Source organism: Clytia hemisphaerica, unplaced genomic scaffold (genome assembly GCF_902728285.1).
Source record: "Clytia hemisphaerica strain Z4C2 unplaced genomic scaffold, Clytia hemisphaerica genome assembly, whole genome shotgun sequence".
Taxonomy (NCBI): domain Eukaryota; kingdom Metazoa; phylum Cnidaria; class Hydrozoa; order Leptothecata; family Clytiidae; genus Clytia; species Clytia hemisphaerica.
In genome coordinates, this window is record NW_027103744.1 from 953,544 (window position 1) to 1,189,448 (window position 235,905).

The following is a 235,905-nucleotide window of genomic DNA, read 5'->3' on the forward strand; positions in this document are numbered from 1 at the left end:
CAGTACAGTCGAAAAAGTTCACGTGACTTCATTCCCATGTTACTTGTTTTACAACTTACAGTTAATAACTTTATTAGTGTTGATAAAATAACTCCAACCAACCAGAAATGAATGTCATGTAACAAACGCATAAAAATTTCGAGTAAAAGCGTGATTTGACTTCAGTCTTAAATTTTGCAACACATGTATTACATAGGTTCGAATTGTCAGTTTGTAAGTTTATACGAACAAACTCTTATAAGAGTTTTTCCTTAGTTTCTCCTTGACGGGAGACTGAAAATGCGTTCAAATCATAGAAAGAATCGGATTATCAAAGTTGTTCTTCTCCAAATCCCTTATCCCACTAATCGCATGTATTTTTTTTTGTTTTCAGGAAAAGTTGTGGTCTAAGTGGAAGAACGTTACGAAAGTTACCCTTTCTCACGCATGCGCTCTTTTTGCAAGTAAGTCTCCATTGTTTCTCTTAAATAAAAGAAAGTGTGTCCGGAAATAGCGAAACAGATCTTGTATGATTTAAAATCCTCAAAAGCATTTATCTTACTGCGTTTATAAATTTGGTGGGAATTTAATTATGCAGGTGAAAGATTGTTTTAGCAAAAAAAAACTTGAAAGAACACAACTATGGAAAATGCATGAAATGAATTAATTTTTTGCGGGAACTTAATTTGGTGGATGTCGGGTATTTCTAGGTAGTTCAGGAAAATTGGCATGCGTTGTATAAATTTATAGGCTTTTTGCTTTACATGTCTCAAGTCTGCATTTTGTTTTTTCAGGTACACTGTAAGTAAGAAGAATAAGATTTCGAGAAAGAAAAAGTTCTTCTGAAAACAAAAATTACGTTTTAAGAGCACAGAATTTAATGTCGATCGAAAATGTTTTCAAAAATGATAAGCGAGACCCTCTTTTATTTTTTTTCCAAAATGGAAGAAAATGGGTGAAAGCCGTCATGTAGGTAGTAATTATCTCATGTATAGTGTGGTCGTGTTACAAAAGTACTCAGGCATTTTGGTCTAAAATTGACCAAAAATTGCATCTTCTGCGTGAATTATCTCGAGTTAGGTAATGAAATCGGCTATACCCGTCTAAAAGTCTTCTATATAGTTTTTTGAGAGCTTTCGAATGGTATACATGATGTTGTCTCAAAAAGAGTTTGAAATTTTCAAAAATTTTTGACCTTAGGGTTTTGCCTGGGGAAAAAAGAAATTGCCCAAAAAAGGGATGTTCCACCAGTGGGATTTTAGGGGATTTTTTCCTGAGGCATATGATAAGCATCCTATAGAGAAGGTCTGGAGAAAGTTTCAGCTATATATTATTTTTTTCCTGTAAATTATGCTAAACGACCCCACTAGTATTCAACTTTAATTGGATACGATTTTGATTCTAATATAATGGTGTTTTTACTTTTCTCAGGGATATACTTCATTCACACAAGAACAATTTATTGCAGCTTTGTCAAGATGTGTGGATAAACAGTTAGCTGATCGTGAGCTGTTAGCCAGTGAAATTCAAAAACAATACGACAACAATTCAAGTGAACATTTGCTGACACCTAAAAAAACAGTGTCTGGTGAAGAAAGAGAACACATTCATACCAATGGTATTATAGAGTCTAGATGAAATAATTTGATGAGATAATGACCGAGAGTTGTGGTTGTTGGTTGAAAAGTTGAATTTGAATTTCGTGTGAGTATGTAATTTTGTGAACTATGTCGTCTCTCGTTGAAAAATGTAGCGTGGAATGGTTCTTTTATGAATTCAAGAATTCATTACCATGTTTACCGGATATTGTATGTTTCAATTGTACTGGAAAACTATCAAATCACGTGCTTTGGAAACTGACTTTCATTTGTATGAAAAGACTTGGGCGGGTCCCCAGGGGGGTACTAGGTTTGCGAGGTGACGGGTATGTCCGAGCCGAAAATCGAAAATCGACCCTTTGAGAGACAAAATTTTGGTGATTTTGGGATCCTTTGAGAGACTTTTTCCTAAATTTTGGTCCATTTTTTCCAAATTTTGGTTTGATTTTCACCAAATTTTGGTCAAAACTTTTGGAAATCATGACCCTTTGAGAGAGAAATTTTCGATTTTCGTGATTTTGGGACCCTTTCAGAGACTAATTTTTGAATTTGTACCCCTTTGAGAGACTTTTTAGGAATGAGAAAAGGTACCCTTATGGCTCGCACATACCCGGCACCCATTTTGCCTAAGTACCCCCCCCCCACCGGGGGCGGGTCTCGTCTCTGGCTGGTCTCCACAAGCGTGCACTCTGAAATCGATTCGTTTGGCGCAATGGCCTCTCCCAGAAAAAATCCGTTCATGGGGGGTGGAGGATGAATTGTCCAGGGGTATTGAAAAAATACCAAAAAATTGCAATGTCCAGGGGGGTAAATTCCAATGTCCAGGGGTAATTTTTTGTGTCCAGGGGGTTGATTTGATGTTTGTCCAGGGGTATAACCCGTGTCCAGGGGGTTAAAAATCAAAATGTCCAGGGGTAATTCATGAAAAAAATTATATATCCTCCACCCCCCCATGAACGGATTTTTTCTGGAAGAGCCCAATAATAGATTTTTCTTGGAAAACAGGTAATTGAAAAAGTAATTAGCGCTTGTCAACAAAGTTAAGTGTACTTCAACTTTTTTAAACCGTCACGACAGATCAAACCAATGTGATCTCAGCGCGCAATTGTAAAAACCAGTCTTAAAAGCCTAGCAATCTCGAACCCAGGCAACTTTTGAAGTTATGGATGATAGGTGTGTATATAAGAGATATGGAAAACCACGAGTATAGAACAAGACTACAAATTCAGGGAGGAGAGAATGACAAATTATTTAGGTGTTAATACCTCAGAACATTGATTTTCAATCAAGGGTGTGCTTAACAGAAACAAATGATAAAACGTTTTTATTTCTTTCTGTTTCTAACTTTCGATAAAAAAGTCTTGAATACTTCGGAGGTTATAGAGGGGAAAGATTTTTCTTGACATTCTTTATTCTTCGAAAATTGGGTTGTTGACCTCCTAATAGTTTTATCATTTTATGGTATCTTATTTTTATGTATGTTAAAAATAATTTTTACGCATATTGAATATTTTTATTACTCTTAATGAAAAAAGAATTTTTAGACTAAATATTAATCTTTTTGACTCTGTCGATTCGAAAGATTTTGGACCCTTTTTCAATTTAAGTACTCTCGGGTACCTAGTATTTACTAATATCCACCCGGGGTGGGTGGAAAAATTCTCAAAACTTAATAAGCGGCGGGGTTTGAATAAAGATATCCTGGATAGAAAATTTTTGAGCCAACACAGCAGAATTAGGGCAAAAGAGGAAACTTTCAAAAACATTTTCCCAAAAATTGATAAAATGAAAAATTGATTGGGAGGGGGGACGGCAAAAATTTTGAAAAAAGTTCAAAAAAATTTATTTCGACTGTTTCATCTGAAAGACTGTAGACAACGAAAATCGACGATATGTCCCAACTCGGCAATATTAAGGCATGTCCAAAATTTCCGTAATTTTTAATCACCAATAGCGGAAGATTGCAAAATAAAATGTTATAATTTTCCGATCCTAAATAGTTCCAAGTTTTCAAAAAGTGCTGTTTGATAATTATCATTTTATCTGTGACGTCATAATTCAGTTTTTTGTAAAAAATCCGGGGGTTTGCATCAACGATTTTCTTGATTGGGGGAATTGTAAACGCTATTAAATTTTTCAAACAGCTGTTTTCAGTTAGCCCAACATACTAGCTTTCAAACTTGATAACTTTTTTTAGCCAAAAAGCGCTGCTATTGGTGAAAAAATCGCAATTTCTTTAAAATGACGTAATGTTACTATTTTTAGAAACAACGCGAAGAGAAACGCGGGAAGAGTCAATACGAACCCCCTGGAACCCGAAGAAAAACAGAGATCGGTCCCGTAAAATCATCCAAATCCGTAGAGCGGGAAAATGAAATGGAAAAAAAAAATAACTTTTGAAGTGTTCAAAATGGCTCAAACAATTTTGGTCTTTGATGGTGTTCTTTAAAATGGTTCAATTATTTTGGTCTTTGATGGTGTTGTTTAAAATGGTTCAAATATTTTGGTCTTTGATGGTTTTTTGGAGAATGGTTCTTGATACAATCTTTGAGTTTGAGAAAGAAAATTGGTGTTGTCCCTTTGCCATTATTGGCTTAGCTAATATGATGAACTTTATGTCATTTATCCATGTATGGACCCTAAAAAGTGCTCTATAAAGTGGGACTTTTTATTTTGCAAAAAGAAAAAGGGACCTTGAATGGGACTGAAATTCCTACAAACGGGGGAATGATTTTTCTACAGTATGTTGATTTTTTGCAACCATACTCTCGGGTGCCTAATAAACGTACATGTACGTTTATTTTTTTCGTGTCAAATTTCCCGCCTGTACGCACCTTATTAGGAACTGTACGTTTATTTATTTTGAAGAATTTTCCCGCCTGTACGTTTATTCCCTCCTGTACTTTTATTTATTTTCACCCAATATCGCCCAATTCATACTGCAAAAATTTGTTATTTTTTGTTCAAGTAAGATATGTTGAAAGGCCGTTAATTACATTTGAAAGTATTGTGGGAGATTTCGTGTTACATGAGTAAATTCAAACGTTTTGCTTATTTAGTACTTGTCATTGATCTATAAGAGATATACCTGTACTCAAGTCAGTCGTTTCGACCTGGATGTTCTACTTTTGAAAAATTGGTAGATTATTCCCTGTACGTCTATTTTAGCCTGTACGTTTATTTATTTTAGCTCTGATTTCTCGTCTGTACGTTTATTTCAGCCTGTACGTTTATTAATTCCAATTTTATTCTCTCCCCTGTACGTTTATTTTAGTCTGTACGTTTATTAGGCACCCGAGAGTACTTGGGATTTTCAAGGTTAAAAAAGGTAACCTGACCAGCGACGCATATCCCTGGTTACCTATTCTCCCCTAGTATAAGTACCATGGGTAGCTTCTCCTTATATTGTATATAGCTGGTAATTTATAAAAATGATGATAGCTAGTCGAACTTATATTTTTTGAACTTTTTGTACAAGAAACTTCTGGCATCTGATCATTACCTTTTCACTTTTCATCCGCCATCTGTACGTGCAAAATTATGGCAGCAAATCTGCCGTGGTGAGATTTCTTAGGAAAATATGCAAAACCTATGCAAGAAAATAGTATTAATATAAAACTTTTAAAGTGGTTATCTTGTAGAAATAAGATTGAAATCTCTTGAAAACCAAAAATATTATTTCCTCTCATTAGAACATGCCCTTCAAAAAACCATAACATTAGCCATAAACTCAAGCTGAAAAATCAGCAGCGAAGGTGCAAGTATAACCCTTATTTGGCTGAGGACAAATTATTCTCCTGGGAATAGTGCAGCTGAAATGATGTCATGTTTCAAATCAAAACATTGATCTCAAGCCCCTGATTAATTGCAGCAAAATACTTGTTTTTACAAGTCTTGCGTCTTGCGCTGGACCTCGTAGATCAAAACGGGGGTTTTAATATTTTCATGCACGGGAAAGAAAGTATGACGTCATAATTACTGCTTTCAATTGCATGTTTATTGTGTGTAAGATGCTTTGTTGGCTTTTTAATTTTTGTGTGAACTTGCATATGTTTTGCATATTTTCCAACTAAATCCAACCACGTCATGTATATAGGGCATTTTTTTAATACAAAAAAAATATTTGTAGAATTGTGGATAGGAATTAGAAAAGCATTGGACTTTTAAGATACCTTCAGTGTATTAATTTTGGCGGTGATTAAATTTGGCAGATTTTGCCGGTTTTGGTAAGATCCGCCAAATTTAATACCCGCCAAAATTTAAAAAATTGGTTGTCCGTCAAGGTAGAAAATGACGAAAATGAGTTGGACGACACGAAAACAACTTTTTTCTATATGGCATTAGTTTCATTTCAGGCAAGGTGATTTTTGATGTCACCACTATTGGCTTCTATACTTTTTACCCTGTTTAACTTTGCCACCCCATTTTTTTGACCTGCAATCTATATTTTTTGATAGCGGAATGGAAAATGAAAATTTAATCGTCCTTCCATCAGGCACCACAAAGAAAATGCTAAATGCTTTGAAAAAAAAAGTGTTCGACAAAATTACACAGGGTATGATGAAATTTGACTCAACTTTGATTTTACTTGCAAAATAGGAATACACCCTTTAATTACATCATAGGAATCATGTAGAGGTTAGTTTTGACTATATTGTAGATCTGGTGACAGGGTTAGAAAGGGAATGTCCAATAATAGACAATCCTACAGCTACAGTTAATACATTTTAAACACTGATCCTTATAATTGTAGATGTCAGATGTAATACAATGTAATTATATGAAAGCTGCACTTCACCGTCTTAACGCAACAGTTCATTCGTCCAATCAAAATGTAAAATATGACCTATTCAATGAACAATTTCCTCATTTAAATCTCGATGCTACCACATTTTATCGACATTTAAAACGTTTTACCAAACAATGTCGTGGCAAAGTGAGCCCTGCTGTTAAGTCTACGCTGCTGAAAAAATATTCAATTGATGCATGGAATAGGCTTGATACTGATTACAAAAAGCTACATACATCAAATTTATGTAAGCCATGTCAGTTCATGATCATTGGTCATACACCACTGAGACCCATCCCTCAACTTCCATCTCATGATGTCTCAAACTCCTCCAATTCCACTTCCACACCATGCAACTTTCCTCAAACACCAACATCTTTGTCTGTTTTAAATTCCTTAATTTCACCCACATCGTCGTCCATTTCACAACCCTTAACACCAATCCAAATTTCATCGAGCTCTTCTCAATTATGTTCCACACCAATCACAGAAGCATCTTCCTCATGCTCAGCCATTAAAACTCCAACAACACCTTTTTCCACCCTTACCATTCAACTACCACAACCCAGTGAGAAACAATCTGTGCGATTTGAAAAAGAGACAGCCAATCAAGTTTTAAAAGAGTTAAATGAGACATTAATAAAGTATATGGCAAAGACTTCACTGGGATAATTTCAAAAGTACTGAATCAGGTCTCCAACACCGCTAACTGACAGTGAAAGGAGAAGAATGTGAGGATCATTGAAATAGAGTGAAAACAATATAGAAAAGGTGAGTAGTCAAGAGACATTTCAATAAGTATTATGTTTACTAGTCTAAAGATCCATATTCTCTAACCAAAACTTACACCACTCAAGCAAATGTCCCATCAAAGCTACTCAGTGAGAGTATGGTATTTATGTCCCAGTTTGAATTTGTAAACATTGGTTTGAATTTCGTGCCAAAAACAGCTGTTGATTGTACCTACTTATTCACTATATCTTTGCCCCTCCACTTTCAAAATCAAGACATGTTTTATAGGGGAGAGTTACTCATATTATGTTCTTTTGAAAACCTCCAGAATCATCAAAGTTTTAAAATTTAAAATTGTTTTGCCTGCAGCGCCGCTTTTCTGTTTATTTCCTATGAACTTAAGTCAAAATATATAAAATTGCAAGGTACTTGCTGATAACTGTTACTGATTTTCAATATAGCTTTCCATCTGAATCCTCTCAAATTCAATATAAATTAGTACTTGGGCTTGTACCATGGAATTCCCACAAGTAAGCCCATGCTCTAAAGAATTGACCCCATTTTTAATAGCTTTACACCTGAAACCTCTCAAATTCAATATACATAAACTAGTACTAGATGGGCTTGTATCATGGAATTCCCACAAATAAGCCCATGCTCAAAAGAATTGACCTGATTTTTATGGCTTTCCACCTGAGACCTCTTAAATTCAATATAAATTAGTACAAAATGGGCTTGTACCATGGAATTCCCACAAGTAAGCCCATGCTCAAAAGAATTAATTTGATTTTTAAAGCTTTCCATTTCTAAAACCTCTGAAATTAGATTTAAAAGTACAAAATGGGCTTGTATCATGGAATTCCCACAACTAAGCCCATGCTCTAAAGAATTGACCTGATTTTTATGGCTTTCCACCTGAAACCTCTCAAATTCAATATAAACTAGTACTAGATGGGCTTGTATCATGGAATTCCCACAAATAACCCCATGCTCAAAAGAATTGACCTGATTTTTAATAGTTTTCCATTTCTGAAACCTCTGAAATTTGATATAAAAGTACAAAATGGGCTTTACATGATGCAAGCTTGATTGTAATTGTTGACCAGTAAATGTGCAGCCTTATGTAACTAACGCAAATCCCGACATGAAAGTAGCTGCCTACTAGAGTTTTAAAAGGTGCTCATCCTTGGATAAGCATGATCTCTAACAAACTAGGCTACGACTCTCGCAGCGTGGATTTGCTTGTTACGGCATTTCAAAATTTTTGCTCAGATTATTTTAAAACTTTTTTTATTTAAAACATTTTTCACAATTAAGCAATAAAAATTCTTTAGACATCCTGAGATGAGAGAGGTTTTTGTCAAACTTTTGAAAGGGGGTAGAACCCAGAGGGGGAGCTGATAATATAGATATCTTTGAAAACATCTCAGAACTCAACAGTTATTTCTAATTATGTACTCGGTAGTATGCGATAATCAAACTTTACGTATAGAACGTATATAAGGTTGAGCATTTTTTGAATTGATAGGTGATGCATGCACGCTCTGTTGATATTCTCTTTGGTACTCGACAAAGTAAAGCACAATACGTTGATCAAAGGTCTGCGTTATATATGGAGTCAAAGAAAGATGCAGTTGCTCGCACAGAAAAGCGTAATTATCATTTTTTGAGTAATTTGTCACAGAGAAAAAAAATTAGCCAGGGGGTGAACGAGTTTATGTAGAAAACTATCTTTATTATCTGACGCCTTTAATAGCAACATTTGACTTCTTTACGTGTGTATAAGGAGAAATATGAACAACTAATCTTTGATAAGATTTGGACAAAAGATTTTTCTGCGATTTTTTTCAAAGTATAGTTAGCTAATACCATTATTCATAATTACAGTCTTGAAAATTGGATTCAAATCATTGATTCTTCTTTTATATACCAAATAAGAAAGGCTCCGTTATGTGTGTGACTCAGACGAAATGAAAAATCCCAATCAATACTGGATAAGATAGTTCAACTAGGAATTAGGGATATTTATAGTTCCCCAAGTAGTACAGCTCTTTGCAAGAATGACTGAGGATAATTAGGGCAAAAAAAAATTGTTCCCTAGAATTCCTAAAATTTACTGCGTTACTAATGTCATTATTTTCTAACAGGTAAACTTGATGAGGAATCTGGCAAATTTAAAAAAGACGCCACTGCACTAATTTCGAAGAGGTAGAGTTGACAAGGCTGCTATGCTAGAAGAAGTTAGGGGTATGAAAGGTCAAAAGGTTAGTATAAGGAACTTTTTTATTATGATTAGCAAATCTTTGTTGAAACTATTCCGACCTTTGAAAGCACCAACAATATAATGTAAAAAAATCTAAAGTCATTTTTAAAATTTATTACACGTGCACGATCTCCAGATTGGTGAATTCCCTGCTATTTATCGATTTTTTACAAAGGCTATCAATCATCCTGTTTTGTTTTTAGTTGATTTTGCAACATTTGGCAGACAAGTATAAGATTTCCAAGAAAGATGGTGCTGGTCAGGTTGTTAGAGAGTTTTTAGACAGCGAGAATGTTGATTTCAGAGAGTATGACAACAATTACATCAACACAACTAGATCATCTAGACGGGCTTATCAGAAAATGTCAGGTATGCTGATGAGAGAAAAGGTTACATCATTCAATAGAACTGGCTTTAGCCTTTTTAAAATTAGTCCAAATTATGTAAAATGTTGAAGGGCTAATCTTTGCATTTACAACCACAAAACCAAAAATCTCAATTTTCATAAAAATGGACTTAGACCCCTTTGAATCAGGGTAGGCCCTTTTGATTTAGGGGGGGGGGGGGGGTACTTGGACTGGGCATTTTTTTTATTTGAGATAGTGAATTTTACTTTGAATAGATTAAAAGATATAAAGTAGAAATCTTTAGGCGATAATTGAATAGATTAAGTCCATGATAGTGTTGAATCTTATTAAAAAGAATATTGCGAGTTCAGCTACACGTTTTTTTATAAGAATACAGTAGTGTAATTTGACTAAGGGTCAAGTGTTCTTAAGAAATTGTCAAAATTGAGGGTGAAATATTCTTATAAACAAGGCGTGTTACGACTTTGTGTTTTCTTATCAGGAGGTCAATCGGTACCAATGCCCAAATGTTACTCACATATCAGAAAGCAACTTTTGGAGAAGATTGATAAAGGTGAAATTCTTCTTGGCGAGCTGATTGAGCCTAAAACATACATTCGGGTCAAATTGGAAGAAGGAAAACTGGTGAAGGAAACATTTCAAGTGCATGGACGAAAGCTGCCACTGGATGAAATACGACTTCGTATTTTTAATGAGCACAAAGCTCTAGGTATTTTCAACTATTTTTCGATCGCTTTCTTTTTATTTCATAATGTAATGCAAGGTTCGTCAAAAACAACTTTTTTTCGGAGTAACTTAAAATCTTTAGTATTTCTTTCCTCCCTAAATTTGCCTGGTTTGACCCTTTTTCCGAAGAGTGTTATGTAAAATTTAGTGGGTGGTACCTTGCTTTTCCTTTTGAAAATAGGACTGTATTGGAAACTTCCAGGTAGTTTAGGGGTAGTGTAACTGCATACACCCCTGTCTCTATCTTAGGGATAAAATCATGGCGCTAAATACAAATGGGGATGAAAATATCTTGCTTTTAATGGGTGGGGATTTTAAATTATATTGTGTACAGCTTAAAAATTCCAGTAGGATAGCCAAAATGTCAGTGTTTTTTTCCAATGGGGATGATAAGTTTTCTAATGGGGATGAAATTTCATGGTATTTGATCAGCGGGGACGATTATTTTGCCGATTTCTCTAGTGGGTAGATCCTACCGGGTCTTTGATACAGGGGTGTTTATATGAAGTCAGATTTTATATTTGTACAGGATACAAAAGGGTGATGGTCCTTACTCAATCTCCATAAATACGAAAGTAAAGTTAAGATTTTCTATGCATCCCCACTGCCTGATTTACTAAAGAAAATCATTTCATTTCCAGCAAGCCACCCAAATTCAAGATTCCATCTCGGAGAGTGTGATAAAAGTTGGCCGAAACATCTGAAGCGCATTGTGGACTATGTGCTGGCAAGAAGCTGGTGGAAGCGAGAAGGAAACTATATCGTTTTTTTTGACGGGGAGGATGAATTTGAGAACAGAATGGAGGGACCCGAGTTATTAGATTTCAAGACAACTAACCTTGAGAAGGTAAACCCTTTTAAAAATCAACTTGAAGAAAATTAAAAAACAAAAAATGTTTTATTGACATCAATTCTATAGGATTTTTGTTTTGCGTGTATCTCATTACAATAAGATACCTCTCACCACACTAAAACCCCTTTTTTGTTTTTTAGCCAATTACTCAATTTTTAAGCAGACCCGAAACATTGATTAATTTGAATACAATATGAGTAGTAAGCTTGTTTTTCAAAGGATGTAGAATTTGGCTTTTTTGGAAGGATATTGAAAAATCAAACAGAATTTTTACTCCGTTTTTTTCTCTAAGGTCCAACAAATCCTTACTAGCCAATGGAAAACCGTTCCTGAAGATATTTTGGAAGAGTTGGTTTGCGAACCTGAAATGAATGATGACACAGATGACAATAATGATCATAATGAGAATGAGAAAAAAAGGTGATTGTCCAAATATTGCTTTCAATAATTTTCATATATGCTATCAAAGTAATCTAAAATTTTAAATCAGACCTTTCCAAATCAGATAACCATTCATCTAAGAAGAAAAATTACACAGTATAGACCTTTTCATAAATTACGCCACGAACATTACTTGCCTCGTTTTGACTTTATTGCCATGGTAACTAATTTTAAGCGGAGTTCATTAAAACTACTCTCCATTCATGAAGAAAGCATTTAATGTCTCAAGGGACAAAATCACTATGGTCATTGTTTGAAAACGAGGCAAGTGATGTTGGTGACGTAATTTATGAAAAGGTCTATTATGTTAAGTTATGAAATATCTCTTTTAGATTCAGAGGAAAATGACAAACTTCCAGAGACAATGGAAACCAACCACTCCGAGGATGTCCAGGAAAAGCCTATGGGTAGGAAAAATTTAAAAGCAATGCAATGCAATGCCCATCATTTTTTTGTTTTTAAGGGCTCTGACCATAACAAAATGTACAAAATTTCTAGGGTGAGGGAGACTATGTGTATCCCTCAATCTTATATTATTTGGAAAATCTTACTGCCCCATAAACCCGTGAGTAATATCGTGCTTTGAAGTAAAATATTTTTCAATTATTACTTTATAGAGTTGAATATGATGGAGGCGACAGAAGAAAATTTCGTCAATGAAAATATGGCATCGACCAGTAAAAGAGGTTGGTCTTAGCTTTGGCTTTTCTAAACAAATTATTTATTTCATGAGCTATTAACATTAGTTTCCCCACCGAACACAAATAGTTAAATCATTTATTTTTAACTCATTTCAGAAGAAAGACTCCCTGATACCGACCTGTCATACCAATTGAAAACGAAAGTTGGTAAAAGTTTATATCATGTCTTTGGTATGACTAATGAAGTGAAAAGTTTTGATTCCCATCATCTCAAATTCCGTGATTATAAGTACGAATCAGATCGTGCGAAGTGCAATAATTTGATCACAAAATTTACGTCAGAATTGAAGAATATTTACCGTGATTCTGCAAAACAAGTTAAGGAATGGGAAGACGCTTACTTAAAGAAACATTTGAAGGACCCGCTTTTTAAATACATGGATTCTGATATGAAAAAGATTTACATGAAAATGATAAATTCTAAATCACTTATGAAACACTTCAACATCTCATAACACATTTTATTATTTATAAAAAAATTCAATTGTAATTTATTCTAATTTTATTCTAATTTATTCATTCATGCATTTCCTATTTATTTAGTGAGAATGTAAATTTTCTACTGTTCCATGTATATTCAAAAACTAGACCACCAGGACTGTAAAGGAAGTGATAAGTTTGACATTTTATAATGCCAATATACAGCTTTCTAATTTATCGTGCTTCTCAGACACATTTTATTATTTATATGGTCTATTGATTTCAAATATTTTCAATTCTAATTTATTCATCATTTTACTTTCTTAGAGACAATCTTAAATTCTAATAATTTTCTAATTTTTCAAATATATAATCAATAATTAGCTGTAATTAGTGATTAATTATAGTTCCTTATCTATCTATCGCAGTTCGTTTTTATTTTCTTAGAAATCATAAATTCAAATATTTTTCTAATTTTTCAAATATATATATAATTCAATAATTAGTGAGTAATTATATTTATTAGTTTTTATTTTCGTGAAATTAAAGTAGCATGATAAAGTTCCTTATCTATCTATCTATCAAAGTTAGTTTTTATTTTCATACAGAGATATCATAAGTGGTTATATATAGTGGATAAAGTGTCAAATTTGTATTTCTATTTTTACTCCTTACCACCAGATATAAAATCTGAGAGCATGAAGAAAACAATAGAATTTTTTTCTAGTTGGCCGTTTATCCAAGAAATAGGTTTTTATTTTAGTGTATAGATTTGATGATTTTTTACCTGATTCTAATATATTCATATTTTAATAATTTTACTTTAATGATAATATGTATATTATATTTATGTACTGCCCAACAATAAAATCAAGTCTAGTCTAATTAAAATACTTTTGATTTTGATTCAATTGGCCTTAGCCTGCACTGAGGGATAACAAAAGGTTTTTGTTGGCAGTATTTTGTATACGCCTTCCATTCCCAAAATTAAGAAGGTATACGAAAAGTGCCGACAACCTTAACTTATCTCTCAGTGCAGGCCAAGATTTATTAATTTTTGAAAACATTTTCAACTGTCAAATACTTTCAAATGTCAACTGTCAAAAGAGAGTCCCTCATTTTGCTCTAAATAACCTGATTTTTGTCTAACTTTACCTTTTTCTGTCGTTCTGACCCCCCTTGGTTTCAGTAAGTTTAAATTTAAAATAATGAACTAGAAAGTGTTGACATTCAAAATCTATACTGTAGAGTTTGGATGTTCTGCCTTGAATTCTAATGAGCAATTTGAAAAACTGCGCACATGAATAAAAAAACAGAAGATTTGTGATTAAAGAATTTCGGAAATGCAATATATAAAATGGCGTCATTTAAGCAATAGATGTACACTTTTGCTAAACCCCCTCTCCCCCTTCATTGCGTACGTACTATTATGGATGGCACCTGAGAAACATGCTGGGGACCATTGAATTTCAGAAATAATACTATAATGGGCTTACATCATGGGATTTCCATTATAAGCCCATGCTATAAAAATGAGCCTGATTAATTAGCTTTCTACACTAGAGTAACATGCGGGGGACCACTTAATTTCAGAAATAATACTGTAATGGGCTTATATCATGGGATTTCCATTATAAGCCCATGCTATAAAAATGAGCCTGATTAATAGCTTTCTACACCAGAGAAACATGCTGGGGACCACTTAATTTCAGAAATAATACTATAATGGGCTTATATCATGGGATTTCCATTATAAGCCCATGCTATAATAATGAGCCTGATTAATTAGCTTTCTACACTAGAGTAACATGCGGGGGACCACTGAATTTCAGAAATAATACTATAATGGGCTTATATCATGGGATTTCCATTATAAGCCCATGCTATAATAATGAGCCTGATTAATAACTTTCTACACCAGAGAAACATGCTGGGGACCACTTAATTTCAGAAATAATACTATAATGGGCTTATATCATGGGATTTCCATTATAAGCCCATGCTATAATAATGAGCCTGATTAATAGCTTTCTACACCAGAGAAACATGCTGGGGACCACTGAATTTCAGAAATAATACTATAATGGGCTTATATCATGGGATTTCCATTATAAGTCCATGCTATAATAATGAGCCTGATTAATAACTTTCTACACCAGAGAAACATGCTGGGGACCACTTAATTTCAGAAATAATACTATAATGTGCTTATGTCATGGGATTTCCATTATAAGCCCATGCTATAATAATGAGCCTGATTAATAGCTTTCTACACCAGAGAAACATGCTGGGGACCACTGAATTTCAGAAATAATACTATAATGGGCTTATACAATGGGATTTCCATTATAAGCCCATGCTATAATAATGAGCCTGATTAATAGCTTTCTACACCAGAGAAACCGCTGAATTTCAGACAAAGTATAGGCAGAAATCACAAATTTTAATTTTGCATAAATTTTACTTTCTTGGTTTGTAACTTTGAACAAAAATTAGTTTTCATCCTATAAGTAATTTATACTAACCTGCTAGAAAAGACATTTTCCTAATCACAATGCTGTGTTGAATATTAAAAATAACTCCAGCGTAAATCACGACAACTCCCCATTTCAATGGACGCAATGCGAAGGAAACAACAACAATAAAAAATTATAATCTGTGCTGGAGTTGGAATGGAGTTTTTAATTATTCAAGCATGACATCCTGATTAGGAAAAGGTCTCTAGCATGTAAAAAGTTATGCTGAGACTTCCCTAGCTTAAACCTAGCCTGGATGTCCAGACCGTAAACTTTCTTACTGTCTAGTTTTTTATAGTCTTGTCTCTGGTTTACGGTCTGGTCCAACTAAGAATTTTGAGTCTGAATACCCAGGATAAGTTTAAACCAAGGACCAGAAATATCTTTTTTGTTTGAAGGCTATGTTATGAACCCCAAATGATGGTACTGAATTTCTGTCATTTTTCCCCATTAGAATACCAAAAAACTGTTGGAAATGTAGCTGTAAGTAGGGTTAGATCTTATCTATATTCTGCAATGGTGTAAGCCTTATCGTATCCATCAGTCAAACCAAATAAAAACATTTTTACACTCCTAAATGCTACTGACACCACTGTTATTATTATTATTTCATTTTACCCAGGCCAAATTGTAGCTTGCGCCAACTATGCTGTTGAGTTATCACTGATGTCGGCATTCAGCATGGCTACCTCCAATTTTTAGAAGACCGTCTTGCATCTACATGGCTGAATCACGGTATTCTCATCGCCAAACTCTTTGAAACAACGTTGAGATACGTTACTTTCTCATTCATCATCTTCCCAGGAGAATGTTGATGAGATTTCAATAGCAGCCATTAGGGCTCGAACCTGTACCATGATTCACCTTTGTATTGCAAGGCGCACACCTAACCAACCGAGCTAACAATGCTAATACCTAATACACTGATACCCCAATGCCCATAAAGTTTTGAATAACAAGTTACCGTGAGATTGGGTAACTTGCATCAGTGGAGGCTAACATGCATAGCACTCAAATGAAAGACCTGGCTGGCCATTAAAATACAAAGTTAAATCAAAACAAAAATGGTAGGGTAGAGAGCTGCGAGCAGAGCTGCGTAGTTGTATTTTAATGGCCAGCCAGGTCTTTCATTTGAGGGCTATGCATGTTAGCCTCCACTGATGCAAGTTACCCAATCTCACGGTAGTTGTAGATCAAGAGTAAAAGTCTTATCTCAACGGGCACATGTCTGCCGTCGTAGCGTTGCATATCATGCAAGAGAAATTACCCAGTGTATAGTATAATGGGCTATTCCAAAAATACAAAAATTATACAGGGGTATTGACGAACCTTTTTCACCAACCCCCTTGGAAATTTTGAATAACTAATTATCCACTGGAAATCTGGGGTTGAACCCTCTGGAAGATGCTCATTCCTTTTAAATCATCATGCTAGGTTGGTTAATATTCTTTTATTTAAAAACAATATTATACTCTCTCGTCCATGCCCATGAAGAAGATATCAAGCTTGAAAAAATGAAATGGAATCTGCATGGCCATCCATTTAATGGATTAAAAATTGAAAAATACTGTCAAACTGTCAGACTACTTTTAATCATATCATGGACCATGGTCATGGAGAAGAAACGCAGTAATACTCCATCGATTTCTAGGATTGAAAATAATCCCCTTAATGGTTAAACATAAATAAATCTACTAATATCTATAGTTCCTGAACACCAAATCTCCAGATCGCCATTTTGCTCTATCCTGTCGCTGCTTTGTTGTTTTTCTGTCTTTCGGCTTCACGGCAGATTTTCATGATCAAAAAGAATAAAGAACCAATCAAATCGTTTACCGCAGTCTGACGTCACAACCCGCGGGCAAAAGATCTAATGAAACGCGTTTCTTTATTTACTTTTTTGGACATGCCGTAATTTCCCCGAGAATAGCCGAATTGCAATAAGCTGCTCAATAAGATTTAAATTTTCTGGTTTTAAGATCAATGAAAATCTAAAGTCTGATTCAGAATCAATTCCGCCAAATTTAACAACATTTTATAAAGGGATATAATTTTTATGGAATAATGGTATTTTTTCACCAAGCATGTAAAATTGTCATTTCACAAGTGGCGAAATATCAATGCGTGTGAATCGGTCGAAAAATCCTATATGTATCCGAAAAATCCTATGCATATGAAATGGTGGGGTGGGATTTCTTGTCAAAAAAATTCATTTTTGATTCGATATCCGTAAATGTAATTGAGCAAAAATCCCACGGTTATAAAAAGACCCCTAAAACCGAAAAGATTCATCGAAGATTAATACGCTCAGTTTATTTTGGGGCCAGCCATGTAGTACGTATACTTATGAAAGGGGGAGATAGGAGATTTACCAAAAGCTTATTTTTTTATAAGCATACTTAGGCTCAAATTCGGCAAAAAATACAGGGGTAATTTTTTGTGATTTTTTGGTTGATTTGATCCCGGAAGGGGGGTGGTACTTAGGCAAATGGAGGGTACGGTATGTGCTGCCCTTTAAGGGTACCTTTTTTGGCATTCCAAAGTCCTGCTAAGGGTCGGGATAATTAGAAAATCTAATTTCACTCCCAGTAAGGGTCGGAAAAAAATTTCAACACCCTGAAAGATCGAAATTTGGTCAAATTTGTCCCGCTAAGGGTCGTAAAATTCCCAAAATTTTCCTGTTTTCTCCTTTTTAGTCCCGGTAAGGGTCCAAAGTTCGAAAGTCGGGCGGCACCCCCCCCCCCGGGATTTGATGTTTGTCCAGGGGTATAACCTGTGTCCAGGGGGTTAAAAATCAAAATGTCCGGGGGTAATTCATGAAAAAAATAATATATCCTCCACCCCCTATGAACGGATTTTTTTCTGGAAGAGCACAATACAAGATTTTCACCTGCGGCACCAAAATTCAAAGAAAGCTTTCATTCCTTGCCCCGAATCAATGTTCCGACTTAAAAATACAAAATTTTCTTGAACCCAAAGAAAATCATGAAGATAAAACTGATCCTTGCTATTTTTTATAAGCGGAGAAATCGGGTCGAGGCGTGGATTTTTAACATACGAGTTGCGAGTTGGTCCTACGAGTTGCGAGTTGCTATCAAATATGCGAGTTGCGAGTTACGAGTTGCTATTTTAACCAAATAAAAGTGCGAGTTGCGAGTTGAAAACTTCACGTTAAGACATCAAAATCGCGAGTTGCAGATTAAAATCGCGAGTTGCAAATTTAAATCGCGAGTTGAAAAACCAAAAGTGCGAGTTGCAAATTAAAATCGCGAGTTGAAAAATCAAAAGTGAGAATTGAAAATTAAAATCGCGAGTTGAAAAATCAAAAGTGCGAGTTGCAAATTAAAATCGCGAGTTGAAAAATTAAAAGTGCGAGTTGACAATTAAAATCGCGAGTTGAAAAATCAAAAGTGCGAGTTGCAAATTAAAATCGCGAGTTGAAAAATTAAAATCGCAAGTTGCAAATTAAAATTGCGAGTTGCAAATTAAAATCGCTAGTTGCAAATCAAAATCGCGAGTTGAAAAATCAAAAGTGCGAGTTGGAAATTAAAATCGAGAGTTGAAATGAAATTTTGTTTTCGTACTTTCTTAGTTACATGAATTTCGCATTTTTGCAGTTTGATTATTGTCTTTATTTTGCAGAAATACGGTATATTTTGATGGTAAAGAAATATTTTTTTAGACCATCAAGCGTCTGAATGGATGTTTTTTTGTCATTTCGAAAAAGAAGTCATTGCATTGTTTTTTCGCGCGCGTTCTATTTTATACCGAAAGACTCGTAAATGTTGCAATCATAACATAACAAATAGTTTCATTTGGGATTTTTGCTTTGGAAAGAACACATTTGAATTATTGTGATTTTATTATTAAAAAAACTTTAAGAATGAAGTAAAATTATAAAATTTTATAAATTTAGATTTGATTGAAAGAAGTATCTATCTATGTAGGGGAATGAAATGCTTTGTTTGCTTCAGTTTTCACACACAGGAGACTTTTTCTGCCTTCGAAATTCAGTTTTCGAAGGGAGCCTTTATTTATAAAAACTTTATTTTCATCAATGGTGATTCATTCATAAAATACCCTACATGTATTCATGCATTGAATTGGTGATCTATTTCTATTGATTTTTTTTGAGTTTCGAAATAACGAACCAAGCTGAAAATAACTCGAGAATGTTAAAGAAGGAAAAAAAATCGATATAAAACACGAAATAACTCGAAAATTTAAAGGAACGCAAAATAACTCGATAATCTACAGGAAGGAAAATAACTCAAAAATTTAAAAGACCGAAAAAAAATCGAGAAATAACTCGAAATTTTAAAGTCACGGAAAAAAACCGAGTTACGAAATTTAGAATATGATGTCATAAAAGGTACAAAATGACGTCATAACTTGGTTTTTTCGTAACTCGGTTTTTTAACTCGAGAAAAATAACTCGGGTTTTCTGAGCCTCTATTTTAAATGCTCCTAAAAGTAGATCTTCCCATTAAACAGTTAAGGGGTAGAAATTCTAGGTAGGTAGTAATTGTCTATTTTCTCTTGCTAGTAAATTCACTATGGATTGCTCCACATCTGGGTCTATTCGAAAAACCATAAGCGATTATTCAATCAAAAGTGTCCGGATAACATGGTGTTAAATTTATTATGTAAGTGTAGTCGGTCGGTGTGTAAAACAGTGCTAAAGTTGAGGTGCCTTGAAAGGGCAGCCTCATTTGTTCGAAATGAAATTGCGTCGCAAGGGCCCAGTGGATCGGTGAGACGGGATTGAGGTCAGCAGATCTCAGTGTGCAGTTCCACTGTTGCGATAAAAGTGTCGGGATTCTCAAAGTAGCGCAAGGACATGACAGAACGAATGAGAGCTATCGAGCCAATGCTCACAAAAGAACGAGTACAATTTATTATTTCCAATCTATGATTTTCTTGTTGTTTTCCCGAGCGAAAACAGCAATTCTATCGTAAATATTTATTATACCACCTAATAAGGAAATTTTAAGATTCGAATTACACGAGTCTCACAGTATAAATACTTTTTATATATCAGCTTTTAATCCAGCCTCGTTCCCTGCGCATTATCAGCTTTTTGATGCTTGATAGCGCTAGATAATACCCTGGCATTGGCTGGTTTTCGAACGCGTAAGATTACGTAATTCAAAAACAAAACGTCAGATTTCATTCGTAGCCTCCGTCTCAGAACGCGGTCAGAAAATTTTGCGGATAATTTCACAGCGAAAATGCATCCAGTGAAATGTGAGTAATGTATCATGATTCAAGTCGACTGACATAATTATACACATAATACATGTTACAAGTTCTGCCTAAGGATTCTCAAGCTCAGCTATTATAAAACTATTACATGTTAGTAGCAGACCCGACTGACCAATGTTATGTAGCAGGTTGAAACATGAGTTTCTACTGGAAAGATACAGTTTGTTTTCAAGTTAAATCTTCAAAATAAAGCAAACTGTGTGGGTTTCTTTACTTCCAAACAACCTACCAATAGTTTTGGCACACTCTCTAATAAAGGAAGATGGCTCTTCTTGTGGATTGGCTTTCTGATACCCCATATAAACACGATGTGACATGAAAGTGAAGAGACATGATTTGTTGGTTTTTGTTTGATTTGTTGACTCATATATCTCATGGCAAATGGGATGGCAAATGACTTTTCATGTATTGCTTGGCTCTACATATGATACCTCTAACTTTGAACACTTCCAGGATGTTGAAAAAAGCATTTTACGAGATAAGTTTCAATTATAATTTTCATGGAAATTTTTAATCGCCAGATTTGGCTTGGCGTCAGTTTTGTTTGGTTGATGTTTGGTATTGTGATCATTAAAAGCAATGAAATGCCGCACAGTCACTCTACGCATGATGCCTCCAGCCATGATTGGTATCAGAATGTTGGAAAAAAACATTTTACGAGAAATTGTTGATATATATAAATTATATTGACTTATTTTTACAATTTTGGCGGTGTGGGTTTAGTTGGTTGATAATGTTTACACTGTGGGATGGTTTTCAAAAAACTGTTATATTGATTATTGTTTGTTGGAATTGATTACCAAAAAAATTAAGAGAACCTTTTTTTGATAAATACTTTATTTTTTTCATGAATCGAAAAAACCGTGTGGATAGTATGTCTTGTAGTAACCAATGCAGTTGTCTGTTTTCAAATTTTGAAAGCTCTAAACCTACTGAATCTGTGAATTGAAGCTCTGACTAGCTCCATGTTTAAAACTTTGAGCCATGTTTTTTTCTTTGTTGCTATTAAAGATAGATTTTTTAAATTGTCGTAATGTAAATTTTTGGTAAAGTTTTAGTTTTTGAGTTTAGTTCATCAGTAGTACATACAGTAATATTTTTTCAGTAATCCTTTCTTGTAAATATAGTAACATTTAACCAGACTCACTGCCCTCATTATATTCAAATTTGTATTTTTTTAGGACTGATAAGTACATATTTTTAAACACCAAAACAAAGCAAACAACATGCCAGTTCTTTCTGGACAAATATATATGTATACTTTATTATGTGCTTTGAGTTCTATTTTAATCAACCCTCTCAACTGCTGATCTTTCAACTATCATTTAGGAGTATAGAATGGGCTTCCATAGTACCATTTTCTCTAAGTATTTTGTGCAAATTTTCAACAAAGAAGTAGACTTCTTGATTGTCCTTGTCCCTTATGTTAAAGTTGTTCTGATGGAGGACATTGCTATTTTTGGTAGCCTTCACATATCGATAAGGAGCTTTGGTGTAAATGTTTTTTCTGATGAAATCATACTAATCTGAAACTATTAGGCCTTTATGAACTTTCTAGAACAATAATCTTGCTCCAATCTTGAGAAACACTGGAAAAATAGGTTAGCATTCCCTGCCATAATTTCACAGATTCCCTCTGCTTTCTGCTTGAAAACGCTGTCGTATAGCCGAAAACGAAAGTGAAACTGTGAAAACGTCCGCAAATTCGGGCCCAGTCCTCTTCCGAGACGGAGGCTAAATTGTTTTGAGAAGTTCCCCCTCTGAGAGGGGGAACTCGCATCAGCCAACACCAGGGTATTCTCTGGCGTCAATCAGTAACGTAAATAAAGCCTGGGATACACGGGGACGAGGTTGCTTTTAATCTTTCTAACAAAACTTTTCTCCAATTTTGAACCTAGACATGTCGCCCTAACGACAAAATGCTCCACACTGGTTGAACAAGCTTGCAAGTCGCACTTTAAAATTTGCAACTCGCGATTTTAATTTGCAACTCGCACTTTTGATTTTTCAACTCGCGATTTTAATTTGCAACTCGCGATTTTAATTTGCAACTCGCACTTTTGATTTTTCAACTCTCGATTTTAATTTGCAACTCGCGATTTTAATTTGTAACTCGCACTTTTGATTTTTCAACTCGCGATTTTAATTTGCAACTCGCACTTTTGATTTTTCAACTCGCGATTTTAATTTGCAACTCGCGATTTTAATCTGCAACTCGCGATTTTAATCTGCAACTCGCGATTTTGATGTCTGAACGTGAAATTTTCAACTCGCAACTCGCACTTTTATTTACTTAAAATAGCAACTCGTAACTTGCAACTTGCAACTCGCATATTTGATAGCAACTCGCAACTCGCAGGACCAACTCGCAACTCGCATATTATCAATTCACGTCGAGGCTCAATATGCTTTGGTAAAATTTTCATTTGCAGCCGTAATTTATGCTTACTCTCTTCGAAAAATTAATTAGCGGGGGGGGGGACGGCTATTAAGTACCCGAGAGTAGAGATATAAATATGAATTCTTGGGAAACCCTTTAAATTTCGAAAGTGTTTTAACAGAAATGCGTCAAAATATTAGCATTAGTTTTTTTTTGGAGACACCCGGTAGTATAGTAGTACAGTAATGGGGAATTTGTTCGATGCTCTGAGGTCGCTCGACTTTAGTCAAAGCACTTGTTGTACAATTTTGGAAAGCTAATAAGTATCAAATTTTCGGAAAATATGAAATGGTCACTACCAGAAAAAATCCGTTCATGGGGGGTGGAGAATGAATCGTCCGGGGGGTAAATTGCAATGTCCAGGCTAATTTTTTGTGTCCACGGGGTTGATTTGATGTTTGTCCAGGGGGGTTTAAAAATCAAAATGTCCAGGGGTAATTCATGAAAAAAATAATATATCTTCCACCCCCCATGAACGGATTTTTTCTGGAAGAGCCCAATACGTGAAATTTGAAAGCTATTTGTCAAAATCAAAAAAAGTTAATTCGCTAAATTTATTTTTCTAAGAATTGTGAACCTCCCAAAATTAATTCCTTCAAAGTATTCATTTCCTTAATTTTAAAGGAAAGACGACCTTTGAGCGATTGGTTTGGAAAAAGTAGAATTTTGATAGATTTGTCTTAAAAGAACTTTGCAAAGTCAGGTCAAAGAAAGGAGACAAGTATTTCGGAAAGAATGAGTTTCTTTCTAGCAACTGCCAAAATAAAAATTTACATAAAATAAAAGTTAGTGGCACCAGCCCTCACTTTACAGTGCATGGCTTTTGTATGTTCAGTATACTCTTTTTGTCTGGTACACCAGTTCAAAATATTTACTTCATAAATTGGATAAAAGCTATATTATTTACAGAAAGTACGTAAAAAATAGTGAGAAAACTAACCCCACCCAGTTACTTAGACCAGACAATTAAAACTGAAAAATTCAAACATCGTCAGAGCTCAGAATGCTGTTAGAAAAATATGTTAAAGATCAGATATAGAAAGTAATACAAAACACATAAAATGCAAACATTCGAACATCAGACAATTTCAGACGATCAAACAATAATATGCAATCAGGTAAGACCAGAGAAAAATGCAAATTCAAACAAGGTCGTGAAATGTTTTTTTGAAATGAATATTTCCCAAATTATGTAAAATCATAAAACTATTTTTTTTCTTGTATCAAACGTATGAAGCAGAGATTCCAGACAGGGTATTTTATCCAAACAATATTTGAAGTATCCAGACAGAAGTTCCAAACTTGGTCAGACGTCAAACAAATTTGCTTTTTGGTTTTCAGACACAGAAAAACCAAATCAAGTCTCAGACGTTATACCTAGCAGACAAAAGGGAAGTAAGAGTGTTAAATTTAGAGTTAAAACTTAATTGAAAGAAATTTACTTACCTTCTAGAAAAGAAATTGTTATCGAGTTAGAATGTTTGCTAAAACGAAAGTGCAATACTTACCAATTGACAAGCATTTGATTTAAAACCCTGAAATAAAAGCAATGGATACTCATCAGAATCAAACCTCACCTGTTAAACTCATTGTCCATATCCACCTGATCCAGCACTTCCCCCATAGCTGCCAGCACCTGCAGAACCTCCATAAGAGGATTGTTGTGAATAGCCACCTGTGCTACCTTGGCCATAACCTGTACTAGATTGTTGATTATAACTGCCACCACTCTGGCCGTAGCTTTGACCACTATATCCAGTGGCTGGTGCAGCTTGTTGTTGTTGTCCATAACCTGAAGAACTATATGCTGACGAGGCAGGCGCTGATTGTTGTTGACTACCATAACTTTGGCTACCATATTGTTGTGATTGTCCTTGTCCCCCACTCGATTGGCTACCATAGCTTTGGCCAGAAGATTGCTGGTTATAGCTAGGGGCTTGAGATGAAGAATTGTAGCTGCCTCCACTACTTCCATACTGTCCTCCTGAAGATTGAGTTGACGGTTGTGAGTTATACCCCCCACTTTGCTGGCTTCCATAGCTAGATTGCTGTCCACTGCCATATCCGCCACTCTGGCCACCACCATAACCACCACTTTGTTGTCCGTAACTACCACTGTTACCACCATAACCACCACCGGAGTTACCGCCATATCCACCTCCGGAGTTACCGCCATATCCACCTCCGGAGTTACCGCCATATCCACCTCGTTGGTAACCACCAGAATTACCACCATATCCACCACGACCACCTCCATAACCACCACGGCCACCGCCTCGTCCACCACCGTTTTGAAAACCACCACGGCCTAAAAATACAAAGGATATATTTAAGACTTGCTTCTCAGCAGCATCCATTGTGGAAGCGCATAATAGATAATTAAATGTTAACTTTTGTAAAATACCTCAAATAATAAAATTTTATTTATAAGATGAACAGATATTTTTTTACCTCCACCTCTGCCACCACCACCACGACCACCAGCGTTGGCTGGTTTGGTTGCATAATTAACAGTGATTTTTCGACCATCCAGCATCTGTAATAAGTTAAGTATATACAATCAATCACATGATAACGAGTACAATTTTGCTGCATTCGGAAAGGCACGAGTGCAATTTTGCTGCATCCGGAAAGGCTCTATCAAAAACTCAATTTTAAAGAAATTGGCGCCTCTTCGAGAGTGTGATTAACAATTGACTGCTCTCTACAGGATGCAATTAACAATCAATTGCTCTCTTTGAAGGATCAAATAAGGAAAAATAACCCACAGTGTGATTATCACTAAATTACTTGATCAAAGATTATTACAGATAAAAAATAGGAAAATCCTCCCTTAACATTTGGGCTGGACTTGGGCTGAAAAAAAATCTTTAAAATTGGCAATAAATTTTGTTGGGGAATAGTGGAGGGGGGTAGTGTTTTGGGTCTAAAATTTCCAGCTGGAGTTTGGAAATTTTCTAGGTTTTAGATTCCATTTTCATTTTGCAAAATAAATAACAGATAAAATAACTTACTGAATCATGCATGGCTTTGATAGCTTCATCTGCAGATTCTTTGTTTTCATAAGTGATGAAACCATAGCCTTTAGATTTCTTGAGCCCATGATCATCTTCCTTCTCTCTTACAATGAAAGCTATAAGAAAGTTGTCGTTAGAGCTATTTTAGGCCCTCATCAGTAACACAAACAGCTAAATATTTGACACTGTCGAGCCAAAATCTTTCTGACCCAAGCATTGAATATATTATGTGATAATTCAATAGAACTTGAATTGAAGGAAAGGGATAGAGGGAAAATAGAAAAAACTTACAATCAGTAACAACACCATATTTCTCAAACTTTTCTTTCAAGTCATCTTCTGACAAGGCATAAGGCATACCGCCAATGAAAATCTTTCCTGGCATTCCTCCAGACATGGTTCTGAAAAATAAAATCATTTTTTCATTTTTTTGCTTAGGAATTTGAAGATACATATGTTAAATGTCCTTTAATAACTTCTGAAGATATTTTCAATGTTCCAATTCTTTTCAGCCTATAAAATATTGCAGTTTAAATACAGAGAAGTGTTTGGGAAAATTTAGCAAGGAAAAAGAAAACAACAAGTTTTAAAGAATTAAAATTGCTATTTTCAGCAATACTTGCTGTTTTTGACAAGAATTATTTGATTTTAACCCAGAATAAGCCATCACAACCCAGAATTTGTGGTGAATTATAGACTAAGCGATTTAACTTTGAGTGTCATGGACGCGAGTTCTTGAAACTAAGCTATTCTCAGAGCGTGTCTGTTTTTTGATTTCGAAATGCTTTACTTTCAACATGGAGGTATAAAGAAAGACAGGAGATGAATTCGTCGGTAATTGGTCGTTAAAGTCTTTTGATTTCTTTTATGTAATAAATCAAAAGAAATTCTAGGCTCGCCCGATGAAATACGACTTTTTAGTAGAACTCAAGTTTGCTCTGAACATTCTTACTATCAGCATCGAAGATTTCCAGCCTTCTAATATACGAGAATAAAATAAAATTAGCTCCACGAAATAAGTTTGCGTTCAATTTTGCCATCCATTAAATGAAAAGTTCTTTATAAGCACACACAATTTCAGACCCAATTTGTAGACAAAAAGTCGCTGGAGAATTTTGGAAGTAAGTATTAAGCAATTGAGTTCACCTTGAAGAAAATGTTGATCGAAAAATCTTGTCATTCGGTGAAGGATTGCAAAGTTTACAGGCCCTTTTTTAATCCAAATATTTTCTTCCACTAATGTCAGAAACAATGAATCTCATCCCATCTTATTTCCAACATTTGAGTTAGCCAATAAGATTTTACCTATCAACAAAAGAGCTCATTAAAAATGCACGATATAGGAGATTATGAGCATGAATACCTCGTAATATTTTTAATCGTAGGGCGAGCATGGTTACAATAGCATACTTCTCCTCTTTCTTTATACCTCTATGCTTTCGATGATATTTGTCACGTGGTGAGGCCATATTCTGTAATCTATACAATCTGAAGAATATGGTCATGCGCCTACATGTGGACTGTAATTTTATTTAAGAGGAACAGGTCTGAGTGTAATATCAACAGAACCATGCAAAACATTATTGTATTTCACAAATAAGGTTCATTAATGCATGAATATGCTCAAAAAAGAATCTTGTTTGCTTTAAACTAATCACACAAAAGAAAACAGAATATAATAACATCATACACAAATATCACTTAAAATGAGAGAAAACAAGATTAATTCTTTTCAATTCTTTTGTAGATTTTGTTTCACTTTCCCCCTCTTTTTTCATCTCTCTTTGCTAAAAAGCTCCCAGTGAGTACATAGATGATCTGAAAAGTTAAACGCCTGCGGCTAGCATAAGACGTGCGCGATTACTGTTAAACGCCACTTTTTTTAATACGCGAGTACCAAGCTTTACTGAATACTTTTATGAAGTTTATAAAGTAGGAAGACCAAAAAAATGAGTTTTAAAACAATAACAAACATTCATTTTCACCTTCTGCCTCCTATTTGAAACCTTTCCACTCGAAAAGCATTGTGTGATAGAATCTTAATTCCTATCTATAAACGCACTTTTCAAATTAAGAGCCATTTTTTTTAAGAGTCTTCAGGGTGTGATACCTCATCCTCTTGGATTTTGATGAAATTTTGACCAAATGATCCATCACACAAGAAAATAAGACCCTGAAAATTTCACCTTGATATCTCAAGTAGTTTTGAAGATACAGCGTCTCAAAGATAGGCTACTAAGCGGAAATTGACCCCTAAAAATCATGAACTCTGGTGGGGAGCAGATTTTGAAAGCCAATGAATTTTTATTCAAGTACATTAGAAAGCTGATTTACAGTGGATTTCAAGAACTTTTTGTAGGGAATCAGAAAAAATCAAATTGAGTCTCCAAAATTTTCCCCAAAAATCTCTAGCACCTCCTGTAGAGGGCTTCAAACTTTGTGTAATCTGGGTTTGGAAGCACTTTTAGCTGTCTGCTGATGGTCCTTGGAGACTTTTTTGAAGCAAACTTTTGACCTGGAGTGGTTTACTGGTGGGTTTTGGCCACAAAAATAACATTTTCAGGATTTCTATTTTTGCGTAAGCGTCAAAAATGGCCGAAAAAATTGCTATTTTGGCTGATCTGGAGCAAAATTCAAGATGGCGTATCTTTTTGAACCCCCTACAAATTTTTTTGAAACTTTCAGTAATGCTTCCTTAGTAGGTCTAGTTTATAACCTCAAAAAATCTCAGGGGCCTTGAAGTCTCTTAAAGATATGATCAATTGAAAATTTGCTTAACTTCGTTGTTTTTTCCCTCCTAAAATGCTAAATCAGGCCCACTTAAGGCCTCTAAAGGTAAATTCTTGTCAAAATATTGGTTGATCTTCTCTAGCCAACTAATCATTGGCATTAAGGGAACAACTGTAAAAAAATTCAGGTCATTTCCATTAACAGATGACATTTTATGACTGTTTCTTTATTTTTAAGTATAGAATATGTAAAAAAATGGGACTGACATCTGGCCTTTCCTACCATTCCAGGGCCTATATTTTCAGGAAAAGCCTCAACCTTTCACAGTTTGGTAAATATTATTCCTAAATATAAGCAGGTTACTTCAACTAAATGGGTTTAACAGTACTTAATTCCTATTCAAAAACTTTTTAGACTCATTCAGAAATCCTACTTTGACAATAATTTGCGCTTTACCGCAAAATTTCTAAGTCCAAGTGTCGTGATTAACTTTGGACTGTCCAATATTTCTTGTCCAGATGATTTAAACATCATTGTTTGCAGTATCTCATAAAATATCACCCTAGTAATGTTGCTTAGTTATTTAAGAATCAACAAGTAAGGCTGTCAGTGTACACAAATATAGAGATATTGGACAGTCTAAAGTTAATCACGACACTTGGACTTAGAAATTTTGCGGTAAAGCGCAAATTATTGTCAAAGTAGGATTTCTGAATGAGTCTAAAAAGTTTTTGAATAGGAATTAAGTACTGTTAAACCCATTTTGTTGAAGTAACCTGCTTATATTTAAGAATAATATTCACCAAACTGTAAAAGGTTGAGGCTTTTCCTGAAAATATAGGCCCTGGAATGGTAGCAAAGGCCATAGATGTCAGTCTCATTTTTTTACATATTCTATGATTAAAAATAAAGAAACAGTCATAAAATGTCATCTGTTAATGGAAATGACCTGAATTTTTTTACAGTTGTTCCCTTAATGCCAATGATTAGTTGGCTAGAGAAGATCAACCAATATTTTGACAAGAATTTACCTTTAGAGCCCTTAAGTGGGCCTGATTTAGCATTTTAGGAGGGAAAAAACAACGAAGTTAAGCAAATTTTCAATTGATCATATCTTTAAGAGACTTCAAGGCCCCACTGAGATTTTTTGAGGTTATAAACTAGACCTACTAAGGAAGCATTACTGAAAGTTTCAAAAAAATTTGTAGGGGGTTCAAAAAGATACGCCATCTTGAATTTTGCTCCAGATCAGCCAAAATAGCAATTTTTTCGGCCATTTTTGACGCTTACGCAAAAATAGAAATCCTGAAAATGTTATTTTTGTGGCCAAAACCCACCAGTAAACCACTCCAGGTCAAAAGTTTGCTTCAAAAAAGTCTCCAAGGACCATCAGCAGACAGCTAAAAGTGCTTCCAAACCCAGATTACACAAAGTTTGAAGCCCTCTACAGGAGGTGCTAGAGATTTTCGGGGAAAATTTTGGAGACTCAATTTGATTTTTTCTGATTCCCTACAAAAAGTTCTTGAAATCCACTGTAAATCAGCTTTCTAATGTACTTGAATAAAAATTCATTGGCTTTCAAAATCTGCTCCCCACCAGAGTTCATGATTTTTAGGGGTCAATTTCCGCTTAGTAGCCTATCTTTGAGACTCTGTATCTTCAAAACTACTTGAGATATCAAGGTGAAATTTTCATGGTCTTATTTTCTTGTGTGATGGATCATTTGGTCAAAATTTCATCAAAATCTAAGAGGGTGAGGTATCACACTTTCTTTATTCTGAAGATTTTTAAAAAAAATGGCTCTTAACCATCTGAGAAAAATAGTCCCCCCCCAAAAATTCTACAAGAAATTCTGTGTGCCAGAGCGTCAAAAACTAGATTTAATGATTTGGCACCTTATTTCAACTTTGACTGCTCTGACTGAATGTTAATCAAATAATATGTGTGTATGTATATACACATTATCAAAAGATTTGAGCAAAAGCATTATTTTTTTGTAATGATACATTTCCTCAAGACAGTTTTTAGAACTACATCTGAAGCCAGAGTTGAATTTTGAAGGAAATCAAATGTTTGTACTTACAACTACGATAAGTAAATTTCTTTCAAAGTAGGTGAATGAGCAAGCAGCAGACACAAGCAGCACGCGGAGAAAGAGCGTTTGAGAAGCTTGTGGAACAATAAAAGGAAAATGGCGGTCAACCTTTCCCCAGTCTTTTTGGGCGGGTTTTTATCGAATAGAGGCGCCTTTGGTGGCGGTATGGCGCTTTTTGTACCAAAATGGTACCTAGAGCTGTGTAATTGAATTTCAAAATTATGTCTGTTATATCTGGCCAACTGGTTGCTGCTTACCTATCATCTGGCACCAGAGCTTCGATAGGTTATCGCTTGGTCAACTTAGAAGTGTGAAGTGTGAAACCTTCTGTGTTTTGTCTTTTGTGTTACTCTGCAGTGGAACATTATGATGTTCTCATTCGATAGGTCTTTTTGCTTTTCTTTTTTGTATAGAGATGACTTGAAAAGATCGCTCAGTACTCGACTGCTTTTCTTTTTTGTATAGAGATGACTTGAAAAGATCGCTCAGTACTCGACTGATGGGGTGGTACGTGTACGCACTTTCGGGTCGGGGACGGTGTCGGGGTCGTGGACGTGGACACTTGGACTTGGACTTGGACGTGGACGGTGGAAATATGAAATTTAATTATTTTTACAACTCACACTTTTTTTATTGCATTAATTGACATCTTGACATTATAGTCATCTTGTGAGATGTTTTGTTTTGAGAGTTCTTGCAATAGACCTTTTTTCAAAGAGGTCACCAACCCTGTTCTGTTGAATAATTATGTAGTCCAGCCATAAAAACAATGATAGAGCCATGCATAATTACTGTATCATGCATCAAATTGTAATAATTATGCATGGTTTTATCATTGTTTTTCTGCTGGACTACATAATTATTCAACAGGGTGGCCTCTTTCAAAAAAGGTCTATAGTTTATTGTTCAACTTCATGGGAATGTTTGTAAGAAAACATAGAAATTTTTTCATAGCAGTTATTTGAGGGGTCAGATTTAGGCAGGGCTGTCTGATTATGGACCACTCACAGTATATTATAACCAGACGATGTCAATCGAACAAATCGAACGCCGAATCAATTGAACGCAATCGAACGCAATCGAATGATTGAAATTCGATTGCCGAACGCAATCGAATGCCAATCGAATATTTTACCGCGATTTTCTCGATTGATTCGATTGCGTTCGATTAGTGCCTGGATTCGATTGATTCGATTGTGTTCGATTGATTCGATGATTCGACTACGTTCGGTTGGCTTATGCATTCGACTGGTTCAACTAATTGATTCTGTTGATTAACGTTGATTCTCGTTCAACATTTGAAGAGTTAAACGAGATGATATGAATCATTTTAGCCTGGATTCTAGAAAATGCAGATCATGCAGGCCCACTGCCCACATGTTTACTGCAGGTTGTGTGTCAAAGCCCGTTCGTTGCGTTGATTTATCTATCGTATCGATACTTAACCTCCCTAATAAGAGGCGCTCGAAATTGAAAGGAATTGAGGTAAATTGGAATCTAATTTAATCGACCACCTGTCGAACGCAGTCGAACGTAATCGAATATCAATCGAACGTAATCGAATATCAATCGAATATCAATCGAATCAATCGAATTTTACCCAGAATTTTACGTTCGATTGATATTCGATTGCGTTCGACAATCGAATCGCAATCATTCGATTGCGTTTGATTGCGTTCGATTGATTCGATTGGAATTTTCGTTCGATTCCGTTCGATTGACATCGTCTGGTTATAAGCCTCCAGATGGGTTACTCTATAAAAACAAGAATATGAAATATATCGTAACAAATCCCTATGAATATAGAGACAAGTTTCTTGTGGACTGATAACAACACTCAGCTGGGGAGTTCTAGCAGAGACAGGCATCTAGCCAATAAAGGCCACTATAAATTACAAGAGGTTGATGGTACTTCACAACATACCGCGAGATCGGGTAACGTGCACCAGTGGAGGCTAACATGCATCAGTGGAGGCTAACATGCATAGCCCTCAAATGAATGACCTAGCTGGTCATTAAAATACAAACGCAGCTCCGCTCGCAGCTCTACTCTACCATTTTTGTTTTGATTTATTTTTATATTTTAATGATCAGCCAGGTCTTTCATTTGAGGGCTATGCATGTCAGCCTCCACTGATGCAAGTTACCCGATCTCACGCACGGTAGTAAGTGAACGGCAAAGAACGCCTAGCAAAGAATATAAAGATAAAAAAATTCACTCCATTAAGAATTAGTGAATAAGGCCTAGGAGCGCTGAGGCAATTATTTTATCAGAGAAATAAAAAAACTGAAATATCAACAAAAGCCAAGAAGGAAAACGAATACTGGGTAGAGGCTGCTGATCCCGGGGCCTAGGCCAAAGGTAGCCCAATCCACCTGAGTTGTTTTATACTCAGAAGTGGCCGATCAAGCGGAACTTCTTTGGCTTGCTGGCTATAAAAAATCAACCTGGATAAAGACTAAAGACCACATAGCTTTAACACACCAGGTTAGCCCTGGACTACTGAGGTATTACTTTATTTTTTTACTTCTTCCGTCCAACATCCAACGTTTCAATATCACATCTCAAGACAAGGGTCCTGTGGCTGGTCACACAGGCATTTTGCCAAATCCTGAGGAGCAGCTGCACATGACAGTGAATGGTTTCCCATGTGCAGCTGATCAGGTATCTGTATCCTGAATTATCTGTTATCTGTATTTGTCTTCCAACTAATTCTTTTCAACTATCCTGTTGGCTACGAAATTCTACTAAACCAGTAAGCTAAGCACCTGCCCAGTCTCTGGTTTGGTGTTGTTTGTTTGCAGCCATGGCGACTCAGCAAAACTCTCAAAATACCACAAAAAATGCTGTACCAGTCGATCTCATCAACAATTGGAAGCAAGTACTTGCTGAACTAGCAGAAGAGGCCAGCAATGAAATAATTAGAAACTGCCTCAGACTCTACAATCCAGAAAAGCCAACTAAAGATAACATAAAAACCCTGAAATCATGCTGAAAGGATCCCATCATGGAAACATTGAATTTCCTGTCAAAAACAACCAACATAATGAACAAAGACGAAGCAATTGAAAAATCGGCTAGTTCGAAACACGGGTCACGGGTCACGGGGTACGGGTCACAAGGTACGGGTCACGGGGCACGGGGCATACAATTTACAGACCCGAAAAAATATAACGATTTCATGACGTATAATTCATAACACGTACTACATAACACATATAATAGTACTAAAACTACTAGTATAGTATGTCTGAAACAATTATATACGAGTAGTATTATCATAAAAATTTTTTAAATAATATGTCACCCACAAATTTTGACAAAATAATATTGAATGACAAAAATATTGTCAAAATCATGAAATATAAGGCCTCTGAACCAATTTACAGCAAAATGTTCATACTTAATAGGATGCTAATCATGTGACTGGATATAGACTGACATGTTTTAAAACGATTAAATGCTGCAAGATAGTGGTTTTAGAGATATGAGTATAATTACGTCATTTTTATTAAAAATTCATAATGGTAGGTGGAAAATATTGACACATTTATAAAATACCATCATTTCTACGTTATTTTCCATTAAAATTATATTCATACTCAAGGTGATGGAGGGGATATAATAAGATATGATTTAACAATAGCCGTATTATCATTTTCTTGAGAAAGCTCGCTTTTCAGGCGATGGGAATTGTAATATGTATATTACTTAAGTATAACATATAACATGCATATAACACTAAAAGTGTATTATTGATAATATAAGCTTATTATATGTATGTAATATGTTGCGGTGTTTTCTAGTCTGCATTATACACGACGCAAACTTCGAAAGCACGTGGAAAGCACGTGGTTCAGTTTTAGCGTTCTAAATAGTCATACATGGATAAAATACCTTAAAATTGATTTTTTCGATAATTTTTAGTGTTTTTAAAACATTTTCTGTTTGAATTACTTTGATCTGAGCTGCCCCGTCACCCCGTGACCCGTAACCCGTGACCCGTGACCCGTGTTTCGAACTAGCCGTTGAAAAATTGAGTGTGGTCATACAGAGCTATTTTCCAGACATATGTCAAATATGCAACCAGTCATATAGAGTAAAAATGCATGACGATTCACTCTTAAAATGTGGCTCCTGTGGACAAGAAGTCCATCGACCATGCTACCTAAAACTGCTAAAGAACATTAATTTGATTGACCAAGACGAGGAGTTGAGAGACTTAATCTACCAAATACCTGGTATGTTTTACCTTTGTCAACATTGTCAGGAAAATACAATAAATTTTCCACACAAAACAAGTTTAACCAGCACTGCCAATTCCAGTGTGAATCATGTCAACATCAACTCTATCCAAACACCTACACAAAGAATCAAAACTACCAACACCACATTTGTCGCAAACTCCCCACAACATACACCTGTATCTTCACCTACCAAAAGTATTACTGACCTCTCATCATACACCTCAATATCCTCCACTCGACCTAGATCAAGATCTCTTCCTCCAACGCCAAGGAACCGATCACTACCACTAACACCTAGTGTTATTATAGACAACAACAATGTAAATACAGACAGAACCCTTGATGGTGTTTATCTAGGAAGAACTGACTTCTTGAAGAAAAGATTTCAAAGACAACTTGAAAACAATACTAAGCTTACATCAGACTCTACAGTCCCTCAATCATCTGACAAATCAAAAGATGAAACTGAGATACACAACACACCACCAACCTGCCGATTTTATGTCAAAGGTAAATGCAAGCACGGTATTCGAGGCAAGAACTGCCAGTACAACCATCCAAAAGCCTGCACCAAACTCATGAAACATGGAAACAAGGGTCCAAAGGGATGTAATGCTGGAACTAAATGTAACCAATTCCACCCAAGAATGTGCTCTTCTTCAATCAAGAGAGGTGCATGTTTCAACACCAATTGCACCTTTGCCCATGTCAAAGGCACTCAAAAGAGACCAGAAACTCCAACAAAGAATCATGCTGACACAAATGATTCCTTGGATTTTCTCAAAATCCTGGACAACTTCCGTCTGCAAATGATTTCGTTCATCAACGAAAGTCTCAAACCACCACCACACACCCATCTCTCTCGAAATCTCCAACAAACACACCAACCACGCCATCTACAGGACAATTTTCTTCCAAACCACCAATCAACAAGAACCCTGCACTAACAACCTTTGCTTTCTTGAACATACAAGGTTTATGTCCACAAACCTCACCATCTTGTGTTCCCTATATCAGAGATATCTTGACAACTGAAAATCATATTTTTATTGATTTAACAGAAACTTGGCTATCACCCAACCACAAAGCTGGAGAACTAGAAATCGAAGGCTACACCTTACATAGAAAGGACCGTGATCGTGATAAACCCAAACAAGGAAGATACAGTGGTGGTGTTGCCTTCTATCTGAGGGATGACATCTCTCCATTGTTCAAACCCCTACTCGAATTCTCAAATGGTGTAAATGAAGGACTTCTACTTTACTCTGAAGATCTTAACATTATCATTGGAATTCCATACAGACAGCCAACAAACCCAAATCACAAATCAGATGCACCAGAATTCGCAGAGCTTATATCATCAATAGTATCAAAGATTGAAACTCTCTATAGCTGCTGTCCTGATCTTTACATTTGTGGTGATTTTTAACATTCCACATACACTCTCAAACCAACAATGTATACCTACAGTGAACTGTGACAGATCACTCTTAAAAATTTTAGATGAATTCGCACTACAGTTCAACCTTTCTCAAATTGTGAATAAATCCACACACACCAACGGAAATTTTTTAGACTTTCTTTTAACAAACAATACAGACATGATCTTTAACTACCAAACAACACCAACCATATACTCCGATCACTACAACATTGAGGTTGTTACACATTTATCTTTTAACAAAACTAGAATTACTGATACAGAAAAAATGGATGATATTGATTGGAAAATATTTTAAAAACTTATGATTCTAACCCTGATGAACAATACAATGTATTCCTTGAGAAATGCATTGATGTTATCACCAAAAGCAACATTCCTTTACGAAAACCCATAAAGAAAACAATTATTCCACGCAATCGTCGAATTCTTATGCGAAAAAGAAAGAAACTGAAGAAAAGACAGCTCAACAGGAACACAAAGTCAAGATTGATTGATATCGAACTAAAATTACAAAGCAGCTATGCCAACGAAAGGTACAACCAAGAGCTAGATGCAATCTCCAAAATCAAAGTGAACCCCAAATTCTTCTACTCTTACGCAAAAAGATTTTCTAAAACCAAACCTAAAGTGGGACCATTATTAGATCCCATCACAAATAAGCTAACAGACAATAACCTTCAGATGGCCAATATACTTCAAGATCAATATAAATCTGTATTCACACCACCAAAATCAAAATATGAAAATCCTGATCTCAATCCTTCGCAAGTTACGGAGAAACTTGATTATTTTGACCTCACAGAGGACGACTTTATTAGAGAGATACAAACCCTCTCTTCAAACTCAGCTGCTGGCCCAGATGGCTTTCCAGCTAGATTTCTACTCAAAAACAAATCACAGCTTGCAAAACCACTCAGATTGATATGGCAGAACATTCTTGACAAAGGATTCACTCCAAAGATACTGAAAACAAGTTACATCACCCCTATTTTCAAAAAAGGAAATCAAGGATTGGCTGAAAACTATCGCCCTGTCGCTCTTACATCACACGTCACTAAAGTTTTTGAAAAGATTGTAAGAAAAAATTTGCAAGATCATCTGGAAAGAAACAACCTCTACAACAGCAACCAACATGGATTTAGGTCAGGAAGATCCTGCTTAAGCCAACTGCTTGCTCACACTGAACGTCTAATCCACTATATTGAAAATGGCTACAATGTAGATGTCATCTATCTTGATTTCAGTAAAGCATTTGACCGTGTTGATCACTCAATACTGCTACAGAAACTTGAAAGAAATGGCATTTGTGGAAAACTTCTATCCTGGATAAAGTTATTTCTTACAGGGAGAACACAGAGATTCTCTGTCAACACAACTGTCTTCATTTGCGGATGACACCAGGCTGATGAAAGCACTGGCCAGTCAAAATGATGTCCAACTTCTCCAAAACGATCTCAACTCAGTATACAAATGGTCAGAGATCAATAATATGCAACTGAATGGACTCAAATTCGAACATATGCAATATGGAAAAAATGAAGAGCTGAAACCCTATTCATTTTATTATTCTGATACTCGAGATCAAATTGTAACAAAAAGCCAAGTCAAAGACCTTGGAGTTACTCTATATGTAGATATGAGCTGCAATCAACACATCAAAAACCAAATCAACAAGTGAAATCTATCAGCTCTTGGATATTTCGTACTTTCAAGACAAGGGACAAAGATGTCATGTTAACCCTTTGGAAGTCACTTGCCATTCCACACCTTGACTACTGCTCTCAACTATGGTCTCCATCAAAGAGATGTCTCATTCAAGAACTAGAGCTGCTACAAAAATCATTCCTGAACGGTATCCCCTCGTTGAGCCACTTAAACTATTGGGAAAAATTGAACCAACTGAAAATCTACAGTCTTGAAAGAAGAAGAGACAGGTACAGAATCATTTACACGTGGTGCATACTAGAAGACATTGCCCCCAATTTCAACTACAATGACGAGGCAGGCGGCGTGCATTCTTACACAAATCAGAGTGGGTAGAAAATGCAATTTGAAAGCTATAAATGTCAAACATAAAAATATCTGGAGAGGTTGTCTCTCACAAGAAGGACCAAGGCTCTTCAATGCTCTGCCAAAATCCCTTAGAAACCTCACATACTGTACCAAACAAACTTTTAAACAGCATCTTGACCAATTCCTCAGTACACTGCCAGACGAACCGCTGCTTCCTAATTATTTCAACTTCAGGAGAACTGACTCTAACAGTACAACAGTAATGGTCAATCATCGGATTCAACGAATTGGATGAGTACCATAAAGTACATAATCAATAACGAAGTAAGTATATTGTTGAAAGCCAAATGACAAGAGAGTATGATGAAGAAAGCTGGTACAGTGCAACATGGGAGAATAGCTGAAAAACTAAAGATATCAGTGGAGCTGAGAGGATTACCCAAATCTAATTGGAAAAGGCAAGTAAAGGAGGCAACAAGAAAGGAGATTCAAGAAGAAGTGAAAAGAGAAATAAAGACAAAAAAGAAATTGAGATTCCTGACAAACTTCGAGGACAAGACTTATCTCAAAGACAACACTCAAGCAGATGCCAATCTACTCCTTAGAGTACGCTTGAATATGGTCAAGGCAAAAGCAAATTACGGTGACAAAGGGACCTGTAGATTTTGTAGTAAGGAGGAAGAAAGTACAGAGCATCTAGGAGTGAGTGGGGAGATTAATGCAGAAAAAGTAACAGTGGATGAAATCAAATCAGGCAACCAAGAAAGCTTAAAGAAAGTTGTCGGGAGATACAGAATGGTTGAAAAGATGCTCCAGACAGAGGAAAAAGGTGGCGATGCCATCTACGGAAAATCAAAGAACTAAAATACGACGTATTTATAGGTCTCGCACTCTTTTATTAACAATTATAGAAGTGCCTATCACAACAAAAGATAGAGAGGACCACGCAGAATCGCAGAAATCACAATCGCAGACAGATAAACAGATAGACAGATAAAAAAATTCACTCCATTAATTTTGTATCAGTATTTTGTAAACATGAGTACGAGTACATTCAAAACATTGTATTGTACGTTTGTTCGCCCGCATCTGGAGTACGCTCAGTCAGTATGGTCTCCGTTTCTACTTAAACACGTAAATCTGATTAAGAAGGAGTACAAAGACGGGCAACAAGACTTGTTCAAAAATGTCGTAATATGTCTTATGAAGAACGATTGCGTGAATTAGATCTTTCTACGCTCGAGTTTAGAAGACACTTTTGTGACATGGTCCAACTTTACAAGCACATCAACTATTACGAAAAAGATACCATCCCAAACAAGATAGCCCGTCGAATGCGACCAAACAGAAAGCACAACTTTGAGATGATTCCAAACTTTGGAAGCGATGGACTACGTGGCGTACAAACGAATTCCTTCTTTTATCGAACTATACCAACCTGGAATAAATTGCCAAAAAATGTCGCTGAGGCAAAGACAGTCAAAGTCTTCAAAGAAAGACTCAACGCTGCATGGAATAAACATCCGAAAAGATTCAACACAAGACAATTGTAAAATACGTATAATCACGATCAGTTCCAGAGGCCCTCGTGCGCCTAGAACTTTGCTACATTATTATTATTATTATTATTAAGAATTAGTAAATAAGATAAAAAAATTCACTCCATTAAGAACTAGTGAATAAGAATTACTGTAGTGAATAAGATTCATAAAAAGTACAAAAAGAACGGTAGATGCTGTGAAATCCGACAAATACAGCACTAAACAGGGTTGCAATCAACCTGGCACTCTAGAGAAGTGCGAAGTTCATTTTTTGGTATTGGTTGTATCAATTGGATCAATATCAATCATAATCAAATAATATAATCTATAATACAAAAACTGGCCATTTATTGTATCTCTGGCCAACAGCAATCGCTACTGGACCAGTCGTGGTACCATAATTTTCTGCAAGAAAAGACTACTAAAGACCACATTGCTTTAACACACAAGGTTAGCCCTGGATCATAGAGGTATACCTTTATATTTTTTTACTTCCAAGTCAACAACAAGGGTCCTGTGGCTGGTCACCCAGGCATTTTGCCAAATCCTGAGAAACAGCTCCACATGACAGTGAATCTGATATTCCTATGTGCAGCTGATCTTCAACAGACATATCAATCACCTCTACCAACTTCAATCCCAACACAATATCCAATTCAAACGATACCATTGCCAATAACGAGATCTGTACAGAACCTACCAAATCAAAACCAATTCAATCAAATCCATTGTTAATAAACACTTTTGCTTTTTTTAATTTTCAAGGACTTTGCCCCCAAACTGTTCCGAGCAAAGTCCCTTTTATAACAAACAATATATGCAACAAAAATTTATTATTTATTGGACTTTCTGAAACCTGGCTTCATAAGGGTCATAAAAATGCAGAACTTCAGATAGAAAACCAGAGGAAGACACACTGGTGGAGTGTGTTTTTATGTAAGGAAAGACATCGGAGCATCATTTGAAGAACTTTATTCATACTCTTCAAAAACAGTTCAACTTCTCTGTCTATACTCAAAAGCTGAGAATATGGCCCTGCTCGTCGTCTACCGTCAACCAGACGATAGAAGCAATGGAAATCCATCAACGGCTAATGATTTTACTATCCCACTCAATGGAGCAAAACTGGCTTTGACAGTATTAGGATCCAACCCAAGTATAATTTTTGGAGGTGACTTGCCCAAAGCTACATGGCCAGATGGTACACCAAAATCTGGCTGTCCTTTGGATGACAGAATCGTACTGAATGCTCTAAATCAATTTTGCAATGACCATTTCATCTCCCAATATGTGAATACTCCCACACAATAAAGATGGAAACATAATTGATTTTGTTTTTACAAATGATGAAAACATTATCCACAACTGCACAACAGTTCCTGTCCTACAAAGCACATCACACCACCAGATTGTTCTTGTGGAAACCTGTTTCAATGTTAAAACTGTCTCAAATGAAGACGAACGACCAGAACCTCGTACATGATTTGATACCCTGAACTTCTTTGCTGACAAAATAGACTGGGATAACATAAAAGAACAGGTGCAAAATGTCAAATGGAAAGAGACACTTAGTGAAGATCCAAATGAAATAGTGGAGACAATCAATAATCTGTGTTTCGAGATCTGTAAAAATAACATACCAAGCAGATTATTATTATTATTAACGAATATTTATTCAGGATGATTACTTTTCAGTTCTAAAAATGTACAATATTTACATAAATATATACAATAAAACTGTTTTCCGTTGCAGTCCTGATAAAATATAAAAACCTAAATCAAAAAATATAATTAATAAATTAGCTAAAATATTGAAAAAATCTAAAAGGCTAAAGGCACTGGAGAAAAAAGGAAAGAGAAAATTAAAACGTAGGGCTAAATGCATAGACCAGAAGTAAATCAAATAGTAATAAGCTTCGAAGACTACGGGAAAGTAGTAATGGAGTTAGAAAAAAATTGATCAGACTACACAGTGCCAGGGTAAAATAATTAATCTGAACCTAACAATTCTCTGTTTGATATACCTAAACTATTGACAATTTTTGCAGCACCAAAGTAAAAACTTGGCCTCGATGCTTGCAGTTTGATACTAGGTAGCTGTAATAATTTGTTATTATTCCTTGTACCACGATCGTGTTTTATCACTTTAAAATAATTATCAAAAATATCATGTTGGTACATTTTCTTTACACAATTTTTCACCATTGTGCAAAGTTCTTTCTCCATCAAAGATTCAGTCTTTTTAACTGAAGGGATACCAATGATCTTAGCTGCACGACGTTCAAGAGAAGCAAGCTTTGATTTTTGCCCCTCATTGTAGGTGGTTTTGATCGAGCAACTATAAGTCAACAGTGGGACAATCATCAGTTCATAAATTGATTGTGCAGCACTGGCTGTCAAAAATTTTCGAACACCAAATAACAAACGTAATCGACCTGAGGCAGTTTTGTAGGATTTGTCAAAATTAGTGGAAAGGTTGAGGTGGTGATCGATGACATTTCCAAGATAACAATATTGGGTCACGGAGTTAACGATGGTGTTGTTGTACTTTATCGTAACTGTTTTTCCATACCTTGCCATTCGTTGAGCAGTACCCAGCAACATTACCTCAGTTTTACCTTTCTTGAAATTTAGTAAAAGTTCATTCTCCTCACAATATTTGACAATGGTTGATAGATCTTTATTGAGGGCAGTTTCGATTTCATTTGTTGTTTTGGCACCAAAGTAGATAACAGTGTCATCGGCATATTGGATGATTGAAGAGTGTTGGATAGAATCACAAAGGTCGTTAAAAAAGACAATGAAGAGGAGTGGCCCAAGAATTGACCCCTGTGGGACTCCTGATGTGATAGCCTCTTTTTCCGAAAAGATGCTATTGATTTCAACACATTGGGTACGATTGAATAGATAGTCGGTGATCCAGGCTAGTTCTGGCCCAGAAACACCATGTAATAAAAGTTTTTCAATGATCAAACTGTGCCCCATTGTATCAAAGGCTTTAGAAAGATCTAAAAACAGACATCCAACAAGAAGTCCATCTTCAAAGCCTCTCCGCACAGAATCACACAGGAGGGTATCAGCAAGTTTGGTGGATCGTCTTTTTCGAAAGCCAAACTGACAGTCTGAAAGAAGTTTATTGTCTTCCAAGAAAGAATATAACTGCTCATGTACTGTTCTTTCAAGCAGTTTTGACAAAATCGGTAATATTGAAATAGGTCTATAGTTTTCGACAAGATCTACGTTTCCGGACTTGAAGACTGGGTTAACTTTTGCAGTTTTCCAAATGGTGGGCACTGTACTGGTCATTAACGATAGGTTGATGATGTGAGATATCGGATCAGCAATCTGCTCAGCGCAGTCTTTTAACATATTCGGCGGGAGTGAATCCATACCAGTTGCTTTGTTACGTTTTAATTTGTTTAAATGTTTTAAGATATAGCCAGGAGTGATGAACGAGAACTTGAAGATACTTCTAGTTCGCAAGGGACGTTTCCGGCCGTAGCTCCACGTACAGTTTCTGAGTGGAAAGCTAATTGACTTCATCTTTTTCACGATTGTAGAAAAGTAGTTTGAAAATTTATTAGCACGGTCAGTGGTTGGAATGGTGCCAGATGAAGCAGAGTGTTTGGACTTTGCTGGAAAAATTGATTTAATTGTTTTCCAGAACTTTTTCGGGGATACACGGTCATGTTCATTCAAGGTATTTCGATAATGAGCCGACTTTGCTCGACGAATAAGATTGATGCAGCGATTCTTTTGACGTTTGTATTCTGCCCAGTGAGCGTTTGATTTAGAGCCTCTTGCTTTACGCTCGAGTTTGTCGCGAATGTTCATCTCTGATTTTATATTATCGTTTAACCATTCACATGGTTTTCCTTTGATACGTTTTTCGACGAGAGGTGCATGTCGGTCGAAAGTACATTTCAATTCAGATGATAAATATTCAGCAGCTTTGTTCGAATCAGAGACGTTACTGTAGATTGGCAACCAGTCGATTGATTGAACGTCATTGCGTAGATTAACTGGATTATATGCTCTGTAGTCTCTGCATTTGATAGTGCGGTAACTGTATTTAAAAGAATTGATCTTACGACAACAATAAACGAAATCATGATCACTGAGAGATGTAGCAACAACACATGAAGTTGTGAATGACGATGGTTTTGTAACAAAAATATGATCGATTAAAGTTGCTGTGTCTTTTGTGATACGGGTTGGTGTTGAGATAATTTGTTTGAAACCATGCAAAGACATAATGTTTTTAAAATCGAAGTGTGAACGAGAGTCATTATCATTATCATAATTGACATTGAAATCGCCCATCAAAATAATTTCTTTGTTCTCTTTTGAAACGAGTTCGATGTTTTCATTTAAACGGTCATTAAAGTCATTACAGAGATATTTTGAATCATCAGGCGGTCGATAGAAAAAACCAACAATAAAGGATTTTGATTTTTTGACAAAAATTTCGATGTAGATATTTTCTATAGAAGCACTGTGTAAGTCTTTGCGTTCTTTATAGATGATGCCGTTTTTTATGTAAATTGCAACACCCCCTCCTTTATTTTTCCGATTTCGAGGAAAAAATGTGTAGCCTTCGATTTCAAACTGGCTCATATTACCACTGTCGTTCAGATGGGTCTCTGATAAACCAATAATATCTAGCTCCCTATTTAACTCAAGAAAAGTTTGAAAATAGTCAAACTTTCTAGGTGACTCTGGGTCCTTAGGGTCAAGGTGTGCTTCCAAGCCTCTGATATTCTGGTGTCCCATTTTCAATCCTTTTCCTACTAGCCTTCTCTTGAATTGCTCTCCTGTTAAACTAGCAGTCTTTGATTGAGGTCCAGGGCAAGTTTCAACATCTCCAGCGATCAAAAGTAGTAAATACAAAGCAAGTTTTGGTTTCAAACAAATCTCTTTGCCATTTTGAAATAAAAACAAAGTCTCGTAAACATAAGTAACACCACTCTCTTTAACAATTCCATGAGAGTAATCATAACAAACTGAATCACAATCAACAAAAGGTTTCTTGATGTTAAAAGTTATGAAAATTGATAGCACGAGCATGACCGCTCTCAACGCCGCCATTTTCAAAAGACTTTCCGATCTCGTGTTTAGTATCATTAAAGCCAAAAAACCTCAGCGGGATCAACTCGAAGAACACAAAACGAAGGCAAAAGAAGATCCAAAGTTCAAAGGTATCGTCGAACCTTAACCAAAAGACGAAGAAAAATTACAAAAAAGCTTTTACACAGTAACTTGCAAAACAGAAAGGCAAAAATCAAAGAGGAGTTGCTACAAATTGAGAAAAAGCTGCAAAAATCTTTCAAAGACTTAAAGCAATTTGCTGAAAATGAAGCAATTGAATCTATTAAAAAGAATTCCAAGTATTTCTTTGCATACGCCCGCAAGAAAGCAAAAGTAAAGACCAAAATTGGACCACTGATAGACAACAATGGAAAACTAACAGTGAAAAATAAAGAAATGGCTGACATCCTTTCGAAACAATACACTAAAGTATTCAGTCAACCTATGTCACTATGATGCTGAAACCTTTGATCCAGGAGCAACCAAAATTTCAGAGATGGTAGTTACAGAAGAAAATATAATGAAAGCCATCAATGAGCTATCTCCATCTTCAGCTGCTGGCCCAGATGGCTTCCCAGCTATATTTCTGAAGCATTGCAAAGAGGAATTAGCTTTCCCGATGTGCCTACCGCTAAACATATACATAGCTTCTTCATCATTAACGTGCGAAGTATGTGTGAAGTATCAAAGGCTTCTTCTTTTATTTCTAAATTACCTTTAATACTCAGTCCGGTCTTGGTGCTACCCAAATACTTTCTCATTGATCGTTTTGTTTGATCAAAGATATTTGTTTGCTTTTCATCAATACCACTTAAAGCAAGTTGACAAAGTTCGTCAGATAGAGAAGCATTCTCCATTAATTGTAGTGCTAAAGTCTCATCATCCAAGTCCCTACCAAGTTTTCTCAAATCAGCAACATTTTCCTCGTACTTATCGATATACATGTCAACTTCCTCTTGCTGGTTTCGTTTAGTGTTAATAAAAGCATGCCACGCTTTCTTTTTCAGTGCTAATTGGTCCTCTTTGAATCGTTCGTCTAATACCGTCAAAATCCGTTTCACTTCATCGTCTCCAAATACATCAATTTTTCGCAATTGGGCTGCTGTTATCAATTTAGCACCCAAGCCACCCATCATCATCTCCAAAACCTTCGATTGATTATTTACAAAAATGACATTGGCCTAATTTAACTTTTGATTTGATTTCTCCATTGGTTTTTTATCCTTTTATATCTTTTGTCTTTTAATCTTATCATGTACACTAATACAATAATGACCGGTAAATGAGGGCTGTACTGAGAAATATTGCCATCGGCTCACTTCTTCATCTTTCCATAATGGGATTTTAAAATTTCCTGTAGATGTTGTAACAACACATGACTTGCACCGTTTGCTGTCAAAGTTTCATGGTTAAAGTCCAATATGAAACCTCGGGCTTTCATTTCTGGTTTCGAAATAAGGAGTTAGATATCTCTGTCAACGACGTCAGCAATCATGGTAGATCTTTCCCCTAATACGTAGCAAGGGAATTCGATTTTCTCAGTTGATCTTACAGGTGGCTCACCACCAAAACGAAATACGGTACCACCTTCAAAATGTCTTATTTCAGTTTTGTCCTCATCAGACATAGCGTCAATGAAGATATCTTTCCACTGTTTTCCCATCACATTAGCAGAACAACAACTATCCAGCAGTGCTTCTTCACTGCTTCTCATATGAAATACTTCTTCGTGCTTTATAGGAATGTCACAAAAGTTCGCTTGCTCAGCTTCTGGGTTTTCGTTACCGGCAACATTGACTTGTTGTTGATTTTCGTAAGATTCAGGACAACCTACACCGTTACGGCCTGAAAAATGGAAAATGGAACCGCAAATGTTACATGTCATGGGTTACCCGTCATCATCGAGTGGATTAGTTTCTCTCTTCCTTGCTCCTCCATGTGGTCTCACATTGCCATTGAATCTAGCTCGTCGGCGGGCGTTTGATCGTTGGCGGGGAGGGAAGTTGCTGTTTCCACCTCGTTGGTGGTTTCCTCTCCCTCGACTCTCATCTGCCTCGACTACCTCCTCTTCCTCTTCCTCTTTTTCTTCCTCACGGACTACCGCTAAACATATACATAGCTTCTTCATCATTAACGTGCGAAGTATGTGTGAAGTATCAAAGGCTTCTTCTTTTATTTCTGAATTACCTTTAATACTCAGTCCGGTCTTGGTGCTACCCAAATACTTTCTCATTGATCGTTTTGTTTGATCAAAGATATTTGTTTGCTTTTCATCAATACCACTTAAAGCAAGTTGACAAAGTTCGTCAGATAGAGAAGAATTCTCCATTAATTGTAGTGCTAAAGTCTCATCATCCAAGTCCCTACCAAGTTTTCTCAAATCAGCAACATTTTCCTCGTACTTATCGATATACATGTCAACTTCCTCTTGCTGGTTTCGTTTAGTGTTAATAAAAGCATGCCACGCTTTCTTTTTCAGTGCTAATTGGTCCTCTTTAAATCGTTCGTCTAATACCGTCAAAATCCGTCTCCAAATACATCAATTTTTCGCAATTGGGCTGCTGTTATCAATTTAGCACCCAAGCCACCCATCATCATCTCCAAAACCTTCGATTGATTATTTACAAAAATGACATTGGCCTAATTTAACTTTTGATTTGATTTCTCATTTGGTTTTTTATCCTTTTATATCTTTTGTCTTTTAATCTTATCATGTACACTAATACAATAATGACCGGTAAATGAGGGATGTACTGAGAAATATTGCCATCGGGCAATATTTTCAGTACAGCCCGAAAAAACCGGTCATTATTGTATTTGTTAACCGTTTCCTTCAGCTTCGATTGATTTTTAGCGCTTTATCTAGGAAAAATAGTGCAATAAAGCGAGAAAAAAAACAAGTGAAAAGAGATCAAAAATTGTTATAATTTCTGACGTCAGAAATAAAAATTAGAGAAATGATGTCAACGCATTGTTCATTTTCCTTTGAAAAAGTGATGTCACGATGAATTTTCCTAACGACGGGCAACTCTGGACAGTATAAGCCCGTCGTCATGCGAAAAGAACCAATTGGATTGCGCAAAAAGCCGTGTAGCCCTCTTCGAAAAAGTAACCGGTTAACAAAATAACATAATGACTTACTTCAATAGGCCGAATTATGTTATTATTTTTGAAGTTGTTACCCATATGTATTATGTATATTATACATATTATACATATGTTTTGCACATTATGCATGTTATGCATACAGTATATGGCCCCCGAAACGGAGACGGCCCCCAAAACGTAGGTCGTCATTAAAATGAGGATTCTGACCTGTAGATTTATCAGAATGTTAGACGATTTTTGTTTATTTTGAAAGAATGATGGTTATACTAAAAAATGAGCATGTTTTTGATGGTTTGAGACAGATTCAAAATAACATATTTGCGTCTGAAGGAAATATTTCAACACCAAAATTGGATAGAAATTGCATATAACTCACTCTAGCTCCTTGGATATTGAAAATAAGTTATGAAAATGGGGTATAGGAAACTTTCTACGCCTAATGCCTTTCAGAAAATGCAGATACATATGTGACTTTAGAGGTTGAGTAAAAGATATAGCATCTTAAAGGTCAACCAGTATTTTGGGGCATGGAACCAGCATTGATAAAACCGGAAATATGAAGAAAAATATGAGAAACAGCAAAAAATCTTGGAATTCTATTCCTATCAGCTTGACTTAATAGTTTATAACAAAAAATTAACATTATAAGTAAAAATTTTCGCTGAATCAGCAAAAACGGCAAATTCTGTCATTTTTTTGCAAAATATAGGAGAAAAATACCTTTAAAGCTTAATATTTTCAGTTTCAGTTAAGCTTTTTTTCTAAACTTTTCACAGCATATTCCATACATGAATGGAACTATTTTCAAAAGAAATTGGTTTTCAGAAACTTGATAAAGACGTCTTTAAATCAAAATTGTCAAATTTTCAGTTTAGACTTTGCATCATCGATCGAAAATCTTGAAACTGTGAAAATTTTATCAAACAAATTTATGCCCAAACTATGGTCAAAATTTTGTATTCATATCTTAAAGATAACTCGAGAAATCGCTAAAATTACAAACCTCCGTTTTGGGGGCCATTAGAAAAAAGCTACCTATCTTTAAGCGATTGAAAAATATTGTTGAAATTGAAAATTTTGAAAAAGAACTTCCGGGAAATAAAGTAGAGATGTTAAAGTTTTTCAGGCAGCAGAAATTCTTGTAAAACCTATTTTTCTCTAGATTTGAGAGAAATTTTAAATTTGATCGACGTTTTGGGGGCCATATACTGTATACAAACCCCAGCACAAAGCTTTATTTCATACACCGTGTGTTTTCGATCACATGGTAAATATGTATCTTTGAGTATCTTTTGCATAATGCAAGGTTAATTGAAATATTTTTCAGATTCATAACTCCTGGCTTAGCAGATGACTTTCTTCATTTGCAAATTTCCGGTTATTTAGTTCTGGTCTCTCAATTATTGAGGCCCCAATTGGGGTACCCTACCATTTAGGAACACCCATCTTAGCGTGCCAATTTGAACAAAAACTATTTGGTTTTACTTGCATCCATTGAAGTAGGGAATTACTGTGGGGTTATTTTCCAATATAATTCCTATATATAATTATCTACTCAAGCTAGGCATCCTCTTATTTTTGCTAATTCATGGACCTTTGATATTTTGAGTCTACACCAGACTTTCAACACCTGCAATAATGTTTTAACTTATTTATTTTATTTCATCCTTTATGTTTAAAATCACGAAAATGTACTTGTGTATTATGTGATGATGATCCATAGAGAAATTGTTATGCAATAGACCGCCGAGTATGCCTAAAGGCGTATTGTAATAAAATAGAAACAATAGTTGTTTGGGAGAAGGCAACGACCTATTAACTCAGTTCCGCCTATTAAATTACTCCACTGGATTGGGACTAGACATTTGCGCATCCTTGCACGCTGCGAGTCCCAATCCAGGGAATCACTATACGTGTAGAAAACTCTAATGAGAGAAAAATAGATGTAGAAGAATTACATAATTCTCATTTATTGAAAGAATGCCTGAAAATAAATTATTCCTCGCTCTTTTTTGAAATATTTTCAGCAACTTGTATTTTAGTCCTTGAATCATATATTCAAGGAGTAAAAGATAACCATTGCATTATGCATTGAATTATATTATAAGCAGGGGGGTTGGAAAAAATCTCAAAATTTAATAAGCGGGGGGGGGGGTTGGAATAAAAATGTCCTGGGTGGAAAATCTTCGAAAAGGAGGCTAATACAGCAGAATTAGGGCAAAAGAGGGAACTTTTCAAAACAATTTCCCAAAAATCAATAAGCGGGGGGGGGGGTGAGAATGAGAATGTCCTGGGTGGAAAATTTTCGAAAAATTAATTAGTGGCTAATTAGCCATAGTGACTTGACGTTTGAGAGTGACTTTGAAGTCTAGTCTAGTATAGTAGTAGAAAATCTGCTTAGGTGCTTAGGGTACGGAAAGATAATGGTTAAACGCCATGATGAGGAGGATTCGTGGAACTTTGTCTTGATTTTTGAAAACTATATACAAAATGTTGTAAACACACACACACACCTTAGCTGTAATATATAAGTTAGTGGCTAATGACTATAATCGCCATATTGCTGATATCTAATATTTGTCAAATTGTTTTTTCAGAAATTAAAGAAATAATGAGTAAAAGTATTATAAGGAATGACACAAACAACAATGGGATGAAAAATGAATGCTGCATTCCAGGTTGTAAACACAAAGAAGGAATCCACAGAAGTATTTCATTTTACAATTTCCCTGACCAGGTATCTGATTTTATTGCGTATAGATGTTGGCTGAGAGAGGTAAGGAAATTCAAATCAGATTGCGGCGAAACTTTCGATCCAGTTGAAGATGTATTAATTTGTGAAAATCATTTCCGAAATGAAGATTTCTCAATTGATCTGAAGACTGGTAGGAAGCACTTGAAACATGGTTCTGTCCCTTGTTTGTTGTCCAACTACTCGAGCAATGAGAGTGATGTTGAGGTTGTAAATGTTGACCAAGAAGCAGAGACGAGGAATTTTGACAGGATTGAATACAATAGGGATGAGATTAAACCAGTGATCAAGAAAGCAGGACAATCTAAGAATTTTGAACACTATCGATTGTTACAAGAGAAAGAAGAGCAAGAAGAAAAGTTGAGACGACTTTTAGCTCAACAAGAAGAACACCGTGGACGATTTGCAAATGCAAAACAAACACAAAATAAAGTCGAATACCATAAGGAGGAGTTGAATAAACTACGACGAGCCAAACAATTATTAGAACTCGAAGAAAAACAAAGACAGTTAACAGAAGCTCAAGCTAAAATGAAGGAACGCAAGAATAAGAATGAATCACCACAAGGTAATAAACAAACAACTAGCCCTGTTGTTTGGAAACAGAAAAAGGAAAATCTGCAACAGATGCTGGAGCAGCAAAAAGAGCGACTTGCTGAAATACAAAAACAAGAATCTATGTATGGTACCAACAAGAAAAGAAAACGTCAAACAGATTCACCTACACCGAGAGATTTTGAGCAGGACAAACTACCCACTACAACAACGGCATCATCCAAGACCATTGCACAGTCAGTCATTTCATGTGGTAAATGTATCAAACTTGAAGCTGACCTTAGACTCATATCACAACAATATATAGAATTGAAAAAAGAAAATGAACAATTAAAATTTGAACTAAGACAAACTCAAAAGAAATAGGTTTTTTAAATATTGTCTTCATTTTATTTCTAGGGTAAGAATAGTTCTAAGATGTACTCAATAGGGCATATTTTGACATATTTTGGGGAACCTTCCATCCATTGTCTGCATTGAACACGTTTATGTTGTTGTTTATGTTTTACTACCTTGTAAAATTAAAGACATTACGGCTTCATTATTGGTTGAAATCAAAAAATTTCACCGGAGCATAATTCTGCTTAAATGTGTTCGGTTGGCTCTTATTTGATGAAATGATATTTGATTAAAAATGAAAGTCAAACTACCCAATGAAATCCTTAAAGTTAACTTAATGATTTATTGACTTCGATTGATCCATAATTTCATTTGGCTTCGATTGATTTCGAGTGATTCAACAATTAAATTTTTAGAATTACATTTTCTGGTTTAGAATCAGATGAATTTGCTCCAAACTTTGATTATAAACGTCAATTTTATTTATTTATTGTATGCATCATACAGCAAGTGTAAATACTTATACAAAACTAATGCAAAATCAATTTGTGGAATTTTTAAATTATTTTTATATAACCTTATTATTTGATTTTGTTGTTTTTACCAACTAACGAAGGTTATGATTTGACTTCATTATTTTTTAATTGTAAATATTGTAAAAGCGTGAAAAAAACTAAACTTATATAATGAAGCGATTTGACTTTGAGACCTTTTAAGACCGTTTCTAGTGAAAACCTGGGAACGGTTCAGTATATATTTCTTATTTTTTGATTTTCGATTTTTGATTTTTCCAAACTATGTTACCCTCTCGATATCCAGTCTTTTTGATTTTTACATAAAGCCCCGGGGGGGGGGGCACTAAAGGTAAATGACCTACCATATGTGCGGCCATTTAAAGGTATATTTTCCAAGCTTCCCAAAGTGCACTCAAAGGATGTAAAATTTAGAAAATCTGACCATGTTTTGCCTGAAAATGGTCAAAAATTTTAAAGAAAGCTCACGTTTGCAAAATTTACCCTGCACTGTAAGGGTCCGATTTCAAAGGCCTAATTTTGGGCTGCACGTATGGTCGTTTTTGAATCGAGTGCCCCCCCCCCCAGATCAAGCCTCTTTGGATGCCCGATATCTCCGCCTTACAGTCTTTTCTTGAAAAGTTTATTGCTTTATGACTTTGTTCCAAAGAAAACAACTCCCTTTCAATAAATCTTGCTTAGCTCTTTCAAATAAATTATGTATTCTCATTTGTTTTTCTTCTTTTTTCAGAAAAGTAAAAAATAAACAAAATAGTAGAATAAAAAGGTGCAATGAACACATTTGGAAACTTGCTGCGTGTTTTACCACGTGTTCCTTTGTTGCCTACCCAACGACTTCTCATCGTACCATCATCCAATCGTATTTGTGGAGCTTTAAACTCAACATGGGTACCAGACAATCTACCTAAATACCGTGATGGTTTTAACGAAATTCCGGAACTAGAAACAGCCGATCCTGTTGTCCAGAAATTATTCAGTCTCGAAATGGCGGATGGGATTGAGACACGTAAAGTATTACGAACAATTAACACTGATAAATATGAAACAAAGCTGGAGAAAAACATAGCGAATAACACTCTACATATTCGAATGTTGGTTGAACAGTTAAAACAAAACCATAAAGATAAACAAAACAAAGTCTTCTTGATTTGGGCAATTGATCAACGTAAAAAGCGATTGAGACGCTTACAGAAACTAGATATCAACAAATATAATTCTTTGATTGAAGAGTATGATATTCCTCCTCTTGAAAGTCCTCAAGATCCACAGAATAAGTACAAATTCCGTAAATTCAAGATCAATGTACCGCTGGAAAAGAAAAGAAACATTGAAGATTTCGAAAAAGATCGAAATTATTAACAGATATTTTTGTTTGGTTTTAAAATATAGAGGATGTAGATTTTTTATTTTTTTGAAAAATGAAAATCATTTTCTTTAAAGAAAGGTATTGATGTCATGACACCGAAATCCTCTTACACAGCCCTCTTCACAAGAAAACTCAAATAAAACTAAATACTCGACGTAATCTTTTGGACCTACCCCGGTGGAGGTCCTATAAATTAACCTATGTCCGTTCGTTCGTTCGTTACCAGCTTTTATCGAGATTGGCTCATTAGTTTTTTCTGATTTTTTGCACAAAGATGCATAACTATAAACCCTCGAATGTGAGGGAGCCCGATTTTCGAAAAAAAAAATTTTTAGGCAAATTTGGGCCAAAAAACGGCTAAAAAACAGGTTTTTTGGACTTTGTGAAAAATTGGATCTTGAATTTTTTCTTATTTTTTGTATGAAAGTAGGGTGCCATCATAGGTGAAAGATGGCTGAAGCAGATTTTTGCAAAACAATTTTATTAGCTCCAAAAACGCATGTTTATCTATAAGAATCAATATTAATAAGCATACATCAATGTTCTTAGTCAAATTACTAAATATTTTTATGAGATAGATGTTTTTTTTTTCTCGTGAGGGCTTACTTTTAAAGAATATATGTGTTTAGACATGAACCTTTGGTTTCTTGGCGTCTTTTTGTAGAAAAACTGGCCCAATTCAATATTTTTTTATAAGCACATTATCAATTACTTAGGTATTAGCTTTTCTCGAGATTGCCTGTTTCATTCTTTATTATTTTTTGCACAAAGATGCGTAATTATAAACCCTCGAATGCGACGGAGCCCAATTTTCGAAAAAAAATGTTTTTGGGCCAAAAAACGGCTAAAAAGTTTTTTGGACTTTAAAAAATTGGATCATTAATTTTTTCTAATTTTTTTGAATGAAAATAGGTAAAAGATGGCTCAAGCAGATTTTTGTAAAAAACGAATTTTTCAGCTCAAAAAACGCATCTTATCTATAAGAATCACTATTACATCAGCTTACATCAATGTTCTTAGCCTAATTATATGGTTGATTACATTTAGCTTAGATTTGTAAAGGACGAGCGGGGCGATAAATCCGTAATAGCCCAGCTTTTTTTGTAATCGCCCTGATATAAACAAAAATTTCTATTGGTTGAAAGAAAAGTATCGTACGATATTTTGATTGGTTAACAAAATATCGTACGAAATTTTTAAGCCAATCAAAAAAGAGTGTCAGTTGAATGTTTTTTTATAGTTTCGAATGTTTTTATAAGTTTCGAAAAGAATAGCGATTGAGTGTTCTTCAATTCTTTTTTTGACCATATAATTAACGCGGAATAACATGGTATTCTCGGGTGATTTTAGTTTAATAACCCCTCGTTTCATTGAAAACACTTCAAAATAGCCCTCACTACGTTCGAGCTATTTTGAAATGTTTTCAATGAACCTCGGGGTTATTAATCCCAAATCACCCTCTAAACCATGTTATTACTAGTACTCAATATTTTGATGAGATCGATGTTTTTTTTGCTCACGAAGTCTTGAATATGAAAGAATATTTATAGAGCATGAAATTTTGGTTTCTAAACGGTTTTTTATAAGAAACAAACGACTAATTTTAATAGATCGTCACTATTAGTGTTCTGATTGATTGTTTAATGGTCCCGCTCACGTATATATCAATTATATATATGTGTTAAATGCATAACCAGGTAGGTCCATAAAAGTATCACTTGTTATATCTCGTAATTTTCAATTATTTTTCGCAAATAATTTTAGGGGGAATAAGGGAAATCTCCAAACGCCTTGCCAGTCCCTTAGTTTGCTTTGAAGTCTGGGGCTCAGATTGCTCTTAATTTGTTCCTAGGTTTTGACCAATTTTCAGCCTCGTGTTTTTATAAAATTGTTCTCATTAGGAAGCGTGTAATGTTTTTCTACATTATTTGAGCATTTTACATTGCTGCATATTTCATGTAAATTGGCATGAAAAAAGTTTTCACTTGTTTTTGGTGGATTATTTTTCGCATGGACTTTTTTCCGCAATCAAATTTTTTTGCGTGGACCAAATTTCGAGAATCGACCTCTATTTTACCTAAATTCTTTCATTTTCCTAGGGGTTTTGGCAAGAATTTGGAGTTAAATTTTTTCGCGAGAACTAGTTTTCACGAAAATAGTCAAAATTTCGCGAAAATCGTGAACATTTATATATTTACATTTTATATATATTTACACAACTAGGGTATTTAAGGGAGTAGAATGGCCGATTTTTATTACACACTTGACGCTTTCTGATTCAATTTTCAAGGGATATGGGAAGTTTATCGAATGAGGGAGCCAGTGGCTTTAACATTAGCGAATAATATGAAGTGAGCGTATCGACTAGTAAAATTTCGAATAAGAGAGTGTCAACTGTATATCTAACGTGATTTATTGAGCTCTTGAAATAATATTTTTTTACTGAAAATTGACGTCATCGTAATATGCTCCAAAAAAATGCTCTAAAATGTTTTCGATTTGATTGCAGGTTTCTTCTGGTGGTTTTAGGACCCAAAAAAGGACCCATATCCCCAATTTCAGCCACATACTGTACAATTTTTCCAAGGTTAGGACAGTGCCTTTTCGAGCTACTTTTAATAACTGGCTTCTCCTTACAAGGATGCCCGGATTTGTATTGACCGGTCTAGGAGTTGTCTCGTTAGAACCGTTGTAGTTTACAGGTATAGCGCTGATAAACAGTCTTTTGGATCAAGTGCGCTATCCGATGTGAACCACTAGGTAACAATGCCAGCGCACTCTCCCTACATTCACGGTGTATTTCGGATTGATAACTACTACACTACTGCGCCTTTTTGAAAAAAAAAGCCTTTCCAAAAAACTTCGATTAATGATTCATGATTAGACTAATTTTTTAATGAATTTTGTCATCTTGGGTAGGTCAAAATTCTCAGTTTTTTAAACATAACTTTTGATTGAATGTACCGATTTTTAATCTTAGGCTTTCCTCTATAGAATAAAAAAAGAATCAACAAAAAAATCTTTAACCGTAAGCCTACGATATCTTGACAAACCTTCTTACTTTTTTCTGGTGAACCCGGAAGAATATAAGCATCATTCAAGCATTTTTCAGCATTGTCCATTTCTCGATCGAAGCATCTTCGAGCCCGTTTATGGATTTTTGTATGCTTATAAAAAAGCATGTATTTGTTTCGTTATCTCGTGTTATGACAAAATCTTGGCTGAAATGATATTAACTGAATTTCTATTGTTCTATCAAGGATTTATTATACACTGGATATACAATTACCTGATTTTTGCTGATTTCTCATGTTCTAGCCATTGAGTTTAAAGCCCGAAGAGCTAGAGTAGAATCTCTAACCTTTCTCAGGCAAGAAAAAGTGAAGCCTTAAAAAATGCGCCGTATTTTTGACGACAGATTGAATCTAGCAATTCCTTTGTTTACGATTGATATTTTTTTCGAAATTTAGCGGTAAATTTTAGTTTCAATCTGTCATTAGTGAAAAAAACCAGGCGAGCCGCTAAAGGCCGCGCAACTTTGGTAGGATTTGTTAAAATAACCAATTTTTTTTCGGACACTTTGGTGTGATTTTCGGACAAATACGACGGGTGAAAAATTGAGAAAAAGCTTGAGAAAACAGAGACCTGTTGTATATTTTTGGAAAGCTCTCAAAGAATTAAGATTAGTGATATATTGCGAGTATAGGTGATTTCTTTACCTAACTCGAGATATTAATCCCTAAGAACAGTGTTTTTCAGTGTTTTTCAGCCAGAAACAGCTGTTTTGTCCAGTTTTTGCGCTTTCGGAAGCTCAATATCTCTAGTTAGGTAAAGAAATCACCTATACTCGCAATATATCACTTATCTTAATTTTTTGAGAGCTTTCCAAAAATATACAACATATCTCCAAACCACGATAAAAGATAATTAGCAGTAGAATAAATGATAATTTCCCAACGGATTTGAAGGTCCTACATGTACATGTGAGCTGATTGATGTGACTCAATCAGAGCTGATTACATATAACCTTTGCATAGAAGGATAAACTCATAATCATAATATAATATGATCCTAATGAATAAGGTAATAAAATTAAACATGATAGATTATTGATCTTACTTTTTTTTTTAGTTCTGTGTCTAAGGGTTTTATTACACAGTGCTTACTCTACAACATAATAATTTTGGAAATGTTATGTAATAAATAGTATTAAAAGTTAAAAAACATCACTGTGAAACTCGAATCAATTGATCTAATAAGAGTTATGTTGCATAATTTATGATAAACAATTTATATTTTTCTGTTTTTATTTGAAATATTGTGTAACATTTTATGACAGATAGCTGTATGTAAATGCCCATGGTGGGATATTAAACTGTCCAAGTGCCAAGGTTATCTGTTCACACTTTGCTAGTATTTTTGAATTTTCCCAGATTTCTCCAAGGGTAAAGCCAGCCTTTGTATCAAAGCTACATCTAATAAATAATCCATTTATTCACCGAATACTAAGGAACAATGCCATTTCTCCAACTCATTCAAACCATCAAAATATCCTAATTATATAAGTGTTTAAAGTATCATTTTACTCCAATACCAGCATTTTTAACGGCATCAGTTAAATTAATTTTCCTCTGCGATTCAACAACACCAGCATTAGTATCAATATGTCCAACGCGTACAGTTATCTGGTCAAGTTCAGTTGATAAACGTTCTACAAGTTGGTGAAATTCCTCACTCAAATAACTAGAAAATTTGCTGAGTTCCGTGTTTATCAAATCAGTAGCATTGTCTAAGTCCTTGGTTAGAGCTTGTAATTTTTCAGTGACGTGAAATTCGTTATCTAATTTAGTGGTAGCACTATCAACGTCTAATTTCAATTCACAAAGTTCTTCTTTGACGGTATCAAGTATGTTCTCTATTTTGATTTTGTTAACGACTTGTTCAATAGCGGTACGTCCTTTGACAGAATTGACATCATAGTTTGAAACGACTAGGTCTTCGAAATAGCCAGAGAATGAAATTCCTTGTACACTGATCTTTGCATCTTGAGTTAAACATGTTCTAAAAAGTTAAGAGATAAGGGATAAAAAAAACATGACTCCTGATCAATCCAATATTAGCGCTTCCTTTCTAGCTTCAATTTTACTGTTTGCAAATAGGTCAAGCAAGCTTTACAGTAGGAACCCCATATTTCCTGGTTACATAATTAAGAGCTTTCTAGCACGTTAAATAAAGCATTTAACAAAATAAAAAATACTTACGTATTAGGATTTTCTTTGTCTTTTTGATAAACAAGTGTCTCCTCAACAGCTAAGATTCCCAAAAATGTATAATTGACCATCTTCAATGTCATTTTCTGTTCTTTAAGGTCAACCTCTGAGTGTTCAACTGCGTAACACATTTCAGGCAGTCCCAAAACTGTTGCTAGGAGAGCAGGGAAGTTCCAATGTGACCCAAATATCCTAGTTGTTGACAGTTTTCCATCTTCAGAAACCTTCCTGTCCAGCACATCGATTGCAGTGACGTTGGTGTTGTGTTCATTTGGGTACTTTTTCCAGGCTGCCTCTGTTACATTTTTCCATGGGTGGCTATAATTATAAATTAAGATAAAAACCATTAATAAAAAAACTTTAGTTAACCTGTTTTTAGAAAGTTTACAAACATTAAACAAGGAGATTTGAGCTTAACAAAATAATTCATACAATAAATGCTGATAAATGATACCAAACTTTGCAGAAGTTTTTTAAATTTTGTTTTCTACATCTTCACTGCCTTTGGGGACCAACAGAGGTGTGCAATTTGATTGTTTACACAATCAACCCTAAATCAGGGATTTTTCTAAGCACTTTGAACTAGGGCCATTTTCATAAATCTAGATTGAGTATATCTGAAAGGGTATCTGCTTCTTTAAACCCCCTGTGGGTCCAGGGCACCAAAGCTCTGGCGGGGGCTGGTGGGGGTTTAGAGGGCAAAGCTCCAGAAAAATTCTGAATATGCAGATAACAAATTACTTTAGTATAAATTACTTCTGCGGTGAAATGACGTAAATTTCAAATCAAAACATTGATCTGAACACCAAAAAAACATAAAAAAATACTAAAAATGCTTCCCAAACATTGTGCCTTGCTTGGAAAAATTGCAGAGCTCCTAAAATTTATAATTCAAACCCTGAGCCAGCTCATAGGCAGATGGAATTTAATGTTATGTTTACCATAAGCTGCACGCATGTTCAAAAACCTGTCTTGCTTTTTTTGTTTTACTGTAGTGTTAAAAGATATGAAATCAAAAAAAAATAATGATGATAGCTTTAGCTTAGGTCTGGAGTCTAGGAGTCATTTAAAGGCCTAATCTCCATACATAAAGTTAGGTGTGTGTTTTAAAATGATGAATAATGACAACTCGCCCGCATCGAATTCGGAAAGTGGATCTTACAGTAAACTTGAAATCCAATTCCATCGGCCTTAGCGGCAGTCATTTGTTTCCATGTGGGTCAAGAATTTTCTGGTGCTGTAACTCAGCGCTAAGTTGTGTTTTCACCTTGATGTTGGAGCCTATCAATAATTTTGGAAAGAAAAGATTTTTTTTACCTGTTTCTCTGAAAATTTCTGATTGATTTAAAAAAAAGAATGATCAGATTTGGTTGATCAACAAAGGTAAGTAATAATGGGCCATTCCAGAAAATTTTTGTTACCAAAATTCATTTTTTAATTTTTTCTAGCATCGGAACTAATTTTCCTTTTCGAGTGGTGGTCGGAAATTCAGATAAAAATCTATGTACTTTGGCAAAATGCATTAGAAATTCCACTCTTTTTTGCCTTTTTTAATTCAACTGCCTTGCAAATTCATACATTTACTTCTCTCTCCTTGGAAATTTCGAATTTTGGTGAAAACTTTTGCCCTTGGAAATCCTGTGTTGTCCGCCCCCTGTAACAGACAAATTCTGGAATGGCCCAATGCATTGAAGTTCATTTTTGTAAATTCTTCCTTGTTTGGCTAAAGAAATCTTGACCTTGACAAGTGCGTACCGTGAAGTCGGGTAACTTGCATCAGCGGAGGCAAACATGCATAGCCATCAAATGACTGACCAAGCCAATCAAAGCAGCAAAATTTCCAAAAAAATGGACAGATCTACTCTATCATTTTTGTTTTGATTAAAGTTTGTATTTAAATGACCAGACAGGCAGTATAGACCTAACTCTTCATACAAAAATTACGGGAAACGCATGTTTGGACTTTGTACCCTATGCTGCACTCAAGCACTTAAGCCAAAGTCCCGCAAAGGCGGGACAAAAATCAGTTTTTTGAAGTTTGCAAAAAAACGCCACATAGAAGATCTTTCAAATTCAGTATGTGAATAAAGCAGTAAAAAATACAACTTTTCTATTTTTCCTTTTTTTTGCAAAAGTTCTAAAAATGAAAATAAAGGGATAATGATGATTGAATACTATCCATTGATGTCCTGCGGCACTATCGTAAAGCTAGATTCGCTTCGCGTACTCTTCGCTTGAGAAAATGATTGACAGATTGAAGTTTTCAACCGCGCAGGAGTTCGCGGAGTGTTCTCGGCTCAATCCTCGGACCACGCTAAAAATGGTAGACTGAGCTGTGATAAATCATTTCGATGGAAGTTGTTGGAATGTTTACAAGGCTCTTGACAGAAAATCGTTTGTTTTATTGTCAATGATGACAGTGCGGTTATTAATTTTGTTAGATCTGACAAATTGATGTTTGTAAGTGCACTTTATAGTTTTGATTCCCATTGAAGAATCATATTCTGGTTTTCATGTTATTAGATGCTGTTTTAGAGCTTTAGGTCTACACTGACAGGGGCAAAATTATTTTAAAGGGAACCAAAAAGTGCATTTGAGAGCTGAAAATTTTTTTTCAGTAAACATTTTCAAATTTATATATATCATTTCTCATAGTATCCTAAACTCATTTGCAGTTGTTTTAGAGCTACAGCACTTCTGAAACTTGATTTTGCCATTTTTCAGGCTAAAAAGCCTTGAAATTAAAGCTTTTTAGCCTAAAAAACAGCCAAAGCCTTATCACAAAAAATACAATGAATGCTGCAGTTTTAGTTATTCTAAATCCAACATAGGCCAACAATTGATCAAGAAAACTCATTTACAGCATGTTTGGCCTTCCCTGGATTGAACGATTGAGGATTTTATTTTCTAAAAATCTTGGTTACGGAATGACGGAAAAATTAAAAATGCTGTAAAGTTTTAAGGAAACATTTTTAGAGTAAAATATTTGGCAAGTTTCTACCTCTTACTGAGTACTTTCAAACCAGGCATAAATTAATTGCCATTGGGGGAAGACTGGTTTTTAATTGAGAAATCATTTTTGGTTACGGAATGACGGAAAATTATCTTACTTTACTGAAATAAAAATTATGAAATTTTCACTTAACCTTATCACCTCAAACATTTTTCAAGCTGATACAGTAACTTTGTATCAAAATCTAAGCATTTGATCCATCTTGAAAACCTTTCCATTAACCCTCTATAGGGTTCTAAAGTTGAATAAGATTTTTACAGCCGATTCTGTTTCATATCGTGTGTACCGCATTCATGATAAATTTAAAAAATTGGTTGAGTGTTACCAAAAATCTTTTTGATTTTCTCAAAGTGTTATTGTTGCTATGGCTAAAAATCATGACTTTGATAGCATAATCATCAGTCAGTGTCAATTTATTAACCACTTTAACAATGCAAAATTTTGGGTGACACTCTGTTTCATGGAAAAAATCAGCAGTTTTTGAGCTTTAAAATGCCATAACTTTAGTTTCGCTTGTGCTACAACAGACTTGTGTGAGCTCTCATTTTTCAGCATTTTTTATTGTGCATCCTCTGAAATTAAAATCATTCAATGACAATCTCCACTTTATGCATGATATTAGGGAGGGGACTTAAAAAAAGAAAATTAGAAAGAATTTAGTGGCATATGTACAAAAGCTGCCAAATTATATAAAAAGAAGAAAAAAATCAAAATTTTTGACCGGGGACCCTTTTCAGGGTCCCCCCGGCCCCATTTCTGCGGGGTACTCAGCGCGACCTCGGACCAAAAATAGCCTAACACCAACTTTCTTAAAACATAGTCATGTGGCATATCAAATTATCAGAAATTCTATGCTGATTCCAAAAAACATTAGTAGTAGGGGTCAGAAATAAAGCTAAAAAAAGTTATGACCATATCTTGGACCAGATTTTGAGTAAATTGCATAATTCGCAAGAAATTCGAATAGAATCTTCATTATGACTAACATTTCATGTAGTTAGTAGTTAAACTGTGACAAAATTCTGGTTTATTGAATGTAACTGTTTTCATGATATGAAGACATTTTCAGGTTTATTTAAGTTTTCTTTAGAGAGAAGGATTATGAATGTGAAGCTGAGGTACTTTGTATTGAACAAGAGCAAAATATATTTTATGAAGCCAGAAATTGTGATATTAAAACATTATTTATTAAATAATTATGAATTATTGAATAAAAAGAAGCACTTCAAAAAAACAGATGATTTTTAAAGCAAATAGGTTAATGAATTGTATGACATTATTGGAAAGATTTCTCTTTGATTATTGAATAGTCCATTGCTAGGGCAAATTCTCTCCTGGGACTGACAGTGATATCCAATTCAATTCTTTGCAATTTTTGTTTAGGTATACAAGTTGAGTTCAATCCATAGACCATGATGGCACCTTTAAAGTTTACATTTTATTTGAAAAGGCATTGTAGGGTACAGTCATTGATTGGTACTAAATTTAATTTAAAAGTTCAAAAGAAAGGGTAAGGCTACAAGAAACAACCTGGATGTAAAAATGTGGCAAAATGACCGGACATTTTACAATAACAAAGAACAAATGCCAGTAGAAGGGTTTTGTACCAATTTCACTGATAGACTCTCTTTTTTTAACTTTCCAATTCCCTGAGGATGCTCTTAAGACTTGCCATTGAGATAGATATATTTTCATTTTTGTAATTTTTACGTAGAATTTGCGAGATTAGGCTTAATTGTCTTATGCAAATACATAACTAGAACTAGAACTAGATACTGGTAGCTGATCTGGTGCCTTCAAAATATATTTTTAACCCATTTTGATAACCCACCCCCTTGATTATTCAACCTCTTGCCATTCTGCCTCCTCATTCTGCATCCTGCAAATGTAAACTTTAAAGGTGCCATAAATCATGGTCTATGGATTAAACTCAACTTGTATACCTAAACAATTGAATAGCATACCGTAGCGAATCTAAAAGTAGACATTGATTTTTCTGTTTGACCGAAATTCAATCCTGTCAACCTTTGCGTTTATTATGCTTACACGCAAATTACACTCAATTACAAAGAAAAAGTAAGAACTTTCACGACTTTTGAATTAAAACAAAAAAGGATTGTGGGATTGAATTTCGGTCAAATGAGAGAAGTAATAATCGTGACGTTTGCACGACGAAGCGCTATTGAATATCACTGTCAGTTCGAAGAGAATTTGCCCTAGCAGTTGACTATTCAATAATCAAAAAGAAATCTTGCCAATAATGTCAAACAATTCTTTAAGCTGTATTTCTCAAACTTAGGCCAGTAATCATCTGGATTCTTCGTAGTGCTTCTTTTTTTCAATGATTCATAACTATTTATATATTATTTTAATTATTTATAAAATTGTAATAATAATCTTTTGATATCGTGCTCCAGTGTTCAAAAGTTCTTTGGATAAACATTGCAAAAAATCCATTTCAATACAACACCCTTTGCAACAGTTTTTTCAAAATTCTTATTCTTTCCTGTATTGACCATCTTAGTGGTGAATAGATATTCCAACGCTTTCTTGGCATTTGATAGAACATCCAAAGGTTATCTTTCCAACATCTCAAAATTAACACAGGTATTACAATCTTTACATTTATCTGTCCACTCATGATGTGGCAGTTTGTGATGCTCTTTGCAATTGAAAACTTTTTATTTCTCTGTGTTTGTTTTGATTTTTTACTTGGCAATTTCTGGCTTGATAAAATATCTTTTGCTCTTGTTCGAAGTACCTCAGCTTCACCATCCTTGTCTACATTCATAATCCTTTTCTCCAAAGAAAACTGAAAATGTCTTCATATCATGAAAACAGTTACATTCAATAAACCAGAATTTTGTCAAAGTTTAACTACTAACTACATGAAATGTTAGTCATAATCAAGATTCTATTCGAATTTCTTGCGAATTACGCAATTTACTCAAAATCTGGTCCAAGATATGGTCATAACTTTTTTTAGCTTTATTTCTGACCCCTACTACTAATGTTTTTTGGAATCAGCATAAAATTTCTGATAATTTGATATGCCACATGACTATGTTTTGAGAAAGTTGGTGTTAGGCTATTATTGGTCCGGGGGTGCGCTGGGTACCCCGCAGAAATGGGGCCCGGGGGGACCCTGAAAAGGGTCCCCGGTCAAAATTTTTGATTTTTTTCTTCTTTTTATATAATTTGGCAGCTTTTGTACATATGCCACTAATTGTTTTTTTCTAAGTCCCCTCCCTAATGATATCCTTTTGAAATCAAGGTGGTCTCTGGTTCCCTTTAAAATAATTTTGCCCACAGGTCATTCATTTGAAGCCTATGTATGTTTGCCTCCACTGCTGTGCACTGAGGCAAGTTTCCCGACAACCCTATACCGTAACTTGGTCTAATGTCGCGTTGACGACACCCCTCCTCTAATTCCAACACCCTTTTTATCATCTGAAATTGATAAAGGATGAAACTGTTTTATTTTGCTTAGTGGTCAGAGAGGAATAATCCTTTTTCAATCAGCGATTCAAGCTTTCCATATTATTCCTGTCAAGGGTGTCGGAATTAGATAAGGGATGTCGATATTAGACCAACTTCCGGTAGCCATTTACCCGTTTTTGCATTCTAGCCAGCATTATTTTATAGCTTGCAGACCAGAAGAGTTTAACCCAATCAAAAATAAACGGCAAAAGAAACAAACTTTTCAATACGAAAGGGTTCTGTTGAGTTTGTGTAAAATGTAAAATATTTACCTGAATATATGTTCTTTTGTCCAAAGTTTCATTTTGTCTAAAGTTCTGTGTCTAAGATGTAATATGTGATAATCTAAAATGTTTGGAAAGTTTCTGAAGATGAATTTTTACTGTCGAAGTGAACACATTTTCGTAGGTTATGCAAATTCCATGTGCGGACTTTGACCTTCTTTGGAGGCTCCGGAAAGAAACTGTGAATTCAAAGTCCGAAAGTTACGTAATTCGTACTTAAAGCCCGTTTACACGTTAAAATAAGATAGGTGTGTTTCTCGGTGTGTACGGGGGTATGAACAAAATTTGTCTGAAAATTCAGCTAATCTCCGAGCAGATTCTGATTACTCCTAATCTCGTTACAGATCATCCATTCTGCGCGGTGCGCATACACGCTCTCTGCTCTAAATTTAATATCTAAAGGGATTAAAGGAATAGTGTATTGCTACAGTTGAACTCGGCAGCAAAGAAACTCGCTCATGTTTTTCCCGCAAAAAGTAAAACTTCCCGAGTGAGTATTTCCCGTCAAGGGCGCGAGAAAACCGAACGAGATTCTAGTCTTGCTCAAAAAACGAGCTAGAAGAAAATGGCGACTGGAAAATTTTTATTGAGAAAAACTGTAATGTTTACGAGATCTTCATTGATCATTTTGTGGCTGAGCAGTGTTAATATTAACTGAAATAGGTCATATTATTATTGAACTATCATTATGGAAAGTTTCAAAGCATATTTTTCAGTGATGCTCGAGATTCAGCTGGATATGATTTTTAATGTGAAACTTTTAAGTGTCAAGCAAATAGGTAAAGCACCAAAATCATAAAGTGTTTTTTTCAACTATCTTTGTGTTTCAATGTTTATTTTTCTATGATGCTGAAGATACAAGAAGATATTTAATATCAAGGTTGAATTCTTTTGCTAACCAATTTATACAGAACTATCTCTTCTCTTGCTTCTTTCAGTTAAATAACAATGTAGTCAATTTTGAACACTCAAGAGGAGAAAGAGATTTCTATTTTCTCTCGAAAGTGTGCATATGGATCTGAGAAGTGAAATGAAACTCATCAACAAGACAGAAAGACTTGTTCATCTCTCGAAAGTGTGCATTTATGGATCTGAGAAGTGAATGAAACTCATCAAGACAAGAAAGCCTTGTTCAAAGAAGATTTTCATGGTTCGTAATTCAAAATATGGGACATTTTTGTTCATCCAATGACTTGAAAAATCAACTCTGGAGACTGTAGTTTACATAACTTCAGAATACTTCGATATAATCATGGAACGTGGATATTATTTTCTCGATAAAAGCACTGTATCATGAGATTTTGCACGAACCAAATAAAATGAAGTGAAAAGTAACTCTACGATGAATGAAAGACTCTGTCTGGTTCTGAGCATCATATTATTATTGTACTGATTTGGAATTTTATGAAATAATGTTGAGGAAGTAGCAGTAGGACACATTATTGATTTGATTAAATTTAAAATCCTGTGACTATCATTGAAAATTAAGATCAAACCATCGATCAAGGGACTTTGTCTAATTGTGCTTCTGGCATGGTTCGACTCTGAAGCTACATATCTCTGCACCCTTTTTGAAAGTCCTCGTATATGCTATGATTTGGGAACAGTTGAACGTATTTTTCATCAGTTTGTTTCGTGATGGATGGACATAGCTGCATTTTTTACAGTGGTATGGATATGCTGTTGTAAGAAGAACTGTTTACATTTTATTTACGTTGTTAACTTGAGTGAATGTGGAATATTGTGACTGATGTTGTATGAAGTGATGATAAATACATATACTCAATAATAAAATTTTAAGATATTAAACACATTTTCTGCTAAAAAAAAGAAGTATTTTTTCACCAACAGTTTTCCCTATGAAGTGCTACTGTGTGAAAAATTCTGAGGGTGCTTTAATTGAGAATTTTTTTTTGAATGGAAAGAAATATTTTGGAAGGCAATTTCAAAGAGGAGGTCATATTATTATTCAAATACTTTTGCATCACTCTTGATAAAAGTGAAGCCATAAAGAATTTGTAAATACTTTATATAGTTTTCAAAATCCAAATGTATATACAGGAATTTCGTAACGTGATGTTATTTTTTTCAAAAAATGTTTTATGCTTTAATATTTACTATTTGTTATTTTGTTCATTTGCTCTTGATGAAACACAAAGAACACAGGAAAACAAAAAAGAACTGTTTATATCTTCTCATCTCACAATCTCTTTGTGTATAGAAAAACTCTTGTGTAGTATTTACATTTGTGAATCAATTTTGGCATAGCAAAACAGAAAATTTCCTTCATATAAGTATGATAGAAGACGGAAGAAATTACACGAAAGATTTTTCATTCCCCTCCCAACTTTTTTATGTCGCAAAGTATTTTTCGGTTTGTTTAGATTACGAAAACGAAAGTGAAAATCCCGTTCGACCAATCAAATTGTAAACTTTTATCGCGCTCGACCAATCAAATTCCAGACACGTGACCATAATATTTTGATTTGCGTAGCAATACACTATTCCTTTAAAGGGATGGATTGTACATTGTACCAACAACCATCAGGTGCATCAGTCATCGTAAAAATAAAAATAGTACAAGTGGCTCTGGTTACGAGATTTAAATTAGACGACAAAAGGATTGACTATTGTTTGAAAGCCTGGAAAGTAATGGGCCCGTATAGCAGAGCGGACATTGGGTGTGTCGCGAGTATCACCATAGTCAAAAAAGAATTCAACTATAATATGTGGCCCCCAGCGGTTTGCGTGAATGCGTGAATGGGCTTATTCGCTTGCGTGAATGCTGAATGCGTGAAAATCAAAAAAAATTGCGTGAATGCGTGAATTGGAAGGCTTTGCGTGAACAAAAATTGCGTGAATTGCGAAAATACATTGCGTGAATGAATGCCGTGAATTCGGAAAAAAAAATTTGCGTGATTGCGTAGTCTGAATCGTAGACCTCTACAAAACCGCAGTTAGTATAGTATATTTAAAAGAAGTACGAATTTGTTAGTTAGAGGATGCAAGCAGCCTAGTGATTGCGTGAATTGAAGCTCATGATGGCACCACGTAACTTCTTTTTCTTTGAAATACAAGCTATGAGCTCAAAAGCATATAGATTTTCTAGTAATTTTTCGACGTAATTATTAGAAAATGCATCGACAAAAAGAAAAAAAGCTGGAAGAGCTTGCATTTCCCGATCAAATTTTGTTCATCAACATATCATACATAACATTATATGATACTCCTACTCACGGCAGATATCGTTTTTAAGACAAAACCGAAATCTCACAAAAAAGAGTCTGTACAAGAGCTTACGAAAAGTGTGCGCATACTCTTCTAAACGCTTCTAAACTTAAATGTGAAACTCAAGTCAGTGTAACTAGACCATTCCCCTTAATTATATGCTAGTAGAAATAAGTGACTAATCCTTTCGATTACACTCAATACACAAATAAATCTGATAATGAATGACAATGCATTTATACAAATGCTTCCTCCAATGTGCTTCGTCATTTATCTGCTTGACATCTACGTACACAAGTGGGATGCATGATAAAAACAGATAAAACCACGTGACACAGCAACAGTAGGAAGTCATAACGAAACTACATACAACCATGGTTAAAAACTATTGAGAAATTAGTTTATTTCCTTGTTTTTCGAAATTTGGAGTTTGGGCAAGAAAGTCACTTTTGGCTTTGGGCTATTTGTTAAATGCAATCAATATTTGGATTTGGGAGGGTGTTTAGACTTCCAGGCTATATTCTGAGCCTTATTGGACCACTTATCTAATATTATGATGGCGTATTCCCCCACGCTAAAGCTCTAAGGGAAGAACCAAAATTTGTAAAAATTCAAAGGCGTGCGGAGGAAAATTAAATATGTCGAAATTTGCAAGTAACAACATATATCATTATCGTAATTATTGCGGCATGCACGCATCCCCTTTGATATGTTTTGATATAGGGGATGCGTATCGTGTATAATATTCCCGTCCGAGAATACCCACCAGAGTTTTTTGAGTTTTAGAATCTTGATCAGCTAAATCAGTAAGTTTGATATGAGAGATCTTTAAATTTCTTTAAATTTTAGTTAAAAATTTGAATAGGTTAGTACAATCATTAGTTTTCTCAAGCTTTTTAAGAATATCGAAACAGGTTACCGCAAAGAATGGGGTAGCTCTCGGTCGAGAATTTTTTACACGATACGCATCCCCTACATCAAAATCAATGCTGCTGGGATGTGTGCAGCCTAATATTATCGACTTTCGTCTGAAAGAATAGTTAAATCGTTTTGAGATCTTCAGATTGTTCATTTTTCCCATGGTCCTAAGCAAAACCTCCAAATCCTTTTGCTTAAACATCTTCCAAAGTTTTTGACTTTTAACAACAAAACAATAGAGTTTTAATATGAGAATCTTGTAAAAACCCATTTTTAGAAATTTCAAAACTTCATATCTAACAATTTAAAAAAACAATTGGGTCTTAATACTTGTGGCTTTTAGCTTAGGGTCGCGTCTGTCGGAGTTGGAAAGTGAAGAAGCGTGGTTGGAATAGGCAGTCATCTCTCTCCTTCGGGGAAAAGGAGACCGGACCTCGATCTCAAACTCTATGATTTTCACTCCATGATTGTTTTTTTAGGGTATGTATAATACCCTTACTTTCTAAGAGGTACTAACTGTAGATCGAATACTTTTTCAATAACGCCATTATTTCAACCGTGCCAAATTTTCGAACTCGAACTTAATCAAAATTACGGCAGAACAAAAAAAGTGGGATTTGCTAGAATGGTATGATGGAAGAGTTAATATATTAATATAATACTACGATGATAAGTAAAAACTGAAACAAGGTCAATAATATTCCAAAAAACAATTATGTTTTAAATTGTTGTTAGTCCACAAAACATTAGTATTCAATCTGAAAGAAATTCTTCTCTTGAGTCATATAATGTGGTGCGGGAAGTGCGTGCCGTATTCGGCGCAGATGGCATCAAACTGACAGAATCTGAAGTTGCTGATTCATTGAATCTTTTGATGGTTTGAAGACCAGGTTTGTAACGATACAATTCACGTATAACTTCACCATACATTGTCATGTCCATCAGACGGATCTTCTCAAGGTATTCAATTTCTCGTAATGTGAGCTGTTCACTGATTCTCTCACGTAGTTCTTCTTCATAGCATGTCGGATTGTACACTACAAACATTGCTTTGAGGGTGGAGTAAATTAAGTGGAATAGCCCCAGGGTTGAAATGAGAACACCAGTTGCAAAGAAGAACCAGAGGATAATGAAAATGTATTGGTATCGAATGTTTTGACTGACTTCGCAAATTACTTTATGTCTGAAATACAAGATTGAAAATACACTTGAAGAAAAACAGAGCTAAGACAACCTGAGGTGACATGAAATCAGGTCGTCGTTGTTTTCTGCACGCAAAGCCAAAGCTAAAGATATGCGTAAAGGCAAATGATACTAAATTAAGCGATCTCGTAAGGTCCGTGCTTTTCTACGAAAGACTAGAAATGAGAATAAAGTAGCGTAGCTGTGTTGAAAAAGGAAACAAGATTTTGGCAGGTTAAAATGCTAAAATCATTTCCTCAGCAACAACCTCATCACTGTGTATCCAAGGCTTTATTTACACTACCAATGAGATGTAAGATTGGTATCAACGTATCATCTGGTGCTATCAGAAAACACTGTAAAGCTGATGCCTATGCTAATGAATGAGGTTCAATTAAGATGGGGAAGAAATATTTTGAAACCGATCTAATTACACACATTTTTAAAAACATTTTTTACAGTTTTTCTCAAGCGATCCAGCTAGACTACTCACTTATCAATATAAACTCCACGTTTATCATTCAAAGCTTCGTGTACTTCACATATACCAACAGAAGGTAAAAACCGATCTCCAGGCTTTGGTATACCAGTCTTCACAATGTCATGCGCAATAGAGTTAGGTACTTTATTCCATTCCCACCAAGCGGCACCGTAGTCGATGAAAAGGCTATCCATTGTGAAATCGGTCAGAAAGAAGCCAGCAAAGTTGATACCGATGTAAAGAAACTGAAAATGAGTAAAGTAAAAAAGAATTGGTACTGAGCCTTCATATGTCAAATATCCTTAGGGAAGCAAATTTGTTCCAGTTTTAGTCTATTTTATAGGGATTTGCATTTTAGTATATATTTTTTTAGATAATAACGTGTAAAAAAAGATGCACAAATCCTAGGAAAAAGACTAATAGTATTATTGATTGTTAGCCGGTTACTTTTTCAAAGCGGGCTACACAGCTTTTCTTGCAATGCAATTGGTTCTTTTTGCATGACGACGGGCCTACACTTCCCAGAGTTGCCCGTCGTTAGGAAAATTCATTTTGACGTCACTTTTTCAAAGGAAAATGAACAATGCGTTGATATCCTCTTGGTCATTGCTCACTGTTTTTCAGATTTTTCATCTTAAAATATATTTGATTTCTATTATATGTATATCCAAATAAATTTGTGACTTATTAAAAAAATGCAATGGTTTAAAATCCAGGAACAAATGAAAAAAAAAAAAAAAAAAATGCGTTGATATCATTTCTCTCAATTTTTATTTCTGACGTCAGAAATTCCTGGATAAAGCGCTAAAAATCAATCGAAGCTGACGGAAACGGTTAACAAATACAATAATGACCGGTTTTTTCTCACTTGTTTATGGCACCCCTGTGCTACAGACCCGCTGGGACCCCAGCAACACTGAAAGATTTGGCCAAAATTTCGTCTCCAGTGGACAATATACCCCATGATTTCAGCCCCACTGGGAAATTGATTTTGATTTCATCCCCATTCGAAATTCAATACAACAATTTGCCGTCCAAAATCATCCCCAATGGATATTTTAAGCTCGGGAACAAAACAATAGAATTTTTATCCACACCGGGGATGTGAGACGGGTGTTTTATAATAAAAAAATGTAAAGTAGCAGGGATCTGGAAACTGAAAGACACTATATGATTTGGACATTTCTGTACATATTCAAAAGCGAAGAAATAGCATTACTATAAACTCTTATTATGCCAATTTATTCCACTCTACAGGCCGACAAAATGAAGAAAGATTTATCCTAGTTTAAAGGTTGGACCTTGACGGCCAACTGGGACGTGCCACTGGAGTTTGAAAAGTGGACCCTGTCAGATACGAATGTTTGGCAAATTTGGGACCCTGTCGGAAGGAAAATCGAAAAAGATTTCCCATTTCATCCTGAAAAGTGGCAAAAATGACGAAATATAGACAAAAGATTGAAAATTTTTCTAATTTCCACCCTGAAAATTGTCCAAAATAACCAAAAGACGACCCTGTCAGGTACAAATGTTGAAAATTAGTAAATTTGGGACCCTATCAGATATTTTCAGAGCCTAGAAAAGGGACCCTGGCCAGTGGCACGTCCCTGGTCCCAATTTCTCCTAAGTATCTCCCCCGGGGGTTGGTCATAATATACTAATAGACTGCTTCTTGCTAGAGTTATGAGATTTTGAAAACACTTTAGAAAGTCTTTTACCTTCAGGACCAAATTGAACCATATGATAATCCTCATCTTAAGTTTAGAGTTGATTTTATAATTGAAGTAATTATTGACAAGTTTGTCAACATCTTTCATGTTACCAGTGAGCACTAGATCCACCAATGAGATAATATCACTGTTCCCAGCACGGAAAATAAGGTAAGGGAAGAAGTAGAGGATAGCCATACTGCAGACAAAGAAAGGTAGCCATTGGTAATGAAGGAAGTATCGTTTCGTCATCTCATTACATGCTATATTCTTACCACCAGCACGGTCGAGCATTGAACAGAGCTGACCTGTAGAAGAAAGAAATCAGTTTTAGTGGTGAATTTAGACTTGTTTGGAGGGAACATCCCTGTCTCACAAACCCAGTGAAGAATATCTATCTAATTGGAATCGGAATTCTTGTTTTAAGATACCCCCTTCTCACAGACCCGGTAGGATTTTTTCAGCCCCCACTGGGTAAAAAATAACGGACTAAAACTCGATGGGCATTAATATTCACATATCTTTTATGAATGGGGATTTCAATTCTTTTGTTCTCAAAATTCAATGGGATGGAAAAATTTGGCTAATTTGATTATAATTTGAAGATAATTTTCCACCGTGGACGATATTTTGGCCAATTTTTCCAGTGGGAAGGATTCCCAGTCGGTCTGTGAGAAGGGGGTGTTTTAAGATTTTGCAATTCAAATGCTAGTAAGTTTGCAGTTTAAAGATTTATTGCGACTTCCCCAGGTGGTGATGAATCCAGCAAGATTAACCAATTTCCCACCTGGGACGTTGTTGAAGAAGGTTTCGAGGGTTGTTTGATAAAAATTCACAAGAACTGAGGAGGAAAGAAATATTGTAGTCTACCTGCTTTTGTTACACCATCATAACCATTGTATTCAGGTATCCCGTAATACGAAGATTCGTTGAGTCTGGTATGCATTTCTTGGTAGATGTAAAATCCTTGAATCCAACAGGTCTCTTGTACAAACTCCTTAAGTTCGTGTAATCGTGCAGAAACCATGCAGTTGAGTTTATCGTTGAAATAACTGAAACCCATTACGAGTGATGAGATGATGAAAAGTTTTGGCATGAATATACGAGTGTATTGATCACTGGCGGCATCGTAAGGTGTTTTTGATTTCCAAGTTATTACTTCCCATACTGACTCTGTTAAGGCGTGCATTTTGACGCAACGCCCTCAACAAGCTCAATGTGATTAAGGATGATAAATAAAAATTCTTCTATACCTTCTTCCTTCTTCGGAAGGTCAAAAATTAATTATTCGTGAGAAAGAAAAATCATTAACATCATAAAAGAGTCACTCAAAAAACTCACGAATTCAGTTATTTTGGTTTACACCATTCACGCCTATACTCTGAATTATTCATACCCCAAAACTTTTATTGAGAAATAATTTTCTAACTGATATTTATTCCTTATTGCCAAGTTTCAAATAAGGAAAAATCAGAGCGTAACCATGGCAAGAACCATGGAGACTAACCCCTTTTCATTTTCTTGTCTATTTGTCTATGACGTGAGTAAGAAGGACTCAGGATAAAAAGACTGAAAAAAAACAAAAAATTTAATCAGTTAGAATAATACTGAAAATATCACACAAGTTCAAAATTACACCCTCGCAATAATGGATAAGTTCTTGTCAAGTTAGGGTAATGATATTTTGAAATAACTTTAGATGTTTTAAAATAAATAGAAAATTTTCAAATATTACAATATACATAATGTGAATGCCAATAAAGTATAAGGTGAAACAAAAATTCAAATTATAAAAATCCATTGTAAAATCCATATTCAATAAATCAATAATGTTATGTGTATCATTTCATCTTCCCAAATAACTCGAGTTTTGGAAATAACTCTACTACTTCTAGTCCTATATAGTTATGGCGCATACCTATCTCCTAATCTTTGCTATCTTTGAAAAAGTTTTAAACACCTGCCATAATTCGTGGAGTTCCTGCATCTCTTGAGTCGTAGAGTGTCGTGCGGGGAGTACGTGCCGAACGTGCCGTGTTCGGCGCAGACGGCATCAAACTGACGGAATCTGAAGTTGCTGACTCATTGAATCTTTTGATGGTTTGGAGACCAGGTTTGTAACGATACAATTCACGTATAACTTCACCATACATTGTCATGTCCATCACACGGATCTTCTCAAGGTATTCAACTTCTCGTAGTGTGAGCTGTTCACTGACTTTCTCATAGAGCTCCTCATCGTAACAAGATGGGTTGTAAACAATAAACATTGACTTGCCAGTCAGATATAGAAAATGAAAGAGCCCAAGAAATGATATTAGAACGCCAACAGCAAAGAAAAACCAGAGAATAATGAAAATGTATTGATATCGAATGTTTTGGCTGATCTCACAAATCACTTTGTGCCTGAAAATAATAAATGAAGCATTTATACCACAATTGAAGTCTAATATGTGAATATCAGTATGCTCTGCTACAAAACTGAATAAATAGAGAATTCGTTGAAATCTTATTGTTTCTGTTTGTCCCTCCACCAAGATATAAATTCTACGGTCAGGGAGTTTATTACAAAGTCAAAATACGAATCACCAAAGACTTTCCAAGGGCCATTACAATACACCTTTTCCCTCTATCCTAACATCACAAGTAGCCTGAAGATCCATGATATGATTTCTTATTTTATATACTAATGGTGAAATATATAGCATGGTATGGGCTGAGAGTTTGAATTTCCCAGATCCTAATGACGGTTGAAAACATAGCCAATCAAATTCTATTATTCTTTCACTGGTCACACTTTCTTAGAGAAAACGCAACTTCCGAAATTTGGTTTTTATTTCAGTAAGTGAGGACAGCGCTAAATTCGAATTTCTCACTGTAATTTTTTTGAACCAGAAATCTGCCTCACAGCTCATACCCGTCCTGTATACATCAGATTATAAAAATACAGGACGGGTCTCCTGCCTACATCACAAGGGGAATGCACTCGAGCTTATCAGGGACATGTATTATCATGTAACTGTTAGCGCACCAAAAGCAAAGACTTTATAACTTTGATGCCATTCTAACAATGGTAAATTATCTTTGTTGTCTAATTCAACCCTTGGTTGATAGCTTAACGAGCATATAAAAAACGCTTACTTATCAATGTAGATACCACGTTTATCTTTTAACTGTTCATGAATCTCACACATTCCGACAGAGGGCAAGAAATGATCGCCAGGTTTTGGTGTTCCTCTTTTCACAATATCATGAGCAATATGGTTCGGCACATCATTCCATTCTAACCAATTCATTCCATACTCAATGAATAAACTGTCCATAGCGTAATCGGTGAGAAAAAATCCAGTAAAGTTAATACTTATATACAAAATCTAAACGAAAGAGAAGTCGAAGGGTGCAAAATTAAAAGTCTGAAGACAAATCACGCTTTTATTCGGAATTTTTATGTGCTTGCTACATGACATTTATTTCTGATTCGTTCAAATTTATTGACACTAATGAAGTTATCAGCTGTTGCAAAGCAAGTAATATTGGAATAAAATCACGTCACGTTTTTCGAGTAATCACATGTTTTGACTGCAGTTATATAATTTTGTGTATTCCTACACATGAATTTGCGCTCTTGTCACATTCTCAGCTTTTAAGTAAGTCAACAATAATAAGTAACTTTAATTCATATGGTTCGCTATCAGGAAAGATGAAGAATAGTCTCCTTTACAATCTTGTTTTTCATTTTGACATAAAAAAAGTACCTTTACAAAGAAGTTGAACCAAACAATTAAACGCATCTTGACTTTGGAGTTGATTTTATAATTGAAGTAATTGTTGACCACTTTATCCATATCTTTCATGCTGCCGCTTGCAACGATCTCCACCAATGAGATCATATCACTATTACCGGCTTTGAACACCAAATAAGGAAAGAAGTAAAGGATAGCCATACTGCAGACGAAGAACGGCAGCCATTGATAATGTAGAAAGAATCTGAAACAAAGAAAATGAAAACAATTTGACAATCTCAATGGCTATGGAGCGTCAAACTAATCGAATAGAATAGACCTTATCGGAGTGATTTTTCTAAAACAGCGATGGATTGTGGGATTGTTTCGGAGGTATTCCTAAGAGATTTCTATTGTAATACTATTGTTTCGGAATCCCACAATGCATCGCTTTTTTAGAAAAATCAAAAACTCCGATAAGGTCTATTAAACGGCATTAGTTAATTGATGATAATTAAATCATAGCCTGTACCAGACGACCACGGCTTTTTCCTCGACACCGAGTGATCAAAAAATCGCGTGTTGGGATAGAGATAGGCTAATTAAATCATCGCACAAAATAAATTTTCTCGCTTGCAATAGATAATTGTCGTTATCGAATTTGGAAATCATGATACATTCAATTGACTTTCGATTGGTTGCAAGCATCTTGATCAAATAATGCGGGTGTTACCAAACCCAGGGGCGCACTGATCTTTTCGGCCGACGTGGAGGGGGGTGCCGCTGGAGTATGAAAGATGGACCCTGTCCGATATGAATATTTATAATGTGGTCAAAATTACTAAAAGTCGACGAAAAATTGAAAGATTTTCTAATTTCACCTTGAAACTTGTCAAAAAATACCAAAAGTCGACCCTGTCAGACACAGATCTTGAAAATTTGTAAATTTGGGACCCTCTCAGATATCTCCACAGCCTAAAAAGGGTCCCTGACCAGCGGCACGTCCTCCAGGTCCCTCATCATAACTCCCCTCATTGCACCCAAATAATTTTGTTTAGTATTGTTCAAACAATAGCATTATCACTTCGAGCTGGGTCATTTTTCCACTCTCTAGAACAGCATAACAGTCAGAACAGACTTAAGGTGGGGTTTCCGAAAGCAATTCACCGAAATATTATATCAGGACATCAAAGAAGATACTGGTTTGGTTTATACAAACATAACTCTATATAAAGCTGGGAAAGTGATTGTTTAAGAAAAACGGAAAAACGGAGATGGAAAAACGAGAAGATTCCTTTGAAAAATGCCAGCTGTAACATTTCTTTTACATATTCATATATACACCTTTTCGACGGTAGTCGCGTGGTCAGGCGCGTGCCACTTTATTATTTAATTTACCACCCTAAACTCGATCCAATCCTTTTTTTACGCTTTTTCCATTGTCTTTAGTCGCGAAAAAAAGACTGGGACGGTTTTTAGGGTATGGCAAAACTTCCTGCGGGGCAATTGATGGCTACGGTAAAATGTGTATTTATGTATTATAGATTTATCCGATTTACCTTTTAGTCATCTCAGTACACGCTTTGTTCATTCCACCGGCACGATCTATCATAGAGCATAATTGTCCTGAAAAAAAAACGATTACATTACAAAAGACCTCTAAAGGATAAAGGGACACGAGAAGTTTTTTTTCGCGTTAATGCAACATGCTCCATCCCACCAACCTGAAACGCTTTTTCGTGTCTCCATCCCATTTTCTTTTAAAAACATTTCTGCTTCTCTCACTTTTGTCCCTGGGACAATGGAGCAAAATTGAATCGAACGAATTTTGCTCCAGTGTCCCAGGGACAAAATCAGCGTCTTTTTGGGGTATTTTCCTCACTTTTTATCCCATGAATCAAAAAAAGAAATCATGGGACACACACTTTTGGGCGAAATAAGAGAAAATACAATGGAAAAAGTTATGTAACTTATTCCAACCACTTAAAGAAAAACTACTATACCTGCTTTCGTTATCCCATCGTAACCAGAATATTCGGGAATCCCGTAATACGAAGACTCATTCAATTTTGTGTGCATTTCATGGTAAATGTAAAATCCTTGAATCCAACAGGTCTCTTGGACAAACTCCTTCAATCCGTTGAGCCTTGATGAAACCATACAGTTTAATTTATCATTGAAATAACTGAAACCCATTACGAGTGATGAGATGATGAAAAGTTTTGGCATGAATATACGAGTGTATTGATCACTGGCGGCATCGTAAGGCGTCTTTGATTTCCATGTTATAACTTCCCATACCGACTCTGTTAAGGCGTGCATTTTGTACCTAAAAGTAGTTGAAGCTCACATTCATTCATACTTTTAACAGTTGTTTTGCTGATCAATCTTCCATTCGAGCCTTATCTCATTAAATTATCTACTTATCGCTAATGACGTACAAAACACGCGGGAAACTATATATGGGTGGAGTGTTGACACGTTATCAGAGGTATACGGGAAGAAATAACGACATTTTGGAACACAGTAAACACTGGGGTGGACATACCTATGTTTCTCAAATTTATCATTCACTTTTAAGTAACCTTGTGTAGACCATAGGATCGTCTAGAGATATGGGATTGTATCGGCTTTTTGATTTTTAAAGAAAGGCCCGGGGGGGGCACTGGCTTTGCGGACTGACGGTATGTGCGGGCCGAAAATTGGCTTTCAAAATTGCAACCTTACAGTGCAGCAAAATTCGATGAAAATCATACCCTTAGAGTGCATCTTCCCCCAAATTTTCAATCCTTTTCGTGCAAAAAATGGTCAAAATTCTAGCATTTTTGGGCAAAATATCTCGATCTTTCAAGAATTTTCTGAAATTTCTACCCTTACAGTGCATCTTTGGTTTTTCCGACCCTTACAGTGCATTTTAAACATCTTGGAAAAGGTACCCTTAGGGCCCGCACATACCCGTCGGTCATTTTGCCCAGCTGCCCCCCCCCCGGGAAGAAAGGAAAATCAGGTTGAAAAAGTTTGAAAGCCAATGACTTACCTTTCAACTGTAAAGAATTCACGACTCCGCAATCTATAGATGTTTTACTAGGAAGAATTAAAAAAATGCAAGTTTTTACACTTGAATTCGCAAAAAAAGATGTCTGGCCTGTCAAAAAAATAAATTTTCGCGTCAATAATGTATCAAAAAATCAAAAAAGTAACTCATCTGATACAAGATCATCCTATGGATTCAGTATATTTAGTGAATTTATTCATCAAATTTGATTAATTAATTTCTGAAGTAATAACATATATTGAATATTGAATATAATGTTTTTGACTTTATTCAAGTTTCCATAAAAAACTTTATCAAAATATCATTTTAAAATCCGCTGATGAGAATTCATTAAAGAGACCGCAAAACATATGACCTTATATATAGAGGTTTGATTTTTAAATAGCAAATACCAGCAAGTGGTCGATTGAAGAAATATTTTGAACAACAATATATGTTCTTGGGTACGAAATTGAGACATTTGCATGTCTAAGTAAGTAAGTCTGCGTCCGACAGTTGAAGGTAACCCGAAGGCTCCTCTTTCGATAGCTATGATCTACCCAAAGGTAGGGGAGAACGTCACTCTTTCTCCCTGGATTGCTCCACTTTCCCTTGATCCTTTTCATAATTGCTGAGCATCAAGCAAAGCAAAGAGGCATCAAGTACCGTTTTGAGAATCTTTGGTATGACCCGGCTGGGGGTTTAACCCACAACTATGTGAACCATAGCCAGATGGTCTACTACTGTACTACAGCCGCTTTGAATGTCTAACAAAATCAGTTAAATTATAATTTTCCCATCCCAATAATTTCAGCTTTTTTCGTCAATTTTGAAGATTTGCACTCCACAAAGGTCAATGTTGCTAGTACAAAAGTTCAGAACTTGCTGAAAATTGATTTTTCACCTCAATTAGATTATTTTTAAAATTTCCATTAACCTCGGAATCTTCCTCATTTAATCTCCTTTGCTCACTGAGGCAGGGGCGTTAATGATTCATTTCAATCCCTTCTAACTAAACAGTCTATTAAGCATTTTTAGGGCTCTAAGGGTCAAAAGGGGTTTTGGAACAAAGCTTTTGTCATGGATAAAAGTTTTGTCGAATCAGTAAAAAACGGTATACAAGTTGTGTTTTCTAAAACAGTTATTTTATGAAAAAGAACTAAATAACGTTTAAAAATGATGCAAAATAATAAAATAATAAAATGTTTGTGCCTCTAAGACTCCATTTACATGTGCACATCTTTTTTTATAAGAATAGTGTACTTTGGGTGTGAGGGTCAAGTATTATTAATAAATTGCCAAAATTGAAGGTGAAATATTCTTAACGTATTCTTTCTTTTTTTAGGCTTGACTTTTATAAAAACATGAGAAATGATCGACTTGAGAGTTTGAGACTTTTGAATTCACATCGGGAGGAAAAATTATATTTCTGCCTCAGAAATTTTCAATAGTACAAAATCACTGTATTCTTATCATATTCTGTGAAACTCACCCTTGAGGGTATTCTTTGGGTATTTTTACGATTTGGCCAATTTTCACCCTGATATTTTTAGAGAAGATATTCTTATTAAAAAAAGCGTTATTCATTTTCGAACAGGTAGTTGATGACGCACTATTTTTACTCGAAATTTCATATTTAGTACACCCCTGTGTCACAGACTAGAAGGGGCCCCTGCCCCACTGGGAAATTTAGCAAAAATTTCGTCCCCGGTGGGAAAAATGCCATGGAATCTCAGCCCCACTGAGAAATTGACTTTGAAATTCATTGTTTAGAAATGCACTCCAAAACCATCCCCACTGGATGTTTTAACCTTGGAACAATAGAATTTTTATCCCCATTGAGATTGCAATCGAAATTTTTATCTCAATTGAGATTTCAATCGAAATTTTTATCTCATAATTGAGATTTCAATCGAAATTTTTATCTCAATTGAGATTTCAATCAAAATTTTTTTCCCCGCTGTTCCCTACATAGGGAAAAGTTTCACCAGGGCTGTGAGACAAGGGTGTTTTAGTGCTCACTTTTTAAGTCAAACCTAAGATGCACCGCAAAGGTTAACCATGGCGAAAGTGCTGTCAGATCACCCAAACCGAGATTAAGGTTCTTAAAAGTAGATTCATTTCACTTGGAATGAAATACACAAAAACAGACTCCAAAAATAAAAGTGATTAATAGCGTTATTATTGGATGCTTCTGCCCCAGGGATCAGGAGCATGTATCCTGGGAGGAGCTTGCGTCCTGGGATGAAGAGCATGCATGGGAGCGCCGTTCTCTCTTGGTGCAGATGGAAGCAAAGTGACTGCTTCTGATGTAGCTTGAGGTGCGAACTTCCTAATGGTGCCAATATTAGGTTTGTAACGAATCAACTCTCGGAGAATTTCGCCATACATTGTCATATCCATTTGGCGAATCTTGTCAAGATATTCCATTTCCCTGAGTGTGAGTTGAGAGTTGACTTTGTCTGATAATTGGTCATCTTCAATGTAAATCGAGTAATAGATCCAAAACATAGATTTCAAGAGTTTCAAAACTGCATTCAATAAACCGAGAGATGAGATGCCAACCCCAACAGCAAAGAATAGCCACAGAATGATGAAGTTGTACTGGTACCGTATGTTTTGACTGATCTCGCAAATCACTTTGTGTCTGGAATTAAAGAAAATTATAGTTGATAAGTTACTCAGGTAAGGTAAGTTATTCACTTTTAGCTAAAATTTCGTACTTCTTTTTAGTGGTCAGAGAAAGTTATTGTCACAGAAAGAAAAACATTTCTACCCAACAAAAGAGCTTAGATTCTTTAAAGTTTGCTGGCTTTTAATCAATTGTGAAACGGAAAAGCATCACTTTATACTTCGTTTGGACGGAAATCCATCTGGGGTGAACTTTAAACAGAAAGAACCTTGTAGCCAAAGACCGTTCGCAAGGTCAACAAAAACGAACAAGATCAACAGACAAAAGGGTGACAGTTAGGAAAATCACCCTCGAGTCGCCACCCCCCCCCACCCTACCCGATTTGCCTGATTTTTCCATAAAAGAAAAAGAAGTTATTTAACCACGAGAAATGCGCCCTACCCGATTTGCCTGATTTCTCGTAACTTTTCTCCTATCAAAACTACCCATGAAAGTAAATGCAGATGATAGAACTTACTTATCGATGTAAATACCACGTTTGTCATTCAGCGCTTCGTGGATATCACACATTCCAACAGAGGGCAAGAAATGATCCCCAGGTTTTGGTGTTCCTCTTTTCACAATGTCATGAGCAATATGGTTGGGCACATCATTCCATTTCATCCAGTTAAGACCATAATCGATAAATCGTCCGTCCATGACATGGTCTGTTAGGATAAAGCCAGAAATGTTGATGACGATGAAAAGAACCTGAAAAAAGGTTGAAATAGTTTTATTGTTTTCTCTAGAAGTAACTGCGATGCCTTTGGTGAGCTGTGCTCTGATATAGTGAGGTGAGTTTGCGACCACAGTCTAGGGCGACCAAAAAGGCCCCTTTTTCTCTAGCTATCTACCCGAAGGTAGGGGAGGGCGCCACTCCTTTTTCTGGATTTCTCCACTTATCCTTAACCCGTCTCTTGTTTGTATGTGTTTATGTATCTGCGTTTTTCTGCTATTGAGGTTTTACGGGTCAAAGCTATGGTTTTTTTTTTCAAATTGCGTCAGTCACTCCGTCGTCTTTATATAGTTATAATTTCCTCCTTAGAAGTAATGACAATGTCTGTAGGAGGTTGGTGATATGGTCTGATATAAATGCTATATGTAGTTTTGAGCTCACCTGGGAACTCTCAAATTTCTGTGGTGTCATTTTCGTTGGAGAGTTAAGGGTAGTTTTAAATTGCTATGAAATTTCGCCGTATTTTTATGACAGGGTCCATTTTTTAGATATTTTTCAACGAGAAGGGGGTCCTATCGGGTCTACAAGGGAGGGGGTGCCTTATTTGAAGTATCCATCATATCCGTTGACCAATCAAATCAGAAGCTAACACACAGAGTATCCCAGTGGGGTTTGAAAATATGTGGAGATTCTCACAGATTTCAAACCCATTTTAAGTTTTTAAGTAAAGAAACTAAGCGTATTAAAAACTTAATTTAAACCTGAAAAATTTCAATAAATTAAGAACATAATTTACTAGTTCTTATAAAAAATCGTGTAACTTCATGGAAACATACCTTTATTACAAGATTGACCCAAACAATCAACTGCATTTTGAGTTTTGAGTTGATTTTATAATTGAAGTAGTTGTTGGCAATCTTATCAACATCTTTCATGTTGCCATTATCAACGGTGTCGACCAATGAGATCATATCAGCATTGACCGTCTTGAAGATGAGGTAGGGAAAGTAGTAAAGAATAGCAAGACTGCAAACATAAAATGGTACCCACTGGTATTGAAGAAAATATCTGCAAAGAAAAAGAGAAATTAACATTATTAAATTACAATTTACAATTTCCCTCATTTCACTGTTTTGAGATGGAGGTTTAAAAATAGATAGATACTGAAATCTAATGCAAAAGCATTGACAGTCCGCGCATTTTGATACATTTGCCCTTGATGGAAGAGGCTAGAAATAGCCTAAAAAGGGCAAACTGAACCAATCAATTTTCGTTGTCGAGATTTTTCAAAAATTTAAAGCTTTAAAATCATTTTTCCATCGAGGTATCACTTTTAATCACATTTTTCTTTCAAGAGAATTCATCAAAATGTGGTGTAGCCGTTCTTTGGAACATATTCAAATAGCAGATTTTTCAAATTAAATTAGAATGTAAACAAGTAATGAGTTTCATTGGGGACAAAGTAATTCGGAGGTTAAAATACCTTTTTGTCATAGGTGTACACTTTGTATTTATTCCGCCTGCTCGGTCAATTGTTCCACAAAGTTGTCCTATGGAGAAATATTTGAAATCGTTGGAAAGGTAGTTTTGAGCACTACATATTTTATATGAAATTAATGTTGGGAAAAGAAGGAAGAAACTGATTCTTTACGTATAATGTCCGAAAACAAAACGGAACCTGAATTTATTGGCTCAAAGATTACAGCCACTTTAAAGTGACTCGTCGTAGCTCGTTGAAAGCCTCTGGTTTTTTGGCTTGTGTTACTCAATCCCAAGGGTTTTAAGAGGCTTTTTTATTAAGCATAGGAATCGGAAAGCATGCACAAGAGAATGGTAATTGATGAAAAGGTTAACTGAGTGAGGTGAAGATAAACCATACCTGTTTTCATTACCCCATCATAACCTGTATATTCAGGAATTCCGTAATACGAAGATTCATTCAATTTTGTGTGCATTTCATGGTAAATGTAGAAGCCTTGAATCCAACAAGTCTCTTGGACAAACTCCTTCAATCCGTTTAAGCGACTATTAACCATGCAGTTGAGTTTATCATTGAAATAACTAAAGGCCATGACCAGAGATGAAAGGACGAACAGCTTTGGCATGAATATACGAGTGTATTGATCACTTCCAGAATCGTATCTCGCTTTTGATTTCCAGGACACTATGTCCCACATCGATCCCGTCATCCCTTGCATCTTTCTGAAAAACCAAACCATAAAGTATGAAGATTTAAAAACTTTAAATTTGTTATTGATGTATCATCTTATCAAATCGCTCAAAATTTTGGACATGAACCCTGTTACAGACAAATTATCGAAATTACGGGGAAATCTTGACGAATTTTATATTAATGGATAAAGAATAGATAGATAATGATAGAAAAAGAGAAAATAATATCATAACTTTTAGACTTTAGATTTAGCAATTTCATATATTCACGCAGTTAATTTTTGAAATAATTTTTCTTATTTTTTCACTCACCTTAAAGTTTCAAAGAACCAACACCATGCACTATTTTATTTGAAAATCAGATACAAAGAAAAAAAAAATTCAAAAAAAAATTAATATGAGCACTTATTCTATTTTAAAATTTTTATTCCTTTCAGATGAGATTTTTTCTCCGCGTCATGAAAATTCTAAATTTTTTTGCGGTTTAAGTCCCGCATAGATAAATTTGTATAGATTTATTCATTTAGCGGATTTCTGGTGGTCAAAAAAGGTGTGCTGAAATTTTTTCAATATACCATCAATATTAATTAATGTTTTAATGGATGTCAAGGAGATGAAAGCAAGTTATTTTGAAATAACTTTTTGGCTAAATATTTCATTAGCTGACGTAAACACTTCCATATATTTTTTCATTTCATGAAAATTCGAGATTTTAAAATGAAAAACTGACGTAAACTGTAAAGTGAATCCCTTTAATTTGATGAAGCAGCAGGTTTGGGTATCATCTACCATGATCAAACGAATTAAAGCTTTTAAACTAGTAAACCCCTCTTTTCAAACATCGAAAAAAATTGACTGCTCAATAAATGAAAATTTGAAGAGCAAAACAAAAATGTTCGATAAAATTGGAGATCGATTCTAAATAGCTTTATTTACAGAATAGTCATCGTGAAAATCCACGCCGAAAGAGCCCGGAGGTGTTTAGAGTCTTGACAGCTACAACCTTCAATCATAGTCGAAATATATTGAGATTTTAGTGTATCTTAACGTTTTTCAGAGTTTAAAGTTCGAGCGAGAATTACTATTTTAGCACTTATTGAATATTTCGATTTTGGAGGGGTTTAGTGGCTTCTAGGCTATATTCTAAGCTTTATTGGAGCAAATTTGAGCTTTTAAATCATGAGATCCTAAGGCCCAAAGTTTAAGTCTCGTGTTAAAACTCGGAGTTAAATCTCTACTTTCCAACTGTAGTTTAACACGTTTAAAAATCATTCAAGGTGTTTAAAATCTCTCAAATATTTTGTCCATGATTGAGGCACTGACTTTTAGACCTAAAGGTGACGAGTATCCTATCAGAAACTTTCAATAAAGAAATTAAGTTAGATAATGAAAAAGAAGTTAAGTGTATAAGGTTCCAGACACCAAAATAAAAGACTCAATTCCACAATAATAGATTTAAGCTAAGACACATTATCAGAAATTTCAAACTGTGCAGATCCAGTTTAAGGCGTTCTTCAGACTTTCGCTCCAGTGAAAATAAAAATGAAAAGGAGTTAAAAATCAAGAAAATCTAATCAAGTTCATATTTTAGCAAGTTACTGCAAATTTGCTTAAACTTTTATACTATTGTAATTACCATATTTTAGTGATTCTTAAAGGTTTTATTTTTACATTAACGTTCCCGTTTCATATCAGAAACATATTTCATATAAGGAAGAAATGTCTCCCTATTGTTATATTGTGCTGAATAAACAAAAAATAGTTTTTTCCTCTTTCTGACCAATCTTACTCTTCATCCGTGGCAATTCAATGTAAAAAGCTTGTAAATTTTAAAATTGATGAGTAAGCAAACGATAATCACTCTTATTTAAAAACAAAACTTTTGAATTCAAAGGAACAAAAACCTTGGCACTTTGACAGTGCTTATTATCGTGACTAGATCGACCAATATTGGGTCAATTCACGAAGGCAAATTTTCATGCCGTCCCTTATTTATATGTATCTTCGGAACATCTACGCAATCGAAGCGAGCACAGCAGAAATTGGGATAAATTTTCCTCTTTTTGGCTAAAAATCTTAAGGCCGAAATTTGTGATTAGAGATGGCTAAAAGGCACCTCTCCCCTCATAGAAGGGCTATACCAAGACGCTACTGTGAGGCTAAAAAGTCTCATCTCATTTCATTCGCGCCAAGGAGATTTTAGATCTTCTCGATCATATCATACAGTTCAGAATTCGAAAGATTAGATTTAACTGATACAATCAAAAGATTCGGCCTGTTTTAAGTTCTGGCTATAATTGAAATATCAAACCATTAGGCAAGAAAGAAAGTCTTGTTGTTTATATACAAAATCCTGTTCGTCGTGTTTTTCGTCAAAAATTACAAAATATATATATCTAATAAAAATTATTGACAGTACCATGTTCAAGTTATTTTGCATCCCTTTACTCTTAGGTTCCAAATAAACGGGGGGGTTCGAATAAACGGGGGGGTTGGAAAATTTTCTAGATTTAATAAACGGGGGGGGCCTAATTGCCGGGGGGGTTGAAATTGTACTTCTGAAACCCAAAAATAAGGTAAAAATAGGCTAAAATCAGGCTATTTAGAGCAAAATAAGGGGCCTTCTCTTTGACAGCTGAAAATATTCTTAAAGATTAATAAACGGGGGGGTCCTAATAAGGTCCGGGGGGGTTGGAAAATTTTCGAAAAATTAACAAGCGGGGGGGGGCCGTTTATTTGGAACCTAAGAGTACGCCTTGGTGCAGTAAAAAAGCAAAAAAGTATTTCCTCTAAAAGGCACCACAGTTAAAATCTCGAAAATCTGAAAGGCGTTCATATTTCAAGGATTTATTTCCCCTTTATTTCATGCTGGAAACTTTTAATGAAGACTTAATCTAAAACAGGTGGCATGCTGCAGGTCTACGAAACCAATTTTATATACTTGGAAGAAATTACTTTAAAGTTGGAATTTCCGATGTGGTTTTGCCAAAACTGCCTGCTTCTTCAAGGCCATACTGGAAGAATGTACTTTTCAAGATAATCTCTTCCATTCAATTATATCTAAAAACATTCCGGGAACATTCCCCTGTGTCAGTAAATCAAACGCCTGCAAGAATCCGATTCTCACTAACCGGAGCCAGTGGTAACAATGTGATCATATCAGATGTTTTAGAATCGTCGAATTTCTTGATAGCTTGAATACCAGGTTTATAGCGAGTTAGTTCTCTTAAGATTTCACCATACATTGTAATATCCAAGCGCTGTATTTTCTCTAAATATTCCATTTCACGTAATGTTAATTGTGCATGAACTTTATTAGATAGTTGAGTTTCGAAGATCTTTGGTGAGTAGACCCAGAAGAAGGATTTAGCCGTCAAGTAAAGAAAATGAAGAAGACCAAGAGCTGATATGCAAACACCAACAGCGAAGAAAAACCAGAGAATAATAAAGATGTATTGATATCGAATGTTTTGGCTGATCTCACAGACCACTTTGTGCCTAAAAAATGAAAGCAAATAATACGGTTGCGATAAGGGTGTAAATGATGCATTTAGTTGGATTTTGACTTCGAATGACCAAGTTAAACCAAAGAAAGTGCTAGATTCAATCCGCCATTTTTAATAAATCGGAGATATTAAAATCTCGCTTTTTCTTGCTTTAAGTCGAAGATAAGAATAATACTCACTTATCAATGTAAATACCACGTTTGTCATTCAGCGCCTCGTGAACTTCACACATTCCAACAGATGGGAGAAAATAATCACCAGGCTTTGGAACACCAGTTTTTACAATGTCATGAGCGATATGGTTTGGCACATCGTTCCATTTTAACCAATCGAGACCATAATCAATAAACCGTCCGTCCATGGTGTAATCAGTTAATTTGAAGCCACATATGTTGATCACGATGTACAGAACCTTATTGAAAAGGAAACTTTCAAATTATTATTAGAACACCCTTTTCTCACATCCCCGGTGAGAATTTTCCAATAGTTGGGATGGAAATTGCTATCGAAATCTCAATGGGGATAAAAATATGATTGTAGGTCGAAAAGTCTAGCGGGGATGGTTTTGGAGAGCAATATTTTCCCTTGAATTACACATGGGGATGAAATCAAAGTCAATTCCCAGCGGGGCTGATATTGTAGGGTAATTTCCCCACCGGGGAAGAAATTTTGGCTAAATATTTCAGTGGGACTTCGGTGGGAAACGGATTCATCAACTCTTTATGTAATGATCTTACAATAGACGTCAAAGTTTCCAAGGAAGATAAGAAGATAAAAGAAAACATCCCAGCCTCAGTGACATTATAGGAATTGAGAAATCAGTGCAGTTTTCCAAAAGGACCATTAGACAAAAAAGATTTCAGGGGGTTTGACCAACCTTTCCAATGTAAGGCATGACCATGCCCCCCATCGGAAAAATTCATTACTAGTTCATCCCCCATTGCACCTTCAACAAGCTGTGATTATAAACTCGAAATATGAGATTGAGTACACAATAAAAGTATTGACTAACCTTGACAAAAAAGTTAAACCAAATGAGCATTTTCATTTTGGATCGCGATGAAATTTTGTAATTGAAGTAATTGTTGGTGATTTTATCAACATCTCGAAGTGAGCCGTTCTTTACAATGTCTACCAGTGAGATAATATCACTGTTGCCGGCTTTAAACATCATATATGGGAAGAAGTAGAAAATAGCCAGACTGCAAACGTAGAACGGTAACCATTGGTAATGCAAAAAATACCTGAAAGACAAAAATAATTAAGCTTAGACATTAGATAGATAAAGCTTCGAATTGGATCTTCTTGTAACTGATAGAATCCTGAGCTGTGATCCTGATAATAATGCTGGGAAAATCTCAAAAACATATTGGTCGTTGGTATATCAACTTGGGCAGCTTGGGATGAGAGTATCGCATGACTTTTTTCCTTAAGCTTTTCACGCTTTTACAAGTGTAGGTAATCTTTAAACTTTAAAAAAAACTTTAATCAGAAAATGTAGTTTTATTTTTCAGTTGCAATTATTAAATCTTCTCTGAACCACAACCACTGTTGGATGAGCAAGTTTTTACCTTTTGGTCATGGGTGTACATATCTTGTTTGCTCCACCAGCTCGATTGATCATGGAACATAGTTGTCCTGTAAAATTTGATTATATTGTTTAGAAGCCCTTCCGGACAGGCTTCTCAGGCATGAGAGAATCCAGCCATGATTCCATAACATTTTTAACAATTTTTTTATTTCAAAATACAAGTAAACACCCAAAATATAAAAAAAATTATGTCTCTTCTCTTAATTCGGGCGGGTCGAAAACAGAGTGGTAATGGGTTGCAGCGCTCTTAGGGTAATAGTCGGACGAGTTCATACGATGTCAGTGATACCACTGGGCGTTATAAATATTTACAATTTAAGTAAATCCAAGAACTTAGAGGCACCCAGGGCTCAGATCCACATCAATAAAAAAAGGGATTAGACATGGGGACTAGGTTGTGGTTCTACCCACCTTTTCCTGTGATGCCATCATACCCAGAATATTCAGGAATGCCATAGTAAGCTGACTCATTCAATTTTGTGTGCATTTCATGGTAAATGTAAAATCCTTGAATCCAACAAGTTTCTTGAACAAATTCTTTTAAACCACCAAGCCGGCTATTGACCATGCAATTGAGTTTATCGTTGAAATAACTGAAGCCCATCACAAGAGATGAAACGATGAAGAGTTTGGGCATAAAGACTCTTGAATATCGATCGGTGACGGCATCGTAAGGTGTGGTGGTCCTCCATGCAATGACTTCCCATACTGATTCCGTTAAAGCGTGCATCCTGATTGGCTAACTGCGAATAAAAGAAAAATAGTCATGGTTGGTATAGAGTCATTATGTAGAAACCTGGGATTTCTACCTCCTTCTCTCACATCTTCAAGGCTTTTCGAAAGAGTGTCATGGCTTAGAAATGATTATAAATAGTTTACTTTGGCTCGAATATATATTTTTCTGAAATTCTTAGGTTTAAATGGGTGGAGTCAACAACAGCAGACTGCTGAGCAACTTTAAAAAACATTTTAAAAAGTAACAATTTCAGAGAATTTTAATTACAAAAGCATATAAAAAAAGAAAACAAATGAATTATTCAATTACCTTTTTCCAAATAAAATTTTTTTCTTCGATTTCAACTTTTTAGAAGAATTTTTTTTCGTTATAAGCTTTCGAACCAACAAAATGAATCGCGACAAAAATGAAAAAAATTGCTTCAAATGACACTAAAACGTAAATATGATTAGACCAAAAATGTCAAAAAATTAGATTCATGAAAAATATCTCTGAGCAATAAACAATCAATTCAAGTCTAAAATTTTTTGATTCATTAATTGCGAAAAAAATATCGAGAAAATTATACTCAATACAAAAATAAAATGTCAAAATTATAATTTCGTATTTCTGATTCAGAAAAAAAGGACAGTTACCAGTCATTCAAAATTAATATTTTTCTTCCCTTTTTTACTTTGCCTAAATCACTTAGAAATATACTAGGGATTGACTTTTGTGAATAAATTATGACTCAGGACCACAAATTTCAATCTCACTACTGGATACAGTCTAAACAGTTAGAGAAACATTTAAAAAATAATTCAAAAAACACCCTCCTTGCAACGTCATTACTTGAAGCTTCCAAGTAGCATCCAACTGGGTTTCAAACGTCAATCAAAACTATTTTGCCGAAAATTATTAGATCATATGGGCTTCCTTTGGACTTTTTCCTATTATTCTATCTTTATCATGGTCCCATAGTCAATATGATTCAGATCATTGATTTCTAAGCCCCGAAGGGGCTAGATCCGAAACTCTCTGGATAGGAAATGAAGCCACTTATTCCCCATCCAAAACACGTAACCCGTTTGTTTTCAAGCTAAATTTCTAAGTGCAGGCCAAACTTAAGGTTTATTTTTTCTTGCTTGAGAACGGCTGAACATTCCTCTGTAGCCCTTCGGGGCTTCAAACTCAACAATTTAAACGCGTATCCAAAGCGAAAGTATTACTTCAAGCACTACTGGCTATTAGCCTCAAGAGCCTCTATAACTCGAATGTCTTCTTAACTCGAACAAGCTTGCTGGCCCCTTTAGTTAACAATGCTTTACTCCATAACTGGCATTTTCTTAAATCGAATAAATTTGTGTTCCCCGTGCGTGTTACATATTGTAAACTACGTGTTCCAGTTAAAAACCACTTTAATATTGAATAAAAACTTTCAGCAGCAGTCAGAGACAAAGTAAAGGCTCTCATTTCTGATTGCTCCAAAATGCAGAGGATTACTCGACATACACTTGTGCTTTCCAAAAGCCATCTAATTGAAACCGTACACTCTTGTGTTAACTGCTAACAAAGGAACTTGTTACTACATTTCTATTCAATTTACTATTGAGTTTGGATAGCCTTTAATACTGATGCCTTTAAAATTTGTTCCACATTTTGGGCGAAAGATTGAATCTGGTACTTTCTTTGTTATCGTATTTTACATTCTTCGAATTCTGGTGGTAAATTAATTCTACTTCCAATGCAGAGTTTATTTGGAAAACGCGCGAAACCCAACTTATGTACCACAAAGGATGTTCGACTCTAGCCTTCGGGAATACAATGGAACCTCTAATTAGCGGACACCATCGGGGAATAAGACAAGTATCCGCTTAGTAGAAGTATCCCCATTCTAGAAATTTTTCAATTATGTGCTCTAATTTTGTTATGAGGTACTATTAAGGGGGTTAAGTGTATAAAATCTTTGTCCGAAGTGCTTTTCTAGGACATGGAAGAGCAAGAGAATGATTATTCAGGGAGCGCTCCAAACGTCTATAAGCAATTTGTCCAATGAAACTTTGAAGTGTTTAAAAAATAAATAGTTCGATGAAATCAATCCTGTCTAATATTTTCAAAACTGTGAGCAGTTTGGTCGTCGATGTCCGCTAATTGGAGAGGAAAAAGTACGGGTTTTGTCCATTTCGTGCAAAAAACTTTGTCCGCTAATTTGAATGTCCACCTTTTGGAAACTTTTTAATGAGGATTTTACTAGGAAATGGCCGGGGAAAATAGAATTGTCCGAAAATCAGAGGTGTCCGCTTTTTAGAGTGTCCGTTAATTAGATGTTTTACTGTATACCGTACTGAATTTACAGTGGAAAAGTATCCCGTCAATGAAAAAGGTTGTAATTGTCCAAAATTACTTGGGTATTGAAGGACTGTTTTAAAAGATAGTGTTGCTGTTTTTGTTAAATTCATATCTCGATTTGCAAAAAGAGTGATTTTCAATAAAATGCACTGCACTGCAGTAACGTAGAAAGAAATCATGTACTGAAAACACGAATCCTATGAAATAGAATGATGTAAGGATGTTAAGATGACTATAAAAAATGTAATTTGTCTAGAACATTACGAGAATAAATACAGAAACAATAATCGTGACGAGATGTCTAGCTTGAAAAAATTGACTGAATGTGAACAAATCCTGAAAATATCGACACTCAACGGTGTATGTGTCAATGTTGCCAAGGTATCGACTAAAACAAACATACATTTTATGTAACAATGAATCGACAAATCGAATGCTGACATTTGTTTACAAGCACACTGAGCGTGGAACAATACAGTTAGAAAAAGATGTATATTAAATATAAAATATTTCTTCCTTTTTTTCGTCGTCATTTATATTTTGGCAATTCGAAGAAGTGTTTTTAAGCTTGCAGTGTGTCATAACATAAAAATTGCATTTCTGTGCTTATTTGACGATCAGAGGGAATTGTTTAGCGCTGTTTACAACAAATAAAATCTTTGACGGTAAGTTTTGTTAGATTTTTAAATGAAATAAAATCTAGCGCTTATTTTTAAGCTAAATTTAAACGACTTAGTCTTGATATAGCAATATTTTGACGAATCTCAACAGGGTAGGAGTTTTTGATGGGTATTGTAAAAGATTTACGACTTGATATCACTAAAGAAAAGATTATCCATGATGGTGTAAGGCGTGTAAAAAATAATGATTTTTTCCTTTTGAATTTATATCAGATGAGATGGAGTTTTTATAAGATGTTTTAATAATTGGTCATTTGAAGTAATGAAAATGACGTGTTCATTCTTTAGAAAAAAGTAACAAAATTGTTTTATTACTGGTTGACGACCAACCAAATCAAATAAAAGCTTGTAAAAGCATCATATCGTCCCATTTATATAGATGATGCTATTGTCCGTTATAGGGGTAGTAAAAGGCGGGAAAATACACGCGCATACCTTATCGGCCAAAACTTAATCAGCCTTAATTTTAGTCGGCCTTTGCCAGTTTTGCCATTTTTAAATTTTTAGTCGGCCCAAATTTTAGTCGGCCCAAATTTTTAGTCGGCCCTAATTTTAGTCACCAAGCCAAAATTTAGTCACTTAGGGCCGATTAAGTTTTGGCCAATAAGGTAGCTCAACAGGCGTAATTGTGGTATGTGAAAAAGAAAAATCGACGGTAGAGTTTTTATTACCGAAGCATAGTCTAAGAACGTCAAACTCTACCGACTGTAAACTCTTTTCGGCAAAAATAACCACTTGTTTGCAAACTAATTTCCTTCGGCTTTTGGCTTAATTCTTGGATAGTGATTTTTCTTAGACGATAGCATAATCTAGGAATTGTCTCTGTATGTTGAGACTATTAATTACACGGTCAGTGAAGGGTACAATACGGAATATATTGGTTCAAAAAAGAAACCCGTATTGGACGAGGCTTGTCGAGTATATTATTTCGTACTAACTCTTCGTAGAACTTTAGTTTTATCATAATACGATGGGATTCTAGCGAAATCAAAAAGTTTGTCCAAAATTAAAACAATAAGACCTCGACGTAGGTCCAATGGACACTAAAAAAGTCTTTACTGAATTTAAAATGAGGGATTAAATGCCTGGCCATCAAGAATAGTTTTGTCAGTGACACAAGGGTGTGTAGGATGGCGTGAGAGTATATAAACTGCGAAATCTTCATTGAAAAGAAAAAAAATGTTTAGTTATCTTGATTTTTTAATTTGATTAACTTTTAATAAACCAAAAGCATTCTTTAGAGGGAAACTTGGTACTTTTACACCAAGGCTCTAATTAGCAGATCAAAGAAAATGCAAACGAAAATCTTTAATAATTCATGCATTTTGTTTTTTGAGATAAATATCCTAATTGGTAAACTAAATTAGTACTGTACCTTTATTGGCCTTATAACAACAAAAACTATCGTATAAACGTAATTTAGGATAACTTAAAATTCCAAAAAATAGCATAGCTAATACTGATAGGTTGATAGAATTTGCTACTTGCCTCTTATTTTTGGGTACCAAATCTCAGTAATCTTTTATGTGGACATCAATAGTCGCTTGCATCAATACAACATCAATTCATTTTGGCACTTATTGCAAAGCCTTAAATCGACTTCCTTCTCCTGTCTTTGTCTTGTACAAAGACAGGAGAAGGAACTCCAGCTCGGACAAAACTTAAAGACATTTTTCAATTCATATCCATAATATCTCACAACGTTTAAAGAACGTTCTGGGCCAGCTTCAGGTATACTCTGCTTAAAAATCCACCTTTCCTTATTGTGTTTTTATGACATTTCATTTTCACTTTTAGGACAATGCATGGCCTCACCACTTCTCTTTGGGAGGTCATCTCCTGGAAATCAAAATCTCAATATGACACAGCTGGCGATCAATACACTCGTATCTTCATGCCAAAACTGTTCATCATTTCGTCTCTTATAATGGCTTTCAGCTACTTCAATGATAAACTAAACTGCATGGTTTCATCAAGGCTCAATGGATTGAAGGAGTTTGTTCAAGAGACCTGTTGGATTCAAGGATTTTACATTTACCATGAAATGCACACAAAATTGAACGAGTCTTCGTATTACGGAATTCCTGAATATACAGGTTATAATGGAATTACAAAAGACGGTAAGGAACGACAAATACACTTTAGTGTTCACAGGTTCTAAAGAGCATTTGAAATTTCTTCCAGAAAACCCCCCTCCCCTTTAGAATAAAGTCACTCGTTGAGAAAAAAAACCATCTTCTCGGTAACCAAAGATTATATTTGTAATTTGAGCTAAGATATGATAGATATTAACATTTGTAATAATGGTAGATGCTCTAAGTAAATCCATTCACACATAAATATTACGTTTAAGGCACTGAAAAGGCTAGAGAGAAATCATCAGCCTCTCAATCAAGAAAAAGTAAGAAAAATGCGTCACATTTAGGATGACCTTTCTTTGTTTTTAAGCGACATATTTTTGAAATCTCCTATGGATTTACTTTCAATCTGTCGTTTGTGTGAAAGCGAAGTGGGTCAACAAGTAGCCAGTGCCTTACCGCAAACCAATTGTTTTCTTTGTTTTATGGTCAGTTACACTTTGAAGAATTTGTCGAAAGTTATCGCACTGCGGTGGAGGCCGTCGTCGGTTCAGTGGTAAGGCACTGACTACTTGTTGGCCCGCTTGGCTTTCACACAAACACGGAAAACATGAAACTCGGAAATAAAAGGGGGGGTTTCATGGTTGGCGGAGGAGCGGAATCGGCCCTTTTTTCGGACGGAGTGGCGGAATTTGGCGAAAATTTAGACGGAATTACGGAAATTGGATTCTCTGACGGAGGCGGAAAATTAGACAATTTTAGTGCGGAAAAACGGAATTTAGCAAAAAAAATTGCGGAATTTCAGAATCGGTAAAAAATATTCAAAATTTGCGGAATTTTCGACAAAAATATTGAATTTCAAAGGAATTTACGGTGACGGAATTTTGGTTCAATTTAAGACGGTATGACGGAAATTGGAGAAAAAATTGGCGGAATTGCGGAATCGGGTACCCCCTGAACCCCCCCATAAAAGACTGGAATGGACAATCGAATAGGATTTTTTCTAAAAGGCTGGCCAACAAGTGGCTTCATTTCCCATCCAGTAGTTACACACCTATCAAAAACGCTCAAAGCGTGAGGAGACTGGGTTAGAATTTACCAGGGGGAGGATTGACATCAAACTGATTGTTGCGGTGATTTTAATACAAACAAAGAGTTTCGTCATCTCTTCTATCATTAAACTCAAACCCAGTTTTCGCGCGCTTCAGAGGGTTTATACACAGATATTTAAGCCCGAAGGGCTAGATAGGCAACTTTAAGCTTTCTCCAGCAAAAAAAAGTGAAGCAAAAATTTGACTTTTTAAATTTCGTGCCGATGGATAGGATCTAGCATTTTAATTGTTTTCGGAGCGCGAGATCAAAAAACGTAGGCGGCAAACGCTATTTCACATCTCTCAAACCGGTGAAATTGCATATTTTAGTCACGTGACTCTGGTAGGAAATCCTTCCAAAGATGAGCTTCACTTTTTGATAAAAGCTGCAAATCTAGCCCTTCGGGCTTTACAGATATCTGTGGGTTTATAGTGGTCTTGCAGACTAGAATCGGTTTAATACGGTAATATGGGTGTTATATAATAATACGATAGTTGTTACGGGATAATAGCACCAGTTTGTCTAAAATACAATTTGTCCCTTCCATTATTCTTTGTTTGTTTGTTTTGCAGCGAACGTTCTCGTTTCCTCAAACAGGTCAATTATGCTCAACTATCAACCGTGCAGGAGGAGTCCATACCAAATGTGCACCAATGACTAAAAGGTATCAACATATTGTGGTGGATAATTTGAGACATTCTACAATCAAATAAATATCAAACCGTGAAGACAAGGTCTTTTTTTAATACAAGATCTTGTATCAAAACGCTCGCAAAGTAGATATATTTCAGCGTTTGGCTTAGATGGGGTTTCGGATTATGTCTGATTTGCTTTTTCGGATCAACTCTTTATTTCCGTTACAACAATTCTTATTTGAAATAGAACGTCAGAACGTTTCCATTGAACTGTCGAAAATTTGACGCGATTCGTGTAGAAAGAGTCTTTGTAGACTAGAACTCAAAATTCAGCGGTCGTTGAAGGCTTACAAACGAAGAAAACAATATCTCGAAAAGGAAGAGCCTATAAAGTAACGAGTAATCACAAGAAATTTTCTTCACTTTTTTCTTTAGATATTTCTTACATTATCAATGGGTGCCTTTTTACGTGGTTAGTTTGGCTATCCTATACTACGTTCCATATCTAATCTTCAAGTCGGTCAACTCAGATCTCATCTCACTGGTGGATACAGTGGAAACCGGCAATCTACGAGATGTGGATAAGATTGCCAACAACTACTTTAACTATCGCATCAATTCTAAAGTCAAGATGAAGATCATTGTTTGGGTAAACCTTATGATTAAGGTATTGTTTACGAAAAGCCTCACTTTGTCTTAGTGTATCCTAGGTTTTGTTACGTTACTGATAGTCGCATGAGGGTATCTATGGTACCCCAGTAAACATCAATGGTACGAGGTTGCTTTTGATAACATGAAAATTGAGTTTTATTTCCTTTATTAACTGGAGCACACTTAATCACAGTAACCAAAACTTATGCCTGGTTTGAAAATGATTTTACTTCATCACGCAGCAAGGGCAGCGATTTCATGATATTACTAAGACAGTTACTGGGCAGTTACAACGGAGGCCAGAAAGGAATTTACGAGGAAAAGTTTTATTATTATCTTATAGAAAGATGGTCCCTAGAGCCTCCTCGACGTGTAAAAATGGGTATGGTACATGGCTCATTAGTGATTGTCACATGCAAGCCCATAGGATGCATTTTCATTTTGAGGGGGCAAAGTGAGAAATATAAGCCGAGGGCGATGCCATGGTTTGGCCCGAGAGAGAAAATTTCGCAATTTAAGGTTGCTGGGAAACGCATCTAATTAAAGGATTATGTTCAAAATGAAGCCAATAATACAAGATTTTTCAAAGCTACCAACTTTTGGAAAAATCTTTGGGGGCAGATGCCCCTGTGCTCCCTCCCCCCCCCCCGGTTGCTACGGGCCTGACATGTAATCTTATTGTTCAGGTTATTTTCATTGTCGTTAACATCTCTGGCTTCTTATTGACCGATTACACAATGGATGGACGATTTATCGATTATGGTCTTAACTGGATCAGTTGGAATGATGTACCCAACCATATTGCTCATGACATTGTGAAAAGAGGAACACCAAAACCTGGCGATCATTTCTTGCCATCTGTCGGAATGTGTGATATCCACGAAGCGCTGAATGACAAACGTGGTATTTACATCGATAAGTAAGTGCCCTTAGAAAATTCTCATCATGAAATGTTGAAGTTTTATGCTAATTTGACAATAAGCTTTGTTTCTTATACAAAATAAAGATCATCATTGGATGTACAAACTTTTGCGAGCAGAAACTTTCGCGAGGTCAAAAAATCGCGAAATTCACGACATTTACTTTCGCGAATTTGAGGAAAAAATGTTTTTCGCGACCATAAAATTTTGCAAATCGTTGGATAAAAATGAGAATTTTCGAATGAAAATTACCTTAACAGTGAAAATATTCCTTAAATCCGATAAGGACAGTTGCTCTTGGACATAGGATTAAAGAAAGACATTAAAGGTTAATAATGTACCGAAAATTTGATATTTATTACGATTTCGTGGTTTTATAGATTTCAAACGTTTTTGAGAATTTTTCGCGAGCATAAACTTTCACGAATTGCCCTGTCAAGAATTTTCAAAGACATTTACTTTTGCGAGAAAGGCGAAAATTCGCAAAAAGCGAAAGTTTCTGCTCGCGAAAGTTTGTACGCCTAAAGTATCTTTTTTTATTTCAGACACAAAGTGATCTGTGAAATCAGCCAAAACATTCGATACCAATACAATTTTATCATTCTATGGTTCTTCTTTGCTTCTGGTTTGGTCATCTCATCATTTGGTCTTCTCCATTCAATTTTCAAACTTCTCAAATCAATGTTTTGGGTTTACTCACCAAAGTTGTTCGACCATGAAACATCACTATCTAATCGCGTTCATTCTCAACTCACACTCAGAGAGATGGAATATCTTGATAAGATTCGTCAGATGGATATGACAATGTACGGCGAGATTCTCCGGGAATTGACAAGATATAAACCAAGTATTGGCTCTATTAAGAAGTTTGCACCTCAAACTACATCTGAGATGATTACATTGCTACCATCAGCACCAAAAGAAATACAAAATCATTGGGATAGACTTGTTTGATTCCAATCTTCGTTCGGTCTTGAATGGAATCTTTGACTATTTGGTGAATAGAGTAGGATACAGAACGGCTACACTAAGCTTACACTAAACATCAAAGAAATGCCCTTTAATTAATGTTACAAAACATCTATCTAGTGTTAGATAGAGGTTGAAACGTCAGCCGAACAAGTCAGTAGTCAAAACACATCCAGTCCACAACACTTCATCGAAATGGCAAGAACTGCCATCACGAGAATTAGTTCTCCAAAAGGAAGGTGTTGTTGTTCCGAAACAGGAAAGAAAAATGGAATTAGGAGGCGGTACCTGGTGTATTTCCTAACTATCTGTTGAATGTTATTTATTTATCTTTTATCCATGAGCATTTCCGGAGTTCACAATACCTACCGTCATTTCTCTAATTTATCGCGTCCTCTAATTCATACGGATCAAATTGGTTTGAAAAATTTGGACCAATATTTTTCCTCTAATTATTAGTTCTGGACCTTTTTTACCTATTTCTGATTTTCCTCTAGTTTAATAAACTAAAGGTCATATTTTATGATCTATTGTTAACCGATTACTTTTTCGAAGCGGGCTACATGGCTTTTTGCGCAATGCAATTGGTTCTTTTCGCATGACGACGGGCCTACATTGTCCAGAGTTGCCCGTCGTTAGGAAAATTCATTGTGACGTCACTTTTTCAAAGGAAAATGAACAATGCGTTGACATCATTTCTCTCATTTTTTATTTCTGACGTCAGAAATTATAGCAATTCTTTATCTCTTTTCGCTTGTTTTTGCTCCGGCCTAGGAGCCTTTAATTCTCTCTTCCGACAACGACGGTCAAGGTCAAGACATTTTTTTTTGTTTATCTAATCCGATGATCTATTCCGATTTAATAAAAACGGATTATCTGGATTTCGATAATATTGCGAAAGTATTTAGAAAAGATGGCTGCCGAAAGTGGGCTTTGCTGCAAATCTCAGTTCAGTGAAAGATAGTGATCATTTTCATCATTATTCATGATGTTTTGGACATGATTTATGAGAAGTTTGATGCATACTGGTCTATAACAATGTGGAAAGACTTTTGAGAAATTTTGGCCATGAATCGTCAGCTGCTCGAGTGCTTAAATCTTGCATATGGCTAACTTCTCTAGTTTTATGGACGCACAAAACCATAAAACTCTGTAGGAATGAAACTTTCCAACACACATCCATTGGAATTCGAAAGAGAATACTAAAATTACAACATTACAGTGCAAATTTGAAAACGATCTGACTAGTTTTTGTGGTGTTATGTGTATAGGCTGAAAATGATCTGTTTTGTATTCATCATTTTTGACTGGGCGGCCGTTCCTTTTGATTTTTCAAACCCGACACAGATATTTTACAAACATATCACTATGAGAATTCAATAAAGGATACTAAAACACAATTCCTGTGTAAATTTGAACAAGATTGGAGAAATTTTCACAGTGTTATGGCTGAAAATGATCGTATTTGGACTTTGTAGTAATTTCATCGCGGCTGGCGACCGTTCCTTTTGATTTTTCAAACCCGACAGATATTTTACAAACATATCATTATGAGAATTCAATAAAGGATACTAAAACACAATTCCTGTGTAAATTTGAACAAGATTGGAGAAATTTTCACAGTGTTATGGCTGAAAATGATCGTATTTTTTGGACTTTGTAGTAATTTCATCGCGGCTGGCGACCGTTCCTTTTGATTTTTCAAACCCGACACAGATATTTTACAAACATATCACTATGAGAATTCAATAAAGGATACTAAAACACAATTCCTGTGTAAATTTGAACAAGATTGGAGAAATTTTCACAGTGTTATGGCTGAAAATGATCGTTTTTGGACTTTGTCGTAATTTCATCGCGGCTGGCGACCGTTCCTTTTGATTTTTCAAACCCGACACAGATATTTTACAAACATATCACTATGAGAATTCAATAAAGGATACTAAAACACAATTCCTGTGTAAATTTGAACAAGATTGGAGAAATTTTCAAAGTGTTATGGCTGAAAATGATCGTTTTTGGACTTTGTCGTAATTTCATCGCGGCTGGCGACCGTTCCTTTTGATTTTTCAAACCCAACACAGATATTTTACAAACATATTACTATGAGAATTCAGTAAAGGATACTAAAACACAATTCCTGTGTAAATTTGAACAAGATTGGAGAAATTTTCACAGTGTTATGGCTGAAAATGATCGTTTTTGGACTTTGTCGTAATTTCATCGCGGCTGGCGACCGTTCCTTTTGATTTTTCAAACCCGACACAGATATTTTACAAACATATCACTATGAGAATTCAATAAAGGATACTAAAACACAATTCCTGTGTAAATTTGAACAAGATTGGAGAAATTTTCAAAGTGTTTGGCTGAAAATGATCGTTTTTGGACTTGTCGTAATTTCATCGCGGCTGGCGACCGTTCCTTTTGATTTTTCAAACCCGACGTACAGATATTTTACAAACATATCACTATGAGAATTCAGTAAAGGATACTAAAACACAATTCCTGTGAAAATTTGAACAAGATCGGAGAAATTTTTACAGTATTATTGCTGAAAATGATCCTTTGTGGACTTTATATACCACTATTTATTACTTTCACACTATTGTACCATTTTATTTGGTTTATCCTACTCTCCCCCAAGTATTATCCCAACAGAAAAAATAATGCTTAGCTAACAGCCCGTGGCCTCTAATTCAGGCTATTTTTCTCCCCGAAATTTTATCTGGACAATCAAATTAAGAACTTGGAAATATTGACTTCTAAATGTTTATCTCATTTAGCTCCAATTTTGAACTTTTTAGTCGAGGATGAGTGGGCAGGGGGTGGTGTTGGTTCTTTAGGCAAGAAAGTGCATGTGTAATCACTTAGAAGAGCTAAACTTTCAGCTGGTTTATTTATTCGTTAAGATTATTTCTCATACTCGCTCTGCAATAGAATTATTACTTTGCTTTCTGATCTGTTCTGATTAGCAGTTTGTGGGGGCAACGTTCTAACACAACTAACTCAACAAGCTCATCTTTCACATCTTTTAATCTCTTAAGCCGGAGCTTCCAGCGCAGCTGGTTTATTTCTCTTTATTTCGCTATTTTTCCTGGATAAAGCGTTAAAAATCAATCAAAGTTGAAGGAAACGGTTAACAAATACAATAATGACCGGTTTTTTTCGGGCTGTACTGAAAATATTGCCCTCGGTCAACGCAACAACCTCGCAAGCTCGGTCGTTACTTGACCTCGGGCAATATTTCTCAGTACAGCCCTCACTAACCGGTCATTATTGTATTAATAATAGTGTGACTTTTAGAAAATCTGCTTAAGGATTTCTGTCTTCACAATGTAAATGTCTTTAAAACCGAGAATGTTTACTTTCACATGCAATTGAACGAAAAACCCTTGGATGAGATGAAACATTTGAAGGTTTACTTTTCCTCCAACTTAGTGCGAATAAACTAACATTTTCCTCTAATTTTTAGTGCGATAGGAAAGTCAACGGGTCAAAATAATTTATTCCCTCCCATTATGAGTGCGGCACCTACAAAATAATTATTTAATCAGCCGCATTAAATTAGAGGAATGACCGTATTTTCCCGATCGGGAAACATACTTCCTTCCCGATTCGAAATCTCTATATCCGTTTAAGGAAGTTTTCCACCTTCTTCTCGTTCGGGACATATTTTCCGTTTTTCCGTTCGAAATAGTAGCTACCAAATCCCAATAACTTTGATTAACACAAAACAGTTTATTTTGTTTAAAAATTTTAAAACGTAATCTCACAGCGAAGATGGTTGAAATGATTGATAGACAATTACAAATAATTTAGACTTACCAATTTTGTTAATCATAGTTCCATATTGTAACTTGTTTGACAACATTGTTCTAAAATGACAAAAGGATAGAATAATTTGGACCAAAAGTTCCTTAAAGCAAGGCATAAAAAAGTTCATTAGCTTCCTTTGGTCAATCTTTGCTTTCTATAATGAACATACACAAGTTTGCTGATGTTTCCTGGAAAGCCTTCATTGTCGCATGAACTTCATGATTGTCGGTATGGAAGTATTTGAGTTTTTTGATACGCAGTTTATTCAATTCTGTAATACCATTCCGGATTGATGAATTTCAATTTTAAAATTTACTTTTATTTTTCGAAAATGATATGTGTTTACAACAAATAAACCGTCTGCACTGTCAGCATATTTTTCCGCTGCAGAATCGCAATACAACAGGAACGAATTTTTTCAAAGTATAGACTCGAGTCGGGCGAGCGATAAAGTTTTGATTATACATTAAACTTTTTTCTACTATTTGAAATAGCAAGATTTGACCATATAAGTTGGAGGTATTAATTAAATTTCTTACGCATGCGCACAATAGAAAGTCAGGTAGTTCGATTTTAGCCTGGAATCGTCGATTGATAATTGCGCGCATAAATCCCGACAAAGTTAAATTTTTTCAACCAATTGTGTTTTAAAGGCACAAAGTGAGCGACCAGAATATTGTGGTGAATAGTTCTCTATTCCAAGACGTCTTAATATTGTGCAGGCCGCTGCTCGACAAAAGAAGAGGCTTGTTATGATAGCAAATCGTGCGACAATTTTCGGACAAAATAGCAGTCGAAGTAGACATACTTCTGGGCTGATTCAATTTCGTCAAGATTTGCCAATTGTTTTGCTGTCAGACTAGAGACTGTCGGACTAGTGAGATGTACCCCTTACCTTATAAATAAATATAACCTGCTCACGCAATTACATCATATAACCTGCTTACAAGAATTATGTAATTATGTTGTTTACATGAAATTTATTTTAAGATTGATGCGTGGTTAATTTAATAGCCTTCAAGGAAAACCATCTCCCTTTAAAAGTATTCTTTTCGCAATGGAATTATTTGTGTATGGGGTAATTACTGCCCATAATGCTTCATTTTTGTAATAAGTAAGTTAACTTGCTAACTTGTAAGATATACTCGTGTACTTTATGTAATAGTCGAACGTGCGCAACGCACTGGGCTCAACTTCAGTGGCTTCAAATTATTCATAGGCCCAATTGTAGACCCCCAGATATTTACCCAATGAACAAGTGTGCCAAATTTCAACCAAATCCGACCATTTTGGAGGGCTGTAGGCTGCTTCAAAGCTTTAGCCTCGTTTTGGCAAAAAACTCGTCCCCAGGCCCCAAAAATCTAAATTTTTGAAAAATGCAAAAAGCACCCCCAGATATTCACCCAAGGAACAAGTGTGCAAAATTTCAGCCAGATCGAACAATTTTTGAAGTCTCCAGGCTGCCCCAAAATTTAGCCTCGTTTTGGCGAAAAACTCGTCCCCAGGCCCCAAAAATCTAAATTTTTGAAAAATGCAAAAAGCACCCCCAGATATTCACCCAAGGAACAAGTGTGCAAAATTTCAGCCAGATCGAACAATTTTTGAAGTCTCCAGGCTACCCCAAAATTTAGCCTCGTTTTGGCGAAAAACTCGTCCCCAGGCCCCAAGAATCAAAATTTCCAAAAATTGAAAAAAACACCCCCAGATATTCACCCAAGGAACAAGTGTGCCAAATTTCAGCCAAATCGAACAATTTTTGAAGTCTCCAGGCTGCCCCAAAGTTTTGGGACATACACACACACACACACACACACAGACACACAGACAGACACACACACACACACATTCTCAGATTCTAACTCAACTGAAGTTGAGAACTTAGCAGCAAAATAAAAAGCAAATTTGTAAATTTGTTTAGCCAAGGATTGAAGATGGTTTGAGTTAAATTGTTTGATTACTGGGTCACATCCACGAGAAAAATGGTTGGTTTATTGATTTTAGGGCTAACCCTCCCTAATAAAGATCTGTGACATCTTTCGTTGCTTGCACACGCATGTGGTTAGTTCGAAAAAAATGATAGGATTGTTAGAAACTGAAATTCGAAATTTTTGCCAAAGAATTTATTTCTATCCAACGGTATCGTTGATTGCTGCGGAAACCAACGTTGAGAAATTGTCAATATGTCAACGCATTCTCACACTTTAATCTACTATGTATAGATATGTAAACATCGGTAAATCTACTATATGTACTAGTAATAACATGGTTCCGAGGGTGATTTGGGATTAATAACCCCGAGGTTCATTGAAAACATTTCAAAATAGCCCGAACGTAGTGAGGCTATTTGAAAAGCCTGAACGTAGTCAGGGCTATTTAAAATGTTTTCAATGAAAAAAGGGGCTATTATTCCAAAAATCATCCAAACGACCATGTTATTCCTCGTTAATTGTTATGACTAAATTAAAGTTCAACCACTCCTGCTTTTTACTTATTTTGTCCACACATTTTTTTCAATCTTCCTTTTTATTTTTGTAACTTAGTAGAAGCGAATGACAACTAATCAATCAAAATACCTTAAGTGGATAAATTTTTGCGTGTACTAATTTTCGCGAGACGAGAATTTAAAGGTTTCGAGTGGACTAAATTTCGCGAAAATGGCCAAAATTAATCCCTTAATCCACGTGAAAATTGCACAACTGTGGAATTGATTAGTTTTTGAAAAAGGTCGTAAGGCTTTTCTCCGAAGATTTCCTGAATTTTCTTTTCGTGGGGGTGATTAAAGGGCTATTACGGATTAATCACTCCACTCCTCCCTTACATTTCTAAATGTAAATCTAAATGTAATCAGCCATATAATTATGATCGTTACCAAAAATACTATATCTAGGGGTGCTACAGTCACTTTCAGTTGGGGTTGGGGATGGCTAAATATGTCTTTGTTTATTGTCGTTTTTTCGTTTTTTTTTTGTCGTTTTTCCTAGTTTTTATTTGTTTCTCGTTTTTTCTTCGTTTCTTCAATGCTGGACAAAAGGTTTGTAGACTTCTGCAATATTTGCAAAATACTTCAATATCGATCAAAAACAAGTTCCCAAGAGGCTCTGGGTGCTTTCCAAACCTATCCAAAGCTGTATTTCACCCACTGCAGTCTAACCGCAAGGGCAAACCACAAGGGCTTGGTTAACTGGCTTACACCAGTATCAAAACGCTGATTTTTTGCTTGTGGTTCCCTCAAAAGCAATTCAAAAGCAATGCAACGACTTCAAAAGTGTTTTTTTTTAACTTCCATCCCCTTTCAGACACATTGTTGAAGAGTCATTTTGCTCTATTTCTCATCATTTTTTACTGAAATTCCATTTGTCTACAACCTTTTGTCCGGCATTGTTTCATGATATATTCGTTCTTTGATGTTTCATTCTTTCATAGTCAGGGTTAGGATTTGAAATATGTCGTTTTTTAATAGTCAGGGTTAGGGTTTGTCGTTCTTTTTGTCGCTTTTTAATAGTTATTTGTCGCTCTTTTTAGATGGTCTGGAAACGTTAGATTAACAGTCTCCGATTCTACATATTTATTAGAAGTATTATTCATACTGTAATGGTAGATATAGTATTTACCGTAACTACCAATATAGTAGATTTACAGATGTTTACCTATAAATATATAGTAGATTTAAGTGCGAGATTGGCCTGAATATGTATGCTAACATTCTGTTTAAAAATTTGCTTGTAAAGTCAGTCTTTTGCACATATAAAGTTTTACCAGGTCCAATCTGCGGTCTGTCGAAATCTTATCTACGAAAATTATCAATGATCCTAAGAGTTGACTTCCTCCTACCATAAACCAGACCACATATTGAAAAAAAGATGACACCAATTTCTCTTTTGAAAGATTAAATTTACCTGTATTTTCAAAAGACACACAGATCATTTTCATAAACAGCTTAATGGATTTGATAAAAATATTCAAATTTACAGTTGATAAATTAGCCTGGGAATCCAAGTATTAAACTTTTTTCACAGTCTAGTTTATGATATTTTTGCTGCTGGTTTAACGCTTGGCGCAGGTAACTCGCCTGCAGGGACATTTTTCCCTGCAATGCAGGTTCGGCCTGATTGGCCTGCTTTCGGCGTATTACTTAGCAGTACTTTCGCGCGCATTTTGATAATTTCGATGCGCGCGCATAATTTATGGAAAAAGCTGACTTTGCAGAAAAAAGGAAAACAAATGAAAATGAAAACATAGATTCATTTAGAAACAAAATGGCTGTTGACTGGAAGTCTAAATACATGTGGCTGATGTTTTGATGTGGTTTTTAGTAGTTTTTAAAGTCTTTAGAGCTTGTGAAAGAGTTTTTATGGTAAGTTGATTATGTGTGTTTGCCTGGGTTTCCAAAGTTCAGAAAGTCTGTCAACAAGGGTTCACACACAGACTGTTTATAACATTCTGTGTCAGACTAATCTACCTGCACCAAGCTCTATAATTTTAAAACTTTGTGAGGTGAGGTATTTTTTGTTTTTTCTAAAATTATGAGCTTGGATTCCCAGGCTATTGATAAATATGAAAATGAAGTTCCACATTTCTTAGATATTGAAATCTCACCAGACGGGCTTTTGGTTCTCATCAACGGTTCTTTTCATAAATTTCTAAGGGTTGTAAAAAATATACAATGAAGATTCGTACTTAACATCAGATTTTGATCGCTTCATATCAGCATTCCAGATTTAACGTCGAAAATTGGTCATTAAACCTTTTGTCCTCCAAGAGAGGTGTAGACCTCTCTTGGCTTAATGACCAATTAAGCGAAAAAGGCAGCATAAATAAATTGGTTGCCATAAAAGTAGCAGAATGTGGAGAGGGATTCTTTTGTAAAGAATTGGTCATATGAGAATAGTGTTTTCTTTCCCGATAGAGTTGAAGAGCAAACTTTCATCTGTATTGATTTGATACAAAAGACGAGGAATCTTGTCACAGAAAATGTTCATTAGAAGGTTGTAATTCTAAATCCCTTGATATGCGAGTTGATGATTTTTGATAAAATTTTCTTCAAATTCAAAGGTTTGTAAACGCTTTGACAACTGTTTTGGGAGTCAGTAATGTTTTCCTACCAACTTTTCTTTGTTTCAGCTAATTGATTTTCGCCAGACAGTCTCAGTGAAAAAGCACCCTTTTACAGAAATCATTTGCCTGAATGATGTATATGTTACTATACGAAATATATAGTTGTTTTTAAATCAAAATTTTCATCTTTTGCTTTGAATATCTTGGCTTGATGAATTTTCTCGGACTTGCTTTAATCCTTTATTGGTCTCATAACTCTTTTATACTTTTTATAACCAGGGGAAATTGTATTTTTAAGATTGATCAATTCATCGAAAACTGTTCAAAAACGAAGAAAATACAAGTCAAATAAAATGTATTCAGAATTGATATTGTTTGCACTGACTGCATTGGTGATTGCACAATATGACCAACATATGCATTGCTACAGCTTGACCTCCAAGAATATTGACTCTAATTCTTGCCCAAATAATGTCAGAATGTAGGACAGATTGGGTATACTTTGCAAAATATGAATCTAGTGAACTTGACTGAAAATGATCTCGTTATAATACGAGAAGAATTGTTGAAGCATGGAGTGATATTATTCCGTAATCAAAGTATGACCAGAAAACAACAAATTGATTTCACTGAAAGAATTGGTACCCTTATTCCTTTACCAACATTTCTTAATTTGAAAGATCCAGAGATCGGGTTTGAAAGCAAGATCCTGAGAGTAACAAACTATGATTCAAAAGGTTTGCCAAAGAAACAAAAGGAATTAAACGGTCAGTACTGGCATAAAGATGGAAATTACATGCAAAATGATTACATTGGTAGTATGCTTTATGCTGACGAAATTGACGAATTTAATGGAGATTCAAGACCGACTTTATTCTTGGATAATTGTTTGATGGATGTATACCCAAAAGCACTTCTTGACCAAGTCAATCATCTTGCTAACGAAATCAATATCGGTACGATCAAAGATTTCACCGTGACTGAAGATGATATGAAACAACATCCACCAGTATTTCCAAAAGTGATTTCAAAACATCCACAAAATGGCAAAGATTGTTTATATTTGACCGAGTTTTTAACATTGAATGGTAATTTAACTCAAAAAGAACAAGAAATAATCGAACAGTTGTGGGATATTATTATTAAAGAAGCACCAAAATATTCACATCATTGGCGTGAAGGAGATGTTGTGATATGGGACAACTTGGCAGTAATGCACAGAACAGGACCTGTCACAAAACAATCCATCATTGGTAAGCGGATGATGTATAGAACAACATATTTTATCTAACAAAACTGTCGAAGAAGATTAGTGAAACTCTCCTGAGCACGAAACGAATTGGTTTGCAGTACCTTGCCAACTAATATAATTTGTTTGTTTAAAACACCCCTGTCTCAGTCCCGGTGGAACTTTTTTCTCAGTGGGGATAAAAATCAATTTTAGCTATCTTCAAGACATTTCACTTGTTTCGGTTTTAAATTAAAGGGATATTTTTCTGAATAATTGGGAAATACTTTGTCAACAGATTTAAGTTTTATTACTTTTTGTTTATTTCAATTTTAACTGTAAGTAACAAAATGATATTATATTTCGTTTTATGAAAACACGATTTTATAAGCATAATTCGTGATTACACTAATTTGGTTGTCAAATGTGAAGAATTTCAAAGAATTTATCGATTAACACCTGAAAATTAACATGAAAAATATAAAAAATTATACATGATTTCTCTGTTAAAATTCCGAATTCAATCAAACAGTACATACATTTTTATTGCAAAATATTCTTTTCAAAGTCACCCTCCTAGCATTTTTATGCAATTTTAACCCTGTTTTTAATTCCTGGAAAGCGGTTTTCGTTTCATACCCGGGGGGGGGGGGGGCACTGGGTTTGCGGACTGACGGTATGTGCGGGCCAAAAATTGGCTTTTAAAATTGCACCCTTACAGTGCAGCAAAAATCAGTGAAAATCATACCCTTAAAGTGCATTTTCCCCCAAATTTTCGATCCCTTTCGTGCAAAAAATGGTCAAAATTCTAGCATTTTTGGTCAAAATATCTAGATTTTTCAAGAATTTTCTGAAATTTCTACCCTTACAGTGCATCTCTAGTTTTTCCGACCCTTACAGTGCATTTGAGGTGCCTTGAAAAAGACACCCTTAGTGCCCGCACATACCCGTCGGTCCTTTTGCCCAGCTGCCCCCCCCCGGGGTTTCATATTATTTCAAATTCTATGGTTTTATGTAGTTTTTTCTAAATTTTGCATATATATAGATGTGATATATAATACATTATACATAATTTTATCTTTTTGTCAATAATAAATTTCTTTTTATTTTCCCCTTATTATACATAATTTTATCTTTTTGTCAATAATAAAAAAAAATTTTTTTCCCCTTTGCGAATTTGACATTTTCAAAGGAGATCATAAAAGAAATCGCACATTGACATGAGAAAAAATCAAAGATTTATGATAAATCTACAGACAACAAACTCAGTAAAAATGCTAAAGTAAAACTGATCTGCCTGAAAAAATAATTGAATTTTATACCCTCCCCTAGGAGAATGGCCAATCAGATTCATGCAATTTTAATTTATCTTAGTGGTAAGGATACTTCAGACTCTCTTCTACCACACATTTATTTTTCAAATAAGCAACCAGGTTGCTAAGGCTCCTTCCCTCAAATCAGCTAATTTTTTTCAATATCTTGTAAAGTAAATTAAGCGTTTTAAATAATCTAACCATGACAGACATATGCCCTTGACCCAATAAGCATAAATATGGTACAAATTCAGGGGTGATAGAAGTAAAGTTTTCAGAAAAAGAGCTGGAATACATAGAATGGTAAGCAAAAAAAACTCACTGAAATAATACGCTCGAATTGTGATTGCTTCGGAATTTTGAAAAGCAAGTATTTTACGTGTTATCACTTTTGGGAATTCTCAAAAAACAAATGATAGTTGAAACTATAATGGATTGACGTTTTTCAACAAAATGATTGTAATTGATACACTCCATAACATAAAAGACATGATTAAAAAGAACGTGTAGACAAAATAAGAAAATATCCACCTTAAGGAAGAAATTTTGGCGGAAAGAAAATTTGGCGGATTTGGCGGACTTGTTTGAAATCCACCAAATTAATTTCCCGCCAAATTTAATTTATTCGCTTCAAAAGGACGTGTTCACTACGTGCTTTCTCAAATTTTTAATGACCAAGAAAAAATTCAATTTTTGGTAAGACTTGCATAAAAAGGTCTCCCATTCAAAATATTCTGCCTGAGCTTGCTAAAACTATTCTGGGTATTTAGTTTGACAGATTGATTTTATTTGTTAAGAATTCTAATTTGGCAACTGAGGGATTCAAATTTTATTCAAATTTGGTCTACAGTATTTTGAAGATTTTCAAAAATTTCCTGTCCGGATTCAGTGCAGTTTATATTATACTGACGAAAATTTGAAATCGTTACGAGCTTTAAATGACTTTTATTCTTATTTGCATGCATATCCCCTCCCAAAGAATTTCGCGAATATAATCTTTCCCTTCGATAAGGTGAAAAATACCACTTCGGTATTTATTTGTTTTCAATGGTCACAAGAATAGTCTCTCACTATACACTAAAAAGTAACTACTTATGGTCATTCCATCCACACAAAAACAGTTTTTGTTCACTATGCTCAAGGGTTTCTTGCTTTTTCATTTTCATTTTTCATTTTCACAGCACTTGTCTGCAAAAGTAAATCATTACATTACTATACTAGAGCCCCTCCAGGGGACCAAAAATTCACGCCATCACGCCAATTTTCTTCGATTTCACGCCATTACGCCTCGAAAATTTAGTTTTCACGCTCATATTTTATTCTCTGCATAACGAATAAAATGCCTTTATTATATAAACTTATTTTTTGCCCACAAGTAAATGTCGTCAATCAGTTTTTTGGCATTCTCATACGCGTCAACCAAGATAATATCATTTTTTCTATCAGAAACACCCGAAAAATCTAAAAGGAATTTGCGACCTCTGTTTTTGCCACCGGAAGAAGCCTAAAGCTTCTGAGGATGGCATTCATAGCTTCACGCATAAGGAAGTTGGGCAAACATCTCATAATTTTGCGCGCGTTTTTCAGTATTTTAGTTCCGCTTAACGGTACAATCCTGGACAGAACTGTTTGTCCACCCCCCCCTCCCCCTAATATCAGTGTTGATGTTGAGTCTTGTGAAGGTGCAAAAATTCAACTCCAACATTGATTTTGGGGGGAGAGGGGGGACTTGTCGGTGGAAAAGAGTTATTGGACACCAGTTTTGACCACGATTGTAGCATTCTTATCTTACGGTCTCTCTATTGTTTTATCATCATCAAAAAGACTTTTCCGGAGTTATTTTGATCTGATTACTCATTTTGAAATGTCAGTTTGTCTTTTTCTTATCCCTGGAGAGTTAAATGAATCTATGGAAATTCCCTTTTCTGGGAAATTCCCTTTTTATACCACAAGTAGTTATTAAGGGCGTTAAAACTGTTTGAACCGTTTCTTTTATATTTTGAATAGATCTAGGAGGCCCCACCATAGTTGGGGCCGATCAGAAAATTTGGCTAAAATAGACATAGAATTACGATTCAAGTAATAAATATAATTTTCACGATCACACTGAACTACAAATTTCACACAATCACGCCTAGAAAAACTCAATTTCACGATCACGCCGGCACTTCATTTTCACGCCATCACACCACGAAAAACCCTCCATCACGCCATCACGCCAACCGCTGGGGGGGGGGGGCTCATACTACGCGACCTTATCTAAGCCAAAAGCTGAAATATCTAATTTGTCAGTGTTTTCATTAAAGATCTTGTACACGTTTTTTTTTATAAGAACGTCAAAAAATTTCGAAGCCTTCGGATGTTCTTAGTTTTTTGGATTTGAAGCCTAAATATGTTCTTAAAATGTTCTTATTTTCAGCATTTTTTGAGCATTTTGATGTAATTTCTTAAGAAATTGCATGTTTTTAAGTCTCCAAAGCCTTAGTATGTTCTTAGAATGTTCTTAAATTTTTGGGCCTCGAAGCCTTATGTTCTTATATAGTTTGTTCTTATAAAAAAAACGTGTACTAGAAAAACCATATCCTCTTTACTTTACAGGGTATTTATTCAAGCAGTGATACTCCAGGTAACCCCACCCCAATTTAGAGAAAATTGGTATTTTGGTACAAATTTACACTAAATTTTTGGGGGTCATTTTGGCACAGAGACCACCCAATTTTGGTCTTCTCACCAGGATAAATTATTTCATCTTAAGGCAACAGCTGTAATTTATGCTGTAGTGATAGTTATTCAATGGACCCTCCTGATCACCTAATATCTATCATAAAGGTTGGCGAGTCCAGGGGGAGTCCAGTCTAAACACAAAGTTGATCTGTAGCATCACGCTTCACCTTGTCTTGATAAATTGAAACAAACAATTGCCAAACAAACTCTGGTCTGGTACTTTTTCTTGATTTCAGAAGAAATACACATAGATTTGGTCAAGCAACATAGTTGCAAGAAAAAAACAAGCATGGATTACTATATTATCAGAGATATCAAACTATCAGTTTTTGGCAATAAAAATCTTCCATATTCCCAAGTCAAAACAATTTGAATTGAGATAAAAGTGAAAAATTTAAAGACGTACAAATTCACCAATCAGCTCACAAACACAGGTCACGGGTCATAGGTTGCAGGTCATACAGATTACAGACTGGAAAACTGTAACGCACTCGTACAACTCATAATATACAACTCATAACATAAGTTCCTGAAAATATTATATGTAATGGAAATGTAATATCAAAATATGGTATTTAGAAGACTTAAACGACAAATCATCAACCCCAAATATTGACATCAAATGACACTTAAATTATGTAAGTAATGATGTTATCTCAAAGTATGAGGTTTTGTTCACCAATTAACTATAAAATATTCTTCATACATAATAGGATGCTGACACTGCAAGTGGATATAGATCGGCAGGTTTTGAAAACAACAAATACTCCAAGAGAGCTGTTTTAGAGATATGAAAATAGTGACGTCATTTTATTAAAAATACAAAGCAGGGGATAAAAATATTGAAACATTTATAAAATATATCCCAATGACACTATCTTCATCAATTCTTGTTATCATACCCAAGGTGATGCAGGAGATAAAAGGAGATATGACATAGTGATTGTGAAGCAGCTATTTTCCTGTTAGGCTGTTTAAAGCAAAAGGTGAGATCGATATTTTTAATGCGTACATTTTTTGTATATAACATACGTAACATGCATATAACATTGAAAAGATATTTTTTTACATGTGTGATATAGATGTAATATATAATACAAGTATTACAGGTCCGTGTTATACACGGCATAAAACGCGAAATCAGGTGGTAAGCACGTGGGTAGATTTTTAGCTTTAAAATAGTTCTAGATCAACAAAATACCTTTGGAATTATATTTTTGACATTAACAACTGTTTTTCAAATATTTTCTTTGTGTTTTACAGTAATTGAAGCTGACCTGTTACAAGAAAGTTCAGAATTCTATCAAACAGATCATTTTCTCCAAGTTTTTAGAAAGTTTTTAACAATTCATCTCCAAAATAAAAATCACATGGCTTTTCACACAAAATCTCCAAGTTTTTAGAGGAACAAATTAACAATCTTCAACTCCTGTTCTTTTTTGTTGTACAAAAGTTCTGGTTTCACCACCTCTTCGATATCATAGATACATGGACATGAAAAGTGTTGAATGACTTCAAGTACTTCAAGTGTCTGACTTATCAATCTTTCCATTACCATTGGCATCAGCCATTTTTGCACAACTTTTTAGAGGAGGCCATCGATGAGCTAATGTTTTGATCGATTAAGGTATGTGATTGATTCTTAGTAGCTTTGACGTCAATGCAACCATGGTAACAGCAGAAAAAAATTATCTTCCAGAAAATGAAAGCTTACAAAAAAATACTGAAATCCAGCTTTTTTTCGCTGACGTCAGCGAATTTCAATCCTTTTTTGCCAGGGCGATTCGAAACAACCATCAAAATTATAAAAAGTGGGAATCAGGCCCTGGGTACAAGTTTGCATAGTCCAAAAAAATATAAGAGTAGAGGTTGGGTCGAAAAACAAGCTCTCTACGGCTATTGTTGAAAATAACAATCGTAAATGAATAGAAAATATGTGGTTAGCGGTTTGTTATTATTCCTTCTCTACTCTTATAATTCTTTGCATAGTCATATGACTATGTTGAAACGGACACTCCGTTGCTTATACATGCAAAAAACCGCTGAGCGAGGGCTGACCCTGGCTGACCAAGATAATGTATTCAGAATTGATATTGGTTGCATTGATTGGCGATTGAATTTCAAATGGGGATGAAACAAAATTAATTTATAAGTGGGGCTGAAATTTTAAGGTATTTTCCCAACAGGGACGAAAACTTTGTCAATCTTTCCAGTGGGGCTAGGCTCTCAGCGGGTCTGTGACACAGGGGTATTTTATATTTATCAAAAGGCACAATTAACGTATCTCTTACCTCGTCTCTTACCATATGTATCAACACATTTAAACTAAAGCAAGAAAAAGTTTTTTCTCTTCCATTTCGCGCGAGCACAAATTTTGAGAAATTATTTTTGTTTCTTATGCATTGTCAGCATAATGTTGGGAATATGACGTCTTACTTACTTATCTGCGTGTCTTAATATTTTCTGCTAATTACTCTGTTTACTACTTGAAAGTTGATGTCATTTCCATTGACGGGGTTTTACATCGGCTGTTCTTTTAATTGTCACTAATTATTTCACCGTAGTGAAGTGTGTAATTTTTCCTTAGGCTTTTTATTATGAATATAGTACTCTATGAGTGAAGTCACTCTATGTGTCTGATTTTTAACACTTAAGACCCGCGTCTCATTTCTAATGATCAAATTAGTTTGTAAAAACCCAAAAAAGGGGAAATAAGAACAACTTAGGTGCTAAGGAACAGCCGACCATTATTAAATATATACTGGTTGGTGATTTGCGCTAAATTTGTACCGTGTCCTGTCCGAAATCATGAAAAATAAAGTTCAATTTTTCAAAATCACTTTGCTTTTTATGACATAAGGTTATAAAGATATAATGTATGAGCCGTCAGACTGTATGAAAATTTATAATTTTATTTGTGTCAATTTCAATTTCATGGTTACAAAAAAATCAAAACTAACTTGCACTGGAGAGAGTATCACAGATTGTAAGGGTTGTAACAGATGATGATTCAGTATCACTAAACTTTAAGCAAAGCCTTTTTTGTTGCCTTGTTATGATTGGCCTAGTAGGTACCAAAAATGATTTCGGACGGACAGAATTTGCAGAAAAAAAGGCAATGGAAGCAAGGAAGCTCTGAGATTGTTCTTATAAAAGGTCTTCTTCCAATTTAGATTAGATCTTAACAATCTGTATCACCATTTTCATCTTTTTTTCTGGGCTATTTGTGCTTGTTATTTCCTGTCCCGTCCGAAATCATTTTTTGTAAAAACTTTTTTTATTCAAGTCTTGCTATTTATTTCCTTTTTCTTTCTAAATGATCAGGAAGTGAAAAATAAGTATCCCTACTATCTCAAACAAAAAAGATTTGAGAATCTTTCCCTTTTTTGTCCCAGCAGTGATTTTCATGCAATACCTGTTTTTACTGGAAAATTGTCCCGTCCAAAACAAGCCGTATATGTGTAATAGTTGCTGAGCGATCCAGAGCCTCCTTGATTCGCAAGTTGCAAGCAAAACATTTATGACATACAAACACTGTAAATTCAACGGCATTTGTGCCGTTTTCCTTTACATTCGCTTTCGATAGAAAAATAATTAGATTTTGAGTTGAGATGTTTAAAATACCTAGGATTTTACACAGGAAAAATTTTTCGATTTCCAAGGTTGGAAATTCAATATTTTTGGGTTGGAAATTTTGGTTTTTATAATTGAAGGTTGGAAATTTTAGCGATTACCTTAAGCTGATTTGGAAAACGTAAATTACCCATAGGTTTTGTAGAATAAACCAATGCCCTTGAAAAATCAAGTGAAAAAAACCCATGTAGAAATGACAATTTTCCAAGGTTGGTTGGAAGACATGACTTTTTGGGTGGGAAATTTTTATTTTCCAAACAGTTTGTAAATAGAAAAAAAGGTCAAAAATCGATGTGAAAATATATATTTTTGTATACCGTGAATAGCACAGGTCAAAATCATATATTGACGCTGTTCCGACGAATCGAGATTCTATTCAGCGCGCAAACAACGACCATCCAAGATCTTGGATGAGGTTCAAAGTTGATATTTTTATTCCCGTCGTTGAAACACAACTTACAAAAAGTCATCAATGCTTTGTAAAAAGAGTCAGTGATAGAGAATCATAACATACAGTGATTAGATTGACACATGCGCGATAAAATTTATATTATTTGTCTTCAGAGGTTAATATATTTTTTGAAAACTTAACCTCTGATACCCAGGGTAATTTTTGGTTGAAAAACTAGACTTTTTGGGTCGGAAATTTGTGTTTCTCCCAAACAGTTTGGAAAACGTTAAAAATCCATGTGGAAATTACATTTTTGTGAAATTGAAACTCTTTCGATTGGGAAACTAGACTTTTTGAGTTGGAAATTTTTGTTTCTCCAAACAGTTTGGAAAACGTTAAAAATCAAAGTGGAAATTACATTTTTAATTGTGAAATTGAGACTCTTTTTTGGAAAACAAGACTTTTTGGGTTGGAAATTTTTGTTTCTCCAAACAGTTTGGAAAACGTTAAAAATCCATGTGGAAATTACGTTTTTGTAACCATTTTCTGCGCATGTCCTTTGAGAAAACCACAAAACTGTTTTGATGTATAGCTAACCTAGATATTAGACTATAATGTGAGCAGTCAAGCTGTAAGTAGTAAGTTTCCGTCAGGTGAGGCGTTCCTTCGGAGCGGTCTCGGTCAGTCGCAGTGAGCTCGCAAAGTGCAGCACATAGGGTACTTGTGTCATAGTTTCAAATGGTGCCCTGCTGAGCTGTGTGAGTGATCTAAGATCAACCACGTATCTGTGCGAACAATAACGAGAGATTGACCGGGAGCCATCGAGCCTAGGCTAGCGAGTGACTGTTCACAAAAACAAAAACCTTGTTTAAGATCTCTTTTTCCACATCTCTGCCATCACTTTTTGGATTTTGGCTTTTTTCAACCTGAATTTTTGAAAATTCCAACCTTGTTTGGTTTGGATTTTGGCATTCTTCCACCTGGATTTTCGAAAATTCCAACCTTGTTAAATTTGGATTTTGGCTTTTTTCAACCTGGATTTGTGAAAATTCCAAGCCATGGAAAATGCTAAATTTCCAACCTTGGAGAATGTCCCACATTTCCAGGTTGGATTTTCCATTGAATTTTATCTTTTTTCCAACTAAGAAAACTTGAAATTTCCAACCTTGGAAATCGAAAATTTTTTCCTGAGTTAGATGACTTGTCTTTACCAATAGGTAGTTTTTCCTCAGTTTCAAAATTAGGTAAAGCGTCTTGCCTGCAGAGTTTACAAAGCTAGATGTTTTATATAAATTTTGGTTCAACGCCGAGGCACTTCGCATGGGACGATCCCTCACATTTTGGACAAAATAAATGAAAAATTTGAGTAATTCTAGAGATTTTTTTAAGGCAAACAAGTTAAAAATTGTTAATCTTGTGTCTCAAAGTTCAAAGGGATATGTTTCCCGAGCCAAAACTAATGTCATAATATCAATAAAATAATATCTATCACAATAGAAAAAAAAAGCGTAACAAAAATCAGGGAATCGTCTACTTTTTAAGAATAAAAAATTTCTTTATATTCAGGAAAAGATTCAATCAAGTCATTCAGATGTGTTACTTTGGGCGCGTTCACACTGGAAAGTTTACCTAATTAAATCTATCACAGTTAAACAAAGAGATTTATGATGGATGAATACACTGGTTTATTACAGTTCTTTCTGGGCGCGTTCACACTGGAAAGTTTACTTAATTAAATCTATCAAAGTTAAACAAAGAGATTTATGATGGATGAATACACTGGTTTATTACAGTTCTTTGTAGGTTCACGAGATCTATATTATAACACGGTAATTGATTTTGCTTAAGGCTTCTCATTGGTTGACTTTTTATTGAGAGTTTCGATTTCACCTGTGATTGGTTGATATTGGTATCCATACATCTATTGAAATCCGCAAACATATTTGTTCTAATGGTTTTACTCAATAACTGCATTCATCTTACACATCAACAACACCGTTTGCACTATTTCTAATTTTTTCCTCAGTTCATTCGTTTTTGAAATCGTAAAACTTTTTGTTCACTGCACGCATTCTTTGTTTATGCTTCCTTAATAAAATCTTTTGTTTTAAGGGAAGCCTCTACCCTACCCTTAAGACAATAGAGCTTACGACTCTTAATTAAGGAAGATCGATTAAAAATTACAATACTACGCGTTCGACTCTTTGTTAAATGCACGTTCTGTATTGTAGTCAACAAAAGATTCTCCTAACTACATTTTTATTAAGGAAGGTCTGTAGTGTGAACACGACCGGTGTATCTTTGGTTTAATCGGTCATTAAGCCAAGAGAACTCTACCCCTCTCTTGGAGAACAAAAGGTTTAATGACCAATTTTCGACGTTAAATCTGGAATGTTAATATGAAGCGATCAAAATCTGATGTTAAGCATGAATCTTCATTGTATATTTTTTACAACCCTTAGAAATTTATGAAAAGGACCGTTGATGAGAACCACTTATCTATCTAGCGTAGTGAAAAGCACCCAAAGTGATTTGACTTTTCCCCAAAGCTATCGATAATAACTGCAAAGGTTATTGTTAATATACAACGTGTTAGAAAGATTCACTTTTGACAAAACTTCTCTCTTTTTGAATTCCTTTCCTTTTTTGATGAGTTTTTCTGCAAATTTTCTGTTTATAAATCTGACAATAGTACGTTTTGGTCCAGTTTGATTTTTGTTTTGAGTTAGTCGATGACAGGCTTTAATATCCTGAGAAGAGATTGTAATGTCAACAGCTTTAGCGATTTCAATAACTTTTGCCTCTAGATCGTGTTGTTTAATGTAATCAGGGATACCAGCTATTTCAATGTTATTTCGTCTTGCATATTGTTGAGGCTCAGCAGGCTTACCTACATTTTCAAACAGATCATTTTCTTTTTAGGTCATGTCTCATATAATTCTTTTATACTTTTTTTTAACCAGGGAACATTGTTGATTGTATTTTTAAGATTTATCAATTTATCAAACTGTTCAAAAACGAAGAAAATACAAGTCAAATAAAAATGTATTCAGAATTGATATTGTTTGCACTGACTGCATTGGTGATTGCACAATATGACCAACATATGCATTGCTACAACTTGACATCCAAGAATATCAACTCTAATTCTTGCTCAAATAATGTAGGACAGATGGGGTATACGTTGCAAAACATGAATCTAGTGAACTTGACTGAACATGATCTCGTTATAATACGAGAAGAATTGTTGAAGCATGGAGTGATATTATTCCGTAATCAAAGTATGACCAGAAAACAACAAATTGATTTCACTGAAAGAATTGGTACCCTTATTCCTTTACCAACATTTCTTAATTTGAAAGATCCAGAGATCGGGTTTGAGAGCAAGATCCTGAGAGTAACAAATTATGATTCAAAAGGTTTGCCAAAGAAACAAAAGGAATTAAACGGTCAGTACTGGCATAAAGATGGAAATTACATGCAAAATGATTACATTGGTAGTATGCTTTATGCTGACGAAATTGACGAATTTAATGGAGATTCAAGACCGACTTTATTCTTGGATAATTGTTTGATGGACGTATACCCAAAAGCACTTCTTGACCAAGTCAAACATCTTGCTAACGAAATCAATATCGGTACGATCAAAGATTTCACCGTGACTGAAGATGATATGAAACAGCACCCACCAGTATTTCCAAAAGTGATTTCAAAACATCCACAAAATGGCAAAGATTGTTTATATTTGACCGAGTTTTTAACATTGAATGGTAATTCAACTCAAAAGGAACAAGAAATAATCGAACAGCTGTGGGATACTATGATTAAGGAAGCACCAAAATATTCACATCATTGGCGTGAAGGAGATGTTGTGATATGGGACAACTTGGCAGTAATGCACAGAACAGGACCTGTCACAAAACAATCCATCATTGGTAAGCGGATGATGTATAGAACAACATATTTTATCTAACAAAACTGTCGAAGGAGATTAGTGAAACTCTCCTGAGCACGCAACGAATTGGTTTTTATAAATTAGTAAATCAAGGTCAAATTTGGAGCTTCTTGGCTCACTCGTTGACCAAAAATGGTCAAAAAACGGTCAAAGTCTTAAAAAAGTGGATTTTTGTCAAATTTTTGCATTTTCTTTGACTTTTTACCTTAAAGTCTCGCTGAAAAGACTCACTTTTGATTTTTTTTGCTTGATCATGAAGCCCAATCCAATTCCTACGCTTTTAGACAAAAAATGACGATTTCTAAACTCAAACTGGGGATTACAGGAGGGATTCTACATAGCTCATGTCTGAGATATACGACATTGGCACTTAAAGGGTTAAACAAGGTGAATAAAAAATTTGAAAATGTGATTTTTTGGTGTTTTTCTGCCTTTTTGAGTGATTTTAGGCCAAAAAATGAGTATTTTAGAAGAAAAAAAATTTTTTTGCAATTTTTTTTAAACTAAAGCAAGAAAAACTTTCTTCTCTTCCGTTCCACGCGAGCATAAATTTTGAGAAATTATTTTGTTTATTCTGCATTGTCAGCATAAAAGGCGCATCTCTTTTCTAAGGAGGGGGGCGTACGGGGTTAAGGATTTGCGAAATACCGAATAATTTTGCTAAAATTCCGAAATTCCGTAAAAAACACTTGCAATTCCGATATCGATTTTTCGGGATATTTTTCCTCATTTTGACTAATTTCTCATCAAATTTTATTTTTCATGTATGAATTCCGAAAAAGGGAGATTAAAAATTTATAATACCGAAATTCCAAAGTAGAAATTCATGGATTTCCGATACCGAAACAATTTCAGCATTCCGAAATACCGAGCTGGAATTTAGCGATCTGTTCTTATAAGATTTTGTCAGCCCTGTTAGATAAGAACAGTTAATTCGCACAAAATCAATCACCTGGTAATTTCGTACCTGTTCCGAAAGTTTTTTTACCTCCTAGTTGGAAAAATATAACTGTTCTGAAGTAAAAATTTCTCCCCTGGAAAACGAGGAACTGTTCTCAATTTCGGGAAAATCCTTCCAGCTGGCAAATTAGAACAGATATTTGCAAATTTTAGGTCGGTGGCTGCTTCTGTCTTTTATTAATAGATTTTGTACTCGCTGTAATTTATTTTCTATTTTATCATTTAATCTATCAACAATCAATAGAAACTTAAATTTTTTTAAATGTTTTTAAAAAACTTTGATTTTTTTATTATTATCAATTTCCTCCTTCCTTTTTACACGGGTGAAATGATAAGTTCGTAAATTTGATTAATTTCAATATACTACAGGGTGATCCAAAAAACCGCACCCCTAGATTATTTTTCGACGTCACTTTTTTCTATTCATCTTATCACCATGAAAATTTAATTCTTTTTTCCTTAGTAAATTTAAGTCCAATGTGTAACATTTGAAGGTTCTAGTTTAAATATTTATCAAGAATCGGAAGTTTGAAGAAAAAGTACCAGCAAAAAACACTGTTGGGGTCTAGCTTTTTATTACACAAATATTACTAGTCATTTTATTAAAACGAATTAAAAAATTTCGTGTTAATAAAAACCCCCTTAATCAAAACCAGCCACTGTTTCCTTGAAAAAGCAGAAGAATTAGTGTTAATTTCAGATTGTGCAAATTTCAAGGCCGTTAAATACTTACCTAGTAATATTTGTGTAATAAGGTAGTTTGTTTATTTGTAAATAAAATTTTCGGGGTGTTTTTCGATTTGACTCAAATTCTTTAAACCTCAAAAGGTTCGTCCATCCCTTAGTATGGAGGTACAAGTTAAGTCAGGTTAAGTCGAAACGATTCGTAAACAAATAACAGCATCCAAAATAGTCTACACAATAGACATCTACAGGCTTTTAGGCCTTGCTCTTGGTCTAAGGCACTGCTATGGGTGACCCTCATCGGGAATTCACCTATTAAATAGGATTAAACATAAAATAAATTTTTAACAAGTGATACTTTTATGGACCTACCTGGTTATGCATTTAACACATTTATAATTGATATCTACGTGACGTGACCATTAAACAATCATTCAGAACACAAATAGTGACGATTTATTAAAATTAGTCGTTTGTTTCTTATAAAAATAAAACGTTTAGAAACCAAAATTTCATGCTCTTGAAATATTCTTACATATTCAAGACTTTGTGAGCAAAAACAAACATCTATCTCATCAAAAAAATGAGTAATTTGGCTAAGAACATTGATGTATGCTTATTAATAGTGATTCTTATAGATAAAGATGCGTTTTTTGAGCTGAAAAATTCTTCTTTTACAAAAATCTGCTTCAGCCATCTTTTACCTACTTTCATGCAAAAAATCAGAAAAAAACAATGAAAAAAACAATTTTTCACAAAGTCCAAAAAACCCTTTTTTGGCCCAAATTTGCCCAAAAACATTTTCTTTCGAAAATCGGGCTCCGTTACATTCGAGGGTTTATAGTTATGCATGTTTGTGCAATAAATCATAAAGAATGAAAGAGCCAATCTCGAGAAAAGCTAATACCTAAGTAATTGATAATGTGCTTATAAAAAAATATCGAATTTGGCCAGTTTTTTTATAAAAACACGCCAAGCAACCCAAATTTTCTGTCTAAACACACATATTCTTCAACAATAAGGCCTCATGACCAAAAAAGAACATCTTTCTCATATAAAAATTGAGTAATTTGACTAAGAACATTGATGTATGCTTATTACAAGTGATTCTTATAGATAAACATGTGTTTTTTGAGCCAACAAAATTTTTTTGCAAAAATCTGCTTCAGCCATCTTTTACCTATGATGGTACCCTACTTTCATGCAAAAAATCAGAAAAAATTAATGATCCAATTTTTCACAAAGTCCAAAAAACCCCGTTTTTTAGCCGTTTTTTGGCCCAAATTTGCCCAAAATTTTTTTTTTAGAAAATCGGGCTCCGTCACATTTTGCCCACCACCATTTTGCACCTTGTACCAAAAATCAAAAGATTCCTATGATTCAATCCCGAGAAAAGTTGGTAACAGACGGACGGACGAACACAGGTTAATTTATAGGACCTCCAGGTAGGTCCAACAAAAGAAGTTTATCAATAGAGATTTAGAATAAAAGAATGTTCAAAACACAGCTAATTGGCTTAGGTTTCGAAACTCTCTATTGTTTCATTAAAACCTCAGTGCACATGCGATTTATCCGGAGAACTTCAATATTCAAACAACAGCAGTGCGCATATCCCAAAGAGTAGGAGTTTTACGCTCGAATTGAAGGAAGATATGACGTAGCCTAGGATCAGAAAAAGTTTTTTCATTACGCTAATCAAATGATGGAAACATTTTCAAAGTCTTTCAAAATTGTATATGGGGGGTTTACTTACATAAATCTAGGCCTTTTCGGCCTTAATAAACCGACATGGGCACTTTCGATTTCTTTGCCACGATTTTTTTTAAAGTTTTTTGAAAGTAAGATTTTGAACTAGATTTCATTAAATAGCACAGTTGAATAATAAAAATATACGTAAATAATGCTTTTCATGATTATACATTTTTCAACTCAAAGTAAACACGTATCACTTATATGTCTAATATCTTTCATAAAATAAAGCCAAATGTGATGGTAAGCTCTGTGGTCGCTTTTGTCGGCATATGCCGACATCTGGCAAATAGGTCGAACCTTAAAAACGGACGGCAGTTAAAGGGCTAACCATGTAATATTTTCGCCGTCAATTTTCGGAGTCAAAATGGAATCATAATTTGCAATAAAATCTACAATAACTAGAAGAGAAAGAAGTACCCAAAAAGAATTGTACTCAATCGAGTTTGAGAATTTGAAAAATACCATACCATGTGCACAAATTAGCAGATGTCTTCTTCTTCATGAACTTTCAACAATCCATTTGATTGGAATTATAATATATCATCCCAGCGAGTTTCCCATAACTCTCGTCTTCCATTGGAAATACAATTTGTTATTATTATTAGTAGCTTAATTTAAATTTTTTTTGATTTTATACCTAAATTGAGTAATCATGCATAAAATTCACAGAAAATAAAACATGTCGGAAATAGAATATTCAAATCGAACTTGAAAGCCAGACCTCTAGTTCCTTTAAGAAGCTTGTTGATTAGAATTGGGCTTTTCCAGAAAATTTTTTACCCCCACTGTTTAGGATATTGATTATTCGAAGGATCGAACCCCTGGATATCCTACTTTATTAGTAAAGACCCCCCTGGATATTGTATTTTTTACTTGAAAAGACACTTTACCTCTGGATATTTCCGCTCCCTTGTAGATATTTAATCCCCTGGATATCCACTTTTGAACAAAAATCGTTAACCCCCTAGATATCCGATATCCTCAACAGGGGGGGGGGGCACGGACTATTTCTGGAAGAGCCCATTATATGAAACCAAAAATCAACCAAAGATTTGGTCATAGTTTCTTTGCCTGAGAGGCTTGTGATGTAAGCATCAAAACCTTCTTTTATCGAACATCATAACTTGTCATTGGAAAAAAATCGAGGAGTGTTTTCGCCCCAGTTGCTATAAGAGTTTCTATGCCCTTTCCTTCAAATATGAAGATTTTCAAAAGAAACACTGATGAAATCATGGGCCAAGCGATATCTAAAATTGAGATGCTACTGATCCTCTATAGGAGTCAACCGACCTTTTCATAAATTTCGTTACGAACATCACTTGCCTCGTTTTGAAATTATTGCCATGGTGATTAACTCCCAGCAGATTTTATTAAAACTATTCATAAAAAAATCATTTAATGTCTCAAGAGACATAATCACCATGGTAATTGTTTGAATACGAGGCAAGTGATGTTCGTGAAGTAATTTACGAAAAGGTCAATTATGGCAAATTTCATTAGTGGAATAAGCATGTAGCCGTAATAGAAAGAAGGAGAGAAAATAATCATTTATTGTTAAGTCATATCCATTATCATATCATTATCATATCATTATTAAAAATCCATTAATTTACAATATATGGCACGCAAAAATATAATATATACAAAAAACGTCACAAGCGTCTTCTTAGAGGGGTTTTCTAACAGATAACATTCGATATGTCGATAATCTCAATAGACCCACTCGATATCCCCAAAAAGCAATAAGAAGAGGGAATTCAATTTGTTTTATCTTCATGAACGATTTCCAGTTTACATTTACAGCGAGTAGCAGTCTCAACATGATAAACATGATTGCAAAGTGGTACAGAACCAGACAATAAAATCATAGGCGTAGCGAGATACCCTGCAAAATTTATGAGGGAGTGCAGACGTTTATGACATATTCATTATCTTTTGATAAAACAAAGACGCTCTCATCCATAAATTTTGCAGGGTATCTCGCTACGCCTATAAAAAACTTATTGTTAAAACTCAAACCCTTTTATACAACCAATAAAGGTCTTAACCCTTTTACCTTTCCCCCTACTATACCCCATGTTTGTTCACATGACCATGATTGTTTTTAGGTGGCGGTGCATCCTTGACCACTTCTTTCTTTAACGCGTGTAGGAGTGTTTGAGAACTTTCCAATATCTAAAAAGAAATGATAATACAAGACAGTTGATTTCATATTCTGATTCTAGGAATGCAATAAAAGTTCAGCTCCAGGATGGGTCAATGCTTTTGAACAATACGGTCCTTGATAATGGGAAGACCACTATCTTATTTATTTCACATGTTTTTTTTATTATAAGCAATTGTATGCCCCTTGGTCAGGCTTGTGTATGCTTAAGTTCTCAAAGCATCCAGACATAGCTTATGCTTATTATATGCTTATAAATCATGCTTATGATTCACCTCGAGCCAAGTTTTTAGTGAAATTTCAGAAATTTTGAAAAAATTTGTTCAAATTTTGGGAGCAGTGGAATGTAGGAAACTGTGGAAAGTCTTTTTTTTTTACTTGACCTCTACCTTTAGTTTTTTTGACACAGCTTTTGATTGACAGAACCGATTTTAAAGTTTTTATACGAAATTTAAGTTAAGTATTTCCCTATAGAAAGGGTGGGGCGTCAAATGTCAAAGTCAGAAAATTCAAGATGTAGTGTTTTTTTAAGAAAATTTAACCTATTGTGAGGCATTCTGCGCAATTTTTAAGGTCAGAAGTCCAAAATTGGCCGATGGGGTACTGATGGGGTACTGATTCGCACTACAGGCAAAAATTGGAAAAAATGGCATTTTCTGGCCTTTTCAGGCCTGTAAATATGTCAAAACTATTGCAAATCCTATTTTTTTCATTTGCTGTACTAAACTTTATGAAGAAACAACAAAATAATCATATTGGGTTGAAAATTGTGCCCATTAGAGCCCTAAACGAGCCGTTTTAAGCCAATTTTGGGTAGCAAAATGCTTTTTAAACTGATTAATTCACATGTCTGAAATTTTCAGAGATGGAAGTCCTAAATAAAGTTTTTAAACAAAATGAATTTTAATTTTTTCATTTTTTTCAAAAATTCATAATGGCGTCTTCAAAAATCGCTTTTTAGCAAAAAAAATCATATTTATCAAAAAATAGCATTTTTTAAGGCAAGCTTCTACAAACTGAGTTTAAATGCTGACTGAAATTTTTTATGCAATGATAGTATTCTGGAGATACTCCAGGGAAATCAAAATCTTTTGGGTCTGGGATGCGTCTATGTCCGCCATTATGGAAAGAAAATCCCTGCTAAGAGCCATTTTTCAGGCAAAAACCCAAATTTGAACTAAAAAAAATTTCTAAAATGACAATAGACATGGGCCCGAATTTTCTTGCAGTGATAGTATTCTGGAAATATTGCAGGAAAATCAAAATCATTTGGGTTTGGGATTTGGGTATATCCACCATTTTGGAATTGAAATTCCTGCTAAAACGCAATATTTGAAGCCAACATCCCATTTTTGACTGGAAAAATCTTAAAAATGGCAATAAACATGAACCTAAAATCTTTTTGCAGTGATAGCCTTCTGGAAATACTCCAGGGAACTCAAAATTCTTTGGGTGTAGGATAAGGGTATGTCCGCCATTATGGAATTGAAATATGTGCTAAAACTGGCTAAAATGCAACATTTCAAGCAAAAACTCCATTTTTGACTAAAAACTGCTCTGAAATGGCAATAGACTTGGACCCAAATTTCTTTGAAGTGATAGTATTCTGTGAATTCTCCTGGGAAAACAAATGCATTTGAGTCTGGGATTTGTTTACATCCACCATTATGGAAATGAAATTCATGCTAAAACTGGCTAAAATGCAACATCTCAAGCAAAAACCCAATTTTTGACTAAAAACCTTTCTAGAATGGCAATAGTTTTGGGCCCATGATCTTTTTGCAGTGATATTGTTCTGTAAATACTCCAGGGGTAAAAACTATTTAGGTATAAGATGTCTCTGGGACAACAATTTTTGAACTGAGGCCAGTTTTAAAATGTATATAAATAATATTTCATGCCAAAATCCAATCTTTTTTTGACGGAACAAGTCTTGAGAATGGAAATGTATGTATTGTTGAGTGGAATAGAATTTTTGCTATAATTTGTTTCAACTAGTATTTTTAAATTAAAGGATTGTAAATTCATATTCTTTGTTATAATGTAACATACAAAATATTTAGTCAATTATGACATATTGGATGGAAATATGTAGCATTTTAACAGAGATTTCATTTCCATAATGGTGGATGTAAACAAATCCCAGACTCAAATGATTTTGTTTTCCCAGGAGAATTCACAGAATACTATCACTTCAAAGAAATTTGGGTCCATGTCTATTGCCATTTCAGAGCAGTTTTTAGTCAAAAATAGGGTTTTTGCTTGAAATGTTGCATTTTAGCCAGTTTTAGCACATATTTCAATTCCATAATGGCGTACATACCCTTATCTTAAACCCAAAGGATTTTGATTTCCCCGGAGTATTTCCAGAAGGCTATCACTGCAAAAAGATTTTAGGTTCATGTTTATTACCATTTTTAAGATTTTTCCAGTCAAAAATGGGATTTTGGCTTGAAATATTGCGTTTTAGCAGGAATTTCAATTCCAAAATGGTGGATATACCCAAATCCCAAACCCAAATGATTTTGATTTTTCTGCAGTATTTCCAGAATACTATCACTGCAAGAAAATTCGGGCCCATGTCTATTGTCATTTTAGATATTTTTTCAGTTCAAATTTGGGTTTTTGCCTGAAAAATGGCTCTTAACAGGGATTTTCTTTCCATAATGGCGGACATAGACGCATCCCAGACCCAAATGATTTTGATTTCCCTGGAGTATCTCCAGAATACTATCACTGCATAAAAAATTTCAGTCAGCATTTAAACTCAGTTTGTAGAAGCTTGCCTTAAAAAATGCTATTTTTTGATAAATATGATTTTTTTTGCTAAAAAGCGATTTTTGAAGACGCCATTATGAATTTTTGAAAAAAGTGAATAACTTAAAATTCATTTTGCTTAAAGACTTTATTGAAGACTTCCATCTCTGAAAATTTCAGACATGTGATTTAATCAGTTTAAAGTTTATGAACTTGCAAAATTGGCCTTAAAAAGCATTTTGCTACCCAAAATTGGCTTAAAACGGCTCGTTTAGGGCTCCAATGGGCACAATTTTCAACCCAATATGATTATTTTGTTGTTTCTTCATAAAGTTTAGTACAGCAAATGAAAAAAAATAAGATTTGCAATAGTTTTGACATATTTACAGGCCTGAAAAGGCCAGAAAATGCCATTTTTCTCCAATTTTTGCCTGTAGTGCGAATCAGTACCCCCAGGGGGTTCGGCCAATTTTGGACTTCTGACCTTAAAAATTGCGCAGAATGCCTCACAATAGGTAAAATTTTCATAAAAAAACACTACATCTTGAATTTTTTGACTTTGCCCCAAAAATGACTGTTGACGCCCTACCCTACTATAAAATAAAATAAAATCGACAAAAAAACATTACGTTATCTTGACAAAACTGTATATATACTTTTTTCTGGCGCACCCGGTATAAAATTTCTCACATGCATAATCGGAACAAGAAGACGTTTATAATTATAGGAAGTCGTCAAAGAAATTCTTGAAACAGCATGGCCTAAGTTATAACTTTTTAAAAGGCCTCGCTTTGTTTTAAGAAGGATACTTAATCAACTGGAGTAAGATATGGATCACTTAATCACTTAAGTGTTTGATGATACCTTCATGTACGCAGCCTCAGTTTCAGAAATAGTTCGATCATAATCGTTTTGGGCTGCGTATTTCTTTGATAAACTCTCCGTAACTTTTGCCAATCTTTCAGTTAGAATGCGAATATCGTTTTGAATTTTGGTTTTTTCTTCTTCTTCTGAGACGATCTGTCTGTGTAGTTCGTCACGCTTTGTACAAAGATCTTCGATACCTAAACATACGATAATGTTTGGTTGGATTGACATTGAAATAAGTAGAATCACAAAGTTCTTAATTATTCAGTTCTTAAGCTAATTTGAAAAATCCGAGCAAAAAATCAGAAATGAAGATGAGTTGTGCCGGCAATCTTCTTTCAAAATTATTATTTCTTAAAATTTTTTTATTTTGAAAATTTAAGGTGTTTTTGCTATTTTTTCGCTGTTTTGACGCCATCTTAAGGTTAAATTTTTAAGCGACCGCCAAATTAAATTCCCGCCAAATTTAGTTTTTTCGCCCATCCGCCAAATTAAATTCCCGCCAAAATTTCTTCCTTTAAGGTAGTACATTGAAAGTTAGTTCTTTATTTCTCAATATAAAAACAACAGAATAATAGTAATAAAGCTATGGTTTAGATCATAGATTTGTAAAGCCCGAAGGGCTAGATGTCGTGCTTTAAGCCATCACAGGCAAAAAAAAGTGAATATCGGAAAAAGATATTGTTGCTACCGCGAAGCTCCTGATTGGTCAAGCGCTGAAATTCTATTGTAATGTCACGTGACTTAGGTAGGATTTCCTACCTAACCACGGTACACTATTCAGCAAAAGTACGCAATCTAGCCCTTTGGGCTTTATAAATCTATGGTTTAGACGGTCTACTTATCACCCTGTCTTTCTAATTGTGAATTAAAGTGGGCGGAAAGTTGGCTGTCAATAGCCGATGCAGGCCTCTTTTCAGGTCAATGCAATGACTTTTTCAAATCTTTTTCAATGTAAGATTCTAATTGCCAAGCTTCTGCCGATTGTTTACCTATCTAACAATAAGAATTGGCAGGACAGAAAGTCGACCGTCTAAACTATAAAACGAACCCCCAGATGTGAGGATTGCCAGTCACACCTATAAAATGGTACATAAAAAAACAGAAATATTTCTTACATTTTACGAGTTCGTTGTTGTACAGCTGCAAAGCAGCCCCTTGATTCGACATCAGGTACCAAATGAATCCTTTTTTTCCCAGTTACTTAGATTTTATTGTTTTATTTTTACCTAAATAAAAAAAAAAAAAATGAACCTTGAATATCAACGAAAGAATATAATTGGAGAAGTCAGAGCCTGAAATGAATACAAGATGAGATCCGAGCATAATCTTTCCAAAGCTTACAAAATATAAAAAAATAAAATAATTAGAATTACAAAATATAAACATAAAAATAACATTTCATAAAAGATTTCATGCAAGAATTCATATTTTCATTGAAATTTTCTCTTGAGGCGAGCCAAAGTGAGTTAACTTATGTGGTATTGTTAAAATTCGAGAAACCATTTTCGAGCATTTTCGACACTCTAGAGTTACAAACCAACAACCGTTTTAAGAGATCTGGAAATTTCCTAAATTTTCCTCTCAACAATTAGAAAGAAAGACTCCCTTTTACCTGGAAAATTTGGAAAACCTTCCTTTTCCAGGGCCTGATTAAAACCTGAGAAAAGATCAAAAGAGATTAATCAAACGAGAAATCCTCTTCAAAAAATTTGTTCAAGGTATTTTCTTGAGAAGAAGAAAACACAACGTTTTTTGAATCCAACACGTTCAAGTGTTCATTTGGTTTAAATGCACTACTTGTAGCTGACAGTTCAGAATCATAATTCAAATCACTTTTAATCGAATTGAATTGAGGTGGTCGGAGAGAAAAATCGGCGTCTTCGGTAAACTCTGGTTGAGAAACAAGACTGTCTGACCAAGTTTGTGAATTGCCAAACAGATCTTCTGGTGAGTTCAACGACAATACATTGTTTGCCGTCCAGGATACTGATTCTTGATTCACATTATCTTCGGTAAAGGATAGTGATTTATCTAAGAAAATTTCATCATCAGAACTTCCAATATTAATATCTTCATCAATGGTGTCGTTTACCAGGGTTGTAAAGGTTGAACTCTCACATGAAGCATTATTTGGTCTTTCTGAATTGCTGTTGAAAGTACTGAAAAATGGATTCGTGGACGAGTTCCCAGCATTAGGTGACGCATCACCAATTCTGTTTGAAGCAGTTGAATCTGTATTTTCGAACATACTAGTTGTTGAGAGTTTCAGAATCTCTTCATCCAATACTGTGTCTCCTTCATTGAAAAAATCTTCCTTCTTTCCAACAAAATCTATATCTGAATCAAAAATTGCCATTAAATCATCATCAAGAATATTGCCAGTCGTTTCTGAATTTATAGGATTGATGTCTTTGGGTATAGGGATTTCTTCAGAGCGATAAGCACAGCATTCGAAATCGTGACATTTTTGATAAAGTTGTGAGAATGTTAAGTCAGCGACATAGTAAATGTGGTTGCTTTTGTGTTCTCGTTTGATGTTCCCACACCACCGATTGTCACCAATATCATAAATGATCATTTGACGATCCTCATAGTGAATCCATCTACGAATATGACCTAATGGTAATAATGCGTGTTTTATGTTAGTTTGGAGGGGTTTTGATGAAATGGCAGATCATTAAAAGAGTAGACCAAGAATACTCTAGGAGACTAATTTTAATAAAAATTGTCTTTTAAGGAAATTCTCTTTTCTGATTTTCCTAAGGAAAATGTTAAGAAATTTGATTTGTATTTTCAAGGAAGGTGATTGTAACATTAAAGCTTGGAATTATTTGTTCAAAACATCCTATTTTACTCTTCTAAAAACAAATTCAAATCTTCTTAACCCAATTTTATTTGAAATTTTAACTTCATAAGTCATCATAAGAACAATGGTGTCTTGTAAGATATTATTAACCTATTATATAAAAGATACTTTGAAAATGACAAGACATAAAAACACACTTTCAGCATACCTTTAGGTCCATTCCTATTGACAGTATCCACAACAAACTTATCGAGATCAGGAAAAAGGCTACTGACGCCTGTCTTATAATGATTATTTGGTTGAGATGTACTTCGGTCTGGAAAGAGGAAATTCAAATTTAACAAATAAAAACAAGAACAATACTAGCCAGATAACTGATGGTAATGATAACATAACTGTGCTTCAAAAAGTTGATTCTGACAACTGACTCTGGATTTCTTACAACTATAGGAGTATTGGGGTTGGCATTTACTAGCTTATTTTTTCTTTAAACCAGTTTTAAAACCAGCATTGAAGATACGATTTCAGAATTAAAAATTATTCTGTCTTTAAAAATGTAAAAAAAAAAAAAAAAATTGTCTAAAATATTTGTACCCACCAAATTGTTTTACAATTTTGCAAGCATTTTCATTTCCATAACAAAGAATGTCATTTTCTTTATAATCAGCGGGACAGACCAAAGTATCAGCAAATTTTTCAAAATCCTCATCAAACCGTAGATTCTTCATTTGATATTTGATATACATATCTCGTCTTTTTGGTCTGGTCTTGAAAGTATATCTGTTGGATTCATCTGATAATACAAGTGGAACATGCTTGGATACTTTACTGGATAGGTATAATCTAAAGTTTCGATTCTTAGAGTAAACACATAGATCGCATATAAACATTTGCTCATTCTTTTCATTCATTATCATAATATCTTGCAAGTCTTTCGTCGGTGCGTTTATAATATTTTCTTTGCTATCACCATCATCATTGATAGGTAGAAATTTATTATGGCTACCAGTTAAGAAGAAACTGCGAAGTGAAAAACAAATTTCTTTTACGAAATCACCACACTGGATATTGTTTTGAAACAAAAGTTTTGGATGGATGAATATCAAGTGTCTGGAGAATTTCGTATTAGTGCTCGAAGACATATCAATAACATTTTTTGGAGTACAATGGATATTAAACTCTTTGTTGAGACAATGACAAACATATCTAATGAAAAGATCAGTAACTGCACATCCGTCTAGTCCTGGATTAAATTCATATTTGTATTCAATATCAAAATAGAGTCGACAAGGATTATTCTCCATGATCACTTCATAAAAATGTTTCTTTGTGGGATCCATTGTGTTATATCTATTCCAGAATTGTTTTCTTGTTGTCACCAAAAATGATCTCTTCCCATCTTGTTTTTCAAGTGAAAACAAACAGACTGACTTTTCTTTCACTCTTTGACAATATTCCAATGCATCTTGTTGTCTGTGAAATTTTTTCCACACTCTTCTCTCTGTGAAACAGTTTTCATAAATTTGGATCTTGGGCAATGGGCGCTTTATATACTCGTTTTCACGCTCTAAGCGCTTTCTTTTCTTCGACAATAAATACAAATACTCTTTTTTTGTGGAACCACTATAGAAACTTTTAGGTGACATTCCATTTTTAATTCCATTTATAGCATTCATAGTCCTAAATATAAAAATAGCAAAATAGTGGATTACAAGTCAATGACCAAACTAGTTTTACAAGTTTTAGTCAAAGTTTAATGAGTAAAAGTAGTAAGTATATTCATCTGGGGGTTGTTGACAGAGCGGGTAGTGAGGGAGTCTATCCCCTTTTCTATCTGTGCTAGACCCATCAGGAGATAGGTGGAGCGCTACACCTACTCTCATTTCTCAGTAATTTTAAATCTGATTTTTGTAAATGATTGATCAAAGACTTTAGTGTCATTTTATTTATGATGTCATGAACTCAAGCATCAGTTTACAAAATTTTGTTTAAATTTATTTTACCCCAATTGCTGGGGTAGCCTACCTTTTAGGAACACCCAGCTTTCCTCTGTAAAATTATTAACTTTCTTGCTAATAAAGCTGCTGGACTAAAATCATTAACAAAACCTATGAAGCACAAAATGAGCATTCTCTCTTCCCCCAAACTTGTTAAACAATGTTGGGGCGAGCTAAGGACCGGCCAATATTTCTCCCCTCCCCCCCCCAACATTGTTTGGAAGGGAGGGGGAGGTTATTACAATGTCTATCTAAATTTGACCACCCAAAATGTGCCATAATATATTGGCAACAATTATAGATTGCCACCATATTTATCTATTATACAATATTGTAAACAATAACAAAAAGACTGATAGATTTACATAGAGTTTTATAGATTTTTTCAAATTGGACAATAAAGCGAAAAGCAATAGCTGATGGAATTTAATGTTATTTTTGCAGTAAGCATGAAGTTGTCATTATTTGCAATTTTTTTCAAAAAGTTGTCATTATTTCCCCTTTGTACTGCACAAGCAGCAGACAAAATTTATGAGCTTTTGACTGTTCAAATCTAAACAACAGCCGACAGGGCAAACAGCCCTATAGTATGCCCTACCTTATTGGTAGTATATTTTGTGTGTTACATTGCTAAAGTTTTATACCAATAAGGTAATACCTACCTTGTGCAATCAATTTTATGATATTGCGGCTGATTGCGGGAGATAAGAGATTGTATTCTAGACTGAAAGAAAAAGCTTTATCTCTTTTTAAACCCCATAAAAAGAGAAATCCAAAGAATGGATTATAAACACGAGAGGGCATGGAATGGCTGCATATGGCATGTTTTATTTTCTTTCGTATTTTTCACAATATCAATTTGTCTTGCCTTTTTTTGTTTTCGTGTTTATAAAAGATGTGATATCAAAATAAAATTAAGTTACTTTAAATAATGACTCTTAGTAGTATTATAGCTCCATCCTTAATCAGATGTAAGGCTATTGACGATAAACTTGAATGGACAGGGCAAGTAAATTATGTTTTAGGAAAAGTTAAGAAAGCCTCTGGTAAATTCGTCACATTTTGTTTCCATAACAACCTCATACATACCTACGGAACTTATCCTTGGTAGGGTGTATGATGAAATGGGAAAAATTGACTTTCTAAGACTTTCTGCGAAAAAATTAGCTCAAAATCTTCAAAGTTGACCGTTTGCCCCAGGGTTTTCTAAAATCAATATTTTCGAAAATTTGTGAAAAATGGGGGTTTTGCCTAAGAAAAAATCCTAAAACCCTCTGTGTTGATGCTATGGCCCTGAAATTGGGCCCAAAATGCTCATTGGAAAAAAAGTACGATTGAAATGTAACAATATAGCTCTATCATATATGAAAATTACAATAATATAGGTTTTTAGGCCAAAAATGACCTAAAACGCAAAAGACAGGCTTTTGCCCGATAAAAAAAATCTAAAGCCTGTTGTGTTGGTGCCACAGCCCTCAAATTGGGCCTAAAATGTTCCTTGGAAAAAGTACTGATGAAAGTTACCCGGATCTTACACAAGTGTTTCAACCGGTATTCCAACAAAGCCATATTTTGGTTTGTACAGAAATTTTGCCCGCTCAAATCTAAACAACAAAATGGTCAATCTCACTAAATTAAAACATTGCGGCCACAGCATTTCCCTGGATAAAAATTCTGGTCACGTGACCATCCGTGATTTTAGACCAATGAAAACGCTTCATTTCCCCGGATTAAAGTTGTGTCTACACTAACACGCGGGAAATGGCTAGAAAACAAGAGAAAAAACCGGGGGCCAAATTAAATTTTTCTTCCTTCTTGCGGCAAACATAAAAGACTTTAAGAGGCCATTTATTTAAGAAAGGGGTGTTATATCATAAATGAATTATGTAAGTAAGTGATATTTTAAATAACAAGTTCATTAACAATTCTATCAGTCAGGCGCATCCTAGCAAATGAACGGGGTGAGCATTTGCATGGAGTATTCGTCACCCAGTGCAAATGAGATAGGACGTCTCAGGCTAAAAGCGTGAAAATGAATAAAAATGAACTTCAAACTGAAAACGGGAAAAAAGGAAGAAAACCGGGAACTTTATTTTTTCGTTAAAAGTTTCGTCAATCTTCGAAGACAAAATTGACCCATCAGTTAGTCACACTAGGAAATTAAGCTTTCAGAAAAAAAAACATCAGTCATCTACAGGATACATTTCAACAACAAGGATGAGAGTTACCTGAATCAAGTTTGCAAGACAATATTAATTAAAACTTGAAAGTTGGAAACAAAATAAACCGTGCAACAGCCGAACAGCTAAAATCAACCAACCAAAATTTTTCATTCAATTCCCGAGACAGCGCTTCGATTTTTAAGGCCTTGTTTATACGCTAAAGTAAAAACAATTCCGCACATGTAAATGGGTCATTGCTGAGGTCCGGCAAATTTTCCGGGAGATAGCCTATCCGGCGGTGCGCGGATCTAGGTGGGTTCCACCTCCCCCGTAGATCTTTTTCTTGGGAAGTTGATCTTCAAATTAGTTTTCAAGATTGGCTTGGCTCAAATTTTTTCATCTATGGCTCAAATTTTAGGCAATTTCTCAAAGTTTTTGAAAATGTTAATTTCATTAAAAAGCGCCGGGTTATTTTTTAACGAACCCCTTTAGAAGTTTTGCGGCGCATTTTTTTGCTTGAGAGTCAAGTAAACGATATAGCGCTTTCGCAGCATTAATCATTGATACGCATTTTGGCGGGACGCTAGTGTGACTAACTGCCCATGGAAAAAAAATTTCATCTATGCAGTTCTTCAAAATGAAGCAAAATATTTCCAACCCGGTTCAATTCAGTGGGGTATTCAGTGCTATTACATCACTTTTGTTTTCGACCCTTGTATTTGCCACCAATCGCAAGTGAAAAATACCCCGTTCATTTGTAGCAACTCCAGAAGATTTTTCAAGTTTTAATTTTTTTTTCAAAATCTATCCTATCTTGTAGAGCTTTGAAAAAGAAAGAAAATGAGGGGTCATAGGCCTCCAGAGGATAAGTGGTTGTAAAGATATTCAAATTTTAGTGTCAAAATTTTGACTAAAAATGTCAAAAAAAGGTTAGGAAAATAGCTTGGAAAAATTCGAAAAATGTGTCAAAAAAGAAAAAAAAGAAATTTTCCAGTCATGCTTCTTAAATTTTGCATATCTCTTTTTCTAGTGTAGCTAGAGACCTCAAATTTGGAGGGAGAATTCTTTGATGGTGTTAAAATATTATTATATAAAAATATTTGTAAAATATTTAGTATATTTATCAAAATAACGAAAGATATATATTTTTTTGAAAAAAGAAGACATTGCATTGTTTTATTTTTGTTTTTGAAGAAAATAGCTTGGAAAAGGTTGAAATGAGTCAAAAAAGGTGGTAGGACCCATTTTCAAGGGGCCTCTGGAAATGGAGGAACAAAACTTATGAGTAGAGAATAAGTTTTTTCTGAAAGTAGAAACCCAAATGAAAAGAAAATCCATTTCGGCAGAAATAAAAACTTTTTTTTGGGACATTCCCATGCTAAAGAAGCAAAAAAGTTAAAAAAACTACATGAAAATGAAAGAACTAGAATTAGCGAATGTGATTTTTGAATTCCTCACCCTTTTTCTGATAAACATACAGCCTCCAATTACTTTTTCCTCCATTTCCAGACACATTTATTCTTCGAAAGTTGCAAATTTCTTTTCTCCCGTCGGCAAACAATTTTCAAAATGTTGCAAAACGTTCGGCATTTTACCAATTTGCCGTCTAGCCTGTGTCCACAGTGTTATATACCGCTGGAAAGCTAAGATCGCGGGCTTTCTTTTAGTAAAAACCGGAACGCTTTAGCATACATAGAAGAAAAGTTACAAGGGTTCAAAGTTCACGGAAAAATGAAACATTTGGTTTGACGTCAACGATAGTTGCGTGACTTCTGGAGTCGCTATCATTTGCCAGGATGCGCTGACTGTCTATTTTGAAGTTTGTTTTTAAAAACAGAACCCCCCCAGTCACTAGCTACCACTGTTCACTGATGCATAAAAGTTACCCGACTTGACACATAAGTTACCAAACATACAATATTCCCAGCCGGGCGGCTTTGAAAACCTCCTACAGGTTTACATTGCCAGGCGATAGTTTGTTATGTAATAGATATTACCATGAAAATGGGTAACTTGCATCAGTGGAGGCTAACATGCATATCCCTCAAATGAAAGACCTGGCTGGTCATTAAAATACAAATTTAAATAAAAATAAAAATGGTAGAGTAGAGCTGCGAGCGGAGTTGTATTTTAATGACCAGCCAGGTCATTCATTTGAGGGCTATGCATGTTAGCCTCCACTGATGCAAGTTACCCAATCTCACGGTATGGTATTTTGATAAAAAATAAATTAAAAAAAAATATCATTGGAATTCCGGAAAATCGAGCGATTAATTAAGGTAGCTACAATAAACTTGAAATCCAATTCCATCAGCCAAAGGCATGATGTCAAAATGTAGTCAAATTACCGAGCAGAGATAAAGAAAAACCTAAGTTTACCTGGCTTTAACTGACCATCTACCTCCATGTATTTAATCTTTATCTTTAAAAAATCTTTCAAACAGAAACGCACCTAAGGCTAAGGTATGGTATAGTCGGGTCTGCTTCCAATATATAATTTGGAACTAGACTAGAGTTAAGCGTATCATATAATTAGTTCAACTCATAATTGTATAATATAACATTCAAATTAAAGTATCTGTGTTCGTCATGAACAGTATTATCTTTATTATTATCTTTATATTATCTTTTGATCACTGTTTTGTTTGTAGTACGTTACTAAAAACCCCGACAAATTTAATCATGAATTCGAATTCCTGCCATGTTTGTTTAGATTGGTGATTATCCGATTATCCCGATTTTTTCCCGGAAATTTTGCCGCCAACTTTTTTTCGCGCCATAAATTAAACTGCACTATACCCAGTACTTGTTGTGCTAAGATGGACTCGATGCTGGTACCAAATCATTCATTGAATACCTTTGGAATTCGGAAAAGGGTCACCAGATAAAGAAGGAAGAGAACTGAAGTTAGAATAGTGAAAGAAAATGAGTGTCAAATTGTGAATGAACTTGTTCATATCATACGTATCATCATTATGAGAACCAAAAGACTTGCGGAGGAAGCAGCAGCAGAGTAAGTAGACAGTAGAGAGTCAACACAACGTACAACCCTGAAATATCTGTTTCCTATTCAGTCAGAGGAGTTCTATCCTAATTAAGCATATTTTTTTTCGATCGCACGGACTTTCTTAATTAGGATTACCCCTTTGTTTTTCAATCCTAATTAAGAATATATATCGAATTTCCAGTTTCTTTCCAAAAATACAAATTTCCACAGATATTCTTATCAGCCTCCAATGAAAGAATTTAGTGTGTAGAGCAGATTTTGAAAGTTTGATACAGTAATATGGATGGAGTCTTGAGTTATGACATTTAGAAAAATGTTCTATTACCCGCAACGGGTAATGCGTATTATAAGACGCGGGTGTATTGCCCTATCTACACCGTAGCAGATAAACATTTATAATGTAGCACGGGCTTTAAAATTCCTAATTAGTAGGGTGGTCAGGCCAAAATTTTCCCCTCAAATTTTGAAAACCAAACTAATTTTATTTGAAAGTCCTTACCTTAGTGAGAAAAATGAGGGGTCATTTGTTAAAATTGGTTAAGTAGTTCCAAAGTTATTCCATTTTCAAACCACAAAAAAACCACCTTTTCAGAGAATCGCCTCCTTACACCACGCCAGCAGGAAATAATTTTCGGAAGCACCAAAATCGCGCCAAAAATGGCGGATGAAATCTAGTCTTCCGTGTGGCGGGGCGTGAGGAGTTTTGCTGGCGCGGTCTGAAAATCGGCCCGATGACTGTTAAACTTTAGCCTATCGCTAATGAGCTGGAAATGATAGCTAAAAACAAATTTTACCAATGAAAAGCTGAAACCCTTAGCTTTCCAACCATATATGGTAGCCCTGATAAAAATTTCAGGAAAGTGCCGAAAAATCGAAATTTCTTCTTTTTTCTCGATTTAAAGACGGCCCGTAGATTATCGAAAAGGCTACCACGTGACAAACTAAAGTACTATTTTTCCCGCGTTTTATAAAAAAAACCGCGAGTCTATAACTAATCGAGCTCATTAGCGATAGCCATTTGAAAAATGGTGGTCAAGGTAGACGGTGGTGCCACGAATTCCGAGTCGCCATTTTTTCACCTTGATGTCTAATAAATGGTATATCTTTTTATTGAAGGTAGGTAATGGGATGGGGTTTTTTTCTTTGTTTTCTCTGATAAATTCTGAGTATTTAAAAAAAAAGAATGAAGAAGTTTGGAGTTGTTAAGGATAAGTTATGATGGATGGAATGTTCTAATTTTGATTTTCGACTTTTTCCACGCAAAAAATCCCGACGAGTGCGCACCCTATAATTAGAACTAACGTGCCAAATACTGCCTAATTAGGCAGATTTTTACTTATGGCGTCATTTTGAAGCCCTCCGCCCAAATTTTGTTTTGATTTTTGGCTCAATATATCATCTTTGACCTGCTCTATCTATTGCTCATAGTTAGAATTTGGGGATTTTGTTTGTCGGTGAAGAATCTGAATTTTAAAAATCACATTCTTAATTAGGATTGAAAACAAAGGGATAATCCTAATTAAGAAAGTCCGTTCGATCGAAAAAAATATGCTTAATTAGGATAGAACTCCTGACTGCCTTTTCTAGGAAAGAGGTTTTTTTGAAAAATGGAGAAAACAGATCAACACAATATTTCTATAGCTAGGAGATGATGACAGATATCTGTTTCCCAATTTATTATGTTTCCAAAAAGATGATATTGCATTGCAAACAGATTGAACTTTCTGGGGAAAAATAAGAGGAAACAGACAGTTTACAGTTTTGTGCTACCGTGAGAGGTCCTAAAGCCGACAGCCCAGCCTAAAGCCGATGGGGTCTTTCAAAGATACAAACTAAAATAAAAACAAACCTTTCGCTGTGACGCAACGAAGATACCAAAGTGTCAACTAAACTGAGAGATTTGATACATTGAACCAATTGAACCAATATTGCAATATGCACAACGTCATAAATGACAACAGTAGTAACAGCATCATAAAAAGTAACGAGATGTTTTGATTTTCCAAAGCACACGAAAATATAAAAGAGGTCTGTGTACGAGCGTGCTCATTTTAAAACGTTACGTAATCAAGCCTGGTTTCTATTACTTTACACTGGCACTTGGCTTGATTGCGGGGCTAAGACTTTGTGTAAGGATACATATAGACGACGTATATTACATTATATTATATATTACATGATAAGAATACAAATAGACAGTGAGGCTGGAACCTCGGTTTTTAAGGATTACGATTTTACCAGCTTTTTAGCTATTTTTGCCTCGCTGACCCAAATCTCGCAACCTCTTTACCTTAAAGGAAGATCGAAATTAAAGTTTTTCAGCGTTCCGAAAAAAACGCAAAGCAAAAATTTTTTCATCTTCACAGGATTGATTCTAAACAACAAAATACATCTTTTGGTCTTTGGGTTTGTTTCTGACCTTTTTCCTTCAAAGAATATCGATCACTTTCATTTCCCCTCAAGCGTGCGAGAAAAAAATGATTAGCTCGCATTCTCGCGCGGGTGAATAAAGATGAGGCGGCAATCTTGCACTGAGGGTGATACTTAGTTTCCGTCCTATTTTGCGTCCACAATAGAATGGTCCAAATACGGGGGTATTCCAAATGATAAACGATGTCGTTTTGTACTAGTAAGTGCTTATTTTCTAAGAGATACAAATAGTATATTGAATATTATTAACTTATTTATTTAAGTATTTTTGAGCCCAAATTTAAATATCTGGTTAAATAAAAAACAAATGATAGCAGTTCTGTTTTTCCTCAAACCCCCGGGTAAAGTTTTTTTGCCGACTTAGCTATTTTACAAATCTCGGAAAAGAACTCCCATAGGAATTCCGATACACAACCCGATTGGTTCATTTCGGAACGGCTTCAAGAAAGTCATAATGGCAGATGATTTTAAAAGTTTCTGAGGAAATGTGTGGAATTTATTGATGTTGATGGCTTGTTGATTCTTTAAAAGAAAAAAGATAACAGGTATAGCTTTTTCTAATCCTGGAATATCGAGGTTCCAGCTACACTGATAGACGACATATATTACAACTATTATGTATTACATGACACCTTGCTCCTATTCTATTAAAGATAATATATGTCGTCAAAGAGTACACTTAAATGAAGAGCTGTCCGATTGCAGGCCTTCCGTAAAAAAACATCCGGACTTATAGGTGGTAAAGAGGGCGTTGATAGTTGCCGCCTCATTGATTCGATGTTTGTTATTCAAATTAGTGCTACCGCATCCGCCCTTTTTTCAACTTCGCGCCATTTTTACAATTTAGTCTGTTTGTTTCTTGATGGAAACCAGTCCAAGTTGTTTCATATTTTTCCCGCACAAGTCACCTTTATTACAAAACTGTTATCGTTTTAAACATGAGCAACTGATCCAGAATAAAAGGTAATTATTTTTACAACTCGCACTTTTTAATTACATTAATTGACATCTTGACATTACAGCTATCTTGTTAGATGGTTTGTTTCGAGAGTTCTAGCAATAGTTTATCGTTCAACTTGGAGAGGGAATGTTTGTAAACATAGAATTTTTTTTCATAACAGTTATTTGGGGGGTCGGAATTAGGCTGGGCTGTCGGCTTTAGGACCTCTCACGGTATATGATAATCTCATTTTCTTAACTTTTTATGGATCCATTTGGAAGTCTTTGTAATACAGATCATTTGGCAGTGTAGTTGGTTGTAGTTGCAGCCTATACAAGAGTTGGAATCTAAAGTCTGAAGTTGTAACTCCTTGTCAGTGACCCTGCAGAGAAGTTTTTAGTTGGCAGACACTGACTTTAGGTTGGTTTGGAAATCGTTTTATTTTGAAATGTAATCTTCACTTTAGATGAATACTTTTATTTATTTTGATTCATGAAAGGTTCAAGGTTTGTTTAATTTTGATTTCAAATTATTTCATTGATTTATTGAGCTGCAATAGCTGAATGAAAAACGAAGATTTTTGATAGTTATCATCAGCGTGGGCTTGGCCGCCATTCTGAATTTCGATTTTTTTCGAAAATTTGCCTGTACTCGGCAATTTAGAGGTTGTTCGTAATACTCGATTTGGCTTACGCGTAACACTTGTGTTTAGTAGTTAGACGTTAAGTACCCCCACACTTGTGAAGACTAAATAAACCTTAGGTTACTTCGGGTACACTAGTCCCCCCAGACTATTCTTCGTGTGTTTCCCTTTGAAACTTTTGGCCAACAGATCAAATTTTCCAGGAAGGCTTATGCCGCCTAGGAAACAGATGTTTAAGAAAAGGTCCTCAAAAGCAAATGGACATACAAGACTGCAAGAATAGAAAACCACAAAAAATCTGCGTTGAACTACATGATGATTGAAAGGCAGGACAAAAACAGTGTAGTCAGTTTTAACACAGAGTAACATGGGTTAACAAACAAACAGTTTGAAAATGTGTGGCGTCACCGTTAACTGTCATTTTCTTGACAAAGTGACTTTTTGACAAAAAAATTGACAGGGCACTTAAGTGTGACACCTGTGTAAAGGCTTTAATACTTACCGGTCGTGATGAGATGCCTTTGAGGTTTGTATATCTTACATATTTATGTATATCTGTCTCTTTAAATGGCTTTGATATAATAGATAAAAATTGTCAGGAGGTAAACGCTGGGAAGGGCAGTTTTAGAGATACAATTCTCATCAATTATTCTATTGACAAAATGACTCAATTTTTACAAAATAATGATGTCATGGTCAAATATAAAGCTTCTTTAATCAATTTTTTTGGTCTTTTCATGATTTCTAATAAAAAAATTAGGAAGAAAAAAATCATCTCTCTGGCTGTTAGTGTTGCCCCACATTCTGTCTTTACATTTTTTCTTTCTTTCACTGAAAGAAATGTGTTGCTATTAATTACAAAAAGCTGTGCTTTAGTGATTTTTTTTCTTCTAAGAATCATTTTCATTCTAACAAATTGATTTAATATGCATAACACTATTTATTTGATCTTTAACGTCCAGAACGCATGCTAAATAAACAAACGTTATGTAGAGTGTTATATAGGAACGATGTAACAGTTTGAATGAGTCATGAGTAAAGGTTTTTAAGAAGAAAGTTTCATCTGTTATCTATTTGGCTTTATGAAAAAAAATGCGACCGGGTGACGACGAAAAGAAATTTCACCCAGCCGGTGGACCCGAAAACAAAAAAAAATTTAGGCTCGGCCTTAGCTCAACAAACTCAGATCAAAGAACTCCTATAGGAATTCCGATACATAACCCGATTGGTTAATTTAGGAACAACTTCAAGAACGTCATAATGGCAGATAGTTTTAAAATTTCTGATGAGGAAATCTGTGGAATTTATTCGATGTTGATGGCTTGTTGATTCTGTAAAGAGAAAAGAAAACAGAAATACCTTTTTCTAACCAAGGAATAGAAATGTCCTGGGTGGAAAATTTTCAAAAAATTAATTAGCGGGCCCCCCAGCTATTAGGTACCGGAGAGTAAAAAGATAAAAAGCAAAAGGCAAATTAGTCCACATCTTTCTTCATATAAAAACATGTTGTTGTTACTGTTAAAAAGTGTTGCGTCATTTGACATATTTAATTTGTAAAGTTATAACAAACAATTTAGAATTATCTTATTATTTCTTTTCAATCTGATAGAAATAAAGAGATGCAGTATTCTTTGTGGCTTCCCTACTTTATTACTGAAGAATTGTTATTTCTACATTTCACTCCTCTACAATGACAATCATTTTTTTCAAATTGTTGAACTGCGTTTTTAACACAAGCAACAGGGGGGGGGTACATGTTCAGTGTAGTGACCCATGGCCGGTGGGGTGGTGGTTTTTCGAAGTTATTTCCATTTAGTACATGGTAGTAAAAAGGGTGGTCTCCTAAAAAAAATCCTAGAAAAAAATACTACCATGTACTAAATTGGGTGGTACCAAAGTAAACTTTAATTTTAAAGGATAGTACAATATAGTATATTCAGCTAGATTTGATCAAACCAAATCGAAAAACTGCCAGTTGTATTATCGTACTGCACTGTACTGCATGTGCCATAACTAAAATCTTTCTTTCTTCTTTCTTTCTTTCTTTGTTTATTTTTCTCTTTCTTTCTTTTTGTTATGTTTAGAAATTTCAATTTGGAATGTTTGAAATATTCGAATTTTGAAGGACTTAAATGTAAAATAGTCATTAACTCAAGAAATGATTTTCAATAGATTTACCGTATTACTTCGAATAAACGCCCCTTCGAATAAACGCCCCCTAGAATAAACGCCCCCTCGAATAAACGCCCCCTTGGAATGAACGCCCTCTCTAGTGGAGGGGCGTTTATTAGAAACTTGTGACTTTCAATACAGATTTTAGTCATTTCTTGTAACCAGAGCAGTTTTCGATGCAATTTTAATCCTTTAAAAACAAAGAAGTTCTTACCAAAATCCTGATAAAGAACTAAAACAAAGAAAGGGCATAGTTGCTCTAAATATTAAACTTTAAACTAAAATGATTTAAAAAAAGGCCCCTTCTTTTTAAACGCCCCTCTTAAAATTGAAATTTTTTTCGGAGTAATACAGTAAGTAGGTTCAAGGAGCCAGCGAAAGCTTAAATTCTATCCCAAAATTTTAAGAAAAAATCATGGTTAGTATCAATGACTGTATTTGTTATTACTTTTCCTCACTTTTTCAAAAGAACCAGAAAGAATGGTTATTTGTATTAAAAATAAAGACAAAGTAAATGGTACAGGTGTGGTTAGTTTCCTGCAGCGTATTAAAAGGGTGTTGTAAAGATTCAAAATAGGTGATGGTAGCCACTACAGGGTATTAAAAGGGTGGTATGAGGATTGAAATGAGTGGTGCTAGCTACTACAGGTTACTAAAAGGGTGTTATAGGGATTTATTTGGGCGGTGATATCTACTACAAGGTACTAAAGGGTGGTATAAGGATTCGAATTGGTGGTAATAGCTACTACATGGTAGTAAAAGGGGTGGTCCCCTAAAAAAATCCCAGAAAAAACTAGTACCATGTATAGTCGCGCGGCTGAGGTCGAAAAAAGTGGCTAGAAAATGATTTTCGTGATACACCTCTTAGATTCCACTTTTTTCGATGGAAACTCTCGAATTAGTATATGGAGATTCCAAAATAAAAAAGTTTCCACGATATTATCGTGCAAGTAACGAGTAAATGGCGATTTTTTGCGTTTCCAGGCAAAATTGCAAGGCCTGGAAATTTATGATTTTTGGGGGGTCTTCAAATTAAAAAAAGACCTATATCACACGATAGAGCTCTTCAAACTGAGCAAAAAAGTGTATTACACCAAAGTCCCAACTTCTCTAGATCAAAAGTTATGGGCCTATTTGTGGTCAAAAAGGTGTTTAATTTTGCATAAATTAATGCAGATTGTGGGGAAATTCCCTATTTTCCATCAGTTTTTCACCACAAATAGGCCAATAAATTTTGATCTAGAGAAGTTGGGACTTTGGTGTAATACACTTTTTTGCTCAGTTTGAAGAGCTCTATCATGTGATATAGGTTTTTTTTTAATTTGAAGACCCCCCAAAAATCATGAATTTCCAGGCCTTGCAATTTTGCCTGGAAGCGCAAAAAATCGCCAATTACTCGTCACTTGCACGATAATATCGTGGAAACTTTTTTGATTTGTAATCTACACATACTAATTCGCGAGTTTCCGTTGTTTTTTTTGGAATCTAAAAGATGTATCACGAAATGAAACGTTTTTCGATCTCAGCCGCGCGACTAGTACTAAAAAAGGGTGGTGGTCCCAAATTTTTTAAAAATTACCGAAAATCAGGTTATTACCCCATGGGTTACTACACTGAACATGTACCCCCCCTGCAAGCAAAGCAAGAAACATCTACTTGCAGCAGAGTTGTTTTGGACGTTTCTGGTTCTGTATAATTTTAATAACGATGCTCTTTCTGATGATTTTTACTTAAACCAAAAATTACGTCACAGGGCCATACACAATCCAAATAGCCGGGTACCGGCTAGTATGTAAATAATGAAGTTATCATAAAATCACCAATTTACAACAAATGTTTTTAATGATCAAAATTATGCTGATGGTACAAGTGGATACAGATTGATATTCTTGAAAACTTTAAATGCTCCAAGAGAGCTGCTCTAGAGCTATTGATACAAAGGGGATAAAAATATTGAAACATTTATAAAATATACTATTTTAACACTATTTTCAGCAATTTTTGTTATCATACCCAAGGTGATGTAGGAGATATAATAAGATGTGATAAAGCTATTGTGAAATAGCTATCAGAGCCACCATTTTCAATCTGTTACCTTGTTACCATGTCGTTTTTTATAACTTTCCCATTTTCGCAAGTAAAACAGGCAAATTTCCAGGATTTTGAGCTGCTAACGTTTTTATTTCAAAGATTGAGTTGGAATTTATTTCGAAGAACAAAATAATCACCCAGGCTCTGTTTAATTAGTTGGGAACTATTAAAACGCAAAGAATTAACCTCAGAATGGGCTTTGTCTGTTAATAAGGGCCTAGGACATCAAATTTTTGTCATAATTCTCATGGCTCATGTACAAAAATTAATATTGAGTTTCAAAATTCAAGCAAAGATTGAGTTTCTGTCACTGTTATAGGGTAGCAGAAAAGGCCTGGAAATTTGCCTGTAAGATCCTTGTCACGTTTCCGAAACCTGGGATTGGAAAAGGTTTGTTTCTACAGGTACGGAAGATCTTGTAAAACTGACGAAACCATACAAAATTGCCTAACTTTTCAAAGCTTCTTTTTCAACTGCCCAAAGTCCTTGTCTTTTTCCACTAGAAAAGTGGAATCACGTTAACACGTTAACCCCCCTTTCTCGATAAACCTCCCTCTTTTTGAAAACTTCTCCCTTCCTACAAGAAATTCTCCCCCCCTTTATGCCATTTTCAGGACAACTCTACTGTGCGAAGTATTGTCACATGGGTTTTACCACATGGCAACCCTTTTCCCTGTGTATTCTCAGCTTTGATGCTTACTGTTAGCACCAGTCCAGATATTTGCCCTGACATGTGTAGTTTTTGAACGCAAAAGATTATATAATTCAGAAAAATGTCAGATTTCATTTTTTTTCTATTTTGAAGCCCTTGCACTGCAGTGTAACCTTATAACATTAGACTTTGTTATGAAGTATTATTTTCAGAACCAAAGAAAGGTGATGCTGAAATGCTTGCTTATTGTCGACCCAAAAAAATATAAGCATTTTGATTGGCTAAGAGCATCGAAATAATTGCGATATTTGATATTTGCACACTGTGAAAATATGACCGCGTCGACTTTTGGGGGACTGGGTACGCGGGCAACTAAAACCAAAACAAAAACGTTCGAAAATAAGATCAAAACAAAAACAAAGCGAGAAAATTTTTTTTGGCTGTTCGGAGATCTTTTGAGAAAAAACAAACAAAATGAATCGTTTTGATAGCTGCAACAATGATAATATCCAGCAATTTATTGACAAATCGAAAAATCAAAATACGACTAAAGCAACCAGTTTGTCGAAGAGAACATACGATGCTTGGGCTAACGAACGGAACCAAACAAAGGACATTGAACTTTTAAATCCTGTCGATCTCGACTCGTTGTTGCAACGGTTCTTCGCTGAAATCAAGAAGCAGAATGGAAAGGATTACGAGCCTGGTTCACTTGCAAGCTTACAATCTGGAATCGATCGCTATCTGAGGGAGAAACGCTATCAGTATTCTATAATAAATGACATTGAATTCTCTAGTTCCAGGGCTGTTCTTGAAGGAAAAGCTCGACTCCTTAGGGAACAAGGAATGGGGAAAAGACCAAACAAGGCTGCCAGTTTAACAAAAGCAGAGGAAGAAATTCTTTGGGAATGTGGTCAGCTTGGAACTGAAAAGCCCTTCTTCGTTGATCAATACAATTTGGTGGCAGTTTTCAATGCATTTTGGGCTCAGAGGTCGTCAAGAACACCACATTATGAAAGTTGAAGATTTTACTTGGAAATTGGACGAAGATGGAAATGAGTTCCTCACCTTTTCGGAAAGTTTCTCCAAAACCAGGCAAAATGGTCTTCGTGAAGTTCATCGTGTAGCTCAGCCAAAAATGTTTGCTAACGGTTCGTCTCGTTGTCCTTTGATGATTTACAAAACGTATCTTTCGAAACGTCCTCTTTCACTTCGACACTCAGGTCCATTGTATCTGTCCATCAACCATAAAACAACCACGAATGTCTGGTTCAAAAACCAAAAAATGGGCCAAAACACGATTGATACGATTATGAAGCGTATGGTAGAGAGTTCTACTCTTTCTACAACAACAACAAAGAAACTATCAAATCATACGGTGAGGAAGACTGGAATCAAACGAATGAAAGCAAACTCCATTCCACGTTCGGAAATTATCACAGTCACTGGACATAAGAGTGAAGCAGGGCTGGATCCTTATGATAGTGGGGACGAGGTTGAACAACGAAGAATTTCTCATGCCATCGATAACGTTCCCTGTTCCTCGCGATCAAATCCACATCAAAATTGGGTCGTACCTGCAAATAACCACAGTGTCCAAAATCCTACTTTCAGTTTTTTTGATCAGCATCAACAAGTTTTGTGTCCACGCACCTCAGCTTTTAATTTTAGTAACTGCACAGTCAATTTGTATAATCAATCACAGGCACAGACACCATCCAAAGCTCCTTGTTCACCACCACGACCAAAAAAAACGCAGCGAAAAAAACCAGATTACATTATGTATTCAGACTCAAGATTCTTCTCAAGTTACATTTTGGTTACTTTTCCACGTCTTGACTCGTCGAAGTCTGTTTTGGAACTAAATGTTTTGACACGTATTGGAATTTATTTTTGACAAAATATGTTTACAAGATATTGAAACAATGAGCATAAAATGTCTACTTTTTTTTGTCTCATCCTTTTGTTTTGCAACCATTTTGAATCGTCATTCAAAAAAAAAAAGATTTTGTTTGAAAAAAAGACTTTTTTTTTCTCTTGTTTGAGTGAAGGTTCTTTGTTATCAAATCAAAACATTCGAAAAATTTGAAAAATCAAAACAAAAACATTCGAAACTTGCCTCCCTCTGAGAAAACCCTTAGGAACGTGACTGTTTTGGACAAAAAAATGTATAGGTTTTTCTATAAACAAGCCTTTCGACAATGATTCTTGAGAAAACATTTTTTTGGGTCAACAATAAATTAGTTATCACATGATTTCTCGTGCAATACTCAAATATTTTACTCGTTCCGAGATTTTACCGATATTTTTCCTCGCCTAAAGGCTCGGAAAAATATTACGGAAAAATCTCGGTACTCGTAAAATATTTCTCGTATTGCACTCGAAGTCATGCGATAACTAGTACATATTAACTAAAAATATTTTTTTCTGTTTCTAGCCTACAAAACAAAATGTGATCAAAAAATTAGTAGAAAAGTTCCAGAACACAGACTGGAAAATATCATGGATTCTTCACCTGCAGTTGATCTCAGAGGCCTTATTCAAAAATTAGGTAAAAAGTAAATATTTTTGCTAGCTGATAAAGTGAAGTTGACCTGTTGTTTTGATTCTTGATTTAATCAAATTTATTTCCAAGGGTTTTATTTTTATATTCAAAATCCTTATCATGGTCAATTTTTTTAATATTTAGGTAAACAATCTGAAAGATACCAATAAAACTTACTGTTTTTCCAGTTTGGTGTAAAAGACACATCATTTTCAGGTCTTTAGCATTTAAGCTGACCTCTAATCTAATTTTAAAATCAATTACTTTCCATAATATACAAGGTCATTCAATAGAAGACATCCAGAAACGAGCCTTAGAGAATATACTCTCCAAACTCCAGTACAACATTGTCACTATTGAAGACTTGCTGCATTACAAAGACTTGTACTCAAGTTTATTTATGTTTTTGAATGAACACAAAGAGGAAGAGAAGGTCTTGAAACTCATCCAACAATTGACACAGGTGAGTTTGATTGTAACACCTTTTTATGAAAGAGTTTGATGCAGTTTTGTCAGTTGCATCGTCATTGTCATTGTATGATTACAGGAAAACTGTGATTGAAAGGTATAAAGAGATGTTGCAATTGTGACAATCAGGCTGAATCATTTTAGACATGCGATAGCAGGTGCACGTCTCCACACACACCTGAAATATCTGAGGAGTGCGATCAACCACACTCCATAAATTTAAACTTTACTGTTGAAAGTGGTAGATATAGCACACCTTATCACACGTCTAAATTAGAAAATTTTAACAGTGTAATTGACCACACGCCTGGAGTTTTCAAATGACAAAGTTTGGACCTTCGACCTGAAAAGATGAAAGAATCTTATAACGCCAGTAACACAAGTATTTTAATAATGTGAATTCCAAATTTATTCACTCGGGTTACAAGCATTGAAGCTCCTCATTTACTATTTACTAAGTCTAAAAATTATTCTGTTATTTCATTCAGTTCTCAAATGGAGCAAAACATGTTATATCTCTGGGTGGTGTTGAATTTTTTGCATTGTATCGTGAAGATGTTTCAAATAATGAAAAACTAGTTGAAATTGCTGATCAGATTTCAGAGCAATTATTTTATTTACATGACGATGAGGCTGAACTACCATCTGATATTTCTTGCAATCAAACATCATCAAACGTAATCAAAGGTAAGTGGTTTTATTCTTGTTTTAATGAAAATGCTTTGGAAAACAAGAGAATTTAATACTTTCATGAATTCTGATTGATCGGAATTTGGGTCGGCTTTGGGTCTTTGAAATTTACTTTTATTTCATTGAAATTTTAGATAAGAATGTGGAATACATTCACAATGCATGCGCAAGTCTACTTCAATCATACCAGTATCAAAAATCACTTGGCAAAATCAATGATGATACCACAACACAACATGAAACTGAATTTGAATTGAATAATATTCAAATAAGTAGTACCTCAATGCTGACTTCTAAAGCTGAAGAGTCCGGTAAAGTTTTTTTTCATCCAAGGATGTGAAATCTTTTTTCATCAAATCTGGAATAAAAAATTGGGCTTCTTATATCCAACCTAAGCTTAGGAGTCTATAGAATTATCTATCTTTATCAGAGTATTAAATTTTGTTATATACTGTTTTACTTCACTCGTTCAATCTAATCGTGAACTGCTAAATAAATTTCACAGTGGCCCTCCTTGGAAGTGATTCTTTAGCTTCCCAAAAGTAAATTAATTTTTCAGAGCATGCCCATAGTTCGGACCCCCCCTTTCCGAAACAATGAAGAAGGGGGATCAGAAATTTTCATGAAAAAAGGGGGGTAGCAAGGAAGGAGGCGTAGTTTGAGAAGGGGGATAGTTTAAGAACAGGCTAGATTAAGAAGGGGGCTAGTTTAAGAAGGGGAGGGGGCTTACATATATATTGTAGATTATTTTCAAGCACTGTTTGTTATGAAATTTGGTCTTCATGAAAGGAAGTTTTCTGTTAGAGTAGTCCGAGTCAAAAAGAAGAAAAAAGTTTGTTATTTCGCTTTCTCTCTCTAAAGATAATTAAGATATATTTGTTAGCTGTCCAAAATCCTTGGGATAGGCATTTTTAAAGGATGAGGGGGTGTCAAGAAAGGGGATCAGATCCCTTTCCGCACTATGATGCCACTGAACATCTTGATTTATTATTTCTTTAAATATGATATTGTATATACTGCATTTTTAAGGAACATTTTTGACTTTTTAAAACTCTAAGTTTAATGTTTACAAGATCAACTCAACTCAATGCTAATGAAACTTTGGCTTTTCTCATGTTATAGAGGAATCAATATTTCAATGGATACCTTTAACGAGTGGTGATCGTCAAATATTGTCAGTCACAGATAGTCGTCTTCAAAGTGCTTCACCTACACTCATACTGCAATCGTGTGAATTCTTCAAATTTATCTTGTTGCATGATTTTCCAGCTGAAGTCTTCATTCAAAGACCTAACATTTTGAAGGTTTGTTTTTCAATGATATATTCGAAAATTAGCTGAACATATTATGTTGTTTTTAAGATTGAGAATTTCTTTGCACTTGCACAATACTAAGTTACACTTAGCCAGGCTTTATGTCTGGATTGGATAATGATATTCTGATTGCAAAACTGTTCTGGAACTTTTCTGGAACGTCATTTTAATAATGATAACATATATTTTGTTTTAGAGTCTCCTTGCTGTTCTGAGCATTCATAAAACTAACAATTTAGACATTGTTGAAAATATTTTAAGTTCTCTACTGAAATTATCCAAGAAATTGTTCAGTCGCTTTTTGCAAAACAAAGATGTTGATATTTGGCAAAAACAATTTAGTAAGTGTTTTGTTTTCTAGCAGTTTCTAGGTACTTTTATTCTCAATACACCATTATAATCTTTTTGATTTTTCCCTTTAAAATACAATGCATTATCTATTTCTTCTGGCCTATTTGAAATTATTATTAAGGTAATGTCGTTTATTTCAAGAATTTAAATATGTGTTTCCTTTTTCAGCTGTTTTCAGAGACAAATTTAAAATTGATGATGTCTATAAAATGTGTATTAAATTGATATTTACAATAACTATCTTCTTCCATTCAACACTCTCAAAACGCTCAGGAATCGGCATTTTTCTTCAGTAATACCAAAAATTGAGTCTTTGTTTCTTTTCATTTTAGTATCAGAAGATATTCAATCGTTGAGTATTTCCACGAACCAAACACAATCTTCAAGTCTAACCAGTAAACTATCAAATGATGTTCCAGATGATTTGACATCAGTGAGTGACCAGAGAACAACAACTTTTGAAAACAGTATTAGCGTTGAACCTTCACCGAGTGCTCTGCAAACTGAAGGTACAGGAACAAATAGTACATAATGTTATTTGTATGTTTAAAGTGGGGGAGGGGGGGGGCGTACGGGACTTTGTAATACCGATATACTGATCAATATGGGATATATTACCGATGATATACTAATAACTTTTTCGCTCCAATACCTTTACCGATATGGAGATTTTCTAAACGTCCCCTTTCTTATTGAAAATTTCAATATTTTGTACCAACATTCATATTTAGATTTTCTAGACTCTCTTTCCTTTGTATCTCTTAAAAGATTCAATGATGAAAACATGAATTCTATTTCACATGATCTTTGATACCGATGGTTGACCGACATAAAAAATAGTCTTTTACCGATACCGAGATGCTCTTGAAATACCGATTACCGATTTATTTTTGTTCCCTAATACCGATGTACCAATCTAAAATAAGGCCAATATCCGCCCTCCCTTTTAAAGTGGCTGAGCTTAATAGCTCTTTTTCCACTTAGACTTAATTTATATTTTTAAGAATTTAAGAATTTCGGCCTAGCGTGCACGCTCGTGCGATCGATGGAAGCAGGCCTTTAGGAGGAAATAAAGGTGTCATCTCAAAGTGTGGACTTTACAGATTTTGAGATACCAAATATATACCACCATGTCTTCCTTCTCCACTAATCTTTTATTTCTTTTCATTATGTTACTTAAAAATATTGTGTATCTCTTTGTTCCTATGTAAAGCATCTAAGCCTCAAGAGCAATCCCGTACAACTATCATCCTTCACAATTTATGGCTATTAGAACTCTCTAGAAAAATAATTCTTAGTATCATTTTTACAATCATTTTCACTTGTTTACTTATCAGATGATATGGAGAGCGAGGTTCTATCAGAGGCTTTTCAGCAAGCACGAATGCATCTAGATGAATTTATCACAACAATGCTGCTCTCGACCATAGAGCTCTTTGCTCTCTATCAAAATAATGATAAGCTTTTCACAGTTGTCACATCGTTGGTGACTCAATTGGTAACTTTTTTGAAAGCAGTTGGATTAAAAACATCTTGGAGTCTATCAGACAAACAATCTAAAACAAATGTAAGTTCTTTAAAACAAACAGGCAAGCTGTCAATCATATTGTGATTTCATGCAGACTCTCATATCTTTAAAAAGAGGGTCGCCACTAGATAAGTGTGACCTGGTTGCCGAAGACCCGTGATTGACTCACTATTGCAGAAGAGTGACCAAAATTATGTAGACAGAGCCAAATTTTCCCTGGTCACGAGCTGAATATACTGAGAATTAGATAACATTTTAAAACACCTCTAAGAATGGGCCATTCCATTTTCTATCCATACAGAGGGTCGACGAACATCTCCAAGGGGGAATTAAAGCAGAACTTCCAGTGGGTCTAAAAGACTGTTTTTTTCATTTTTCCAGGGGATAACAAATTGTTTTAAAATTTCAAGGGGGTAAAAGACTGATTTTAGTTCGTCCACCGTCACTTTTATGAAAAGAAATTTTCCAAGGGTTCTTTTGCAAATATGGACATTAAATGGAATGGCCCGATGAAACCAATGCAATTATAATCACAACCATAACAAAGATGGTGCATTGTCAGCAGGTTCGGTAGAGGGTTTTTTTTTGCATTCTTCTCAATATAAGTAAACGACGCTTTCTTAACTTAAAGGTTTTATTTTTCATTTTCATTTCTCTTTCTGACCAATCTTGCTCCACAGCTGTGTCAATTCATTATAAAAAAGCTTGTAAATTAAAATTGACGAGTGAGCAAACGATACCACTCTTATTTAAAAACAAAACCTTTAAAGTATCTGATTGTAATTTTCCTAGGTACATTCAATGATGGCCATCCTAAGAAAATATAACGATACTGTCACTTCCATGTTACACAAATCAGAAAGTGAAACGATGGAGGATGGTAAGATGCAAGAATTGAAACTCGTAGTTCTGTGGAAACAAATTTTACGTTTTCTTCACGTCAGTGTACCGAAAGATAAGGTACGCATTTTTATTTAAAGTCCGGTCTTTATATAGCTTCTACGATATTTTACTGTTTTGTTAATTTTCAAGCTTCTTTACATTTCCCCTTTTAGCACTGAGCGCTACAGAATAAAGAGTTCATTTCCTATACAATAATAGTTAAGCCATTTTAAATGGGTATAAACACCCAAATCTAAGAAAAACTCGTCTCTTCTGAGTTTTTTGTTAATGTGGTATAAGTCGCGGTGCTCCTAAGTAGTCTGTACTACCGATGGTACAAAATCTTAGAAGTCAGGTTCTATTTCTTATGACGCCAATGGTACTTTAAACGCTACAGGGATAAGTAAAGAACAATAAAAGCTGTTTGCGAGGAAAATATAAAGGTCGAACTATTATAAAAAAGCTCTTTTTTCGTTGTTTTTTAGATCTACCAGGTTCTTGGTGAAGAGAGCCGATCCTTTCTGTTCGATCGGTTATCGCACGTTTCGTTGAAAAGATCTTTGCCAAGATATTGGAGATTACTGGAGAACGTTTTGACTTCGATTGATGATCGATTCCTTGATGATTATAAAGAAGCAAAAAGACTTGTGGCATCTTGCAAAGCAATCGATGATTTCATTGGCTTGTTCGGTGATAATGAGGTACAACTATAGTAAACTCTATCTACTTTGAACCTCTACATTTCAAATATTTCTGTAATTTAAACATTGATCCTATCAGCTTGAAAGTACTTTCAAGTTTTCTTTCTTCGGAATCATTGTTTTAAGCATATTAAGTAAGTCTGCGACCGTAGTCGGAGGCGACCCGAAGGCTCCTCTTCCGATAGCTATCTACCAGAAGGTAGGGGAGGGCGCCACTCTTTCTCCCTGGATTTCTCCACTTACCCTTGATCCTTCTCTTAATTACTGAGCATCAAGCAGAGAGGCATCAAGTACCATTTTGGAAATCTTTGGTATGACCCGGCTGGGGATTGAACCCATAACCTTGCGCACCGTAGTTGGATACTGTACCACTGCACTACGGCCGCTAAGGTGGATTTGCAGTTGCACACATGTTACGCATGCAAATAAAGCTATTAGTTTCATAAAAAACGACCATAAATATGTATAAAAAATTCTATTTTATAAAAATGAACTTGAAAACATTGCAAGGGCTTGCTTTTCTATCATAATCAGAAGCGTCTACCACTTCTTTTGTAGGGATCCAATGCATCGGACCAGAAATTGATGGAACACTTTAAGATGGTCATTCCTGGCTTAACTTGGCATTGCCATGAACAATTCATTCACAAAACCATTGCGATGTGTTCGGAGCGATATATCAAAGCAAAGGAAAATAAAGAACAATGGACAAACTCTCTGCTTGAGATATTTCAACATGAAGAAAAATATGGTCTGCGTATTGCTTTCAAATCAACGCTCGAATTCTTGAAGGTAAGTGGTTGCGTATCATTATAAAAATTTAAGAAGATATTGTCACCAAAGATTTTGTCAAACACAGAGACTTTATCAGGCAACAAGAAAGTTTGTATTTTTTTCAACACTGAAAGCTCTCTTCTTTGAATGAATGAGTGAGTGAGTTAACTTTTCTCTATTTTCAGGAAGCTTTTTCAGATTCCCTCGTATCCAGCCCGTTGTCAATCAAACATCAAAAAGCTTTCGTTTTCATCCAAAAGAAATTTCTCCTCTTATTTTGCAAGTCATGTTACCATAAAGACAAACAGGTAGCCTCTCCTTTCTTATTTCCTTTAGTATTTATCTACCCGAAACCCTTATATCTTTAAAATCTAAAGTCGCGTATCTAACAATACTTCGAAAACAATCAAAGTGTTCTTGAATTGCAAGCCGAAAGCCAATTTTCGAAACGTTTTTTTACATCTTCATCTTCAGATAGCTAACACTTGCAAGAATATCATATCACTTCTAATTCAAAGTCAACTGAACATGAGTGCAAAGGCCTGGCAACAGACCCTTGACATCCTGCCTACGATTCTCCCATTATTCCACGGTCTGTTGGCTTCGAAAGAAGATTCTGTTTTTGACTCTATTATGGATTCTATGTTGGGACATCAACAATCTATAATCGACGCTAACGGGCGTGTTACTGGTTTAAGTCCTTTTGAGAAGTTCAAATCTTCACTACGCCTCATGAATCACCGTTCACAAACTGTCCGACGTAAAGGATTCGCTTATTCGTTAACCTATTTGACCAATCACGATCAAGATCAAGATCACGTGATAAGTTATACAAAATACACAAACTTATACACGGCAGAGGATTTAATGATGTTTAACGGTATAGAACTTGGTAAATTCCGACCGAATGCTGATTTACATTTCGATTCTATCACTGATGACAACGTGATACAACTGTGGAAGGTTTTGAAAGATGAGACAGTCCAAGAAACACTGAGACAATCAGTTCTAGATCAACTCGCTGTTATACTACAAGGTATTTCACATAGTTACCGTTTATTTATGTATCTTTATATTATTCTAGCGAGAAAGTTCTTCCCTAAATCTAATGTATACTCACACACCCTTCTCACAGACCCACTGGAAAAATTGGCCAAAGTATCGTCCTCGGTGGAAAATGTTCCTCCAATTTTTGTCCCCATTGAAAATAATCAAATAAACCAATCCCCGCTGAACTTTCTGACTTGAAAACAAAAGAAGCTAAATCCCCGGTCATAAAAAGTATGGGAATACAAATCCCCATCGAGTTTCAGTCCGTTTATTTTACCCCACTGACTGAAAAAATCCTACCGTGTCTGTGAGAAGAAGATGTATAATTGTAATCTTATGAAATGCCGTTAAAACCTCCCATTTATCATTTCCTCACAAAAACAGTTTGCGCGTTTCAGATTTTAGACTTATATTTATTAAATCTCAAGTCTAGTCTTGACCATCGGCGAGAATTTGTGTCTTATCTTGCATTTTTTTCCAATCCTCTTTCTCTATTGATTTAGATTGCAAGTATCATCCAGTGTTAATGGACAAGAATAACTACAGATACATTTTGAAACTGTTGAGGATTAAAGTTGAAGAAGAAATAAGTGAACATTGGACATCGTCAACGGTTAGTTTTACTGTTTGCATTTATCTATCATTTGAAATACAGAATTTCATCAGCTTTTTTGTTCGGATAAGGCCATTAACGCGTTCACGTTAATCAAAAGATTGATTTTCATCGAAAGTTTTGATTTTCAGATGCCCCTCTGGCTTCAGTTTTGATTTTTGTATTCATTCAAATTGTATACCAAACGACGCATTACATAATTTTACGTAGATTCCCAAAGTGCAATAAAAAACCTAGCAAAAGTTTCCGTATCAAAAGTTATGGCCCTGTAGAACAAAAGTACCGGTATTTTGACCTCTCCTTGTTGGCAGCAAACGTGTTTAAGCTTGAAACCATCTACTTTTCCAAGTACCGAAATATTTAGAATAAATTCTGCTGTCTTTCCTATTTATAGTTTACATCCAAAAAGTTTGTATTACCATTATTGAAGATTCTAAAACACCTTACCTATTGGCAGACCTCGCTACGACACGTTTTGTCCGTCGAGCGTGACTTATACTATCAGCTGTTTCAAATCTTATTAATGTGCGGAAATGACTATGAGATGAGATATTACGCGAGTTCTATGATGTGTCTGATGTTGTATGACGAGTTCTTATCGATGAAGAAAGTGGAAGGAGAAACTCCAACCTTGCAAATTGAAAATTCAGTCCTGATGCAGTAAGTGAAATTGTCCGAGATTGTCCGACTCTCCCCCCCCCCTTCCTCCTAACTAGTCTACTAGTACTAGTATAGACGCGTGTACTTGAAACGTACGAAACCTGTTTCATATTTATACCGAAATCAACGTGACTTTTGAAGGAAAACATTTGAAGTTTTTCAAACAAAAAAAGCAGGTTCTTTGTAATTAATAATCAAATACACAATTCAAAGATTGTATGTTCACGATTCAAAAAATGTTCCCTTGCATTGTATTTCAAAGGACAAAGTTACCGTTGAATTTCTCAACTATAACAACGAAGATTGGTAACCGAACTTACGAATGTCTCAAACGGAAAGAGATGGTCCAGTTCATCAAAAACTCCTGCTATGCCCAATGTCAATGGTTACGAGGAAAAATGAAAATCGACGATTTAACTGTCAGGTGAGCGAGTCGTCATTCTTATTGACGTAACAACTTCTTTTCTGGCATAGGAAATTTTACAGTGGGGTTGTCACCGAGATCTACGCGTGTGTATTCTTGCAACCGCAGTCGGAGACAACTCAGAAGGCTCCTCTTTCGACAGCAACAGGTAGGGCAGGACGCTTTTCGAGTGCTATCTACCTGAAGGTAGACCAGGACGCCACTCGTACCAGTTGCAACTTTAGCATTAAGCAAATAGGCATCAAATACCATTTAGAGCCATATTTGTATACGATCCGGTCAGGGATTAAATCCACAAGCAATTTCGGAGGGATACTTCTCCTCATCATTGACATTAGAAATTATGATGAGTTTAAATTATATAGGTTTTTCTGAGTGGAGGAAATCACACATCCAGAATTATTAGTAGTCCCCTATTTGACTCATTTTTATTTTCGTTGATTCATATCTATTGAGAGTAGTTTAGGTATAAACTTATTTCTCTTTTATGCCAACAAAAATCATAAAAAAGAAATAAGTTTATACTGTACCTAAATTTTTTTAAGCGACGTTCTTCTTCTTTTCTCACCTTAGCGTCTTTCTTTTCAATTTTAGCCCGGATCTTCGCTTGACCGATTCAGAAGTCAACTCACTGACTTCATTAAGCTTTTCAAATATCACTTCTTGTGTAATCAAAGCCGTAAAAACGAAACCGACCAATCATTTTACAGCTATGGAAAGTATCGAATCCTTTAAATTGTTGTTAATGGCTTACAAAAGTGATATTGAAAGCGATGAAGGAGACCAAGGAAGCTCGATAGAAGATATCGTATCAATATTTGAAGACGGATTTTTAAAGCAGTAAGTTTTCTTTGATTGAATAAGTACAATTAGTGACTACTCTACTTGTCTCCCAAATAGGCGTCCTCCCCCCGCTAATTGTCGAGAGAAAAAAATCCACCCCCCGCTAATTAAATTCGAATAATTTAATATTTTACTACAGTGTAGATAGACCTTAAACTTGCTCAAATTTTCCTTTTTTGGACCTACCTCCGGGTACCCCGGTGGAGGTCCTATAAATTAACCGTTGTTCGTTCGTTCGTTCGTTCGTTCGTTCGTTCGTTCGTTCGTTCGTTCGTTCGTTCGTTCGTTCGTTCGTTCGTTCGTTCGTTCGTTCGTTCGTTCGTTCGTTCGTTCGTTCGTTCGTTCGTTCGTTCGTTCGTTCGTTCGTTCGTTCGTTCGTTCGTTCGTTCGTTCGTTCGTCCGTCCGTCCGTCCGTCCGTCCGTCCGTCCGTCCGTCCGTCCGTTACCAGCTTTTCTCGAGATTGGCTCATTAGGTTTTTCTGATTTCTGGCACAAAGATGCGTATTAACAATGCCCAAAATGTGACGGACTCCGATTTTCGAGAAAAATTTTTTTCTGGCCGAAAATGCCGGAAATCGCCGTTTTTCTGGATTTTCATTGGACTTTCTCCTTATAATTGGTTGTTTTTGGACCTATCCCGGTGGGGTAGAGGTCCTATAAATTAACCGATGTCCGCCCGTTCGTCTGTTCGTTCGTTCGTCTGTTACCAGCTTTTCTCAGGATTGGCTCATTAGTTTTTTCTGATTTTTGGCACAATGATGCAAAATGGCAATGCCCAAAATGTGACGGAGCCCGATTTTGGAAAAAAAAAATTTTCCGGCCGAAAATGCCAGAAATATGCCGGAAAAACTGGTATTTTGGCATTTTCTCGAACTTTTGTCATTAGTTTTTTCTGATTTTTTGCTCAAAGATGCGTATTAACAATGCCCAAAACATGGCCGAGTCCGATTTTTGAGAAAAAATTTTTTCCGGCAGAAAATGCCAGAAATATGCCGGAAATCGCCGTTTTTGCAGATTTTCAATAAAACTGATTTTTGATGCCGGGACTTTCTAAAAATCGCCGGAACAGCCGAATATCGCCGGTTTTTCTTGAATTTCTCGAGCTGTACTTTATATTTTTTTATGAAATTTTGCACACTGAAGCAAAATAGCAATACCTAAAATGTGACGGAGCCTGATTTTTGAAGATAAAAAATTTCGGCCAAAAATGCCGATAATATGCCGTCAAAACCGGTTTGTTGCCATTTTGTCGAGATTTCATTAATCGTTTTTCTCGATTTTTGCACAAAGATGTGTATCAGCAATGCCCTAAGTGTGGCCGATTCGGATTTTTAAGAATCATGTTTTTCCGGCCGAAAATGCCGGAAGTATGCCGGAAATCGCCGTTTTTGCAGATTTGAATTGGGCTTTTTCCATATATTTCTTTGTTTTTTCACTTAAAAAAATATTGATAACAATGCCACCATCAAGCATGATTCAATTGTCAATAAAACTTTTGCAATTTTGCAACCGGAACTTTCTATTTCTTTTTTCCCTAAACCCCCCCCCCCCCATCAACAATCAATGATGAAATTTAATGCACTTTCGCTAAGCGCTATATTTTCTTAATGATTGTTTTATTGCTATCTAAGTTTCATCATCAGGTAGGTCCATTCAGCATGTTGCTTGTTTCATTCAAAAACATTATTAATAGCAATGCCCACCATCAAGCATGCTTCAATTTTCAATAAAATTGATTTTTGAAGCCGAAACTATTTAAAAATTGCCGGAACAAATTATTTTCGCCGGGAAGACAGTATTTCTTGAATTTCTCGCGCTGTACTTTATATTTTTTTATGAAATTTTGCACACTGATCCAAAATGACAATACCTAAAATGTGAGGAGCCCGATTTTCGAAAAACCTGTTTTTCCGGCCGAAAATGCCGGAAATATGCCGGAAAAACAGGTTTTTTGACATTTTCTCGAATTTTCATCCTTAGTTTTTTCTGATTTTTTGCAGAAAGATGCGTATTCGCAATGCTCAAAACATGGCTGAGTTCGATTTTTGAGAAAAATTTTTTCCGGTTGAAAATGCCGGAAATCGCCGTTTTTGCAGATTTTCATTGGATTTTTTCCTTGTATTTCTATGTTTTTCACTCAAAAACATTATTAATAACAATGCTCACCATCAAGCATGATTCAATTGTCAATAAAACTGATTTTTGCGACCAGAACTTTCTATTTATTTTTCCCTACAACCCTTCCCTCCCCCCCCCCCATCAACAATCAATGATGAATTTATTGCGTTATGCATTTTCGCTAAACGCTATATTTTCTGACTGATTTTTTTTTTCATTTTTCTCCTCGCATTGCTATCTAACTTTCATCATCAGGTAGGTCCATTCAGTATCTAGCTTGTTTAGTATTGGTACTTATTTTACGTGTCCATTTGTTAAAGTTTCTTTTTTGTTGTTGAAATTGATATCAGTTAAACAAAATTCTGTTTTCAAATTGAATTATTCCATCCCCCCCCCCGCTAATTAGAATTATCCTACCCCCTGCTCTATTCGGGAGACAAGAGTTAAATCTCTTCTGGCTTTGCGCTTTCTTTCAGTTATGTGACCGCGCGACCAAGTGCGGCTAAGCCAGTGCTAGGGTTGCGTTACTTATTTGGCTGTTCCTAACTTTATGTTATGATATGTTCCCCATCCTCTATATTCGTTATGTTAAGTTTTGAAAAGTCAATTTCGTTGGTGTTTTAACAAATATTGGGAATTCCCTTAGATATATGATTGGTTGGAATATATCCACAGTAAAAAATTGTGGGGCTTTAAAATCATAGATTTATAAAGCCCGAAGGTCTAGATGTCGTGCTTTGGCTGAGAAGTGTGCCGTGGTTAGGTAGGAAATCCTACCTAGGTCACGTGACATTACAATAGAATTTAAGCGCTTGACCAATCAGAAGCTCCGCGGGTTTTCGAAAACAATGGCTTAAAGCACGATATTTAGCCCTTCGGGTTTTATAAATCTGTGGCTGGCTTATATCCCAAAGAGGACGAGAACAATTCTTATGGGAGTTTGCAATCCAGTCGATATCTTTGTGCCAAACATAACAAAAACGTGGCTGTATATCTACGTAATGAGAATTATTAGAATTTTAATCTTAAATTAACCACATAATGAATAATATACAATTAAAATAAATATTCATAAACTAAAATACCAAACCCATGAGGTTGTACGCCACATTTTCTTACCAAATGATTGTATACTATTACGTCTTTTCGGAGTTGAACGATTCACAAAGTCGTTTTTACCACTGGGTAGCTTTTCTCGGAGGATGGACCATCTCCGGTCGTCTCACTTCGGCTCTGTCGCGTCACTGCGTCATAACAACTGATTTTCGTCTTTAAAATCCGTCTAATAGGTCTACAAAAGTAGATGTATAATATTGCATCTGAGCAATACGCAACACATATGGACGCATTAAGGAGCAAACTTAACCAGTCAGGTTCTGATTTCTTGGCGACTGCAAATCCAAAGAATACAATGTCAGCACTTGTCCAGAAGATGAAGAAAGAGAAAACGATCAATTTTGGGACCAAAGTTGCTTTCTTCATCCGCTCTTTGTATCTGTTGGATTCTGCGCCGTATAAATTTTGGCTTCGATTGGCAATAGTTCTCAACATGAACAAATAACAGCATAGGAAGTTAATCAAGACAAGTCCATTCATGATTGGCCAATAGAACAAAGCTTTTGTCTCGCTCAACTCACTTTTCGATTCTTGTGTAAAATACAGAATCAGTGTCACTGAGATGGAGATTACAATATTTCCAATAAAAACTAGATTAGTGACCCTGTTCGCTTTTTTCATTTTATATTTCAAGCTCAACCAAACAAACGCTGCACGGTCAATAGTCATTGTTATCAAAATCAACAACAGTTGAGTGCTTAGAAATCCAGTTCTCACAATATCTAGGTAGAATGCAACATCTTTCTTCGTCACTTTTATGACTATCTTTGAAGTGTTCAGTAAGATCTCTATGGTACTCAACCAGAATAAATAGCGGCCTTGTATTCGTTGGTATCGCTTCATATAATTTACCGTCAGTAACAAGTAGATTCCAAACGAATGGAAGACAATGGGTAATACTCTGAATATGATAAAAACAACATCCAGCTCGTCAGCCATATTGAATGGTAAACTGTATTACAGTTCAGTGTACTGATTAAAAAAACACCACTTACAGACTATTGCTTTGTTGTCTTGAATCCCGTTAGATTCAGGTTTTTTTTGAAATTTCTCCTACTTTAGTTTCCTCAAAACGTTTTTTTAATCTGACAACTTTGAACTCGAGTGTTGCTAGTCTTTTTTCCTTTACAATTCAATTTCCTGGTTTCCGTATGTATTGAGAACTTGTTGAAGTTGATCTTTCACCTCGTTTTTTGCATTAATATAACCACAACTTTCTCTTCCTTCCTCTTTATGACGATTAATTAAAGTGCACCTTTTTAAATACTACTTCGTTCTAAAAAAAAATATAGATTGGACCATGCTTTGATTAGATTGATTGAATTTTAATTGGCTCATGCCTCAGACTCGTTTACATCAAAGAAATGCAGCATTTTTGTAAAGATAAGATCGGAACGAAAATTATGACATGGAATGTGCTTCAACGTCACTTTCTATTAAACTTGTGAACTCTCCTCGAAATGTATTGGAAGTCATCGTAGGCCTCGTTTTCAAATTAATTGTAATACACTTTTACTTTTTTACTTTTTTACAAGAGCATCAAAACAAAAGTTTTTGAAGCCGTCGGATCTTCTTTGAGTTTTATTTTAAGCCTAAAGAAAATTTGGTGGATTTGGCTAATTCGGTCAAATCCGCCCAATTAAGTTCCCGCCAAATTTAATTTTTTCTGTCATCCGCCAAATTAAAATCCCGCAAAGTTTAAGTTACTCTATTTATTCTCCCAAATGTGTGCTATTTCAGGCTTTAAAACAGGTTTTTCCTTTTTTAATGGCATTTTTTGACAAAAATATCCTTCGTCCGCCAAATTAAAGAGCTAACAAAGCCTTTTTGAGTCATCACCTGACTTAAAGAAAATAAAAACAGGATTAAAATCTAGAGCTAAAAACGTGCATACATATCCTACAACAACTTCTATCAAATGAAATCAGAAATTCAAATTCACATCTGAACTCTATTTCCTTCCATTGAGTTCCTTGAACATTAAAAATTAAAATAAATTAATGAAAAGTTTATGACTTTTGTACTCGTCTCGAGTACTAATGGTTGCTTTTAATTTCGCAATTAATAGTGCTTCTAATATCAAAAGATGATATTCTGAGCAGGTTCTTTATGCTAAAATTGATGCGCCTTCCATCCATTCATGTGTTTCGCAACTGGCTTTCGGTTGACCGGGTTCTTTAAGTCAGCTGATCAGATGTCGGCGTGTACAACCTACATAGCACGTGTTATAATGTGGACACTGAATTTTATAGAATTTTATATTGTCTGTTCTCAAAGAAGAACGTTTATCACAAGATGTCGGTACAAAAGCCCAAACGTTCGGTACAAAAGCTCAAACGTTCGGTACAAAAGCTCAAACGTTCGGTACAAAAGCCCAAACGTTCAATAACAACAAATACTAGGTTACGAGGTCCACAATATTTATATATGTATCTCGAGAAAATTGTATAGAGTTAGGTCTGAAACAGTTGAACTCATGTTTGACAGTGGAACAAAATGGTTCCGATAATAATCACTCATTTACATTTCCTTCCTGGTTTCATGATATCATCTATCACCAGATATGGCAAAATCGATGATAATTGAATCTAGTTACTTGTTACCATCTCCTATCAAGAAATAGTGTCAAGTCCTGGTTTTTTAACTTGCTCGTAATTTTTGTATTTGAGTTTTAAATTTAATGTACTAGTTCAATATTTTGTACAAATATGTATTTAACATGACCAAATAGACTGGGTATCAACTTCTCAAACCGATATTAAACACCCCGGATGACACGCTCTTTTTTATAAGAATGGCGTTTTTCCATTTCATCATGGATATTCTTAACTTTTTGGCAAAAATTATCTAAAAATATTCTTACGGTATTCCTAGGTTAGAATCCGAATTTGACACAAATTTGGCATGTAGTACGTACCTGAAGCTTAAAATGGCATTTTTGGCAAGTTTTAAGCCTTACTTGCTTAAAGATATTCTTATATGAAAAAGCGTGTAATGTTTGAAGCATTTTTTCTCATTTTCTCTTCGTTCATGATGGCGCCACCGTTTTTATAAGAATAAACTGTTTAAGAACACGAGGCTTCCATGGTCTTAACGAAAATGTCAAGAACAAGTTTAATGAGTATTTTAAGGCTTTCCCGGATTTTTAAACACTTTCTTTAGGAAATCACACACAAAAAAACTCCCAAAATGGTGAAAATAAGAACATCTCAAGAACAGTTTAGGCTTAAATCTCAGAAAAGATAAGAACATCCAAAATGCTTCAACATTTCTCCACGTCAGTAAAGCTAGAATCTGACAATGTATGTATGTGTGTGTGTATGTCTGTATGTCTGTCCGAAAACTTTGGGGCAGGCTGGAGACTTCAAAAATGATCGGGTTTGGCTGAAATTTGGCACACTTGTTCCTTGGGTGAATATCTGGGGGTGTTTTTTTCATATTTTGAAAATTTTCATTTTTAAGGGCGTGGTCACAAGTTTTCGCCAAAACGAGGCTAAAACTTTGGGGCAGGCTGGAGACTTCAAAAATGATCGGATTTGGTTGAAATTTGGCACACTTGTTCCTTGGGTGAATATCTGGGTGTGTTTTTTTCATTTTTTGAAAATTTTAATTTTAAGGGCCTGGTCACGAGTTTTCGCCAAAACGAGGCTAAAACTTTGGGGCAGGCTGGAGACTTCAAAAATGATCGGGTTTGGCTGAAATCTGGCACACTTGTTCCTTGGGTGAATATCTTTATTTATAATCTGATTTAAACTCAGAGTTTCATGGTGCTCTGGCACCAATCATAAGTGAGATCACTGATGATTCATTTCACGGATGATAGGAGCACCATGAAACTCTGAGTTTGAAACAGATTGTGTCAACTCTTTATTATAGTAACGCTCTATTTACTTATCGAGCACTCTACGAGGAGAAGATAAAAACCTCTACAATAATATGATTTAAAAAAGAAATTTGGTGGTTCAATTATACCATTATCACACTATCATCAAATAGAAACAAGAAAATGTGATCAATTTTTTTCCAACCGAAACTGAACAGGAGTATTGGACGAATTATCAGAAGGAAAAGTTCAGTCAAATGTATGACTTGGTCTACGTGTCTACTTACTTTTAAGATAGGCCATAATACTTTTCCAATCAATCAATCAATCAATCAATCAATCAATCAATCAATCAATCAATGTAATATGGTGCAAACCGATGGATCCTTTTACATCCCTACCAATTTTCGACCTTTGAACTACGATTCTGATATTAATGTAAAAATCTCCCGAGGTAGATATAGTCTACTAGCATAACTGAAGGGTTTTATTTGCAATAAGTATATTTGCAATGGTTTCGATATCAAACATCTTGTAGGCGAGACCTGTTATAGCTATCAATCAAAGGACCTTTTTTGGAGACCCTTCTCTCCTTGACATATGCTTCCAAACAATCATGTACGCTATTCAACCTAGAAATAGGGAATAATAAAATTTTATAAACACATTGGGCGATATTCCTCTTAATCCAGTTTTTTAAAATTTAATTTTTGAATCAGTTATTAATACTGATTTATAAAATATCCTGTATCAAAGCCCTGTACATACGAGATTTATTTTCCCGTTCTAAACCAGGAACTTCTAGGACTTGAAACTAGGATGTTGAAATGTTGGAAAATTTGCAACTGTTCCAGCTGACCAACTGAATAAACATTAGAATATTGAAAGAAATTCGGAGATCCTTTTAAAGTTTAATTCACTCTGCACCAGTCACTTATCACCACAGCAAGAATCCAGGATAAGTTAGAAGAAAACGAGAAAAAAAATGCCAGATGATCTCAAAATTGTATATACAATTTTCAGAGTATTACCTATTCTTTGCCATTCGTTTGGAATCTACTTGTTACTGACGGTAAATTATATGAAGCGATACCAACGGATACAAGGCCGCTATTTATTCTGGTTGAGTACCATAGAGATCTTACTGAACGCTTCAAAGATAGTCATAAAAGTGACGAAGAAAGATGTTGCATTCTACATAGATATTGTGAGAACTGGATTTCTAAGCACTCTAATGTTGTTGATTCTGATGACGATGACAATTGACCGTGCAGCGTTTGTTTGGTTGAACTTGAACTACAAAATGAAAAAAGCAAACAGGGTCACTAATCTAGTTTTTATTGGAAATATAGTAATCTCCATCTCAGTGACACTTATTCTGTATTTTACACAAGAATCGAAAAGTGAGTTGAGCGAGACAAAATCTTTGTTCTATTGGCCAATCATGGACCAGCTTGTCATGGCCATCTTTCTATGCTGTTATTTGTTCATATTGAGAACAATTGCTAATCGAAGCCAGAGTATGTTCGGCGCCGAATCCAACAGATACAAAGAGCGGATGAAGAAAGCAACTTTGGTCCCAAAATTGATCCTACTTTCCTTCTTCGTCTGTTGGGTGACTGTTGGTTATGTGTCGTTTGGATTTGCAATTGCCAAGAAATCAGAACCTGACTGGTTAAGTGTGCTCCTTAATTCGTCCATATGCGTTGCGTATTGCTCAGATGCAATATTTTATATCTACTTTTGTAGACCTATTAGACGACATATAATGAGGAAGATCTGTTGGCGTTGGTGTGAAGGTGTGACGGCGAACAGTCGAACCGAAACGACTGTAAATGGACTCTCCTCCGAGAGAACTCAGCCATCTTCTGAAAGACCTCAACTCACCTCCGAAAGAAACCAATCTTCCCTCATTAGAACTCAACCTTCTCCCGAGAGGAATGAACTTTTGGTAGAAACGACCTTTTAATTTTTATTAACGCCTAGTCTTTTGTTTGTTTTTCTTTATGCGAAGTCATTAACCCTTCCACCATCTTTGGGCAAAGAGTCCCCCCCCCCTAAATGAAAGCTTTTTGAAATATTTATCCAATTGACTTGAACTTTCGCAAATAATGTAAAAGATGGATTTGAAATAGATTATATTGATTTAGTGTATACTCTGTAGAATAATTATTACCGAATAGCAATTATGTATCAAGTTGTTAGATAATACATTTTAATTTCAATACTATTCAAATCTGTGGGAGCAAATCCCGCCCGAAGCTTTAACATGACATTAATCGAGTTCCGGTATGCCTGAAAAAGACTGGAAACTAGGTTTTGCACCTCGTGTTTTGTTTTTCGGTACTACTCTTTGTCTGCTTTGACTGTTATGCCCAGTGAGCCTCTGTCGAAATTTAGACAGTTCATGTACTTGGTATGAAAAAAAGCCCAGGATGGAATTAGTCAAAATAACAATTGCTTCTATTTCTGAAATTCGGAGTATATCTGATGCAGACAATACTTAATTTGGTATTCTTTTGATGTTTTCCAAATATTCTTTCAGTTAAAGAACCGTAAAATATTTAAAATATTAAATAGAGAGGGGATCGGGGTGTTACTATGGCTGATCCTTTAAATTTGTATTTTAATTCCATTGAGCTTGATATAAGACCGTTTCTCACTCCCAGTCAACAAAACTCTACTTTGATCGCAGTTTTTTTTGAAAGCGGTATCCTAATGACAGCACTACTCGAAAGAGGTGTAAATGCATTGACATACTTGTCACGAGTTAGTGCCGTTTGACGTTAATTTTTAACACTGCATGCAATGGCCTCTTTGTGGGGTACCCCTTTGAAAAAACTCGGATCGAAGATGGACGATATAGCTCCAGGGTTTATATAGGTTAGTGTTTTTCCCCAAGCAGTGAATGTCATTTCTACTGATATATTGTTATTACTTTAGGCGTCCAAACTTTTGCGAATCACGACATTAGAATGAAAATTCCCACATGAAAAAATGGCTTTAAAGAGAGAGAAAAAGACTTCTTGGATTGGCTTGAAACTTTTTTCTTTCGCAAAAGTTTGGACGCCTAAAGTACATTGCCATTATACTATTTATTCAAGGGTTCTCGACACTCAACCAGAATCTATGGACGATCACGCTCTCTTTCGTTGTGTTATCTCTCTTTTCAATACTGTGATTCAATGTGAGTACAAGAAAGATATTCCATCCTTTGACCATTACCTCATGTGTCCAACCATAATCAAGATGATTACTGGGTCGAATGGACAACCTCTGGATTCAAGTATTGTCAAAGAACAAAGGTAATCCTCGTCTGAATGTGGAATTTTTGTATTTGACACAACATTAGAGATGAGTAACGTAATCTTAATGTCCACAGCTGACCAAATTTCTCCCAAATAAATTTCCCTTTCCAATTTTTTCCTGGACTTATTTTCCGATTAGGTATAGAAACAGATGTCGAAAAAAAACTTGTTTGCATAAATGTAATCTTACACTACCCTTGTGAAGTGTACATGTCTGATATATTCCATTTTCTATTTGTAGATTCTTAAAGCAATGTATCACAACATGTATTTCATCTTCTTTGAACTCGAACAAGGGAAATGGGAACACAGCGTCCAAAACAAATGAAGAATTTTTATCACGTTGTTGTGACACTATACAAGCCATCTATAAAAATCTTTCCATAACGGGATCTGAATCTTACTACGATTTACCGTTGATGGAGTTTATGATGGAATGTATGATGCATTTAACCTCAAACCAAGGATGGAGTTTGAACATTGAAGAAGGGTGTTCGTTGTGCTTGGAAATGTTCAATTGGCTTTCACAAGTTAGTATTCTTAAGTAGTAAGTAAGTCTGCGACCGCAGACTGCTCTTTCGATAGCTGTCTACCCGAAGGTAGGGGAGGGCCACTCTTTCTCCCTGGATTGCTCCACTTACCCTTGATCCTTCTCTTAATTGCTGAGCATCAGGCAGAGAGACTAGTGTTTTCATTTTCAAATATCTTCCTGAACCAGAGCAGAGGAATGTGTCACATTAGAAGCCGCCTATCATTCCTCTCCGATGCAATGAAATATCGGCCCGTTTCTTTAGAGCTTTAGCGTGGGCGGCCGCCAATCCACCATCGGGATTATCAGATATTAAGCGACTGGGTATAAGATTTAACTTTTTTCTAAAATTCCTTAAATTGAATGTTATTCGGTTTTTCATACAGGTTCTCGTTTCATTTCACATGGATCGAGTTGGAGCTGCCATCTCTTTCATGGGAAAGGGGATCGTTCAAAAATGTGTCCTCTGTTTATGTCATTTGCTTCATGAAATTCAAGCTTTCAGTGGTGCGAAGGTAAAAATTTAGATCTCCCCTGAAATCTTGGAAAACCTAACCCGAGATTAGTAGGTACCCGTATATTTACTAGATACACCAACATTTCCTGTACCTGAACTGATTTTATTTTTGTTTCTTATATTTCCCCAAAATAAATTTCCCATTTTCACCAAAGAAAGTCAGAAAGTGTTGCTCAAGCTGATGTTTTTTGGATACCATTTTGAGATAGGTTTCAGGTCTAGCTAAGTTGGAGCTACGAGTATTTATAGTGCCTGAAATTTATCCCATCCGTCGAAACATACTTTACCTAGAAAAATTTCACAGTGTAGAAATCGGAAGTTAGTCCTTTATTCATTGACCGTAAAAAGATAACAATAACAAAAATAAATTATTTTTTTTCAGGATTGGGCACAAGGTTTAATCTCGGACTCAGACCTCTCCACCTCTGTCAATCACTCGCCAACAGTCCTCCCCAGTTCCCCGTTACCATGGCTACTACCGTTATTGTCGGACAGAATGATCGATGTCCGTTATTGCGGGTGGGCAGTCAGTTCTGCACTTGTAACGAACACTACCGGACAGGAAATTGTCGTTAATGAATTTCAAACTCTTCCTGGAGGTCTTTGGGCAGCAAGTCTTGGAGTCATTTTAGATAAGAAAGAATGCTATGCTGTTAGAGCACAGGTGGGGTACATTAAAGGAAGAAATTTTGGTGGATAGGCAATAAAATTAATTTTGGTGGGAATTCGATTTGGTGGACTATGAGTTTGAAGGTTTCGAATCAGTGTGAAAATGTTCAAAATACGCCCATTTAGGGTCTAAATAGTGAAAAATCGAACGAAATATGAGAAAACTTAAATTTGGTGGATGTTGGAAAAAATAAATTTCTTCCTGCCAAAATTTCTTCCTTTAATGTAATCTTCGAATGTCTTGACGATTGTTTTTTAATGACATGGTGTTAAAAAGTGTTGGTTGTTTAATTCGTTTTGTGTGGATTTCACATCACACTACTGGCGTGTCTACAGTATCCTGAAAAGCTTGAAAGTGAACTCTCCACTTTTACTACAAATCGCCTCCGACCTATATCGCTCAATGAATTTTAATGAATTTAAACGTTGAAAACGTTGAAAAAAACACAATAAATAGCCAAAAAAACTTTCAAAATCAATTTGAATTTGATATTAAAAAAACAAACCTCGAAACCTCGAAGTGTATTACGTGATAGATGGATAGTAACGGGTGAATTCAGCGAAGACTATTAAGGCCGGTCTCCACTTGTGCGCACTGTGATCGCCCCTTTGGGCTTCAATCCTTTTTGCTTTGAAAAAAGATTACGGCATAAAAAAGTAGCGCGCGCTTGAAAAAAAAGTTGAACATATTTCAACTTTTTCAACCGTTACGTCAGATCGCGCCAATGGAGTTGCTTTAATTTTCTTTTGACCAATAGCGTGGAAGCTTTACTCGAAAAAGTGAGATTGAGAGCGCGTGCAAGTGGAGACCGGCCTTAACTATATGTAAACTTATGTGCATTGTTATTTTTTCAGGCTTCGTGTTTGTTGTCGCACTTGATTCGAACGAAAACATATCAACCAAACGAAAGTGAAGAGAAAGAAGAATCGAACAGTTTATGGAATAGTATCGTCGTCCATGACACTTCGATCAAGGTTTGATTATGCTATTGTCATGTACGAGAATGCAATTGAAAAATGTTTCCTTGGGCGAATAATTTAATGATAAAAAGAATAAGCAGAAGCTTCATGTTTTGATGTTGGTAAAAACTTTATATTCGACGCTCACTACAAGAGGTCATCTTCAGAGTGACTATGAATGCAATTATATTTAGTGATTTTTAACTACTGCTCGGTATTGGTATGATCTTCTGTTGAATCCTTCATGCTTGAAGGAGTTGAACAATTCCTGTTTGGGTGTTTTTTTTTTTCGATTGAGAGTTAGACCATGTTTGCACATGACGGTTCCGTTTCGTTTCGAAACGAAATTAAGCCATTCTATTGGTTGCATTCAGGTGTTACGTCACTTCTAACCAATAGAATGGCTTCATTCCGTTTCGGAGTGAAACGGAACCGTCACGTGCGAACATGGTCTTAGTCATTGTTATCGTATTCAATGAACTGCCAATATCTCCTCTAAGATAATCTCATAACAGATTATCCATTCTGCGCACACCATGCACACCTTAAGAGGAGATGTGGGGATTGTGACGATCTGAACTGGTTGTTCAGTCAAAACAATTAAAACTGCGTTGCCGTTTTCTTTCAAAGGAAAGAGAAAGCGATTGGATTCTAATATTTATCTATGTGACTGACGTTTCAGTTTTGGTGCGATTGATTTGCTTTAGCCTTTAGAGTAAAGGTTCCATGCGCTGAGTATTAGAATCTGCTGGGGGAAGTTGCTCTAAAATCTTATCTTCTGCATATGACTTTTGATTTTTCAAATAATGTTTTCTTTAGATGGAGGTATCAGGCGTTAAAGCGTTCCTTCTACTTCTTGATCATTTTGAATTTTTCAATGAGATTCGATATGTATTCACCACAACTAACAACAAAGATTCTTCAACCTTTCAAATCAACGCTTCAACTTCTATGCAACGCAGTGAAGAATCTCAAGACACTTCGAACAGGCTTTCAAAGAATAGTTCAACAAGTGTTAGGTAGTTAAAAGAGTTTAGGATATTTTTATCAAATCTGTTTCTTGGATTAACTCAGAACTCAAACTAGATTCACTCCTGGGTTCACTCGAACTTAACATAGTTTTAATACATATTAATCAATTAATAACGGCCTAGACTTTTCTTACCTGCTTACAAATCTTTTTGAATCCATTTTCGTGTGAATAGAATCACGAGCCATTTTTCCATCAGCACTTTTATAAGAAGCAATAATTCTTTATTTTGACACTTTTATCCTCAAGCTATACTTATTCTGCTCTTGATCTTATGACATTGTTAAAGAATTTTGTACTTCTACCTATTTTTACTCCTTTAACCCTTTGTTTGCCTGAGATTTAGTTACTCCAGGGTTAGCTTTCTTAGGTTCTTAAATTTCTCCTTTTTGTAGCCTTTTTGGGCCTCGTTATTCTTATCAAAGTTCAGTCTGGTCCTGGACGAAATCATTTTTTACTAGCTTGTTGATAATTTTAAATTTCAGTGAGGTGAAGATGGAGAACTCGGAATTATTGAAGAGAACCCTGTTGCACCTTCTTCGTCAATTGATCAATCTATCTCCACGGATAGTCTTCCAAAAGCTCTTTGAAAACCAAGTATTTAACACGATATTGAGGTTAGGAGTTATCTTATTATCTTAAATTTTCTTTTAAACATTTGACATATGTTTATTTGGAATGGAGAGTGAATTTGTTGTCACCTCCTGGAATCGTGCACTTTACAGCCCGGCCCAAATTTACCCTTGTTGTATAAAATTAAGCCTAGACTTATGTTCTAAAATTTGATTGACCCGAAATTTTGACCAGTGTTACATACTGATGTCTTTGCAAGCAAAATTTCACAAACTTTGAATTTTGGATGAAATACAAGCATGTCGTTAAAATACCTACCACAGACGTGACCAAGCTGAAATTATGCACACAATCTTAGATGGTAAATTATCCATCTCTGATGAATTTCAAGTCAAGAGCTCCAGTGGTTCTTAAAGCAGGGGGGTCGGCTTGTATTTTGCAGACCAGTGTGCAGTGTACCAAATGCTCATGGGATCAAATCTTTTGTAACTTATGCTCTTTTGTTTGAAAAATCAGCCTTTAGGAACAAATTTTAGCCACTATACAACACTTGTCAATCTTGAGATTTTGTTGAGCTCTACTAGAAAAAAAATTGTAATTGAGGCGGTGGAAGGATACAACAATTTTCATTGGTTTAACCTACCCCTGATAAAACTTTGACCAACCCCCCTCCCTCAACCAAGCCATGCCTCATTAATCGAACCGGCTTTTCAACCGAACTGTGTCGTACTTTAATCGAGCCTCTACGGACGTTTCTCCTCTAATCTTACTTTTTAAAATTTTTCCTTCCAAGATCACATTTTCAAGGGAGCTCGGGCGTGATGAATGCAGAAGTATTCACTTTATTGCGGCAACTGTGGAAACACGATAAAACCCAATGGTGTAGTGTCATTGAACAACATGCTCTTTTGGACAAAATTCGCGAGCTCATGACTAAAGAAATTAGCGTCAATTTAGGTAAGATTTTCGCCTGTTTCGCCTGATATCTCATTCTCAAATGTATTATGGTTATCTTGAATCTAACTGTCCTGAGTAATGATAAAGGTTCTAAAATTGGTAAACAAGTTTAAGTACTATTTTTTTCGCACCTTTTAAAGGTTCGAAACATCCTCGTTTGTTTTCGGACCATGCAGAACTCTAAAATCAGCTCTTTCAAGGGGGAGGGGAGTGCGTCAGCTATGAAAGCTTTTAAACGCTAGGCTTCTTAAATATCAGCGCTTCTCCCTCAGCAAAGCTGGTTTATTAAAGTATCGACTTTATGTCTTATTAGGTTCTTTCACCGTGGGATTGCAGATATGGAGAAGTGCGGTTGAATTCTTTTGCGTGGCACACCGGAACGAAAGTTTCAAACCTTGGTTTCACCAACATGCTTTGGAGTTACTGTACTCTTTAAGCCGTAAGTACAGTAAAACCTCCAATTAACGGACAGTTCTATTTTCTCCGGCCATTTCCTAGTCAAATCCTTAAAAAAACTTTCCAATAGGCGGACACTTAATTAACGGATCCTCCAATAAGCGGACAAAGTTTTTTGCACAGAATGGCCAGAACCCTACTTTTTCCCTCTCTAATTAGCGGACATCAACGGTAAAACTGGTCACAGACTTTAAAAAATTAGACAGGATTGATTTATCCAGACTATTTATTTCTTAAAAACCTCAAAGTTTCATTGAACATTGCTTATAGACGTTTGCCTTTATCCAGTCGGTAAATTTTCTTACGCCATAAAAAAGATAAACTACAGGGAATTCAAGACTACTATGAATCATAAAAACTGAATAGTTGCATTTGAATAATCGTTCTCTTGTTCTTCCGTGGCCTAGTGTCTCTAGAAAAGCACTTCGGACTAAAATTTTGCATACTCAACCCTTTAATAGTACCTTATACCAAAATTAGAGCACAACAGAATTGAAAGTTTCTAAAAGGCGGATACTTCTAATTAGCGGACAGTAACCTTATTCCCCGATGGTGTCCGCTAATTGGAGGTTCCACTATAGATAAAATCCGACTCTGCAGAATATTCAGAATCACATTAATGGTCACTTTGAGCCTTTGAAGAGCTTACGTTTAATATTACGTCAGTTCGGGTGCGTTGCGGAAGCGACCGCTTAGTCAAATATTGCAATCTTGGCGTAGTTATATTCACCATTCAAACTCTATGATCGTCAAGTTCCGGTTTGAAAACTTCGATTTAAATTTTATTTTAAGGCTTCCTTAACACTTTGGAAATCACAAAGAAGTCCATTTTACCAACTTTCGAATCTGTTTTACGATTAATAATGTTATTACTGCAAGATACCGTGTCTCGAGATGAAGACGTCCCTCTTGTAGATAAACCGTACAATTATTCAATGTTTCACAACCAAGAAACAGATACTGATAGAATACTCTGCGTCGGAGAACTATTATGTCAACGGCTCATCCTTTTATGGTGTAAATCCTATCATTTGAACACTCCTTCGTTGATTGGAAACACGCTGAAATGTTTGTTCATGTGCAGCGACAGAGCTAAGGAAGTAGCCTTGGGGAAGGGTTTGGTGGAGACACTTGTTGAAGAAGTTAAAGATCGATTGGTCAAATTGAAAATTGAATCCGCAATTGGTAAAAGCAAAGAAAAACAAGTATGGCTTAAAATTTATTTACCAAAAACTACTACTATTGGGCTTTTCCAGAAAGAAATTTGAATATGGGGGTGGAGGATATTACCCCCGGACATTGTGACTTTTAACCCCCCGGACAAGTATTAGTTGACCCCCTGGACACTCAAAATTACCCTCAAATAGAGCAACTTTAGCCCACAGACATGGCAAATTTTGTAGATTTTTCACTCCCCCCGGACACTATATCATCCACCTCCCATTTACAAACATTTTCTAGAAGAGCCCATTACAGTTTTACGAGTCGCGTTTTATGTAGTCTGAATCGCAGACCTCTCTATAAGATATATACTTCCTATAAGAAACGTTTTTCGCTAGAGGATGAGCAGAAGCCTACGTTTTATGAAAATTTAATTTTTTTCTTTTTATGTCAATCTTGTTTGAAGGCGGTAAAGTAACCATTTTTAGCTTTGGAAGAAAGGTTTTCACATGAATTGACATTGTAAAAATTTCGTTTAGAAAACATAGTTTTTAGTACAAAACAATTAGGTTAAAATTGTTAATAAATTTAATTGAAGGCTTTACGAACATTTAGGTCAAACTTCTGGACGATCTTCGTTCCATTTTTGAAGTTGTCCGAAATTTCATGTTGCAAGGCACCAATGTGAAGGTGAGGTCCATCATAACTTTGAATTAATTTTCAGACGAATTAGTGATAATAAACTCAAGTGAAATTTTTATCTCAATGGTAAAAATAACTCCCTTTTTCGAAACGGTACGAATCTATAATATAGCGAGCACCTCACCAAAAACCGGGATTTTACATCCCGTTTCTTAGTGAGTTGACGTAAATTCGATATTTTTTCTACTGCAAGAGCTTTGAAAGTTTAAAGTGACGTCAAAAATCGAATGTTCGGAGCCCGAAAGCCAAACATTCGAAAGTCGTAAAGCGGGGAATAGACTTTACTGCGTAGAGAAAAAAGCCCTGGCGTTTAGCATAGGCTACGTATCTTATACCGTTTGCAGAAATTTGTCTGGTTTCTCTGCTTTGTCTGCACAAGAGACTTTCTACAATCAGTGCCATAACATATTGGCACTTTTGGCTAATTTACCATTTTTCGAAAATTGAAGCTCGAGCGAGAATGTCAATTTCGGGCCTTCAACTTGATTTCAACGATTATTTCGATCTGGGAGGGATTTATTGGTTCCTAGGCTATATTTCAAGCCCTACTGGACCATTTTTGAACTTTTGGATACTCAGATCTTAAGGTCGTAAGTTTTAAGTCTAGCATTAAAACTCAGAGTTAACAATCTACCTTTCGAACCTACTTTAGAGCACTTGCAAATCGATTGTGGTTTCAAAACACCCCGGTGGATTATTTCCTTTTTGCTCCAAGTATTTCGTCACTGATTGTAGATCATAAAAATGAATATATCTTTTAGTTATTTTCAAAGAAATTTTTAAGACTTTTGATTATGCATAGTCTGGACAGTTATTATTTTTGACATTTTTCAGTTGGGATTTTTGAACAACAACATTGTAGCACACTTGCAAAATGTTTGGACATGGTCAATCATTCATGGAACATTGAGATTAGAATTACTTCACGTGTTGATTGTAATCTCTGCTCACTGTAGAGAAGGTATTGTAACTATTTTCGATCAAAAATCAATCTAAAAGTCTTCAAAATTGAAGCAGTCAAGTGATTACTCGAAAAAGTCCACGTGATTTTATTCCTATATTACTTGCTTTATAATTTACAGTTTATAACTTTATTAGTGCTGATAAATTCCAACCAATCAGAAATAAAGGTTATGTAACAAGCAAATAAAAAATTCGTGATTCGACTTCTCAGACTTAATTTTGAAACCCGTGTATTAACGCATTAGAGCGAATGACGATATACCAAGCTCAGTAACTTTCCTTTATATTTTCAGCTTGCGTCGCTCTATCAACCACGACATCTCTACCTCAAAAACAATCAATAGACGATCCTTGTCTTATCTCACAAGTTCTCAAACAACTATTTCGTTCACATAACGAAGCACTGGCTGTTCATGGCAAACAAGCGACAACACTTCGTCCGATCCTTGAGCTCTTAACCAATTGTGTTTCTGTGTCTGAATTTCGGACACTTTTGATTAAAGTAAGTCCTCCACTTTTGTTTCAATCGATCTTGCATAAACCTGCTTTCCATGGGAGGTTTTATCATCAACAATAATGACTTCCATAAAAAAACCCGGTGATAAAAATGCTGAAATTTCATCTCCGTTGTAAATTCATAGCGAATTCTGGGATAGAGACTGAAATGTAGATTTTGGCTATCCATATTATTTATAATAATTTATAAACAATAGAAATGAAATTCCATTAAAAACCTGCCATACTCATTGGCATCAAACTATTTTGTGTCGTTTCTGATAAATGATCGCTCATAGAATAAAGGACACTGTTTGATTTTCTCATTGTTTTGTAGGCCAACACACCACAACTTTTCGAGCAATGCTACCAGCTGACGAAGACAGGCAACAATCACCAAAAGAAAGTCGCAAATCTGCTTTTGTTTTACTGGCTTCGGTTGTACGCGTGTGCATCTTGTTATGATGATTCTATCAAATTCATTGGTAAAATACCAGGTAAATCAAAATCAAATGTGTAGCAAGCATTCAAAGAGTGCACGATACAGTTGTAGTGCTTCATAAATATGTATTTTCCAAAAAATCAAGATGTTTTAAAAAAACATAACTAAATGTTTCATGTACTTGAAAAAATACCTGGTAAATAAACAAAGTTCGTCCATATTCTATGTTGCTTAGAACTATTCCCCCGAAAAATAAATTAGCCCTAAAATGACACTATCAACCCCTTAACACTTTGTTAGCTGACCATGTAAAATGGTAAACCTTGCCAATTTCAATTTTATGTCCCTCATCATTCATGTCTCTCACCCTCAAAAATCCTGATGGGACAATGTTTCAACGCAAGCACTGCAAGTTCAATGCCCCCTCCTTCAATTAAAATCATCCTTATTTAAATGATTGTAACCGTTTTTCTAGGTTAGGATCCAACCCAACCCAACTCTAAAATTCCATACTTACTGTACCTCAGCTCAGTCAAAATAATACGACACTTTTGTGAAAGTTTTGAGAATCAGTTGGGGATTATTGGCAATGCATAAGTGAAAATACTCTAAAAATGACATTCTAACTCTTAATTCTTTGGCCAATTTTTACAAGCATATTCTTATAGACTACATTCTTATAAAAAACTTGTAGAGTCCCATATAAAAGGAACTGGAACATGAGACAAAAAATGACAAAAATTACCTTCTTTTCAGATCTCCCTTCCACATTGTTGTCACTGGTGAATCAAAATAACATTGGTCGAAGGAAGAAAGAATTCTCGTTAATGATCCTAAGGAATCTTATGTTTGTTTCAAATTTCAAGCAAACCTTATCCTGCAATAGTAAGTACCTTCAATTCACATTTTCATATTACTAATATGGGGAGGAGGGATTCGCTGAAAGATGTAGACAGGAGAACCGTTCTGTATTTTTATAATCTGATGTATACAGGACGGGTATGACCTGTGAGGCAGATTAAATTTACAGTGGGAAATTCGAATTTAGCGCTGTTCTCACTTACCAAAATAAAAACCAAATTTCGGAACTTGCGCTTTCTCTAAGAAAGTGTGACCAGTAAAAGTATAAAATTTGATTGGCTATGTTTTTAACCGTTAGTAGGATCTGGGAAATTCAAACTCTCAGCCAAGAAAAGAGAAAAAAACAAAACTTCGCTCGCATCTTTTTTACCAAAATATTTTACTTTTAAAAGGGGGTGCCAAAATCCCAACTATCGAAAATTGCTCCCCAGCTTTGGTCGACCCACCACGCTACTGTACAAAGAAATATCCTTTATTTTTGAACATAAAATTTATCTTTACCGTCAATTTCTTAATGTTACGTAAAAATGTTTTGGTCTTTAGAATGTTATGCGATTATTTTACGTCCGACTAAAAACCATATATTTTCCACAGCAATATATTGATGGGTTAGTTTCTTTGGTAATTTTTAGAGGACTTTGTCAAGACTTGCTTGGTTATATTGGAGCAGAAAATGATGACGTTGAAATTGCATGCTTTATCTCTCTTCCACATGATCATATACGACAATGAAAAGGTATACACTTTATTCGAATTTCTCTCAATTTCAAAAATCTAGTACCTTATCGGCCTTTTTTACGCCTGTTCTAATTTAACGCCGGCCCATTTTACGCCCGCCCTTATTACGCCAGCGACGAAGAAATAACGCAATTAGGGCCGGCGGCATAAAAAGGGCCGATAAGGTTGATCAGAAAGCTAAGGATTGTTTTTTTTTTGCAATTAAAGAACTCTACATCTTAAAGAAAGAAAATTTGGCGGGAATTTAATTTGTCGTTTGCTGAAAAAATTATCCTTAAAATGGCGTAAAAACAGCAAAACAATGCAAAAACATCCTAAAAGAGCTCATATTTTCAAAAAGTTTAATTTGGCGGATGGCGGAAAAAAGAAATTTTGGCGGGAACTTCCAAAATCCGCCAAATCCGCCAAATTTTCTTTCCGCCAAAATTTCTTCCTTTAAGGTAGCTAATACCAAAATTTATGATTTTCCTTTTTTCTTTCAAGGGAAAAGGTATGCTGCGTAAAGTACACTTGGAAGCTAAGTTAATAAACCTTCAAGAACAACTTCGGAATGGTATGTGTTAACTTCTTTTCAGTACTTAAGCTAGATTAACTTTCACAAGATTTATTTTTTGCAATTTTCGCGAATTTTTGCCTTTTCGTGAAAATAAATTTCACTTTATCACACGAGCTTACCGACTTACGAATTCAGATGTACGAGAAATTTAAAGAACCAACCACGCGGCATAAAAAACACTGTAAATTTGCAATTTTTTTAGGGAAAATGGCATTCTCGCGAAAATTAGGTAGCTCTTTTACCATAATAATTTGTACAACAATGAGAAGGTCTTCGAGGACTTAGAAAATTTTAGAATACAGGAAATATTGACGGGTACAGTTGGTTTTGCCAACTGGAGCTGTTACATGATATCTACTCTTTTCTCCCAAATAGACGTCCCCCTCCCCCGCTAACTGTTAAGAGAAAAAAATCCATCCCCCAGTTCTTATTGAGACCCCCCCCCCCGCTAATTAAATTCGAATGATTCAATATTTTATTACAGTGTAGAAATTGATATCAGTTAAAACAAATTCTGTCTTCAAATTACCCCCCCCCCCGCTTATTAGAATTTAGAAAGTTTTATTATCCCATGCTTATTCGGACCCCCCCGGTCTATTCGGGAGACAAGAGTATATTGTTGTCCCCTCTGTTCAGTTAAAAGTCTTTGTGTTGGAAGATAAAACCTTTATCACTTTAGAAAATGATACCAAAATACGTATCTTACACATCCTTGAGATTAGATTTCGGGAATTTCGAGGACTTGGGTGTCATCCGTGAAATTAAGTCCCATGGAAATTCAAAAGGCCTCATCCACGAAATATTTTTAAACAAAACTCAAAAAATGTTAAATAGACTACTTTTAAAATGTTTATTGGCTAATAATGCAAAGTATTAAAAACACGTCTTCTGCAAACACGACGTCATAACGACATATAATTTGCGATTAAATAGTAAAATCTGACTCTCACAGTAAAATTTTAAGTCTCTCTTGGGATAAAAAAGAGTGGTGTTCGATTAAAAATGCAATTGAAATGGAGGGAAGGAGAGTGAACAATAATATCATTACTGTGGACATAGCTAGAACATGAGAAATCGGTAAGAATCAGTCAGTTGTTAATCCAGTGTATAATAATTCCTTGGTGGCACATTTAAAAATTTGGCCTGTTCAGTCTACGAGTTGTATCTCTGTTTGATTTTAAAGGGAAATGTTTACTCGAAGATGCTGACTTAAAAACACAAGAACAATTAAAGACATTGATCGAAACTACTCTTCAAACTTTAAAATGAGAATGTAAAATTTTGTCGATAGTAAATTTTATTACATTTTTATATACAGAATTATTATAGTATTTATAATACGAATGATAACATTAAGCAAATATTTATTACAGTATAAACTATCCTTAGGGAATCGCCAAGATTTTTTGTTTTCCTGCTCGCCACGTTAAAATGCCCACCTGTTTGTAATGGGTTTTCAACCTCCGTTGAAGGTTTAGCCCCCACTGAACAAAAATATAATCACCGGATCAATGAAACAGCATTTTTGCCTACAGCAAAATACTTTAATCGTAGAAATTTTAGCGCGATTAATTTTAGCGTATATTAGCGGGTCAGGAAAATCTTGATTTTTTTGGATTTATTTTAGCGAATCACGATTTCAAAAAATTTCGCGTGGATAAATTTTAGCGAATACTCATCTGACAAAAATTTCGCGTCGATTTATTTTAGCAAAAATAGGGAAAACTCGCTAAACGCTAAAATTAGTCTCGCTAAAATTTCTACGATTAAAGTAGTAGAGCTAAAATCATGGTCAAAATAATTTTTTGATTTCTTGGTATTTCGTCCATTTTCTTTTTTAATAGAATATTTCGATTTGGAAGGGGTTTGGCTTCCAGGCTGTCTTATCAGCAGTCCAACGGGAACAATTTTTAGCTTTTGGATTGGACTTAACCCTTCGAGCATCTTGAAGGGGGTTGGTAGAACGAGATTTTTTTATAACTTTTGAAATATTGAAATATATTTGGAAAATGCTTTTGCTTACTGGCTTGAAATTTTGACAAATAACAGGTATCGATAATACAATCTTGTAGCCAAAATTTCAGCAGAAACGAACGAGTGGTTATGCTGAAAGTTTCGGGTAAAATGCGGGCCGGTCTGTAAAATGCAAACCGCTCACGTGACTAAATTGAAATTTCGCACAATGTCTTAGATGGTCAATGTATATCCACCTGTGAAGATTTCAACTGAAAAACTCATCAAGTGGTTTCGGTGTTCCAGCAAGTGGTCAATGTGTATTATACAGACCGGTCAGCAAAATACCAAATACTCGTGGGAACGAATTATTTCTGATATTGGTCTCTTTTATTTATACAAGCCGATCTTTTTATATCTACCACTGGTTTCAAGGTCAGCACTTGTTAATCTTGAGATTTTAAGGGGGCCTCTAGGTCCCCAAGATGATTCTCATAGTAAACAAATAGAAATATGCTCGAAGGGTTAAGATTGATGCTACGCCGGAAGTTGCAGGGAATCTCCCTTTATTTCATATAATGAAATACTTAGACATAGTAAGATGAGTGGAATTTAAAATTCTACGATGCTTGGCATTTCATTATTAGCAAAATAAATCATAAAAATTCATTTCCCTACAACCCATTTTCAATCTTGAACCCTGAAACGAAAAAAACCGTCACCCGAACTAATCCGTCATGCAGTAAGTCTCAGCATTGAGCAGAGGGGTCCAGGGTGGAAAAACTTGATTTTATTCAATTAAATACCAGGATTGGGCTCTTCCGGGTGGAGGATAACATTTTTGGAAATTTACCCTCCGGACATTGTGAATTTTGACCCCCCAGACAACGGATCTCATCTCCCGGAGCTTGTCCGGTTATCAGTCGACCCCCGCGGAACATTTAAAATTACCCCTAATCAGAGCAAGTTTGCGCCTAAAACAAGGCAAACTTTGCAGATTTTTCACAATATCCAATATATCCTCCACCCCCATGTACAAAAAATTTTTCTGGAAGAGCCCGTTGTAGTCGTTGTACTCAATAAACTATAACCTCACATACATTTAAAATTCGTGGTTCGCTTGTCTCCTCTAGATATAGCTCGACACCTTTAGCAACCTCCGAACAAGGTATTTCAATAACAAATTTTTCCCCATTAGTAATGTGACCACAGAATCTTCGATTATCAGTTGGGTTTTGGTCGTAAACGAAAATATCTGTGTTGGAGAGGCGAGCGCGGACGCCAGCGTTACTGTGATCTCTATTGTGAATGATGATCATTCTGATTATGTACCAGTCTCCTAGATCAATTCTTAGCCAAGCGGTGGGCATGTTGAGTGCAGAGTGAGTGGATATACAGCCCTCGCCAAAATTACCGTCAGTCGCCCGCCACGCTACATTCTCATAATTCAATTCCGAGGACATCACTGTGTTTTTATGCAATGCAATATCTGTAGAATGAAATGTTTTTTACCAGTTAATTAGCAATATTAAAGTATATTTTCGAAAATTATCTTTCCAACGAGTTTTAATGACAAAAGTAAAGTGTACGGATTTTCATTTCTTTTGGAACAGATTAAACTAAAACTAAACAGAAACAATCTAGAAACATTTTCCAAACTAAATTTATACAGCCAGCCATCATAAAATAAAATTTAGTGCTTGTTCATTTTTTCTACTTCACTGCTTTGTATCTTCATTTTTGAAATTGGTTTCAAAAGAATTGTTATATGGTATATTATCCGTGTAAAGATGATCTTTTTTTAACGAGCAAAAATCTTACTTTTATTGATGCAATTTTCATCAAAACCCTCCGGACAAACACAATCGAAAGTTCCATCTTCATAATTCGGGATACATTTTTTGTTTGGATTTATACACGTCTCTTTCCATTCACAATCGTGCTGAAGTGAAAATATGTGAAAGATTGCAATGCATACACGTTTTATTTATAAGAACATCCAAAGTTTTTTAAGCTTTCGGATGTTCTTAACTTTTTGAGTTTCAAGCCTAAAAATCTTCTTAAGGGCTCTGACCATAGTGAATTTTTCATAATTGCCGTGTTTAAAATGTGTTTTCTGACTGATGTAACCAACAAAACTATGACATGTTATACATTTTATGTTAGACAAACTATTCCTGAATCTGAAAATTCAAAAATTGCATTGAAAAAATTTGATGAAGAAGAAAATTAAGACTTTTGCGAGGAAGAGTATTTCAACTTTGAAGAGCTTAGTTTCGGCGAAGAAAAAACATTTTGAAAAAATTTTCGCAGTAGATGGTGTATCTTTTACCGAACAATAAAAAATTTTGCGGAAAATTTTTGTAAATGCTTCTTTGTCTCGAAATCTTCAAAATAGTGCTTTTTCATCAATTTTTCATCTGGATTTTGCTTAAAAAACAGTCATAACTTTTGACACATCTTTTTAGAAAAATTTTCCGCAAAATTTAAAATAGTTCAATTCTTGGCGGACAGTTTGAAAAAAAGGTTAATTACCCATTACAACTTAGCACTTTTTATAAAAGAAGGTGATGCAACATATTATTAACGTCTTTTTAAAGTTCATAACGTCATTTTTGCAATTAAGTTATTTAATTACTCTTAAGGGGTTTGATTAAAAAGCAATTTATAAAGGCAATTCTTTATTAAAAGTGTTAAAGAATCTAAAACATAACTTTTTTGTTCAGATACTAAAATCTATTTTCTGACTATGGTCAGAGCCCTTAAGGCGAGACCAATTTAATTTGTTGTTCTACAGGCCCGACCGACCCTATTTTTGCTAAAATCAAAAAATAATAATATCGAATTTCCACTACAATATATTTTACACACTAGTTATTTGTAAGAATTAAACTTGAATAAAGCTGAAAACTAATTCAAGAAATTTAAAAATCATAAAAAGCATTCTATACACTAAAATTTTATTATGATCTTCATCGAAGATAAAAAACAAAGTGAATTTTTGATCCTTTTTGGAAAACATTTTCGGTACTTTACCAACCCTGACAAATGAAAAATTTATTCTTATTTTACCGACCGACCGACCGACCCATATTTTTCTAACGATCTGTCCGTAGAACAACAAATTAAATTGGTCTCGCCTAACATGTTCTTATTTTCACCATTTTGTGAGCATTTTTGTCCATTTTCTTAGAAATCGAGTGTTTTAGAGTCCGCAAAGCTTTAAAATGTTCTTAGCTTGCTCTTAAGATTTTGGCCTTCAAAGCATTATGTTCTTATATACCGAGAATGCCACAAAAAGGTTCTCTCTTTAAAACTAATTTTCTAAAAATCTAAAAGTAACTTTTTTATTTAATCGAGCATAACTTTTGGTCTAATGAATTTAAGTTTATCTCTCTTCTTTCCAATAAAATAGGAATAATTATCTTAAAATTTTTAGATTTCTAGAAAATTAGTTATGAAGAGAGAAACTTTTTTATGGTGCACCCGGTAGTTTGTTTTTATAAAAAAGTTGTATATGTTGAAATCCCATAGATACAAATTAGGGGTTGAGAATGGCGGGTATGTTTCGACCGGGTTTTTGGCTGATTTATTTCGACTTTATGATGTTTTGTAATCCTTAGAGTAACATGAGAAGGTTAAAAAAAGTAAAAAACCGACCCTTAAAGTTTGCACATTACCAAGCAACTATTTCCGTCTAAGTACCTTCCCAAGGAAAGAAAGACATGGTTCAATATAATGTAAGATTTTTGTAAAAGATCCTCTTAATTGGGCAAAAAGAATGTAAAGAAGGGAGTCGTTTTTTCGATATTTCTATAAGGCGTGACCAAAAATAACGAAATGATGTCTAAATTTAGCCACACGATTTTAAGCCAATTTTGATAAAAGAATTAGCGTAACAGAGACTAAATTTCTAAAAGGTTTACTTTGTCTGATTGAATCGCAGACCTCTACAAAACCCCCAGGTAGTATAAACCATATATTATAAGGAGACTAATCAGTTAGTAGATGCCAGCAGCCTAAGATTTACCTTGATTCGGGGTTGGGGAAATTTTCCTGAAAATTAGAGATTTACTCTCGGGTACCTGCTAATAGCCGGGGGGTTTGGAATAAGCAGGGGGGTTGGAAAAAATCTCAAAACTTAGTAAGCGGGGGAGGGGGTTAAAATAAAAATGTCCTGGCTGGATATTTTTAACTAGGAGCCTAATACAGCAGAATTAGGGCAAAAGAGGGAACTTTCAAAAAAGATTTCCCAAAACTCAATGAGCAAGTTGGAATAAGAATGTCCTGGGTGGAAAATTTTCAAAAAATTAGGTACCCGAGAGTACTAGCCGAAAAATATGTGGTATTTTGTCGATTGTTTTTACACGCTTTTGTATCCATTCGAGTTTATGAAAGTGGTAATTAAATATGATTTATGATATACTTTAGGCCTACAAACTTTCGCGAGCAGAAACTTTTGCGATTTTTGCGAATTTTGGCCCTTATTTTCGCGAAAGTAAATGTCTTTGAAAATTTTTAACAGGGCAACTCGCAAAAGTTTATGCTCGCGAAAAATTCTCACAAAAAAGTCTATAAAACCTCAAAATCGTAATAAATATAAAATTTTCGGCATATTATTATCCTGTTACTGCCTTTTTGAAGTCGAATAGCAGCCGTCTTTAACGGATTTAAGTATTTTCCACTTTTAAGGCAATTTCTATTCTAAAATTTTCATTTATATCCACCGAAAGTTTCTGCTCGCGAAAGTTCGTACGCCTAAAGTAGCTAAATTTACTACCTCAATAGCATAATGAGTCGATGTCTCCATACGAACAAATTTTGATGAGCTCCGAAATCGATCAGTCTCCAGGAGCTGGCACTCAATGTCACCATTGTCTGTTTGATTGACATTTATACTGAAACAATTATCCACATTGATGCAATTCGTGATACAGTCTTGGTAAGAGTTCGTTTTTGTTGTGTTTGTAGAATTCATGTTCAGGATGAAACCTTCGTGTGCTACCATCTTTGCGTAACCATAGGTGACTGAAATGGGATTTCAAACACACAGTCAACTCTCTCTCTAATCCGAAATTTCGTAGTTCGAATTTTTCTGCAATTCGAACTAAAAAATCGGCTCCTTTAGCTAGAAAATGCTATAAAGTACTCAATGTAATTCGAACTTTTCTCTAATTTGAAAATATTATTTTTCTTTTGGAAATCGAATGAGAGAGAGTCGACTGTAAGTCTTTTTTGAAATAATAATTGCAATGGGCTTTTCCAGCAAAAATTTCGAATATGGGGGGGGGGGGTGGAGGATATAACATTTTTTGGAAATTTACTCCCCGGACATTGTGACTTTTGACCCCGGGCCGGACAAGCATCAGTTGACCCCATGGACAATTGAGATTACCCTCAAACAGAGCAAAATTACCCACAAACAATGCAAGTTTACCCCCTGACAAGGCAAATTTTGTAGATTTTTCACTACCCCCCGGACACTTTATCCTCCGGACATTTCCTGGAAGAGCCCAATAATAACCGTGATGATAGAGTGCTCCACCATACATCAAGGTAATACAAATTATCATTTAAAAAAATATTATCTTGAAGAATCTTTCTTTATTGACCTGAGATCGGCTGAAATTTTATTTTAATTGAAAATAATGTAGGCAAAAATAAAGACTGTGTAGTCGAAATTCAAAAAAATGTATCATCATACCTTTGTCTGCACCCATAGCTTGACCCACTCTTCTTATTTGACATTTGCATAATTTGATGGAGAAGAAACTTCCCAAAAATAAAATTCCCTTCCACATTTCTTCCGATTAAATTCTATCAAAAGATATATCAAAGTATAAGGACACTTATTTACCTTTTTAACAATATTCTCAGCACGCAAAAAAGCTATCAACGTTGTTGGAAAGATACTTCCTGAAGAAGAATTATCTAATAGATTTTTGAAAACTTGAAAAAAAACATAAAATTAACTTAAAGTGAAAAATGAAAAAAGAAAAATTATCAAGGTGAAAAAAATGAATGTTATGTTATTTCAATGTTTGTTTTTATTTATTTCCTTACTTTCTTCCAATTTAATATTGATGCAATAAACCGCAATACCTTATCAACGATCTTCTTCTGAATTCGATGGATTCAATATGTGTAGAAACAAATTTTTCTATTTAGAAATTTGTTGATTGATTGAAATATCGGTTACATAATTTTGTGGCCTTTTCATACTCTTTCAACCGGTTGCATAATTAAACTCCGGTTAAGGAGTTTCTTGAAATCAGTGTTTTTCATTTGTAATTGCGCGTAAATCCGATCAATCGTGATAGTCGGGTTCGATTTCCCGATCTTTCCGGTTTGGTTTCCCGATTTAGTTTGCGTTTACGCTCGCTAGGATATACTCTTTTAAATTTTATGCTAGATATATTAAGAAAGGCTGACCCATGACAATTACTGGAGTTTGCAGCCGTCATTACGGCTGTTTTATTTTAACCTAAAATTATATCGTCAATGTTTTCAGCTCTAAAGGAAAGTATTATTAAAACAAATGATCTGAGGAATAAGCTACTCTCGGGTACCTATAGCCGGGGGGGGGCGTTAATTAATTTTTCGAAAATTTTCCACTTTTATCCCCCCCCCCCCCGCTTATTGATTTTTGGGAAATTTTTTTTTGAAAGTTCCCTCTTTTGCCCTAATTCGGTTGTATTAGCCTCCTTTTCGAAAGTTTTCCACCCAGGACATTTTATTCCACCCCCCCCCACTTATTAAATTTTTAGATTCTTTCCAAACCCACCGCTTATTCCAAACCCCCCGCTTATTCCAAACCCCCTGACTATTAGGTACCCGAGAGTATCTCCAATTTGTAAGGACCGCGCTCGTTAGGACTGGGAATGACAACAAAGTTGCGTGATTGTGATTTAAAAAATTTTTGACATTGCGGCACGTAAAAACATTCTTTTTATATATTGACTACAATCAAGGTCGAAATATATTGAGAATTCCGGTTATTTTAACGTTTTTAAAATTTAAAGTTCTGGCGAGAAAGTCTTTAATTTAGTCGAATATTTCAATTTGAGCACTCTCAAATCGATTGTGGTTTCAAAACTTCCTGGGGAATTTCCCTTTTTTCTCAAATATTATGACCTTGATTGTATTTTCCTCAGATAGTTAATTCAAGCACTTTCAGAGGTTAACCGCGCGCTTATCTTTTCACCATAATTTTGCACCATCTTTTTCAGTGCCGTGAAAAGCACATGCCGAAATCATATATCGACCTATACCGACTAGTGTAGCTTAGCTAGACGACTAATTCAGACATAGTAGAAATAAAGCAAAAAGTAATGGAGGGAACAATTTTCGTTTATACAAATACAAACTAAATCCTGTAACAATAATCGCAACATCATGCCTATACTACTGTATTACACGCATTTTAAACGACTCCAGTCTAGTGCCGACCAATCCAGATTCTATTCAGAGCCTAATCAACGAGAAAAGTAACCATGACGACAATCTATGATAAGTTCAAGGTTGATAATTTTTCCCGTTGTTGAAAACACAACTAAAAACGTCTTAAGTCAGAGCCCATAGTGAATTTTTAATATTTGCCACGTACAAAATATAAATTTCTACTTGATGTAGCACACAAAACTGTGACATGTGCCAATTATCCTTGAGTCTGAAAATTTAGGAATCACAATGAAAAAATTTGATGAAGAAGAAAATGAAGACTTTGGCGAAGAAGAGTATTTCAACTTTGAAGAGCTTATTTTCGGCGAAGAAAAAACATTCAGAATTTTTTTTTTGCGGTCGGTGCGGTAGGTGATGTATCTTCTACCGAACTAAAAATATATTTTCGGAAAATTTTTCTAAAAGCTTTTTTGTCTCGAAATCTTGAAAATAGTTCTTTTTGATCAATTTTTTTCATCCCAATTTTTCATAAAAAAAAACAGTCATAACTTTTGATGCGGGATTTGATTAAAAAGCAATTTATAAAAGCAATTCTTTGTTAAAAGTCTAGAACCTAAAACGTAACTTTTATGCCCCTTTTATGTTCAAATACTAAAATCAATTTTTCGACTATGGTCTGAGCCGTTAAAAAGAGTCAGTGATAGACAATCATAACATGAAGCAACGACTTAATAAAATAGATAGACCAAGAACTTCATATTGTTTTCTATTCATTTTGTATTCTTTCATCTTGCCGTCTTTCCACCGTCCGCGTAAGTCATATTACAAAGAAATTAGACTTTTTACAAGCATCTCTAAATGGTGTAAAATCAATTATATCGAATTTCTACTGACCATAAGTATAATTTTCGATTTTTTTTGCTTACGTCTGATCGCATTTTTAATCATCTTTCTCACAAGATATTTTTCAATATTTTTCGACAACACTGTTGCGCTTTTCAGCGCATTTTTTTTAAGAACATAAACATTTTTGAAAGACTCTAACTAAGAAAATAAACGTGCGTTCATGGTGCGTTCTTAAGATAGAAAACACAAACACTATCCAAATACAAATTTTATAATTTTAACAATGTTTACTGATTTTTAGGCCTAAATGTTTGACTTGAAATTAAGAACATATTCACAAAATTTAGGTCATGTGATCAATATCAACCAATAGCTAATCTTAAAAAAATACTTTTGCACGCGGAATGACATTTTAATGATGCAAAAAATCATTAATTTTTTTATCATTCTTACGCGGATCATTTCAATAGGATACTGGTCTATCTATTTTATTAGGTCGTTGCATGAAGACCCCCCCCCCCCAGCGGTTTGCGTGAATGCGTGAATGGGCATTTTCGGTTGGATGAATGCGTGAAAATTGAAAAAAAATGCGTGAATGCGTAAATTGAAAAATCTTGCGTGAACGTGAAAATCCACTTTTTGATTGCGTGAATGCGTGAATCTGGGCTATTTAGTGCGTGAATATGTGAATTTTCCCTTTTTTCCACCAATTATGGGTATTTTTCGCGATTTTCTAATGTTTCCCCGATTTTTCCCGAAAATTTTCCGATTTTTTGAAAAATCGGATTATTGCGTGAAACTCGAGGAAAATTTACGTGAATGCGTGAATTTCGAAAAAAAATGCGTGATTGCGTGAATTGAGGGTCCGCTGGGGGGGGGCTCATGAAGTCTCTCTATTATTTCTATTCAATTAAAGTAATTACCATAATTAGTAGTTTAGTAAATACTGTTATACATTTGGGAATCATATAATTTTCTTTTGAAAGAAACTCATTTAATTTACACTTGGAGGTTTCTGGGGAATTCGTAAATAGTAAACTGCATACTGATACAGTCTGCTAGACATTAATATGGCAATATTTGCTCTTCATCTTTGATTCTTTCTACAGTGATTAGATTGACATTGACAATGCATAAAATGTAAAATTTCTATTATTGGTCTTAGAGGTTGATTTGTTCTTTGAAAACGCAACCTCTGATACTCAGGGTACTTTTTCCGGCTAGAATTTATTTACTCAAAAGCGATCTTGGCATAGAAGTCTATTCTGCTCGACATTTTTAAAGATTTTATCAATTTCTATTTGAAAAAGTGGCGTCATAATAGCAAAGATCGAAATTAAATGCTAAAAGTTTTATTTCAGAGAAATAAGAAATATGAAAATTACAATACTGTAAAACAAATGACGAAGTTGATAATACAATTAAAGAAAATTCAAAATAACAAGTTTAAGTCCAAAGTTAGTAAACCTTTTTACAATGATATAATGGTCAATAAAAGCTTAGCCTATAATACTCGACTCGCATGTCTTTCATAAACATTGAACCCTGCTTGTTCAATACTTAATATAACTTAGGGCAAGTCCGAGTCCACAAAAATCAGTAAACATTTTCTTTTACACCAGAGCCCGGGGTGGGGAGACACTGACCTTGACGGTCACCGGGGACGTGCCGCTGGAGTTTGAAAAGTAGACAAAGTAGACCATGCCAGATATGAATTTTTGGTAAATTTGGGGCCCTGTCAGTACGACAAATCGAGGCAAAAATGACTGAAACTAGTCGAAAAATTGAAAGATTTTCTAATCACCACTCTAGAAATTGTGCAAAATAACCAAAAGTCGACCTTGTCAGATAGAAATCTTGAAACTTAGTAAATTTGGAACCCTGTCAAATATATACAGAACCTAAAAAGTGACCCTGGCCAGCGGCATACGTCCCCGTACCCAATTTTGCCTAGGCGCCCTCCCCCCGACCGACACTAGAGAAGTTTATAATATGTATACTAGTAGACTGCCTCTCTGACATTTAATCTTTTCTTCTGATTTTCATTTCGACAAAGCTAGGAACTGTTTTGTCATTCCATCGCCATACAATGCCACCAGTGTGAGGTTTTTTCAAGTCATAAACACCCGTCAACAGGGTAACATGACAAGTGTTGAACCACCAACCTGGAACGAAGTATAAAGTTTAGTTAGATATTATACAGATATATAAGCACTAAGCAAAAAATCGTGCTTTATCAAGAAAATTTACACTTAATTTCTTCAAAACTTTCTTAACAAAATTTCCCAATAATAATGATATTGAAAACAAAACAAACCTGAATTTCCATATATTTGTGAGCAGCTTCTACTGTTCCTGTCATTATCGGAGTCGTAGGTTGAGAATTTCATGTTGTTATGGTAATGACCGAAGCTGTTGGGGACCGATACATTACCACTCGCTGAAGTGCTAATCCTCAAAATGTACTTGTACGCCTCACTACCAATTTCGAAAGATTCGTATAATGCGAAAACAGGTTTTCCTTTAACCAACATATTAATCAAAAGTTGGGATTTCTTAGGAGCAACTTGTGGTTTAGTTAAATCATAGATGTTTTGATTTCCGAAACCAGAATTCACCTTGTAGTCGACCAAAACCAACTTTGTAGTCGTGCCAGTTTCGAGCAAAATCAACAGAGCCGTCCATTCGCCGTAAAATGGTTGTCCAGCCACCATCCATAGTCTCCTGGTCACAAAAAGTTGTCAATTTGTTGAAACGTGAGCTCGGCAGTGTGTATAACCCACTTTTGGAGTATCCAGATTTTAAGAACGATTTACAGTCTTCCATTGGTGTAACATCTCTGCAATCACAATACTTGCTCTTTTTTAATGGCTTGCATGGAACGCACGGGTCAGAAATGGTTTCCAAGAGATTCTTGACGAAATTATCCCATGTTGTTGCAGACACGGCCCAAAGATTGAAGGCTATAACAATAACAAGGAATTTAGCTTTGAGACCCATTTTTTTTATTGTAACCACGTCGAAGTTCAGCGTGCACTAAGTTTGGTTTGTTGAAAAAGCCTCTTTTAAAGAGAATCAAAGTTGTCAAAACTGTAAGATTGAGTGTCAGCAAATCAAAGTTATAATACGAATTTAGAATTTTTGAATAACATTCTTTTAGTATATTCATTAAATGTCTTACGGATGCAAGAAGGTATTTAATAAGACAAGGTTATTTCTTATCTCTACTTTCCACTGCTTTCCAAGAATATTAATATAAGATTTTATCTTTATCTTTCAGTACTCCTTATTCATTCTTAAACTTCCTTCTTCCAGGGAAGTTTCCCTAAGGAGGTATTTTAAGGACTGTGCAGTTTGTCTTACTTGATTATTTGCCTTTTTAAGGCTTGGGGACACGAAGAGTTTTTTTCGCGTTGGTGCAATGCAACATGCTCCATCCCCCCGGGAGGGGGGGCACTCATATGATCTGGCCTACGTCATGTGCCGCACTTAAGGGTGGGGTTTTTCAGCATCCCAAAATGCACTGTAAGGGTGTGTTTCTGTGAGATTGCACTGCAAGGGTCGAATTTTAAAACAAATTCAAAATAATTGATAAAAAGAAAGCTTTTTACTTCTCGTTTGTTTGAAAAAGTTGATAATTACAGCTGACAAGAATAATTTTCTCAGTTTTTCTTTGAAGCAGGAAATTTCTTAAGCTTCTTTTTCACGCAGATTTACAGCTGAAAAATATAGTGCACTATAAGGGTTGGGTAAATCATGAGAAAATGCACTGGAAGAGTACCTTTTCAGCCATATTGAACTGCACTGTAAGGGTACGATTTTGAAAAGCAGATTTTGCGCGGCACATACCGTCGTTTCGAAAATGTTGCATTGCACAAACGCGAAAAAAAACTTCCCGTGTCCTCAAGCCTTTAGCCGCTTCACTCCTGTGAAAACTGTACATTTCTACGACCTAACGTTTGACCTAAGCTGTCTTTGACCTCATTTTATGTCTCTCAATTATTCGAATAACCAAAATTTTAGAAAAAATAGTAAAAGATTAGAATTAAAAGAAAAGTGGAAGAACAATAAACAGCAGTCACAACAACGACCTAAAGCACTCATTTTTTCAAAGACTCTAAACAATAATCTCTAGGCAAAATAATAATTTTATCCTTACATTCACCAAAATAAAAAAAGTTTTGCATTACCAAGGTTAATTTTCTGGCCAAGTTTTTATATTATTTGGGATTTTTTGCTGCCAATTAGATTTTCTGAACTCTTCTTTTACAACACAGTACGCAAAGCTTTTGATTTTTAGAATTTCGAGCTTGAAGATCCAGACCATTTTCACGAGCTTGTGATTGATTAGCTATATAGCTTTGCATGTTGCATTGTTACAAATATCCTTTGCCGTTTAAATAGCATTTGTGGTGAATCTAACAGCGATCAAAGTTCTTCCGCCTCAGACGGATTTCCGTCTCACAGAAATTTTTGTCAAAGTTTTCCGTCTCGTTTTCCGTCTCAGTTCGAAATGGTCATTTAGCAAGAAATGGTGATTTTATTCTCTAGAATAATTCCATCAAAGTTTTAAAAATTGGATTTCAAGCAGGTTTTGTATATATCGCATATACCTTGTATATACATAGTAGGACGTTCATGTATTTTTATTTTTCAACCTATTTTAGATACTGTTTACCAAATTATCTCTATCAATAAATTTTACGTTTCACAGAAAAAAAACTGCTTTGACCACTGTCAACGAAATACTCAGAACTTTTTCATACACGACACAAAAATCGAAAGTAGGAAGTGTAAGTAGGGGAAAATAAAAAATGCAAACACTGTTTAAAAAAGACTTAAACGAAATGATGATTATAATAAAATTTGATAGATAAGACAGAATACGATACATTTAGATAGCGCTTTTATAAAGGACAAAAGACTTAAGGAATGTTGATAGCAGAATTTTTATGATTGTCGTTGGTGTAACCATAGAGGTATAAAGAAAAACAGGAGTTGAATGTGTCGGTAATTGGTCGTTAAAGTCTTTTGATTTCTTTTATAAAATGTATCAAAATAAATTCTAAGCTCGCCCGATGAAATAAGACTTTTTAGTAGAACTCAAGTTTGCTATGAACATTCTAATAACCAGTATTGAAGATTCTCGCCTTTTAATATACGAAAATTAGATAAAAATTCGTCCACGAAGCAAGTTTATGTTCGATTTCGCTATCCGTTCAATTTTGTTTTGAAAAGATATTTTCTCAAGCCAGAAATTGAAAAGTTCTTTATAAGCACACACGATTTCAGACTCAATGTGTAGACATAAAGTCGCTGGAGAATTTTGGAGGAAAGTATCAAGCAATAGAGTTCACCTTAAGGAAAACATTGATCGAAAAATCTTATCATTTGATGAAGGATTGCCAAGTTTACAGGCCTTTTTTTAGTCCAAATATTTTCTTACACTGATGTCAGAAACAATGAATCTCGTCTCATCTAATTTCTAAAGCTTAAATGAGCCAATAGGATTTCACCTATGGATAAAAGAGCTCATTAAAAATGCACGATATATGAGATTATGAGCATGCATACATCGTAACTTTTTTAATCGTAGGGCGAGCTTGGTTACAATAGCTTACTTCTCCTGTTTCTTTATACCTCCATGGTGTAACATACTCCATTAGCATCACGCCAACGTAATTGAAATTTCTCCTGTCGCCCTCTACATTTGGGGGATGGGGATTTTAAATATTGCAATTTTTGGAAAAAAGTCACCCCCATACTTTATAATGACCCCACCCCCCATTTTATGGCCTTTATGCTACGAAGTACCAAAATGGCCCTAAACCTTCATTTTCCTAGGGATTCTTAGCAAAATTAGGTCAATATCACTTAATTATGACCTCCATATTTTGTTGATTATTATCTGGAGTACCCACCCCCTTGCTTATTCCACGCTCCCCTACAATTAAGTACACAAGATCACTTTGTCACTATATTTGTTGGCAGAATTAACTACTGTGGACTCTCGCTGATTCAAACTTTTTCAATATATTTGAATCACTCTTGATATCCTGCCATGGGAAAATCCTAGTTAAACACTCTTTATAATTCGAATCTCTCTGTAATTCGAACAAACTAGAGACCCACGGCACGTGCCGACCTTTAGAGTAGGTTTTTCAAGACCCTCGAAATGCACTGTAAGGGTGCACTACAAGGGTCTTCCTTTTAGCTGGATACACTGTAAGGGTGTATTTAGGGACTGCTGAATTGCAAGTTTGATAGTAAAATCTGAAGTATCTGTATAGTTTTGACTCTCACCCATTTGGAGTTTTTTGCACATTATTCCAACATCTCTGGCTCATTTTCAGCAAAAGAAGATATGAAATCAAACTACACTGTAGGGTCAGAAAAGTTCGGCAAAATGCACTGTAAGGGTAACTTTTCACTACTCAAGAGCTGCTCTGTAAGGGTCTGATTTTGAAAGCCATTTTTTTGGCGGCACATGCCGTCGTTTAGAAATCGAGTGCCCCCGGGCTTATTTCACGAAAAAAAGAAAGAAAAAAAAGACATATCATTTAAGATTTTTTTAAGCGCTGGTAAGTTATTTGTTGAAAATTGTATAAATTTGTGATTTTGCGATTTCTCCCTCAACACAATTTTTCTATTGTCAGTATATTCGCCTTGACATACCTAGGGGAACACTATTTTTTTAAGAAATACCGAGCCTGAACTACAACAAGGTGATGGCGCTTGATTCTGAAAAGGTTATTATGGTTGAGAAACAATATAACGAGTAAAAATTGTTGGTCACATCCACTTCAATAAGATCACATGTTAATTTATTGTTTTTGATACAGTTATTGCGACAGGATACTTTACGCGAAATATTCTTGGCAAAATAGAAAACATCAAACTGTGAATGAAATAATGTTTGTGGCATTTTTAAGCCTGTTAAAAGCCTAATAAGTCAAAAAACAAAAGTTTCAAGCCAATCCAAGAAGCGTTCTTCCCACTAAAAGCCATTTTTCATGTGAAAATGTACGTCTTGATTCGCAAAAGTTTATTCTCGCGAAACTAATTTTCTCGTCCAATTCACCTAACGTAACAGCACGACAGGTAAAATGTTTCATGCAACGACACCGGTGTTGTTTCTATTGAACCTTACTCAGGAACTACTCTTTTCTTTCGACAGCAAAATATATTAAGAACTCTCTTTCTGTTCTTTTTCGTCCGGAAAACATAAAAGATAGGATTAACACAACTTGGATTCACCGTAGCAATTAAAACACCAAGGAAGAATGCAAAGTCTCTTTGCTTAGGATCATCAGCAGTTGATATGGCGCTGCCCACTATAATTAAGATTATAACAACAAACACGAAATGTGTCAACAACAAGGTTAAAACGTTTTTGATCAACCTCCGTTCTCGATTCTTCGTTTGTTTGATGGTTGAGTTAGAGACTTCAGAATTGGAAGGATTACTGCTCTGATATTTAGAAGTACTGAATGATGCCAAAATCTTTGTTGATCTTCTCTCCTGGCGGTAGACCAAAGTATAACTTATGATCAGAACAAGAAGAGTTCCTACAACATGCAACATTATTGTGATCCCGAACAGGGTTGGATAGAAGAACGATGTGGAATAAATGATTCCTTCCAATACCCAGCACATCAAAATCAACTTTGTAATTTTCCCTTTTTCCATCCAAGAATCATGTTTGTTCGGTAAAGTAATCTTGATGACACGTTCAAGTGAAAGCAAACTAAGATTCAATAAAGATATGGACAGTAGAACTCCTGATATATAACGAATGACCGATGCTTGAATAGGTCTCCCGATAACAAACTGAATTGCTGATAATGGCTGATATACCAAACTGACCAAAAGATCAGAAATAGCAAGAGATAAAATGAAGATATTATGATCTTCAATGGATGAAAATGACACAGTTTCTTTGTAAAGGCACCATATAGCGATAAGGTTGGCTGATCCTCCAACGAATGTCAACACAAAATGACCAATAGAAATGATAAAAATATTCATTGTGCCCCTGCTGGCACACAACGTCGTTTCAACGTTAATCCAACGTTATATGGACGTTACGGACGTCAGATGGCCGTCAAAACAACGTTGTGTGTCAGCTGGGGCCCTTTCTTTGATGTCTCCTTGCCTTGTATAAATGTATGAAGGAGAATCGATAGCTTGATGAATCCCGGATTGTTCTCTCCTTCTTATCAAACTGTCCGGAAATATTGAGACCAGTGTTTTGAAATGTATTCCGCAACCGAGTCGATACGATAACGATTTACTTGAGCTTTTATGAAGCTATCAAACCAACTCAAGTTATGTTCAGTGTTTGAAAACAAATACAATATTGGTCTGTTTTAGAACAAGAAAGAAGCAATCTAATGTCATTAAACAGCTATATTTCCCGAAGCTCCAGGTCAAAGTAATTTAGCCTTCTCTTTGATGAAGCAAAAAAAAAGCTGGTTCAAACTACAGAGCTTTGTCAGTTTAAAAAAAATGTTGTATAATATAGTGTTATTTGGAAATACGGCGGAGAGTGCTCGGGTAAATTAATGCGTGTCCAAAATTTCCCGTAATTTTCCGGAGGCACTTCCACCCCCTTAAACATATAACATTATACATCAAAAGAAGCACATTTTGGAATAGAATTTGAAAATCACTGTTACTTAAATTTATTTATCAAATATTACCAAATTATATTACTTTTTCTAATTTTCCGGGGGTTTGCATCGATACAATTTCGACGATTTATTTAAGTATAAGGCCAAAACATTTAAGTAACAGTGCTTTCCAAATGCGTTACGTTGGTACAAATTCATCCAGAAACTTTTTTCCCCAAAAATCGGGTGGCTAATGGGTCCGCCTCGCGATTTGCGGTTTATGACGTAATGTTTCTATATTTGGATGTCGAAACGCGCTTTCCCGTACTTTTACACTTACCCCCGGATTTCAAGACTACTTCGTCTGCCGTGTGATTAAGATGCGATGAAAGGCGCCAATACGAGAAAATTTGTGTTTTGAGATTGAAATGGAAGGTGATTGAAATGTCCAAACTGGCTGACTGAGCTCCAGCTATCATAAAGTTCTCAACAGAGATGTATTGGTTCAGATATTTGATAAAAGTGTTTGTGATATTGTGATTGTTGTAAGAATTTACTTTAAAACAGATAGATAAACCCAGACACCACCACCCAAAGGCTAAATAAAATAAGAAGGGGGGGTGGGGGCGGTGGGGAGGGTAAGATCAGACTAAATATATCAACCCTAGAGAGACTATTTTTGACCATTTAATTTTTGATAACCTTTACAAAAAATACGCAAAGCGAGGTAACGTTAATGAGAGACTCAAAAACTGTTTTTGCCTGTGTTTCTTTTTTTATAATAGAGGATGTTTTTTTAAGCTTTTCTTAAGGCCCGGGAGAGTTATTCTTATAATTATTGATATATCCACTGAAACACTGTTTGCCTCTTGCTGCGATGACGTAACTCGCGCAGCAATTAACTCACTGTCTATTGGATGACCATTTTGAGCGTTTTGGCGGCGTTACCGCCCATTCAATTAATTCAAATATGTATAAATAGACAGTTCTAATTGGGCATATTTTGACGAACAATTTATTTTAGATGAAGATATAGATAACATGGCTACTGTTTTTCATTGCAAATATCTGAAAGCAACTCTCTTCAGAATCAGCCAAAAATACCATGCCCAAGAAAAACAAAAAAAGTACAATGAATTCTCATCGCAGTTTGCGCATATCACCATGGACTATCAAAAATTTATTACATATTACAATCGATTTGTATTAAATACTAATAAAAAGAAACTACAAAAAGGAGTAAGAGAAGCATGGATTGATATGTTCTCTTTGGAGAAATGGAATGCTTTGGATGATGGCCATAAACGTTTACACACTGTCCGTGAATGTCAGCCATGTAAATTTATTATCTTTGATCCTTCGCCCAGACTTCCTGTGCCTTCAATTTCTTTGGATTCAACATGCTCAACACCATCTCAGTCATTTCATTCTTCACCTTCAACACCTCATCCCACACCTTCCTCAAATCTACAAATGCCAAAGACGCCAACAACACCATTTTCGTCATTAAAGATTGATATCCCCATTCATTCTACTCCTTCTGTAAAACATCAAAAACAAGCTGCGTCGACTGTTTTGACCAAACTGAATGAAGAATTCCATTGTTTATATGGGAAAAAATTTACTGATGTTGTTTGTAAAGTTCCAGAGGCAAAACTGCAAGCAAAACCAACAGAGGCTGAGAGGAAAAAAAGAGATAGAAAGATCCGAAGAGATGTTAGAGATGAGCTTCAGAATGTTTTATATTCGCGAGATTCTCAAGTTCTCTTTGGAACACGTCAAACAGCATCTCAATATCATGAATTCCATATGTGACTAACGGACATTTCCACTGTTTAGCAGGCTAGAAGTCAAGCTTGAAAATAGGAATAAAACTTCTTTTGGTGTGGTAACTATCAGTGGGGGTCAAAGTTTCAAGAACCATATAAAACTTTTTCTCTTGACTTTCACTTGGTCAGAAATTGCAATTAATAGGCCAGTGACTAACGGACACAAAAATTAACATCTAAAATGGGACACTTTTACAAACAGCTGTAAAGTGCTGTTTCTAAAGCTACAGGTTGGGTTTTTTGCTTAAATTCACTAGAGGAAAGGTTGAATTTTATGTTTCAAAATTAATTTTGAAAAAAAAATGTCAAAGTAAGAAAATATGACAAAAATTGGGCAAAAAATGCTGTGACTAACGGACATTTAAAAACGTGACTAACGGACAAAACGGTTTTTTAATGATTCTGACGAGGCAATCCAACCATTCCTATGTTTGGTGCTTTTGGGGTGAAATGTTATATCAATAGAATGACAAAAGCCTAAAAGAATAGAAGAATTCTCATTTTTCTCTGTGTGGTACCATTCCTGTCAAGTTCATAGATCTCGAAAATTTGAAAATTTTGAAATATAAAGATCTGTTGAGTTTTTATGGGTGATTTTTGCACTGCATTGTTTCTTTGTTGAATCAGGACAAAGACAGACAAATTGGGTAAGGGTATTTTATTTATTTACTTTGGAAAAGGATTATTCTCCCTATCATGACAACTAGTCCGTTAGTCACGAAAATGTAAAATGCACACACAAAGAAAGGATTGACTATTTAACATATATCTATGGGTGAAATGGGTAAATATAGTCAAAATAGCTTTAATAAGAACAAAATACATGTTTTTTTAAGCGAGTGCCGTCTATTATATTCTCCGAACTCTGAATTTTAAATCTATTTCGTGACTAACGGACAATTGCCATGTTTACTAACAGAAAACAACTTTTAGTGGAAAAATACTTCATTTTTGGTAAGTTTAGCCTCAATTTGTTTGCAATAAGGTGTTAGAAACCAAGCATTTTGAAAAAGTGATCTTATGAAAATTTCATCTCAGGTAGGATGATTTTCGTGACTAACGGACACTTCTTGATGAGCCTCTTGTGAGCTACCCACTCCACCTTTAGGGCTAAAATTTTGCACTTATTTTATGGTCATAGTACTTCTGTTTTTAAGACAAAAATAAAAGAAACATGCAGCTTCCCTTGGCTTTCATTGGAACTTTTCTTCTTATCAATGTGACTAACGGACAGTCGGGTAGGCATGCATAACAGCCAGAAAAAAACAAATAGGAGTTAAGCAAAGCAGATTTTGATTATTGATATGTTTTCTATAATGGTTGTCAGTACTCTATCACAGATTTGTGTACTGATACAATCATATTTGGATGAAAAAAGTTTCTGGCAAAGTTCTTGGTTTTTTCAAGCAATTTTGTATTTTTTTGTATTAAAGGCTTCACCCCAGCACAGAAGCGTGAAAAATTGACTTTAAAGAAAGATTTTCTGGATTCTCACACTTCAACATATATATATTCAAGAGAAAATGAAAATTTATTTTATTTCTGAATTTGAAATTTTGACCTAGATGTTAATTTTCTCATGGAATTCATGATATGAATCGCAAAGAAAGGCAATGTTTATGGAATCTCCTGCAGATGCTAAAGCAAGAACAGAGAAGCGTAATCTAGTTTTCATTTCTGTGAACCTTGTGTTTTTCTAAGGCTAAACTAACATGTATAATTATTGGAAAAACTCCATAGTTTTAAAAATTACAACATGATTAGGAAAATAATGCAATTTTTTAATTTTAGCGAGAGCTTATGTTAGCAAAATGACAAATTTTTCAAAATACTAAATATAACCCCAATTTTTGTCTAGAACAAAAAAAGAACCAATTCGTATTTTGAAAAATTTGCCAATATTGCTTCCATTAAGGTATGACATATAATATGACTTGTGTATTATAAGCAATAAAATAAATAGTAAACTTTCTATTCTAATTCCTAGGTAAACTAGACGAAGAATCAGGAAAATGCAAGAAAAAAGAGAAGCTCAAAAAACCTTGATCAACTTGACTTTGATAAAGCTGGCTTGTTGAATCATGTCAACAGTTTACCAAAAGGATCAAAGGTTTGAAACAGAGGCTTGATAATTTAAATTGAGTACATTTCTTCATGTGAATGTCTGATATCACAATTAGCTTTAATTAATCAACACTTCCATTCAGGAGCTTGTACAAATACCCAAAATGATGTTACTAGACCGGCTGTATGAAATCAAGTATCAAATAATGCATTTAATTAATTAAAATGAATACTGTTTGTGGTTTCTTCCTAAAAGGATTTTCATTTAAAATCAATTTAGTCTTAGAAGTAACTGCTTCACGTTTTATGTGTTTATACTCAATAAACAACAGAAACCTGTCTTGAAATTCAACATATGCTTCAGGTTATAATGTTACCGGCCACCGATTTCACTACCAGTGAGTGAAACAGCCCTGAAGCGGAAAGGGTAGTGGGGTTAAATAGTTATAACACCTGGCTATTCCACTAAAGGTAACGACCACAATAGTTCATCATATTGTTAAAATATACTTTTGATATGATGACTATTGTTTAACAAACATCAATAGTTAGATGGACAAAATTTTGAGAGCTTCTATTATAGCTCTTTTATAGTCCACTTTCTAACAGTTTAAACTATTTGCAATGAATTTCAATGTTTCAGTGAATTTTTTTTGAAACTTTCATGTTTTCTTTTTCCTTGTAAATGACACAAACGTGAATTTTATAGACTGAAATATACAGTGATTCCTGATTTGTTAGAGTTTGTTATTTTATTACTTTTATAGCTTTGCTTATCAACAGTTGGAAAACCTTTTGGTATCCCAGAGAGTCCTCAGGCTAACATGGTTGTCAGAGAGTTTTTAGAGGCAGAGAAAGTCGATATTAGTTTATTTAAAAACAACTATATAAATAAAGACAGAGTGAGAAGGTGTAAATTGAAAAAGCAAGGTGAGTTTTTTGATATACCATTTTCAATCAGGATTCAATTTAGACAATTGCCCAGAATTATTGACTTATATAGTGTTTATTACAAAATTTAGAAAAATAATTAAGTGGATGGACCTTTTTTATAGTTTTTGTGGATAGAAAAGTTGGTGTCTCTATTAATAACAATAATAACTTACCCCCCTAAGTTTTCAATACTGATGAGAATTGGGTAAAAAATGTTATGTTTTGTCTTGTTTTTATAGGTGTGTCTCTGCCGATGCCAAGACCATATAAGTATTTAAAGGAAGAACTTCTGAAGAAAATCAACAGGGGAGAAATTCTAATCGGTGAATTGATTGAACCAAAATGTTACATCAGGATAAAGTTTAAAAAGGGGAAAATTATTAAGGAAAAGGTTGAAATTCGTGGACGCAAACTTCCACTGGAGGAAATTCGAAGGAGAATGTTTGAGGAACACAAATCTATGGGTAAATAGTTAACCCCTCTCTTTAGTCAGGTCAACATACATATTCCTGTTAAGCGCACTTACAATGTGTAGAGGCTGCTGATTCATTTTTTGTCACGAAATAGCCTTAAGCTTTATGATTGACTTTAAGCATTTTCGGTTGAGATTGAAGGTAAAAAATAATTATTTTCCACAGCTATATATACGGAATTTACAACTTCGTTATTGTTCAGGCATCTTGAGACCAATGGCTGAATATGATCGTTTTCTTCTAACGTGGGGTGACCACACTTCGATGTTGAGTTCCGGTTATTTCCTGTATACCGTCAAGGTCATATATTCAGATGATATTTTTTACACTGACAAGGAGATGCGTGAACTGTTTGGAAAGTCCATTAATGTGCAAAGTAAAGTGGAACAACCCGAAATTTTCATCGTTGGCCAATGCAAAGACAATACAGAAGAAAAGTTGACTTATGTTAAGTCACGTTTGGATGGTATGGAGGAAATGGCTGAGCCTTTCAAAGTCGGAGATGCTTTAGTGAAAGACGTTATGAGGTTTTTTATTGGTAAAGAAATTTAATAGGTCTTATAATAGTATCAAAAAAAGCTGCGGCTGGAATGATAACATCTGAATTTATGTCGTATTTGATGTCTATGCTGTAAACATTCCAGCCGCGGCTTTCTTATACTAAGGTCTTGATAATTCCTCTGAACTTCTCTACTCTTGGATACCTGATCCACTGTGCCTATATAATGAAATCTGGTTTTCTCTAGCCTTGTCCATCTATAATTTATTTTAAACATTAGAGGTTTTATCAAACGTTATTGTCATTCAATATTTCGACTTTGTCTAATGGGTGTAAATTATTATATTTAAGGTGACCATCCCGAACTCCAATTTGAATCTGGAAACTCACAAGGTGGCAATTATCCGTGTGTGTGTGGCTGTCATTCGGGCAAGTTCGGAAACACCGCGTATGCTTTCAAAAACAACTTTGTAAAATCCCTTGATGAAAGAAGAACAAAAGTAAGTTTTTTTCCCGTCATGCTGTGTAGTATCTTTGTGCCCTCCCCCCCCCCACTGTAGAAGAAATAATAACAAACAATTAACAGTCAGTAAATCAAAGTCCATTTGTTTGTTTAACAATAACATTCTCTATTTTGTAGCTCATAGAAGGTCCTGCTGGTAGGCAAAAAAATGCTATCAATCCATATGGGAAGTTGAAAGTGAAAGAATTGGAAAAAGAAATTTTCGCGCGGGATCTTGTCAAAAAAGTCAAAGGTATGAAAGATAAGTTTAATTTTTGAAGCCTAGAAATTTTGACACTTGGTTCTTGGATTCATAGTCTTTTTTGCTACCCCTTGACAATAAATCGTCCATACCCTCTCCTTCGTAAATTTTTTCTGAGAGCCCATTTTATTTTAACACGGAAGACTTCAATATTATCTTTTTTTTTATACTATAGGTAAATGGTTGAAAGATGAGCTAGATGATGTGCTGAAAATGGATTTGGCTGGTTTGTGCCGTATCCCTGCTGTTTGCTTCCTCAATCCATCGCTTTCCCTAGAACGTATCAATCTCAAACACTATGAAATTTCTCTAATCGAGCCTTTGCACGATATTAAGGGACACATAAAGAACATGTGGGAACTTCTACCAAAGCATCTCAGTAAAGATATGGAAATCTTTTTTCAAAATGAGCTTATATCCATTCTAGGTAAAAATAATTTTTTATTTACTTTTCAACTTCCTCTTCGTGCTTCAATATCACAAATTTTCGAATGATTTGCTTTTTTTGTAAAATGATTTTGTTATTGATTTTGGAATTGCTAAGTTCCGTTTTTCTGAGTTTAAATAATGTCTAATTTAAAAAGACTTTTTGCACTTCCATCTAGGTGAAAAAGACACATATCGAGGCAGTGACTACAGACTGTCCGCTCTCTTCATGTGCTGGGTTATGGAGAACCATTCAAGCTGTCCTCGTGAAATCAAGGTAAACGTAAAGTGAGGTTGATACTGATATTTTTTATTTTCAAACTTTCAACTGTTGATAACTGTAGATGAGAGTCGACTTTTTTACATTTTGGACGCTGTTACTTACAATTTCATTATTTTGTCTCTAGGAGCTGCTCTATACACTCACAGAAATTAGTCGCCTTGCGTATCTCCCAGCCCAGAAGCGTTCACCAAGATTTATTCTACGCGCATACAATATCACCTACAAGCATACACTTCTCTGTAAACAGATATTCGGAAGCAGGCCATCGCTAAACAAATTTTATGGAACGTACTATCATTCGCTAAGCGTCCATCTTCCTGAAGTATTTCGTATCATTGCTCCCTCGTCCCTCTTCTCCGAGAGTGAAGAACGCTTGTTTAGCCAAATACGAGGTATCTTAAAAGCCACGTCTGATCGTAAGAAAGAATCAATCCGGGATGTTGGTTTGATAAGGCATGATTTCATTTTATTCATTTGCAAATTCCAATTTTTGTTTATCAATAATTCAAGGATTTTGATTAGTGTTGGATATTCTGCGAAACGTTCACGCTATGTTTTTGTGACATTTGATTACCTTTAAATTAATGCGGTTAATCTCCCTTCTTCCAACAGATATCAATCTGAAAAGATTTTTCAGAAGATTTATGGTTGTCGCGATACCACGGACTCAAGAGTTCAAGTATATCAACAGTTGATAGGTATGTTCTTTATTATTGCTCCTCTTTGTCGCATTTAACAGACACACGTGTAGACTCACGGCTGGGGCTGCTTGGCATTTTATCTCAATTTCTGACTTTCTATGACCCGGCCCCTAATATTATACCATGAAACAGCACGTTGCATCACTTTTTCCTAAAAACTTAAAAAAATAGATGGCAAATTCTGGATTTTTCTATTCGGGTGTTCCGATAGAAAAAGTGTCATAATATTGAGTTAGCGATCAAGAACATAACTTAAAAAGATACTTGTAATTTATTGATTTTAGACAAACACGAAAACTCAACATTCCATCTTGGTGAAACGGACGACTCGTGGTCAGAGCATCTGAATAGAATTGTCGACTACATTCTGCCTCAGAATGATCCTTGGTGGGTCAAGAAATGTAATATGATCGAATTTTTTGATGGCGATGACCAGCCAGAGGAGAGATCAGAAGGGCCTCGAATGTTTGACTTCAAATCAACAAGTGTTGCAGAGGTTCGTCTTTAATGTACTTTAATGTACTGTCGTTCTTTAGAATCACCCCCCCCCAAGACAATTCATAGTCAGACCCGCATATATTCATTTTATATTTTCATTTTTAGGTACAACACCAATTGAAAGAGACGCTCAAAAGAAATTGGCAATATATTAGTAAAGACCTGGCAAGCGAACCTTTAATTGACGATGAAGGTCAGAATCTTTTTTTAATTTATCTGTTTTCTGAACAATCATCTGACTTCAAAGGGGATACAATAAACCAAATAGATGTTTATAATATTGTATCTGAAACGATTGAATTTACATTTCCTTACAGAAAATGACGACGAGAGACCAGTTTTAGAAGAGGAATGTCTAGATGACGAAACCGTATTAGGTAATTCGTGGAATTTCATCTGATTCATTGTGTTTTAAAGATGTTTTTAAAGAGATTATGCACACGCCTGTGGCAATTTCGAATTAATATCAGCCGCTAAATATCTTTCTTAGAACTTCAAATACCTGACGAACTTGATGACAATGCTGATTCTGGAAAAAAACTTACACCAAATAGTGGTAAGTCTCACTTAGAATGTTACAACGTTTATAAGCATACTGATACCTGGATTTGGTCGTGGGCTTGCTATTTTTGCACTCAATTTGGTGACAAAAAAATCTACAGAAAAAAACAATCTATTTTTTCGGAAAGATAAGCACATCACAAGCATAATTTCAGCTTGATATCAATTTATAGCTAAGCATAACTATAAAAAAAACATGTATATCTTTTCAGAACGACAAACTCGATCAGCTACAAATGGCGATCTATCCCATCTGTTCAAATCTAAACCTGGAAAAAGTCTATACAAAGTTTTTGGTGTTACTGACGAGGTCAAGAATTTCGACAAACACCATATCCTTTTCAAGGACTACCGCTATGAGAAGGACGGTGAAATATGCAGAAACATAATTTCAAATTTAGCTTCTCGATTACAGTCCGCATACGAAGATGCAAAAAAATCTTTTTCGTCTTGGCAAGAGGCCTTTGTCATGAAGCATTTGCAAGAGCCATTCGCCAACGATATGGACGAAGAGACATTAAAAATTTACAATATAATGGTTAATGCAAAGTCATTGCTAAAGCATTTCAAAAAAAATAATTTACTTTAAATATTTTGTTCTAATTTTTCAACTTAAATGAAGATCCTACGGTAGAATCATCTATTTTAATTAAACCTACATTTTTATATTGTATTTTATCTGTGTTCCTAATGTTAAGTTCTAGGTCAATTGTTATTGTTTTCAAAGATAATTTAATTTTTGCAGAATTTATTTTCACGAATCGGCCTATTTATTCAACAAATTTCTTTCATTTCCCTAGGGTTTTTTGGCAAAAATCTTGGTAAATGTCATTATTTATTATAATATATTTCTTTATTTAATTTAATTCGATGTATAGTATTTTTATTCAAATATTATTTATCAAATTTATCAAATATTTTGGACCTTTTTATGAGCTAGGAAAATCGATAGTTTTTAAATAAAGAAATGTTTCATGAGATCAGATTTAGCCATTATCCCTTGGTGCCGTCCATATAGTACGTAAATTTGATACCCCCTCCCCCCTTGTACGCAGGGAACGATAGAAATGATGTCATTTAAACAATCGATGTACGCTTTTGCTCAACCCCCCTCTCCCCCCTTCAATGCGTACGTACTATATGGATGGCCCCTTGTGTGTTATTTTGTATATTTCAACTATTTATTTTCCATTTTTATAGTTTATGAGTGATTACATTTTCTCGAGAATCATTTACGACTATTGGTGACCAAGATTTCAATATTTCTTCTAAATTTTTTAATAATTAACTATAATTTGTAACTTTTTCAAAACTGCATACCATGTTCAAATGTAAATTTCTAGCTCTATTTCAATTTACTAGAAAATTATTATACCGAAGTTTTAAGGTTTAAAAAATATTTGATACTGCGTGTAGTGTAAATGTGGAAACAAGATATTACCTGTAAAAACAGAGAACAAATGAACATCTGATTCATTTTCTTTATTTGGAGTATTTGATAGAATTATCTTACTATACTATTTGAATAATGAAGTGCAAAAGGTTTCAAGTCAGTAAAATACAGCATTAATTTGGCATTTATGCTTTTTTTAGGAAAACGTTGTATAAAAACGTACCTTTTTAAGAGACGTAACTTTGTCATAAAAAAATGCCAATCTTGGGTCAAAAACCTATTTCAAGGAGGGATTAAGAAGGGGAACATTCTTTTTCAAAATCTTAAGGGGAAACCAAGGACATTATGTATTTTATATCATAGTTTTTAGCAATTTGATTAAAATAATTAGTTAATATTTGAATTTCAATGTATCATAATTATTTAAGTAGCATCCGATCATTTCATAAATTATTCATATAAGATATTCCGATGACAAGCCCATGCTCACTCTCCTCAATTCTTTACTGTCACCCAATAATTGGTCATTACCCCCAATGAAAGGTGCGAACTAGGTCAAATTCGTTTTTCCAAAATTAAATGAAGATAAGCCCCTCGGATTCCCATTTTAAGCGCAAGTTAAGTTTTCGGGTTTTTCTTATTTGGAACATTTTAATATTTTAATATTTTGAATCAATGTATTTAAGGGGGATGGGATTCCGATTTTAAGCGCAAGAGAATGTTTTTCGAGAAATTGCGTTTGTTTAGAGCATAATATTTTGAATCAATGTATTTAAGGGGGGGTGGGATTCCGATTGATTTTAAGCGCAAGAGAATGTTTTTCGAGAAATTGCGTTTGTTTAGAGCATAATATTTTGAATCAATGTATTTAAGGGGGGTGGGATTCCGATTTTAAGCGCAAGAGAATGTTTTTCGAGAAATTGCATTTGTTTAGAGCATAATATTTTGAATCAATGTATTTAAGGGGGATGGGATTCCGATTTTAAGCGCAAGAGGATGCTTTTCGAGAAATTGCATTTGTTTAGAGCATAATATTTTGAATCAATGTATTTAAGGGGGATGGGATTCCGATTTTAAGCGCAAGAGAATGTTTTTCGAGAAATTGCATTTGTTTAGAGCATAATATTTTGAATCAATGTATTTAAGGGGGATGGGATTCCGATTTTAAGCGCAAGAGCAGATTTTCTGGGATATTGAGCGATGAGTTATGCATAAAAAAACAAACGCATATGCTCATTCAGGGAGAAAGACGGGTGTACTTTTTGGTAACTAATAGCCGGGGGGGGTTGGAATATGCGGGGGTTTGGAAAAAATCTCAAAACTTAATAAGCGCGGCTGGTTTGGAATAAGGTCCTGGGTGGGTAAAAAGATGAGAGAGCATGTTTCAATTTTTGTTTCATGTTTCTTTCAAAGAAAGATATGCTGTTCTCTTTATACAACCCTGTCTCAGTGCTTTAAATCAGCAAGATTTGCTGCTATCGATGCGCTTTTAAAAGTGGAGGCATTTAAGCGCAAAGCAAATCCCTTATCATCTCGAAAGTTAGTTCTTTTTTTTCAAAAAGTAAAAATTTGTTGTGTTTACTACGCTCAAGTGAACCACAATATGCCTCATTTATCCAGAAAAGTCGATCTCCTATACAGTTATTCGAAGAAAATTCTTATCCATCCCCCCTTGCAACTTCGAATAACTGGGATTCTACTGTATATCAAAGACGTTGACTTCATGATAAGCCTATTGACATTAGGATTAGAGATGAACGCGAAGAGAAATTGTAAGTATAGCAGAGAATTTATTACATACTTAGCAAACTTACTTAAAAATAACAATACAATATTTAAAACTTATTAAAAACTCATAATGAGAGTGTCCTTCGTACTGATGATGTTGCGTCGGGATGAAGATGAATGTTGGTGTATGAAAGTTGGTTGGTGAAGCAACATGGTTTCTAAAAATCAAAATTAGACTAAAAATAGATTTTCCCGTACATGTTTTTTTTTATACCCTTGGTCAGGCTCGTGTATGCTTAAGTTCTCAAAGCATCCAGACATAGTTTATGCTTATTATATGTTTAAGAATTATGCTTATGATTCACCCCGAGGCACGTTTTTTAATGAAATTTTGTAAAAAATTTGTTCAGATTTTCTTTGGGAGCCGTGGAATGTCTTATTTTTTACTTGACCTCTACCAAACCAGATAAAAATGAAACAAAAACAGATAAAAATGACCACTTGAAAAAAATTTAGGCTCATGTATAGGCATCATATATGCTCATGTTATGCTTAGGAATTCTGCAAATCTGAGCCTTCATATGCTTATAAGCGTTATGCTTATAAAAAAAACAACATGTATGTTTATAAACAAGAGTGTATATCAATCAAATGCAATGATAAATGTGCGAAGCTATTTGCCTAGATTTAGTTTATTTAGAGCATTATTCAAATTGTAACTTACCATTTATACATCAAACGTCAATTGTAAGAGAGATCTTTCTACAGTAACTCGAGATACTCTGTTCGTAACTTCGATCATTTTTATAATAACCTGTGAGAAAAAGAAAATGTAAAACATAACTTATGCATGCCATGAACAGCACTTTCTCAAATTATTTTTTTTACTGATTCGATCAAAATCTCGAGAACTGATTTATGAAAAGTTTATCTTAATACACGCTTTTCTTATAAGAATATCTTCTATAAGAATATCAGGGTGAAAGTTATGGCCAAATCGTAAGAATGTATCCTAAGAATACCCTCCAGGGTGAATTTCAAAGAATTTGATAAGAATACAGTCATTTGTATTTTGTTAACAGAAATAACTGCTTCCTTTGTTAGAGATAAATTGAAGCTTTGAGGAAGAAATGTAATTTTAACCCAAATGTTCACTCAAAAGTCCAAAACTCTCAAATCCAAAGTACACTATTCTTATAAAAAAAAGCGTGTATTAAATTGCAACCATCACGTTTTTCAAAGAAACCTAAAATTACGCAATTTTTTAAAGTACTTACATCAGGTACAAGGCAATCTGCAATCACGTTTGCAAGTTCCGATTCTGGAAAAAATTCTTTAACAACACGTTGCAAATTCCCATCGTTCAATATGAGTTGCGTGACGAACGTGACCGCATGCTGCCGCTGGAAACAGAATAATTTTTTTATCAAATCTGCCCACTTTTGTCAAAAAGTAGGCCAAATTTTAAACCGGGGGTACCAAAGGTTAGAGGTTTTATTTTAATATAACAACCTGTACTAATTATTTTGACATTTAGCCCGAAAAAGATATTTTACTTACCTAACCTGTGGCGCCCCCAGTTTAAAATGTAGCCTACTTCTTTTTGTTAAAAGTGGACAGAAAAGATGAATCATACCAGTATAAATATTCTTGATGAAACATTTCGCATTTATACTGATTAACATGACATTTATGAAAGTTGGGTTATGAATTAGTGCAATTATGAGAATTAAAATTAATTCAAGAAAACTGTTCTTAATTTGCAATTAAAGGATGGTAAAAAAAAAACTTACTGATTCTTTTAACATCATACAAGTAAAAAATTTGTTTACATCTAAGGGTAGGGAACCAATAGAAACGGATCGTCTTGTTTTCATATTGCCTTGGCAAATATCCTCGATAAAGCTCTGAATTAAAAAATATATGTAAGCAATAGAATCTATCTCCTTTTTAATGTTCATGTTTCATCTGGTTCATCTGTAATTGAAACCCAAACTTAAGACTCTTTTTCTCTTTCAAATTAAATAACTCATACATCCATTTTTTTATTAAATAAGAAAAACATTTATTGATGCTTCCAATAAAAAACACACTCCTTGTCACACTTAGCATGAAATTGAAAAGGAAGTCAAGATACCCTTGCAATATGAGCTGATTTTTCGGTATTTCGTTCAAATCTTTTGACGTCAAGAATGTCATTTTTGATTCTAAAATAAAATTTAAAAAACTTAGATTCCTTGAATTTCAAATATAATTCTGAGCAGAAATTCAAAGCTCCAAAGCAAAATATTTTTTTCTCTAGATTGATTTTTAGTTTTCAGAATTTTGCATGAAAACTAGAAATATTCACCCTGTATTTATCCCGAAACAAAGCTGCTCTAGTTTGACGTCACTTTTTCTAACATCGGCAAAGTGAAAAGATTCCCTTGTTGATAACTGTGAATTACGGGATTTACAAAATACAGTGTAAGCCGATTTTCTTCTCAGAATATAAAAATGAAAAATAGCTGGCTATTTATTATATTAGCTAAATTAACTGATAAGTACCTTTCTTTTAACCATCCAATTTTCCTACACCCACATTCATCCTCGTCCCCGACACATGTGATGTGGTATCTCAACCCACATTGACCACAAGTCATCTGGTTTGATGATGGCGAGGAAATACAAAATGGATTTTCTCCGCAAACATCTATAGAAAAATCCTCAGTTTTCACAAGAGAACAGAACTCCTTGTTGATGACACCAACACGAAGAGGGGTCCTATCTGCCAAATATGGTCCTAACTTGATCCAATCATTTTCTCGATGCCATTCAATAACAAGGTCACATTCGATAGCAATGCCAATCAGTTTACTGATTTCTAAAGGCAATTAAAAGAAATTTATTTACTCTCAATAAGTGCAATTAACTTGGCTTTATAAGATTTAGGTTTCGATTCACCTATCAGGTTGAATCAATTTTAACTACATAAAACAGAACTACAAAAAGCAAGACTGGGGCGTTGAAACAGGTTGAAAAGCAAAAATCTTATTTTATGACAAATAAGTAAAAGTACCGGTCATTAACGAAGGATCAGCCAGGACAGCAGCAGCAAATTTATCTGGCTCCTCCTCTATGGGTGGGATCATATCATCTCCCCTGTGGTTCATCTTAAAGATAATCAAAAACGATATCTCATTAATTATGATACAGAAATATAAGAAAAGCATATCGTGTCCTAGACTATCAACCCTTTGAAAAATCACATGTAATATCCCAGGGTCTTAAAAGAAAAGGTTAATGCCAGAGTGTCCCAGAAACAAGTGTCAATTTTACTCAGTTAAAACATAATTCTATAAAATTTGACTAAGAGCTGCTAATCATCTTATTTCATAAATTCAATAATAGCAAAAACTTACAGTCAATAATTGATGATAGTTTTTGACACAAGATGCCAGTCCAAAACGTTCAAAAAAGTCGTCATATTTTTTACTTTGAAGAACAGAGAATGACAAGCATTGCGTGATCCTCTCAAAGCACACAGGCTGACTTTCCACATTTTCCACATTCAGCACTTCTCTATACCTGAAAATTGAACAAAAATATTCAATGAATTAGATTAGATTAGACAAAATTCGTATTAGTTGATATTTTTGATAAAGTGATTAAAAATAAAAATTTTCAGTTTGATTTATATTGCTTGGAAAAAGGCATCTACCTAGTATACCAAGTCAGTACAGCTAAGTTTCTATTTATAATGTAACTTACTTTAGTGTGACAAGAGCTTTATCAACTAGAGAAGAAGGCTCTGTCCACTTCTTCAACCAGCTTTTGACAAGTTTTGCTTCTAACAAAAACGATGCTGACCAAGCCAGTAGTTTGTCAAAGGATCTGGTATCAGGCAAATCGTATTCTGCTAAGCAATCCTAAAGTAAAAAAGGAATATTAATTTTTTGTACATTTAAAAATCATAATAATTTTCCAAATAAAAATTTTTATTTTCCAAGTTAATCCTCTTAGTTAATAAAAGTTATTTCTTTTAATTTAATTTCTAAAAGAAATGAAAAAAACAAACATAACCAAAACAGATACCATAAAATGAGTAATGTTGGATTTGATTGACGTTTTAATGATCTTGTCCAGTGGTTCAACACACATATTCTTTGGCTGTTTGAAAGGAATATCACTTGGCCACCAATCTGGTCTTGATTCTTTCTTCCATGAGATTCTCTGGGCCTCTGGACGACCTGGCAAAATGGTATACAAAATGAAATTGTTTCAAGTTCTTCCATCAATTTTAGAAAAGCTCTCTAGAAAAATTAGGTAGAAAAATTTCGTAGAAAAATTTCGTAGGTAAAAAATGAGTAAAATTGTGAAATTTAGAAATAAAGGATCAAAAATCAAAGAACCACTAAACCTATTGTCTAAAAGATATTCTCACTTATCTTTGAAGTTTGAAATTGAAAACAAAAGTTATTAAAGTGTAATTATGTGTAGTTAATTCAAGAGTTAACAGAGATCACAGAAAGTACACTGACAAGCTTAAAAGAATAAAACATTTTTTTTACCACAATCCCATGCAACGAGGTCACGAACTAAATCTCTCTTATCATGGGCGTCAAATTTTTCCCAATCTCCAGGAACAGCAAAGTCTCCATTTTCATCAATAAAGGAAGATCGTTTTCTTTTACCTGTGCAGGAAAAACAAAAAACCTAAATACAATAATTTATCAAAAAGTCTTGAAAAATGTTTAAAACACTGGTTCATTAAAAAAAGACATAATTTTCATTTCAATAACTGTTGAACAGAGACTAAGGGATACCTCCAGCCAAAAGTAACACACTTGAAAATCTAAATGTTTTATAAAAATCTAAAAAGAGTTTTACCTATATCTAAATTTTCAGAACAGCCAATCACTTTCAGCTCAGGCGTCAAATCTTTCTTTGCCTCATCCAAAAATTTTGTTTGGATGGTCTTGTCCAAAATGAACTCGCCCAGGCCTTTTGTTGACCCTAAAACAATTACAGGAAAAATCTCTCATTTCAAAGACTAACTCATTTATGACAAAATTGTGTATACAGAGGTATATAAGTCTATCCTTCCCCACACTCGTCCATTTCGGGAAAGGGAGAATCCTTCACATTATGAGAGTACAATTTAATCACCCTGCAATATAGCATATAAAAAATTAGAGAAAAAAGCAATTATTGAATTGGAAAAACAAAAATAAAAAACTAAACAAACAAACCTGCAATATAAATTTGACCATCTGATTTCATGGCAAGCACAGCAACTGGCATATTTGTTAAGACAGCAGTTTCTTGGATCTATAATCCACATAGGTAAAAATTTTAACTAAGTAAAATGAAATTACAAATCTTAAAACGAGATAAAGCCAATATCACTTAAGTTATCCAAGACAGGCGGTTTGTGTAAATTTGTCTGTTAATGCACTTTGAATTGAAAACAGACTTCTTATGCTCTTATAATTTAAAGATTTAGCTCAGAGCTCATTAAAAGTCACCATTCATTTACAAATTGTCTATTTCTTTAGTTTCATACACATTAACTTTTAACAAAATATCAGGCTCAAAAGATATGTGTCATTGACCTTAATAAAAATTGGGTTTATTCATTTGCAAAAACTTTTCAGTTAACTTACAATAGAAGTCAAACTCTTTAACTTTGCAGTCTCTTTCATCTTCCGTGCATCTGGATTTTGAATGAATTTTACCTGTAATGTAGATTTATCAAAAAAATAATAACACAATAATTGTATGAGAAAAAAAAAGTATTTCGATAGAGCAAAGTATACCAGGGTATACTAAAAAATTCAATCATCTAGATTCTTACATTTTTCTTGAACTTTCCGTTTGGTCCAACACGTTTGTTAATTTCTTTTGACATTTTCTATTTTATTATTTCAGTTCTAAAAAGATAAATGGAACCAAAGTTTTTAATTATTCAAGCATAACATCCTGATTAGGAAAAGGTCTCTAGAATGTGAATGCTGAGACTTTCTAGCTTAAACCTAGCCTGGATGTACAGACCGTAAACTATTTTATCGTCTAGTTTTTAATAATCTTCTCTCTGGTTTACGGTCTATTCCGACCGACCGATTGACCGACCGACCGATTGACCGACCGATTGACCGACCGACCGATTGACCGACCGATTGACCGACCGATTGACCGACCGATTGACCGACCGACCGATCGAATATATTATAGACATATTCATTAGGCCAGGGGGAAGTCCCCAAAACCATCCCCCCTGATATCCAGAAAAAATAGAAAGTGGAGCGTTCAGAGGGGAAACAATAGTCCTTCAGCTGATCACTACAGTCTATTTCATAACTAATTACTACAGCCAGCATAGAAATCATGATGTAGTAGTTTGTTATTCAATAGACTATCGTGTTCACCCAGTTCCAGCAAGCAGCCAGTGTAAATCAATGTGGAAATTTTTTTCTTTTTCAAATCAGACAAAAATTTTACAGCCCAGATTCCCATGAACGATTGATATGAGAGGTCATCCATGTAGAACGTACGCAAGAATTTCCCAAATATTTGACACCCCCTCCCCCCTTGTACACAGAAAACAACAGAAATGACGCCATTCAAACAAAAGGCGTACGCTTTTGCTAACCCCCCTCCCCCTTCAGCCTCACTGTGTACATACTATTTCTATTTGGTTGAGTTGCAGGAGGCTTTAGAGGCCTATTCTCGCAACTATAGACGCTTATACTAATGAGCGTTCCGTCAGCACCTTGAACTGACTACCCAATTCCCCTCACATGGCATGGGTTGACCCGGGCGAAGGAACGTTCACTTGCCAAGTGAACTGCCGTGAGTGGGAATCGAACCCTGGCCCTGCACAGAAGCCAAGGTTGACTACCACTATACCACGGCACCTCAACACTATGATGGACGGCCATAAAAAATAAAGATTGGCAGCTGGATTTTTCTGTGTAACTTATAAATAAGTTATTTAAAAGACCAGAAAAAAAATCAAACATACATATATTTTAGATTGATAAACATCCTTAAATATGAATAAGTTATTGTTTATTACTTAATTACTTGCATGATCATGACGAATATAAATTGTAATTATAAAATTGGTCAAACCATAGATATCACAAACTCAGGATTAACTGACAGAGAAAATCATTTTCAGAACTAGTATAACCTTTAAGATTTTAAAAAAGACATCTGATATTAGGACCATTTATTCACCAGTCAAGCAAAGCCAAGGAACACCCAGAAGGGATTCAGGAACACCACTTACCAGCTCGCCGCCATTTTGTTTGTCCTGTCTTACTATTTTCGGCCTTCCGGCTGCAAATCCATTCCAATAACTTGGCGGTAATTGTTTAACCAATCAGATCGCTTATCGCGTATACACGCGGGTAAGACTTGTTGAAAACCGCGGGATCCTATTTTTTTTTTGGACACGCATTAATTTACCCGAGTGTTATTTTATAAATAACATTTCTTCAATAAAAGTTAACATTCTCAACGTCATTGGGATCCATAGCGGGCGGGTGCAGAGGAGTAAAATACACGCGGTGGAGAGTGCAATTTTTGTACATTTTACTTTTTATAGGAGTATGAATGTCTTTCCGTTTCAACTTTGATGAAATGGTCATTTTCCCTGATTTTCATATTATTATCACAATAATCTTAATCTCGCACCTTTTTCATCTTAAGATTTTAAAATGAAAAGTATTGTAACGTTTTTCCATTGCAAAGGCTGCAAAATTTAATAGAAAATCCCTATTATATAAATTGGTCATTTTCTTATTTTTCTCATCCTTTTTACCTTCCACCTCTTGCTTGTAGCACCTGCAACATTCACCATTAGTACTAGTAACACAAGTAACACAAGTAACACGTAATTCACCCTGTCCCAATTCCAAATACTCTTCTTTAAAACCCTGGGTTGCGTGGCGACGGGTATGTGCCGCCGACTTTTGACCTTCGGAGCCTTAGCGGGACTTTAACCCTATTAGCCCAGGGGGGGGTAGAATCTACCACGCCGGAGTTCTTTTATTTATATCTCGGAGAAAAATTTTTTAAACAATTTGAAACTTTCTGACTTTTAATAAAATCTTATTAAGAGTACTTGTGCAAAATTTTAGGGTCATAGGTTGTCTAGATCAGGTTTTATGACTTTATTGTGAAACATGACATAAAACCCAGCTAAAATCGCTTAAAACTCAAAATTTTAAAGTGCTGATAACTTCTAAACTATTTATTCAATCATTTTCAAATTTTGACACGTGATAGACATTGATAATACAAATTTAAAAAATCAAGAGAAAATTTTTGAAAATGCTGACGTCATCATTTATGACGTCATCAAGTTTTGAAAATTTTACTCATCTTCAGCATAGAATTTAAGAAAAACTCTTCATGGAAATTGCAAAACCGGCAATTATGTTAAAAAACAATCTTTTACCTTTCAGAATCTTCAAACAGAATTGAAATATCTTTATTGGTTCGACTGTAATAGACATATTTGTAAACCATATGTTTGGGCTTTTTCCCGACAATCGGAACTTTTGTGATGACGTCATCAGTTTTTGAATGACGTAATCAATTTTTTTTTCTTCCTGGAAAATTGTATCATGATGGAGAACATCTGTACCAAATTTCATGGCCATAGCCCTTCTAGATCGAAAATAATCGAGGGTGGTAGATTCTACCCCCCCCTGGGGATACACAAGTCAAAAAAGCTTGGGGCTAATAGGGTTAAAGGATAAAAAATAGGAAAATTTTGCGATTTTTACAACCCCTATTGGGGCTAATTTGACCAAATTTTGATCTTTCAAGGAGCAAAAAGTCAAAATTTTCCTATTTTCCGACCCTTAGTTGGACTGAAATTTAATTTTCTGGTTTTTCCAACCCTTCACTGTCTGAGTACCCACCCCCGGGCTTTCAAATATCTCATGTAAGGACATCATGATATCCCCTTCTCACAAACCCGGATGAATTCTTTCAGCCACCAGGTATAAAAAAAAAGGAACTGAAACACGATTGGGATTGATATACTCATGTTTTCTATGGCTTGGGATTTGAATTACATTATTTTCAAGTCAGAAGATTCAGTGGGGATTGGAAAAAAGCACAATATTTTGCAGTGAGGATTGGTTTATTTGATTATTTTCAGTCGGGACAAAAATTGTTGGTTTTTTACTGTGGACGAGATTTTGGCCGATTTTTCCAGTGGGAGGGTTTCCTACTGGGTCAGTGAGAAGGGGTGTATCAAGGAGTCGAATGATCTAACGAAATGATGAATGAAGGCAAAGTAAAAAAAAGTACTAGTAAATTATAAGCCATTAAAAAATGATAAACGCCCCGGGCGTTTGTTAAATCTTTTGGTTTTATGAGGAGCGTTTACTTGAGGGGGCGTTTATTGAAAACCCTTGAAATAAAATTTTTTCTTTAACAGTTTAAGGAGAGATGTTTTAACGAAGGGAGTGTTAATTTGAAGTAATACGGTATAAAATTATATAAAACTCTCAACATCCCTGTTTTCCACCTCAAGCATATCATTATTTTTTGCCGAAGTCGTGAAATTTTTGAGCCACTTGCTAAACGGTAAATAATTAACTTACCAAGTTCTTATTAGACATCATTCGACAACGTGAACAAACAATCATTTTGATCTTCGAGTATATGTTCACTGTATCCAGCAATAACGACCATTCCATCCAACATCTTGTTCCATCATATTAATTCTGCTTTTATTGTTTCATTAGTATTTCATTACTTTTCTATTAACCTAGAAAAATATAACAAGTTATAAACACCCATGTGTCACAGACCCGCTGGGACCCCAGCCCCACTGGAAAATCCGGCCAAAATCAATTTCATCCCCACTAGGGAATCGACTTTAATTTCATCGCTACTCAAAATTCAATGTAAAAAATGCACTCTAAAACCATCCCCGCCGGATTTTTCGACTTAAGAACAACAGAATTTTTATCCCCTTTGGGTTTTCAATAGAAAATTTTATCCCCACCAGGGAAAAAGTTTCACCGAGGCTGTGAGACACAGGGGTGCTTATAAGAACAATACACGCTTTTTTTATAAGAATACAATTTATAAGAATGTCCATGATGAAAATGGCCAAAAAACTAAGAATATGCTAAGAATATCACCATCATGGAATTTTGCTATCAAAGCTAAGAATGTCATTTTAAAAGCATTTTCAATTATAACTTATCAATTATCACAAAGTTAGGCCCAAGTTAGGCTCACTGCTTTTACAAAAGTGCCATTTTATGCTTGAGACGTATGTACTAAATGTTAAAAATCTATTATGAATTAGGATCCTAACCTAAGAATATGCTGTAAGAATATTTTAGGATGATTTTCCCAAAAACGTTAAGAATATTCATGATGAAATGGATTCACACCATTCTGTTACAAAAAAGATAGAGAACAGACAGGTTATATTTTTAACTCAGACAAAGGACTGATGATGACTTCTTCGAAGAAAACGAATTTTCGCAGAAACAATTCAACGAAATGTCCCCGCCAAACTTTTGCTAAGTTAAATTTATATCATCCATTTCCAAAATGTGCTATTTTAGAATTTGTTTTCTTATTTATTAATTTCAATGATGGTTTCCAAAATGGTATTTCTTTCTCAAATAATAGAAGATTACAAAATTAAAATGTTATATTTGAGAACAAAGTTTCAGATTAGTTACATAATTAATATGAAAATCTATAAATAGGAAAATGAAAAATAAAAAGTTTATGGAATTTATGGAAATATTATAAATATTTAAATTTTGAAATTTAACACGGTTTCTTGCTGTAAAACCCTTTTTATTTAGAATAAAATAAATTAATCAGACTTTGATACTTCACAAAACCGCTAAATTTCGGGGATGCTATGGTTGATATCTGAAAACTTGTCACTTAATCCATCCCTACGCAGAACTTTGAAGCCCGCAAGAGGATATATATTATAGTTGAAAACGACTGTCCGATGCCGAACGATTTTTAAAATCGGACGCAAGACAAAATTGGTTGATTTTATTAAAGACAATTTTCTCTATTATCATTAGGGGATAACTTGTTTGTACCTTTCCATATTCCCAATTTTTACACCCTTGCATCGCATTTTCTCCTGGTAGCCTGATAATCTTCACTGAATGATCAATCAAGATACATGGAGATAAGCAATCTCTAGTTCGAACAATGGTCATTGTTTTCCATTGTTCTTAACAATGTCTTCGCATGCGCACACTCCGTCGGCGTGACGTTCAAAGTGGCGATTTTCTTACACTGATTAGTGACGTGTGAATTTTTTCATATTTTGATTGATTGCATCACATTAGAAACCCCAGTGAGGCTATTTTTCTTTATTTCCACCCCTTTGGGGTTTCCCTTAAAAAATTGACAAATTGGACTCGTTTATCCAAAATTGTTCAAATTTGTTTTGTGGTAGTTGCACGAGGAGACACAAGTTCAAGAGAACTAAGTCAAGTTTAAGACCTATCACTGACTTCAAAACAGAGATATAAGCATTGTTTGACGCTGATGTGTTAAGTGGCATTTATGCCCCACCTTATATTTGTGGAAGAGGGAAAGCTCGAACTCAAGAGAAAACATCCACAATACTCGACTCGTTGTTTGCCAGTATTAGACAGCTTGCAGAGCTCAACATGAACTCCATGAACTTTACCAAAAGTTTGATCCAGTATAGTCAATGAAAAAAGTTAATGAATTTTTCGAAATGTTACCATTGTACAATGTATGCGAGGGTAATACGAGATATGAGGAAGTTGTCAAGAAAAAAGTAGATAAGGGAAGTGATCTAACATTTATCGACAAACAAGGAAAAGTTGCTACTTGCATTGAATCACCTGCATTCAACCAAATCAATCCAGACAAGCTGACAATCCGACATCTAAATTGTGAATTGGTAATAATATTAAATGTAAAGCTTGTGCAGACTACGGACGTAAAATTTCATCTTCAATGTCCAGCAGGGCTCAAAAACTTCCTGAGACTAACCATCCAAACATCAAACATTTATCTTACTCGCCAACAATAGACCTTATTCGGAGTATTTGATTTTTCTAAAAAAGCGATGCATTGTGGGATTGTTTTGGAAGTATTACAATAGAAATCTCTTAGGAATTCCTCGAGGGAATTCTATTGTAATACTTCCAAAACAGTTCCACAATACATCGCTTTTTTAGAAAAATCAAAAGCTCCGATAAGGTCTATTGGAAGAAAAAGCCAAAACATTACAAAGGGATAAAAGCGATAAAACTACATAATGAAATTAGACGCTTGCAGACAAAAGTAAGAAAGCTAATGACTAATGAAGCCGTGACATTGCCTGATGCATGGAAAGATTCCTTTTCCTATATTTCTTGGACCAATAACGAAATTTGTTTATTTTATTTTATTTTATCCAGGCCAGATTGTAGCTTGTGCTAGCTATGTAGTTGAGTTATCACTGGGCCTGCATTCAGTAACTTCTACCTCATATTTTTAAACGGCCGTTTTACATCTACATGGTAACTGATAATTATTGATGTCTCATTGCTTGAACTTCTCGAAACAACATTGAGATGATGTGCTACTTTCTCATCATCTTTCAAGGAGAAATTGATGAGATTTCGTTAGCAGACACCAGGGCTCGAACCTGTACTGTGATTCACTCTTGAATGAGATAACCGCGTGTTGATGGAGTTAAACATTGGAGTTCTTTCGAACGAACTATTTTCCGTTTGTTTGCGTGATCTTGTGTTTGATGTAAGCACTTTCTGCACTAAAATTCAAACCCCCTCCTTTTGAGGAATATATACACTTAGCGTCAGCCACATTATATCACCTTAAAATTTTTGATTAAGGATAGCATATACAAAATGTCACAGCAATAGGAGTTATTTTTAACCATGTTCTTTGGCTTCTGTTGTTTTTACAGCAAAAAGATCCTCAGAGAAAAAAGAGATGACCGTTATGACATTGAAATTACACATTTAAAATTATTTTTGTCCATTGGACATAATACCAAAGAAATCGCTGAAAAAGCGTTACTTGGCGGTGCTATGCAAAGAAACACTCTGACCAGTTTCATGAAAGACACATAACATTCCTACACCAAGGGAGCGCTATTCTTTTCCGATGATGACCTTTTGCTTCTCATTAGAAAAATAGCTTTGGAGTTTCCGAACTCTGGTATTCATGAGGTTACTGCTCTTCTTCGGACTGGAAATTCTCCTCACATTGTTCAACGTGACAGGGTAGTTGGTTGTGTGTTGGATGTTGGCTTGTGAAATCTGTTTGAGCTACTGAAGTGAATTAATTTTCGCGTAGATTAATTTCGACTTTTAAGAACTTGGAAACTTTTGGATTAATTTTTTTAGTGTTGTAAATTCTTTAATTTTACTCGCACTCATCATAATGCCAAATAGATCGACATGGTCGAAGAAGAATACAACACTGGACAACCAACGAACGTTCAGCCAGCGACTGGGAAACTACGAAACTACGAAACTACGAAACAAACTGAAGCATCACCTAAAGCTCCCCGAAGAAGGAAGGTAGCCAACTTTGTCATACACAGTTGTATTGATGATTCCAGCCGATTAATTATTCATTTGAAAGTACATACAAATAATCTAGCTAAAACGATGGTGTGTGACTTTATTGAAGAAACAAACTGAAGCATCACCTAAAGCTCCCCGAAGAAGGAAGGTAGCCAACTTTGTCATACACAGTTGTATTGATGATTCCAGTCGATTAATTATTCATTTGAAAGTACATACAAATGATCTGGCTAAACGATGGTGTGTGACTTTATTGAAGGCGTGAAAGTGTCGAGTGTTCCAATTCGCGTAAGAGCAGATCATTTGTACAAGCCAAATCTTTGATGGAGTCCCTGAATTGGTCTGACCACAACGCCTTTATCCTTGGAAAGTCCGTTCATAATGTTCGCATTGAACAATTATGGAGAGACGTGTTCTGTAAGGTAGACAACAAATATTACAACATTTTCAATATCATGGAAAATATGACATTCTTGACGTCGAAAAGGAAGTTTATATCGCGGCTCTCCATCAGCATCACGTCTCATCATCTTCATCTCCGTCATCTCAATAAAACCCCTACATCATTTCCGTTGAAAACCCGACAAAACAGCAACAAAAAAACGTCAGTTTCGTGAGCCCTTACACTGATGACCCTGTAACAGAAAGGTTTACAAACGTGAATTTCTAACTTTGATGATATCCTACTCTCCACCATCTACCATCCGCCAACAACTCCACCGAATTGCTTGGTTTCCAGCTCGATGACGACAACAACCCCTACTAAGACCGAATCAGACTAAAGCGAAATCCTTCATGGATCTGTGTCTGGAATCTCTACTATCAAGCGACACTACACTACCACCCAGAAATGCACTTTAAGGTTTTCATTTGCTTGAAAAAAAGCAGAAAGATCAGGGCTATGACTCCGCCTATGAATACGTCAGCAAGTTGTTGAAAAAATGAAAAATCTTTAGAGACATGACATTTGCTTTTATTTTGACGCAGTTGGCCATTTTGATCAAGCGAAAGCACCCCTCATCCGCACTATGGCCTGGTAGCGACAGACGACGGAAAAGACTTTGAACGTACTGCCAAGGAAGGCAGGGGGACGAGTCGCCAACTTCTTCTGTACCATTTCCTACGCCGGAGGAATAGTCCTGGCGGAATAGTATCATGATCGTTTGAATGGAGACAAATTTTGAAAAAAGCTTCCACCCAGTTGGTGTGGCCCGAAAGCCGAAAGATCCTGATGTACGGTTGTCTCGTTCAAAATTGCAAGAAGGCCAAACAAGCACTCAGTGACATTACCTGTGGTGTTTCAAAATACCCGCCCAAAGCCCTGACTCAAATCCGATCGAGAACACTTTTCATTACTAGGTCGAAGAACAAATACGCGAAGAGGCCATTGTCAAATGCATTACCTACTAGAACTTTTAGTCACTTTACATCCATGCTACGCACATTTCACGTTGGGGTCCTATAGAAATCACACCGAATCAGTTCATGTCACGCATGTTACGAAAATCAGGGAAATGATATAATAAACTTAAAGACCGGCCGTGTCGCCACGCCCAAATTTTCTTTTGCTCTAATTATTTATTTGCGATATAATAGCGTCGGATCTGTGTTGTACCAGAAATTAAAAATGGCGGATATGACAGTCGGTATCCCTAACCTTGAAGCATTCACCTTTCCTGTTATATTTAGCTGTTATTGTGTCTATGGCTACAACTCTTTTTGTTGATAGTTTTATGTTGACCTTTAAGGCTTTATGTTTCTAATTTAAGCACAAGAAATATTATAAGAAAATACTAGAAAATTACTTATTTACTTACTTACTTACTTATTGAAGAAACAAACTGAAGCATCACCTAAAGCTCCCCGAAGAAGGAAGGTAGCCAACTTTGTCATACACAGTTGTATTGATGATTCCAGTCGATTAATTATTCATTTGAAAGTACATACAAATAATCTAGCTAAACGATGGTGTGTGACTTTATTGAAGGCGTGAAAGTGTCGAGTGTTCCAATTCGCGTAAGAGCAGATCATTTGTACAAGCCAAATCTTTGATGGAGTCCCTGAATTGGTCTGACCACAACGCCTTTATCCTTGGAAAGTCCGTTCATAATGTTCGCATTGAACAATTATGGAGAGACGTGTTCTGTAAGGTAGCCAACAAATATTACAACATTTTCAATATCATGGAAAAGATGACATTCTTGACGTCGAAAAGGAAGTTTATATCGCGGCTCTCCATCAGCATCACGTCTCATCATCTTCATCTCCGTCATCTCAACAAAACCCCTACATCATTTCCGTTGAAAACCCGACAAAACAGCAACAAAAAAACGTCAGTTTCGCGAGCCCTTACACTAATGACCCTGTAACAGAAAAGTTTACAAACGTGAATTTCTAACTTTGATGATATCCTACTCTCCACCATCTACCATCCGCCAACAACTCCACCGAATTGCTTGGTTTCCAGCTCGATGACGACAACAACCCCTACTAAGACCGAATCAGACTAAAGCAAAATCCTTCATGGATCTGTGTCTGGAATCTCTACTATCAAGCGACACTACACTACCACCCAGAAATGCACTTTAAGGTTTTCATTTGCTTGAAAAAAAGCAGAAAGATCAGGGCTATGACTCCGCCTATGAATACGTCAGCAAGTTGTTGAAAAAGTTTTGACCTGATGGGGATTTAATTTGCTGAAAATAGCTGAAGGATCAACAAATTTACCAAGTTTAATCCCTGCCAAAATCACTGTACATAAGGTATGCGGTTGTTACATGCTAATAATAATAGTTTTGTATTTTTTAGGTACTTATGATCAGTTAAGCCAACTTTAACATTCAAAGGACTTTTAGATCGTTCAGCTTACACGCAGTCGTGCTTTAAGCTCTTCCAAACAAAAGAAAGTGAATATCGCAAAAAATATTACTGCTATTGTTTTCGAGCGAAGCTTCTGATTGGTCAAGCGCTGAAATTCTTTTGTAATGTCACGTGACCTCGGTAGAATTCCCTAGCTAACTACGGCACATTTTTCAGCAAAAATAAAAAATCTAGCCATTCGGGCTTTATAGAAGTACAAAAAAGTGTACAAAGGCCGATACCGAAGAACAACAAGAACACTAATATGAAAACAATCCATTTAAAATGATTTTCAAACACAATATGGGCATCGAGGTATATATGTTACACCAAAATACATGCTTTTTTTATAAGAATAGTGTACTTTGGCTTTATTCTTATTTTTCGATTGTTCTAAACAATATGCCTATGGTTCTAACTCTTAAATCTCACCCTGATATAACTATAGAAGTTATTCTTTATAAAAAAAGGGTTTAGGGTGGTTCCCCGCTGGTTTTGCTTAAAAAATTGATTTTTTTGTTTGGTTTTCTCCTTGGGCGCTTTTTATGCAAAATTTATCGTAGATTCCGTTTTTAATTTACTTTAATGGGATAAATTTTCGCGGGGATTAAACTTCGCGGTTGAGCTCATCCGCGAAATTTTAAGATTTCGCGGGGATTAATTTTCGCGGATGGCACTATTGGGGGCATTATTTTCTCGATTTTGTGACTTTTACTGTCAAATCATGCATATTGGTTGTTCAAATACACATTATTTGCGCCTCTTTGATGCAAGTAACCATTCAAATAGTATTTATTTAGTTTTGTTTAGAAATATTTCGCGGATGGGCCTTTTTCAAATTTCCAATGGGACTTATTTTCGCGGATGACACCCAAATCCGCGAAATCCGCGAAAATTAATCCCCGCGAAAATTTATCCCATTAAAGTAATAATGCAGCCAACTTTAAGATATGACTTGTTTTGTGACCCATAAAATTATCCTAAAATTTTAGAATTCTACCTCCAAAAACTTAGGAAATATATTACTATAAATCAAGCATCAACCACCCTCTTAACGGCGTTTTCCCGCGATTCTCGTTTCACTGGATAGCAAAACGAAAGAAAGCTACCATCTTGCGATTTGTTTTCGCTCCAAACTGAGATGAAAAATTGCTCTTACTGAAGGCAGCTAGAAAATCAACTTCAGTCATTTTCACATTTCAATACTTTTACAACTACTTCAACATGGATATCTCTGACTTGTTATGACTTTAACATTATGGGCAGTGTAATTAGAAGACAAAATAGTCAATATTGTACTAAAAGAACCAGAAGATATAAGACAAAAGCAGCTGCTGTCGTACAATCTCCTTCCGCAGACACAGTCGATAATACTGTCGATTTGGATACCCAGAGGACCAACCAATGGATGGAACTATACCAGCAGATACAGGTGATTTTAATATGATCATAAACAGTTCAATTTTGTTGAAAATTTTCGAACTTTCAAATGAAAACTGTCCCAGCTGCGGCAGAAGAACTTTGCGAGACACATGAATATGCTGCGGTCACTAAACAAGTCAGCATATGATCGTATTTTGAACAAATTACATCCTCTTTATGTACAAGCTGGTGAGGAAGGCATGGCAAAAGCAGCTGCTAATATTTCAACTGATCACAATGATAACAATAACCAAGGTCCAAAAGATATCGTCACTTCATTTAATGGATCGTGGCAGCGCCGTGGTTACGCATCGCTGAATGGAATTGTTTCGTGTATAGAGCGAACAAATGACAAAATAGTTGATGTCGAAGTGAAAACTAAGAAATGCAATTCATGTCAGTTCTGGGAAAAAAAGAAAGGAACAAAAAATTATGATGATTGGAAGAAAACTCATGTTTGTAATGTCAACCATGAAGGGTCAGCTGCCGCAATGGAAACAAGTGGAACTTTAACCATCTACAAACGATCCATCGAAAAGAGGAATTTAAGATACACAACCTACCTAGGAGATCATGACTCAAAATCCCACCCCAATATTGTTGAGGCAGACCCATACAAGGACACTACTGTTAAAAGAAGGAGAATGTATTGGACATGTGCAGAAAAGGGTTGGGTCGAACCTCCGAAGAGTCCGAAAGGAAAGCCCGAAGGAACGTAAAAAGGTTATGTTTGGTCCCCGCAGATTAACTGATGCAGCGATAAACTACAAACAAAACTGTTACGGGTTAGCTATTCGTCAGAACACACACAGTCTCTATCAAATGAAAAAGAATGCAAGCGCCATTATGCACCATTTTTCACGCGCAGAGGATTCCTGGTGTTCTTATTGGAACAAGAGCAAGAAAGATAAAGAGTGCCACCTTAACCTGTCTTCTAACATCAAGAATGAGCCAGAAATTTCAAAGCTTTTCGATAGGCTAAGAAATGACGAAACTCTCGAGAAATGTCTGCAAGGAAAACTCAGAATGTCATCGAGTCCTTCAATGGGATCGTCTGGACCCGATGTCCAAAGCGAGTGTATGTTTGTCGTAACACCCTCGGCATTGGAGTTCATTCAGCCATGC

General features: G+C 35.1%; 22 protein-coding genes across 26 annotated transcripts in view; 10 read left to right on the top strand and 12 right to left on the bottom strand.

Annotated features, from left to right (window-relative positions):
* LOC136805328 (pachytene checkpoint protein 2 homolog) overlaps positions 1 to 1,835 on the top strand; it is a 10,270-nt gene extending 8,435 nt beyond the window's left edge. Inside the window, exons 14-15 of one of the 2 annotated variants that reach the window (XM_067061916.1) lie at positions 374 to 443; positions 1,411 to 1,835. In XM_067061916.1, coding sequence (XP_066918017.1) covers positions 374 to 443; positions 1,411 to 1,617 — 277 coding nt within the window. In that variant the 3' untranslated portion in view covers positions 1,618 to 1,835. The remainder of the gene's footprint in view (positions 1 to 373; positions 444 to 1,410) is intronic. The other variant, XM_067061917.1, reaches the window with a different exon arrangement.
* A 9,874-nt stretch (positions 1,836 to 11,709) lies between these two features.
* LOC136805357 (uncharacterized) lies at positions 11,710 to 12,905 on the top strand. The gene is made up of 4 exons (XM_067061943.1): positions 11,710 to 11,728; positions 12,082 to 12,156; positions 12,367 to 12,435; positions 12,547 to 12,905. The coding sequence occupies exons 1-4, from the start codon at positions 11,710 to 11,712 to the stop codon at positions 12,903 to 12,905; spliced, it is 522 nt and encodes a 173-aa protein (XP_066918044.1).
* Positions 12,906 to 23,815: 10,910 nt separating this feature from the next.
* On the bottom strand, positions 23,816 to 31,030 carry LOC136805330 (uncharacterized). Its single transcript, XM_067061918.1, has 6 exons — positions 30,922 to 31,030; positions 26,400 to 26,509; positions 26,106 to 26,224; positions 25,543 to 25,627; positions 24,669 to 25,399; positions 23,816 to 24,468 (listed from the first exon to the last, which is right to left on the bottom strand). The coding sequence occupies exons 2-5, from the start codon at positions 26,503 to 26,505 to the stop codon at positions 24,678 to 24,680; spliced, it is 1,032 nt and encodes a 343-aa protein (XP_066918019.1). The 5' UTR covers positions 26,506 to 26,509; positions 30,922 to 31,030; the 3' UTR covers positions 23,816 to 24,468; positions 24,669 to 24,677.
* Positions 31,031 to 39,834: 8,804 nt separating this feature from the next.
* LOC136805358 (uncharacterized) lies at positions 39,835 to 40,191 on the top strand. The gene has a single exon (XM_067061944.1). It carries the CDS (start codon positions 39,835 to 39,837, stop codon positions 40,189 to 40,191), a length of 357 nt encoding a protein of 118 aa, XP_066918045.1.
* Positions 40,192 to 53,325: 13,134 nt separating this feature from the next.
* On the top strand, positions 53,326 to 53,913 carry LOC136805359 (small ribosomal subunit protein uS15m-like). Its single transcript, XM_067061946.1, has one exon. It carries the CDS (start codon positions 53,326 to 53,328, stop codon positions 53,911 to 53,913), a length of 588 nt encoding a protein of 195 aa, XP_066918047.1.
* Positions 53,914 to 58,026: 4,113 nt separating this feature from the next.
* On the bottom strand, positions 58,027 to 66,150 carry LOC136805331 (PRELI domain containing protein 3A-like). Its single transcript, XM_067061919.1, has 3 exons — positions 65,956 to 66,150; positions 59,182 to 59,508; positions 58,027 to 58,981 (listed from the first exon to the last, which is right to left on the bottom strand). Exons 1-3 carry the CDS (start codon positions 65,985 to 65,987, stop codon positions 58,498 to 58,500), a joined length of 843 nt encoding a protein of 280 aa, XP_066918020.1. The 5' UTR covers positions 65,988 to 66,150; the 3' UTR covers positions 58,027 to 58,497.
* Positions 66,151 to 70,769: 4,619 nt separating this feature from the next.
* Positions 70,770 to 74,793, bottom strand: LOC136805332 (innexin inx3-like). The gene is made up of 4 exons (XM_067061921.1): positions 74,356 to 74,793; positions 73,495 to 73,793; positions 71,789 to 72,021; positions 70,770 to 71,296 (listed from the first exon to the last, which is right to left on the bottom strand). Exons 1-4 carry the CDS (start codon positions 74,672 to 74,674, stop codon positions 70,867 to 70,869), a joined length of 1,281 nt encoding a protein of 426 aa, XP_066918022.1. The 5' UTR covers positions 74,675 to 74,793; the 3' UTR covers positions 70,770 to 70,866.
* Positions 74,794 to 75,344: 551 nt separating this feature from the next.
* Positions 75,345 to 76,873, bottom strand: LOC136805333 (uncharacterized). Its single transcript, XM_067061922.1, has 2 exons — positions 76,627 to 76,873; positions 75,345 to 75,891 (listed from the first exon to the last, which is right to left on the bottom strand). The coding sequence occupies exons 1-2, from the start codon at positions 76,806 to 76,808 to the stop codon at positions 75,438 to 75,440; spliced, it is 636 nt and encodes a 211-aa protein (XP_066918023.1). The 5' UTR covers positions 76,809 to 76,873; the 3' UTR covers positions 75,345 to 75,437.
* A 283-nt stretch (positions 76,874 to 77,156) lies between these two features.
* LOC136805360 (uncharacterized) lies at positions 77,157 to 79,532 on the bottom strand. Its single transcript, XM_067061947.1, has 3 exons — positions 79,211 to 79,532; positions 78,767 to 78,833; positions 77,157 to 77,472 (listed from the first exon to the last, which is right to left on the bottom strand). The coding sequence occupies exons 1-3, from the start codon at positions 79,527 to 79,529 to the stop codon at positions 77,157 to 77,159; spliced, it is 702 nt and encodes a 233-aa protein (XP_066918048.1). The 5' UTR covers positions 79,530 to 79,532.
* Positions 79,533 to 82,156: 2,624 nt separating this feature from the next.
* On the bottom strand, positions 82,157 to 127,085 carry LOC136805334 (innexin inx1-like). Of its 3 annotated transcripts, none has more exons than XM_067061924.1 (6): positions 126,928 to 127,085; positions 85,468 to 85,790; positions 85,072 to 85,138; positions 84,425 to 84,656; positions 83,391 to 83,623; positions 82,157 to 82,888 (listed from the first exon to the last, which is right to left on the bottom strand). In XM_067061924.1, exons 2-6 carry the CDS (start codon positions 85,784 to 85,786, stop codon positions 82,423 to 82,425), a joined length of 1,317 nt encoding a protein of 438 aa, XP_066918025.1. In that variant the 5' UTR covers positions 85,787 to 85,790; positions 126,928 to 127,085; the 3' UTR covers positions 82,157 to 82,422. The 3 variants fall into 3 exon arrangements, with proteins under 3 accessions (XP_066918025.1, XP_066918026.1, XP_066918024.1); XM_067061925.1 differs by lacking the exon at positions 126,928 to 127,085 and adding an exon at positions 104,775 to 104,938; XM_067061923.1 differs by lacking the exon at positions 126,928 to 127,085 and adding an exon at positions 86,073 to 86,248 and having other exon boundaries at positions 82,158 to 82,888.
* LOC136805336 (innexin inx2-like) lies at positions 88,517 to 92,017 on the bottom strand. Its single transcript, XM_067061928.1, has 6 exons — positions 91,903 to 92,017; positions 91,269 to 91,600; positions 90,838 to 90,904; positions 90,279 to 90,510; positions 89,446 to 89,678; positions 88,517 to 89,258 (listed from the first exon to the last, which is right to left on the bottom strand). Exons 2-6 carry the CDS (start codon positions 91,585 to 91,587, stop codon positions 88,859 to 88,861), a joined length of 1,251 nt encoding a protein of 416 aa, XP_066918029.1. The 5' UTR covers positions 91,588 to 91,600; positions 91,903 to 92,017; the 3' UTR covers positions 88,517 to 88,858.
* LOC136805335 (innexin inx1-like) lies at positions 94,455 to 101,310 on the top strand. 2 transcript variants are annotated; one of them, XM_067061927.1, is made up of 6 exons: positions 94,455 to 94,586; positions 96,399 to 96,721; positions 98,369 to 98,435; positions 98,842 to 99,073; positions 99,744 to 99,976; positions 100,523 to 101,310. In XM_067061927.1, exons 2-6 carry the CDS (start codon positions 96,403 to 96,405, stop codon positions 100,929 to 100,931), a joined length of 1,260 nt encoding a protein of 419 aa, XP_066918028.1. In that variant the 5' UTR covers positions 94,455 to 94,586; positions 96,399 to 96,402; the 3' UTR covers positions 100,932 to 101,310. The 2 variants fall into 2 exon arrangements, with proteins under 2 accessions (XP_066918028.1, XP_066918027.1); XM_067061926.1 differs by lacking the exon at positions 94,455 to 94,586 and adding an exon at positions 94,675 to 94,766.
* Positions 110,330 to 111,161, top strand: LOC136805369 (alpha-ketoglutarate-dependent taurine dioxygenase-like). Its single transcript, XM_067061955.1, has one exon. The coding sequence runs from the start codon at positions 110,332 to 110,334 to the stop codon at positions 111,109 to 111,111; it is 780 nt and encodes a 259-aa protein (XP_066918056.1). The 5' UTR covers positions 110,330 to 110,331; the 3' UTR covers positions 111,112 to 111,161.
* On the top strand, positions 122,153 to 123,082 carry LOC136805361 (alpha-ketoglutarate-dependent taurine dioxygenase-like). The gene has a single exon (XM_067061948.1). The coding sequence runs from the start codon at positions 122,153 to 122,155 to the stop codon at positions 123,080 to 123,082; it is 930 nt and encodes a 309-aa protein (XP_066918049.1).
* Positions 127,086 to 128,042: 957 nt separating the features above from the next.
* Positions 128,043 to 133,477, bottom strand: LOC136805338 (microtubule nucleation factor SSNA1-like). Its single transcript, XM_067061929.1, has 3 exons — positions 133,367 to 133,477; positions 132,246 to 132,445; positions 128,043 to 128,635 (listed from the first exon to the last, which is right to left on the bottom strand). The coding sequence occupies exons 1-3, from the start codon at positions 133,416 to 133,418 to the stop codon at positions 128,528 to 128,530; spliced, it is 360 nt and encodes a 119-aa protein (XP_066918030.1). The 5' UTR covers positions 133,419 to 133,477; the 3' UTR covers positions 128,043 to 128,527.
* Positions 133,478 to 133,553: 76 nt separating this feature from the next.
* On the bottom strand, positions 133,554 to 136,741 carry LOC136805339 (DNA-directed primase/polymerase protein-like). The gene is made up of 3 exons (XM_067061930.1): positions 135,656 to 136,741; positions 135,266 to 135,373; positions 133,554 to 134,867 (listed from the first exon to the last, which is right to left on the bottom strand). Exons 1-3 carry the CDS (start codon positions 136,731 to 136,733, stop codon positions 133,930 to 133,932), a joined length of 2,124 nt encoding a protein of 707 aa, XP_066918031.1. The 5' UTR covers positions 136,734 to 136,741; the 3' UTR covers positions 133,554 to 133,929.
* Positions 136,742 to 142,078: 5,337 nt separating this feature from the next.
* LOC136805340 (rotatin-like) lies at positions 142,079 to 187,349 on the top strand. The gene is made up of 36 exons (XM_067061931.1): positions 142,079 to 142,229; positions 153,589 to 153,702; positions 153,978 to 154,159; positions 154,653 to 154,851; positions 154,989 to 155,165; positions 155,977 to 156,158; positions 156,364 to 156,508; positions 156,851 to 157,027; positions 157,856 to 158,085; positions 158,839 to 159,006; positions 159,414 to 159,629; positions 160,188 to 160,421; positions 160,589 to 160,711; positions 160,878 to 161,439; positions 161,957 to 162,066; positions 162,461 to 162,726; positions 162,989 to 163,150; positions 163,745 to 163,990; positions 174,155 to 174,355; positions 174,600 to 174,888; positions 175,274 to 175,402; positions 175,787 to 176,068; positions 176,929 to 177,048; positions 177,853 to 178,052; positions 178,549 to 178,680; positions 179,430 to 179,593; positions 179,907 to 180,032; positions 180,842 to 181,254; positions 181,826 to 181,900; positions 182,747 to 182,873; positions 183,169 to 183,377; positions 183,708 to 183,867; positions 184,569 to 184,697; positions 185,306 to 185,409; positions 185,895 to 185,964; positions 187,151 to 187,349. Exons 2-36 carry the CDS (start codon positions 153,654 to 153,656, stop codon positions 187,234 to 187,236), a joined length of 6,444 nt encoding a protein of 2,147 aa, XP_066918032.1. The 5' UTR covers positions 142,079 to 142,229; positions 153,589 to 153,653; the 3' UTR covers positions 187,237 to 187,349.
* Positions 187,350 to 187,987: 638 nt separating this feature from the next.
* On the bottom strand, positions 187,988 to 193,777 carry LOC136805370 (uncharacterized). Its single transcript, XM_067061956.1, has 4 exons — positions 193,625 to 193,777; positions 192,701 to 192,948; positions 189,742 to 189,862; positions 187,988 to 189,409 (listed from the first exon to the last, which is right to left on the bottom strand). The coding sequence occupies exons 1-4, from the start codon at positions 193,719 to 193,721 to the stop codon at positions 188,997 to 188,999; spliced, it is 879 nt and encodes a 292-aa protein (XP_066918057.1). The 5' UTR covers positions 193,722 to 193,777; the 3' UTR covers positions 187,988 to 188,996.
* Positions 193,778 to 197,503: 3,726 nt separating this feature from the next.
* On the bottom strand, positions 197,504 to 199,205 carry LOC136805343 (ficolin-2-like). The gene is made up of 2 exons (XM_067061935.1): positions 198,485 to 199,205; positions 197,504 to 198,332 (listed from the first exon to the last, which is right to left on the bottom strand). The coding sequence occupies exons 1-2, from the start codon at positions 198,879 to 198,881 to the stop codon at positions 198,190 to 198,192; spliced, it is 540 nt and encodes a 179-aa protein (XP_066918036.1). The 5' UTR covers positions 198,882 to 199,205; the 3' UTR covers positions 197,504 to 198,189.
* Positions 199,206 to 208,647: 9,442 nt separating this feature from the next.
* On the top strand, positions 208,648 to 213,097 carry LOC136805341 (uncharacterized). The gene is made up of 10 exons (XM_067061933.1): positions 208,648 to 208,718; positions 209,845 to 210,069; positions 210,281 to 210,616; positions 210,929 to 211,077; positions 211,218 to 211,332; positions 211,517 to 211,768; positions 211,947 to 212,044; positions 212,175 to 212,442; positions 212,663 to 212,748; positions 213,036 to 213,097. Exons 2-9 carry the CDS (start codon positions 209,859 to 209,861, stop codon positions 212,743 to 212,745), a joined length of 1,512 nt encoding a protein of 503 aa, XP_066918034.1. The 5' UTR covers positions 208,648 to 208,718; positions 209,845 to 209,858; the 3' UTR covers positions 212,746 to 212,748; positions 213,036 to 213,097.
* On the top strand, positions 213,039 to 214,860 carry LOC136805342 (uncharacterized). The gene is made up of 5 exons (XM_067061934.1): positions 213,039 to 213,247; positions 213,355 to 213,442; positions 213,567 to 213,626; positions 213,740 to 213,805; positions 214,023 to 214,860. The coding sequence occupies exons 1-5, from the start codon at positions 213,158 to 213,160 to the stop codon at positions 214,397 to 214,399; spliced, it is 681 nt and encodes a 226-aa protein (XP_066918035.1). The 5' UTR covers positions 213,039 to 213,157; the 3' UTR covers positions 214,400 to 214,860.
* A 2,135-nt stretch (positions 214,861 to 216,995) lies between these two features.
* LOC136805362 (uncharacterized) lies at positions 216,996 to 222,845 on the bottom strand. Its single transcript, XM_067061949.1, has 15 exons — positions 222,768 to 222,845; positions 222,577 to 222,648; positions 222,163 to 222,241; positions 221,801 to 221,926; positions 221,482 to 221,604; positions 221,006 to 221,160; positions 220,682 to 220,839; positions 220,333 to 220,498; positions 219,990 to 220,083; positions 219,479 to 219,794; positions 219,069 to 219,138; positions 218,725 to 218,838; positions 218,209 to 218,334; positions 217,656 to 217,745; positions 216,996 to 217,149 (listed from the first exon to the last, which is right to left on the bottom strand). Exons 1-14 carry the CDS (start codon positions 222,819 to 222,821, stop codon positions 217,659 to 217,661), a joined length of 1,740 nt encoding a protein of 579 aa, XP_066918050.1. The 5' UTR covers positions 222,822 to 222,845; the 3' UTR covers positions 216,996 to 217,149; positions 217,656 to 217,658.
* Between the last annotated feature and the right edge of the window lie 13,060 nt (positions 222,846 to 235,905).

Excerpts from the sequence above, each read along its gene's own strand:
- LOC136805338 (XM_067061929.1), bottom strand. The coding sequence starts at position 133,418 with ATGTCGAATCAAGGGGCTGCTTTGCAGCTGTACAACAACGAACTCGTA. Across the intron at positions 132,446-133,366 it reads CAACAACGAACTCGTAAAAT|GTATCGAAGATCTTTGTACA; the intron begins GTAAGAAATATT and ends TCGTATGTTTAG. Across the intron at positions 128,636-132,245 it reads CTGAGGCTGCGTACATGAAG|ATATTGGAAAGTTCTCAAAC; the intron begins GTATCATCAAAC and ends ATTTCTTTTTAG.
- LOC136805343 (XM_067061935.1), bottom strand. The coding sequence starts at position 198,881 with ATGGTGGCTGGACAACCATTTTACGGCGAATGGACGGCTCTGTTGATT. Across the intron at positions 198,333-198,484 it reads ACAAATATATGGAAATTCAG|GTTGGTGGTTCAACACTTGT; the intron begins GTTTGTTTTGTT and ends ACTTCGTTCCAG.
- LOC136805336 (XM_067061928.1), bottom strand. The coding sequence starts at position 91,587 with ATGCACGCTTTAACGGAATCAGTATGGGAAGTCATTGCATGGAGGACC. Across the intron at positions 90,905-91,268 it reads TGATGGCATCACAGGAAAAG|GACAACTATGTTCCATGATC; the intron begins GTGGGTAGAACC and ends CAAATTTTACAG. Across the intron at positions 90,511-90,837 it reads TGTACACCCATGACCAAAAG|GTATTTTTTGCATTACCAAT; the intron begins GTAAAAACTTGC and ends TTTGTCTTTCAG.
- LOC136805359 (XM_067061946.1), top strand. The coding sequence starts at position 53,326 with ATGAACACATTTGGAAACTTGCTGCGTGTTTTACCACGTGTTCCTTTG.
- LOC136805358 (XM_067061944.1), top strand. The coding sequence starts at position 39,835 with ATGTCTTATGAAGAACGATTGCGTGAATTAGATCTTTCTACGCTCGAG.
- LOC136805370 (XM_067061956.1), bottom strand. The coding sequence starts at position 193,721 with ATGTGGAAGGGAATTTTATTTTTGGGAAGTTTCTTCTCCATCAAATTA. Across the intron at positions 189,863-192,700 it reads CGACTCATTATGCTATTGAG|CACGATTGTGAATGGAAAGA; the intron begins GTAGTAAATTTA and ends TTTTCACTTCAG. Across the intron at positions 189,410-189,741 it reads TGAAAATTGCATCAATAAAA|ATATTGCATTGCATAAAAAC; the intron begins GTAAGATTTTTG and ends TTCATTCTACAG.
- LOC136805334 (XM_067061924.1), bottom strand. The coding sequence starts at position 85,786 with ATGCAAGGGATGACGGGATCGATGTGGGACATAGTGTCCTGGAAATCA. Across the intron at positions 84,657-85,071 it reads TGTACACCTATGACAAAAAG|ATATTTTCTTCAATACCAGT; the intron begins GTATTTTAACCT and ends TTTTCTTTGCAG. Across the intron at positions 83,624-84,424 it reads GGGTCAATCTTGTAATAAAG|GTTCTTTTCATCGTCATCAA; the intron begins GTATGTTTCCAT and ends ACCTTTTTTCAG.
- LOC136805339 (XM_067061930.1), bottom strand. The coding sequence starts at position 136,733 with ATGAATGCTATAAATGGAATTAAAAATGGAATGTCACCTAAAAGTTTC. Across the intron at positions 135,374-135,655 it reads CAAAATTGTAAAACAATTTG|ACCGAAGTACATCTCAACCA; the intron begins GTGGGTACAAAT and ends TCCTCTTTCCAG. Across the intron at positions 134,868-135,265 it reads CAATAGGAATGGACCTAAAG|GTCATATTCGTAGATGGATT; the intron begins GTATGCTGAAAG and ends TATTACCATTAG.
- LOC136805331 (XM_067061919.1), bottom strand. The coding sequence starts at position 65,987 with ATGAAACTTTGGACAAAAGAACATATATTCAG. Across the intron at positions 59,509-65,955 it reads ACAAAAGAACATATATTCAG|CCACCCATGGAAAAATGTAA; the intron begins GTAAATATTTTA and ends TTATAATTATAG. Across the intron at positions 58,982-59,181 it reads GACAAAGAAAATCCTAATAC|AACATGTTTAACTCAAGATG; the intron begins GTAAGTATTTTT and ends TTAACTTTTTAG.
- LOC136805335 (XM_067061926.1), top strand. Across the intron at positions 96,722-98,368 it reads TAATGGAATTACAAAAGACG|GTCAATTATGCTCAACTATC; the intron begins GTAAGGAACGAC and ends TTCCTCAAACAG. Across the intron at positions 98,436-98,841 it reads TGTGCACCAATGACTAAAAG|ATATTTCTTACATTATCAAT; the intron begins GTATCAACATAT and ends TTTTTTCTTTAG.
- LOC136805340 (XM_067061931.1), top strand. The coding sequence starts at position 153,654 with ATGGATTCTTCACCTGCAGTTGATCTCAGAGGCCTTATTCAAAAATTA. Across the intron at positions 175,403-175,786 it reads AAGCTTTCAGTGGTGCGAAG|GATTGGGCACAAGGTTTAAT; the intron begins GTAAAAATTTAG and ends ATTTTTTTTCAG. Across the intron at positions 179,594-179,906 it reads AGAAATTAGCGTCAATTTAG|GTTCTTTCACCGTGGGATTG; the intron begins GTAAGATTTTCG and ends ATGTCTTATTAG.
- LOC136805360 (XM_067061947.1), bottom strand. The coding sequence starts at position 79,529 with ATGCACGCCTTAACAGAGTCGGTATGGGAAGTTATAACATGGAAATCA. Across the intron at positions 78,834-79,210 it reads CGATGGGATAACGAAAGCAG|GACAATTATGCTCTATGATA; the intron begins GTATAGTAGTTT and ends TTTTTTTTTCAG. Across the intron at positions 77,473-78,766 it reads TGTACTGAGATGACTAAAAG|ATTCTTTCTACATTATCAAT; the intron begins GTAAATCGGATA and ends TCTTTGTTTCAG.
- LOC136805342 (XM_067061934.1), top strand. The coding sequence starts at position 213,158 with ATGATCGAATTTTTTGATGGCGATGACCAGCCAGAGGAGAGATCAGAA. Across the intron at positions 213,248-213,354 it reads AATCAACAAGTGTTGCAGAG|GTACAACACCAATTGAAAGA; the intron begins GTTCGTCTTTAA and ends TTTCATTTTTAG. Across the intron at positions 213,627-213,739 it reads AGATGACGAAACCGTATTAG|AACTTCAAATACCTGACGAA; the intron begins GTAATTCGTGGA and ends TATCTTTCTTAG.
- LOC136805333 (XM_067061922.1), bottom strand. The coding sequence starts at position 76,808 with ATGGACAGTTTATTCATTGAGTATGGAATGAATTGGTTAGAATGGAAT. Across the intron at positions 75,892-76,626 it reads CGTGGTATCTACATTGATAA|GCACAAAGTGATTTGTGAGA; the intron begins GTAAGCGTTTTT and ends TATTATTTTCAG.
- LOC136805332 (XM_067061921.1), bottom strand. The coding sequence starts at position 74,674 with ATGCACGCCTTAACAGAGTCAGTATGGGAAGTAATAACTTGGAAATCA. Across the intron at positions 73,794-74,355 it reads TGATGGTGTAACAAAAGCAG|GTCAGCTCTGTTCAATGCTC; the intron begins GTAGACTACAAT and ends TTTCTTCTACAG. Across the intron at positions 71,297-71,788 it reads CGTGGAGTTTATATTGATAA|ACATAAAGTAATTTGCGAAG; the intron begins GTGAGTAGTCTA and ends CTTGTATTTCAG.
- LOC136805361 (XM_067061948.1), top strand. The coding sequence starts at position 122,153 with ATGTATTCAGAATTGATATTGTTTGCACTGACTGCATTGGTGATTGCA.
- LOC136805357 (XM_067061943.1), top strand. Across the intron at positions 12,157-12,366 it reads TGTCCAGGAAAAGCCTATGG|AGTTGAATATGATGGAGGCG; the intron begins GTAGGAAAAATT and ends ATTACTTTATAG. Across the intron at positions 12,436-12,546 it reads GGCATCGACCAGTAAAAGAG|AAGAAAGACTCCCTGATACC; the intron begins GTTGGTCTTAGC and ends AACTCATTTCAG.
- LOC136805369 (XM_067061955.1), top strand. The coding sequence starts at position 110,332 with ATGAATCTAGTGAACTTGACTGAAAATGATCTCGTTATAATACGAGAA.
- LOC136805341 (XM_067061933.1), top strand. The coding sequence starts at position 209,859 with ATGCCAAGACCATATAAGTATTTAAAGGAAGAACTTCTGAAGAAAATC. Across the intron at positions 210,617-210,928 it reads CGTTATGAGGTTTTTTATTG|GTGACCATCCCGAACTCCAA; the intron begins GTAAAGAAATTT and ends ATTATATTTAAG. Across the intron at positions 212,443-212,662 it reads CTTGTTTAGCCAAATACGAG|ATATCAATCTGAAAAGATTT; the intron begins GTATCTTAAAAG and ends TTCTTCCAACAG.
- LOC136805330 (XM_067061918.1), bottom strand. The coding sequence starts at position 26,505 with ATGTCTGGAGGAATGCCAGGAAAGATTTTCATTGGCGGTATGCCTTAT. Across the intron at positions 26,225-26,399 it reads ATATGGTGTTGTTACTGATT|CTTTCATTGTAAGAGAGAAG; the intron begins GTAAGTTTTTTC and ends ACTTTCTTATAG. Across the intron at positions 25,400-25,542 it reads TGGTGGTGGCAGAGGTGGAG|GCCGTGGTGGTTTTCAAAAC; the intron begins GTAAAAAAATAT and ends TTGTATTTTTAG.
- LOC136805362 (XM_067061949.1), bottom strand. The coding sequence starts at position 222,821 with ATGTCAAAAGAAATTAACAAACGTGTTGGACCAAACGGAAAGTTCAAG. Across the intron at positions 221,605-221,800 it reads TTCTGAAAATTTAGATATAG|GTAAAAGAAAACGATCTTCC; the intron begins GTAAAACTCTTT and ends TTTCCTGCACAG. Across the intron at positions 220,499-220,681 it reads AAAGCTCTTGTCACACTAAA|GTATAGAGAAGTGCTGAATG; the intron begins GTAAGTTACATT and ends TTCAATTTTCAG.